The 245,085-nt window shown below is 39.7% G+C and overlaps 5 protein-coding genes and 3 non-coding genes across 12 annotated transcripts; 6 read left to right on the forward strand and 2 right to left on the reverse strand.

Annotated features, from left to right (window-relative positions):
- Window positions 1-17,550: 17,550 nt before the first annotated feature.
- Window positions 17,551-32,819, forward strand: AMBN (ameloblastin). Its single transcript, XM_003265710.2, has 13 exons — window positions 17,551-17,668; window positions 18,624-18,692; window positions 22,551-22,601; window positions 23,909-23,956; window positions 25,089-25,199; window positions 26,970-27,206; window positions 28,196-28,234; window positions 28,369-28,407; window positions 28,537-28,575; window positions 28,825-28,884; window positions 28,982-29,026; window positions 29,415-29,459; window positions 31,716-32,819. Exons 1-13 carry the CDS (start codon window positions 17,654-17,656, stop codon window positions 32,259-32,261), a joined length of 1,344 nt encoding a protein of 447 aa, XP_003265758.2. The 5' UTR covers window positions 17,551-17,653; the 3' UTR covers window positions 32,262-32,819.
- Window positions 32,820-51,417: 18,598 nt separating this feature from the next.
- ENAM (enamelin) lies at window positions 51,418-69,557 on the forward strand. The gene is made up of 9 exons (XM_030818959.1): window positions 51,418-51,638; window positions 52,110-52,223; window positions 54,436-54,504; window positions 54,626-54,670; window positions 55,428-55,469; window positions 57,063-57,323; window positions 58,587-58,649; window positions 60,550-60,603; window positions 64,753-69,557. Exons 2-9 carry the CDS (start codon window positions 52,170-52,172, stop codon window positions 67,591-67,593), a joined length of 3,429 nt encoding a protein of 1,142 aa, XP_030674819.1. The 5' UTR covers window positions 51,418-51,638; window positions 52,110-52,169; the 3' UTR covers window positions 67,594-69,557.
- Window positions 69,558-78,971: 9,414 nt separating this feature from the next.
- JCHAIN (joining chain of multimeric IgA and IgM) lies at window positions 78,972-89,972 on the reverse strand. 2 transcript variants are annotated; one of them, XM_003265713.3, is made up of 5 exons: window positions 89,852-89,915; window positions 87,522-87,569; window positions 85,509-85,632; window positions 80,652-80,732; window positions 78,972-79,966 (listed from the first exon to the last, which is right to left on the reverse strand). In XM_003265713.3, the coding sequence occupies exons 1-5, from the start codon at window positions 89,913-89,915 to the stop codon at window positions 79,756-79,758; spliced, it is 528 nt and encodes a 175-aa protein (XP_003265761.1). In that variant the 3' UTR covers window positions 78,972-79,755. The 2 variants fall into 2 exon arrangements, with proteins under 2 accessions (XP_003265761.1, XP_030674820.1); XM_030818960.1 differs by lacking the exon at window positions 87,522-87,569 and having other exon boundaries at window positions 89,852-89,972.
- A 23,583-nt stretch (window positions 89,973-113,555) lies between these two features.
- UTP3 (UTP3 small subunit processome component) lies at window positions 113,556-115,601 on the forward strand. The gene has a single exon (XM_003265715.4). It carries the CDS (start codon window positions 113,749-113,751, stop codon window positions 115,183-115,185), a length of 1,437 nt encoding a protein of 478 aa, XP_003265763.1. The 5' UTR covers window positions 113,556-113,748; the 3' UTR covers window positions 115,186-115,601.
- A 12,819-nt stretch (window positions 115,602-128,420) lies between these two features.
- On the forward strand, window positions 128,421-128,524 carry LOC115836770. The gene has a single exon (XR_004031791.1). It is a non-coding gene; the product is annotated as a U6 spliceosomal RNA (small nuclear RNA).
- Window positions 128,525-129,694: 1,170 nt separating this feature from the next.
- On the reverse strand, window positions 129,695-129,796 carry LOC115836783. The gene has a single exon (XR_004031802.1). It is a non-coding gene; the product is annotated as a U6 spliceosomal RNA (small nuclear RNA).
- A 1,586-nt stretch (window positions 129,797-131,382) lies between these two features.
- On the forward strand, window positions 131,383-234,766 carry RUFY3 (RUN and FYVE domain containing 3). 4 transcript variants are annotated; one of them, XM_030818964.1, is made up of 18 exons: window positions 147,565-148,466; window positions 188,444-188,617; window positions 189,482-189,599; window positions 190,392-190,493; window positions 193,754-193,877; window positions 198,753-198,814; window positions 200,760-200,825; window positions 203,973-204,042; window positions 208,714-208,806; window positions 210,420-210,503; window positions 214,730-214,897; window positions 215,418-215,515; window positions 219,721-219,840; window positions 220,734-220,833; window positions 225,987-226,051; window positions 228,832-228,859; window positions 230,509-230,577; window positions 232,684-234,766. In XM_030818964.1, exons 1-18 carry the CDS (start codon window positions 148,289-148,291, stop codon window positions 232,825-232,827), a joined length of 1,863 nt encoding a protein of 620 aa, XP_030674824.1. In that variant the 5' UTR covers window positions 147,565-148,288; the 3' UTR covers window positions 232,828-234,766. The 4 variants fall into 4 exon arrangements, with proteins under 4 accessions (XP_030674821.1, XP_030674824.1, XP_030674822.1 ...); XM_030818962.1 differs by lacking the exons at window positions 219,721-219,840; window positions 220,734-220,833; window positions 225,987-226,051; ... (1 more) ...; window positions 230,509-230,577; window positions 232,684-234,766 and adding exons at window positions 167,529-167,582; window positions 217,154-219,350 and having other exon boundaries at window positions 147,580-148,119; window positions 148,279-148,466; XM_030818961.1 differs by lacking the exons at window positions 147,565-148,466; window positions 219,721-219,840; window positions 220,734-220,833; ... (2 more) ...; window positions 230,509-230,577; window positions 232,684-234,766 and adding exons at window positions 131,383-131,985; window positions 217,154-219,493.
- A 3,566-nt stretch (window positions 234,767-238,332) lies between these two features.
- Window positions 238,333-238,431, forward strand: LOC115836835. Its single transcript, XR_004031841.1, has one exon. It is a non-coding gene; the product is annotated as a small nucleolar RNA U13 (small nucleolar RNA).
- The last annotated feature ends 6,654 nt before the right edge of the window (window positions 238,432-245,085 follow it).

Below are 245,085 nucleotides of genomic sequence, written 5' to 3' on the forward strand. Positions count from 1 at the left end.
GCTCACAGGTCTCCACAAGTGCCTGAGCAGCTGCTATGCCAAAACTCCACGTAGCTCTGAAGGGCCTGGTGAAGTGGGTTCATGAGGTTCTGACCTGAGGGTTGCAAAGATCCATGGGAAAAGCGTGGGTTCTCAGGGTGGCGCATTCACCCACTGCTTCCCTGAGTGAGGGGAGGTTCCCTTGGTTCCATGTTACAGGGTGGGCCATCGTCCTGCCTTGCTTTTTTCCATTCTGCATGGGTCAAGTTGTTTCTTCAATTAGTCCCAATGTGAGTACCTGGATGGTTCAGTTGAAGGTGCTGTATTTACTCGCCCCTTCCACTCCTCTCCATGGGAGCCACACACACTAGCTGCTTCTAGTCGGCCATCTTGGCCACCTCCCCTAAAAAATTTTTTTCAATATCTTTATTGAAAACAATTCACTAATAAGTGGACACACACTGTTCAAGCTCATGTTGCTCAAAGATCAACTATATCACTATAAAAGCAATTTTGACTTCAGGCCCCACAAAAGAATCTCAGGGACCTCCGTGAGTTCATAGACCGCACTTTGAGAACCACCACCCCACAAGACTGGACGCGGGTGAGAAAATCTTTTTTTTTTTTGAAGTGGGTGAGAAAATCTTAATAGATCTTTTCTTCAAATGCAGATTCTGGATTCTGCTTCATACACTTCAAGAGCTCCATATTGGTCCTGCCATCCCAGGTAGACCCTAGAATGCTGGCCTTGGCTGTGGTTGTGTCACAGTTCTGGGGGACAAAAATTTGCACATGCACTATACCTCGGGTCCCACAACCACAATGGCACTATAAACAACCAGAGACTCAGCTGGGCTGGGCTGGGCAAAGGCTTGTGACTGGAAGTACCAAGGAAGGCCATATATTACTTTCATAATAAAAAAAGATATTTTTATTTTGAAAAAAATTAACATTTATTTAGCTATAAATTAAAACATTAAACACCATCTGTGATGGTTAATTTTGCATGTCAACTTGACTGGGCACCAGGGTCAGATATGATTCTGGGTGTGTCTGTGAGGGTGTTTCTGGACAAGATTAACATTCAGATCAGTTGACTGAGTAAAGCAAATTTCCCTCTCCAATGTGAGTGGGCATCATCCAATCAATTGAAGGCCTAACTACAACAAAAAAGCTGATCATCTGAGAAGAAAGGAGAACTCCTCCTGCTGATTTTCTAGCTGGACATTAGATTTTTCCTGCCTTTGGACTTGAACTGAGACATCAGCTCCCCTGGGTCTCAAGCCTACCAGCTTGGAGACTAGGACTACACTATGGGCATTCCTGGGTCTCCAGATTGCAAACTACAGATCTTGGAATTTGTCAGCCTCCATCATCAAGTGAGCCAATTCCTTTCTATATATATTCAATGTCTTTCTATATATAGCTATACCTTTATTGGTTCCTCTGGAAAACCCTGATTAATATGCCATTCTTAGGCCGGGCATGGTGGCTCACGCCTGTAATCCCAGCACTTTGGGAGGCCAAGGCGGGCAGATCACCTGAGGTCAGGAGTTCAATACCAGCCTGGCCAACATGGGGAAGCCCCATCTCTACTAAAAATACAAAAGTTAGCTGGATGTGGTGCCGGGAACCTGTAATCCCAGCTACTCAGGAGGCTGAGGCAGGAGAATCGCTTGAACCCGAGAAGTGGAGGTTGCAGTGAGCCGAGATTGCGCCACCACACTCCAGCATGGGTGAAAAAGAGAGACTCCATCTCAAAAAATATATATAAAATAAAATAAAAAATAAAAAAAAATCATTCTTGAAAAAAAAAAAAAGAAAACATCATGGAGACCAACACTAGTAGGGTCTAGCCAAACATCACCCACTAAAGGAGCTGTTTTCAGTGAACCAAACCATTTGTAAGGCCATCTCAAATGTGAGAAAGATGCAGGAGGTTGTAGCCAAGGAACTCCACATATTCCAGCACCGGTGGCATGTCCAGCCCTATCATGAGCTATATATGTCCCTATATGTCCCTGTCATGAGCCGTGTGTTTGGCTTGGTTTTGTTTTTTGTTGGTTTTTTTTTTTTTTTGCCATCTAACACCTGTGTTCACACAAAATTATATGATTATGGTTTTGATGTTGATGTTGATCTACGGGGAGATACTAAAGTGATTATGAATAGTCTGACTAGAGAAAGAACTCTGCTCATTATAAATTAATAAAATAGTCATCTAGTTTTAACTTTGTTTTTTAATACAACCATTGTGTCAGGAAGCTTATTCTGGACAGGTGTCTAACAGTGGAAACCTCTTTCTGGGAGTTGGAAAATGCCTTCCAGGCCCACATCCCTTTTAGAAGGTTTTTTAATCATGCCTTATGCCATTTCATCCTGCCCTCCTGCCACAGCTGATTGGACTAGAGATGGATACTTTTCCTGGCCAACAGTCCATGAGATGCCCTGACTCAAAAGCTTTGCCAAATATGGGCTTCCTAAACAGAACAATCAGACTTAGGAAGAGGTAGTTAGTAACAGCTGGATCACTTAAAGCAGGGACAGAGAATAGCTGTGTCTCCATAAGGGTAGCTGTCACTAAAGAAAGCTACAGTGCCCTTTAAGTCTTTGAAGCTGCTGGCAGATACCAGAGCAATCACAAGGTCTTGGATCACATTCCATCTCCATGAGGCCTGAAAATGCATCTTTTTTGCTTTAATTAATTAAGTAGCATATTTTGTTCTTACATGGTCTAAACCACATACTGCTGTATGAGTTGGAAGACAATTTAGTCACATTTATCCTGCATGTTGTAGTGAAATAAAAGCACTTAAGATTTAGGTCAGGTGTAAAAAAACCAAAATGCCTACCCAGGCAACACAGATAACATATATAAGTAAGCCAGCCAGGTGTGAGATCAACAAGGAAGATACTTGCCCTGCTAACTGGAGCAATTGCTTCCCAGCTTTGGTCATAATTAACATTCAGAAGAATATTTGCATTGTTTGACAGAACTTCCAAGTTTTAAATGAGATAATGCATGTCAAGTGATTATTGTATGCTCAGCACATTGTAACAGCTCATTAATATTAATTATTATTAGTTTTATATTCATTTACAATCATCATTAACAGTTATATATCTATAGGAATTATCTGGACAAATGATACTACTTGACAAATTTACATTTCCTAATTCTTTAACATATTTTTATCTCAAGAATATTTTTTGGTCATGCTCTTTAAAATGCTTCTCTCGTTCTCACTGGTCTCTTAATTGATTGATGAAGACCTTAAAATTTAAGGTATCCTGACTCATCTGGTTTGCTTTTTGCTAATGATTCATTTCTGTGGTTTGGAGAAACTCATTTTTGTGTTTTTCCAGCCTATCTTTTCTGTGGGTAATTACCCCATGCACACCTTCAGACATTGCCTATCAAGCAAAAATGTAGATTGAATACAGTATAATTTTCTCCAAGTTGGTTTAGGTCTTTAATCAGAGACTGCCATTTCTGACCAGCCCTTCTAAACCAAATCAGTAAGTTTTGTTGTTTTAAAGGATTGGTACAAGTAATGAAGTTCAGCTAAGAAAAGAACAAGGAGATTGTATCTGAAAAAGCAGCATTGTAACACAACATACACACTGCAGAGCACTTCCACATAACTTACAAATCCAGGCTTTAGAATGGTAGAAACAAATTCATCTTGTTTTGTTTAAAAAATAAAAATGAAAGTAGAGAGCCCACAGTCAAAATGAATGTAATTGAGTCATGCCTCTGGGCTTCCTTCTAACAATTATTACAAATTAATATTCACGATATATTTAAGGCATGTCAAAGTCTCAAAATAAAAAACGTCTATTGATATAATCCATTCAAATCCAGTTTCCTACCTAGGGGCAGGATGTGATAAGGCAGAGCATACATGGATTTTGAAGTCAGACTGACCCGGATTCAAATTCTGACATGCTGGTCAGATATGTATCTCGGCTAGTTCCTTGGCTTCTCTGAGCGTGTGTTATCATCTCTAAAGATGGGACAACTAGACTTACTTTTAAGGCCGTGATGAAGGTTAAATAAAATACCACAGAAAAGGTGCCTTCCCATTGCCTACCATTTAGTAGACATTCAACAAATGGCTTTCTCATTTCTATTCCCTTTTCTGAGCGCAATGTGAGGATCGATCGAGTTTCCCATATGCCTCACAAGATAAGTAGAGATGGTTTGCATAATCTTAAACACAATATGTATTGAAGGATGAAGGATCTTCCACCTTAGGCCTTGAGTAAGCATAGGTATGGGCTGTTCCTTCACCTCAGGTAGATCTGTCCGGAGTAGGTGGAGTGAGCAATGTAATTAGTTTGTTTACTTCCAAAGTTATTTATTTAACAAACATTGAACCCTATTCTGTGACAGGCACTGCAGATACTGAAAGTAAATGACACCGCCGCCCTCAGGGAGCTCACATCCCGAGTTGTAACAGACTCATCCTAAATAGCATTTCCTTAAGGTATGCTCCACAGAACACCAATTCCACTGGTTAAAAGTGTTAGAAGAAAACTAAGTTTGGGGGAAAGTTTTAAAGTTTCTTTACTATGAGGTTTTTCAGAACCAGTAGTGGGCTTGGAGACATAGAATGCAGTGTTTGTATTTGATCACAGAACCTTTCTATAAAGGAGCATCTCAAGGTCAGTGTTGCTCAGGTCATGCTTTGGGAAGAGCAGACCTATAGTGTAGCTGTGAGCGTTCTCCCACACAGCTGTTCCTGCAAGCCTTCAGGGGAGGCTGGGGGCAAGCTGGCAGTCTCCGGGATAACGCTGTGCAGTGCTATTTCAGCCCTACATACTGGAGTAGTGGGAGAGCCATAAGCTTTGAACCCAGACTGGACTGGAAACTTGATTCTGCAGCTCATCTGCGTGGCCTGGAGCAAGTTGTAAAAGCTCTTTGATCCTAAGAGCTTGTTTCACTGCCTAAACAATGGGGATCATAATAACATCTTTTTTCTGGGGTTCTTGTGAGAAATAAATATAATAACATAGGAAAAATGTCAGGCATACAGTAAAAGTAGAACCTAATAGATAGCCCTTTCTATTCCGTTTGCCTCCTTATTCTATGCTACATTTTATTATATCCTGGGAAGCACAGCGCCATGAGTCAGAGATAAATACATCCTGCTGGTTTAAAGAGCAGATGCATGTGCTTCATCATCTATGCCTCCTCTATTATTTTGCTTGTACCTGAAGAGTTTTGTACCTGAAGAGTTTTGTACCTCTTTGCACTTCTGTCTTCCAACCAGAAATGCTGAGACAACAGAAGGAAAACAACAAGGCCTTCACCTTACCTTAATGAGAAATCTCCTTGTTGTCTTTTGAGAAAAGAAGTTCTTACACTGGCAGATCAATTTACTTACTTACTTGCTTGTTTATTTATTTATTTATTCATTTATTTGTGTGTGTGTCTGTGTGTGTGTGTGTGTATCACCCAGGCTGGAGTGCAGTGGTGCAATCTTGGCTCACTGCAACCTCTGCCTCCCAGGTTCAAGTGAACCTCCTGCCTCAACCTCCTGAGTAGCTGGGATTACAGGCGCACACCACCACACCCAGCTAATTTTTGTATTTTTAGTAGAGACAGCGTTTAACCATATTGACCAGGCCAATCTTGAACTCCTGACCTCAGGTGATCCACCCGCCTCGGCCTCCCAAAGTGCTGGGATTACAGGCATGAGCCACTGTGTGCAGCCTTCAGCTGATTTTAGAGTCTTACATTTTTACAACATCAACCAAACATTACCTTACTCATCTAAAATTCAGTAAAATCCTCTAAGCTCTTCATTCCCAGGACTCTCATGGTCAGGCAATTCTTTAAGAAAAACAAAAGATGATATTTAACTAAACATTTCAAACACTGTGAAATGAAGCATCTGAGAATCACAATACAGATTCCCTAGTCACGACTATAGTCCATGTTTGTCTAAAAACAGGTGAAATTTATTTTTGCTGATAAAACTAAATCTGAAAGAAGTAATCAGCTGAAACATGTCTTCATATATTATCTATAACCAATAATACTCCACTCATTTAGCTTGTCAAAAGTGAGCTATTCCACATAAGCGAATTTGCTAGATAATGAAGGTTATAGTTGCCCTACTTCCTACTCCATTCATCTCACTTTGCTTAGAAAGAAGCATTAGAAAGCAGGAGAGGATTTGGAGAAAGGACAAAGTCCACATGCAGAACCCAGAGCAAAACAGACAGCCTGATTAGCAATTAAGAGTAGGAGGGAGTAGGGAGTTGGGGGTTGAGTGTGGTGGCTCACGCCTGTGATCCCAGCAATTTGGGAGGTCAAAGCAGGTGGATTACTTCTTGAGGTCAGGCATTCAAGACCAGCCTGGCCTACATGCCAAAACCCTGATTTTACTAAAAATGCAAAAAATTAGCTGGGCATGGTGATGTGCACCTGTAATCCCAGCTACTCGGTAGGCCAAGGTGGGAGAATCACTTGAACTTAGGAGGCGCAGGTTGTAGTGAGCCAAGATCGCACCACTGCTCTGCAGCCTGGGCAAGAGAGCAAGGCTCTGTCTCAAAGGAAAAAAAAAAAGACAGTAGGGTATGGGGTATGGTCTCTGATAGGAGAGATGGAACCAGAAATGGGCAGCTAGAGAGGTTTAGAGACAGAAGAGTTGAAATTAGAGGTTTCTTGAATTGGAAAATGTGTGGCTTAGAAAGAATAAAATACCTAGGAATACAGCTAATTAGGGAGGTAAAAGATCTCTACAAGGAGAACCCCTAAACACTGCTCAAAGAAATCACAGTTGACACAAACAAATGGAAAAACATTTCATGCTCATGGATAGGAAGAATCAATATCATTAAAATGGCCTTACTGCCCAAAGCAATTTATTTGAAGGAATTTGGTCTTAGGAGTCTTTGGGGCTTATTGAGAGCTTTGAGGGCATCTATAGGCCTTTAGAATGTGTTAAGAAAGGCTCCAGAAAAAGAGAAAACAGAATTTATTGATGGGGCTGGAGCTAGGTTCCAATTTTAAAAGAAAAGGAAGCAGAAAGGCCCTCTATACTTTTTTCTGGTTTGTAAGCCAGCCCTCTAGAGTAGAGAAGGAGACCATAATTCAGGATCAGACCTCTGTGCATCTAGCAGAATATTGACTGTGCTTGCCCTAGAAATTGATGAGGGGAAGGAACTCCAACACATTTCATTCTTTTAAAGGCAAAACATGTACAATGTTACCTGTCTGCCTCTTCGACCAAAAAATTCAGAACATAATCTACCCTGATTTTAATGGCACAATGACTATTACAAACACCCATTCCTATTTTAACAGAGGCTTCTAGGGTGGTGGGAAGCATTAGATTATGTACAAAGTATCCTTGGGCTCTCTGCTTTTTGTTTTTATTTTGTTTTAGTTGTTTTTGTCTTTTTTTTTTTTTCTTGAGACGGAGTCTCGCTCTGTCGCCCAGGCTGGAGTGCAGTGGCACAATCTCGGCTCACTGCAAGCTCTGCCTCCCGGGTTCACGCCATTCTCCTTCCTCAGCCCCCCGAGTAGCTGGGACTACAGGCGCCTGCCACTGCGCCCGCCTAATTTTTTGTATTTTTAGTAGAGACGGGGTTTCACCGTGTTAACCAGGATGGTCTCGATCTCCTGACCTCGTGATCTGCCCACCTCGGCCTCCCAAAGTGCTGGGATTACAGGCGTGAGCCACCGTGCCCAACCGTTTTTGTCTTTATTCTTGGCATCGGCTATTATTTCTGGTGACTAGAAATTTTTCTAAATCTGGAAACACTTCTCTTTCCCTTCTGATTTACTGTTTCTAGTATCTTATAAGAAAAGATAAAATGATGACATTAATTTGAACTACAACTCAGGTATGAATAAAAAGGAACTAAGAGAGTCTTTTATGAGTACATAAACATTAGTGCAATGTGCACTCTGTTTTGCTGGCTTTGAAGAGACTTGTTTTGCTTATTTCTAAGAGACTTATTTCTATCCAGATAGCTGCATTTAAAGATGAATGGCATCCATACTAGTGATGTATAAGCACACTTGATAAATACTATGCCACCCTTGGGTTCTTTCTTTCCCTCACACTCTACGCATATTCCATCAACAAATTCTTGAAAAAATATCCAGAATGCAATCAATCATATTTCACTGCTCCCACTGCTACCACTCTAGCCCAAAGTATCATCATCTTTCAGCTGAATCATTGCAATCCCTTCTAACCCATCTCTGTGCTTCCTCCTTTGACCTCCTTCAGTCTATCAAATGCAGCCGGAATGGTCCTTTTAAAATGTTAGGGCAGGCCAGGCACAGTGGCTCACATCTGTAAACCCAGCACTTTGGGAGGCCAAGGCAGGAGGATTGCCTAAAGTCAGGAGTTGGAGACCAGCCTGGCTAATGTAGCGAAACCCTGTCTCTAGGAAATACAGAAAAAATTAGCTGGGTGTGGTGGTGCAGTGCCTGTAATCCTAGCTACTAAGGAGGCTGAGGCAGGAGAATCACTTGAACCAGGAGGTGGAGGTTGCAGTGAGCCGAGATCACACCACTGCACTCCAGCCTGGGTGACAAAGTGAGACTCTGTCTCTAAATAAATAAATAAATGTAAGTAAATAAAATGTTAGGTCAGATAAATCATAAATCCTCCTCTGCTCACGACCCTCCAATGGCTTCCTACTTCACTCGGAGTAAAAGCCAAAGCCATTACTATGACCTCTGAGATTCTACATGATTCCATCTCCTATGGCTTTTTCTCATTCAGTCCTCTCCAACCTCACTGGCTTCCATTACTGATATTCAACTTCTCATTTAAGTTGCACCAAAATTCAAACATCCAATTAATTCCTTTTATACATTTAGCTTTTTCCCATAGAGAAATTTTAAACCGTTTGGTACAATTTGGTTCCATCATCAGACAGATCTGGGTTGAATCCAGACTGCTTACTGGCTGTATGATTTAATGATATTACTTGCCTTATGGGATTGTTGTAAGGATTAGGCAAAAAAAATGCCCAGGGCCTAGAACATAGAAAAGACTTGATAAATACAATCTACTGTGTTTCATATAAATTATATATATATATATATGTATCTCCAAATATCAGATTTTTACATTATGGAAACAAAAGAATCCTAAAGTTAGAATAAAACTTTTAATTTTCATGGTACTATTATTTGTCTACATGTAGCTTACATGCAAAAAAAAAGGTAAGGATACTCTTCTTTGCTTCATGTTCTCCTAGGCAGTTATTACCATATCCATCTTCCAAAAGGAAAAACTAAGGTTTCAGCATGCTTGGCATTGTGATCGTATCATGTCCTACCAGTTAGATACATTTTTCACTAAATTCTTAGTAGCACTTAAACTCAGCCAATTTGCTTATCTGTCACCATTATGGATCCAGTTCATTTCTTTCCGTGGATCATTCCTTCAATATGGAAGGGCTTTTTATCTTATACATATCAGTATATACTTTTCATCCCCAGCAATCCTGTATTTAAAACAACTTCTACTAGAATACTTCTATAATTAAGCCTATTTCATTCTAGTAACCTCCTTATTTGACACCCTTCCAATATTTATATTGAATCAATAATCATTTGCATTAATTGTGTGCTTCTAATGTATCAGAAACTGTTTTAAGCACCTTAGTGTATTATTTCATTTATTCCTATGTAGGTTTCTTTGTTAACACCCCTTTACAGATGAGGAAACTGAGGTACCATATGGTAAAATAACTTGTCCAGGACATACAACTAGAGAATCATGACACTGTATCTCAACTAAGCAGTCTGCTCCCCAAAACCCATGCTCTTAGCAATTAAGCAATTCATACCCTATCTTCTTTTATGCATTTTTTTCATAGTAAGTCTCACGTCAGCTCATGTGTCAATGTCATGTATTGTTTCTCCAACTAGACTATAACTTTTTTTTAATGAGCCTGAATTTCTCTCTTTACCTCCATTAAACTTAATACAACAGTCTCTTCATAGCCTTTAGTAAATGCTCTTTAACAAACTCAGCAGTTAAGTGACTAGCACAGGACATGTGCCTGACTTGCTTTTCAGTTATTTACACCAAAAACTTCTGGGGCGAGCAAACCCAAATACCACTTCTACTATAAAACTGACTCTGATGTAATCAAGAAGGGTCCATGTGTGAAAAGCTGAAGTCATTCTGTGTTGGCTTGTGGTCAACTCTCTTCTTCCAAAAGTCCTTCTGCATGGGCTTACTACAGGTACAAACAGCAGGTAATAATCCGGGACAGAAACAAATGAATCATCATTTTAATACACAAAGCAAGTGGGTGTTTTACTTGACAAGCTGCCAAGAGCTACTGTATCAATGGTATATATTTCTGCTGCAAACTCCTCTGTTTGTAAAGGACCAATGCCAAATTTGTTGTGTCAGAGTTTCCAGGTAGGTGCCTTTGGAATCCACCATGAAAGAAAGGCAGCAGGGGCAAAAAATGGCATCAGCCTGACTCCAATAAGTATTTATGAAGTATACTACCTGAGAAGTTACTGTGAACTAGGAAGCCTTCCAGGGAAAGTATTTTAACTTAAATTTTTATTTTAATGTCTATCAAAAAATTTACATCAGACATGATAAGAGATCCATTCATGTGTTACATAAAATGTTGTATAATATATGCTCAATGATATAGAAAACACATACAAACTAATAAGAATATCAATTCCCCTGTGGCTAATAAACAAAAACATTAACAATTTACAAAAAAAAATGGAAATATAGTTAGTAAATAAATATGTAAAGAAAATATTTAACCTTGGTGATCAAAGAAATATAAATTAAAACGCCAGTGAAATAGTGCATAATACCAGTTAATTTATGAGAGGAAAAATTAATTAAATGAACAAATTCTGGCAAAGCTGTGGTAAAACTGGTATAGATGAATTATTAGTATGGTATAAACTTAGACAATTCAGCAATACTTATCAAAAGACATAAAAATATGCATATCAACTAGGAATCATACTCATGGTAAATTATACCAAGAAAATAATTCAAAATATAAAAATTGTTTTGAATCTTTATTAATTACAATACTCATTGTAAAAAATTAGAAACAACCAAAGGTTGAAAAACAGAGGTCCTAAGCATCGATTTGAAGATTTATTACCCAGACAATTAAAAAATGTAATATTTATCTCTGTAGCTACATGTCAATATTTATGACATAATGGTAAGTACATAAAGACCAATACAAAATGATATTTACACCATAATCATAACTATGTTAAACAGAAATTTAACATGAATAAGTACTGTAAGAAAAAATAATTTTTAAGTTGATGAGGTGGTAAAATTCTGTCTAATTTGTCTTCTTTTATATTTGTATCATCATCACTATGTTGTTTTTCTGGTTCTTGTTCTTGATTATGAAATAAATGGAAACCAATTAAAAACAATGTCTTCTAACATTGTCTGCAGTTTTCAAAATAATTTTGACCATCATATTAGCAGGCGAAAATAATCCAAATTTGACTTCTATGTTATAGCACTATATGATAATTATGTCAATAGATTTCACTTATATTTATCATTTATTTTAGTAAGTATTAAACATTGAATGTAAACATTAGCCCAAACCCTCATGATAATGGGCCCTGAAAAAACACTAAAGGATAGCAGTCAAGGTGGGTGTCCTGGTGGTCAAGAGCAAGGTCTTGGAGTTTGCGTCCCGGCTATGCTACATACTAACTCCACAGGATATTAGTACCTTTTCTAAGGCCCAGTTTTCATAGTACTTATCTCATAGGGTGGTTCATGAAGATCAGTTAAGGTAAGGAATATGAAGCACAGCACCTGCCATATGTGAATAAAAATAAGTGACTAAGATTATATACAATATAGACTTGAAGATTCACGCAACCTTTATTATTCCTTTTATTATTCTAATATACAGAGGCAGTGTTATTAGTCCATTCTCACGCTGCTATAAAAAACTGCTGGAGACTGGGTAGTTTAAAAGGAAAGAGGTTTAATTGACTCACAGTTCTGCAGGGCTGGGGAGGCCTCAGGAAACTTGCAGTTATGGCAGAAGGGGAAGCAAACACATCCTTATTCACATGGTGGCAGGAAGACGTGCTGAGCAAAAAGGGAAAAGCCCTTTGTAAAACCATCAGGTCTCATGAGAACTCACTGACTATCACAAGAACAGCATGGAGGTAACTGATCCCATGATTCAATTACCTCCCACTGGGTCCCTCCCATGATACGTGGGGATTATGGGAACCATTCAAGATGAGATTTGGGTGACGACACAGCCCAGCCATATCAGGCAGCTTTAAAAGTTGGCCTTTCCCTGACATGACCATGCTCTCTGCCTTTGATCCCTTCTACTGAGGCTTAATGCCTGATACTCCATCCAATTCTTTCCTTGGAACACTTAATGCCTACCCTTTCTCCCAGTAGTTGAGAACTGCTGTTCTGTAGCATTCTTATTTTAGAGATTAATTCATGTGGGTTTATGTCTCCTGTTATTATATGTGCTTTTTAATTAAGTTATTATTGATTTGTTGTATGCTTCATTAACAATCTCTGTGTTCCTCTCTTCCTTATATAAATACCAGATCAATTCTTTACAGACAGGTGTATGTGGTATGCTCCTTTGCATCTGCCAGTGATTGATTGGTCCATGTCATCTGCCAGGGGGTAACTAATTCATGTTGACATAGTGCATAAAAGCAAGGACTCAGAGCCAGATACCTGAGTCTGAATTCTACTTCTAACACTTACTGACTGTGTCACTTCAGGCAATTTTCTTTGCCTCTCTATAGTTTTGTTGTATTATGTATAGAAAGGGGAAGAATCACCTTTTCCTAAAGTACTTGTGAGGGTTAAATAAATTAATATATGTAAAACAGTCAAATTATCACCTGTCCACAGTAAGTGCTATCCAAATATTAGCTATTAATATTATGATGCACATCAAACACCATATAAAGCAAGTTAGAGGAATGGGTGGTTTCTACCTCACAGGAATGTTAGACATGAAAGCCATATCCAAAAAGTTAGAAGACCACATACAAAGTAAATGTTAAAGATCTTTAATGAGCAAGCTGTCATAATGAAGTGATGAATGACACATAGTTGGAACTCAGAGAAGGGAAAAATAACAGTGGAGTGGAAAGTAGGGGAAGGAGTCACAGAAGAGGTCAAATTTGGCTGGGACTTTGCAAAACAAGTTGTAAAGAGGCAAGAAAAAAAGTCTAGACAAAACCCTCATGTTCATTGCAGCATTATTTACAAAAGCCAAGATATGGAAATGACCCAAATGTCCACCGACAGATAAATGGATAAAGAAAATGGAAAATATACATACAATGGAATATTATTCAGCCTTAAAAAGAAGAAAGTCCTGCCATTTGTGACAACGTGGATGAACCTAGAAGGCATTATGCCAGGTGAAATAAGCCAGTCACGAAAGGACAGATACTGCATGATTCCACTTATATGAGGTATCTAAAATAGACTCACAGAAGCAAAGAATAGTGGTTGCCAGAGGCTAGGGGGAGGGAGAAATGGAAAATTGTTCTTCAATGAGTATAAAATTTCTGTTATGCAAGAATGAATAAGTTCTACAGATCCGCTGTACAACAATATGCCCATAGTTAACAATACTATATTGTGCACTTAAAAATCTGTTAAGAGGACAGATTTCTTGTTCAGTGTTCTTACTACTTAATAAAAAAGCACACATACAAAAGAACACAAGGAAATTTTTGGAGGTGATGCATATGTTTATTACCTTAGTTGTAATGCTGATATCAAGGGTATATGCGTATGTCTAAACTCATCAAGATGTATACACTAAATATGTGAAATTGTTGTATGTCAATTACACCCCAATAAAGCCTAGAAAATATTTTAATATGAAGCAGATTTTTAGCCTTCATATTTCATTTCCACAAGAATGATAATAACTCATGATCACTGAACATTTCTTGGCTACCAGCTAGTGTGCTAAGCACCTTATATTTTGTATTTAAATTAAATTAATGCTGACCTATGGTAGACCACATTTCACAGATAAAAATATTATATGAGCCTGGGCACAGTGGCTTATGCCTGTAATCCCAGCACATTGGGAGGCCGAGGTGGGTGGATCACCTGAGGTCAGGAGTTCATGACCAGCCAGGCCAACATGGTGAAACATCGTCTGCACTAAAAATACAAAAAATTAGCTGGGCATGGTGGTGGATGCCTGTAATCTCAGCTACTCGAGAGCCTAAGACAGGAGACTCACTTGAACCCAGGAGGTGAAGGTTGCAGTGAGCCAAGACTCTCTCTCTCTCTCTCTATGTGTGTATATATATATATATATATACACACACATATATAAAATATATATATACATATATAAATACATATATATACATATATATACACATATATATATGTATATATATAAAGTGAAAAAATGGAGGCCAGGTGCAGTGGCTCATGCCTGTAATCCCAACACTTTGGGAGGCCAAAGTGGGCAGATCGCTTGAGGCTAGGAGTTACAGACCAGCCTGCCTAACATGGTGAAACCCTGTCTCTACTAAAAATACAAAAATTATCTGGGTGTGGCGGCGCGTGCCCTTAGTCCCAGCTACTTGGGAGGCTGAGGCATGAAAATTGCAGGAACCTGGGAAGCGGAGGTTGCAGTGAGCCAAGATTGTGCCACTGCATTCCAGCCTGGATGACAGAGTGAGACTCTGTCTCGAAAAAATTAAAAAATAAAAATACTACATGAAGATTATATAGTGGCTCACTCCATGTCATATGACCAGTGAGTATTACAGAGGGGATTTAAACAGCTGTGCTCTCAACCACTTTACTAACATATTCTGCCAGATCTTGTTGCTCTAAATTTTTCATTGTAACTTTTTCTACAGCCTATGTCTCTTCATGTGTCTCACATCTTTTGTCACTTTGAGTTTTTTTTTATTTTGCTGTACTCCGGACACAAGTATTTTCTTATAACTGACTCTCTGATTCTTCTTCATACAGGTATGGTCTTGGCCAACATAACGTGGTTTCCATCAGCTATGGTAATTTCCTTAATATCTATAATCACTGTCAGAAACTCATTCATACATTCATACTAATTTCCAGATTTCCTTATAATAGAAAAATTTTTTGTAGGATACATTGGTATTACATTTACCAACTTTCTCAGTAACATACATCCCATAAAATCTGACAAAAAACTTTTTATTAGCTGAAAAAATGAAACCAACTCCAATTGATTACAATCATTGTTACAATATGAATGCACACTGTCTCATGCAAAGTGGGAAACAAGATTGGAAAGAGGAACTGAAATGTTCAGTTGACTGTCTAGTTACAGAGGATAAACTTTATCTGACAGCCTTAGAGATCCTTACATAGTTTTTGAGTGGGGCAGTGAAATGCCAAAACCAGTATTTTAGGAAAAGTCTAGTGTTGGTGTGCAGGATATTGGAGGAGAAATAAACTACAAGATAAACATCTGGAAGTCAATAAGCCAGAAAGGAGTGTGACATTTAAAAAAGGAAGAAGCAACAATGCATATGACATACTGGATATTTGGCTCAAAAGCAAAACAGAACATAAGAATCCTACCAAAACATTGTTATTAGTGTGTCATGATCACGCTTATAAACTTTACAAGACACACGCACACTATTTCCCAGTTTTGTAGCCAACAAGGAAGCTCGTTCCTATGGATTCAGCATCAACTTCCACAGAGAAAATGTCCTCCATCAGGTCCCTCTACCTCCTTGGAGCTTATGAACCTAGCTGCCAGCACTCCCCCTCCTCCAACACACACACACACACACACACACACAAACACACACACAGTGTTCTTGTGGCCTCATATTTCATGTACTTTCTCCTACCAAAAGGACAATCAACTCATTCATTCAGCACCCAATAAATGGCAGCTACTGCATTTTCACCATCTCACCAATCTTTAAGACAAGCTCAGGCTGGGCGTGGTGGCTCACGCCTGTAATCCCAGCACTTTGGGAGGCCAACGCAGGCGGATCACCTGTGAGCAGTAGTTTCAGACCAGCCTGGCCAACATGGGGAAACCCTGTCTCTACTAAAAATACAAAAAGAGTTAGCCAGGCATGGTGGTGCGGGCCTGTAATGGTAGCTGCTCAGGAGGCTGAGGCAGTAGAGTCGCCTGAACCCAGGAGGTGGAGGTTGTAGTGAGCTGAGATCACGCCACTGCACTCCAGCCTGGGCAACAGAACGAGACTCCGTCTCAAAAAAAAAAAAAAAAAGACAAGCTTGTGGTCATTAATTACTATCCTTACATAACAGAAGAAGAAACTGGGGATCAAAAGAGATTAAGGGACTGCATCAAGCACCAGAGAAAGCATGCAAAAATAATACTTTTCATTTCAATAACATTTTGCTGTTTGCAAAACACATTCACATTCTTCATTTCTTTGCATCCTAAAGATAATTCTGGTATCAGTGGAACACAGAGGTTTTCAGGAGCAGCTTCTAAGATAACATTATTTGAAGCTGTTAGGCCTACATTTGGGTATGGATACAGCTTTCTCTCAAAATACCAGCTTCCTCAATGTTCCCTGTAATTGACAAGATCCCTACTTCCCTAAAGAGTGTCCTGACTCATCCCTTTTTCAGAACTAATCTTAAATGCTTATCCCTACCATATCTGAAATCACAACTTTGGAAAGACAAGGATGGGCAGAGAAGTAACAAAAGCAGCTAATATTCAATCCACATTCAAGATATTATCTGTTCACAGAGAAAAACCAATCTGTGTTGACATTAACCTTTTAAGTGATCGAAATATGTCTTATTAACCTGGCTTGATACTAATGCCTGGAAATGTGTCTATCTGAAGAGTGAACTGACACTTGTGCCCATTGATTTGGTTCATAGAGAATGTTCTGATTTATGTCCCCATCCCCACAGATTTTTTTTTTTAAATGCACCAAAGGTTTACCTGAAGTAAACCTGATTCTTGCAGAAGGTCCAACTGCAGTTTCTTACAAAAGCTTGGCTATCTCTAATCAATTATCTCCAGATATGAAAATATCTAGGAAATTCAAGGAAGAAATCACACATATTAATTATCCATCTAATATTTTAGTGTTTTCTTTTAGACTATGTGTGTGCTAGGGGAAAGGACAGTAGTTACTTTTACTACAACAAACAGGAGGGTGAAAATCTGAAGAATGCTAGCATTGGGTCACTAGCTTTATCTGCAGATAAAACCAGCAGAAGACAGATAATGGCTTGTTTTGCACCTATTTTACATATATTTTCCCCAGCTCACCAAAATAATTGTCTTCAGAGCCTATGTCCGTTATTCCTTTACCGCCTTCCCTGCTATCAAGTTCTCTGAATAAGTACAGGGGCTGCAGTACAATTAAAAATAATAAGACCCTACTGGGCCAATGTCCCTGCACGCAATAAAAGGGTGTGGACTAATTGCAGGAGCAGAGATTCCCGCCCCCCACTCCCTCCGCCACCCCCCACCATTTTGCTTCACTTTGATTGGTGGATTGGCACTTTAAATAAAGGTTTCTAATCTTCCCTGAATGAGAAGTACAGAGCAAGTCCCACGCACAGTCCTGAAAAAAATTTTAATCTTCTTTTCTTAGAACTATCTTGGTTGGCATCATCAGGCCCTGAGAGCACAGTGCATGTCAGCATCTAAGGTAAAATGGGATTTTATGATTTCCATGTGTTTCCTGTAAATTCTTTTTTTCCTATCTCCAGACAGCTTTTATAAAGAGGATTTATCTTCATTTGTCACCAATAGCTGAATTATTGTTTTTTGTAATCCATTAGCATGTCCCAGAGATGACAGGCCTAACACCCATTCAACTAAGAAAAAAAAAAAGACTTTTATTTATAGACTGTATTTTTTTTTACTATTTTTGATTATAGTGCCTAATTTTTTTTAATATTAGAAGATGAGTAAATTTCTTGGCTATTCAGATTTCTATTCATGTAAGAATAAAGAGCTTTTTGAATTTATAGAATAAATTTTAAAAGATAATTCATTTTAGGAAGAGGAAAGCTAAATTTGAGACATATTTTCCACTAACATCAAAGGAAATTAAGATAACCAATTTACTCTCATTTGAAAAGATAAGTTTTGGCATGGTTATGTAGATTACCTAAACATGCAATGATGTACCCTCTATTCCTGCAAATAAAGGTTTGTTATAAAATGACTGTTAGTTGCATTACATTTCACATGCATTTCAAAATGTGTCCCAAAGGGTAAGCAAAGTATAAACTTATGTGAATAATACCTTATAGACGAATATTTTACTTAGTGGGAAGGATTTTTAAATTCATAATTCACTTTATGAAATGAAACATAGCACTTAAAGAATATCTATGGAGGTTGTTCCTACATATTTATTTAGGCTGTAGATCCATTTAAAACGTGCTTAGATATTTTTTAATTGCTTGTTAATTTATTTCAGAAACTACTACATACAAATCAGTTGTTTAGTAACATTTAGTTTTTGTTTTTGTTCTAACCTTTATCCCGGTTGTTTTTGGAAGAGCAGAGACTCAGGCTCATTTTCAAAAATTGTCTTTTAATCATTCTGAATAAAAATTCGTCTGATTTAATTCTCCAACTTAATTATGTTTTAGATTCCACTTTTCAAAATGAAGGACCTGATACTGATCCTATGCCTCCTGGAAATGAGTTTTGCAGTGCCGGTAAGTCAGTCTTTAGAGTGTGTCCCAGAAGAGGTTCTTGATTGTTGAACTCCAAACAACACTGAAGGGATATGAACTGAGAGGCCACGCATAGACTCACTTGATTTAATCCAGTGGTGTAGTCCTGTTGAGTCAAAAGCCATAGTTGCTCAGATGTCAGTCTTGCAATCCAAAAGCGGTAAGTGATAGCTGGGCGTGGTGGCTCACGCCTGTAGTCCCAGCACTTTGGGAGGCTGAGACAGGCAGATCACCTGAGGTGAGGAGCTCGAGACCAGCCTAGCCAACATGGCAAAACCCTGTCTCTACTAAAAATACAAAAATTAGCTGGGCGTGGTGGTGGGCACCTGTAATCCCAGCTACTCGGGAGGCTGAGGCAAGAGAATTGCTTGAACCCGGGAGGCGGAGGTTGCAGTAAGCCGAGATTGCGCCACTACACTCCAGCCTGGGTGACAGAGACTCCATTTATTTAAAAAAAAAAAAAAAGCAGTAAGTGAAGTATGATATTTCTACTAAAAAGTTATTTAAAATAGTCCCAAGAAAATTTCTAGATCTTATTCCACTCATTCAAAGTTAAAAGACTTAGTCTCCACAACGCATGGCGAAATTTTATTATCAACTTATTGCTATCATTATAAAGTCGAAATGGAAACAGGAAATTTCTCTGAAAAAAAAAATTGTCTTCCTTTCAAAAAGAACCATCTCTAAATTTCTATGGTTACAAAACTCAGCTAGATAATTCCACTTAAAGCTAGTAATTAACTAGCAAATTTACCTTGTAAACATGAAATTGTGTGACTGAGAGCTGAAGTTTCATAAATCAAAACATATCATAGTGATGAGGCTAATTGTATATTACAGTCCCACACCTCATCCATTCTAGTATACATTGAAATGATCTCATACAAACACAATCTTTTGAACACCGAACTACTCCAGCCAACAGCATGCAATTCTGTTATCACAAAAACTTTATTTGGTGGCCGGGCGCGGTGGCTCACGCTTGTAATCCCAGCACTTTGGGAGGCCGAGGCGGGCGGATCACGAGGTCAGGAGATCGAGACCATGGTGAAACCCCGTCTCTACTAAAAATACAAAAAAATTAGCCGGGCGTGGTGGCGGGTGCCTGTAGTCCCAGCTACTCGGAGAGGCTGAGGCAGGAGAATGGCGTGAACCCGGGAGGCGGAGCTTGCAGTGAGCCGAGATTGCACCACTGCACTCCAGCCTGGGTGACAGAGCGAGACTCCGTCTCAAAAAAAAAAAAAAAAAAAAAACAAACTTTATTTGGTTGCTATATGCATTTAGCAAATATATTGAGCAGCTGCCATGCATCCAGTAAATAAGACATGGAAAAATGAAAGTCAATAAGACATGATCTCTTGTCTCCAGGAGACAAATGAACTTTAGAATATTTTAATTCCTTGAAAGAAAAGGTTAGCTACTTGGTTTTCTTAAAGTGTTTTAGAGAAAGAGAATGGAAATGGAGAAAGAGGTTGAAAACTGATTATAATGATGAAAACCTTAATTCCACAAATAAAAATAGCCTCTCTTCCATCACGCAAGATGAATTTTAAATGAAAGAAAAATTGAGGATGCCACCCTAGCTTACCTTTGTATGATACTGACGTTGGGATCAGCCTCAGTCATTCACCATCAGTCTAACACATTGGCGTTCTTTGAACCTATAATGATCCACACCTGAATCAATTGGGTCCACTCTGAGGAACAGAACAATTGCTTATTATTGCCAACTGATTGCCTGTCAAATCAGATGTTTTTCTCCTATTAAGTCTGCATGGGAAAGGTATCCCCTATCTGTATACATTCGTGTAAATATTCTCTAAGTCATGACTTAGAGCAGATGGAAAGCAAAGTACACTTTGTTCTGTGGTTCAATCCAGGATGTGTTATTTATGCACTGGCAAATAGTGGGGAAGCAGGTCCTGCTCTCACAATTCCCCCAAATTCTCAACAAGCTAACCACCACATACACACATACACACATACATGCACAGTCACTCTTCCTGTCTACACAGCTAACCTCTTGCCTACCCAGAGTATTTGCTACACATTTATAATGCCTTTCCCTCTATTCTTTTTTTTTTTTTAACAGCCTGGCTCTGTTGCCCAGGTTGGAGTGCAATGCTGAGATCTCAGCTCACTGCCACCTCCTCCTCCTGGGTTCAAGAGATTCTCCTGCCTCAGCCTCCCAAGTAGCTGGGATTACAGGCAGGTGTCACCATGCCCAGCTAATTTTTGTATTTTTGTAGAGACGGGGTTTCGCCATGTTGGCCAGGCTGGTCTCAAATTCCTGACCTCATGATCTGCCTGCCTCGGCCTCCCAAAGTTCCGGGATTAGTCATGAGCCACCATGCCTGGCCCTTTCCCTCTATTCTTGTCCAAAACTGAATTATTTAAAGAAATTCTCACCATGATCCAGAAGGTGGGATTTTACTTATATGAAAAAGGTGGTGGGTGAAAAAGTAGGGGGTGTAATTCTTTAACTTCTTACTCATAAAGGAAAAATAATACTGATATATTTGGTAAACATTCCCTAAATCCTTGTGGTATAACTGAAGGAAAGACGGCATTACAACCCCTTGGTTGTAGAACCAGAGACTTTCAAAATCCAATTTACTCTAATTCCTACGCTTCCATTCTCCATGTTTTCTACTGGTATTTGTGTAAAGTAATAACGATTGGTTTCAAAAGAAAAATATCTTTAACAAAAAAACAAAAAACAAAAGGAAAAGGCTAGGCATGGTGGCTCATGCCTATCATCCTGGCACTTTGGGAGGCCAAGGCAGGAGGATTACTTGAGCTCAGGAGTTCAAGACAAGCCTGGGCGACATCTCTATTTTTTAAAAAAGGAAGCCAGATGCAGTGGCTCACGTCTGTAATCCCAGCACTTTGGGAGGCCAAGGTGGGCGGATCACTTGAGCTCAGGAGTTCAAGACCAGCCTGGCCAACATGGTGAAACTCCATCTCTACCAAAAATACAAAAATTAGGCAGGCTTGGTGGTGTGCACCTGTAATCCCAGCTACTTGGGAGGAGAATCGCTTGAACCCAGCAGGCAGAGGTTGCAGTGAGCCAAGATCATGGTACTGCACTCCAGCCTGGGTGACACAGTGAAACTTAAGTCTCAAAAAAAAAAAAAAAAAGGAAAATATCTTACATTTTAAAAAGCTAATTGTATAGAGAGGTATATTTTTGAACAACTTTTAAGTGAGCACATTAAGTATAATAGTATTTTGTGCTAGAATGCTTTTTACTGAAGGAAGAAAAAACCTTTGATATGATCCCAAAGTATAGTAGGTTTACACATAAAATAATCTTTCACTAAAAATGATAGGGAATTTGCTGAAGCCCTTTGAATGGGAATCCAGTTAGATTTTTCATATGATTTTTCTGAATGTCATGATCCCATGCCATGTCTCATAAACCAAAATCATGTAGATTTGTCGAAAGCACATGAAAATTCAGCTTGAGTTTGTCCTCTTTACTTGTTTCTGTGGTAATTTTTTAAGAATATAAAGTACTAGTAGTTTTCTGTTTTGTTGCTTTATTCTGCTTCTCCTTGTGTGTAACTTTAAATCATATTTTGCTTTTAAAGCAACGAAACATTAAGATGCAAAGGATAGATGATGCAGGTGGGAGCAAAATTATCAAATACTATGTTGATTCTCCCAAATAACTTATGCTCTTCTTCATTCTGCCCAAGCACTCAAGTCATTCGCATAATAAACCAAAATGGTGGCCTCTCAGTAGCCCTTATGTACTGGAGCAATATCCTATGCCCAGTGGGCATTGAAGGAAGTTTTGTACCAATAAGACTCAAAATTATTCTTATTTTCATTCAGTTCTTTCCTCGGCAATCTGGAACACCGGGTATGGCTAGTTTGAGCCTTGAGGTATGTATTGTCAGAATTTTTAACATATTAACTTTACATTGGTATATTTGTGATACAGGAGAAATATAATGGTGTGTTTCTCAGTTTTCCTAGCCAGAAGTTTGTGGCTGTTATCCTGAGGAGTGCTAGAAAAGTTATGACGTTTACTACAGCTTTGTCTTATAATTCTACTGCAATTTTAAACTCTCAGGTGTTTTAAGTTTTAGAACATTGTTTCTATGCAAACCAAAGCAATATTAGCACTTAATGCCTTATATATAATATGCACATTAGTAAAATTACTACATTAATTAAAATACATTGCTCTATACTCACAAATAGTTTATTTTTAATCCTGCTCCTTATACTATCTTACATGATAAAGTTCTCATGAAAAAAATGTATCTGTACAAAATTTAATTTTTTATAAGTCTGGTAAATAGCATTAACATTGTACTATGATACTTCTTGCGTAAGTTGTACAGTGTATTTGTCTTATTGCCGTTCTCATGTAATATATATTCTGTTTAGAAAACTCCAGCAAAACAGAAATTTTGGTCATGTCAATGAAAAATATTGACAGTTATATATAGAAAGATATTTATAAGATTACAAATTTTTCACAAGGTCTTGTGAAATTTCTGTGTGTCATGGTAAGCCGGGGGCAGTCAATACCTATTTGAGCTAGATGCTTACTTCACATGGAAGCTAATTTCGCTGAGGGTTTTTTTTTCTCACTTTTTAGCTTAAACTCAATCCAAAGCATTCTAAATCTCTTCCCATTAAAAAAGTGAAATTGATGTTATGTTGAAATGGTGGCATTCTCGATAATCTATCCAGATACTTAACATTTCTTTCAATAGTTTTTATTTTTAATATTTTGAAAGATTTATTGTTTGGGAAAGAGGTAGAAGTTTTATTTGTTTGTCTTGTTTGTTTGTTTCAAATTCCTCTTCTGGCTGAACTTGTAAAGGGCAAAGTAAATTAAATGGGGAGAAAAGAGTCAATGAAGCAAAGTCCTCACAATTACATTTATATTTCAATGGAATGAGCTATTTTCCCATGTTTCAGTGTAACCTCCACTGAAATAATACTTTTTCTCCCTTAATTAATGATAAAAGCAACTGCATTATTTTAATAGCAATAATAATAACAATGGCAGAACCAAATTTAATATTTCCACCTTTCGGTGATGATTCGTGTCTACTTTCATTTTATTAAATTGATCCACAGCAAACTTTGTGTTGATAACGTCAAATATCACGAGAAATCAGTTTTGTCAAACACAGCATATGCGATAAACAGTAACCCACTCTTTTTCTTGATAGACAATGAGACAGTTGGGAAGTCTGCAGGGATTAAACACACTTTCTCAGGTAATCATATTTCTTATTGCAAGTATTCATGGTGGTGGTAGTGTTAATATTAGCAGCAGCATTATAATTCATCAAATTTATTTATGAATAGACAATATACTAAAGATTGGAAGAGCCAAGAAGTAAATGAGAGCCTAAAACAAAATAAGATACAGTGACAGGGAAAAACCAAAACAATATTGAATTTTATTTAGTTAAGAAAAGAATATTTTCCTGCATTATTAATTTTATTATATGGCACAAAACACAAGTGCTTAAGAAGCTAAATCTCAAACAAGTTTATGCAAATATTGCACACTGGCTCCAAACGAAATTTAGGTTCATTGAAAGGAAGAGTTAACCTATCCATTTGATTTACTTATTTTATTTTTATTTATTTATTTATTTATTTAGACAGAGTGTCAATCTGTTGCCCAGGCTGAAGTGCAATGGCGTGATCTCGGCTCACTGCAACCTCCACCTCCTGGGTTCAAGCAATTCTCCTGTCTCAGCCTCCCAAGTAGCTGAGATTACAGGCATCTGCCACCACGCCAGGCTAATTTTTGTATTTTTTAGTAGAGACGGGGTTTTGCCATGTCGCTAGGCTGATCTCCAACTCCTGACCTCAGGTGATCCACCCACCCCGGCCTCCCAAAGTGCTGGGATTAGAGGCGTGAGCCACCACGTCCAGCCATACCTATCCATTTTAAATTAACCAACATCACTTTTGCTTTTGCTATATTTATGCTATCTGTTGATTTTTTAGAAAATGAAAACCAGGCCTGGAGCGGTGGCTTACGCCTGTAAATCCAACATTTTGGGAGGCCAAGGTGGGCAGATCATGAGGTCAAGAGATGAAGACCATCCTGGCCAACATGGTGAAACCCCAACTCTACTAAAAATACAGAAATTAGCTAGGCATGGTGGTGCGTGCCTGTAGACCCAGCTACTCAGGAGGTTGAGGCATGAGAATTGCTTGAACCTGGGAGGTGGAGGATGCAGTGAGGTGAGATCGCGCCACTGCACTCCAGCCTGGCAATAGAGCAAGATTCCATCTCAAAAAAAAAAGAAAAAGGAAAAAGAAAACCAAATATAACCAATGTTATATTTAACATTTAAATATAAGCATGTCTTTTTTTATCCATGTCTTTAGTATTCTAGATATGGCTTTGGAAAATCATTTAATTCTTTGTGGTTGCACGGTCTCCTCCCACCACATTCCTCTCTTCCATGGATGAGGCCAAGAGAACATGAAACTCAACAGGTGAGTGAATAGCATCAATATGTTTGAAACCTCAGGCTTTAAAACCTCTTCTTACTTGCCTTCTTTAAGTTATGATATATTAGAAACAGCCAAGTCCTAGCATTAACAAAAAATTATTCTCATGCCAAATAAATCAAAGCCTATAACTGCTTTTAGTGCTTAAGAAATATTTTTAAATTTAAAACTGTTTGCATATTTATTTAAAATAGGAAGATACGGCCTCCAAAATATGAGACCTATATTAAAGATATCAGTAAACAATCCTCGAAAATCAAAGCAGGCTACATCCTGGACAATTTTCATTTAAATCAAGATTTACTAAATAATTACTCAAAGACTAATTTCAAATGATGACAAAAATCCTGGTTAAAATACCATAGCCAGGTGCGACGGCTGACGCCTGTAATCCCAGCACTTTGGGAGGCCAAGGTGGGTGGATCACTTGAGGTCAGGAGTTCGAGACCAGCCTGGCCAACGTGGTGAAACCCCGTCTCTACTAAAAATACAAAAATTAGCTGGGCATGGTGGCAGGCACCTGTAATCTCAGCTACTCTCAGGAGGCTGAGGCAGGAGAATCGCTTGAACCCGGGAGGCAGAGGCTGCAGTGAGCCGAGATTGTGCCACTGCACTCCAGCCTGGGCAATAGAGTGAGACTCTGTCTCAAAAAAAATTAAGAAATTAAAAAAAAAAAATCATGACCCCTACAGAAGTCAATAAATATATCAATCTGTTAACCATTATTGATTAGGTGCCTAATAAATACATAAACCAAATTGTGGTTTGGTAGTAAAAGCGAAGACATTTAAGAATGGCTCCAAGGATTGTGAAATTTCATATTTTATCTGATTCAGATAGGACAAGACAACATATTTCAAAGTGCTGAATTGTGAGATGTGAGTAATGAATACTGCGTGAGCTCAGAGAGAGGTGATGGCTGGAGAGGCAAAGCAGAGCCCCAAATTGTTGTGAGACTTCCTTGCTGGTCTGAGGAGTTTTCAATCAATCTACAAACAATAGGGAGCCATTCACCACAAGTAATTTCTCGAAGAAGCAACAAAACATGGTGATTTTAACAAGGAACTTCTTCGTTTAATATATGGACTTAGAACCAAGATTTAACAGTGAATTTTAGTTCCAGGTGGTCTTCCACAGCAGGAGCATTACCACGAGGTCACACTCAGTAAGACAATAAATTATGTTAATGGTGACTGTTTCTTCACTTAATTGTTTGCAAAGTGGACTCCATGATGCAAGAATTTGATTGGCATTTTAATTAATTACCCTTTATCCTTTCATTAACTCGAAAAATATATTAGGCACCCACCATGGGCCAGGCACTTGTTAGGAGCTATGTTATGTGCAGGGCCTACAGAGAAAAACAAAACATATCATTCTCTCTCTGTTGACTGGGGGACAAAGATTTATAACAAGTAATTATCATCCAGTGAGAAAGTGGTAAAATAAAGATACAGATACATACAGACAGCTATGGGAACTTAGAGAAGGACATGACTCATCCTACCAGGAGGTTCATGTAGCTTCACCTTCATGAGCAATGGTGGTCCCAAAGGAGGTGGGGGAGGCACACACAAGACCTCCCCAAACAACATTAACTCTAACTGGTGCTTCCTATGTAAACTCAACTTCAAGACAAGTCTCCTAGCCTCCCTTCCAGATAGAAAGCGCCCCAAGCCCCTTTGTTTAGAAATTCTAGGCACCGTTGTTTAATGAGCCATCCCTTCCTAACACTCTTTTCAAATTTCTCTGCAGTATGAATATTCTTTGCCTGTGCATCCCCCACCTCTCCCATCACAGCCATCCTTGAAGCCTCAACAGCCAGGACTGAAACCTCTCCTCCAGTCTGCTGCTGCAACCGCCAACCAGGCCACAGCACTGAAAGAAGCACTTCAGCCTCCAATTCACCTGGGACAGCTGCCCTTGCAGGAAGGAGAACTGCCTCTGGTTCAGCAGCAGGTGGCACCATCAGATAAGCCACCAAAGCCTGAGGTACTTCCTTTCTCTTGAAGTCAGATCAGAATCACCAGCTAACCTAACAGAAGAAAAGCAATTTGCAGGGCACTTTTAAATAATCGTAGCCTTCAGGCATAATACATGATATAAATATATTCTTAATCAGTCTTCCACATCTGAAATTTATTTTTTGAGTAAAACATAAATATCCATTCCTATCTTTTGCCATCAGAGACGGGGCATGGATTCTAAAAGATCCTGTGCCTATAAAACTGGGTTTCTTAGTTGCAAAAGATGAAAACTTCCATAGGAAATAGAATAAGGCCCCAGAGAAGTCCAGGTATCCTGCCACTGGTCTTTTTTGGTGTTGGAAAGACTGAGAAAAGTGATTGATCCCTCAGAATAACAAGTAGGATTTTGCATTATTATCTCTCTGACAGAGAGGTGACAACTACGCAAAAAGTATCTTGTAATAAAGTAGAGAAAAGTGTAATGGATTTAAAAAAAAGGAAGGTACCAACTAACCAGTATGTTGTGGGCATTTATCATTCCCCCATATCACTCTGCCTACAATCCTATAAAAATACATATTTTCAGCCTTTTTAAAGAAAGGAAGACAGATTTTGAGAAGTTACAAAATTTGCCCAGGAGTACACAAAAATTAAGTGGCAGAGCCAGGGTTCAAACCAACCAGGTATGTTCCAGTTCCAAAATTCATTACTTTCTAATCTGCAAGAGATAGCAAAGCTATGATAGATGTGCCTCATCCCCCTGCAGGTACATTTGAGTAATGTTAGTAAAAGACCATTGCAAACTCTTGGGTCATACCTCCCAAAACACTAAAAGAAAGTAAAATAGTGAAACTCATTTTAATTGTTTCATTGTAATTGTAAACAACATAAGGATGTGATCAGTTCACTTTGTCTATTTTTTATTTTTAATGTCACTTTGTCTATTTTTTATTTTATTGTTGTCTATTTTGTTTATTTTTTGACTGATAATTTTAATATTTATCTGTGATATAGCTCCCAAGAGTAGATTTTGCTGATCCACAAGGTCCATCAGTAAGTACAGATCTCAGTCAGACACTTTCTGTATTTTATTTTTTAATTTTTATTTGTTCACCTTTTTATTGTATTTGTATTTAACTATTTTGTTCATTTTTTACTGATAATTTTAATATTTATCTGTAATATAGCTCCCAGGAATGGATTTTCCTGATCCACAAGGTCCATCAGTAAGTACAGATCTCAGTGAGACACTTCTATTTTTTATTTTTATTTGTTCACTTTGTCTCTCTTTTATTTGCATTTATCTATTTTGTTCATTTTTTGGCTGATAATTTTAATATTTATCTGTAATATAGCTCCCAGGATTGGATTTTGCTGATCCACAAGGTCCAACAGTAAGTATAGATCTCAATAAGACACTTTCTTGCAAAAACTGTCTCTATATTTCAAAAAATAAGAGCGAATTTTTTCATTGTCCCATTTATCAATGAATATGAATTACAATGGGTTCCTTTGTTTTCTTAAATATTAAATACTTATTTTCTATACTAATCCATCTGAAAATGTGTTTCATATAACTCAAAAATTACTGTTATGGGGATGTGCCTGTGAGAATTACTTATTCTGTTTTCCACCATTTAAAGATTTTCCAGATAGCCCGTTTGATTTCTCGCGGACCAATGCCACAAAATAAACAATCTCCAGTAAGTTTTTTTTTAATACCACATTTCTGTTTGCAATTTACTTAAAAGTTTTTCCATTGGAAAATGCATTTTGTGATAATGATTGTATTTTATTTAGCTTTATCCAGGAATGTTGTACGTGCCTTTTGGAGCAAATCAATTGGTAAGTCCATATTCTATAAAAAGTATTGTTTTTAATTAAACTTTTAAGAGCTAAAATTCAAAAATCTAGGTCTCACACAAGAGATTCCAAATAAACATTCTCTGAACACCTACATTAGTACTGAAATATTAAGGAGGCAAACTTCCTATTTGGATAATCTTGGCCAGACACACACACGCACACAAGGGTATTAACGAAAAAATAAATTTTAGATCTGAATTATCCGAGTTGACTACATTTATTCCATAATGACTCACCTCTCCACTTTGCCTCTGTATACAGCATTAATATTAAGGTTTAAGTGAAAACTAAATAACTTTTAACTTTGTCTTGAGTAGATAAGAAGGTAGCTGGTTCGTAATTTGATGCAATATTTCTTTTTGAACAGAATGCCCCTGCCAGACTTAGCATCATGAGTTCAGAAGAAGTGGCAGTGAGTAATGTCTTCTAAATCTTCTTAAAATAATGCCCAGGGAAGAACAGTCACTTATGACTGGCTGCAAGAGACGTCTGCCGTGAATGTAGCCAAATGAGCATGGGACTCAGATTTTTCCACTCCAAAAACTAAGCTTAATTCTGAAGCAATATCCAAAGATTTCATCTTGTTTCCTATGTAATCTTTCATTTCTGGGTGATGACTATTCTTGAGCATAGAGTTTTGCCCCATTGCTTGTAGATGAACAGAGGAGAAACCTCCCCTTGAAAGGCCGTCGTTGAACTATAAACACTTCAAACCAAAAAGATACATGTGGTTCATACAGAGTTCTTGTTCTTTCTGGGACCATTTAACCCCTCAAAACATCAAATTCAACAGCATTACAAGTAATGCAGATCTCAAAATTGAAATATCAAAAAGCAAAAGAAAACCAAGTTTAAAATGTGATTATTATAAATGTCAATGTGCATTGTCAATGAGCATATACTCTTATTATGTTATCATTATCCATGCAAGTTTGATTTGAGATCAATAAAGTCATACAACTTGACTTTTCCCTAAGAAATTTTTTATCTGTTACATCTGTTAGAGCACAAGGCAAGACAAAACAAAAGCTATATTGAATTAACAAATCATTGTCAACTACAGATCCTATCGAGTTAACAAACACACACACATATTATATGTGAAAGAAAAATTACATCTCAGTATTTTTGTGTGCCTTCCATTTGCCACACACATAGGAAAATACTATAAATAAGACAAGGTGAGATTCTTGTTTTTGGCTGGGTGCAGTGGCTCATGCCTATAATCCCAGCACTTTGGGAGGCCGAGGCGGGTGGATCACCTGAGATCAGGAGTTTGAGACCAGCCTGACTAACATGGTAAAACCCCGTCTCCAGTAAAAATACAAAAATCAGCCGGGTTTAGTGGCGCAAGCCTGTAGTCACAGCTACTCAGGAGGCTGAGGCAGGAGAGTCACGCGAATCTTGGAGGCAGAGGTTTCAACGAGCCGAGATCACGCCACTGCACTCCAGCCTGGGCAACAGAGCAAGACCCTGCCTTAAAAAAAAAAAAATCTTGTTTTCAAGGAACTTACAGTCTAATGAATGGAAAAGACAGGTGCAAGGGCAGATATCTAATGTCAAAATCATGGGGTAAAAGTAGTAACAGTTTTATTACAGAGAAAGAGTCAGAGAGGAAGGGCAGTTAGCCCAGTCCAGGGATTCACAGTATCATCCCTGGAGGAGATGATGTGAAAGCTGAGACAGAATGAAGAGTCAGGAGAAAGGAGAAAGAAAGAGTATTGTATCTATATAACACCAATACAAGTGGCTGGAACTTCAAAATTCAAGTAAGTGTTAATTGCCATCATATAATATTAATTATTTCTATTCTGCCTCATTCCCAAAAGATTTTGCAGAGCTTATGAAAAACACACAATAAATACAACAAAAAATTGAAGGTAGGATTTAAAATGAGTCATAATTTCAAGAAAATCAGAATACAGATATGCAAGTCACACAGTCCTGCTCAATTGTTACAAACAGCCTAAGATTTTGGACCCCATATTTCTGGCAGCAAAGGTAGAAAAAGAAACATGGTCAGTTCTGGAATTCTATTTGTCCACAAGAAGAAAATATTTTAGTTACTCCAGGGAAGCCAGATTTTTTTCTTAAACTTTGTGCTTTAAAAAAATTAAAGTCTTAGCTGGGTGCAGTGTCTCGCCCCTGTAATCCCAGCTACCAGGGAGGCTGAGGCAAGAAGATCACTTGAGCCTAGAAGTTCTAGACCAGCAGCCTGGGCCATATAATGAGACCCCTAAAAGAAAAAAAAAAAGTACATGGAACTTCATTTGGGGGACACTGAAAAATGCCATTGACAACATTCTCCCCCAACAAATGCAGTTATGAATTTCAGTTCTTATTTGTTTTGTGATGGTAGTACTCATTTCAACTGCTTGTTTTCTTAAAATTAAATTCAAACTCACTTTTGCCTCAAGTCTTTTTTCTGCCCTGTTATCTCCCTTTTGTGGAGATTACGCCGAGATCCACCCAGATAAGTGCAGAATCCTCTTCATTATGTTTCAAAGCCAGTTTAGTGAGAAATGAGCTTACACAAAGCTATCAATCAGCCAACTTCCTATTCTCTACCAGTTTTTTAGAGCTCCTTGGTGAATGTGACCAGGTATAGTTGCATGGTATAGTTAATAGCATGTGATAATGGCATCTTTGACAAATGTCTCTTTTCCAGGGCGGGAGAGGAGACCCAATGGCCTATGAAGCCATGTTTCCAGGATTTGGAGGCATGAGGCCCAGCTTTGAGGGAATGCCCCACAAGCCAGCTATGGGTGGTGACTTCACTCTGGAATTTGACTCCCCAGTGGCTGCGACCAAAGGCCCTGAGAACGAAGAAGGAGGTGCACAAGGCTCCCCTGTGCTGGAGGCCAACCCAGACAATCCAGAAAACCCAGCTTTCCTTACAGAGCTAGAACCTGCTGCCCACGCAGGGCTCCTTGCTCTCCCTAAGGATGACGTTCCCAGCCTGCCAAGGAGCCCTTCAGGGAAGATGAAGGGATTCCCCAGCATCACCCCAGCAGCTGCTGACCCACTGATGACCCCTGAATTAGCTAATATTTATAGGACCTACGATGCTGACATGACCACATCCGTGGATTTCCAGGAAGAAGCAACCATGGATACCACGATGGCCCCAAACTCTCTGCAAACATCCATGCCAGGAAACAAAGCCCAGGAGCCCGAGATGATGCATGACGCGTGGCATTTCCAAGAGCCCTGACAGCTCTAAGATATTAGCTACTTTCTGTATGCACAAGCTTCCCAGCTTTGTCCCCACAGTGTACCTTTTTGCTAAAACACTTATTACCCTTCTGCGGCAAAGGCATTAAAAGCGCTAAGCATATATTAATAAATGCAAGTGGCTAGAAATAGTGTAGGTCCCCTTCTTGCTTTCAATATCTTGTTGAAATAAAATGTGTCAATTGTCTCTGTGATTTAGAAACACTATTAATAACATCAGAGCAAGGGTCTAAGGGTCTCAGCATTTGATCATCACTTTTTCTTAGCTGTCTTAAGCATTATAGAATTTCTCTTACTAGCATGACACTATTATATTCAGGAAATGTGGCACTGCTTTTTTCTCTAAGCAAAGGCAAATATCCTCATAATTCTAAGCTAATTCATTTAAACTTTATGAAATGGGGATTGGTGGAAAACTCCTGACTGGTGTTACTGGGTTTGGTATAATTGAATTTAAAATTCTCATTTATAGAGTATTTTATTTAATCTAGTATAAAAAATCTAGCCTATTTTAAATAAAGAATTTTTCTCACTGAAATTATCAGGAATTGTATGCTTATTATTTATATAGATTTAAATGGTTCAAGAAAAGCATACTCATCCTCTACATTTGCTTATCTTTAATTCATTGTATTCAATTCATTCATTCTTCATCAGAACTTTACTGAATATTCATGTCCTGGGTGCAGTGCAAGGTATCAGAGATACAGTCCCTTCCTTCAAAGCTTACAATGGACATGACTGACAAGTAGACAATCACCAAACAAAACCCTAGACCAAGCTCAATTACTTCACATATATTATCCCACAACAATGCTGTAAAATAGATACACTCAACCCCACAGCACATGTGAAAAGTGCTATGAAAAGGCCAAGCATGGGGTGCCCCTGGAGCCACAGAGAAGAGGTGCCTAACCCAGCCTGAGGGTCATCGGAGAGTCTAGGAGGAATCAGACAAGTTTTCTCAGAACAGTTTCTAGAAACGGTTTCAAGAGCGAGAGGCCTCACTCTCCAAGAGGAAGAAACAGAAAAAGAGCCATGTAGGTGTCATGTGAGAATTAGCTCATTCCTGTGAAATATAATGTGGGAAAGGGGGATGCAGAAAATGACACTTGCTTGTCACCAGGGCTAGGTGTGTATCAAGCAGAGCTATACACCTAAATTAAAGGGCTCCCAGCCCAGATCTGGTCACTCCTACAAAGTAGCCTCCTACCCCCTTCTCTTCACCTTCTCCTAAGTGGCCCAACCCAGGTCTTCGACTCCATGAAACTCAGACTTCTCCCCATCCATTGATGGAGATTCCATAGATGCAACCCTGGAAAAAGAGCCCTGAGATGCCTCCCAACCTGGGGTACTTTAGGAGCCTTACCAGGAGCATGTAGCCACCACCTATTGCCTCCCTCTCTTCAAGCAGGATTCTGCTCATCCTCACTCCATCAACTGCAGCTGAAAGAGAGATACAGAAGAAAAATTTCAGTTTGCCTCCCCTAGTGTCCCTGGCAAAGGTGCAAGGGTAGGAGAATGACCTCCACAGTAGCCAGCAGATACCCACTGAGATCTAGCTTAGCATCGCAGACAGCTTCCTAAAAAGCAGTATGGTACAATACATATAAACAGATCTGGGTTCAAACTTTGGTATCACATCTTATTATCCATGCGACTTTAGATGTGAAACTTAATCTCTCTGTGCCTGTGTTTTCATTTCTATAATGGGGCTATGACCTAGCATGGAGAGTTGTTATGAGAATGAAATGAGATAAAGCTCACAGATGAAACTGCTGAATCATAACAGTTTCCTTCTTTTCCAACTCATCCTTTTGGTAAAGAAAATTCAGCAAAACAGCAGCAGCAACAGTGGAAGAACGGAATTGTTCCCATTATCTGATGAATTTGTGTTTTTCCATTAACACTCCAACCATTGCCCTGCTGGTCCTTCTTTGCAATTCAGAGCATGCTTTTGTGAGACACACATGCTGGTTTCCCCAGTGAATCTTGCCATAGCAGGGGCTCAAAGTTAGTCTCTCTTACTGATCATCTGGACACTTAATAATGGTAATAGCAGCCAGGTGCAGTGGCTCACACCTGTAGTCCCACACTTTGGGAGGCTGAGGCAGGTGGATCACCTGAGGTCAGGAATTCGAGACCAGCCTGACCAATATGATGAAGCCCCACCTCTACTAAAAATACAAAAATTAGCCAGGCGTGGTGGCATGTGCCTGTAATCCCAGCTACTCGGGAGGCTGAAACAGAAGAATCGCTTGAACCCAGGAGGCAGAGGTTGCAGTGACCCAGGATCGTGCCACTGCACTCCAGCCTGGGCAACAAGAGCAAACCTCCATCTCAAAAAAAAATAAATTAATAATAATAATAATAACGGTAATAGCCAGATCAGCTTTGCAGGGGAGACAACATGTTGTTGAGTCCTTGAATAACATCTATCCCTGCCACCATTGTCACTTCAAATACCGGACCATTGGGCAAACACCAAGGTGGCCAGGGAAAGAGGCTAAATGTCATTGTCAGAAGAAGCCATATTGATTATTGAGAATTTCCACTACTTTGGTTTTCTTCCACCAGGCATTTACACAAGAAAAAAAAATCTTCATACTATGTCCCATTCTGAGAAGACTATCCAGATAACCTGTCTTCAAGACCCTCCTTATCACGAATCTTTCAATTTTATTCTTTCCAAGTCCCTGACCAGGTGACCCATCTGGTACTAACCCTGAGTCAGTGTAGATCTGTATCACAGGCCATCGTCTCCTTCCACACAAAATAGACAACCAGAAATTCCATTTAAAGTTCTGTTCATTGAGTGGGTTTGTAGTACATTGATTGTCTACTTTCTGCTGATGCCAGAAAACCATACGGAAATCCATGAGCCAGGCACATACTCATCAAAAGGAAGTACATGGAAGTCTAAACCACTTACTGGTGCAATCTAACTGAGCCCTCCAAACCTGCTGGAGCCTGATATCATATATATTTCCTTTTAAAGTAAAATGTTGTTATATTCCATTTTATGATTCAGTTGATCATATATCACACAGTCCAAGATAGGAAACTCAAATAACAATCATTTGGCATCCCATAGTCAGGCATATTGTGTCTACTGGAATCCAGTAGCAAGGCAAAAACTACTTATCACAAAGAAACCCCTAAGGTTCTGTGCTATTATTCTCCTATCAGGGCTTGCCACGAGTCTCACACAGCTGCAGATACTTCCAACACATTTGAGTCTTCTGTGTCATAATGCCCAAGTGACAAGGATGGACCCCTTTCATGCTCTGTCTACTCAAAATGTCCAGCCTTCTGAGTTATACAATATGTGGTATACTTTACCTTCAAAACACAAAGAAGTCCAACAAGAATTGTGCTTCTTTCTTTTGGTAAGGTGGTGCAAGGTGCAATAACTTGCAAACAACTTTAGCTATCCCAATATGCCTCAGGCTACTAGACCCCTAGAAATGTTGTTAGCACCATTAATGTTTTGGTGTTTATCTTCTACCCTCTGGCTTGCCACCTCATGTTAATCAAATCCTGTTGCATTGTGTCTTCAATGTACTGGATGGGCATGGTGTTCTATGGAATATAAAGATGATCCAGTACCCTCAGGACCATTAGGCTAGATTGCAGGAGAGTTGACATAGTCCTAGGGCGAGAGTATAAATTTACATTGTTCCTGTTTTTTAAAAGCAAATTACTTCTGATGTTTCTTAGTGATTAGAACAGAAAGAAACAGCTACCAGATCACTAGCTATATACTAGGTGCCATAGGCTATGCTGATTTGCTCCAATAAAGTTATCACATCTGGAAATACATTTGCAACTGGCATCATCACCTGATTAAGTTTGCAACAATCCACTGTAATTCCTCATGACCCATTTAGCTTTTCCACCAGCCAGACAGGTGAGTTAAATGGGGAGGTTGTAGGACACCTTTTCTGTATCTTCCAAGTTTTCTATGGTAATGCTAATCTCTGCAATTCTCCCTACAAGACTTGCTATCTTGTTGGGAGTAAGGAAGAAGGTGTACAGTTCCAGGGGCTTCCTTACACTTGGCTCTTCCTACTATAACTTTCATTCCATTGGTATAAGAATCATTGTGGGATTATTATATATATCTATTCCTGGGCTGGATGCGGTGGCTCACGCCTGTAATCCCAGCACTTTGAGAGGCTGAGGCAGACAGGTTGCTTGAGCCCAGGAGTTAGAGACCAGCCTGGACAACATGGTGAAACCTCTTCTCTACCAAAAAACACAAAAATTAGCCAGGCATGGTGATGCCTGCCTGTGGTCTCAGCTACTTGGGAGGCTGAGGTAGGAGGATAATTTGAGCCCAGGACATGGAGGTTGCAGTGAGCTGTGATCACGCCATTGCACTCCATCTTGGGTGACAGAGTGAGATCCTGTCTCAAAAAAAAAAAAAAAAAAAAAGGACGGGTGCAGTGGCTTGCACCTGTAATCCCAGCACTTTGGGAGACCAAGGCAGGTGGATCACTTGAGGTGAGGAGTTTGAGACAAGCTTGGCCAACATAGTGAAACCCCATCTCTACTAAAATTACAAAAATTAGCTGGGCATGGTGGCGCATGCCTGTAATCCCAGCTGCTCAGGAGGCTGAGGCAGGAGAATTGCCTGAACCCAAGAGGTAGAGGTTGCAGTGAGCCAAGATTGCACCACTGAACTCCAGCCTGGGTGACAGAGCAAGACTCCATCTCAAAAAAAAAAAAATCTCTTTCTCATCTTACTTCTATAAGCTTTAACCAGTGAACTATGAAGGCGTTTAAGGTTCAGAACCCCTTCCTAATAACCCCCCATCTTACACATTCTCCCTACTTAATTGCTTCAGGTCCCTCTGATAGTGGCTTAGGGAAACTATCATAGTACACAATTTGGCCACATTTCAGGGTCCTGCCTCATAAGAACCTGATGTCCCCTCAGTTGAGGGCCTTTAGGTCTGGAAACTAGATAAGAAATTATAAATCCCACCACAGCGATTGGAGTTAGGCTCAGTGAAAGTAGAATTTTTTTTTTTGTCTTTTTATGTCAAGCAGCACCTTTATGTCAAGCAGAAAGTGGACAATCAATGTAGGATAGGATGTCCATAGATTTTTTCCTATAGACCTGTGATCAAGTAGCCATCATATAGAACCCTATTGGTCAAAACATGCTGCTTAGCATTCCATCCTGTGGCTTATTGGTCATTGCATCCTTATCTCTGAAAGATAAGCACCACCCCCGGCCTCTGTCTACTATTTCAGACTCCTATTTCTCCCATTGAAATTCAAAAGCAGCATCCCTCATTATCACATCTGGTCCGCAGAGAAAAACGGCAGTCTTCATTTCTTAATGCCTTAGTGAAGAAAGGGTTATCTGCGCTCTTCTGAGTAGAAAAGGGTGAAGAGTGAATCTAGAGAAGTAAATGCAATACAGTCAGCCCTCCTTATCCGGGGGTTTTTCGTCTGTGGATTCAACCAACTGCAAATGAAAAATGTCTTTGGATCCACAATGAACATGTACAGACTGTTTTTCTTGTCATTATTCTCTAAACAATACAGTGTTACAACTATTCACAGAGCATTTACATTGTATTAAGTATTATAAGAAATCTAGAGTTGACTTAAAGTATTTGGGAGTATGTACATAGGATATATGCAAATACTATTTCATTTTATATAAAGGACTTGAGCATCCTCAGATTTCGGTATCCTCAGGCGGGTCCTGGCAATCCGCCACAGACAACAAGGTATGACTGTACATCCATTATGCCAATGTGTCAGGTGTGGCACACCTGCCATTGGTGTAAAGACAATAATCTTTATGTAGTAAATTAATAACCTTTTTAAAATTTACATCATGTGATGCTAGTTTTCCATTTACAGATGGACAAAACAGATTTCTTTTAAAATAGGTTTTTTTAAGTGATGAGATGTAAGGAAAAAATATTAAGTAAATAGAACAGGTTGTGATTGGATATGGCAATAATCATAAAGACAGTCCATAAATGACTATGTACATGAATGAACTTTGGGAAAACATTGATTGATTTAATTCAACCTCCTCATTTATGGGTGAGGAGACTAAAAGTCCAGAAAAGTAACGTCTTTCTTGAAGTTTTGGCTGCTATTGGAGGCGGAAGAACCCAAGCCTCTGGATTTCCCATTTGTCACTCGTCCACACAGATCCTCCATAGCACTGAAGTATTCTTTTGAGAACCTAATGAAAGCTGTGAATTATTATTCCCAAAAACGTAAACGGAAACAACACGTAAAATTCTGCCTACAACGTCAGTGATTACTCAGACAGCCTAAAGTTCATTCATGGACCTAAAGTTAAGAAACCCTCATCTAATCATTTAAATACCCACCAATGTGGAGTGTTATACAAGATGAAGCAAATATTTAAACTGACCCAGGCTAAGTGTCTGAATTTTTCTAGAACTCAATAACATTGTCTTTGGGAAAATGAGTCTTAAACACATAAAAGCTTTGAACTTCTAAGTGTGTTTCTCTTCCTTCCAAAACTGCTCAGTACTAAAAAAGTTGACTTCTATAGACAGTATGTGACTACCAGTCAAGTGACATTAACAGACAGACTGCTGCATTTTACAAAGAGAAAGACCAAACCAGAAGTTTAGATGATTTCTTTCTTCCATAAACATTAGAGACTGGGGGTAAAGTAGAAACAGCAGCAACCACACTTCACAGAAGCCAGACATTAGAAACGCAAATTCCCAGCTTTGAGGAATGATTATTATAAAACTGTTTGTCATAATAACTTTTGCTGATGCCTTCAGCTGTCTCCTTGCACTTTCATCTTTCCCCAGGGTTCAGCAGCTTTCCAGCCGGAGACCCGCCTAACAACCGGTTTGATAATTACTTAAAGATAAGTTCTAGAGAGCACAGAGAAGGAAATGACTGTGGGTTTTTCTGAGTGAATGTGGATTTGCATTCTAATTTATTCACAAACTAGAAATGTATGGTGTTATTTAAAGACGTGTTTTGGAAAAACTGACATAAAAAAGATCAACCCTGAAGTTATATGTCTAGCACACTTTGGATATCATTTCGATGTGACTGTCTAGGGCTGTGTTGCCTCCAAGAAGCAAGGAGGACAGTTTCCCAGAAGACAGAAGCTTCAGCACTTCCATGGGTGGCTACTGTTATTCGTCCTCCTCAGGAAAAACGAAAGAAAGAAATCCGGATAGAGACTATCTCACTGTCTTGGATCTCTAGGGATTTCTTTCATATCCACCCAATGCCCAACTATGCCAAGTCAGCTACTTTCAAGCCAGGTTTATGAAATGTAGCTTTCCCTTTAACAGCAGATTCTAGAAGACATAGCTTTTGTCTCCATTTGGCAGTTTTGGAATTTTCAGTGCCAAGTATATATACTGTTGTGAAAGATCCCATCCTGGTTCTAAGAGTTGTTACCTATCCCAGTTTCCTGGAGAATACATTTGTTCAATAACGATTGAAGTGAACACATATACCAAGCACTGTTCCAGGCATTAGGAAAACAGTAAACAAAACATCAGATCTAGTGTTCCGTGTCAGGTCATAATAAGCCCTATAAAGAAACTAAACTGAATGAAGTAAGAGAGGGAGAAGGGATGTTGGGAGGGTCAAGGAGAGCGCTCTGGGGAAGCAACATTTGAATGCAAAGATTTCAAAACTGAGAAGTTGAGATCAACTGCCAAACGCACACACTAAAAAAAAAAAAAAAAACTGCATGCTGAGGAAGCTAAATAACTTACTCTTCGGCTCAGAGGGGAATATGAGACCCATAATTAGAAGACAGCCTGATGCCTCCTTGACTGAAACATTTCCAGTCCAGTATTCTGTACTACTTTCTGCCACATTCCGAAGCACTTTCCTAGTCATGGTGTTAAACAGGTGGGGGTGTCAGTTCAGAGCCAGTGTCAATGAAATAAAAATAAAACAAAATTAATTAATTATTAAATAAACAGGTGGGTGGGGAGAACATGTAAATTAACCTGCATTCCATGCCTGGTTTCATTAGAACTTGAAAACATTTCTTCTTATGCAAGTGCCAAACAGCAATATAGCATGGCAGTTTAAATCCCAATTCTGCCCTTTCTTGCTTGTGACCCTGTTACTTAATCTGTCTGTGCCACAGCTTCTTTATCTGAAAAGAAGACAAAAATAATAATAATAGAACCCAACACTCAGGGTTAAGAGAAGTAATAAAATTCAACAAGTAAAATTTACAACAGTGACACACATTTTAAGAGCTCAGTAAATACTAGGCATTATTGTGCCTTTTAGGCTACTGACGTATATAATATCAGCTGTCATTACAATTATTAAAAAATTAATTATTTGTATAATGTTTGTTTAAAATCTGCCTCCCTGCTAGCCTATAAGCTCTGTGATGGCAGGGATGACATTTGTCTTACTTCAGTATCTCTAGACCCCAGAACAGTGCCTGACACAGAATATGAGCTAATAAATATTTACTAAATGAGTTAATGAACTAAAAATGGATAATTTCCATAGTCATGGAAAAGAAAGCAAAGATGATGAAAATTTTGCCAATAAAAACCTCCAACGCACACTAACTTAATGAGGCTTTAATCTAGAATTTACTGCTTGTTGTCATAAGAGAGAGCTTTACATAAGCAGTAGCCTAACTTTACTTTGTATAACCAGCTGTGTGTACATGCTCTCCTACTACTTATTGTCCATAACCACTTATCATAAGAACCAAAGTTAGTTAGGCTGTTGTGACTGATCTTCATTCATTCAGCTAACACATTTTGGGTACTCACTAGGCCCTGGCACTCTATGGCGCTGTACTAGCCGCTAGAGAGGAAACCTAGACACTGTGGTAAATGTTACCACCAGAAAAAGGACATGCAGGGGACAGAAAAGCTGACTCCGCTGGGAAAGAAGGGGGAAGCTTCACAGGAGGAGGAGATTTTTGAGCTGGCTCATAAAAAATATAAGGGAGTATTCCAAGTGGAAGAAGTAAAGAGGGAACTCTAGGCTCAATAAACCACACATGCCGATGGACAAATATGTAGAAAGATCCAGAGAATCGGGAGAGGGGAAACAGAACACTGTGACGAGAGTATCAGCATGTCAGAGAAAAATATGTGGTGTTATTTTGGGGAAAAATAGGAGGAGGCCGATGGTGACTTGCATGCCAAGCTAAGAAAGTTGCATTTTGTTCTGTAGTTCCCAGGGAACCACCAAGGGTGTTACAGGATTACTACTGGTTTGGGGAAAATTAATCCTGATAATCCTGATGGTACATGGAGGACTGGAGGGTGTACTTGGATGAGCCACAGCTAGAGTTATGAATCCAGTTAAGGCTGTCTCTATACTCTGTGTCTTTGTTCTTGTCTCTGTCTTCTCTATCTCCCTGACTGTATGTGTGTGTGTATCACACTCTCATTCTCGCTCTCTATCTCCCTCTCCTTCTCTCTCTCTGCTTCTCCCTCTATTATAACCTGGTGTACTGAGTCTCAAACATAGAATGTGATATTTCCTGGGAATTTCTCATGTTGTGAAATGAACAATAAATTGAAAGTCAATGTCCCCACGAAACTTAATCAGTGGTGCATACCCTAGAAAAATTAACTAATCTCTCTAGGCCTTCACTTCCTTATCTACACAATAAAAGGGCTGAGTTACCAGGTTTTACTTAATTCCACAAATATTTACTGAGCACCTGCTGTGCTGTAGGTGCTAGGGATACTGTAGTGAACAAAATAGACAAAACTCCCTGCCTTTATGGAGATTATGTTGCAGTGGAAGAAGACAGACAACAAAATTTAAGCTAGGAAAATATGTGTTAATTGATGATGAGTGCAATGGAGAAAAATAAAGTAGGAAAAGAGATTTAAAAAGATGATGAAGCTATAATTTTCATGAGGTAAGCCCTCGCCGAGAAGGTAGATTTGAGTGAAGACATGGAGGAGGCAAGGGAATGAGCCATACAGACTTTGAGAAAAAGTATTCCAGACAAAGGGCACAGCCAGTGCAAACGTCTTGAGGCAGTTGTATGCCTGGTATGATCCAAAGTAACAAGGCCCATGTGGCTGTAACAGAGGAGGGATGGAGAGTAGCAGGAGCTGGACATCAGAGAGGTGAGATCAGATTCCACAGGGTCTTGTGGGTACTGTAAGGACTGGCTCTAACACAGGCTGAGACAAGGAGCCACCAGAGAAGGGTCATGATCTGACTTATGTTTTTAGAATATCACTGGCTGGGGATTTGAGAATAAACTGAAGAGGGGCAAGAAGCAGAGGAACCAGGAAGGTGGTAAGATTGAACCACAGTGCAAGGAGATGTGCAAAGCGAGCTGATCTTGAAGGCAGAGCTAACAGGATTGCCCAGGAATGACAAAAGAAAGGAGTCAAGGATGGTCTCAAGGTTTGAAGTCTGTGGAACTGAAAGGACAGACACGGCTCTTTAGATGATCCTTACGTTTTCTTCTGACTCTGAGATTCTACAATTTGGAGAAGCTTTTTCTCTTTCTTTTTGGTGAAATCTTCCACTCATTTGGAAACTAGTTCTTGAAAAACGAAATGTAGCTGGGCTCAGTGGCTCACGCCTGTAACCCCAGTACTTTGGGAGGCTGAGGCAGGTGGATCACTTGAGGTCAAGGGTTCAAGACTAGTCCGTGCAACATGGGGAAACCCTGTCTCTACTAAAAATACAAAAATTAGCCAGGCTTGGTGGTGTGTGCCTGTAATCCTAGCTACTCAGGAGACTGAAGCAGGAGAATTGCTTGAACCTGGGAGGTGGAGGTTGCAGTGAGTCAAGATAAAAAAAAAAAAAAAAAAAAAAAAAAAAAAACTAAAAGTATATGTCACCTCTTTTAAATTATTTTCTCTCCTCAGATAGCTTTACAATAAAGGAAAGTCTATGACAAAAACCTTAAGAAAAAAACACTGAAAAAATGTGCATTTGTTTAAGAACCTAATCTTTTCCCCTTACTTATCTTTTGAATACTAAATTGTGTTCCATTCCGCATTTCTTGTGGCTAAGGCAGTTAATGAATTTTTGGTGAGCTCAGAATGATCCCATCACCAGAGGAAGCAGATGAACTGACAGGGGCCCACGACCAGAAACAGGGAAACTGTCAGCCGGCTGCAGCACTCTAAGGTCAATCAGTGATCCTTGTGCTGGTGCTTGCCTAGCCCTGTGCTTAAGGTATTGTATAACAAGTGGAAAGCAGAGGTAGACAGATTTTGGTACAAACCCATGCTCCATGGATCCTAAGCCCATGTTTGTTACCTCATCACCCTGAGCCTCAATTTCCACATGTGTTAAATATCTATTGTGAGGAAAAAGACAACATATCTGAAGTATGAAACCTTGGAGTCTAAGGATACATTCATCTAACATCCTGAGGGGGACCTTATGAGGTCCACTCCCTGTGAATGGATTAACTGAGGTGATGACTGGTGGCTTGTATAGTTTGGCCTGTGTCCCTACCAAATCTCATCTTGAATTGTACTCCCACAACTCCCATGTGTTGCGGAAGGGACCTGGTGGGAGATAATTGAATCATGGAGGCGGTTTCCCCCATACTGTTCTCGTGGTAGTGAATAAGTCTCACCAGATATAATGATTTTGTTTTATCAAGGGTTTCCGCTTTTGCATCTTCCTCATTCTCTTTTGGCCTGCGGCCATCCATGAAAAATGAGACTTGCTCCTCCTTGCCTTCCGCCATGATTATGAGGCTTACCCAGCCTCGTGGAAATGTAAGTCCAATTAAACCTCTTTCTTTTGTAAATTGCCCAGTCTCAGGTATGTCTTATGAGAAAATGGAATAATACAGTAAATTAATACCAGTAGAGTGGAGCATTGCTGAAACGATACCCAAAAATGTGGTAGCGAGTTTGGAACCGGGTAACAGGCAGAGGTTGGAACTGTTTGGAGGGCTCAGAAGAAAACGGGAAAATGTGGGAAAGTCTGGAACTTCCTAAAGACTTGTTAAATGGCTTTGCGCAAAATGCTGATAGTGATAGGGACAATAAGGCCCAGGCTGAGGTGGTCTCAGATGAGACTTTGAACTCTGGATTTTTTAGTTAATGATAAAATTAGTTAAGACTTTGGGGGACTGTTGGGAAGGCATGATTGGTTTTGAAATGTGAGGACACGAGATTTGGCAGGGGCCGGGGCAGAATGATATGGTTTGGCTGTGTCCCCACCCAAATCTCATCTTGAATTGTACTCCCATAATTCCCAGGTGTTGTGGGAGGGACCTAGTGGGAGATACCTGAATCATGGGGGCAATTTCCCCCATACTTTTCTGGTGGTAGTGAATAAGTCTTACCATGTCTGATGGTTTTATCAGAGGTTTCTGCTTTTGCATCTTCCTTATTCTCTATTTGCCTCTTGCCATCCATGAAAAACGAGACTAGCTCCTCCTTGCCTTCCGCCATGATTGTGAGGCTTCCCCAGCCTTGTGGAACTGTAAGTCCAATTAAACTTCTTTCTTTTGTAAATGTATAGAATGTAAATTGCCCAGTCTTAGGTATGTCTTTATCAGCAGCGTGAAAATGGAATAATACAGTGGCGAAAGGACCCATACGATGCAAAAGCCATAAACTGAGGGCTGCTCCCACCATATATGGGCCTGTTTAAGAAGAGAGGCTTGAAATATATGCATTATTTGAATGTAGATGTATCAGTGTAGGTGCTAACATTTCTGGAAAAAATGATTAGATGATGTCTGGTAAGAGATGATGTAATTGACTCAACAAGCTTCAACTTACTCAATTATCTAGTCTGCTGTAACTATTTATTTAAAAGTTGATTCATCCGGCCCAGCGTACATTTCATTTCCAATACCAAGAGAGTACTTTCTTGATTTCAAGACAAGCAAGGCTTTTTGCTTCTACTTTCCATGCAACTGGACTTTCAAAAAATAATAATTTATGTCAGTCTTCAGAACTGAAATTTCTTAAGACCATTTCATTTAAGTTCATACCACACTCGATTTTTACAAAAAAGAACTTTATAGAATATTGGTCCTGGTGTCCTGACACCTGGAAAAACATAGATATTGTATATGTCTACACTATTGACAGTGAAGTATCCTCATGCAGTTCTGAGTTCAAATTCCTATTCTACCTATTAGCCTTGAACAAGTTATAACTTCATTAAGATTCTATTTTTTCAATGGCAAAATGTCAGTGGGGGATCATAGTACCTATCCCACAGGGTTTCTGTGAATTTTAAATAAGTCTTCTAAGCACTTAGCACAGTGCCTACCACACAGTGAATGAAGTTATTCTTGTTATGCATTCCAAGGTGCTTTTCTACAAGACAATAGTAATGAGGAAGGGTTTATTGTCACTGTTTTATTTTATTAATTAAATTATATTATTTATATATTTATTATATATTAATATTATATAATATTTCATATAATATATTATATGTGACATATATAATATATTATATATGTTATATATAATATAATTAACATATAATAATTATATATTAATAATATAATTATAATATATTATAATATAATTTAATTATTATAATATATTATATTATAATATGATATAATATATTATAACATAATTATAATTAATATAAATTATATATGTATACACATTATATAATATAAATTATACTTATAATAATATAAATTATATTATGTATATACATATATAAATTATATTAATATATATGTAGATACATATATGTATTATATAATTTATATATGTCTATATAAATAAATTTATATATGCATATATTACATATATACACATATCCCTTCTCAAAACATTTTTTAGATAGTTCACAGCAAGAAATAGTAATAAGGTTAGGATAGTTAGGAGGTAGGCCCAAGCAGAAACTTCACAGACAGGCTTAATATAGGGTCAGAGACAGAGTCGCCATGAAACTGATGAAGCACAGAATTTTTCCACTCCCTAGGAGGGGCCCAGACAATATGTTCATGTGACCATGAGTTTTTGTAAAATTTTCCCACAAGTGATTAAGACTCTTGTCTCTTTCTACTCCTATGTTCCCTTCATCACACTTCTGTCAAATCAAATGATATTGGGATACCCATGGGTATTTTGAGGAAATTGAGATGGGGAGAGATTTAGTTTGGGTTTAGTGGGATATATTTATGCAATTCACAGTCAATTTCTGTATATAGTTAAAATATCGCTGGCTCTCCTCCTCTAGGAACAGCTTCCAGAAATATTCCTACCTCCCATGCCTAACTTTCAATGCCTATTCATTCAACATGCAACCCGAAGGTGCAGGATCAGTGTTCATATTTCCATATGAATGTGTCCATGGAAGCTGGCACTAGAAACGTATGTGGTAGAGGGAAAGTAAGGCTTGAAATGTATAGAATCAGATGTTATTATGGCGGTGCATCAGGCAGTTAGGAAAAATATTAAGTTGCTTTCTGGATTTTGTGATATTTGTACTATTTGTCACCTTTTTAAAATCTGAAATTTGTTACAATTTATTGCTGTATGAAAACAAATATTAAGACTGTACTTTCAGGGATCATTTCTATAGTTCATCATAACAAATATTTACGCTTGTACCTAATTTTGTGTTCATTTTCTTAAAGAGATCCCTTAAAATCTAATTAGCTTTGGCTTCATATAACCTGGATCCTCTGTTAATTAGGCATCAAATTTAGCTCTGAGTTTCCTAGTAACCAGAGTGACAGGAAAACACAGAATGTTACATACTTCTTTTTATAGCAAAGAAGGAAATAAACCATAAAATTGTTGTAAGAAATGTAATGAGATATAATGTATTATTTCCATGATGAGATGACACCTAACCATCTGAAACACTTACTGGGTCAGGCACTGTTGTAAGCACAGTGTATACATTATTCAGTATTTCCAACCCCAGCGCCTGTTTTCTTAACCACTGGGTTTTATTTTCTTCTCAAGGTGACGAGAGAAAGAAGCTGATCTTGAGTACATATAAGAGAGTTCTTATTGCTAGAAGCCCAGGAAATAAACACCACCTCTGAGGGTTACCCAAATATTAATAAATCACCACCCAACAATAGTTACTCACTGACTTCACTGAGCAACTTTCTTATTAGTAGACAGAAAGTAGAATTTAAATTAAATAAAATCTGATAAACACTGTGATCTAGTTTCCTTTTTTCTTTTTCTTTTTCTTTTTTTTTCTTTTCTTTTCTTTTTTTTTTTCTTTTTTTTTTTTAAGATGGAGTTTCGCTCTTGATGCCCTGGCTGGAGTGCAATGATGCGACCTCGGCTCACTGCAACCTCCACCTCCCAGGTTCAAGTGATTCTTCTGCCTCAGCCTCCAGAGTAGCTGGGATCACAGGCACCCGCCACCATACCTGGCTAATTTTTTTGTATTTTTAGTAGAGACAGGGTTTCACCATGTTGGCCAGGCTGGTCTCGAACTCCTGACCTCAGGTGATCCACCTGCCTTGGCCTCCCAAAGTGCTGGGATTACAGGCATGAGCCACCATGCCCGGCCTAGTTTCCTTTTTTCTATACTCTATGAAGATGCTCAGTTTTTCTTTGGGAGGCTTTTAGTTTGCTGTCTTTTTTTAATGAATAAGTAAGCACAGTGATGTGAATCATTCCTCAGAAATCTTTAGGAAATGTGACAGTGAGCAGTAATAAAACAACTATTAAGAAAGTTCTAATGATAATAATAGGTAACATTTATCTATTTATTTATAATATTTAGTTGAAGTACATATTAAGAACTTTAATTTATCTCATTAAATTCCTTTTTTTTTTTGAGACGGAGTCTTGCTCTGTTGCCCAGGCTGGAGTGCAATGGTGCCATCTCGGCTCACTGCAACCTCTGACTCCCTGGTTCAAGCAATTCTCCTGCCTCAGCCTCCCAAGTAGCTGGGATTACAGGCACGTGCCACCAAGCCCAGCTAATTTTTGTATTTTTAGTAGAGACAGGGTTTCACCATGTTGGCCTGGATGGTCTCGATCTCCTGACCTCGTGATCTGCCTAACAAACCCATGAAAAGAATGTTATCTCCCATTTACAAATGAGGAACTGAGGTTTAAAGAGGTTAAGTCTTTTGACCAAAATTCAAAAACAAGTAAGTTGTAGGAATCAGAATTTGAGCCCACCACTGAGTTCTAGCTCAGAAAATTTGCTATCCTAATATTCTGTGCAGGATGGGTGGGCACCCAAGTCAGGGCTTGCATGAAGAGAAAGCTCAGGAAATGTTTATGGAATAAAGCATTATTAACCCTTTAATTTGTGAGGGATTAAATTGCGCCTCCTGATCGAAGGATCTCTCGCATTTACAGCCTGAGAACAGGCTATAGGAATGAATGGTTTCAGAAAGAATTCAAGGTTGTGGATGCTTAGACACTACTTGGCACCAGTAATGGATCCCTAAGACACTACTTTGTCTCAGGCGCTTCATTCAGTGATCCTGCAATGTTGGAGTGCTCTGTTAATAATAATCCACAGAACTTTACCTTCATAGTTGTACTTAGAGGATCTATTTGCTCTGAGAACTATGAGAACAATGGCTGCATTTATTGTTCTTAAATCCTTAGTAAATCATTATAAGGTGTAATGTAGAACAATGAAGTACCTTTGCGTATTGATCAGTCAGTCACTGATAGTCAGCTACTAGGAGCCAGGCATTTCACTTTTTTTTTTTTTTTTTGGAGACAGGGTCTCTCTCTGCCTTACCCAGGCTGGAGGGCAGCGGTGCGATCATAGCTCACTGCAACCTTGACCTCCTGGGCTCCTTGAGGAGCCCTCTTGTCCTCCCATCTCAGCCTCCCGAGTAGCTGGGACTACAGGCACACACCACTGTGCCTGGTTACTATCTTTTTTTGTAGAGATGGAGTCCCACTTTGTGGCCCAAGCTATATTTATTAATTCATTCATTTCTTAGAGGAAACTTATGAGGAAGGTAATATTACCCTCATTTTACTGAACAGGAAATTGAACAGTTGGATAATGTGTGGAAGGTTTAAACTTAGATCTGGCAATTCCAAAACCCAGCCTCTTCCCCTCACATCTAGAGTATGAAATCAAAAGACTTTTCTGCTGCTGCTTAAAATCTAGAGCAATGAGAGGATCTTAAAAAGTGGAGGCAAAGAGAAAAAGTTCACAGGCCCCCTGTAGAATATGGGTTCTTTTTCAGGGGGAGAAAAAAAGGTATATTTACACACAAATGCACAAATTCTTATATGCAATTTCTTAGGTTTCAGCTCCCAGGTTAACACATCTTATTTTAAGACTGAGAAGGGTAATGTAGAGAAAAAAGTCAAGGACATACATTTAAAAAAAAATTTAAGCCAAATCATAAACATGTTTCACAAACAGTTGTAATCGTCTGAAGGGAAAAATAATTTACAAAATAAATAGAGATTAAGTAAAGGGGGAAAAACTCAAAAAGGACTGATTTCAAAACATTTTACAGGCTGGGCGCAGTGGCTCATGCCTGTAATCCCAGCTACATGAGAGGCTGAGGCAGGAGAATCACTTGAACCCAGGAGACAGAGGTTGCAGTGAGCCAAGATCACGCCACTGCACTCCAGCCTGGGTGACAGAGCCAGACTCTGTCTCAAAAAAAAAAAAAAAATTATGAAGTTTGAGCTTTTTTTTTTTAAATGAAAGGAAATTTGGTAATTCTTGCAATCCAATTCAGCACTACTAAGAATTCACTCATTTAATAGCTTGGCTGGATTTTAGAAACATGAATTATTTCCTGACAACTAACCACCGTTGTGGCCAAGAGAACAAGGGTAAATAGAGGAAAGTGATCAAAAGTGAGGTTTAGTGGCAACTCCCAACAACCTATATATGGGTAAGGCCAAAATCAAAAATTACCCTCTACGTGAATGGGCACAGGATAGGCCAGGTCATCCAGCATCAGAACTCCCATTTCACTTCCAAGAACACACTGTAGGTCACTGTCCCATAAGTGTCCTACCATTTGCAAATTCATCTCAATGTGCACACAGTATGATAAATACTACTCAGTTTCTACAAAATTAGACAAAGGCAAGCAGGTACTTGAAGCAGATTTAACTCTGCACATCTTGGATACACATAGAGTTAAAAGATAGTCCTAGCTTCATTTAAAGTCAAATATTCTAGCACATTTTTATTACTTGTGGCACAAAATATGTGAAGCAGGGAGGCACTAAGAAATACAATGTTATTTGGCCCAAAAGGAATGACACAGCACTTCTCTGTCCTTGGACGAACAGCACCATGGGCAACCACTGGATTAACTTATATACACACTCATACCAAGTAGGAACCAGGTTTTGCCATCAAATTCATTCATTCTTGGTTTTTAAATCCCAACATTAAAATAAGCAAACATCACCACAACAAATGTTTTTTCTTGTGAAGCCATAAGAGAACAGGAGAATCCAAGTTAAGCAAAGATAGCAAAGCTTGCTCCTGTCAATTAAAAGTATAATTGGCCCATCTATTTGAAAGTGGAATCTTTATTATGGAAAGTCAGATTTCAGGAAAAAAATCCATAACATAACCGCTTTGGTGAATTCCTCAAGTCCTATTTTCATTAAGTTGTATTATCATGATAGCTGAGAGTTCATTTGCCATTGTACCCAACTCATCTAAAATTCTGAATCTCCAGTGACTGGATTATATTTAACTTCAAAAAGAACACTATGTCCTGCTAGCCTTATGTAATACAAATTAAATCAAGTCACTGAGTTTTCATCCATGGATATAACATTCCAGTTCATTTTAATTACATATAAAATGTATATTAAGTAAATATATATATTAGCCTGCCTTTTGATGAAGGCAACTGACTTATGACAATAGCGTACAGTTAATAGCATACATATTCACCTTTGTTCCTGAAATATCTTTGTTATAAACATAGTTTCTACGCCTTGAAAGCCAAATTCACCAAGGGAAGCATCTTCTAAATCTTACTGCTGTAAGCTCATTTTCCTGGACTGTTATTATACGTAATAAGAGACTTGACAGCTGCTATAATAACACATTCTAAATTTTAAATTCGATGTGTGTTTTTTACCTTAAACTCTTGTGATGGCAAAACTATTTTCCTCAAAGCTGATTGGTTATGCAGGTCTACAACCGTGCTTAAATGGAACCTTGCTGTGCCAAGCTTTCTGACAAGGAGGAATCTTTTTATTTTGAGTCTTTTTGATACTGAACATGATATCTGAGTGAAGAATTTTTGTTTTATTATTAAGAAATAAATGTGTCTTACTTCTTGAGATCTCCCTGGCTTCAGCAATTTGTAGTTATTTCCACTATAGACCATTAAGAATATATTTCAAAGGCAAGCTAACAAAGTTCAAGTAAAAATTATTTTTTATATATTACAGCTTCTAATTGGCATTGGGTGAGTATTAGAGATTATCAACATAAATTACATATAGTGTCAGATAATGAATTTAATTCATAGATGTCGGTTAATTCTCCTTATTGCATTCCTTGTTGTTGGTTGTATAATCGTTGTATGCAGACTAATCTTCTGATAAAACTTTAAACTCCTTGGTTTATTTGGTGTATTTGTTTTTCTTGTAAGTTTTTTCCAGCCTTCTTAGACCTCCTTTACTACTGTGACTTTGTACATTTCCCCATAGTGAAGTCTAGTTTTGTCAACATTGCCCTAGCAGTATCTCAAAATACAGTGCCTGTGTCATTTCCTCTCTGATTTAGCTTTCATCCTACTTTTAAAGCAACAGAAGATTAAACTTGATTTTGTGGCCCCCTAATACAGGTATGACTGGATAAAATAATTAACATGACATGTGCTGCCTTAGAACTGAAGCTTTGCTATTCATTTCATTTATTTGTTCCATTTCTATAGTTTCTTCTCAGGCTAAAGCTGTATTTTTCTTAAAGGCTTATAAAAATTTTGCTGAAAAAAATGTTGGTGCTTCGGTGCAGGCTTGGAACCTCTTTTCCTGAACTAGATAACTTGGTGAGTACTTTTGTTTATTTTTGCCAATACATACATGTTCTCAAACTAGATACTGTCAGAAATACACTTGAGAGGGCCAAACGCTACTGAAATGTATCAGAAGAATTAAAGAGCATCTGCTTTCACAGATGGAATGGAAGAAGAACTTACACAGTCACTGTACTTTGTGGCAATCATTATGAGTGTTACTTTCAACTCAAAAAATAACTAATTATAGACTTTAATCACTAACTTTTAGAGATGGAAGGGATCTCAGTCATCCAACATAATATATTAATTTTACAAAAGAGAAAATGAGTTTTCTATTTGCAAATATAAAGGCTACATATATTATCAAGAATCACTGTGACAGCCACTAGAGAGATGAGATGAATGATTAAGCAAGGCAGAAATTAACCATCCAGAAGCACCCTCAAATCTTGGGCCATAATCTTAGAAACATTTAGCAAAGAAAGCTTTCACCAGTATTCCCTTTATTAGTTTCCACATATTGTTGTAACCTATACTAAACACACTTAGATTCAGCTGTTATTTTTCATTCTCTGTGATGTTCTAACTCTGAAAATCTTTAAATAGTAGGAAAGGTATTTACATACTACTGCTTCCTTTGTTTAATTACATTCTGCCAATTTTTCTAATATATGAAAGATAACTGATTACACCCCCAATTTAGGAAAATGTCCATTATAAAAATGCGAAAGCATCATTTATGTTGCTCCTACAGGAAGTAAACAGAAGGGTGAGCATTGTCTCCAATTATGCCAGATAGATTTTATGTCCAGAAAAGGAAGAAAGAACGAAAGGAATGAACAACAACTGGGTGTCTACATGTTGGTTACTCTGCTAGGAAATGGGCTATATCTGATATACGATGAAAATGAATCATTCTGATTAAAACCTTTTATTTTCCTCTATTGTATATGCAAATAGAAAGTTTTCTTAAGAAATTACTCAAGTAAATGTTTCAGAATAAACCTTGTTCGAAGATGTAAATACAAGACTTAATTTTACAAGTCTTTCATAATTAACTAGAGTGGGATAAATGAATGAACCCCATCAAAAACAGTCTCCAAACTTCATACATAAGTCTATATGTTTAATCAAGGTATCTAATAAAGAGATAAATTTACTATTCTGCCTATTTCCTACTTCTTCCTATTTTCCTAACCATCTTAGAGCATAAGTGATTTTTTTTTTTTTTTTGAGACAGAGTCTCACTCTGTCGCCCAGGCTGGAGTGCAATGGCACGATCTTGGCTCACTGCAACCTCCTCCTCCTGGGTTCAAGCGATTCTCCTGCCTCAGCCTCCCAAGTGGCTGGTATTACAGGTGTGAGACATCACACGCGGCTAATTTTTGTATTTTTAGCAGAGACAAGGTTTCACCATGTTGGCTCAGCTGGTCTCGAGCTCCTGACCTCAAGGGGATCCGCCCCCCTCAGCCTCCCAAAGTGCTGGGATTAAGGCGTGAGCCACCACGCCTGGCCACATAAGTGATTTTTAAAGGAAGTGATGATGATAATAATAGTAATAATAATAGGAACAATAGAGGAAACCAGAAAAAAAAATAAGATTCTGAATATTCCAGTTTACTTAGTCTCTAACAAAAGTTTCAAGGTGGAAAAATTATTGCCCCATCCTCTCACACCAAATTTTCTTCTTATTCGTTACTATTGTTCTTTCATGTAAATGATTTCATGTAAATCAAAATAATTACAGAATATTATCTATAATATCTTAGAAAGTAGCACAAAGTTTTGATTTTGGAGTGTGCCCTCCTTGAAACTGAGATTATTCTGTACAATGAATGTAGTTGGACATCACTATTCCTTTATAAATCAACTAGTAACTAGAAACTCAAACCCATCAATATTCCTATTTTGGGGATAACCTCCTAATTTCTAATTTTCACATTCTGGTGCTATGAAATCTCTCTCTTTCTCTCTCTCTCTGTCTCTCTCTCTTTCCCTGTCTCTCTCTCTCACACACACACACTCTTATATTTCCTTTTAATCTGACTCTTTTGGCAGCTTGAAAAGTACCAGGTGATAACTATCTAATAGCTTCTAGACATAAAATAAAAATGGCAGCAGGGGCCCCATCCATTTCCATACTCTCCTTGACAGACAAGTAGGCTAGTACCTAGATAAGTGCAGAGTGCCCTAAGCAAACTTATTTCACAGACCAAAAATAAAAATCAATTTTTTATTCTAGGCACCAAAAGGAAAAATGAAGATTCTCCTGGTCTTTCTAGGGCTTCTTGGTAATTCTGTTGCTATGCCAGTGAGTATTTTTTAAATGTTAGCTCTTCTCTTTGTGTTCCGTCGTTGCATAGCTTAGAACAATTGCTGAGCTTATTTCAACTGATGTTCTGCATTTGTCACTGACATTCTCTTACTTCCAGATGCACATGCCCCGAATGCCTGGATTTAGCAGTAAAAGTGAGGAGGTATGTATGTTCAATCTCAGAGGAGAAGTTATCCAGAGTCCTATCCTACACGTTTACTAAAAAGGAGAATATTGGAAAATTGTCTGATATATAATATTTCTTATGAAAGAGGTAAAAAAAGGGAGAGTTGAAAGTCTTAAACTCTCAAATCGAGGCAAAGTAGTAATTTCCCCAGCCATCAGCCTACCTATGTACTTCAGTGTTCCTTTTCAAGGTAAATGTGGATTTGTGTTAAAATCTAGTTGATGCTACCTTATCTGCTAAGTTTTTTAGGTAGCAAAAGTGACCAGTTGTACCAAGGGTTATTAGAAGGTAGATGCTTAAAAACAGAAATATCTTTCACATGACTCATATCCCAGATCATTAATCAAATTCAATACATATCAGAAAGATGAATCATCTTGTCACATAATTCTCATGTTCTCAAATCCTGAACTCTAAAAGAATAGAACAGAACCTTCAAAAACTTTACAGTAGACCAGATTTTTATTTTCTATGATTCTTTATTGATTCTTCTCAAAATAAAATTCTGACTTAAAAGTTAAAGTGCCTGAGAAGCTTCTTTAATTGTATACTTACTTAAAATTCAAGCATAAGTAGTAAAAGGTAATATGACTGTTGTGCATTAAAATCAGAAATTTTTACACTGGGAAGTTCTAAGGTTAAAAAAAGAAATTTTACTGATTTCTTACGATTTGTGCATTGATTTAATAAAAGTTTCACTTTGTATCACATTAATGGATTCCTTTGGTTGCAGATGATGCGGTATAATCAATTCAACTTTATGAACGGCCCACATGTAAGTTTTTCTTTATGTTATTTCTGATGATTTCTTGTTTATCTAGATAACTCCATTATAAAGTTTGCCTTAGCCAATAGAGACACCAATCCACATGTTTTAAGTATAATGTAATCATTACAAAAGTTGCAAGGTGGAAAAATTATTGCCCCATCCTCTCACACCAAATTTTCTTCTTATTCATTACTATTGTTCTTTCATGTAAATCAAAATAATTATTAATTAGAAATGCTATTTATTTGAGTCAAGAAAAGATGGTTCTGGGAAAATATCACATAAGATGTCACAAATAATGACAATAAAAATAACATAGTAAGTATTGGTGGGGGGTAAATTTTACTTGGATTATCTTGAAAGATAACACTACAGTTATGAAGCAAGTTTTATGTTATTTAAATAAATATAGGTTATTCTTGTCATTGTATGCTAATTGTCAGAACAGACAAATCAAGTATCAGGTGGTTCTTTGGCACAATTTTTCTGGTAAAATTGTATGTTAGCACAGTAACACTACACATCACTTTTGATTTCCGTGGAATGATCATGAGGGCCATTTTGAGGGGAAAATCAAGGACTACATCCATTTTTTTGTAACCCATTTTATCCAAGTCATTCTCTTTTAAAGCTCTTTGCCTAAAATAATCATTGTAAATTTTCTCTTCCTCAACTTTTGATTGGCTCAACTTTTTCATACCCTTGTTTTTAGTTTTAGTGACTTTGCCTGTGATTTGAAATTTTTACCAACTTAGTTGTCATTAAATCCTGTGTCTTAGTGCAATATTTGCAATTTTGAATTTCATCAATCCACAAAGCGTGGGTACATCATCCAATAGATAGCAAGAGACTAATTAATGAAGACTGGGGATAGAGACAGGTGTTAAACCAGGGAGGAAATATTTGAATGAGAACTGATGGTGCAAGACTGATCATTCATAAATTATCATAAATTTAGAAATTAGCATTTTTATAAATTATCATAAATTTCTAAATTAACATTTTTAGATTATAACTACTTTTGCTTCCCTGCCCAACCTTGTAATTGTGGCAATTCCGATAACAAAAATAGATTTAATGAGGATCCACCTGTAACCAAGAAACATAGACACCATATAAGTGTGTTTACACAGACTGAATTTTTATCCTCTCTTTTCCTTTTTTTCTTGTTTTTTATTTTTTGCTTTACAGTCTCACTTCCTTTATCTTATTTTTGTTTTTTCTCTTCTTCATCCAGCCTTATAACAAATCACATGGGTTCTGAATACGACATTAAATCTTCTGTAACCTGACTTGTATACTTCTGACCTGAGTTAGGGTTTCAGAGTTAGAAAATCATCAGTCAAACTCTTAAACTGAGATTTCCCACTTAATTCTGCCTTTTGGTTTGTTTTGGTTGTTTGGCTTTCTAGAAGACTGAAGTTCATTCTGTAAGACAATGTGTAAGGAAATTCTAACTAAAGATCTTGAAGCTTCCATAGTTAAGTTCCACAGGACTTTTAAGCTCTTTGGCTGAGTTTTAGAGGCTGACATTAGAGGATGGAGAGAGCCTGAATCTCAGCTCTATTATGATTTCACTATTATTTGCTACGCTTTCAGATGGCACACCTGGGGCCTTTCTTTGGAAACGGTCTCCCTCAGCAATTTCCACAGTACCAGATGCCCATGTGGCCTCAGCCACCACCCAACACATGGCACCCACGGAAATCCTCAGCACCCAAACGTCATAACAAGACTGATCAGACCCAAGAAACCCAGAAACTCAACCAGACTCCATCAAAAAAGCCACCACAAAAGCGGCCTTTGAAGCAGCCATCACATACTCCAGCTCAGCCCGAAGAGGAAGCTCAGCCACCTCAGGTGAGACTTGCACAGAAAAATTCCATATCTGTAAATGGCCTCGGAGAGATTTGGAGGGCCATGCCACCCCCATATACACACTTCAATACAGGTACTCTGTTGCAATACCAATGTTTGTTTTGACATGCATCCAAAACTGCATGGCAAGTCAACTCCAATCTTGTTTGGTTCAAATTACCCAAATACTGTTGCCTTTTAAAACCTCCTTTTAAATTACAGAGAAAATATGGTGTAATAATATGAGCACTAATCTAACAGTCGAGAATCAAAGGTTCAAGTCCTGTGCCTGGTCCTTATTAGTCATATGATATTGAACAAGTTACTTCGCCTTTCTAGGTTCCAGTTTCCCCATGAGTAAACTAAATGGTTTCCAAGTTTCATCCAGATCTGTGCTTTGATGCTCTAAAATATTGCTCTTAAATTAACATGGCTTCCGGTACTAGTATGACATAAGGTAAGAAGATGTGCAAATGGTTTCTCAAGATCTCATCCAGTGTGGAGGGAGCTTCAAAAATACTGGCTTTTAGGCCGGGCACAGTGGCTCACACCTGTAATCCCAACACTTTGGGAGGCCAAGGTAGGCGGATCACCTGAGGTCAGGAGTTCAAGACCAGCCTGGCCAACATGGTGAAACCCTGTCTCTACTAAAAATACAAAAAGTAGCTGGGCTTGGTGGTGCACGCCTGTAATCCCAGCTATTCAAGAGACTGAGGCAGGAGAATCGCTTGAACCTGGCAGGCAGAGGTTGCAGTGAGCCAAGATCACGCCACTGCACTCCAGCCTGGGCAACAGAGCAAGACTCTGTCTCAAAAAAATAAAAAGAAAATACTGGCTTTTGGTCAGTTAACACTTATTATCAGACACTATTACAGATGTAGGGCATACAAAATTGAATGAAAAGACACTCCTGGATTGGAATCCTGGCTTCAATCATTTACAAGCAATGAGATTTTGGGCAAGTGATCAAACTTGTCTGAACTTCATGTTCTTAGTAAAATGGGAATAGTAATAGTTTATATCTTCTATGGTTATATGAGGATGAACTGAGTTTAACAATATAAAATGCTCAGCACAGAGCCTGGAATGTGTGTCCAATAATACTAATTGTTATTATCATTATCGTCTTTGCCCTATAAAAAACACACAGTTTAATGCAAAGGGAGATGTAGGCTCCCAAGTTTCCATTGTATTTAGTTAGTTTCCTTCATTTTTTTATGTATTCTTTTCAATACCACATCACTCTGATTCTTTCTTTCTCTCTAGGCATTCCCACCATTTGGAAATGGGCTATTCCCCTATCAACAACCACCATGGCAAATTCCACAGGTGAGAAATTTTTTTTTCTTTACACTATAAGTGAAAAATAATATTAGTATGTTATAATTTAAATTAATATAAATTCATACATTCTAGTGGAATACCATATACCAATCAGTAGATGGTATGAAACAAAACCAGCACATCAGTAATCATGCAGAAAAAGAATGGAGAATTTTTTGAATTTCATACTCAGACAAATTGGTGACATAAATACAACCTAAATCACCAGATACTAATAACTCAGCTAATAAATTAATTTTAAAAGGTTGTACTACTTCATTACTATTTCCCCACATCCTTAAGAAAGTTTAAAAAAAACACACAAATTATCTTCATTTAATGTAATGGGGAAACTGGGACACAGGACAAAATGGAGTTTGAAAACCATAGGGTGAGCCATGATTAGACTAAGACATTTTCATCCTATCTTACTGTTTCTAGCCACAGATATATCATTATAAAGAATCTTGGGGCTGGGCAAGGTGGCTCACGTCTGTAATCCCAGCACTTTGGGAGGACGAGGTGGGTGATCACTTGAGGTCAGGAGCTCAAAACCAGCCTGGCCAACATGGTGAAACCCTATCTCTGCTAAAAATACAAAAATTTGCCAGGCAGGTGGTGCACGCCTGTAATCCCAGCACTTTGGGAAGCCGAGGCAGGCAGATCACCTGAGGTCAGGAGTTCGAGACCAGCCTGACCAACAAGGTGAAACCCTGTCTCTACTAAAAATACAAAAATTAGCTGGGCGTGATGGCAGGCACCTGTAATCCCAGATAGTCAGGAAGCTGAGGCAGTAGACTCACTTGAACCCAGGAAACAGAGGTTGCAGTGAGCTGAGATCGTGCCATTGCACTCCAGCCTAGGTGACAGAGCGAGACTCCATCTCAAAAAAAAAAAAAAGAATCTTGCAAAATATTATTTACAAGAAGCCTCAAAGAATCTTAAACGTTTAAAATCATTAAAATAAAAGATAATATTGAAATTGCATCATAGGCATTAAAAATACGAATGGCAAAATAAAATTTTTGAACTAAAGAAAAGTTAATGGCCAGTTGCTGCTAAACAAACAAAACAACAGGAAATATTTGTTGACTGTTCATTCAGCTATGACATAGGTTTTCCTTGTCTACAACTCTATAACCAAGAAGGCTTTTTACCAATGACGAACAATTCATTTTAAGGAGTAAGAGTTCCTTACATTTCTCCTCCCTAAAAGAGTGACTTCCTTTTACTGGCTATGCTGAACTAAGGAAATTAAGGCAGTACAAGGTAAAGATTTTAAAAACAGATAAACATGATTCTCATGCTGAAGTAACTATTAATCTTATCTACATAAAACTTGAGAGGCAGAAACTCAGCCTCCAAGTTTGATTAGGAGAATTAACTTAAGTCAAATAAAAATATCATAGTAATAATCCAAGGATTGTCCGTTTGCAGTTTGTCTCCCTAAACACGAAGCCACATTTTAAAAATAACATCGTTACTTAATCTCTATTATTAGATGTTCTAATATGGATACTTGGATTCTAACAGCACTCAAATTTCTCTCTCTCACCCTCTCTCTCTGTATGTATGTGCATGGTGTGTGTTTGTTGGGGGTTGTGGAGGGTGTGTTTTTGAGTGCTAGAGGTGGTAAGGAGGATTGCCAGGAGATGCAGCCATACAGTGTTTTAAGTAGGATAATCTAGGATCCAGCTGAAGCCTTTGTATTTACCAGTATTCACTGTTAGAACATAATTCTTAGCAGCTGGACTGTGAGAGCTAATAACTCAAACGCTAAAAGCTCAGAGTACTAACTGAGCTCAATCATTGACTTGAGCTATTTTTAGACACTCTGAGTCTTACAAGCAAATGACGGCATCGAAAGTGGTTTTCTCCTGTGGTCACTGTGTTTTTCACTTCTCAGAGGTTACCGCCACCAGGTTATGGACGCCCACCAGTCAGCAACGAAGAAGGGGGGGTAAGTACAAGTAAAACTATATTCTCCACTAGAAATTACAATCCATTCGCCCCTGCTTTTTTATCCACATCTAATAAGAAAGTTAAAATCCAACACATGAACCTGTAGCTCAAGCTTCCGTGAATTTTAGAAAATAAAAAAGTGAAACAAATCAAGCCAGTGGTCCAAAGATTGATGCTGGACTCCAGACAGTGATAAACAGAGAAAGAAGTAAGAGTTTCTTAGAATGTTATCCTCAAGAGGAAATTAAGTGATATCTAACTTCCTGATTATAGTAATACAAATAAATTGGAGCCAAGAAAAGATCAATTACTACTCAATTTCACTTTTAAGTTACTGGATAAACTGAACCCAGAACTCAAGTCTTCTGTTACTCTGCTCAATGGCCTTTTTACTATACCACACTAGGAGAAGAACCAAATGTATATCACAGAGTGATATACTCTTAATATTCCAGCGCTATGTCATCTAAAAAGTCATTTTAGTGATTGTGGCATAGCACCCCACCCCCCTGGAGCTTACTTCTTTTTCCCTAAATATGTGATATGTCCTCAGTGAACTGTGGTAACTTAATAGCTTGACTGGGGAGTGGGGGACAGATTGTTCTTTTTTTTTTTTTTTTTTTCTGAGACAGGTGGGAGATCACTTGAGCCTTGGGGGTGGAGGTTGCAGTGAGCCATAGCACCACTGCACTCCAGCCTGGGTGACAGAGCGAGACTATCTCAAACAAAAGAGAGGTTGGCATTACCTGCTCTAAGAGGTCCCTTTCAGCTTTAAGATTATGTATATACACATTTTGTAAGTAAGTCTTTTCATCTCCCACAATCTATTGTTAGCATGGCAGCCAGAGTGACCCTGTGAAAACAATAGTCTAATCTTGTTCCTCCTCTGTTCAGTCCCTGCAATGACTGCCAATTTCTGTTCTTTCTTTTCTTTCATTTTTTTTTTTTTTTTTTTTTTTTTTTTTTTGTAAGACAGAGTCTCGCTCTGTCACCCAGGCTGGAGTGCAGTGGCACGATCTCGGCTCACTGCAACCTCCACCTTCTGGGTTCAAGCAATTCAATTCTCATACCTCAGCCTCCCGAGTAGCTGAGATTACAGGTGTGTGCCATCACACCTGGCTAATTTTTGTATTTTTGTAAAGATGGGGTTTCACCATGTTGACCAGACTGGTATCGAACTCCTGGCCTCAAGTGGTCTAGCCACCTCAGCCTCCCAAAGTGCTGGGATTACAGGCGTGAGCCACCGCAACTGGCAGAGATTGTTCTTAAAATAACATTGAAGATTACTGTGTCAGTAATGGTATAAGGCGCTCTCAAATATATCATGAAATAACCCCAAATAAAAATGATTCGGATAATTGTATGCAGCCTAGAAACTGGCACTTCTAATTTTCATATGAGTAACATAAGAAAGGAAGCAGAAAGATCCAAGCAGTTACCATAGGCTTTAAGAAGCCTGTATGTAGGCCAGGCACGGATGGCTCACACCTGTAATCCCAGCACTTTGGGAGGCTGAGGCAGGTGGATCACTTGAGGTAAGGAGTTTGAGACCAGCCTGGCCAACATGGTGAAATCCTGTCTCTACTAAGTATACAAAAATTAGCCGGGTGTGGTGGTGCTGGCCTGTAATCCCAGCTACTGTGGAGCCTGAGGCAGAAGAATCGCTTGAACCCAGGAGGGGAAGGTTGCAGTGCGCTGAGATCACAGCATTGCACTCTAGCCTAGGCAACAGAGTGAGACTCAGTCTCAAAAACCAAAAAAGGAAAGAAATCTGAATTTAGATAGGCACAATGGCTCACACCTGTAATCCCAACACTTTGAGAGGCTGAGATAGGAGGATCACTTAAGCCCAGGATTTCAAGACCAGCCTGGGCAACATAGGGAGAATAAAATAAATGTTAGGCGAACGTGGTGGCATGCGTCTGTGATCCCAGCTACTCAGGAGGCTGAAGTGGGAGGATCACTTTAGCCTGGGAAGTCAAGGCTGCAGTGAGTCCTGATCTTGCCACAGCACTCCAGCCTGGACAACAGAGAAAAACCCTGTCTCAAAAACTAAGATGTCTGTATTCTACCTCTTGAGGGCACTACCTGATTTCCTGCATGATCTTGGGAGCTATTTCCTTGCCTGTCTTTCTCATCTCCATCCACAAATGGGGATTAAAATACTTTTTCTTTACATTGCATTTGTTTTAAAAAGAAAAATCAAATGATCTAAATGCCACACAAATGTCTAACATACTGACTGAGTTCGTGATGATTAAATCATTCATTAAATGAAAATTTATTAAGAACATCCCACTCTCCTCGGTACTGGAAAACAAGGATGAGAAGCATAATGTTTTCATTCAAAACCTTCACATGGGAGAATTAAATGGAAGAATCCCAGGAAAATAGGAAACTGAAATTCAGTGGGATGATTATGATGACAGAAATCTGTACTGCTGTGGACTCCTAGGAATAGGACCTAATTCTGCCCATGGAAGTCAAGACACAGAAGGTGGAAGTCAAACTGAGCTCTGAAGCATGAGTCAAATTTGCCAGGAGGAATAAATGTGTCCGTGGAAGAAGTTTTAATATGAATAAGCCATATGCAAAGGCACTGAAACATAAAAAGAATAGAGAACCCAGAGAATTCAGAGTAGTTGTGATTTGCAACTGCATAAAGTGCAAAGGGGAGGAAATGAGGCTGAATGTAATAGTTATAGCCCAGATTATTATAAAAAATCGTATTATTATTATATAATATATAACACTTATTAGGCACTTACTAAGTACCAGGCACTGAGCTGTACTTACTTTGTCTCATTTGGCCCTCATGACAACCTATGAGGTAGACGTTATTTTATTATCATCTCCATATTACAAATGAATAAACCAAGGTTAGCCCAGAGTCATAGTACTAATACTGGTGGAATGGGGATTTTAATGCACATCTATCTAGAGCCCCACTGTTTAGCAGCATGTTGTACTGCTTTGATGTTATGTTAAGGGATTTAGAGTTTATTTTGTAAAGGAGAATTTTAAATACAAATTTAAAGAGGAAAGGGGCCAAATTTCCATATACCCACTCTCAGCCTCTACTACTCTGATGGCAGTGCAGAAGCAAGATTAAAGGAAAGCAAGACTGCATCCAGAGTAGCCAGTAAGAAAACTACTGTAACAGTTCAGGGGTACTGTGGATTAAGGAAGTGGGAATAAGGATGAAAGTTTAGATTTTATAGGACCTGATTATTAATAGTCTGGAGTACTAAGAGAGAGCAGAAACTTGAGAAACTGTACAGATAGTGGTGAATGTTGCTTAAATATAGAACATCGGAGGAGGAGATTTCGCGGGAGATGAGCCCAGTTCTGGGTGCATTCAGTTGGAGGTACTCATGAAATCTTTAGTGGAGATGTTTTGCTGCCTCAACCTTGGGTGAGAGTGTTGTGGGTTAGAATTATGCCTTTGGGAGTTGTTAGCAATGTATGCCTATTGAAAGCATGGGCTGATGCAACAGAATTCTTTTTTTTTCTTTCTTTTATTTTTTTATTTTTATTTTTATTTTTTTTGAGACAGAGTCTCGCTGTCACCACGCTGGAATGCAGTGGCACGATCTGGGCTCATTGCAACCTCCACCTCCTGGGTTCAGGCGATTCTCCTGCCTCAGCCTCCTGAGTAACTGGGACTACAGGCGCGTGCACAACCATGCCCAGCTAATTTTTGTATTTTTAGTAGAGACAGGGTTTCACCATATTGGCCAGGGTGGTCTCGAACTCCTGACCTTGTGGTCCGCCTGCTTCGGCCTCCCAAAGTGCTGGGATTACAGGCGCAATAGAATTCTTAAAAGAGGTATGTAAAAACAGAACAGAAAAATTAGGAGGATGGAGGATGAAATCATTAAAAACAAAACAAACAAACAAAAACCCTCAGATGTATAAGGCCTAAAAAGAGAAAGCTGAGCAGTGGTCAGAAAAAAATACCAGGAGAGAGAACCAGAAATTGTATGGTCATGGAAACCAAGGAAGAATCAAATTGAAAGAAAGTAAAGCTAATGATGTTAAAAGAAACATGTGGCTGATAAGATTTCCCTGTTATACTAAAAAATTCCAAACAACACCATGGTGGGAAACAAAGGATAATTATTGATTTCCATTTTCTTTCCTACAGAATCCTTACTTCGGATATTTTGGATATCATGGCTTTGGGGGTCGCCCTCCTTATTATTCAGAAGAAATGTTTGAACAAGATTTTGAAAAACCCAAAGAAGAAGATCCTCCTAAGGCAGAAAGTCCAGGCACAGAACCCACAGTTAATTCAACAGTCACTGAGACGAATTCTACCCAACCAAATCCTAAAGGGAGTCAGGGAGGAAATGACACCAGCCCCACAGGAAACAGTACCCCAGGACTAAACACTGGAAACAACCCTCCAGCTCAAAATGGGATTGGCCCACTCCCTGCAGTCAACGCTTCAGGCCAGGGAGGGCCAGGAAGTCAAATCCCATGGAGACCAAGTCAGCCAAATATTCGTGAAAATCATCCAAATCCTAATATAAGAAATTTTCCTTCAGGAAGACAGTGGTATCTCACTGGTACTGTCATGGGGCACAGACGGAATGGGCATTTTTACAGAAATCAACAATTTCAAAGGGGTCCTCGGTGGAACTCCTTTGCTTGGCAAGGTAAACAAGTAGCTCATCCAGGAAATCCAGTTTATCACAAAGCTTACCCTTCTACTTCAAGAGGCAATTATCCCAATTATGCAGGAAATCCAGCAAATCTCAGAAGAAAGCCTCAGGGGCCAAATAAACACCCTGTAGGAACTAATGTTGCCCCACTGGGTCCCAAACATGGCCCTGTTGTTCACAATGAAAAAATCCAAAATCCAAGGGAGAAGCCCCTGGGTCCAAAAGAACAAATAATAGTTCCTACAAAGAATCCAACCAGCTCCTGGAGAAACTCTCAACAGTATGAAGTTAATAAATCAAATTATAAACTGCCTCACTCTGAGGGTTATATGCCAGTCCCAAATTTTAATTCTGTTGATCAACATGAAAACTCCTACTACCCAAGAGGAGATTCCAGAAAAGTCCCAAATTCTGATGGACAAACCCAAAGCCAGAATTTGCCCAAAGGGATTGTTTTATGGTCAAGAAGGATACCATATGAATCAGAAACTAATCAGCCAGAATTAAAGCACAGCTCATATCAGCCTGCTGTATACCCTGAGGAAATCCCTTCTCCTGCAAAAGAACATTTTCCTGCTGGAAGAAATACTTGGGACCACCAAGAAATCTCTCCACCTTTTAAGGAAGATCCAGGGAGGCAAGAAGAACATTTACCCCATCCTTCTGATGGTTCTAGAGGAAGTGTTTTCTACCCTGAATATAACCCATATGATCCCAGGGAAAACTCACCATACTTTAGAAGCAATACATGGCATGAGAGAGATGATTCTCCCAATACTATGGGGCAAAAAGAAAGTCCACTCTACCCCATAAATACCCCAGACCAGAAGGAGACAGTCCCTTATAATGAAGAGGATCCAACTGATCCAACTGGAGATGAAGTCTTTCCTGGACAAAATAGATGGGGTGAAGAGTTGAGCTTCAAAGGAGGCCCAACAGTTAGGCACTATGAAGGTGAACAATATACCTCAAATCAGCCAAAGGAATATCTTCCCTATTCTTTAGATAATCCATCAAAACCAAGGGAGGATTTTTATTATAGTGAATTCTACCCATGGAGCCCGGATGAGAATCTTCCATCATATAATACAGCTCCTACTATGTCACCACCTATAGAGAGCAGGGGCTACTATGTTAATAATGCTGCTGGACCAGAAGAAAGCACTCTATTTCCTTCACGGAATTCCTGGGACCACAGGATACAAGCCCAAGGGCAGAAAGAAAGAAGGCCATATTTTAACAGAAATATCTGGGATCAGGCAACACATTTACAAAAAGCCCCAGCTAGGCCACCAGACCAGAAAGGTAACCAGCCCTATTCCAGTAACACACCAGCTGGGCTTCAGAAAAATCCAATATGGCATGAAGGTGAGAATGTGAACTATGGCATGCAAATAACTAGGACGAATTATCCAGAGAGAGAACATTCATCTTTCCCTGACTTCATCCCACAAAGTTACCCATCAGGTCAAAAAGAAGCACATTTATTTCACCTAAGCCAGCGAGGCTCTTGCTGTGCTGGTAGCTCCACAGGGCCCAAGGACAATCCACTAGCTCTACAAGACTACACTCCATCCTATGGTCTTGCACCTGGGGAGAACCAAGACACCAGTCCTCTGTATACAGAAGGTAGTCATACCAAGCAGACAAGACATATCATCTCCCCAACAAGCATCCTACCAGGCCAAAGAAACAGCTCAGAGAAGAGGGAAAGCCAAAACCCTTTTAGAGATGATGTGTCCACTCTGAGGAGGAACACACCATGTTCTGTAAAGAATCAACTGGGCCAAAAGGGAATTATGCCCTTTCCTGAAGCCAGTTCCCTTCAATCAAAGAATACACCTTGTCTCAAAAATGATCTTGGAGGAGATGGGAACAACATTCTGGAACAAATTTTGGAAGACAATCAGCTCAGTGAAAGAACTGTTGACCTTACTCCTGAGCAGCTTGTTATTGGTACACCTGATGAAGGCCCCAATCCAGAAGGCATCCAAAGTCAAGTCCAAGAAAATGAGAGTGAGAGGCAGCAACAAAGACCATCTAGCATTCTGCATTTGCCATGCTTTGGCTCCAAATTAGCAAAGCATCACTCTTCCACCACTGGAACTCCATCTAGCAGTGGAAGGCAAAGCCCATTTGATAGGGATTCAATTATGCCTACTGAAAATCCTAACACATTGGTTGAGTTAGCTACTGAGGAACAATTTAAGAGTATAAATGTAGACCCACTTGATGCAGATGAACATAGTCCATTTGAATTCCTTCAAAGAGGGACCAATGTACAGGACCAGGTACAAGACTGCTTACTACTTCAGACCTAGGGGTTATCTCAACCAAGCATTCTTGGGGAAAGAGAAATCACTGACATTCTATACCAATGGTTCCCCAAATTTTTTCCCCAAGACTTAATTAAGTATCTGACTGTCTTGGTGATCCTTAAGTTTTCTCCCCTCTCAGCAATAGGAGTAGCAATCCAGGTGGAGCTGAGATTAGGCCTCTGGGGATCACCAGATCTAGCACTTTCACAGATTAGTGCAGACCTTAAAAAAGCAAGAAGGCCATAACCATCCCTGCCTCGAAACTTGGAAGTCACTTGTCTGAGTTAGTTTCCTTTTGCTTGATGACTTCTTTTGCTCTCAAAGTTCCATACTTGCAAAATTGGTTTTTCAAGACTGAAAGGCAGATTAACTTTCCATTCTACATATGGACATCCACACATCAGTATAGTCCTGATGCACTGTACGTTTTTTTCTTATGTTGATCTTGTCAGGTTTTTTTCCTACTCAATATTCTCTTCAAGCATTTTTTTTCTTCACCTGCCACTCTCTTTACCTTTATCATTTCTTTTTCTTAGCTTTCTTCCTTCTTTTCTCTCTCCCTCAACCATTCTGTATTTAGCTTTCTATTCCTCATCTTTTTCTCTCTATATATCACTTCTTACATATTAAGCTAGCTACTTTAACCATTACTAGTCTCTTCTTTATGTCTACCTCCTCCATTATGTCTTCCTCTCTTCCCACCTACCTGTTTTGTCTCCCAGTGTACCACTTGTCAACTAATCCCTCTCCTCTCTGACTCCTTTCTTCCCTTCAATTTATCTTTTTCCCTGTTACACCATTTTCATCTTAAGACTGCATGTCACTCTCTTCCTTTTTGTATCCACTCTCCAAATCGTACCCTAATTTTTTCTTGACCCAGCTTAACCATCATTATAGAATATATTTTGGAAATGGTAGACACTGATAGCTACTTTGTTTTTAGTTATCTTAGGGTCTCTACCAAGTAGACACAGTTCAGTTAGAGAGACGTATTTAAGGATAAGGGAAGGCAGGATACCCAGAACTAGCAGCCTAAGGCAAAGGCTTAGGAAGATGGAGAATGAGGAACTGAAGAAACTGCCGCTCTGAGACTGCACATCCAGGAAAAAAGACTAGGACTTGCCATACACTGCCAATTCATAATCCACAGGATCTGTAGAAGACATTTTGGGAAACATTGTCTTAAATAAAAACTCAATGTTTAGTTGTTTTTTTTTACTAGCTCAGCATAAGGGATTCTACCAGTATGTGCTACTACTAACATTCTTCATGTCCATGCAGAATTACTTACAGACACTCTTTCTTGGTATCTTGAATAAATTGTGTAAATTATTTTGAAAAGTGGATATGTCTATATGCCTTGCTTATAATACATCAGGGATTATTATTATTATTAATAACATGTTGGCCTATTATCTGGATATCCCTTGCCTAGAGCAGGAAAAAAGTCTCGGAATTGCCTAAAAACATACTTTATAACTTTAAGAGATTTCTTAGGATAAATTTTCAGGGGCAGATTTCATAACAGGGTCTCACAAATTTGGGGAAACACAAAGTTGAAAACTTCCCGAGAAAAGGAATCTTGCCCTTGAATCTTCTGAAGTACCTAGCACAGTGTCTTGAACATAGAAGCTACCCAATAAATATATATCAATTGATTTTTTAATGACTTTCAACACTCCCATGAAAACACCGTAGTCTGCTTTTCCTGAAAGGTGACTGTCTAGGATGCTGAATGAGCCACCACTCCGTAGCTTTATATATTCAACAACATTTCCATCATAGAATTTCAGCGTTAGAAGGGATCTTAGAGGTAGATTATCCAGGCCATCCCCTAGTGCTTACATTCCCCTCCCCCTGGCCAGTTTTATATTTTAATCACACATTGAAAAATTCATTAATTTATTCTGTATAAAACTGTCTTTTAAGAATTATCCTTTCAAAATAAAAATGTTATTGTTTCACTAGTTTATTTTTCCAAATGATTTTTTTGAAATCTCAATATGAGTACTTTCATTACAAGATACTCACTTCACATTTCACCAAAATGTATGGGTTCACATAATTGTTTTGGCAGATATATTGACATATCTGAATTTATGAGACACTGCTGCTTAAACTACCATCTGAGATCGCTGCAATGTAAAATGTAAAAAGTAAAGTGTAACACTCCCAAGCTATCTTGAGCATAAGTAAATATTTTTTCTAAAAATGTATAGTGTGACCAAAAGAACACATATTTTGAATTTGAAAACACACAGTAAAAAGAAGGGAAAACGTCTCTCCAGAAAATAACTGTTTTCTTTTTTTTTGTTTTGAGACAGAGTCTTGCTCTGTTGCCCAGGCTGGAGTGCAGTGGCACCATCTCAGCTCACTGCAACCTCCACCTCCTGAATTGAAACAATTCTCATGCCTCAGCCTCCTGAGTAGCTGAGATTACAAATGTGTGCCACCAGGCATGGCTAATTCTTGTATTTGTAATAGAGACAGGGTTTCATCATGTTGGTCAGGCTGGTCTCGAACTCCTGACCTCAAGTGATCCATCCACCTCAGCCTCCCAAAGTGCTGGGATTATAGGCGTGAGCACCGTGCCCGGCCCAGAAAACTCTTGATGTCATCAGCACAGGTATGCATTTGCAAGCCTGGATACCAGATATGAGTTCCTTACAGTAAAGAAATCAATTATTCTGTATGCTCTTGCTAAGTTATTGATAAAGCCTTTAAAGTCTGCTGTAAAGTTAAGGTGCACCCGGTGGATATGGGAGGCTCCAAAAGTAACCCCCTTGTCTTAGCATCCGAACCCTGCCACTACTACTACACTTCTATTATGAGTTCCTACATCTAGTGGTCATCTGCTGATTCTAAACTAGCTGGATATAGTCGATGACATCTTTAGTTGATAAGGTAAAGAAGAAAAAAATGTGAGGATTATAAACACAAGAGATAATCCAGCAAGGTTGACACACATCTGCTTTATATGCACAGCCTACAATAAACTTCTCTAAAGGATGGTTGGGTATTAATCCAGGTGCCTGGGGGAAATCTTGCATTTCCTCACCTGACACAGGAAGCAAAGTAGGATGACAAAATGTAGAGCCAAGCCAGACCTCCGTAAACAACCTAGTAGCCATTAGCATGGAGAGTCTTCTCTGACTTTTTGGAGCACCTAAACATGTAGATAACATGTTTCACTTCGGTCACTCACATCAGCATCTTAACTTTATACACCTTTAAAGAAAACGCAGAAGTAATGACCTTTGAGTTATTTGTATTATTAACATTACTCAGACGTATCTCTGACCACTTGTTTCCTCTTCCCTCATTTACCCCAGTCGCCTTCAATCATGACCTTAAGGAAACTAAAAAAGATTCATCTTGACTTCAGGAAACCAAACTTCATTTCTAATAACTAAAAAAGAAACCAGAAATGTTGGACTTCAAAAATCAACAGCTCTGTCCCAACTGCCCAATCAAAAGTTGGAAGAAAACTTCACTCAATGGAAAATAGACGTTCACCATTTCACAATAAAATATAGCATTAGTTTTTGTCCACATGCACTTCCGTGTGGCTCCACCTCACCCCTAGTCCAATAACATCAGCCACGAAACTTTTCTTCTTGCTTTGATTTAGAAATAGGATTCAACTGGTAACAAGCAAAATTCCATGCTGGCAGATGAAAAATTTTCAAATGAAGAGGCAAAGAGGAAGCTGATCTGTAATTTGACAAAGATATAATTGTGAAATAGATAAAGCTATTCTCAGGATCCCTTCACATCCCAGTCAAGGTCCTGTGCACTCATGATGCCCCCATTTCATCCACCTGAGCACCCAGCAACTTCCGTTTCTGTGCCTCATCAGAGCTTGACCAGTAATTACCTCTGAGCTTATCCAAATAACCTTATCTCATTCCTTTCTGCACTATATAAAGCTCTACTCCTATTGCTGATGAATATAATTTTTATCTGGCTGATGCTGAATGTGCTTACTTGGCTTTACTCTCTCTCTCTTTTTTTTTTTTTTTTTTCTTTTTTTGAGACAGGCTGGAGTGCAGTGGCACTATCTGGGCTCATTGCAACCTCCGCCTCCTGGATTCAGGCGATTCTCCTGCCTCAGCTTCCCAAGTAGCTGGGACTACATGTACCACCACACCCAGCTAATTTTTGTATTTTTAGTAGAGAGGGGGTTTCACCATGTTGGCCAGGAGGGTCTCGATCTCTTGACCTCGTGAACTGCCCGCCTCGGCCTCCCAAAGTGCTGGGATTACAGGTATGAGCCACCACGACTGGCTGACTTTACTTTTCTATTTGTTTGTTTGTTTTGTTTTGTTTTTGAGACGGAGTTTTGCTCTTGATGCCCAGGCTGGAGTACAGTGGCGGAATCTCGGCTCACCGCAACCTCCGCTTCCCGGGTTCAAGCGATTCTCCTGCCTCAGCCTCTCGAGTGAGTAGCTGGGATTACAGGCATGGGCCAACACACCCAACTAATTTTGTATTTTTAGTAAAGACAGGGTTTCTCCATGTTGGTCAGGCTGGTCTCCAACTCCCAACCTCAGGCGATGGACCCATCTTGGCCTCCCGAAGTGCTGGGATTACAAGCGTGAGCCACCACACCTGGCCACCAGCTTTACTCTTATTGCTAATTAATATAATTTTATCTGGCTGATGCTAAGTATGCTTACTTGGGCAAATGGCTAACTTGTCAAGAACTGTGCAGAAGGAAAACATTTCTCACCAATGGTACTTATTTATGCCTGCCTTTTAAAAATGTCACCCACTTAATTCAAATTAAAAAGAGAGGGCAAAAAGTTCAAGCATTATAATAGATTTATGACAGGTTAATGAATTGGTTGCACTAACCTCAAAATGCCACATTAGCTTTAAGAAAATATTACAGTATTTGCTGTGAAATATTTTTTTCTCAGCTGGGTGCAGTGGCTCACTCCTGTAATCCCAGCACTTTTGGAGGCCAAGGCGGGCGGATCACCTGAGGTCAGGAGTTTGAGACAAGCCTGGCCAACATGGTGAAACCCCGTCTGTACTAAAAATGCTAAAAAATTAGCCAGGCATGGTGGCCGGCCCTTGTAATCCCAGCTACTTGGGAGGCTGAGGCAGGAGAATCACTTGAACCCGGGAGGCAGAGGTTGCAGTGAGCCAAGATCGCTCCATTGCACTCCAGCCTGGGCAACAGAGTGAGACTCCATTTCAAAAAAAAAGAAAGAAAGAAAAAGAAAAGAAAATTTTGTTCAGAGAAGACCTTGTCAGTCCCATCCCTCAGCTGTTAAACCACATTGGCAGCTGTCTCTGGATTCAGGCTGTTTTCTGACAGTGTTGCATGCCATACCAGCATTATTCCAGTTTTAATGTGTATATGATTGTGGATTGTGTTAAAATGCAGGTGTTGATTCAGAAGCTCTGAAGCAGAGCCCACCATTCTGAGGTATTAACATGCTCCCTGGTGGTAGTGATTCAACCAATTGGTGGACAAAGCGGCAAAGTGGTAGGGGTGGCAAAGTGGTGGGCTGCTCCTTTTAAATAAGTGGCAATTTCACACTCACCAGCGAAGGAACAGAAAGGTCTTGACCAATGAAAAAGCTATCACCAGTTTGAGGGGATGTGTATAAATGAAGCATATAAGTGAAAGATTCAAGACAGAAAGAGAAACAGGAACAGGCTGATCCTATCTCTATTCTGACATTTGTGTTATGCTTCTTCCTCTTTCACTGCTTGACTCATGTAGTTCTAGAAGGTTCTATTCTTCATCAGGGAAGGCCCCATTCAGTTAACATCTCCTCCAAGATTACCCCAGCCCTAACAACCCAGCTTCCCTGAAGGCTCACAGTACATGATCTTTAATATTTATTTATTTATTTATTTATTTATTTATTTATTTATTTGAGACAGTCTTGCTCTGTTGCCCAGGCTGGAGTGCAGTGATGCGATCTTAGCTCACTGCAACTTCCGCCTCCCTGGTTCAAGCAATTCTCCTGCCTCAGCCTCCTGAGTAGCTGGGATTACAGACGTGGGCCACTACACCCAGCTAATTTTTGTATTTTTAGTAGAGCAGGGGTTTCGTCATGTTGGCCTGGCTGTTCTTGAACTCCTGGCCTTAAGTGATCTGCCCACCTCAGCCTCCCCATGTGCTGGAATTACAGTTGTAAGCCACCATGCCCAGCCGATCTTTAATATTTAATCACAAATGTGTCTTATACTGTGTGCTAATTTTTTCCTGTGTTAATTTTGCCTATAGAAGAAATAGGAAAACTGAAAAAGTGAGACCCAGTTCTTATTCTTCTTATGTGGCCCTCATAGCACTGTGCTGAGTACAGAGTAGATTCTAAGTAAATACCACTCTCTTTATCTTATGCAAATGAATAAAAATTTAGAATTTCACCAAAATTAATATTAATGTATTTATTAATATTAAGTTTAATAATGATTAACACTTTTCTAATTATAAAATATACAGTCTTTGTAGAATATTTGGAACATTCTATACTAAAAAGTAAAAGGAAACAAAAAAATAACATTTTGGCCTATTTCTCTCAAGTCTTTTCCCATGTACGTGTAGGGAATTTTCTTTTTTTTTTTCTTTTTTGAGAGGGAGTCTCACTCTGTCGCCCAGGCTGGAGTGCAGTGGCACAATCTCGGCTCACTGCAAGCTCCGCCTCCCAGGTTCTGGCCATTCTCCTGCCTCAGCCTCCCGAGTAGCTGGGACTACAGGCACCCGTCATCACGCCCGGCTAATTTTTTGTATTTTTAGTAGAGATGGGATTTCACCGTGTTAGCCAGGATGGTCTCGATCTCCTGATCTTGTGATCCACCCGCCTCGGCCTCCCAAAGTGCTGGGATTACAGGTATAAGCCACCACACCCAGCCTGGAATTTTCTTAAAGTCACTCCTTTATGCAAAATCCTACATTTTCCTCTTCACATTGTCTATCAATTTCCATAAATTTTAAAACACATGATATTTCACTTCAGTTGTCTGTGAAATATTTTGAAGTATACCTATATTACCATTCCCTTGATGATGGACTTAAAGTTTCCTATGAATTTTCACTATTATAAATCACATTGTAATAGATATCTCTATCTCTCTTTGTCCGTATTTCTGGTTATTTCCTCAGAAGTGGAATTACCGAGGAAGATGGTTTGAAGGATGTTTAGACAGGATAACATACTGACTGAGAGCTTTGGCTTTGGAGTCTGACAGCCTTGGAGCTAATCATCAGATCTCCAGATACCTGAAAAACATTAGACAGGTTACTTCATCACCCTCACAGCTCAGTTTTACCATTCGTAAAGTGAAGACAGTACTTGTTTTATGGAATGTTAGGAGAATTAAATGAAACAATGCGTGTTAAAAACATACATTCATTGTATTTTGTAACTCAACCACTAGATGGAAGTGGAGGTTTATAATTTTAAAGTAGTGGCTCTCCTGCAATTCCCAGCCTCAGTAGCACCTGGGGAATCTGTGCGAACTGCAATGTCTCCAGCTGCATCTCTGAGCTACTTGATCAGTATCTCTGAGGTAGGGCTCAGCAATCCACTTTAATGAGTCCTCCAGGTAATTCTCATACACTCTAAAGTTTGAAAAATCACTGATCCTGCCAGGCACAGTGGCTCATGCCTGTAATCCCAGCACTTTGGGAGGCCAAGGCAGGCAGATCACTTGAGGTCGGGAGTTCAAGACCAGCCTGACCAACATGGAGAAACCCCGTCTTCTACTAAAAATACAAAAAATTAGCCAGGCGTTGTGGTGCATGCCTGTAATCCCAGCTACTTGGGAGGCTGAGGCGGGAGAATCGTTTGAACCCAGGAGACAGCGGTTGAGGCAAGCCAAGATCGCACCATTGCAATCCAGCCTGGGCAACAAGAGCAAAACTCCATCTGGAAAAATAAAAATAAAAAAAAAAACAGAAAATCACTGATCCAATATATATTCACATATGTTTACATTCTTTTCTTATTTGTTGCTTAGGCAGGGAGAAGAGCCAAAGAAAATTAACACATAATAACAACTGTAAATTATGGATTGTTGCTAATTGCTACCATAGTGGTAATAAGTGATATGCAGACACAGCATGCATCCTTATTTTTTTTTTTTATTATACTTTAGGGTTTTAGGGTACATGTGCACAATGTGCAGGTTTGTTACATATGTATCCATGTGCCATGTTGATTTCCTGCACCCATTAACTCGTCATTTAGCATTAGGTGTATCTCCTAATGCTGTCCCTCCCCCCTCCCCCCACCCCACAACAGTCCCCGGAGTGTGATGTTCCCCTTCCTGTGTCCATGAGTTCTCATTGTTCAATTCCCACCTATAAGTGAGAACATGCGGTGTTTGGTTTTTTGTCCTTGCGATAGTTTACTGAGAATGATGTTTTCCAGTTTCATCCATGTCCCTACAAAGGACATGAACTCATCATTTTTTATGGCTGCATAGTATTCCATGGTGTATATGTGCCACATTTTCTTAATCCAGTCTATTGTTGTTGGACATTTGGGTTGGTTCCAACTCTTTGCTATTGTGAATAGTGCCGCAATAAACATACGTGTGCATGTGTCTTTATAGCAGCATGATTTATAGTCCTTTGGGTATATACCCAGTAATGGGATGGCTGGGCCAAATGGTATTTCTAGTTCTAGATCCCTGAGGAATCGCCACACTGACTTCCACAATGGTTGAACTAGTTTACAGTCCCACCAACAGTGTAAAAGTGTTCCTATTTCTCCACATCCTCTCCAGCACCTGTTGTTTCCTGATTTTTTAATGATGGCCATTCTAACTGGTGTGAGATGGTATCTCACTGTGGTTTTGATTTGCATTTCTCTGCATCCTTATTTTTATAAAAAATCTATGTAGTTATTTTTGCTCCCATTTTTCAAATGAGGAAGCAATCTTTGCATTAACTTGCCCAATGTTAGAGTATGTATTTCAATACAGACCATGGATTTATCCACTGGACTATACTGCTACCCCAAAGCCAAGACCTGGAAATCCCATTGAAGGGCTTTACTCTTATTGCTAATTAATATAATTTTCATCTGGCTGCTGCTGAGTGTGCTTACCTGAGCAAATGGCCAACTTGTCAAGAACTATGCAGAAGAAAAACATTTCTCACCAATTGTACCTATTTATGCCTGTCTTTTTAAAATGTCCATTTAATTCAAATTAAAAAGAGGGGGCAAAAAGTGCAAAAATTATAATAGACTTATGACAGGTCAATGAATGGTCACATTAACCTCAAACTATCACATGAGGTTTAAGAAAATGTTACAGTGGACATAATGATTCTCTAAGAGCCTCAATTGTTATTTGTTAAGACTATAGCAGAGTGATTCAGACTTTTCATTGCCATTTACTAGATAAGTGAACCACTCAAATGGCTAATTATCCACTTAGTTGGTTTTCTCATTTATAATATGAAATACCCAAAAAGTTATTGTAAGGATAAAATGAGATGACATAGATAAATCATTTGGTACTTAAAGAATGCTATCATTGTTATCATCACTAAATCAGATAGATCATAATTAGTATTGTGTCAATTTGGACCCTGCAGAATTGCAAGATGAGATTAGTGGCTGCAAGAGATTTATTAGGAAAACATCCGTGAGGGAAAATGGGAAGGGAACCGAAGAAGGCTGAGTCATCGGATCCTGATGCAGGTCTTACCCATGTGGAGCAAAGAGGATAGGAAGGATGATTGGACAGATAATGTCTGGAAGTGCAGTGCTAAGAAATTTTCAGCAAAGATAATAAGGAGTCCCCAAGTCAGTGCCCCATCAGAAGAGTCCTGTGTCTCCCAGGAACTGACCTGTCTTAGTGTCCCTTGCACAAACGCAGTGGGTCTCAGAACTATAGGTCAATTACATTCGTTGCAGAGAACTGAGAGGCTCCTTTCATGGCCACTACATCTTCCATTGATTCCTTAGTGTGCCCCTCTAAATGTTCCACTAATACCAGCAAATGTTTGAATACAACTTAAACAAAGGCTTTAATCTATCCTCAATAATTCTCATTTAAGAGTCACCAGCTACTCCAGATTTATATTGAATGAGTTAATATTTATAAAGCACCTACATTGGTACCTAGCACATAGTAAGTACTAAATTGTTACTAGTATGGTAGTATCAGAGTTTAACTGAACTTCTGAAGGAAGGAAGACTTGTGGGACTACAAATTGCAGTCTTCTTCCAGCTAGCATTTAATGAGGTAATAATGCTGGAATCGGGGTCTTTCCTATAAGGATCTGCAATGTGGATCTACAAAACTTTTTCTACTGGGTACACGGAGAAACTAAGGCAAAAATGAGGAGAAAGTAAGGGGTCTCCTCAGGAGCAGTCTCCCATGAATTCTCATAGCACTTTGGAAGCTATTTCTTTGCCTTCAGCAGGCTCTGCCAAATAATTATTATTTATGTGTATGTCTTATCTCTTCAACTAAGCTACATTCATGTTCATTCATTCAACAAATATGTATTGAGTACTTCCATGTGCCAGACACTCTTCTAGATGGTGAGGAAACATCAATGGGCAAAAGTGCGTGCCTTTGTGGAGATTACACTCTAGTGAGGGGAGACAGACCATAATCATGACACATAAGTAAATTACATAGTCTGCTAGAGGGAGATAAGTACATGGGGGGAAGTAGACTAAGATAAAGAAATGGGGTTTGAAATATTTAAAAAGTAGTCAGGGTGGTTCTCACAGAGAAGATGACACCTAAGCACAGTTCTGGGGAGTGAGCAGTGATAGTGACTTTCTCGAGGGCACTTACCATAACTTCACCACCACAGAGCAATCCTGTGCATCTGGTTAATATTTAATAAATGTTTACTGACTAAATGAAATTCAAAGACTTGGCTAAAACCACACTCTAGATTAAAGATCAGTCAAGAATGGATGTATCTTTAATACACCAAAACTGGGGTTTCTACTGAAGCACCAGTGTCCTACGCATATCCCTAAAGAAACACTGAATAATTGGTGGAAGTCATTAAAAATGACTATTACCAGAACAACTCCTTCTCAAGAAACCAACTCTTACTAATCATCTTCCCACTGTTTTAAACTCAGAGTTAGCATTTACTTTCCATAGTACCCTTAAATATATATGTCAATTGGCCTTGGCTTTCTGCCATAAAGTTTTATGTGCCATGATAAACATGGTATTTATCAGGGGGGATTTTGCCCTTTTATTTAATTATGGGTATAAAATGGCAAAGCCACCTCAAGTATGTACATGTATGAGTTCTGTGATTAATGCATCGTTACATCATACTTACAAACCGTTCATCAATAACAAGTTAACTCACATAAACAAAGTTAATATAAGGAAACTTTTTTCCAACAAATTATTTCACACAGGTATATGCTTATGAATCTATTTAATTGCTCAGACTGTGCTAGAGAATATGTACCAGAAATACATATATTTCATAAGGTTCAGTTACAAAATGGATGGTTTCAAATGGGAATTTCTTACACTAACCTGATTATGAAAAAAGAAGTCTGTATCATCTGCTTCCAAGTCTGTTATGTCCAAATATATTTTTGATTATGCATTTATTTCACTACTTTTATAAATATTAGAGATTTCACCTTAAATTATTTTTGTAAATAGTTCTAGAACACGTTTTCCAATTATTATTTTTCTAATGGAGACATATAATTGACCTATGTTTATGCATATATGTTCTCTACAGAGTGAAACTTTTTTTAAAGAGAATAGTAAAGAAAATGCGGAAGCTCTGGCTCTCCAAGGCAAAGCCAAAAAGAAAAAGGGCGGGGGGAATGCGAGGAACATTTTATTACACCTCCCGATTTTCACTCCTTGAGTTTTATTTTCTCCCCTTGTTTATCTGTTCAATGCTAGAAACTGTATTCCTAAGACAGCATACCTCTTTCAGGTGAGCATGATAATTGGCAGATTTTGATACTTAGAGTATGAACATATAATTAAGAAGTGATTACCTAATAAAGATAACAATGTGACTATTTTAATTATTTTGGTGGCAGGGAGTTGGTTTTACATCACCCCCCCCCCAAAAAAAAACCCTGGTTTCAAATTCATTGGTAATAAATATGCTAACTTCCTGAATCAAAATGGAGAGCCTCTCAAGAAAAAGAGCTATGCAGTCAGCAATGACTTAAATTAGTCAGGATAGCAGGCATCTGGGGTTAAGGCTGTTTCCACCATTTTGGTCTCACCACCATATAAGAGTGGGACCACAGCTGTGTAGCACTTGTTTCTGTCATAAGTGTAGCAGGTCTCTGTAGCACTGTCTTCATCACAGATATTGCTTTGGGTAGCAATAACTATCTGATTATCCAGCTCCACTTCTGTAGGATCACATTTTTTACAGCTGAAAAGCAAATACATGTATTAGACAATCCCCTCAAATGCTGTGTCAAAATGTGACTACACATTTCAATCCAAAATCAATTAGTTCTTGCAGCTCTGACGTGACAGCAAAGGATGACTCCTTTCAGACATAAGCAGCTCTACAATACAGAATAGCTTATGGGATTTTCCAATCTTTAATATACATTAGTTGAAAGTAAGCAATATAATTAATGATATGATAATATGATTGTTTTATCTACACCATACAGCAATTTCTACTATGTTAGGCTTATTCCCAACTGTATATCTGTTTAAACAAGTTATTTATAGTGACAAGAAAGGGAAAATTAAAAAAAAATTGATGTTAGAGTCTGTCATTTCCAAAGAAACACCTGCCTGTTTATAAGATCAAATCCACTTATTGAACTATTAAGGGAAATTGGCCTTTCTATGAATGCCAATAATTTTTTCTTTAGAAATTTTTTCTTTAGAAAAAATGTATAGCTAAATTTTATCTGTGACAAAGTTTTATGAATTTACGATACCTAATAATTAACATAGGAATTAATGTATTCAAAAGTTCAGATTATGTTTGTAAATGTTTATACTCCAACATATTTTGAAAAACATTCTTACTAACAAGGTTAAAATTAAAAGCTATTAACTTCCACATCTATATTAATATGGAAAAAAATATATCTTACAGGTCAGACAAATGGTACACAAATCTGGTTCTCAATGGTGAGGTGGGATCAGAGATATTCTCCCTGTTGTTCAGAGGAACACTAAAAGAAAAGAAAGAAAACAAAGTTAAAACAATGAAATGCAGATATTGTTATTTTTGGTAATAAGTATACTGCCACTATTTCATCAGAACAGTACTTATTGTATTTAGTACTCTATAAGCACTCTAGAGTAATACCATTACTCAGATTTTTATAGTAACTTGCTATATTTTAAATATTTCTCATTCAAAATAAACTTCACAGCAACTCTGCTGTCAACTATCTTTGCTGACGTGGCAAATTTTTGCTTTTCCTTTAAAACTCAACTCACGTTTTACCTCTGTAATAATTATATTGATGTTATCTCCACCCTTCAACAAACTTCTTCCTCTGCAGTCTCATTAATGCTCATATATATTTATTATATCGAATGCAGTATCATAGTTGCTTGTCTACAGAGTGGTTGCTTCCCTGGGCTATGTAAGTTCCTTGAGGCAAAAACATTTATGTATTCCCAGTGCCTAGCTAGGTATGTGGCATATGGAATATGTTCAATATTTGTGAAATGGACAGACAGATATTCTTATCCAGATTCTAGAGGAGAGGAAATCATAAATAGGAGAGGTTAGTGATCCACCCAAGTTCACACAACAATTAAGTAGCAAAGCTGGAACTTCTTCATCGTGATGTCCCATGAAAAATTAGATGATTGTCAAAGAGTTCAGGTGATTTCATTAACTTTAAAATTTTTTTCATCTAAGTCATCATTCCTTCTCATGCGCACCCCTCCCTACCAAAAGGAACAACAAAAACCTTGTGTTTCCTAACTCAGTATTTAGCAATACCATCCAAGCCAAAAACCTGGTTATCATACCTGAATCCTCCCCTGTCACATATCTAATCAATCTCACAGTCCAGTTGATTCTAATTATTTTCATGTGTGAAATCCATCCACTTGCCTCTCTTCTCATTATTACTGCCTTAATTCAGGACACCACTGTCCTCTCCTAGACTGTAACAATGTCTTCCTTTTGTCTTGACTCCTTCAAACCACTGGCCACATTATTGCCAAACATCCTTTCTAAAATTGCAAGCTTAATTTCCTTCTCTGCTTAAAACCTCTAGTGTCTCTCCACAGATAACAGGGTATCCTCAAAATAGCATAAAAGGCACATATCCTAATATGCCCCTAACTCCCCAGCTTCATCTCTCACAATGTCACCATCTACAATGCATGCCAGCTGTAAACAATCACTTGCAATTTCACAAACGTACCATGCTTTTCTCATCTTCTATCTTAACAATAACAGTTCTAACATATAATACTGGTTACGGTGTGCCTGGTACTATGCTAAGCATATTACATGATGATCTCATATAATCGTCACAGCAATCCTGTTTCCTTTTCCTGGAATGATCTCCCCCACCTATTAATTCTCTCACTCCCCACACACATTTAGCCAGCAAACTCCTACTGAGCTAACAGCCATCATCCATCCCACCACTTATTCCAAACACGCTTTCCTGCCTCCCACTGCCACCCTTCTCCTCTCCCCGAAGATTGGACTGGGTAACCCTCCTCAGTACTCCTATAACAACCCATGCCCGTTCCTATCATAGCACTTACAATACAGAATTGTAATTGCCTTTTTAATTGTTTACGGTTTCCTGTTAGACTATAAATTCTTTTAAGAAATGGACTGTATTTTAAATAAACTGTTTTATCCCCACCACCAACCCTTAATATTTGGCAGTTACTAAATAAACATTCGTTGAATGAATGAATGAAACTATTCTTAATAAGACTGTAAAGACTCAAGTAATATCAGAAAAAGGAGAGGCTACTATAAGCCAAACACTGCTCTTTTATGAATTATTGTATTTAATCCTCACAATCCTATAAAGTATATGTGTATAAATTCATACATACATAATTATCCCTTTTTTTAAAGTTTAGGAAAAAGGCTAGTTAAGTAACTTGCCCAAAGTCACATCATTTTAGTAAGTAATGGAGTTGGGAATAATACCATAATGGCAGGCTCAGCATGGTGGCTCACGCCTGTAATCCCAGCACTTTGGGAGCTGAGGCGGGTGGATTGCTTGAGGTCAGGAGTTCAAGCCCAGCTTGGCCAACATGATGAAACCCTGTCTTTACTAAAAATACAAAAATTAGCCAGGCGATGAGGCGTGCACATGTAGTCCCAGCTACTCCGGAGACTGAGGCAGGAGAATTGCTTGAACCCAGGAGGCAGAGGTTGCAGTGAGCCAAGATCATGCTACTGCACTCCAGCCTGGGCAACAGAGTGAGACTCTGTCTCAAAAAAAAAAGCTGGGCATGGTGGCTCATGCCTGCAATCCCACCACTTCGGGAGGCCAAGGTGGGCAGATCACCTGAGGTCAAGAGTTCGAGACTAGCCTGGCCAACATGGTGAAACCTTGTCTCTACTAAAAATACAAAAAAAATTAGCTGGGCATGGTGGTGCGTGCCTGTAGTCTCAGCTACTCGGGGAGGCTGAGGCAGGAGAATTGCTTAAACCCAGGAGGCAGAGGTTGCAGTAAGCCAAGATCGCACCACTGCATTCCAACCTGGGTGACAGATGGAGATTCCATCTCAAAATAATAACAATAATAATACCATAATGGCACAGCAATGCCAATATACTTTCAGAAATCAGAACAGGGAAGATCAACACATCAGGCAAAGTGTCATGAAGTATCTGAATTATCTGATTTCAGTAAACAATATAATATAAAAAGAATCATTTCATAAAATAAAAAGATGAATTAGAAGATCATGCAGGAGATTTTCAAAATCTCCTGGAGGTTTAAACATAAGATAGACACTCTTCAACATGGCTTAAGTGCCAATGTCATGTATGCCATTCTTTCCAATTACCCACTACTCTAGCTATTCTATCCCTAGCACGAAGCTATGTGGGCAGGATCTGAGTGGTCAAAGAAAACCTGCTAGAGGAAGTGATGGCTGAACTAAGACATGCACATTGAGAAAGAGTTAACTAGGCTAAGAGGGGTGGGACAGAGTTCTTCAAACAGAGGAACTAGCAGGTGTAAAAGCACTGTGAATGTGGGGAAATAGAGACACTACAGCAGTGCTGAATTTTTTTTTTTTTTTTTTTCGAGAAAGTCTCACTGTTGTCCCCCAGGCTGGAGTGCAGCAATGGCGCGATCTCGGCTCACTGAAACCTCCGCCTCCCGGGTTCAAGCAATTCTCCTGCCTCAGCCTCCCGAGTAGCTGGGATTACAGGTGCCTGCCACCATGCCCGGCTAATTTTTGTATTTTTAGTAGAGACGGGGTTTCACCATGTTGGCCAGGCTGGTCTCAAACTCCTGACCTCAGGTGATCCACCTGCCTCGGCCTCCCAAAGTGCTGGCATTACAGGCATGGGCCACCGTGCCCAGCCCCAGTAGTGCGGAATTTTTAAACATAAAGTAAAAGAAAAGTGGCAATGGATGATCTTGAGAGTTATGCTAAGCTTTGAAGGTCAGGCCAAGGCATTTGTAATATATCCTAAGATCAATGTTGGGGAAACCATCACAAGGCTTTTAAGCAGGATAGTGACAATAATTGGCACATAGATTAGGTGAATAAATAATAGTAAATATTTTTAATATGTCCCAGAAATATATAAGCTCTAAAAGGAATAGATATTCTCTATTTATTTTTACAATAAGCCTATGAGTTAAGCATGATTTTTTCCTCATTTAAAGATGAAAAAGTTGAAGTTCAAAGTAGGTAAGTAACTTGCATACAAAAACGCACAGCTATTAAGTGTCCCAGACAGAACTTGAAACAAAATTCTTAAACACATTATACTTTTCCCATTGATTGAATGGAATGGAATGCTCTGTTCTCTTTCTATAGGAGATTTGATTGGGGAAAAACTATTAAGGTAGGAGTGGTTTACAAGCAAAACTTATAACTGATTGGATCCAACAGAAATCTAATTTCTCAAATAGTAATAGCATTCTTGCTATTGAAAAAGAGCTGTATAGCATATAACTCTGGACTGTGTGTGAAACGAAATGAATATCTGAAATCCAATCTAAAAGTGAGATCGAATCAAATTAGTTAATGTGATCAGTCTGCCTTATCTCAATGCAGACATCTGATTACAGTGTAAAAGACTCAGTTATGTATATATGGTACAAAATAAGGCTTTAGTGTTATCTGAAGTTTCAGTTTGAACTGATCAAGGGCAACTGAAAGTTCTCATTCAAATTGAAATAACTTGGCCAGGCGTGTTGGCTCAGGCTTGTAATCACAGCACTCTGGGAGGCCAAGGCAGGAGGATCACTTGAGCTCAGAAGTTCGAGAACAGCCTGGGCAACATAGTGAGACCTTTTCTCTAGAGAAAAATAAAAAATTATCCAGGTGTGGGGTGGTGCGTGCCTGTAGACCCATCTACTGAGGAGGATTGCTTTAGCCTGGGAGTTCGAGGCTGCAGTAAGCAGTGATCTTGCCACTGCACTCTAGCCTGGGTGACAGAGTGAGACCCTGTCTCAAAAACAAGCAAACAAAAATAAATAAATAGAAATAACTCCATATAAACAGTGCATGTTGATGACTAGATTACAACCTTTGTTTATAATTTGATGTAGCCCACTGATTTTAGATTGGCTGTAATCTTTCATTCTTACCCCTAATTTCAATAAAATTGCCTCAAGCTCATTCACAAGACTCAATTCTTAACTCATGTAAAGTGCTCCACAGCAAAAAGGGGAGTAAAGAGGCAGGTATTACATTCAAACAACACTCAGTGTCAGAAAGTATCTCTGCTTAGAACAGGAAAAAAGGGAGTATGGAATGCCACGTACATAATTCGGATGTTTCTCTCCACAATGTCCTCATTAGGATCTTCGGAAGAATGGATGATCCTGGAAGTAATCCGGGCACACTTACATTTGTTGTCAACAAGAACAATCCTTTCATCTTCTTGGGCTTGAAAGGTAAACGTATTAAAAAGAAAAGAAAACAAAGGTCAATTTATGTATTTTGTATTGAGTTATTTTATCTTTCTTGCCTGCAGAAAAACAGTTTTATGGTTGGTTTGTCTCAGCTTTCTCCATTTGTTCTCTAAGCAGAATCTTACATCACAGTGAAGGAAATCCAAAGGTACTCTAAAAGGAATTTTCACTTTTTTCTTGAACCAGTCTATGGGAATCTGGGCTGAAAGAATTCTGATTTTCGCGTCCTTCCTGAACTCTCATTTGTACTTAAAATTTTTTTGTATAAATTGTATTATAGTTAAGAACAGGCATGTTTTCCTCCAAGATAACCTTATTTTGTAAGACTTTTAAATATTCTCCACCACAATTATCTGCCTTTTCATAATAACAATCAGATTATCATAGTACATGATTCAATAAAAAAAAAAGGCTATATTTCTTAGAAGAATTATTTTAAGCAGGGCGCAGTGGCTCATGCCTGTAATCCCAGGACTTTGGGAGGCCGAGGCAGGCAGATCACAAGGTCAGGAGTTCAAGACCAGCCTGACCAACATAGTGAAACCCCATCTCTACTAAAACTACAAAAATTAGCCGGGCATGGTGGTGCGTGCCTGTAGTCCCAGCTACTCGAGAGGCTGAGGCAGGAGAATCACTTGAACCTGGGAGGTGGAGGTTACACTGAGCCAAGATCATGCCACTGCACTCCAGCTTGGGCAACAGAGTGAGACTTCATCTCAAAAAAAAGGAAAAAAAAAAAGAATTATTTTAAAAGATAGAGTATATTTAGACATAAAGTGCTATAAATTTGCAAAAGCAATTTAGAAATATTATGAGGTACAATCTCAACTGAATATGCCTGTATACAGAAAAAAATGAATAAATGAATAAATACACATATGACCATTAAAGCCTTAACTTTGAATGTCAACGTTTATTGTCTAATCTTAATATTAGACAAAGAGGTCTGATAAGTTGTTTGTTTGTTTATTTGACAGAGTGTCTCACTCTGTCGTCCAGGCTGGAGTGCAGTGGCACGATCTTGGCTCACTGCAACCTCTGCCTCTTGGGTTCAAGTGATTTTCCTGCCTCAGCCTCCCAAGTAGCTGGGACTACAGGTGTGCACCGTCACGCCTGGCTAGATCTTTGTATTTTTTTTTTAGCAGAGATAGAGTTTCACCATGTTGCCCGGGCTGGTCTTAAACTCCTGACCTCAAGTGATCCACCTGCCTCGAGCCTCCCAAAGTGCTGGGATTACAGAGCCACTACACCCAACCTTGATAAGTATTGCAAGGAATAAACAAAGGAAATTTTGTATCATCTGGATTTGGATCAATTAACAGATTTTATTTTATTTTTTGAGACAGAGTTTCACTCTTGTTGCCCAGGCTGGAGTGCAATGGCACAATCTCAGCTCACTGCAACCTCCACCTCCTGGGTTCAAGTGATTCTCCTGCCTCAACCTCCCAAGTAGCTGGGATTACAGGCATGTGCCACCATGCCCAGCTAATTTTTGTATTTTTAGTAGAGACCAAGTTTCACCATGTTGGTTAGGCTGGTCTCGAACTCCTGACCTCAGGTGATCCACCCTCCTCGGCCTCCCAAAGTGCTGGGATTATGGGCATGAGCCACCGCACCCGGCAAATTATCAGATTTTAAAAATTCAATAATAGCTTTACATAAGTAACGCTATTAAATAAGAGTGCTAATTAATAATAACAATGATGTTGGCCAGGTACAGTGGCTCACGCCTTTAATCCCAGCACTTTGGGAGGCTGAGGCAAGTGGATCATGAGTTCAGGAGTTCCAGACCAGCCTGGCCCATATGGTGAAACTCTGTCTCTACTAATAATACAAAAATTAGCCAGGCATGGTGGCGCACACCTTTAGTCCCAGCTACCCGGGAGGCTGAGGCAGAAGAATCTCTTGAACCTGGGAGGTGGAGGTTGCAGTGAGCCAAGACTGCCCCACTCCACTCCAGCCTGGGCGACACAGCGAGACTCCATCTCAAAAAATAACAATAATAATAACAACAACGATGTTAAATATGCTTTATTCATATAATTTTAGCTAAGTGACCTTTAACAATTCATCTCATTAAGCCTCAACTAAAAAAAAAAAAAACAAAGATTTAGTATACGAATTCAAGTTATAAAGTTTAAATGATCAGAATAGTTATAATTTTAATTGGAAGTCTATTCCTGAGACGATTCCTAGAGCAAAGAGGACCTAATGCAGTATTTCAGTCTTAATGATAAGAGCCACTACACAAACATTTTAAGACCATTGTTATTATACTTGTAGTTGTTTGAAGTACTTTATAATGTATTATTATACCATTGTTCATAAGTTCCTAATGAATCTTCTGATACAGTCTGTGTAATATTGGAAAGAAACATTATGGAGTCAATTCAAGGTAATGAAATAACTCATTAACATCTGAAAGAGGTAAAATGACTTAAATGATGTCCTGTTTCCTACTTGTGTATCCATGACTCTTAAATGTTTTTTCTCAATGAAATATAAATGAGCACATAATGCCTGACCAAAAATACAGATTGTTGAGGAGTGACTTGACTATTAAGTCTTAAATAGAAAATGTCTATATTCTATTATGGCATATAATTATTTCCTTACCAGAAACCTGGGAAGTTAATATATAAAAATGTTAGGCAGCCTAACATCTATCAGAAATACATAGCTGTCAGAAAAGGTACAAATACTTTCAATTCACCAAGACTTAGAGTCTAGCATTTGCTCTCACCAACAGGCAGTATTTTTTCTAACAAACCTGTTATTAGGGACTGTGCTTTACTTTATTCCAAGAGCATCTGACACATAGTAGCTGTTCAATAAATATTTGTTAAATTTAATTCAGTTCAAACAAATAAGGAAATAGATTTAACAACATACACTAGATATGACCATAATGAGTTTACTAAAAAGTGATTGCCTTACACAAGGCAGAATAGGATAGTAGGAGTGCAGGCTATAGGGTCAGATTGCCTGGGTTCTACTTACATTCTTGCTTGCTGTATGACTTTGGTAAGTTATTTCACCTCTGTAAGTCTCAACTGGCTCAACTGTACGTCAGAAGTAATAGCAGTATTTATCCTCATATGGTTACTGAGAGAATTAAATTGAATATTATATGTAAAGGAATTAGCATGATACCTAGAATATCATATTCAGTAAGTGATAGCTATTTTATATACGGATGGTCCCCAACTTACCATGGTTCTACTTACGATTTTTCTACTTTATGATGCTGTGAAAGTGATATGTATTCAGTATGCTCCTCAGCTACAATGGGGCTACCTCCCTATAAAGTCACTGCAAGTTGAAAGTATGATATTTTTAACTTTCAACTTTATAGGGTTTATAGGGAAGTAGCCCCATTATATATGTCATATTTTTTAGATATGTATATATACTTATATTGTACATGCTTTACTAATATTTTATATTTTAAATCATTAGAAAGTTACTCTTAATGCTAAATTAGTATAAAATATATATATAAGGCCTATTCTTAATCACATTTCTGTCATTATTCGTCTTGAAATAAGAACCACAGACTCAGTGATAGGAACAATCCAGACAAATTTTAGTGTGTCCTTCTAAATGAAAATTATTTAATACTGTACCTCTAAATTCAGAATGTATTCCATTTTCTGAAGTTGTTTGAAAGATCAGTAAACAAAATAACAAAAGTTCAGTCATCAATTTATAGGCAACCTGTATGACATTAAACATTGTTAAAGGGTCATAATAAATCTGTGGGCTCAGATCCAGGAAAGCTGTTAAAACCAATACCAGCCTCTTTGGGGAAATAAAATCCCAATGCATTCCATGTTGTACTTACAGTAATTATTATTTCATTTCTCCAGAATATTAATTTAAGAGACTCAAGGGAAGGATTATAGATTTTTAAGATTCAATATGGACCTTCATGTAAGCAGGACTATCTGTAGTTAGCTAATTTCTTATTCTCTAGTTTGTAGTAGGCAAACAAGCAAGTAAGAGAAGAGAAAAAAGAATAAAAAGAGTCTTATCTATGTAAAGACAACTGCCATAGAAAGATTAAAGCATGTTAGGAAAAAGTAGCTGGCTAGCTGGCCAACCAAAGCATAGGCATAAATCTTTAAAACTGAAAAACAGATCTGTCCTATATTTTTCCTTTGATCTGGGATCATTTTCTAAATATCACATACCTTTCACATGAACAGCCTTAACAAAAATGGCCAGGACTCCCCAGAAAAGCAAACGGTTCTTCATCTTGACTTCACTTCTTCTGAAAAACTGGAACAAAAAAAGTCAGGGTTAAGGTGTGTGATCTATAAGGAGTGTGCAAATGATGGTGCTTCTGCTTTCTTAAAATAACACTCCAGGCAGCTAACAAACTAAAAACAATCACAACTGTGGTTGAAGTCTGAAGTTTAAATGTTGAACTGGAAAAATGTATGACTCACATTTAAGTATTTTCTTGCAAAGCATCCAAATAAAAACCATAATTTGATACAATTACTTTTATTTTGCATTTACACTACATAAATGTTTAAACCAGGAGACTAATAATAATTTCAAGGAAGGATTCCATTAAGAATGTTGAAATAGGGATTTTCCATTTTATTACCTAGATATACTCATATTAGTCTTCAAATCAGACATCTGACACTTGTCATGCCTAGAATAATAAATGAAGGGAAGTGAAGGAGGAGAGATGAAGGAAGGAGAGAGAAATGAAAGTCCTTTAAGGTCCCAAGTGTATCTTATGTTAATTTTTTATACTAGTCCTTAATTAACCAAGCTACCAGATTTAAATATATATTTTGTATGCATCTTACAAGATATATATTTTGTATGCATCTTACAAGATATATATTTTGTATGCATCTTACAAGATATATATTTTGTATGCATCTTACAAGATATATATTTTGTATGCATCTTACAAGATATATATTTTGTATGCATCTTACAAGATATATATTTTGTATGCATCTTACAAGATATATATTTTGTATGCATCTTACAAGATATATATTTTGTATGCATCTTACAAGATATATCTTTTGTATGCATCTTACAAGATATATCTTTTGTATGCATCTTACAAGATATATATTTTGTATGCATCTTACAAGATATATATTTTGTATATATTTTGATTATTTTCAGTTATTTTATAAGCTCAAACATGGAATTGGAATTAGAAGCTGGTAGATGCTTGGCTGGGTGCAGTGCTTCACACCTGTAATCCCTGCACTCTGGGAGGCTGAGGCAGGTAGATCACTTGAGGTCAGGAATTCAAGACCAGCATGGCCAACATGGTGAAACCCCATCTCTACTAAAAATACAAAAATGAGCTGGACATGGTGAGGGCCTGTAATCCCAGCTATACGGGAGGCTGCGGCAGGAGAATCGCTTGAATCTGGGATGCAAGAGGCTACAGTAAGCCAAGATGGCACCACTGCACTCTAGTCTGGGTGACAGAGGGAGACTCTATCTCGAAAAAAAAAAAAAAAAAAAAAAGAAGCTGGTATATACTAGATAAATAAGTTGCCATATTTTAATTTGATAGCATTAAGACAGACCTTATGTCTAGTTACACCTTTCAGAATTGTAAACCCATAAGATGATTTTTATTTGAGATGCCTCAACAGAAAACTGAATCACTGCAGTATTTTGTGTAAAATTTTTTTCACTTAATTAGTGTCATTTTTTTTTTTAACTGAGCTTTTGGACAGAGCACCCCCTGCACTCCCACTCCAACATGCTAGAATTTCCTGTCTCTTAGGCAAGGTTGGTTCCAAGAATATGCTGGTTACACAACAGTATCAAATCTGTGTTACTTTTGGTTCTGAGCTCTAATTTTTGAAGGGACTCCTAGAATTTTAAGAGGTAATTAGGAGTACTTCAGAATCATAAGTAAGGCAAGCAGACTTCAAAGCTAGAAATATGAAATGACAGGATGAAAGAGACATTAAAGGCTAGCACATGATTCCACTTCTTCAAAGAGTATATATTGAAAGTCTGTAAGAACAAAGTACCAGGCACTATCATATGCAATACTACTATACTGTCCAAGTTTATTCCTATTTTAATTTCTACTATCAGTAAGACTTAGCAACTACTTGAGTTTAGGGAAAATATACTGGCGTCACATGAACAGTTTATTAAAAAAAGAAACAGACCTGAAAGCAATTATTTTAGTTTGTGGTCAGGAGGTCAAAACAACTATCAACCACTCTAAAAGATCCTCACCCCCAACTGAAGTTTCTTATTTAGAAACTGACTTATTCAATCACTCAAAAAAAAAAAGAGTAATTAATAGTCACCTGGATACCTTTTTAATTCTTGAAAAATAAACTCAAGGCTAAACTGCCTTCCCAAAGCAAGTTGGATAAATCCTTGGGAACAAATTAAAACTTCTCCAAAAGTTTCTTTTTTTATAACAGCAAAGATTATTTAACTCATAATTACTAACCTAAAGAAAAGCTCTATATTTGATATTTTCATTCTTCTGATCTTGCTTTTTTTTTTTTTTTTTTGAGATGGAGTTTTGCTCTTGTTGCCCAGGCTGGAGTGCAATGGTGCCATCTTGGCTCCCTGCAACCTCCGCCTTCTGGGTTCAAGCAATTCTCCTGTCTCAGCCTCCTGAGTAGCTGGGATTATAGGCATGTGCCACCATGCCCAGCTAATATTGTATCTTTAGTAGAGATGGGGTTTCTCCATGTTGTTCACGCTGGTCTCGAACTCCCAACCTCAGGTAATCTGCCTGCCTCGGGCTCCCAAAGTATTGGGATTACAGGCGTGAACCACTGCGCCTGGCCAATCTTGCATTTTTATATTTCGATTATGTAAACTATAAATCTAAAATAAATTGCGTTAATAAAAATAAAGTGTGACACATTTGTCATTAGAAGAGAATTACCTATGCTGGCAACATAGGATCTGGACTAGTGTTTTGCCTTGTGTGCTCTAGGGATCATCTGACTAGAACCACTTGTAGTCCTGGTTAAAATATGGATTTCTTGGTAACACTCAGAATTTCTGGAGATGTGGCCTTGGGATATATATTTTCAAAAAGCATCCCAGTTGAATCTGATGTGCACTGAAGTTTGAAAACTAATGGAAAAAAGACTGGCCTAGAGCAGGAGGTAAGGGGGTGCAGAATAACTAGCAGCATTAACTATTTATGGAAGAACAAAAGATTAATAAAGGTAATTTTTAAATAAATAGCCATACTGAAAAGTTAGCTGAAGTTTGTATTTGCTTATAATTCTGTGCTATAGGTAAGCTGTTGCATATTCTTTTTATCATTAACCTACTATATACAAATACAAGTTCCAGTTTAATTTTTAAACCATTTCTTTGCCAGTTTTAGTTATGTTTTTGCCACTAAAAAAATGTAAGATGTGAATAGTAGAACCTTTTACATGTGTGTTAAGTGACTGAGAACTTAGCCATGTGTTCTAAATTCTTAGCAAAAAAAAAGGCTTATTTTTCTATACTCACATTTAAGATTTGTGTACTAAGAGATTCAGTGATAGACTCAGCTAGATGAAAGAGATCTTGAAGTTAATTTAGTCTCACCTTCATGACTCTCAAATTTTTTTCAATATTCTATACAACTGAATTCAGCATTTATTTGAAAATCATCTTAAATAGTTGGATGCTTCACTCCCTGTGGACACAACTCATTATATTTTGGGATATTCAAATTGTGACAAGACTTTATTCTCATGGGACACAGAGAATATAACTCCCTGTTTTCCTCCTGTCTCACTGGTGACTCCTTCTGGGTCTCTTGCTAAATTTTCCTCTGAATATTGAGGGCATCAAGGCTTAATCCTCATCTTTTCTATTCTCTTAGCCTCTCCCTAATTAATTTTACCTTATCCCATGTCTTTAAACATAGGGCACACTGAGGACTCTCAAATATAACTTTAACTTTGACCTTACCCATTGAGTTCTGAATGCCTATGTCCAACTTTTTATTTTATATCTCCATGTAGCTATCTAAATGGGTATCTAAAACTTAACCAGGTAAAACGGTATTCTTGATGACCAATCCACCCTCACACTCACATACCAATCTCTTTCTGTTTCAAGTTTTCCCCCATCTCAGTCAATGGCACCTCCATCAGTTACTCAAGCCAAAATCCTCTTCTTCGCTTCCTTTCTTTTCCTCTCCCCTACATCCAATTTACCAGCATCACCTGTCAGCTTTCTCTCCAAAACATATCCCAAATTCACCTGATTCTCTCCGTTTTCACTACCAACCTAGTCCAAGCCTCCATCCTCTTTCCTGGACTACCATAATAGCTTCTATAATTACAAAGTAACTTTTCCTTTCCCTCAGCATTGGTGACTAAGGCACACAGATCATAAACAACAATGACTAAGTACCACAAATCTAAAGCAAGCCAAATATTTCCTCCAAGGTTTGTTAAGAGGCAACAAAGCCAGACACAGTGGTGCATGCCTGTAGTCCCAGCTACTCAGGAGGCTGAGGCAGGAGGATCACTTGAGGCCAGGAATTGAAGGCCAGGCTAAGGAAGACAACAGTAGTTTTCAATGTATAACTATTATGTACACATACAATTTTTTTCTAAAAAGAGGCAACAAAACTCAATCTACTTCCATCAGCCACCACTCCACCACTCCCATACACTCCCATCTCGTCTTTAGAAGACTAGGGAGGGAAGGGGGGGATGTTATAAGAGCAGCTATTACCTTGTTGAAATCATAGTGTTTGTAATAAGAGACTCCTACACACATATCCCACCTCGCTTCACCCGTGGGAGAGTAGAGAGTAAAGGTGGGGCACTTTCCTCTCCCCAGATTCAAGTGAGGGAGAGTTTCAAGAAAATCACACAAGAGATCAGGGACCCTAAAAGAAGGGGAGATTAAGAAGCAATATAGCATAATAGTTAAGAGAAAGGGCTCTGAGCCTGACTGATTGGGTTTATCCCCCAATTCCACCACTCTCTAGCTAGGTAACACTGGACAAACCTTGAACAAATCACTTAATCTCTCTTAATTTCCTCTATCTGTAAAAGGGGGAAAATAACAATATATGCTTCATAGGATTGTTGTCAGGGTTAATATTTATTACATCTATTAATTCATGTGAAGAAGTTAGATCTTGGCACACAATAAGTGTTATATAAGTACTAGTTACTTATTATTATCATCATCATCATCATTATGTCTTTTTTTTTTTTTTGAGATGGAGTCTCGCTCTGTCACCCAGGCTGGAGTGCAGTGGCGTGATCTCGGCTCACTGCAAGCTCCGCCTCCTGGGTTCACGCCATTCTCCTGCCTCAGCCTCTCCGAGTAGCTGGGACTACAGGCGCCCGCCACCACACCCGGCTAATTTTTTGTATTTTTAGTAGAGATGGGGTTTCACCGTGGTCTCGATCTCCTGACCTCATGATCCGCCCGCCTCGGCCTCCCAAAGTGCTGGGATTACAAGCGTGAGCCACCGCACCCCGCCATTATGTCTTAACTCCTTGTGGAGTTGCAGAAAATGCAGCTACCAACTGCAATGAAGTTTGGGGAAAGCATTCCTGGGAGAATCTGACATGGCCCCTTGGGTTGTGGATGTGCAGGAACATCAAAAATGATACATGATCATGCTATATAAAGTATAAATGAAAATATCCAAAGTTTCCAACTTAGGATGGGTGAGGAGGAAGTACACTTGGAAGATATGTTAGCTTTATTTGTAATAGCCTAAAGCTGGAAGCAGTCTAAATGTCCAAAAACAAATTGGATAAGCAAGTTGTGGTATATCCATTACTCAATAATAAAAATAAATAAGTTATTAATAGATGCAATATGGATGAATCTCAAAATAATTATTCTGAGAGAAAGAAGCCAGATAAAAATTTTTTTAAGAAAGTACAGGCCGGGCACAGTGGCTCACTCCTGTGATCCCAGCACTTTGGGAGGCCAAATTGGGAAGAACACAAGGTCAGGAGTTTGAGACCAGCTTGACCAACATGGTGAAACTCCGTCTCTATTAAAAATACAAAAATTAGCCAGGTGTGGTGGGCGCCTCTAATCCCAGCTACTCAGGAGGCTGAGGCAGGAGAATCGCTTGAACCCGGGAGGCAGAGTTTGCAGCGAGCCAAGGTCACGCCACTGCACTCCAGCCTGGCCGACAGAGCAAAACTCTTGTCTCAAAAAAAAAAAAAAAGTACATAGTGTGTGATTCCATATTTGGATATATTTATATTTTTTTCTAGAAAATTCAAACAAATGCATAGTGACAGCAGATCAGTGATTATCTGGGAAGGTGGGAACAGAGAGAAGGGAAGGAGGGACTGCAAGACTGTAAAAGGACATAAGGAACCTTTTGGAGATGATGAACATGTTCATTATCTTAGTGGTGATAATGAATTCACAGGTGTACACATATGTCAAAATTGATCAAATTGTACAGTTCAAATGTGTGCAGTGCACTGTATGTCAGTTACATCTTAGTAAAGCTATTAAAAAGTTTACATCTTCAGAATTCAGTTTTTTAAGTATGATGTTAGATTTTTCTTGGATGCCCTTTACCAAGTTGAGGAAGTTCCCTTCTATTCCTGGTGTGCTGTGAGTTTTTATCAGAAATAAACACTGAATATTTGTCAAATATTTTTTCTCTGTCTATTGAGATAACCATATGGTTTTCCTTTTTTTGTTTAATATGTTGAATTACATTTATTTTTAAATGTTAAACTAACCTTACATTCCTAGAATAAACCCCACTTAGTTATAACATCCTTTTTATAAATTGTTGAATTTTATTTACCAAATTTTTGCTTAGAATTTCTGCTTTTACATTCATGAGGGATAATTGGTTTAAAATCTCTTTTCTTTTTTTTTTTTTTTGAGACGGAGTCTCGCTCTGTAGCCCAGGCTGGAGTGCAGTGGCGCAATCTCGGCTCACTGCAAGCTCCGCCTCCCGGGTTCACGCCATTCTCCTGCCTCAGCCTCTCCCAGTAGCTGGGACTACAGGCGCCCGCCGCCACGCCCGGCTAATTTTTTTTTTTTTTTGTATTTTTAGTACAGACGGGGTTTCACCGTGGTCTCCATCTCCTGACCTCGTGATCCACCCGCCTCGGCCTCCCAAAGTGCTGGGATTACAAGCGTGAGCCACCACGCCCAGCCTAAAATCTCTTTTCTTGTAATGTCTTTGCATGGTTTTGTTACTACAATAATGCTGTCTGGAAAAGATGAGTTTAGAAGTATTTCCTCCTCTCCGATTTTCTGGAGGAGTTTGTGTAGAATTAGTATTATTTTTCCTTAAATGTTTGGCAGAATTCCTCCAGTGAAGCCATGGCCTCGGAACTCTCTCCAAGGCAACATGGGGCAATGGTAACGGTCTCCTTATTTGTTTCCAGTCTCTCCGAAATCACTGCCCTGCGTTGCCTGATGTCTTGAAAACCAGTGTTTCTTCTGCATGTTCTCACTCATAGGTGGGAATTGAACAATGAGAACACATGGACACAGGATGGGGAACATCACACACCGGGGCCTGTCATGGGGTTGGGGGAGGGGGGAGGGATAGCATTAGGAGATATACCTAATGTAAATGACGAGTTAATGGGTGCAGCACACCAACATGGCACATGTATACATATGTAACAAACCTGCACGTTGTGCACATGTACCCTAGAACTTAAAGTATAATAATAATAAAAAGAAAACCAGTGTTTCTTAAATTTCGTCAGTTTTTTCTAGTTGGTTCAAATGGCAGGGAAAATATGCACCATTATTCCATCTTGTTTAGCATTGGAGACTTGAAATTAAGAGTGAGTTTGAGATACAAGTTATTAGACTGAACTAGACTTTTAAAAAATGAGCTTTACTATTTATAGCAGTTTTACAATCACAGCAAATAAACTAGATTTTTTAATAATAAAAAATATTTTTAAATTATGGAATCTTCTTAAAACATTGTCAAAAAGGCAAACAAAAATTCAGTTACAGTAATTGAGAGGCAATAATTGGACGAAAATATGGTTTCATGTTATAACTCATTAAACTGTTCACTGTTCCAAACTCTTCTCTAGTCTTACCTGCCACAATTCATTGTCCACTTACCATGAAAAATGATCTTTTCAAAGGTAAATCAGATCATATCTGATTTAAAACCCTCCAGTGGCTTCTCATTACACTTAGAATAAATTCAGAGTCATTAGCCTTCCTGATTTCCTGCAACTCCCCCTTCCACTCATCTCTCTCCAGTACTCTGCTCAAGGCCTTCGTATTGTCTTAGTGCCTCTGCCTGCAACACTTTCCATAGCCTTGCATGGCTGGCCCCTTAACACCAAGTCTCAACTCCAATGTCATTGCCTCAGAGAGAACTTTTCTGGATGATAATCATCCTAACCAATTACCAATCACTATCATATTGCCCTGTTTTATTTTCTTCATAGTTTTTATTATTGTTTGAAATTCTTTAGTTTACTTAGTCATAACTGTCTCCTCCTCATTAGAATAAAAGCTCCTTAAGAGCGGCATTGTCTTGTTGCTTACTTCTGTTTCCAAGAACAAGCGCAGGATTGCCTCTAGTATACTGATTGAATGAAGGATGAATGGAGAACGTTTTTACAAGGAGTTGAAAACTGCCTCTAAGTTTATGTCTTCTAACAATATTAGTCTCTTTTGTGGATAGGCTCCATATTGTCAATGTCCTATTTAAAAATTAGTATCTAGATACATATTCAATAGTCAAGTGTAATCTGGCCAGTACAAACAACAGCCGAACTTAACATTTTTCAATAAATGCCACTTAAGATGATAATATCCCTTTTTTGGCAGCTATGTTACACTATTGGCTTCAATTAAAGTGTACAATCTCATTTTTAAAAATATAAGTGTTTCTATAAAGTAATGACTTTCCCATATTTAATACTTAAACAAGTTAGGATTTGGGCATGAGATTTAGCATTGGTTCCTAAGTTTTATCTTGCTAAACTCAGACCAACATTACAATGTCTTAGATTCTTTTTTAATCCAGATTCAGAAACCTAGCACATCAGTTCTTTCTCTCAGCTTTACAGTATCTGCAAACTTGACACATGCCGTGGGATCCTTATTGAAGTCATTAAGAAAAATGTTTAATGGGATAGTGCTTAAGATAGACTTTTGCAGCATACATCTAAAGTCCTATCTCTATCAATATCAGTCCATTAATAAGCACATTTTGGGTGCAGTAGTTCATCTCAAGTTAACTCATACATCCATACTATCACACAAACTCAAAGTCTGGGTTTCATCCATAAGGTAACATGAATACTTATCATAAAAGGCCAATCTCTCCTTTATTCTCTATTTTAATGTCATCTCATTTCTCCCCTTGAAAGCCTTCCCTAATATAAAAGGAGTCTTGATAGCAGCCTGGCATTTTGCCACTTGAACTCTTAAAAGGGACGATGGTATTTTTTAACAGCCTTCTTGGCCTTAAATCCAAGATGCAGCTGAAATCTCTTGATTTTCCTTTTAATGGATTAATTTCTACATTTAGTGTAATAATTCATATTTCCCATTTGTCCTTGAACTTTATATGAAAAACAAATTTTACTAATAAATAGTATTGCTTAATCAGCTCTAAAAATTAGGAGGGAAAACATGAAGTCTACACGAAACCTTGAATTAAATGTCAATCTGTAAATTCCAAGTAACCCAAAAATCTTTTAGATTTAGAAATAACTTATCAGTGTTCCAAAATGTGCTAGAAAAAAGAAATCCTTTTTGTGTGTGTGATACCCTAAATATATCTGACAGAATCTTTAGTATTATTGTAAGTGTTAAGTGAATTGAAAGAGCATCATCAGTCCTGGATCTCCCTAAAAAGTATCATCTTTCATTTCCTTAGCACTCTCATGAACATATTCCAGAATCTATTTATTTCAGAGGACATAAAAAGAAATAATTTTAAAAGAATACTGTAAAATGTATACTTGAGATAAGCATTTTATATCTGACAAATTTGCAAACTCTATTACAGAGGAACTCCAGGTATATATAACAATCCCAGAAACCCAGAATTAAATGACACACTTGCAAGGAATACAGGGAGGAAATTAAGATATTTATTGCCCTAAAACATAGCTTCTAAAATATGTCAAATGGCCATTGAAAGCACAGCCTTTAACTCTTCTCCATATATACCATCTCCCTAACTTCTATATGTTTGAGACACTAGACAATACAAAAGTAACTTTTGAACCAATCCAGAGAAATAAACTGAAGGAAGATTCTATTAGCACTGGAGGAAAGATCTGCTGCCAAGAGAAGCTAACAGCAAAAACCATCTCCACTCCATCAAAGTGGAAAATTCATTATATGTGTGTGTATATATACTTATCATGAATATATAACTGCTATTAATTTAATACCACAAAACTAAAAGTCCCCAAATATCCCAGCATTTCACAAATCAGTCATGCATAAAATTACTAACAAAGGATAAAGACGAAGAGGTTTTTTGTGTTGGTTTTTTTTTTTTTTTTTTTTTTTTTTTGAGATGGAGTCTCATTCTGTCGCCCAGACTGGAGTGCAGTGGCGCAACCCCGGCTCACTACAACCTCCGTCCCCTGGGTTCAGGCAATTCTTGTGCCTAAGCCCCGAGTAGCTGGGACTACAGACATGCACCACCACGCCCGGCTAATTTTTGTATTTTTAGTAGAGATGGGGTTTTACCATGTTGGCCAGGCTGATCTTGAACTCCTGACCTCAAGTGATCCACCAGCCTTAGCCTCCCAAAGTGCTAGAATTACAGGTGAGAGCCACCGCACCCAGCCTGGGTGTTTTACTATGACAAAACTGAGGTATAGCCCTTGATCTGACAATCAGTCCTCCTACCAAGATCCTTGCTGGGTTGCTCTGAACTTCCTAAAACTCCTGTAGGGCACTCTCTGTCCAAATCCACAAGAGCAGACATGACTTATCTGGAATCATTATCAATAAAAGTTTTAAAATATGTTTAATAATATTAAGGAGTACAGAAGCAATTGCAACTATATTTGCAATGTTTGGGAGGGACATTATTCTGTCTAACCTAGAGTCAGGCAAACACTATTCCAAGGAAGGAAACAGCAAGTAAAAAGCACAAAAGAAAGAGCTTGGCCCACACAGGATGAGAAGCAGGAAGGAAGGCCCTTGTACCTGCAGCAGAGTGAGCAGGAGAATCATAGCAGATAACAACACCACGCATTTTACAGGATTAACTTTTTTCCCCCATTTTTTTTTTTTTTTTTGAGATGGAGTCTCACTCTGTCACCCAGGATGGAGTGCAGTGACATGATCTCAGCTCACCGCAACCTCCGCCTCCTGGGTTCAAGCGATTATCCTGCCTCAGCCTCCTCAGTAGCTGGAACTACAAGCATAAACCACCACACCTGGCTAATTTTTGTCTTTTTTAGTAGAGACAGGGTTTCGCCATGTTGGCCAGGCTCGTCTCAAACTCCTGACCTCAAGTGATCTACCCACCTTGGCCTCCCAAAGTGCTGGGATTACAGGCGTGAGCCACCATTCCTGCCCTTTTCCCCCATTTCACTTGTACAAGCTTAGAATCTATTTTGAACTTCAGAATCAATCTTAGTCATTCTAAAACTAAAGGTAGAGAGCCTAAGCCTCTTAATTTACAGTCCATTTTACCTCTCACCATACGAAGAGCCATTAATACTATTTCTTCACATCTATATGGAGAAATTTCTCCTAATTGGCATTTTTTGGGGGTGGGGGAATTGAAAGATTAATCATTTCACAATGTGATGTTTTGATGTATGTATACCTTGTGAAATGATACAATAAAAAACTTAGAAATCCATAACTTAAATAAGTGAAATAATCAAAAATCATTTTGTCTAACAAAAATGCTTTAGCTGGCTAAACACGGTGGCTCATGCCTGTAATCCCAGAACTTCAGGAGGCTGAGGCTGATGGATCACCTGAGGTCAGAAGTTCGAGACCAGCCTAGCCAACGTAGTAAAACCCCAGCTCTACTAAAAATACAAAAATTAGCTGGGTGTGGTACATCTGTAGTCCCAGCTACTTGGGAGGCTGAGGCAGGAGAATCACTTGAACCCAGAAGGAGGAGGCTGCAGTGACCCAAGATCACACCGCTGCACTCCGGCCTGGGCAACAAAGCAAGACTCTGTCTCAAAAAAAAAAAAAAATCTTTAGCTTATTTTTGCAGAGATATACACTGAATGATTCTTTTCTGATGTTATATAAGCATTGAATGATTAAAAGTCAAACGGAGCATTTTTACTCAACTTTGATAACCTTTGATACCCTCCTTCTTAATCTTCGTGACTTCCAACATCATTAAATGTCTGATAATACTAACTGGCATTTTTTAACACTAAACATTTTTGTTCTTATATGCAGAGTTTCTTCAAATATTGATCTCTATCCAAGCACAGTATATGTAAAATTTATATTTAGGTATCAGGAGGCAAAAGCTGGTCAGCTGGGTGCAGTGGCTCACGCCTGTAATCCCAACACTTTGGGAGGCCAAGGCAAGTGGATCATTTGGGGTCAGGAGTTAAAGACCAGCCTGGCCAATATGATGAAACCCCATCTCTACTAAAAATACAAAAATTAGCTGGGAATGATGGCGCATGTCTGTAATACCAAATACTCGGGAGCTGAGGCAGGAGAATTGCTTGAACCTGGGATACAGAGGTTGCAGTGAGCCAATATCATGCCACTGCACTCCAGCCTGGGCGACAGAGTGAGACTCCATCTCAAAAAAAAAAAAAAAAAACGGAGGCAAAAGCTGAATTAAAAAAAAAAAACACTCAAAATATGAGGAAGAAACTTCATTCCAAATTCTTACTAAAAATTAAAAAATACAAACAAAAAAATTGACTTCTTTTTCTCAAACAGCTTTCCACATAGACTTTTAGGGTAGTCTTCTGTGGTTAAATGTTTATGAGGAGAATTGCACCTGTGCTGTGGTCAGCTTTTAAATAAACTTGCACCTGCAGTGGTTTTTCATAGAATTGCTGTTTGAGAAATTACATGTCAGTGGTTTGACCATCACACAGAGCTATTTCCCTTCACCATATCACCTGCTAGGCAGGTCCTAATTTAAAAAGGGCCTACTTCCAAAAATTCATTTGAAAAAAAATCTGGTTAGATTTCATGGTAATCTCTCCAGCGACACAATAATAAGTAAGGTTTCCAGGATAGCCCTCAAACAAAAAGAATATGCTCCCTTCAATTCATCCATTGCAGTGGTCTGGTCCTTCTCTACTTTAAGAAAACTTCTGATTTCTGGGAGAGGCTTCTGTTCTAATCAAATATGTCTGCTTTCCTTTTCCTGTATATGATCTGCTAACTCCTGTTTCAGAATCTTTTTTAGTCTGTCATTTTCCTTACCATAAATTTATTTCTCTTTCCTTCCTGTTCATCCTCATCAAAAATCCTAAAATCTTTCAAACTAATTCAAGTAGGTCTAAATGTCATTCCATTCTTTTCACTCTTTTACTTTGTTTCTTCAATGCTAATAAATTCATCTTGTATCTTGTATACCATTTTACTCGGTTGGCATATTACTTTATCACTTTTCTTCATATGTGTGTAATTTTGTATATTAATGTTTTCTAGATGCAGAGAGGTGTTCATAAAGAGCAATATCAGATGGCACCCCAAAAAAGGATATGAAAGAACACCAAAAGAGAACTCTAAAGATTTAGTTGGAAAAGTAGGTAAGAAAATACAATTTTCTTGTTCTAACTCTTCTATTCAGAGTGTTTACATCATATGTAAGTGCCATACTAAGTTCATTTTCCCTAATAAGGAGAAAGCATAAATCTGTGGTGAGGAATATCCAGTCAGTTATTTTTAAAACATCAGACGCAACTGTAAAGATGTGTCTTAAGAGACACTTCTACTCAGTCTTCCTACTGAACAAAAGAGCAAAGGCTGTGGAGTCAGTTATTGCCTGGGTGCAAATGGGACTCTGACAAGTTATAACATCTTGTTTTCTCTCTGTTGCGTCTATAAAATGGGCATCACTGTAGTACATACTTCACAAGATTGATGAGAATTAAATTGATAAGTGTAAAGCATGGAACATGCTAGAACATGGCTACAACATATAAATAATTACTTTAGCATAATGCTTAGCTCTTAATCTGCCTACTTTTCATATCCATATTCCCAGGACCCTGATTTAGACACAAAAATGCATCACTTTGATGACTATCACCATCTTGCACCAACTTCCTCCTGTCAATTTTCCAATCCTTCCCTGTTTAAAACCCTCCAATGATTCCCCTTTGCTCATAGCATAAATAATATATCTCTATCCAAAATAGATATAGATCAAGATCACATTTGCAAATAGCTTATTAAATTCTTAGGTCATTTTTAATAATTTCTAATACCTTATTGAAATTTAACAGAGCTTGATTTTTTTTTTTTTTTGAGACAGAGTCTCACTCTGTTGCCCAGGCTGCAGTGCAGTGGTGCAATCTTGGCTCACTGCAACCTCCACCTCCCGGGTTCAAATGATTCTCCTGCCTCAGCCTCCCGAATAGCTGGGAGTACAGGTGTGGGCCACCACACCCACCTAATTTTTGTATTTTTAGTAGAGATGGGGTTTCACCATGTGGGCCAGGCTGGTCTCGAATTCCTGGCCTCAAACAATGCGCCTGTGTCGGCCTCCCAAAGTGCTGGGATTACAGGCATGAGTCACTGTGCCCAGCCAACCCAAGCCTTTTTAATTTGACACCTGGAGATATGTAGTTCTATAACTCTAGTAGCAGGTAGGTAGTATAACACTTTTGGTCTACTAGTTCACGTGTGCTAGTTACTTAAGTCAGAACAACCCAAAATAGTATTTTATTTGCTTTTAGTTAACTATCAAATATGGTCCCATGTTTCAACTGAATTTGAAAGACATCAAAAATTTCTTTCTCTAAAGAGATCCATATATCAAACCGTCTAGAAGACATCTAGACACTTAAATAGCTTCACAGACACCTCAAATCAAACATATACAAAACTTAACTTCCCATTTCTTGGCCCCTGCTTAATTTTTTTTTTTTTTTTGAGATGGAGTTTCGCTCTGTTGCCCAGGCTGGAGTGCAGTGGTGTGATCGCAGCTCACTGCAACCTCTACCTCCCAGGTTCAAGCAATTCTCCTGTCTCAGCCTCCCAAGTAGCTGGGACTACAGGCACGCACCACCACACCAGGCTAATTTTTGTAACTCCTGGCCTCCAACAATCCACCCACCTTGGCCTCCAAAGTGCTGGGATTACAGGCATGAGCCACCACACCCGGCCAAGACAAGTACATAACTAGTCTTAACACAAAGGAGAAAATGTTTAGAAATCCCTAAGAAAGGAAGAGTTAGGGACTACTAGATGTTAATAGAAGGAAGTATATCAGAGAAGACAACCTAGAGAAGACACAATCTTAGCTGGGCCTTGAAGGCCACATAAGTATTGAAATACGAGACAGCCCAAAGAGAGGCCAAGAGAATAAAAATCTCAAAAAGAGAAAAAAAAAATGAGTATTTAGTTTGGCTAGAACATACAATTCATGAAAGTGGGAAAGTAGCTGGAAAAATAAGTTGGGGCCAGATAAAGGCAGGACCTGAATATTGGCTTAGAAATAAGAACTTGATTCTTTTTTTTTTTTTTTTTGACTGTTCTTTTTTTTTTTTTTTTTTTATACTTTAGGTTTTAGGGTACATGTGCACAATGTGCAGGTTTGTTACATATGTATCCATGTGCCACGTTAATTTCCTGCACCCATTAACTCATCATTTAGCATTAGGTATATCCCTAATGCTGTCCCTCCCCCCTCCCCCAACCCCACAACAGTCCCCGGAGTGTGATGTTCCCCTTCCTGTGTCCATGAGTTCTCATTGTTCAATTCCCACCTATGAGTGAGAACATGCGGTGTTTGGTTTTTTGTCCTTGCGATAGTTTACTGAGAATGATGGTTTCCAGTTTCATCCATGTCCCTACAAAGGATATGAACTCATCCTTTTTTATGGCTGCATAGTATTCCATGGTGTATATGTGCCACATTTTCTTTTTTTTTTTTTTTTTTTTTTTTTTGAGACGGAGTCTTTCTCTGTCCCCCAGGCTGGAGTGCAGTGGCGCGATCTCGGCTCACCGCAACCTCCACCTCCTGGGTTCACGCCATTCTCCTGCCTCAGCCTCCCAAGTAGCTGGGACCACAGGCGCCCGCCAACACGCCTGGCTAATTTTTTTGTATTTTTTAGTAGAGATGGGGTTTCACCGTGTTAGCCAGGATGGTCTCGATCTCCTGACCTCATGATCCACCCGCCTCGGCCTCCCAAAGTGCTGGGATTACAGGCTTGAGCCACCGCGCCCAGCCGCCACATTTTCTTAATCCAGTCTATCGTTGTTGGACATTTGGGTTGGTTCCAACTCTTTGCTATTGTGAATAGTGCCGCAATAAACATACGTGTGCATGTGTCTTTATAGCAGCATGATTTATAGTCCTTTGGGTATATACCCAGTAATGGGATGGCTGGGTCAAATGGTATTTCTAGTTCTAGATCCCTGAGGAATCGCCACACTGACTTCCACAATGGTTGAACTAGTTTACAGTCCCACCAACAGCGTAAAAGTGTTCCTATTTCTCCACATCCTCTCCAGCACCTGTTGTTTCCTGATTTTTTAATGATGGCCATTCTAACTGGTGTGAGATGAGAACTTGATTCTATAGAGAATGAGGGGAGACTAAAGAAAAAATTTTAACATGGGCTGTGTTTCAAAAGACCTTCACCACCAAAGCTATAATTATCACTGGGTCAATATTTAATATCAAAATAATTGTAGTTACAAGTTTTCTCATGAAAAGAAAAAATTAAAAGGGATTAAATAATGTTTAGAAAGTAATTGCCAAGTTTTTAGTTGAATTAGAATTTGGAAGGGAAAGCAGTGTCATAATTTCACTAAATTCTTCATTTTGTAATGAAGGCTACCAAACCTGTTTTCTAGATGCAGAGAGGTGTTCATAAAGAGCAATATCAGATGGCACCCCAAAAAAAGGATATGAAAGAACACCAAAACGGAACTCTAAAGATTTAGTTGGAAAAGTAGGTAAGAAAATACAATTTTCTTGTTCTAACTCTTCTATTCAGAGTGTTTACATCATATGTAAGTGCCATACTAAGTTCATTTTCCCTAATAAGGAGAAAGCATAAATCTGTGGTGAGGGATATCCAGTCAGTTATTTTAAATTAAGTTAAATTAAAGCTTAAAAGCTTCAAATATTTACCACATATTTCAGTAGAAGCTCTATATTTTACTTCCAAGTCACTTTTAGGACTTTTGAGACTTAAAATAGATACAGACCTTATTTGCAAAAAGAATCTGTGACATACTTGTTTCAGAGTAAGTGGTTTCTGACAGATGAAACTAGATGAAATGAAAGCAGATGGCAAACTTCATCCATTTTCTTTCTTATAACTAAAAATAATCTTTCTTTCTTTTTTGCATCCAAAAATAGTTCAGCATGTTTCTGGGGTTATATTAAAGTATCCAAATATATTGATAGGTACTAACACCAAGAATACATTTTCCCATTATAACTCTTATATCAAATTATTATTTTTACTATTACTACCTTTATGCACATTTTTAAGAAAAGCTACTTCTTTTGACAACTTCAGTCATCCCAGCCTAGTCTGTAATGCTGGGAAAAAATGTAATATGCTGCTTATTGCAGCACTATTCACAATAGCAAAGACTTGGAACCAACCCAAATGTCCATCAATGATAGACTGAATTAAGAAAAGGTGGCACATATACACCATGGAATACTATGCAGCCATAAAAAAGGATGAGTTCATGTCCTTTGCAGGGACATGGATGAAGCTGGAAACCATCATTCTGAGCAAATTATCACAAGGACAGAAAACCAAACACCACATGATCTCATTCATAGGTGGGAAATGAACAATGAGAACACTTGGTCACAGGGTGGGGAACATCACACACCAGGGCCTGTCATGCAGTGGGGGGCAGAGGGAGGAATAACACTGGGAGAGATACCTAATGTAAATGACGGGTTGATGGGTGCAACAGGCCAGCATGGCACATGTAACGAGCCTATGTAACGAGCCTGCACGTTGTGTACATGTACCCTAGAACTTAAAGTATAATAATAAAAATTTAAAACACAACGTAATATGCATTCAACTATAGTCTTTTTTTTTTTTTGCAAACGGAGTCTTGCTCTGTCACCCAGGCTGGAGTGCAGTGGCATGATCTCGGCTCACTGCAACCTCCACCTCCTGGGTTCAAGCGATTCTCCTGCCTCAGCCTCCCGAGTAGCTGGGACTAGAGGCATGCACCACCACGCCCAGCTAATTTTTGTATTTTTAGTACAGACAGGGTTTCACCATGTTAGCCAGGCTGGTCTCAAACTCCTGACCTCAGACAGTCCACCCACCTCGGCCTCCCAAAGTGCTGGGATTACAGGTGTGAGCCACCACGCCGAGCCTCAACTATTGTCTTAAGTTCACGAAAGCTGTATATTAAATATTTCACCTTGTTAATTACTTTTAAATTTGAAGAGCTGTGCTGATAACTATGGAAGCTCAAAAGACACTATGTTGTTAAAGGCTACTGCTTTGAAGTGCTGACAGAGTACAGAAACATACATACCTGGACTGACTGACTGCATTTCCACTACCTTCTCACACCCCACTCCAGCCAAGGAAGATTACTATTTAATCTAGTGTCTATCTTGGAAACCATAACCTTCAGAGTCTGAACTTGGCTATGGACGCTAAAGGAAAAAGTCACTGTCCACCTAACAACACAAACCAGGCACAATTACACATAATTGATAGAGAGGAATTTTGAGATCTATGCAGGACTGTGGCGATGAAGCATATGAATTTGATCCTATAGACAAAGCTTGTCCAACCCACAGCCTGCAGGCCATATGCAGCCCAGGAGAGCTTTGAATGCACCCCAACACAAACCTGTAAACTTTCTTAAAAGATTGTAAGTTCTTTTGCGATTTTTTTTTTTATTTTGAGATGGAGTCTAGCTCTGTCACCGAGGCTGAAGTGCAGTGCCGCGATCTTGGCTCACTGCAACCTCTGCCTCCCGGGTTCAAGCGATTCTCCTGCCTCAGACCCCAAGTGGTTGGGATTACAGGCATGTGCCACCATGCTTGGCTAGTTTTTGTATTTTTAGTAGAGACGGAGTTTCACCATGTTAGCCAGGCTGGTCTTGAACTCCTGACCTCAGGTGATCTGCCCACCTCAGCCTCCAGAAGTGCTGGCATTATAGGTTTGAGCTTCCGTGCCCGGCCAGCTATTGTTAGTGTTAGTGTATTTTATGTGTGGCACAAGACAATTCTTCTTCCAGTGTGGCCCAGGGAAGCCAAAAGATTAGACACCCCTGCTGTAGACATTGGAAAGCTAAAAGATTGGATGCTCTTGCTATAGACGTTGGGAAGCTTCTGCAGGATTTTAAGTTAGGAATTGATATAGTCATTTTTTGTTTGCTCATTTGTTTTTTAATTAAATCTCAGATGCAGTTAATTATTCTCCTCAGTTCCTGACATTATTATTGGTCTGTGGAAATGTCCTCTTCTATTCCTTTTAATCTCCAACCCTTATCCCATTCTTCATCTTCCATAAGCAGCTATTCTTTTGTGTTTAATGTATATTATTTTGTTTGATTGTATTCCTACAAAATGTGTATTGTTATATTACTGTGCCTGCATTTTTAATTTTTGTGAATGGTATATTATTTATTACATTCTATTTTTTACTTTTTTCCCTTAGCACATTGTTTTAAAAATCCATTCATGTCGCCATATGGATATATAATCTGCTTCCAATTACTATATAGTTAAAATGACTATAAAATGTATCATCTTGGCCAGGCGTGGTGGCTCAAGCCTGTAATCCTAGCACTTTGGGAGGACAAGGGGTGGATCACCTGAGGTCAGTAGTTCAAGACCAGCCTGGCCAACATGGTGAAACCCCGTCTCTACTAAAAATACAAAAATTAACCAGGCGTGGTGGCAGGGACCTGTAATCCCAGCTACTCGGGAGGCTGAGGTGGGAGAATTGCTTGACTCTGGGAGGAGGAGGTTGCAGTGAGCTGAGATTGCACCATCGCACTCCAGCCTGGCGACAAGAGTGAAACTCCGTCTCAAAAAGAAAAATTATCATCTTAATCATGAGAGTGAAAGGAGGTGCTATTAATAATTACACTGGGATAACAGGTTAAACAGGGCCATCCAGGGCAAGCCAGAATGTATGATCACCCTATGCTCCTAAATTCCATGCTGTTCTTCCACAACATTTTATTGATCCGCTCTTCCAGTGATGGATATCCAGGTTGTCTCTAACTCGCTGCTACCAAAAATAACTTTCCAAATAGCTTCGTACAGGTCCCCTTATGGATGGCCTTACATGAGAATTTCTTAACCAAAAAGATATCTGCAATGATTTGTAAATTTCTGATACAGGTAATTCTGAACACCCAGAAGATTAGTAAAGTGACAAATGAGAATAAAGCATAGTAGAGTACTTAGCTTAGCATTGAAGGTTTTTGTAGTAATGAAACGTACGGCTGGAAAGATTGTTTTGGGGTAAAACTTCAGGACAGCCATGTATGCTGTAAATTTCGTTAGTAAATGAAAGTTTTTACTATCTTGATAGTAAATGAAAGTTTCTGAACAGGATATGCGGTGACAGAAATGATATTCTAGGAAGATATATCTGATGTACCAGATCAAATGTACCAGAGACTAAAAGGAGGATACCTATTAAAGGAAAAGTTGAAAGCCAATATAGTATAGCAGTTAGTTATAGCACAACATGGATTCTGAAGCTGGACTGTTCTGGTTTAAATCTAGTTCTAACACTTACTAGCTTTATGACCTCACTTAAGCTATATGTGTCTAATTTTCTCATCTCCAATTACAGATTATTATAGTAACTTTTCACAGGGTTATAATGGTTTCAAGAGCTTGTAACGGTATCTAGCACACAATAACCACTCTCAATGTTAGCTATTATTAATTATAATTGCTTCAACAGTCCAGGAAGAAATAAAGATTAGTTTAAGCTAATGTGATCATACAACACCTCCAACACCCAGAACAAATGCCCTGAAAGAAGTATCCTAATGTATCATTACCTAATGTGTCATTCACAGACTCCCTAATTTCCATAGTAAGAAAATCCCATAAAGGGCTTAAAGCAAAAAGAATTTTTTTTAAAACCTGCTGGCTCTCATTAGTGTAGCTTGCTAACTCCTGAGCCAGACATCACAATAAAATAAAGATTCAGATTGGCTGGGCGCAATGGCTCACACCTGTAATCCCAGCACTTTGGGAGGCTGAGGTGGGCAGATCACCTGAGGTCAGGAGTTTGAGACCAGCCTGGCTAACATGGTGAAACCCCATCTCTACTAAAAAACACAAAAATTACCCAGGTGTTGTGGCAGGTTGCCTGTAATCCCAGCTACTTGGGAGGCTGAGGCAGGAGAATCAATTTTTCTTTATCAAAAGAATCTGAAAAACTGGGTGAAGCTTCACGCACCTTTAAAACCCAGCTACTCAGGAGGCTGAGGCAGGAGATCACTTAAGCCCAGGAGTTCTATCCAGCCTGGGGAACATAGCAAGCACCTGTCTCTAAAAACAAAGGATCTGAAAATGTTAGAATACGATACTCTCTGAATATGCATTAAATACTGCAACTCTGTTCTGGTTAAGAAATTTAATGTTTAGTATAAACTAAATAATATTAATGTGATCATTCCCATTTAAAATATCCAAAATATTTTTCTAATTTATATGTAATAATATATGCATTTTAGTCTTGAAGTCTAAATTCTCAAATAATTTGCAATAAAAATGAACAATTAGTATTTATGTGCCTAAATAAAACTTAATGTTTAAATAATGAAAATTTAACATTTAAAGCAAGGAAATAACTACAGTTCCAGCATAGATGTCATATTCTTTAAGCAATATTCCCAAAACAGCAATCTAAAGGCTATGTCTTACCCCTCTGTTCTCTTACAGCACCGGGTTTGCATCATACATTGCCTTGTATTCCGGTAATCTGTATGAGTGTCTTCTTTTCTACCTGATAATAAAGTCAGGTATTCATCTTTGGATCCACTATTGTCTGTAGCATTCTACAACAAACAGTCAGCAGTTAATATCTGCTAAATGACAAAATGTACTAAAATGTACATTAAAAAATAAATTCATGCTTACCATCAGAACATAACTTTTGCCCACAATTTTCTAATTAAATTTTATTTTCTAAAATCTTGTAAAAATTTTAAAATGTTTCAGACACCTTTAGGCACTGGAAAATGTTTAGTTCAAAGTATCACTTTTCTAACGTTTTGTATTATTTTTATTAACCTAATGACACTATACTTTCTGCAAACAAATTGTCACCATTGGCCGGGCACGATGACTCACGCCTGTAATCAATTCCAGCACTTTGGGAGGCCGAGGCGGGCAGATCACGAGGTCAGGAGACGGAGACCATCCTGGCCAACATGGTGAAACCCCGTCTCTACTAAAAATACAAAAATTAGTTGGGGGTGGTGGCACGTGCCTGTAATGCCAGCTACTCGGGAGGCTGAGGGAGGAAAATCACTTGAACCAGGGGGTCGGAGGTTGCAGTGAGCCGAGATTGCCACTGCACTCCAGCCTGGCGACAGAGCGAGCCTCCGTCTCAAAAAAAAAAAAAAAAAAAAAAAGAAAAAAGAAATTGTCACCATTAATTTTATTTTAGTTATTTATTTATTTATTTTGAGACAGTCTCTGTCTGTCCCCCAGGCTAGAGTGCAGTGGTGCGATATCTGCTCACTGCCACCTCCGCCTCCCGGGTTCAAGTGATTCTCCTGCCTCAGCCTCCCCAGTAGCTGGGATTACAGGTACCCGCCACCACGCCCCGCTAATTTTTTGTATTTGTAGTGGAGACTGGTTTCACCATGTTGGCTATGCTGGTTTTGCACTCCTGACCTCAAGTGATCCACCCACCTCGGCCTCCCAAAGTGCTTAGGATTATGGGCATGAGCCACCGCGCCCAGCCATGTCACCATTAATTTTAGCAACGTATCAAAAGTTCAGCTTCCAACTACCTACATTAAAAGGTATCATAATACTAATCCCGAACCTTGCATATGTAATGCCTAAAAACTTACACCCTGAATTACTCTAACATTACAGGGCAGACTTCCTTGAGAAGAGTCAGACCCTGCAGCGGGGCTCTGCCTTCCCACATGTCAGCCTCGGGGTCCTCTAGCTTTACCCATCCCCATGGAGCTGGTCACCGAGCCCTGTGAGCAGAGAGAGGGCGATGGGGATGAGTAAACGCGAGCCGGAGGCCCGGCCTGCGCCTCGCCCGGAAACCTCCCGCGGGATTCTGGAGTCCAGCGGCGCTGCCTGAAGCTGTGGTACCCAGAAATATGGTATTGGGGGTGGGGGGGAAATGAGAGGAAAACAATCTGATTAACTTCCAGCCTGATAAGCAGAAAAGAGAAAACAAGGGAGCAGGAAAACTACGCTAGCACTCGACTGCCGGTCGCAAGCGCCGGGTACACACGCAGTTAAAGCTCAACGGGACACCCCCGGGACTTCTACCGGGCGTAAAGCGCAGCGCCCTCTATTGGCCATCGGGACTTCGCCTGCAGGTGCCGCCAGGATTCCGTCCCCCAGCCACGCCCAGGCACTCGAGAGAGAGTAAGCGCATTAGCCCGAGAAAGCGTTCTGTGGAACGGAACTTCCTTATCCTATCGTTTCCACACGGAAAGATTTTAATTCACCGGAATCGACTGGCGTTAAAGGGCACAGCGCAAAGGAAGTTAGTATCAACGTGATCTCGCCTAAGGGACCGAGCGGAAGTCCTGAATCGTACGCCACGCGGAGAGCATGCTGGGGGCCGGAAGGAAGAGGAAATTCCAGTAGCCGATCCGGAGTCGGCAAACTCCCGTGGTAGGGGAGCGCGCGGCTGTTTAAAGCCACGAGTTACCGGAGCGCCTGATTCCTGCCGCGAAGTCAGAGGTGGCCGAAAGTCCGGAGTCGCTGTAAAACCTGAGATTGTGAGCCATGGTGGGGAGATCCCGGCGGCGCGGAGCAGCTAAGTGGGCAGCTGTGCGAGCCAAGGCAGGTCCCAAGCTCACCGACGAAAATGGAGATGATTTAGGATTGCCACCCTCACCAGGGGACACCAGCTACTACCAAGATCAGGTAGATGATTTTCATGAGGCACGATCCCGGGCCGCCTTAGCTAAGGGCTGGAATGAAGTACAGAGTGGAGACGAGGAGGATGGCGAGGAGGAGGAGGAGGAGGTGCTAGCCCTAGATATGGACGATGAGGACGACGAAGATGGAGGGAGTGCTGGGGAGGAGGAGGAGGAGAATGCCGATGATGATGATGGTGGGAGCTCCGTGCAAAGTGAAGCGGAGGCCTCTGTGGATCCCAGTTTGTCGTGGGGTCAGAGGAAAAAACTTTACTATGACACGGACTATGGTTCCAAGTCCCGAGGCCGGCAGAGTCAACAGGAGGCAGAGGAGGAGGAAAGAGAGGAGGAGGAGGAGGCACAGATCATTCAGCGGCGCCTAGCCCAAGCGCTGCAAGAGGATGATTTTGGTGTCGCCTGGGTTGAGGCCTTTGCAAAACCAGTGCCTCAGGTAGAGGAGGCCGAGACACGGGTGGTGAAGGATTTGGCGAAAGTTTCAGTGAAAGAGAAGCTGAAAATGTTGCGAAAGGAATCACCAGAATTCTTGGAGCTGATAGAAGACCTGAAAGTCAAGTTGACAGAGGTGAAGGATGAACTGGAGCCATTGTTACAGTTGGTGGAACAAGGGATCATTCCACCCGGAAAAGGAAGCCAATACTTGAGGACCAAGTACAACCTCTACTTGAATTATTGCTCGAACATCAGTTTTTATTTGATCCTGAAAGCTAGGAGAGTCCCAGCACATGGACATCCTGTCATAGAAAGGCTTGTTACCTACCGAAATTTGATCAACAAGCTGTCAGTTGTGGATCAGAAGCTGTCCTCAGAAATTCGTCATCTGTTGACACTTAAGGATGATGCTGTAAAGAAAGAACTGATTCCGAAAGCAAAATCCACCAAGCCCAAACCAAAGTCTGTTTCAAAGACTTCTGCTGCTGCCTGTGCTGTTGATCTTTCTGATGATTCTGATTTTGATGAAGAAGCTAAACTGAAGTACTATAAAGAAATAGAAGACAGGCAAAAGCTAAAGAGAAAGAAAGAAGAAAATAGCACTGAAGAACAGGCTCTTGAAGATCAAAATGCAAAGAGAGCCATTACCTATCAAATTGCTAAAAACAGGGGACTTACTCCTAGGAGAAAGAAGATTGATCGCAATCCCAGAGTGAAACACAGGGAGAAGTTCAGAAGAGCCAAAATTCGAAGAAGAGGCCAGGTTCGTGAAGTTCGTAAAGAAGAGCAACGTTATAGTGGTGAATTATCTGGCATTCGTGCAGGAGTTAAAAAGAGCATTAAGCTTAAATGAAGTTTTTGCTTAGCATAAGGTTTTTGGCAATTTTGGATCAATAAATTTTTACTTTTAACTAAAGTCATTGTATTAATATATAATACTTTAAATTTTAAAAATTCTTGTCCACAAGGAAATTTGTCTGGGTTATTGGACAATTTATAAGAACTGTGAGAGCAATATGAAGGTGCTTGAGAAAAGAGATGATGTTGAAGTTTTCCAATATTCTGTTAAGTATTAGCTTTGGGAAATTTCACAGTTCATTGTGGAGTGTTAAACTTAGAACATGTGTAACTTTTCACATAAAGAGAATACATCTTTGACAGTTACCTTATTTGTAAGTCAGCCTATAAAATAGTTCTGAAATATTTTATTTACCTAACTATAATTATTGGGCCAGATACTTGTTAATAAATGGGCTTAATGTTAACGTGAATTTCATACATTCTGTGTGGTTTAAAAGCATAGGAATGAAACTTTGGTTAAAAGTAGAAAAGGGAAAAGATATGCCTTAATTACATCAATTGTCAATATTTTCTCATAGTTCTTCATGTGGCAAATAAGGTAAAAATCCCATTTCCCCTTCTTTACTAGTGATTTGCAGTGGTTGCTGCTTGTACTTGCACTCCATTTGCTAAAACATTGATATGATTACTACTAGGTAAGTGGTAACTTTAAGTGGCAACAAAGTTCCATTTTTCTTTCTTTTTTTTCTTTTTGAGACAGTCTCACTCTGTATCCCAGGCTGGAGTGCAGTGGCAGGATCTCTCAGCTCACTGCAACCTCCACCTCCTGGGTTCAAGCAATTCTCCTGCCTCAGCCTCCTGAGTAGCTGGGATTACAGGTGCTCGCCACCACGCCCAGCTAATTTTTGTATTCCTAGTTGAGACACGGTTTCACCATTTTGGCCAGGCTGGTCTTGACCTCCTGACCTCAAGTGATCCGCCTGCCTCGGCCTCCCAAAGTGCTGGGATTACAAGTGTGAGCCACCGCGCCCAGCTCAATGTTCCCTTTTTCTTTGCTGCTACACTGGTCTTTAAGTAGGGGGAAGATGTTGAGGTGGTGAATGTAAAAATACTTAGGATGTTGCCAGGGAAGAAAATGAGAGGACTAGTGAAGGAAACCACAAAAAAAAGTCCTAATTTCCTAATTGTGTCACTGTTTATTCAGTAAACATTGTGCTAGCTGCTAGAGATGCAGAGATGACGCTTGGTTAATATTTATTGAACAGTTGCCATGTGCTAGTTGTACATCACCTCATTTAATCTTTACAATAACTTTGCAAGGTGATACTGTGCTCTCACAGATGAGGATGCTGAAATTTTGGAAGGCTGACTTTCTAAAGGACACCTGCTTGAAATCTGAACCCAAACCAACTTGAGCATTCATTCTCTTAACCTCTGGCTTACAGCTGCTTCCTCAGAGTAGCACACAGGACAAATTATTTTGTTTCCTTATAAATAAAAGAGGTAGGTTGGAAATAGAAATAACAGTGCTTACTAAGGTAACTTTTCTGAGCACTTTGTGCTTATTTCCTTATTTCTCATAACTACGTGGTAAATTCTGTTATCCATATTTTGAAGATAAGGAAACTGGCAAAGAGAAGTAACTTTCTCAGGGTCACACAGCTATTAAGTGGCAGAGCCAGGATTTCAACCCAGCCTTTATGGCTTCCAAACCCAATTCTGTACTTCCTTTTTTTTTTTTTTTTTGATATAATAGAAAAAATACAGGTTTTGGAGTTAACAGGATGATTTTCAGTTCATCTCTGAGTTTCATTTTCTTCATCTGTATGAGTCTCTATTATTATACCTACCTCGGAGAAGCCATAAGTCAGTGGTTAAGAACAGACTGTAGTTAGACTGCTGGGTTGGGTGTTTTGCAAGGGGTTTGTTTTTTTTTTGTTTTTTTTGAGACAGAGTCTCAGTCTGTCGCCCAGACTTGAGTGCAGTGGTGTGATCTCAGCTCACTGCAACCTCAACCTCCCAGGTTCAAGCAATTCTCCTGCCTCAGCCTCCGGAGTAGCTGAGACTACAGTCCCAGTCGAACTCCTGGCCTCAAGCGATCCACCTGCCTCGGCCGCCCAAAGTGCTGGGATTACAAGCCTGAGCCACCACGCCTGGCCAGACTACTGGTTTCTAACCCAGCTGCATCACTTAGTACCTGGGATTTGGGCAAATTACTTGATCACTCTGTTACTCAGTTTTCTCAACTAAAATGGGGATGATAGTACCTACTTTGTAGAGTTAATGAGGATTAAGTGAATTAATGTATGTAAAGCACTTAGAACAGTGTCTTTTAAGTGTTAGCTTATAAATGAGAAATTAATATCTTAGGAAAGGGTAGCATTGGATAAGCACGTGAGCTATAGAAAATCTAGGACAGGGCAAAAAGAGAGGACATGAAGTTAGAGGTTGAAAGTATTTGGGCTGGGCACGGTGGCTCACACCTGTAATCCCAGCACTTTGGGAGGCTGAGGTGGGTGGATCACCTGAGGTCAGGAGTTCAAGACCAGCCCACCAACATGGTGAAACCCCGCCTCTACTAAAAATACAAAAATTAGCTGGGCATGGTGGCACGCACCTGTAATCCCAGCTACCCAGGAGGCTGAGGCAGGACAACTGCTTGAGCCCAGGAGGCAGAGGTTGCAGTGAGCCGAGATTGCACCACTGCACTGTAGCCTGGGTGACAGCGAAACTTAAAAAAAAAAAAAAAAAAAGTATTTGGTGTTCAACCAGGCATGGCAGGTACCTATAGTCACAGCTATTGGGAGGCTGAAGCAGTAGGATTGCTTGAGCCCAGGAGTTCAAGGCAAGCCTAGGCAACATAGTGAGAGTCTACAAAATAAATTTTTAAAAATTTTCAAAGAAAGTATCTGGTGTTTTATATCAAATCCCTGCCATATGTATATGGGAGTAGGGAGAGATGATAGATTGACAGATAGATTTGGTAAGAAAAAATTATGTTTTGAAGGAAGAAAAATCTTCCATTTAGAAAAGTGGAAAAAAATTATATATTCCTTTAGAGACGTCACAATACTTTATAAATATTATTCATTTTGTAGTAGCTAGGATGTAGATGATGCTATCCTATATTATAAACATAAAACATGGCTTTGATGCGAGCTAATAGCAAAATAAGTTGTTGGATACAATATTTACATCTTTCAAATTTTGTTGTTTTTATTTTTTGAGATGGAATTTTGCTCTGTCGCCCAGGCTGGAGTGTAATGGCACAATCTCAGCTCACTGCAACCTCCGCCTCCCAGGTTCAAGCGATTCTCCTGCCTCAGCCTCTGGAGTAGCTGGGATTACAGGCATGTGCCACCACATCCGGCTAATTTTGTATTTTTAGTAGCGACGGGGTTTCTCAATGTTGGTCAGGCTGGTCTTGAACTCCCGACCTCAGGTGATCCACCCGCACCTGGCCATTTTTTGGTGGTTTTTTTGTTTGTTTGTTTTTGAGATGGAGCCTTTCTCTGTCACCCAGGCTAGAGTGCAGTGGCACAATCTAGGCTCACTGCAACCTCTGCCTCCCAGGTTCAAGTGATTCTCCTACCTCAGCCTCCAGAGTAGCTGGGATTACAGGTGTACACCACCACACCCAGGTAATTTTTGTATTTTTAGTAGAGATGGGATTTCACTATGTTGGCCAGACTAGTCTGGAACTCCTGACCTCAGGTGATCCGTCCACCTCAGCCTCCCAAAGTGCTGGGATTACAGGCGAGAGCCACCGCGCCCAGCCGCATCTTTCAAAATTTGTATGTATATTTAACAGACATTTAAAGAGCACTGAGATGTGCTGGGTACTGTCATTTGTACATGAATAAGTTGTTAACCAATGTGATAATCTTTTTTTGTAGAAACTCACTTTGTGAAGTCTGGAGAGCTTCATGGGTAAGAGTTCCAATAAAGTAGATTACTGGTAGCAGGCATCAGTACAAAGCGTCAACAACCTGTTAGTTTTATGGCAGTATATTAAACTATAGGCAGCTACGAAAAATACAAAATATTAAAAATTAAAGTAGAAGAAAACATCAAATTAGTGATCACTAAGTAGCTAGTGATGCACTTACTCTGCCACTAATCAGCCGACTGGCTTTGGGCCAATTTCTCTAAGCCAGTTTCTTACCTATATTCTTATCTATGAAGAAGTTAAATAAGATCAACATGCCACTTTAATTTTTGTATAGAAATAAATTTTATTCGCTTCTCAGACCTCTACAAACTACCTAATGGTCAAAGCTTTTGGCAAACTGGAAAATTACTTTTTGTGATCTAAAAGATAAAATCTAGCTTAGATAACTTGAATAATTAATTTTATTCATATATCTTACACAAAATATTTGATATATCTGAGGAATGGCTGGAGTTGCTATGAAATAAAATAATTTTAAATTAACATGTTAAATTATACAAGTTAACATTACCAGAATAATTCAGGAAAAGTGGAACTTAGTATGCTTTACATCTTGGAGATCACAATGATGAACAGGTACTGAACAGGAACACTGAATTATAGATGTTACCAAAAAAAATCATGTTTCTAACTATAATTTAAAATCACACTGGGCCGGGCACGGTGGCTCATGCCTGTAATCCCAGCACTGTCAGGAGTTCAAGACCAGCGTGGCCAACATGGTGAAACCCTGTCTCTACTAAAAATACAAAAATTAGCCGGGCGTGATGGCCCACGCCTGTAGTCCCAGCTACTCAGGAGACTGAGGCAGGAGAATCGCTTGAACTCGGGAGGCAGAGGTTGTGGTGAGCTGAGATCGCACCACTGCACTCCGGCCTGGGCAACAGAGCAAGACTGTCTCAACAACAACAAAAATCACACTGGAAAAAAAAAGCTGCTTCAGCAAATCAGATTGTATTTTTTATTCTTAAAAACAAAATTGTAACTTGCCTTTGAAAGTTTAGAAAACAGAAACAGGCAGAGTACGGTGACTTATGCCTGTAATTCCAGCACTGCAGGAGGCTGGGGCAGGCAGATCACTTGAGGTCAGGAGTTCCAGACCAGCCTGGTCAACATGGCAAAACCCCATCTCTACTGAAAAAAAAAATCAGCTGGGCATGGTGGTGCACCCCTGCAGTTCCAGCTACTTGGGAGGCTGAAGCAGGAGAATCACTTGAAATTGAGAGGCAGAGGTTGCAGTGAGCACTCAAGCCTGGGCAACGAGTAAGAGTACGTCTCAAAAATAAAAAAGAAAAAAACAATATAGAAACTTTATACCCCCCATCAACAAATATTAGTCTGTATTTTTTTATTTTGTTTAAGATATATTTTCTCATAGCTGAGTTTTTAATTGGTAGTTACTTTAGCTATGTATTCCAGATGATATATTTTGATTCTTTCAGCTATTCTTAGAAAATAAAACCAGTGATTTTACATTTGCTACAAAGTGAAGTTTTAAATGATAGCAAGTATCAAGAATCAACATTTGTTAAACTACAAAACAAAAAGACCTGGAGGAAACTAGTAAAATGTTCTGCTTTAAGAAAGCCAATAGGGCCGGGTGTGGTGGCTCACGTCTGTAATCCAGCACTTTGGGAGGCTGAGGCGGGCAGATCACCTGAGGTTGGGAGTTCGAGACCAGCCTGACCAACATGGAGAAACCCTGTCTCTACTAAAAATACAACATTAGCCGGGTGTGGTGGTGCATGCCTGTAATCTCAGCTACTCGGGAGGCTGAGGCAGGAGAATCGCTTGAACCCGGGAGGCAGAGGTTGTGGTGAGCAGAGATTGCTCCATTGCACGCCAGCCTGGGCAATAAGAGTGACACGCTGTCTCAAAAAAAAAAAAGAAAGGCAATAAAGGGCAGTGATTGGGAAGAGTTTGGCCTCCAGAGCCAGATTGAGTTCAAAGCCCTGTTTCACCCACTTACCATGTGTCTTTGGTCTTCTTAACCTCTCTGTACTGCAATTTCCTCACATTGAATAATACATAATAGTTAATAGTTTAAACAGTTAATCATGTAACATCAATTTAGAAGAACACTTGACAGGTAGTGAGTGCTTCATGTTCGTTACTATTTTTTTTTAATCATTTTATAAAACTGGCCGGGTGCGGTGGCTCATGCCTGTAATCCAGGCACTTTGGGAGGCCAAGGTGGGTGGATTACCTGAGGTCGGGAGTTTGAGACCAGCCTGACCAACATAGAGAAACCCCGTCTTTACTGAAAATACAAAATTAGCCGGGCACAGTGGCGCATGCCTGTAATCCCAGCTACTCCAGAGGCTGAGGCAGGAGAATCGCTGGAACCCGGGAGGTAGAGATTGCGGTGAGCCGAGATCACGCCGTTGCACTCCAGCCTGGGCAACAAGAGCAAAACTCCGTCTCAAAAAAAAAAAAAAACTAATTTAGCCAGGTGTGGTAGCTCACACCTATAATCCCAGCACTTTGAGAGGCTCAGATAGGAGAACTGCTTGAACCCAGGTGTTCAAGACCAACCTGGGCAACATAAAACATTAAAAATATTAGCTGGGCGGCTGGGCGCGGTGGCTCACGCCTGTCGTCCCAGCACTTTGGGAGGCCGAGGTGGGCGGATCACGAGGTCAGGAGATCGAGACGGTCCTGGCTAACACGGTGAAACCCCGTCTCTACTAAAAATACAAAAAATTAGCCGGGCGTGGTTGCGGGCGCCTATAGTCCCAGCTACTCGGGAGGCTGAGGCAGGAGAATGGCTGAACCCAGGAAGCGGTGCTTGCAGTGAGCGAAGATCGCGCCACTGCACTGCAGCCTGGGCGACAGAGCGAGACTCCCTCTCAAAAAAAAAAAAAAAAAAAAATTAGCTGGGCACACGTGCCTATAGTAACAGCTTCTTGGGAGGCTGAGGTGGGAGGACCGCCTGTGCCTGGGGAGGTTGAGGCTGCAGTGAGGCATGATGGCCCCACTATACTCCAGCCTAGGCTGCAGAGTGAGACCCTGTCTTAAAAAGCGAATTTACTCCACTTGAATGAGTTAATTTATCTTTGGTTGTATCATAATGGTTCTTTTGTTTGTTTTTGTTTTTGAGACGGAGTCTCGCTCTGTCGCCCAGGCTGGAGTTCAGTGGCACAATCTTGGCTCACTGCAACCTCTGCCTCATGGGTTCAAGTGATTCTCCTGCCTGAGCCTCCTGCGTGGCTGGGACTTCAGGCGCCTGCCACCGCGCCCAGCTGATTTTTGTACTTTTAGTAGAAACAGGGTTTCACCGTGTTAGCCAGGATGGTCTCGATCTCCTTACCTTGTGATCTGCCTGCCCCGGCCTCCCAAAGTGCTGGGATTACAGGCGTGAGCCACTGTGCCCGGCCAACCATAATGGTTCTTAAACCAGAATGTCCGAGGATCAGTTGGTAAGTTTAAAGTACAGATTCCTGTGCCCTACCTGCACAGATTCTAATTCAACTCTCCTGGTGTTGGATCCAGTCGTCTCTGTTTTAACAGGCATGCAACATGATTCTGATCCAAATGGTCTACAGAATATGTTTTTGGGAAACACTGCTCTGGGTTTCTCTCAGCTAATAACATTAGGCATACGAATGAAGTTAATTACAAGAGTGAAATATGATGTGGCATTACCATGGGACTACTTCATGAGAATCTTGAAAACAGTAGGCCTCCCCTCACCCCATCCCAGAACCATAGCATAGTCCTAATCACATTTTGCATATGACACTGGGTTCCTGGACTCCCTGAAGCCAGGAGTCCATAGACCTCAGTTAGAAAACTTTATGCTAGCCCGGGTGTGGTGGCTCACGCCTGTAATCCCAGCACTTTGGGAGGCTGAGGATGGCAGATCATGAAATCAGGAGATCAAGACCATCCTGGCCAACATGGTGAAACCACGCCTCTACTAAAAATACAGAGACTCCGTCTGAAAAAATAAGAAAACTTTATGCTAGAAGGGCTGTACCTTTTACCCTTGTGCGTTTTTTTATATGGCCTGTTTTAATACATATAATAGATAATTTTGCCATGGTGGGGTGAGGATTATTCAAATTAAGTAGATGGCAGAATTTAATTAATTAGCACCTAAAATTTTTTCACATTTATTAAATGACCTCTTTTAGACATACATTTTTATTCACACCACACTTGAACATACATAAAAAGGGAAATATAAATGTAAGCTAAATAAGTTATTCCTTAAACTACTTATTCAGTCCAGTTTTTTTGAATTGCTTTTATTCAGATACCTGATGGTCACAGATAGAAAAAAAGAATTTTGATGTGATCTTAAGAGGAAAGGGTCCTAAAAATAAGTGAGGCTGGGCGTAGTAGCTCACGCCTGTAAACTCAGAATTTTAGGAGGCCAAGGTGGGCAAATCACTTGAGCACAGGAGTTCGAGACCAGCTTGGGCAACAGGACGAAACTCCATCTCTACTAAAAATACAAAAATTAGCTGGGCACAGTGGCGTGCGCCTGTGGTCCCAGCTACTGGTGAGGCTGAGGTAGGAGAATCACTTGAGCCTGGGAGGTCAAGGCTGCAGTGAGCCATGATTGTGCCACTACACTCCAGCCTGGGTGACAGTGAGGCCATGTCTCAAAAAAATAAAAAATAAAGTGAGAGGGGCTGATAACTACTTAGGAGTAGTACAAGGAATAAATAGTACAAAAAATAAATATTTTATACATTGTAAAAAGAAGAAAAAACTATGCTAACTTTGGGAAGAGGCATAAATTCATTACAATTAAAACAATTAACTGCTTAAATAGGATACTAAGGGACCTCAAAAATGGCATGTACCTTTCTACATGGGGAGAGCAGAGAAAAGTATCACAGCTTTGTTTGAGTAGAGTTTGGGAGAGGAAGAGTAGGTACTGCAATATGAGTAATGCCAAACATGTTAAAGCTTAGTCAAAGGCAACAAGGGGTAAGACAAGATAGGAGGATAATATTGGAAAGATAGGAGGGGGTTAGATCATGAAAGAACTTACCAGGTAGTTAATGCACTTAGATTGTATCCCAGACATAAAGAAGTGAACCCAGGTTTTTAAGAAAGGATGTGGCATAATTAGGTGAACGTTCAGAAAAGTAAACTACTCATTCTAGCTGCTGTAGAGCAGGGCAACTGGAATATATTAAAACCGGTGGCAGGGAAACCAATGAGGAGTCCTTTGCAATAATACTGGCAAGAAAAGATGAAGCTTTAAAGCAGAGGACAGGCCGGGCACCGTGACTCACGCCTGTAATCCCAGCAATTTGGGAAGCCATGGCAGGTGGATCATTTGAGGTCAGGAGTTCGAGACCAGCCTGACCAATATGGTGAAACCCCATCTCCATTAAAAATACAAAAATTGGCCGGGCGCGGTGGCTCACGCCTGTAATCCCAGCACTTTGGGAGGCCAAGGCAGGTGGATCACGAGGTCGGGAGATCAAGACCATCCTGGCTAACACAGTGAAGCCCCATCTCTACTAAAAATACAAAAAATTAGCCGAGCGAGGTGGCGGGCGCCTGTAGTCCCCGCTACTCGGGAGGCTGAGGCAGGAGAATGGCGTGAACCCCAGGGGGCGGAGCCTGCAGTGAGCCGAGATCGCGCCATTGCACTCCAGCCTGGGCGACAGCGAGACTCTGTCTCAAAAAAAAAAAATTAGCTGGGCATAGTGGTGCACACCTGTAATCCCAGCTACTCTGGAGGCTGAGGCAGGAGAATTGCTTGAACCCAGAAGGCAGAGGTTGCAGTGAGCCGAGATCACACCACTGCACTCCAGCCTGGGCAACAAGAGCAAAGGTCTGTCTCAAAAAAAGAAGAAGAAGAAGAAGAACCTGAAGGAGAGAGCATGAGAATTACTGGATACATTCATAGAAATATTCAGCAACATTATTACTATTATTATTTTGAGATGAAGTCTCTCTCTGTCACCCAGGCTGGAGTGCAGTGGTGCGATCTTGGCTCACTGCAACCTTCGCCTCCCAGGTTCAAGTGATTCTCCTGCCTCAGCCTCCCGAGTATCTGGGACTACAGGCACGCGCCACCATGCGCGGCTAATTTTTTTTTTTTGTATTTTTAGTAGAGACGGGGTTTCACCATGTTGGCCAGGCTTGTCTCGAACTCCTGACCTTGTGATCTGCCCACCTCGGCCTCCCAAAGTGCTGGGATTACAGGTCTGAGTCACTGCGCCCAGCCAGTAACATTATTAAAATAAACACTAGCTGGGCCTGCTGGCTCGCACCTGTAATCTCACCTACGCTGTAGGCTGAAGTGTCTCTGGAGTCTCTTTAGACGTGTGAAGCAATGTATTGTCAGTGATATAGAACTAGGAGAAGTCTTCTTTCTCCAATTCTCTGATTCATAATACTCGAAATAATTGACCTATAAGTATGATATTATTATAAACTAAATATTTCCATTTATGTCCAAGGACATTATTTTAATTAGAAATCTGATAGTAAGGATCATCTCAAATTTTGGCAAAGGAAATTGTAGTAGGGTTTCCATCAATGATTAGGTTATTTGAATATTGTTCTTGAATATTGTTTTTGAATATCTGGACTAACTCTGGAGGCTGAGGTGGGAGGATTGCTTGAAGCCAGAAGTTCAACTGCAGCCTGGGCAACATAGTGAAACCCTCCATCTCTAAAATAATAATAATAAACACTCAAAAAAGACACAAATATGATCAGCTCCTCTTGAACTCTATTTCTCCACAGTATATACAGGCAACACAACTTTGCTGTTAGGTCTTCATTAAAAATATATAATTATGAAACTATGAATTAAAATAGCCCCTCAATGTGTTTTATTTTCTATTTAAAAGCAATGCATCCATTACAGACTACTTACAAATACAGAAAAGTAGAAAAATGGAAAAATGTATCAATATGTCTGCACCCAAAGAAAACTATCATTGATTGACCTAAATATATTACTTTTACTTTTTTCTTCATCCCACCAAGGTAGATAAATATATTGTTTTTACTTCTTCAGAGTATCTATAATATATATAGAGAGCCGATATAAATTGACTAGGTGTGTATATATATGTATATGTGTGTGTATATATATATATATATATGTGGGTATATATATATATATGTGGGTATATATATATATATATATTTTTTTTTTTTTTGAGACAGAGTCTCGCTCTGTTGCCCAGGCTGGAATGCAGTGGCACAATTTCAGCTCACTGCAACCTCTGCCTCCCAGGTTCAAGCGATTCTCCTGCCTCAGCCTCCTGAGTAGCTGGGATTACAGGCACCCGCCACCATGACAGGCTAATTTTTTTGTATGTTTAGTAGAGATGGGGTTTTGCCATGTAGCCAGGCTGGTCTCGAACTTCTGACCTCAGGTGATCCACCCACCTCAGCCTCCCAAAGTGCTGGGATTACAGGTGTGAGCCACCACACCTGGCCTTAAATATATATTTTTAAATTTTTCATTATTTTATCCCCACACTACAATGTTGTAACTAGGTGTTTTTATAATGAATGTTTTGAAAAAATAAGTCATTAAGTTACAGTCATCAAAATCTAGTAATTCAGAAGAACAATGGACTCAAGAGCTTTCACAATAAGGCATTATATTAATTAGTATCAATACATTTCTACATTTATTAAAATAAGTTTAACACAAAGGCTTAGATTGAGTACACAGTTTTCAAATATGATGTTTCCCAAGTGCCATACAATGTAAAATAAACAGCTCAAGAATACCATTATTTTAAAATCATAATAAATCTATCTATATACTATACTGAAAAAGAATATCAACACTTCTCAAGTGGTATCTTCCCTTTTTTTTTTTTTTCCTGTTTTTCGAGACGGATTCTCACTCTGTCGCCCAGGCTGGAGTGCAGTGGCATGATTTCGGCTCACTACAACCTCCACCTCCTGGGTTCAAGCAATTCTCTTGTCTCAACCTCCCAAATAGCTGGGACTACAGGTGTGTGCCAACACACCCGGCTAATTTTTGTATTCTTAGTAGAGATGGGGGTTTCACCATGTTGGCCAGGCTAGTTTTGAACTCCTGGCCTCAAGTGATCTGCCTGTCTTAGCCTCCCAAAGTGCTGGGATTATAGGCATGAGCCACCACGCCTGGCCAAGACAAGTACGTAACTAGTCTTAACACAATAGAGAAAATGTTTAGAAATCCCTAACGTAGGAAGAGTTGAGAGATTATTAGATGTTCATGGAAGGAAGTATATCAGAGAAGACAGCCTAGAGAAGACACAATCTTAGCTGGGCCTCAGCCTCCCAAAGTGCTGGGATTACAGACATGAGCCACAGCGCCTGGCCTCAAGTGGTATCTTCTCTGCTTTACAGCTCCTGTAGGGTTTTTTGTTTGTTTTGTATTTTTTGTAGAGATGGCATTTTGCCATTTGCCATGTTGGCCAGGCTAGTCTTGAACTCCTGGCCTTAAGTGACCTGCCTGCCTCAGCCTCCCAAAGTGCTAGGATTATAGGCGTGAGCCACCACACCTGGTCTGATTCACGGCTCTTAAGAAGCTTATACTGTAGTAAAAATATATTCTTGTCCATAACACTGATCTTTAAAAAGTTTTAAAATATATTTTTTTAAGATCAATCAAAAAAAAAAAAAAAAAAAAAAAAAAAAAAAAAAAAAAAAAAAAAAAAAAAAAAAAAAAAAAAAAAAAAAAAAAAAAAAAAAATATTTTTAAGTATCTATCCTTAAGATCACTATAGGATTTTTTTTTTTTGAGACGGAGTCTCGCACTGTCACCGGAGCTGGAGTGTAGTGGCACGATCTCGGCTCACTGCAACCTCTGCCTCCCCAGGTTCAAGCGATTCTCCTGCCTCAGTCTTACAGGCATGAGCCACCGCGCCTGGCCCACCAAAGGATTTTTTAAAAACCAAACATGGATAACTAAAAATAAAATGCAGATAAAGTTGAAAAGCACCTCCTGCTTTATTTCACAAGAAAATTAATAGAGCTCAATTCTTAATTATAGTGCTTGGATGTTGTCACTTTAAAACATATAGGGAGATGCTCTGTGCATTCTCAAGAAGGAGCAACATGTTTAGGCTTGTTTTTATAATCTTGGCTTCCTTAAATGTGTATAGCAGCTGAATCAGCCCTTTATGTCACTAAAGCTAATGCAGAACTGTGATTATATTATTGATGCAAAAACTAAAAGCATTAAGAAACTAGGAACTTGGAGTACCATCCACCTTAAAGAAAAAGTTCATAAATAGCCTTGTCTATAAATTTTAAGAACTCATATTTCAGTTGATTTTCTGTATTAATTTTACTGCCATTTAATTACATAAAACATAAATAGAACTCTTTTTAAAAATAGAGGCACAGTGATCTCTTCAGCAGCACATATACTAAAATTGGAATGATACAGAGATTAGCATGGTTCCCACACAAGAATGATACACAAATTTGTGAAGGGTTCTATATTTTTACAAAAAGCCTTTTAAAAATAGAGGCACAAAAATCCAATACGCTGAATGATTTCACAGCATGTCAATGTTTCTATACCTGTAGGTATCTTGACTAACAAGAAAGAAGAAAGCTGGCAATTCAGACTAGATAATATTTCATATTTTAACTTGGTGATTCCCTTGGTTGATTATTGGCCTTTCTCAAGAATGATCTGTGAGGACTCTGCTCTCATTTCTTCTACCTACAGTGGTTAAGTGTAGATTCTTGTCAAATTCTTTACCGAAACATTGCAAAACATCTCTGTGAAGGAACCTGATGAGAATATAATGATATTTTGGAATTTCTGCATGTAAAAACAAGATAAAGGATCCAGTTAAGGATGAGTGTTAAAACCATATAATACATCTCAATCTTTCAGTTTTTCTTTTTTTTAAATTATACTTTAAGTTCTGGGATACATGTGCAGAACGTGCAGGTTTGTTACACAGGTATACATGTGCCATGGTGGTTTGCTGCACTCATTAACCCATCAGCTACATTAGGTATTTCTTCTAATGCTTCCCCTCCCCTTACCCCCACTCCCCCACAGGCCCAGGTGTGTGATGTTCCCCTCCCTGTGTCCATGTGTTCTCATTGTTCAACTCCCACTTAAGAGTGAGAACATGCGGTATTTGCTTTTCTGTTCCTGTGTTAGTTTGCTGAGAATGACGGCTTCCAGCTTCATCTATGTCCCTGCAAAGGACATGAACTCACTCTTTTTTGTGGCTGCATAATTCCATGGTATATATGTGCCACATTTTCTTTATCCAATCTATCACTGATGGGCATTTGGGTTGGTTCCAAGTCTTTGCTATTGTAAACAGTGCTGCAATAAACATATGTGTGCATGTGTCTTTATATTAGAATGATTTATAGTCCTTTGGGTATATACCCAGTTAATGAGATTGCTGGGTCAAATGCTTTCAGTTTTTCTTATGAAGGTATCATGCAGTTAGCAATTCCTAGAAGACAAATATGTCTTCCTATTAAGATTCTCACCTGCACCAAGAGTTAAGGTCCAAACTACCTTCAAAATGCTAAGGATATAATGAAAAACTCCAACTGAGTTCCCCAACTCAGTATATTTTTATTATTGTAAGTTAAATATTATTTTGCCAAAATGATAAAATATCCCTAATAATAATTATTTTTTAATATGGAACGATTCACAAATTTGCAGGTCATCCTCGTGCAGGGAAACGTTAATCTTTCCTGTATTGTTCCAATTTTAGTTTATGTGCTGCTGAAGTGCGTACTACTACTAATAATTATTTATTTATGTATGTATGTATTTATTTATTTGAGACTAAGTTTTGCTCTTATTGCCCAGGCTAAAGTGCAAGGGCGCAATCTCGGCTCACTGCAACCTCCGCCTTCCGGTTTCAAGCGATTCTCCTGCCTCAGCCTCCCAAGTAGCTGGGATTACAGGCGCTCGCCACCACGCCCAGCTAATTTTTTTGTATTTTAAGTAGAGACGGGGTTTCACCGTGTTGGTCAGGCTGGTCTCGAACTGCTGACCTCGTGATCCACCCGCCTCGGCCTCCCAAAGTGCTGGGATTACAGGCGCGAGCCACCAAGCCCGGCCCTAATAATTATTATTTACCCCAATGTTAAGTTGTATTTTAAACGCTTTATTTCTATTTCTTATTTAGCCCTCACAGTATCTATGAATAATATAATAATTTTACAGAGCTGGACAAATAACTTATTCAAATAGGTAGTAGGACTGGGATCGACAGGTCCGGGAAATGCCAGAAACCAAAAAGCCAAGAAATTTTATAAGACTGTTTGAAGTTATCCTGTAAACATTTCCTTTTTTCAATGCTTCTTGTTAAAAGACTCAGTGAAAAGTAGTATTGTAAGTCTCATGGTAATTGCGAGTAGTAATTTCAAGAGTGATTTACAGAGAATAACAACAGTAATAAAAATGTTTACTTTTCATTTCAAAGAAGTACAACTTCCTCTACACAGGGAAGGGCTGAACAGAGAAGAGGAAAAAACAGGTGGGCAAAATGTTACACAACAGTGATTTTTAATTATGAGTCAACATGGCTTCTATGCCAGCATTAAACACAAGGCTAATCAGCTAGGAATCCAGGATAAAGAACCATGAGAGTAACTGGAAATCGTCTTTATTGCCGAAGGAAATGTTTACTTAAGGGAATTACTGGATCAGTAATCACTGATTCGAATACTCAAAGCAATGGTGGCTAATTACTAGCAAGACACGGGCACTATGAAAGAGAAAACTGTCGACCTGTAATTGACATTTGTCGTATAAATTCTAAGCTGTTTGATTTAAAATGCACTCATGCGCACCCGCGGCACTAGAAAACCAGGGAGTTAAAGTCAAAGCAAATACAGGATTTCAGAACAGCGCACAAGACGGGAACAAAAGAGGTGGTGGAAGGAGGACACCCACCTTTGGTTTCTCACATAAAGAGCTCATTACTCAAAACAGGGAATCAACGGTTGAAGTTCCAGTGTGTGAAAGGCAAATGGTACAGTTTAATACCCGGGGGCAGGGAGGTGCTTTTTTAAAATTAGCTTTTGCCTCTTCTTCAACCCAGATCTTTGTGCCTTCGTGCTACCGATAAAGTTGGCAGTTACACGACAAAACGCCGCCAGGTATTTCGCCAGGTCTTCCACCTTTCAAGCACTAGACACACCTGACCGCCTTAGAAGGCCGAGCGGGGGCGGGTAAGGAAGAGGCCCAGGGCCCGCGGGTCGCGAGGGAGTCAGCCCAGCCGGAGGGAAGCGGAATGTGGGGAGTGGGAAGAGGAGGACGCTGCCCCCTAGGGGAGCCGAGTCACAGGCTGGGGGCCGGGGCGGGAGGGGCTGGAGGAGGCGGCCCGTAGCTAGGCCGCGCCGTCGGGCGGGGCGGTCCCTCCAGCTGGCTTGGACCCTGGCGGGGCGGGCTGTGGGCCGAGCCGCGGAACCCAGGCGCCAGCCCGTGGCCGAGAAGAAAGGTGGCGGTGGCGGCGGCGCAGACGGGACGGGCCGGCAGCTCCTCGCCCTGACCCTCTGCTCCCCCGCCCAGGCCCGGGCGCGAATCGGAGGCGGCGGCGAAGGAAGGAGTGAGCATGGCTGAGACCCCGCCGCCGCCCACCGCTGGTGCCGAAAGTTGCAGCGAGGAGCCGGCGAGGGGCGGGGAGTGGCGGCCAGAGGAGCCGCGCCGCGCTCCCGCCGGGGGCACGGACCGAGAGGGCGAGGCGGGGCCGCCGCCGGCCTCCCCCGCCGGGCATTCGGAGCCCGACTCGCCGGTGGCCGCCCCCTTCTTCCTGCTCTACCCCGGCGATGGAGGCGCCGGCTTCGGAGTGCGCCCGCCGCCGCAGCAGCAGCGCTCCTGGAGGACCCCGCCGTCCCCCGGCTCCCCGCTGCCCTTCCTGCTGCTGAGCTATCCGAGCGGCGGCGGCGGCAGCAGCGGCAGCGGCAAGCACCGTGAGTGGCGGAGGGGCATGGGGACGCCCGCTGGGAAGGGGCATTCGGCTGGGGAGGGCCGTCCCGGCCCCCGCGGAGCTCCGCCTCCCGCGGGGTGGCCCGAGCCGGCGGCCGGGAGGCGGGGGCTCTAGGGGCTGCCCTCGGGAAGCTGTTGTCCCGAGGCACCCGGTGAGGAGGCAGCGGGACGACCGCGGTTCGGGCGCCGGATTCTACCTCCGCGTCTCCCCAGGCCGCGACTCCTGCTTGGCCTGGTCTCTCTCGCCTCTTGGGCTGGGCGCCGGTCTTTGCCGGCCTCCCACGTGCTTGGGCGGGGGCGAGAAGCGGCCCGCCTGCCCCCCTCCACCCGGGGCGCCCTGACCTTGTCCCGGGTCCCGGGCTGGGAACCTTCCCCGAAGGAGTCGAAGAGGGGGCGGCGCCCGGAGACCCGGTGGCCCCTCTGACCCACCTTCTTCGGGCTCCCGGCGCCGCGGCAGCTGAGTAGGTGTGGCTGCTGCGCCGCCGCCGCCAGTGCGGCCTTAGTAATACTAGTAACTAATTTTTTACGAGCGCTCCTTCCATGCCGGTAAATATGACAGATCCCGTCCCCCGGAGTGGAAAGACAAATCGGAGCGGTGCATGAGAAGACAAGAAGGGAATGTGTAGCTTTGGAAGGGTACCTCCCAGGGTTATATCGGTTGTCGGGAAGAGGCCTCCACTTTTAAAGCCACTGGCATACGCGAGCGCTCTGAATGCAGCTGACCCACACTCCGTGCTGTATTTTTCATTAGTGAACTATTTACTGCTACTGGCAAATGAGTAGGGCCCTAGAGTAGTCAATGAATATAAGTACTCTTAGAGGAGTGTTAAATCTGATTTTCAAATACAAGCTCTTACAGTATGAAAATGTGGTTGACAATACAAGGCATGCTGTAAATGCCAAATACTTTGCTGTATGAGTTCTGAGAAGGGAGACAGAAACTTGCCTGAAGTGATGAGGGAAGGATCCTTCTCTCCCACCCTACACCCTATATTTTTAAAGCACAAGTACAAATCTTTTAGCTCCTCTGCCCTGCCAAGAAACCCTGACTCACCTTTTCTGCCCTGATCCGTCTCCTAGGAAAAGATAACATTTATTGATTATTTCCTATGTGCATGTGCTGTGATAATCATGGTTAATAAGTTTGTGTGAGCCAAATTGAATGCCACTTTTTCAGATGCGGAAGCTCGATTTATCCCAAGTAACAGCTTAAGAGAAGGAATGCAGTTGACCCAGATTCCTTTTCTGCTAAACCTGTGCTCTTTAAATCTAACAAGAGATCCGAAACTGTGGTGGTGGGTGACAGGTTAACAGGAAGGGTCCATGGGATTCAGCTGGAGGTTGTCCAGTGTTCACGTTTCCTTATTACTTACTGAGTAATAATTCAGTGGGCAGACACTGACCATTGACTGTCTTAGTGAAGCCATAGTTTGTGTGTTGGAGTGGTCTGCACTAATGTGCAGATGGATTGTCAGCTCATGGCAGAAGTGAGTCTTCCTATACAGAGGAGGCAAAGATAAGGATCTTCTGAAGGAGACTTTGTTTTTGTTTTCTGAGTTGTCCGTCTACTTTGTACTTTAAGCACCGCCTCTTTTTTTGTTTGTACCAAAAATGTTCTCTTTCTGTGTAATCTACATATTAAGCATGCTAGTATAGAAAGAAGACTGTCATTTCTCTGTAACAGTTGTGGTACAAGGTTTGATGTAGAGGAACTTTTCAGCTATTGAACAGTATCAATTGTGGGAATTACCTGAATTTCAGTTGATTGGACTCCCTCATTGTTAAAGGTTATCTTTGTGTTCTTAATTATTGTAGAAAATAACAATATTTTCTTACTATTATCAGTTAATACTGTTGCTTAAGCATGATCAAGATCGGGACTAGACGACTTAAAGCTGAAGTTTCATGAGCGTGATCTCAGTCTCTACCTTAGGATACTAGCAAATGTATGGTGTTTGTTTTTTTGTTTTTGAGACGGAGTCTTGCTCTGTTGCCCACGCTGGAGTGCAGTGGCATGACCTCTGCTCACTGCAACCTCCGCCTCCCGGGTTCAAACGATTCTCCTGCCTCAGCCCCCTGAGTAGCTGGGATTACAGGCACCTATCATTTTTAGTATTTTTAGTAGAGATGAGGTTTCACCATGTTGGCCAGGCTGTTATCAAACTCCTGACCTCAAATGATCCGCTTGCCTCGGCCTCCTCCCAAAGTGCTGGGATTACAGGGGTGAGCCACCGTGCCCAGCCAGTATGGTGTTTTTTGTTACCACGTAAGTCCTAATATTTCCTCATGGTCTTTATTTTTGAAATAGTTCATTGATGTGTATGTGTTCAGAAAAGTTACTGGGAATATATACGTGTCCCACTTCCTCTGCTTTAAAGATAAGTCACTGAGAACATTTCATATTAGCAGAAAAAAAAAAATCACTGTTACATGTCTTATTTAAATACAAAATTGATTCAAAATAGTTTTTGTTTTGGACTGAGTTTTTGTTTTTACCTGTTATTTTTATGTGTACTTTAGAACGTAAGCATACTTACAGAAAGGAATACTCTAGATATGAATAAAAAGTTCCTTGTTACCCTGCAGAGTCAATGAAATATTGCTTTCTATAATGTATCTGGATATCAGAACTTTGATTCTCTTGACTACTCATTTAAGAAATTGGAGACCAGGCCAGGTGCTGGTGGCTCACACCTGTAATCCCAGCCCTCTGGGAGACTAAGGCGGAGGATCACCTGAGTCCAGAAGTTCAGGGCTTCAGTAAGCTATGACTGCACCATTGCACTCCTGCCTGAGCAACAGAACGAAACCCTGTTTTTAAAAAAATAAAAATAAAATACATGAACACTTGAGACCAAACAGTTTTTGTTTTTTATTTTGTGTTTTTGAGACAGGCTCACTCTGTGCTCAGGCCAGAGTGCAGTGGTGCAGTCTGGGCTGACTGCAACCTCTTCCTCCCAGGTTCAAGAGAGTCTCCTGCCTCAGCCTCCCAAGTAGTTGGGATTACAGGTGTGCAACACCACCCCAGCTATTTTTTTTTTTTTTTTTTTTTTGTATTTTAGTAGAGACCGTGTTGGCCAGGCTGCTCGCGAACTCCTAGACTCAAGTGATCCACCCTCCTCGGCCTCACAAGTGATGGGATTACAGGTGTAAGCCACCACACCTGGCCCCAAACAGTTTTTAAAAGACTTCTTAATTACGAGAATGGTACATGGACTCAACCTCAATGCCTAGTGAATATTACGATGATTGGGATCTGCCTCTTTAGCTAACCCAGTTTTTAATTCTCAGTAGTGTATTTGCCAAAAGTGTATAAAATATAGCTTTGAAAGACTGTGTATTAAGGTGGTATTATCTTTTTAGTTTAGAAATCTTGAGTGTACTTAGAGGTTTTAAAAATTAAATTTTACGTTTGAGTTCAGAAGCTCTGTTTTTTTTTGTTTTTTTTTTATCATACTTTAGGTTTTAGGGTACATGTGCACAATGTGCAGGTTTGTTACATATGTATCCATGTGCCATGTTGATTTCCTGCACCCATTAACTCGTCATTTAGCATTAGGTATATCTCCTAATGCCGTCCCTCCCCCCTCCCCCCACCCCACAACAGTCCCCGGAATGTGATGTTCCCCTTCCTGTGTCCATGAGTTCTCGTTGTTCAATTCCCACCTATGAGTGAGAACATGCGGTGTTTGGTTTTTTGTCCTTGCGATAGTTTACTGAGAATGATGTTTTCCAGTTTCATCCATGTCCCTACAAAGGACACGAACTCATCATTTTTTATGGCTGCATAGTATTCCATGGTGTATATGTGCCACATTTTCTTAATCCAGTCTATCGTTGTTGGACATTTGGGTTGGTTCCAACTCTTTGCTATTGTGAATAGTGCCGCAATAAACATACGTGTGCATGTGTCTTTATAGCAGCATGATTTATAGTCCTTTGGGTACATACCCAGTAATGGGATGGCTGGGTCAAATGGTATTTCTAGTTCGAGATCCCTGAGGAATCACCACACTGACTTCCACAATGGTTGAACTAGTTTACAGTCCCACCAACAGTGTAAAAGTGTTCCTATTTCTCCACATCCTCTCCAGCACCTGTTGTTTCCTGATTTTTTAATGATGGCCATTCTAACTGGTGTGAGATGGTATCTCACTGTGGTTTTGATTTGCATTTCTCTGATGGCCAGTGATGATGAGCATTTCTTCATGTGTTTTTTGGCTGCATAAATGTCTTCTTTTGAGAAGTGTCTGTTCATGTCCTTCGCCCACTTTTTGATGGGGTTGTTTGTTTTTTTCTTGTAAATTTGTTTGAGTTCATTGTAGATTCTGGATATTAGCCCTTTGTCAGATGAGTAGGTTGCAAAAATTTTCTCCCATTGTGTAGGTTGCCTGTTCACTCTGATGGTAGTTTCTTTTGCTGTGCAGAAGCTCTTTAGTTTAATTAGATCCCATTTGTCAATTTTGGCTTTTGTTGCCATTGCTTTTGGTGTTTTAGACATGAAGTCCTTGCCCACACCTATGTCCTGAATGGTATTGCCTAGGTTTTCTTGTAGGATTTTAATGGTTTTAGGTCTAACATTTAAGTCTTTAATCCATCTTGAATTAATGTTTGTGTAAGGTGTAAGGAAGGGATCCAGTTTCAGCTTTCTACATATGGCTAGCCAGTTTTCCCAGCACCATTTACTAAATAGGGAATCCTTTCTCCATTTCTTGTTTTTGTCAGGTTTGTCAAAGATCAGATAGTTGTAGATATGCGGCATCATTTCTGAGGGCTCTGTTCTGTTCCATTGATCTATATCTCTGTTGTGGTACCAGTACCATGCTGTTTTGGTTACTGTAGCCTTGTAGTATAGTTTGAAGTCAGGTAGCGTGATGCCTCCAGCTTTGTTCTTTTGGCTTAGGATTGACTTGGCGATGCGGGCCCTTTTTTGGTTCCATATGAACTTTAAAGTAGTTTTTTCCAATTCTGTGAAGAAAGTCATTGGTAGCTTGATGGGGATGGCATTGAATCTCTAAATGACCTTGGGCAGTATGGCCATTTTCACGATATTGATTCTTCCAACCCATGAGCATGGAATGTTCTTCCATTTGTTTGTATCCTCTTTTATTTCATTGAGCAGTGGTTTGTAGTTCTCCTTGAAGAGGTCCTTCACATCCCTTGTAAGTTGGATTCCTAGGTATTTTATCCTCTTTGAAGCAATTGTGAATGGGAGTTCACTCATGATTTGGCTCTCTGTTTGTCTGTGATTGGTGTACAAGAATGCTTGTGATTTTTGTACATTGATTTTGTATCCTGAGACTTTGCTGAAGTTGCTAATCAGCTTAAGGAGATTTTGGGCTGAGACAATGGGATTTAGAAGCTCTGTTTTTAAATAACAGTGCTGAAGAATAGCAAAAATGTGTGAGACTGGAACAGTGGCTCAAGCCTGCAATCCCAGCACTTTGGGAGGCCTAGGCAGGTGTATGACTTGAGCCCAAGAGTTGGAGACCAGCCTGTACATAAGCAGACTCTGTCTCTACAAAAATAATTTTTTTTTAATTAAAAGTAAGTTAGCTGGGCATGGTGGCACATGCCTCTGGTGCCAACTACTCAGGAGTCTGAGGTGGGAGGATGGCATGAGCCTGGGAAGTTGAGGATGCAGTGAGCCATGATCACACCACTGTATTCCAGTCATGGTAATAGAGCGAGACTCTGTTTCAAAAACAAGTTTGTAAACAGAAGGTAGCCTAAACTTTTCAGGGTTTGTCACATGAATTGTTTTGTCGCAAAATCTTGCAGGATATAATATCCATGAAAACAGTATGCTTCAATGCAGTGTGAAAGGAGACTTCTGATGTGCCTTGTTGGGGATTATGTCTCTTTCTGAGTCTTTGAGTGCTGGTAATCTGCTAGGTTTTTATACTTCTAGCTTTAAATCTCATAAAACTTTCTACCATGCCTTAAATTTGATTTTATAAAAAGTACGAGTAATACATGAATCTATTCTCGTTGTTTAAATGTTTCATAAGACAAAAGTATAGTTAGAAAGTGAACTTTCCTCTTTGTGGACCTCCAGTACCCTCCCCCCGGTTCCTTATTGGAGGATGCCCACTTTTGAGTTTGGAGAGTTTTCATCCTGAACTTTTTCATGCATATACAGATATGTATGTTTTTCTATTTCATGGTGGCTTTATCCTCTTGGTGTATGTATGACCTTCCATGCCAGTTTCTCAGCAACTACAATATGTAAGGAGGATCTGCTTGCAGGTCATGGTGTAATACTTTTAATGCTTTCCTTTTCCATCCTGCCATTAGAGATCATCTTGTGAATGGACAGGATAGACAAAAGATGGCTTCTCTTTAGTGTTGGATGGAAGAGGCACCCTGCTGTTTGCACAGTTCCCAGCTTCTATTTAGTTATTCTTTTCTCCTTCCAACTCCCACAACTACGGCAAACATTGTTCAAGGCAATGCTATGCAAATAGCCCACGTCCTTGCCCTTGTCTTTTCTCTCCCAGTTAAGGCAGTGTCCAAAAAAGTGTTCTACTCACCAAGTAACAGCTTTCTGTATTTTTAAGTGCTGTTTTGAGTTAGGAGGAAGGCTAGAAGAGGAACAGAAGAAAAAGAATCTTGAAAAGGACTGGCAGCGTTACTATGACTACCCACTTCAAAGTTGAGTATACTTAACAGCGAGTGCCACGATTGAGCCCTGGATAGTGCAGAGAATGAGGTACCTAGAAGCCTTTGTCTCTGACAGATGCACTTGAAAAATCCATTGTATGGGGAAGGAGGTTCAAAATATACATGCAAACCCAGGAATTAGTGTTTAAGGGGAGAAAATTTATGCTTGCTGTTTCATTAACGTATATACACACACAAGTATACAGATACATAAGTAGCAATATGGCCGTGCCCCTACTGTATTTGAATAATTGTGAAAAGGTTCATAGTCTCCCTAAAACTTCTCAGGGCTGCTGGCCAAGGTGGCGTTCCCTCTCTTTGCAAAGCCTTTTTTATCTGACATGCTCCCTACCAAGCGGACAAGATACTCAGCTATGTCAGAGGGAGTGGTGGGGCGGAGGTGGGAAAGTTTGGAAGAAAGGGGTGGGAACCTTGTGATGTGTAGGAAAGGAGAGCCTGGAAGGCCAAGACAGCAAAAAGCAGGTAGAAAGCTGAAGTTGTTGTAGCATGTCGACTTTTAGAGTGTCATTCTTCTAACTTCAGAATCTGTTTAGGGACTCTCCACAGACATTTATCTACTTCTGCTGTCTTTTTTATGAACTTAGGAAATCTGATCACTTGAGGTGAGAATGCTTGGTAAAATTCTGACCATCTCTCTTCCTTCCTCAAAATCTGAGAGATACCACTGTAACCCTCTGCTCACATCTCCTTTTCACTTTCCTCTGCCTCTGTCCCATAAACATTTATCCTTCCTGAGTTTCATTTTATGTGTTGATAGGGTTTTTCCAGAACTCTCAAAGGAGAAGCACTTATTATAGTACAGTTATGGTGACATTTACTTACTGCTTACTTTGTGCCAAGTGCCATGCTAAGCATTTAACTCCGAAATAGTTAATATTATTATCCCCATTTTGTCAATGTAGAAATGGGCACAGAGAAGTAACTTGCCAATGTTACTCAGCAGCTAAGTGGTGGACCTAGGATTCACTGTGAGCATGCCGACTCCAGAGTCCACATGCTCTGTCACACTCTTTCATCACCTCCCGTAACTGGAATCAGGTCCTAGATTGGAGGCACCTCTTCAGGCAACAGCCCTCTGGTTCCATATTCTACTCACTAATGCCCTATTTACTAAAAATGAGTAAATTAATAAAACTCAAGAGTCACCAATCTGATAGAAAAAATAGTTGTATATGTAAAAAACGCTGAATAGGTCCATTTATGACAGACATTAAGACTTTCCTAAACACCTAAAATTGTCTGTTTCTTGTCTATTGCCTTGTTCTTTCTTCTGCATCCCTAGCATATGGGAGGTACCCTGTACATGTTGAGTGAATGAATCTGTTATGTACACATGAATGAAGCCAGTGTTAGAATGACCTGTTTGTTGGGGCATAAATATTGATTTTATAGAATTTGGGGGTTTTCACAATTGAAGTGAAATATGAGAGTGGAAAAATGCCGTTGCAAGGCTATATACATATCTATACCAGCAAGTATCTATTGAGAGTCTGGTATTTGGTAGGTACTATTTTGAGTAGATACGTAAGAGGTGTGCAAAATGCATATTTCTTTGGCGGAGCTTCTGGTCTTTGTGGAGCTAGTTATTTAGTTTCATTTTACAACTGAGTAAATTGAGGCAAGAGGAGGATAAATTTCCCAAGGTCACCTACTAAGTTTTTGATAGCTTTACGTCTGTATAAATTATTGCCTACAGCCACTGAGCCATGAAATAAGCTTTGCTTTTCAGGGTAGAGGTTATTTTTAATCTTATGCTGGTTAATTTTAACAAGTGAAAAGATGATGCATTATAATACTCCTGGTAGTGTTTGTTTCTAACAAAGTAATGATAGCTCAGCTTTCTGGGTGTATCATTTTATAGTTATTGTCAACCTTGGTTAATATCTATAAAGTGACACTGAGCCTACCAAATGTATAAACTTAAAATTGAAGAAATCTTGAAATCAGAGGTAGACATAATAGATTGTGGTTCTGGGAAGGGAGGTGGGAGGGTGTACTGGAGCATGTGAAATAATCATGATCATTGAGTTGAATAATCATATAATTTAACAGAAACATCTGGGCTTTCCACCAGTGTCATCATGATGATGATTCATCAAAGATACCCTTTCATGACTGGGTGCGGTGTCTCATGCCTGTAATCCCAGCACTTTGGGAGGCCAAGGCACGTGGATCTCTCGAGGTCAGGAGTTCGAGACCAGGCTGGCCAACATGGCGAAACCCCGTCTCTACTAAAAATACAAAAGTTAGCCAGGCCTGGTGGTGTGTGCCCATAATCCCAGCTACTTGGGAGTCTGAGGCAGTGAGGCAGGAGAATCACTTGAACCTGGGAGGCAGAGGTTGCAGTGAGCCGCGATCATGCCACTGCACCCTAACCCGGGTGAGAGCAAGACTGTCTCCAAAAAAAAAAAAGCTACCCTTTCATGCTAACAGCAACTAGTGAAATAGGGGGGGAAATGAGATTTTTCTTCTTAAATTATGAAACTGTGATTCAGGAAGCTGCCAAACAGAACTTTGTGAACTTTACAAATTTAGTTGCACAACTTGACAAATTTTAGGAAGAAGTTCCTATTCTGCATTATGAAAATCAGAAATAACCCAGATGCCTACCAACATGAAAATGAATCAGAAGGCCAGGTGCAGTGGCTCACACCTGTAATCCCAGCACTTTGGGAGGCCGAGGCGGGCAGATCATGAGGTCAGGAGATCGAGACCATCCTGGCTAACCCGGTGAAACCCCATCTCTACTAAAAATATAAAAAATTAGCCAAGCGTGATGGCATACGCCTGTAGTCCCAGCTACTTGGGAGGCAGAGGCAGGAGAATCACTTGAACCCGGCAGGTGGAGGTTGCAATGAGCCGAGATCGTGTCACTGCACTCCAGCCTGGGCGACAGAGCGAGACTCCATCTCAAAAAAAAGAAAATAAATCAGAATGTGTTTTTGTTATTGTTTTTTTGAGACGGAGTCTCTCTCTCTTGCCCAGGCTGGAGTGTAGTGGCATGACCTCGGCTCACTGCAACCGCCGCCTCCTGGGTTCAAGCAGTTCTCCTGCCTCAGTCCCCTGAGTAGCTGGGATTACAGGCACGCGCCACATTGCCTGGCTAATTTTTGTATTTTTAGTAGAGACGGGGTTTCACCATGTTGGCCAGGCGGGACTTGATCTCCTGACCTCAAGTGATCCACCCGCCTCGGCCTTCCAGCCGTGCCCAGTTGAATCAGAAATTTTTTTGTGCATACATTGGAATACTACCTTATAATACAGCAGCCAAAAGGATAAACTACATATGCACACTACAGTTTGGATGAATCTTAGAAAATGCAGCATTGAAGGCCAGGTGCGGTGGCTTATGCCTGTAATCCCAGCACTTTGGGAGGCTGAGATGGGCAGATCACCTGAGTTCAGGAGTTCAAGACCAGCCTGGCCAACATGGTGAAACCCCGTCTCTACTAAAAATACAAAAATTAGCTGGGCACGGTGGCGGGTGCCTGTAATCCCAGCTACTCGGGAGGCTGAGACAGGAGAATTGCTTGAACCTGGGAGGGGACAGGTTGCAGTGAGCCAAGATCATGCCACTGCACTCCATCCTGAACGACAAGAACAAAACTCTGTCTCAAAAAAAAAAAAAAAAGAAAAGAAAAAATACGCATTGAGTGAAAGGCTTAGAAAGTTTTATAGAGCATGAAACACTTTCTATAAGAAAGTTGAAAAAAACTGAAACTGAACATATTGCTTAGACCTTCATATATTTGTAACAATATTTTTAAAATAAGGTAATGATTGCCGGGCACGGTGGCTCACGCTTGTAATCCCAGCACTTTGGGAGGCCGAGGCGGGCGGATCACGAGGTCAGGAGATGGAGACCACAGTGAAACCCCGTCTCTACTAAAAATACAAAAAAATTAGCCGGGCGTGGTGGCGGGCGCCTGTAATCCCAGCTACTCGGAGAGGCTGAGGCAGGAGAATGGCGTGAACGCGGGAGGCGGAGCTTGCAGTGAGCCGAGATCGCGCCACTGCACTCCAGCCTGGGCGACAGAGCGAGACTCTGTCTCAAAAAAAAAAAAAAAAAAAAAAAAAAAAATAAGATAATGATTTACACGAAATTCAGAAGGTTGCCTTGAAATGAGAGGCAGGAGTTTAGAAGCAAGAAGGAGCACATATAAGTACATGTGTTGGTCCATTTCTCCAGTCGAGCAAGGGATTCAGGGATATTGGTTATATTCTTTAAGGATTTAAAATTATATATTGAGTTTGCTATTTTTAAAAAGCGCACAATGCATCATTTTAGAAAATGATTCCCCCCCTTCATATATCTTTTCCTATTTCGGAATTTATCAGGTGTTCTTAATGTGTCCAACTAGTATGTAAATATGGAGGGAACTCAGAGACAGAGTGGTAGTAGGGTGAGCCAAGTACATAGTGGAAGCATTTTATACTGGGTTCTCAGTTTGTCAGAATGTGTCCACTTACTAAAAGCCTGAACTTGTAAGTTAGGGGGCCTAGAGGAAGATATGGATTGTGCAGCATTAAGGTGTAAAGTATGAAAGCTGATAAAAAAAAATTCTTCAAATCTTAAATTTGTTGAAACTCATGTTTAGGAAATTTCATGAAGAGACTTTGCGTGTGTGTGTGTGTTTGTGTGTGTGTGTTCACGCACGTGTGTGTGTGTTTTAAATGTGTTTTTATTTTCTCTGAGTAAAATTTAACATCCAGGGAGGAGGAAGAGTTAGGATGGAGTGCTGAAGTTGCAGAATGTAGAAGGAACATGGACTTTGGAGGCATCTAGACAGAAGTAGCTTGGAGTAACAGATCTGCTACTCGCTAATTGTGTGATTCTGGGCCAGTTACGTGGCTGAACTTTGGTTTCACTGTGTATAAAGAGAAAGTATCAATCTCTACTTTGCAGTGTTTTTGTGGAGACTTGACATGGTATTTTTTTTTTTTTTTTTTTTGGAGACAGTCTCGCTCTGTCACCCAGGCTGGAGTGCAGTGGCGCCATCTCGGCTCACTGCAACCTCCACCTCCCGGGTTCATGCCATTCTCCTGCCTCAGCCTCCTGAGTAGCTGGGATTACAGGGGCCCGCCACCACGCCCAGCTACTTTTTTTGTATTTTTAGTAGAGACGGGGTTTCACCGTGTTAGCCAGGATGGTCTCGGTCTCCTGACCTCGTGATCCGCCCACCTCAGCCTCCCAAAATGCTGGGATTACAGGCGTGAGCCACCGCGCCCGGCCCTTGACATGATATTTGTAAAGGACCTAACAGAAAATAGAAATTTAATAAATGATAGCTATTTTAAGTACTTTTTCCACAATATATAACAGAGACATTGAGCCTGTCAAGTTAATCTTTGTCTTATAGTAGCAGCCAAATACAAATATCCTTTAAGAGGAATGTAACTTCTGACTTTCAAGTGTGAATCTTATTTGCTTTGAATCCATCATAATGTGGAAAATACACACTGTTTAAGCAGCTAGAACGTAGTATTTTTTGGATCTTCATTTTGGATTTGAACTTCACATAGGCCTATTCTTTTAGGGCCACAGACTGAACTCCCACCCGCGTCACAAACATCTTACAAATAGGTGCCATTACTCACAAATGGGATCAAATGAGAAAATAGCTCAATACAGCTCATATAGTAATTACTCTGTATATGAGAAAAAAAATCAAGGTTTGAATATCTTACTGATGGCTTAACTTTATCTTCATATTCAAAGCTCAGATGTTTACTTAGTAAAGACCCAAATGTGAAAACAGTACTAAGCAATATCTAGAATCTTTTTTTTTTCTTTGAGACAGTGTTTCCCAGGCTGGAGTGCAGTGGTGCAATCTCAGCTCACCGCAACCCCCGCCTCCCAGGTTCAAGCGATTCTCCTGCCTTAGCCTCCAGAGTAGCAGGGATTACAGGCATGTGCCACCACACTCAGCTAATTTTGTATTTTTAGTAAAGATGGGGTTTCTCCATGTTGGTCAGGCTGGTCTTGAACTCCCGACCTCAGGTGACCCACCCGCCGCAGCCTCCCAAAGTGCTGGGATGACAGGCGTGAGCCACCGTGCCCGGCCATAGAATTGTTTTTATAAGTTTCTACAAATAGTACTGTTTTCATAGTAACTTCTTTGCCCATGAACAATGGATAACTGTTTGTGCTGAAGACTCAATGGTGTTTACCTAAAGAACAGCGTAGAAGTACAGTTTTTCTTGCCCACCCCCGTGAAATGGCTGCTAACACCTCAAACTGGTAGATCTGGGAAATTCAAGGATACCAGTACAGGCATGTTTTTCTTTCCTTGCCAAAAACTTTAGTTGTTTTGGGCTTGCCTCTCTGTGTCCTCTACCTGGAGAGAGGCAGGGTGGGATGGATCTTCCGAAGGAATGTGAATCAAGTTTCTTGCTTACTAACCTTGATGTTCCTGTTGTGTTGGTATGTTGCAATCAATCTAGATCTGTTCAAATTAGTAAATGCTTACTGGGGTGAAGAGATTGTTGTGGTTTGTGACAAGGCTGAATTCAGGTTTTGGACTCCAGGCAATCACATGGCATTCGGATTTATTCATGTATTCCTTGTTCTATTTTAAGAACATATCAGTGATCTAGAGTTTTGATATCACACATACAGATAGCTAAGGCTGTTTGGAGTTGTGGTTCCAGGAATGTCCCATGTAATTTGAAGGTTTTAATGACTACTTACTATGTTTTGAAGTATTGCATGATATAAAGTGAATCTATAAACTGTCCCCTTTATTAATATATAATATGGGAATATTTTTGGCTAGAAAGGAATTGAACTGAATTAAATGAGAATGTGTTAAATGAAGGCTTGTGTTCAGTATTTGGGTCTGAAAACGCTGTTTCCTGGAAAAGGTGTTTCTGTCTTACTGCTGCGTGCCTAGTGAGTGCCTGGAGCACTACCTGGCATGTGGAGCACCTCTTAGTGAATATTTGTTGAATGAATGAATGAATGAATGAATGGCTCTGAGTCTAGATGTAGGGTAATGATGAGAGAGAATGAGATAGAAATAAAACCAGGAGTATTTTGCTTTCCTTAGTAACTTACTGATTTTCCCCAATTATAAATAAGCCTATATATATGCCTTCTTACATTGTACCAGTATACCCTCCTTCTTTTTTTTATTTTGAAACAGGGTAGAGTGCAGTGGTGCGATCTCGGCTCACTGCAGCCTCTGCCTCCTGTCCTCACGTGATTCTTCCACCTCAGTCTCCCAAGTAGCTAGGACCACATGTGCGCGCCACCATACCTTGCTAATTTTTGTTTTTGTAGAGATGGAGTTTGCTATGTTGCCCAGGCTGGTTTCAAACTCCTGAGCTCAAGCCATTCACCTGCCTCAGCCTCCCAAAGTGCTGGGATTACAGGCACATGCCACCACATCTGACTAATTTTTGTATTTTTAGTAGAGACGAGGTTTCACCATGTTGGCCAGGCTGGTCTCGAACTCCTGACCTCAGGTGATCTGCCCGCCTTGGCCTCCCAAAGTGCTGTTATTATAGGCATGAGCCACCGCACCCAGCCATCCACTCCCTCTTCCTAACAGTATGAAAATGCCAGTTTCTCTTCAGAATTTGATTATTAGCATTTTTTTCTTTCAATTCAGTCTCAAATTATGATGAAGCATTGGAGATTTTAACAATATTCAAGGAGATTTTTTTAGTTTTCAGAAATTAGGTAAATCAAGATGGCCCTCTGATAACAATCCCTAGAAAGGAATAGTCTCAGGTCATATTTCTTGTATTTGTATGTTCCTCCTTAAAATTGGAACCCTTCAATACAAAAACAAGCAAACAAACACTTTCTTTGAATTGTCCAAAGCATTTTCAAAGAAAATTCTTATTCTTCTCTTTGTAATTTATGTAGTTCATAGAGCAAGTACCTGCCTTTTCGCTACCAAGGTATAAATGCCTCATTGGATAATATAGGGTCGTGTGTGTGTGTGTGTGTGTGTGCATTAAGAAAATATAATTGTCTTCAGTATGTTATCGAATGGGAGGATTTTAAAAATATAACATGGTTTAATCTGCTTAGAAACATATTTCATGCTTAAGGCTGGGCGCGGTGGCTCACGCCTGTAATCCCAGCACTTTGGGAGGCTGAGGCGGGAGGATCATGAGGTCAGAAGTTCAAGACCAGCCTGGCCAAGGTGGTGAAACCCCGTCTCTACTAAAAATACAAAAATTAGCCAGGCGTGGTGGTGGGCACCTGTAGTCCCAGCTACTTGGGAGGCTGAGGCAGAGAATTGCTTGAACCCGGGAGCTGAGATCACGCCACTGCACTCCAGCCTGGGCGACAGAGCAAGACTCCATCTCAAAAAAAAAAAAGAAAAAAGAAAAAAAAAACTATATTTTATGCTTAATACAGAAACTTGGTAAATACAACAAAATCAAAAAGGGGGGAAATTGCCATTAATTGGGAAAGATTTTACTTTTTTAACTTCAAGTGTTTTTTTGCATTTCTGCCTAACCTAAAAGGTCAGGTTTTTGTACCTCGGAGAAGGAAATTATAAATGCCCAAGAGTAAGATATTTAAATTGAAAATCTGCTTTAGCTTTTGTTTTTATCTTTTTGGTTTTTTTTCCTTCTGAGAGCCTCAATTTTTTATGCTTTAGCTTTTCTTGAAACATAACATTTAGCATAGTAAAGAATTTTAATAGCTATGTAGATAAGAATGAAAGAGGTGAATTATATGCTTGTTAAATTAAGCTAACTGCCTCTTTTACCATCTTTACTATAGATTATTATCCAGTGTTAATTGTCATCCTTTTATTCAGTCCTTGATCCCAAAGTAAGAGGAATTGATGAAGATATGTGCATTGTGTTATGTCTGATCACAGTTTGACTAGCACAGTCTGGAAGTGGGTTGTACAGGATGAGAGAGAGAAGCCTAATTGCTCTCCCAGCATCAGCAGCATCTATAAAGCATCCTGGGAATTGCTTGCCCTACGTTCAGAGCAGCTGGTCACATGAGCCTGAATTTTCAGTTCAGTTCATTAGTCAGCCATTTTGGTCAACACCCTGCTTACTGCGCACGGCCAATCCTATGAGAACTCAGCATCCCAGCTCATCTGAGCAGATCCTGGAAGTGATTTCTGCAGCTCAGGATTTTTTTTTTAAGCTACATTGAAAATATAGATTTATTTTTTGTTCAGGTTTTTCTTTTATATTTTTTTTTCTGCACAAAGGAGGAGGATTTTTCACTTATTCATATCGAGGCCAGATTTTTAAAGCCAGCTAAGGCAGCATCGGCTGTGCAGGATTTAAAGCCTATAGCTCAGCTGAAAAAAAAGGTGGGGGGCAGGGAAGGGAAGATAAAAGGAGAGGAAGCTGGGAGAAGACAAGCATCATCTTATTTTGCTATGTGGTAGGAACTGTCTATAAGATAGTGTAGAATTATCTTGAGCAGTTTGTTCTTAACCTATAAGGTATTTTTCCTTTTTTTTTTTTAAACCTCCCCCACCCTTTTCCTGAAAGCTTTGTTTCAGAGATTTGTATTGGGTTTTTTTGGTGAGGAGGTTGTATTTATTTTTGTGGTGTGTGTGTGTGTGTGTGTGTGTGTGTCTGTGTGTGTGTTGTGGTCCCAGCTGAGTCATCATGTCTGCTCTGACGCCTCCGACCGATATGCCAACCCCCACCACTGACAAGATCACACAGGCTGCCATGGAGACCATCTACCTTTGCAAATTCCGAGTGTCCATGGATGGAGAATGGCTCTGCCTGCGAGAGCTGGATGACATCTCACTTACACCTGACCCAGAGCCTACCCATGAAGGTATGGTCAGATCCTGTCCGCTAGTATCTCACCAGCATCCTCATTGTTATGGGGGAGGGCTGGGAGGATCAGGGAGAGGTAGAAAGAACCTACACTCTCAACTGTTAACAGTCCTGAAAACCTTGCATCTTTACTTACCACCCAGCTCCCCTTCTCTTGCTCATGGGGGAAAAATAATTTTTTTCCTGCCCGTTGAGGTATCCTTTCAAAAGACGCTGGATACTTGTTTAGAGTTCTTTGTCTTTAAGCCTCTAAAGAAAACATTTGAGGTCACTTATCACATCTGATTCTAATCAATAATGAGAAAGCTATTAATTTTGTCCATATATGAAAATGTTATAGAAATTGTAGTGATTTATAACACTACGTTAAGACAACATGACTGTAATTATAGGATTGTACATGATGAATACAGTAGAAACACCAGGGTATTTGGTAATGGTATCCTCACCATTATATGAGGATACAGTGTTAAGCAAGTTATGACATCTAGGAAATATTTGATAACTTTTTTTAACAATATGGATTATTAGGTTAGATGAGAAAATAACTTTCAGCATTTATTTATTGAATACAGACTCCTAAGAAAGCATAATGCCTTGGAAAGGTTAAATATGATTAATATGGTATCCCTATAGATTACAACAGAATGGTAATATTGGAATCTATTGGCCATTGCTTTTTATAAATTATTTGTGGTAACTATTATGATCCATTTGAGATTTCCACTGTCAGTACCTCTGAGATCTTTGTGGTCTCTTGACTTGCGACTTTTTTCCAGGACTCTTCCTAATTTATGAGAGGTTTTCTGCTTCTACCCTTTAATTCTCTTAATGCCACAGAAAGAGAGTTGATTTGAGTCATAGCTACAAATTGTTTTGTTTTTAATACAGTGGCTTCTTAGCTAGGGTTTATTCTCTGTCCTTATACTGATGAAAAAAAAAATGCTTGCATGTGAGGAGAAATTCTTTATAAACATCTGCCTGATAGTTAGGAGCACATCGACAGGACAAAGAAGACCATAGGTGAATTGTACCTAGCAGATGGGGTTAGGAAAGGTGATTCTCTGCCTTTGACCTTGAGTTGAAATCTTATCATGACTCAGAATTTGCCCATTGTGTTTGATAAGGATTTTATCTTCCCAGTCAGCCTTAGCCTTGAGAAAGTTTTAGGGATGGTTAATCACACAGGACACAAAGCAGTCATTTTGGGTGTGTCTTTAAGAACAATGTTTAAGTGGTTTTTAAGACCCTTTGCATCTTTTAACAATTGGTTTGTTAATTGGACAGCTTTCTTTGGCTGTAAGTTTCGTTATGTGCACAAGTTATAAGACATCAGCTGAAATTCCATGCAATGCCAGTACTATTTATTTTTTATTATTATTTTATTCTGTATTTTCATCAAAACATCGTTACATCCAACAATTCCAGTACTACTTAAAACAGCCTCTAAAGCTTTAAAAGTCTTCAGGGAAGAAAAATACAGTTTTAGAAGGCTACCAAGAAGTCTTCTGCCAACTGCCTCAGTTTACATATTTTGTTTGAAAAAAATGTATTCCCGTACATTTTGAGAGTTATACAATATGCAGTATTCCCTTTATCATGAAATCTACTTTATCAGTGTCTCAAAAATAATTTTTAACAATTTTAACACCTCGAATATATGTTTTTGGAGCAGGATTCCTGTGGATAAGCAAAAGTGAGCTGTTTGGTTCATGTAAGCGTTTTTAGCAGCGCCGTTTGAATTCTTCATAGAGAAATCCGTAGCAACACATTTCTCAGTATGGAAAATGTGTGAGAGCCGTAATCTAAGCAATAAGTTGTATGTCTGCTGATTAAAGAAATCAGATAAATACAGAGTTTCCAAGACCTTTAATCAACTATAGAGGATTTGGAAGAAAATAGAGAAATGCTGACAGTGCATTTTAGAATTTTGCCTTTAATTGGGCAAGAAAGCCATTATTTTAAATTGTTATAAATGAAAATAAAGAAAGCATAGGCCCTTGAAAGCCTATGAGTATTACTCTCTTGCTCCATTACCAAACTCTGGATATTTAAACAGTCATTTGGTCCCAAGAAATATCCACTTTTATGTTAATACCACTGATAGTTATTAGATTTAATTTAGCTATAAGCATTCAAGTGGTGGTCACCAGGCCTATGATTATGTGAATCTCACCTTGTTGACAAAATGGAACTGCTGATATCTGGACGCAGGAGTATTCAGACTGCTTTCCGGGCTGATTCATAGAGGGAAAAACATCTGACCACCCAAATCCTAGAGTGAAGTCCCACAAAAGAAAACAGGCAAAAAGCATAATGTTCCCTCTTAAAATGATGTAGACTGACTGTTTGTACTCAGCAATAGAGGCTCTGTGGCTTCCACATTTTATTTTCTTAAAACCAGAGTTCCTGGCCCTTCACTGAGCAGTACACAGTATAGGCCTGGACCTAGAGTTTCTGCCTACTTTAAACCTTAAATAAATGAGAATAAAAGCATTCACTTCATTATCTCAATGCTTATTGGTGGTCAGTGAGAAATTATCTCTCTTTTGTCTTACATACTTTTTTTTTTTTTTTTTTTTTTGAGACAGAGTTTTGTTCTTACTGCCCAGGCTGGAGTGCAATGGCGCAATCTCGGCTCATTGCAAACTCCGCCTGGACCTAGAGTTTCTGTCTACTTTAAACCTTAAATAAATGAGAATAAAAGCATTCACTTCATTATCTCAATGCTTATTGGTGGTCAATGAGAAATTATCTCTCTTTTGTCTTACATACTTTTTTTTTTTTTTTTTTGAGACAGAGTTTTGTTCTTACTGCCCAGGCTGGAGTGCAATGGTGCAATCTCGGCTCATTGCAAAGTCCGCCTACTGGGTTCAAGCGATTCTCCTGCCTCAGCCTCCCAAGTAGCTGGGATTACAGGCATGTGCCACCACACCCAGCTAATTTTTGTATTTTTCGTAGAGATGGGGTTTTTGCATGTTCATCAGGCTGGTCTCAAACTCCCGACCTCAGGTGATACACCCCCCTTGACCTCCTAAAGTGCTGGGATTACAGGTGTGAGCCACCGTGCCCAGCTTATATACTCTTATTTTCAAAAGCCAAAAGCAAATCTACAACAAGTTTAATTGCAAATAGATTTCCCCTAAAGGCAAGAGCCTGTGATTGACTCCACAGGAGAAGGGTCAGGAGAGGCTTCATTAAGTGAGACCTTAAGAGATAACTAGGTGATCACCAGACTGACATAGGGAGGGCATTTCAAACAGTACATAGTGGGGGGGGGGGGGGGGGGGGGGGGGGGGGGGGGGGGGGGGGGGGGGGGGGGGGGGGGGGGGGGGGGGGGGGGGGGGGGGGGGGGAGGGCAAAAAAAAAAAAAAAAAAAAAAGTACATAGTGAGCTGGCCCAGCCAGGGAATAGCAAACGGGAGCACAGCGGGCTTCTGTTTGGCACAACAGGGAGCAAGCCTGGAAAGATAAGCAGGGGCTTGACTGTAGAAATCTTATTCATACTGAAAAGCCTGCACTTGATTCTATAGTGAAAAGCTACTGGTGCTTTATGTCTGGGAGTAACATGAAATAAGATTTGTATTTGGAATGATCACTCTGGCAACAGTGTAGTGGATGGATCAGAAGGATATAAGCTCTCAGGGACCCCTAACTATAACTTTTAAAATGGTCTGGGTAAGAGGTGACAATCTCAAATTAAGGCAGCGAGAGTGAACACCAAAGGAACAATCCCTGGAAAAGTAGAATGTACCTGATGACTGAGGGGCTGGGTGGCTGGAGAATGAAGGTAAGGCGGTGCCTGGGATGACTCTCCAACTTCTGGCTGCAGAAGCTAGGTTCCCTTTACCAGTAGGGAATATAGAAGGAAGAGAACATTTGAGTTCTTGATGCTTAATAGATTGTGACTAACAAAAGCACTACCATCACTCTTTTTTTTTTTTTTTTTTTTTTTTTTTGAGACAGAGTTTCGCTCTTATTGCCCAGGCTGGAGTACAATGGCGCTATCTCTGCTCACTGCAACCTCCATCTCCCAGGTTCAAGCGATTCTCCTGCCTCAGACTCCCTGAGTAGCTGGGATTACAGGCATGCGCCACCATGCCCAGCTAATTTTGTATTTTTATCAGAGACAGGGTTTCTCCATGTTGGTCAGGCTGGTCTCAAACTCCCGACCTCAGGTGATCGCCCGCCTCGGCTTCCCAAAGTGCTGGGAATGCAGGCATGAGCCACTGCGCCCCACCCATTACTCTCAATTGAGCCTTCCACCCGCCCCACAGAAGCATTAATCAGATTTATACTTTTCCAGATTACATTTCCTGGCTTAAGTCTGTACCCTAGTTTACATTAAGAGTTAGAATCCTCACATGGAAAGGCGAGGGTGAGGATAAAAGGAGCGAGACTTAAATGGACGTTCAGAGATGTGAGAATGTGGCTTACTTTCTTACTTTGCTTGTGTCATGTCAGCACTAGAGGAGCAGCCTTGTTTATAGAAAATTCATTTTGCATTTTCTTAATTTAGAAAAACGTGTACCACCATTGAAATGACCTCTCACTTTTTTTTTTTAGTTTGTGAAAGCATAGTGGGATTTCTTTCCTTTTTTTTTTTTTTTTTTTTTTAACCAAAGCAATGTTGGAAGTAAGTGGAATTTCAAAGTAAAGGAACTTTTAAAAGCACCATGAAAATTTTAGAGAACATGTGTTCTCTGTTTTTCTCAAGAATGGAAGCAGAACACTTCAGTTAGACCTTTAAGCATCATTATATTAATTTCAGAAGTGGTATTATTACTGAGATGAAGTGATAATGTTTTATTTTTGCGATTTTTTTTAAGTCACATGCTTATATGTATCTGAATTTCTTGGAGTAACATTCTCAAAACAAGTTACATATAATTCTAGGATCAGGAAAATAATAACTTTTTTTTTTTTTTTTTTTTTTTTGAGACAGAGTCTCACTCTGTTGCCCAGGCTGGAGCGCAGTGGCAAGTTCCCAGCTCACTGAAACCTCTGCCTCCCAGGTTCAAGCAACTCGCCTGCCTCAGCCTCCCTAGTAACTGGGATTACTGGCAGGTGCCACCACGCCTGGGTAATTTTTGTATTTTTAATGGAGACGGGGTTTCACCATGTTGGCCAGGCTGGTCTTGAACTCCTGACCTCAGGCGATCCACCCACCTTGGCCTCCCAAAGTGCTGGGATTACAAAAAATTATCCGGGCATGGTGGCGGGTGCCTGTAATCCCAGCTACTCGGAAGGCTGAGGCAGGAGAATCACTTGAACCCAGGAGGCAGAGGTTGCAGTGAGCCAAGATCGTGCCACTGCACTCCAGCCTTGGCAACAAGAGAGAAACTCTGTCTCAAAAAAAAAAAAAAAAAAGATTTTTTTAAAGAAATGCACCAATACTTGTTATGTATACACATGTCCACATATGTGAAGGGCAGGCTATAGTATTACCTTCGGTATTATTGAATGTTTAACAACAAAACCAACTATAGCTATGACTCAGTTTATAACACGTTTACCCTTAACAAGTTTACCCAATTAGAAATGTATATGTTAATAAAAGTTTTGACACTTTAAAGAGAATTTTTAAAGAATGAAATCCTGACTCATTTGTTGTCTCAAGTGACTACAGATACCCCTTGATTTAAGATGGGGTTATGTCCTGAAAAACCCATCCTAAGTTGAAAACACCATAAAATGAAAATGCATTTAATACACCTACTGTGCCGAACTTAATCGCTTAAATAGCTTAGCCTCGCCTGCCTTAAACATGCTTAGAAGACTTAGTCAACAGTTGTGCAAAATCATCTGGCAGCACAGTACCCTGTAGTGTATTGGTTGTTTACTCTGATCTGTGGCTGATCGTGCGGCTGACTGGGATGGTGTGGCTGACTGGGAGCTGCGGCTCGCTGCCGCTGCCCAGCATCGTGAGAGAGGATCACCTGGCGTATTGCTAGCTCGGGAAAAGATCAAAATTCAAAATTTGAAGTAGGGTTTCTACTGAACGCATATCACTTTCTCATCGTTGTAAAGTTGAAATATCGTAAGTTGAACCTTCATAAGCCGGGGACCATCTATAAATTGAAATTAGCCTAAAAGACAGCAGTAGTATCGTATTTCAAAAGAGAAAATGTTATTTTGCATATACAGCCTTTACTCTGTAAAGTGTTTCAGACAGATTTTTTTTAAATATAATTTGTAATCTAAGTCCAATTCCTTGTTCTTAAACTAAATGTCCAGCTTTTGGTCTATTTTCTTTTTTCTTCCACATTCCTACTCTCTGTTATCATTTTTCAGATATTTATATGGTTTGAGTGGCAGGCAAGTTAAAAATCGCAATTTAAAATAATTTTTGTGTGCTTTTCAAAGTGAAGCTAAGTTGGATTTTTTAAATAAGACTTTTTTTCCGATTACAAGAGGAAATTTGTTGTGGAGATTTGGAAATTTCTTTTCTTTTTTTTTTTTAATGAGGCCTTGAGATTTGGAAATTTCTAAGTAGAATTTTGACACAGAATTCAAAATGACTGAAGAAATCTGCTGGATACCTAATGAGTCTCTTTAGAGTTGGGTGGATATTAATTAGACTATGGAAAACTTTATTGCTCTCAATATGGGGTATATTTGAGAACAGTAAAGGAATTCGTACAGTAATGGGGTTGATTTGGCAATTGGTGTTTTAGCTACTGTGATGGTCATTAATTTAGAGATAATATAGGATAGTAGTTAAAAGTATGGATTTTGTGGCTTGGACCTGGACCTGGATTCAGTTCCATACCCCACTACTCAGTAGTCATGTGACATTGCACAAGTTATCACTTCATGCTTGTTTTTTTTGTTTTGTTTTGAGACAGAGTCTCGCACTGTCACCTGGACTGGAGTGCAATGGCACGATCTTGGCTCACTGCAACCTCCACCTCCTGAGTTCACACAATTCTCCTGCCTCAGCGTCCTGAGTAGCTGGGATTACAGGTGCACACCACCACACCCAGCTAATTTTTTGTATTTTTAGTAGAGACGAGGTTTCCCCATGTTGGCCAGGCTGGTCTCAAACTCCTGACCTCAAGTGATCTGCCCACCTCTGTTTCCCAAAGTGCTAGGATTACAGATGTGAGCCACCAGGCTTGAGTTTTTCTCTCCTCTTAACTGGGAATATTAACGGTAACTACTTCAGAGGTTAGAAGGATTAAATGAGATAATTAATGTAAAGCACCCTATAAATGGTAGCTATTTATATTAGTAGTTATTCATGAAGCAGTAGCTGAAGCCACAGCAGTTTAAGCCATATTCTTAAATACATTGCCATTTTATTTTATATTTCTATTTTTATATCTGTCTTTATAGAGTAGTCTGAACAAGTTATTTATCAGACTAAAGATGAACATTAGTAGTAGCTTAAACTCAAGTTTTAGCATTGTCCTTTCTTGGACCTCTATAAATAAGAAAATAATTGATTAAAAATCAACAAGTTATCGGTTGTCAAGAAATATGTGGTTTTTTTCTTTTCTTTTTTTTTTTTTTTTTTTGAGATGGAGTCTCGCTCTTGTCACCCAGGCTGGAACACAGTGTTGCAGTCTCGGCTCACTGCAACCCCCGCCTCCCCGGTTCAAGCGATTCTGCTGCCTCAGCCTCCCAAATAGCTGGGATTACAGGCACCCACCACCATTTCCAGCTAATTTCTGTATTTTTAGTAGAGACAGGGTTTCACCGTGTTGGCCAGGCTGGTCTTGAACTCCTTGAACCCACCTCGGCCTCCCAAAGTGCTGGGATTATAGGTGTGAGCCACCGTACCCGGCCAAAATATGTGCTTTTCTATTAACCTTCTTTTAGGGATAAGGAATCTGACTTTGAGAGGTGATGCACAGATGATCAGTTGAATGCAATAAAATATACATCTGGCTTGATTAGTTACTTTCTGCCAGGAATTATTTACTCCAAGTGTTAAAAATGTATTATCTCATTTAATTTTTACAACAATCTTTTGAGCCTAGGTAAAATTATTACCCCCAATTTACAAACAAACTGACATTTGGCCAGGCGCGGTGGCTCATACTTGTAATGCCAGCACTTTCGGAGGCTGAGGCGGGTGGATCACCTGAGGTCAGGAGTTCAAGACTAGCCTGGCCAACATGGTGAAACCCCGTCTCTACTAAAAATACAAAAAAAAAAAAAAAAAAAAAAGAATTAGCTGGGCGTGGTGGCAGGTGCCTGTAATCCCAACTGCTTAGGAGACTGAGGCAGGAGAATCGCTCGAACCTGGGAGGCAGAGGTTGCAGTGAGCCAAGATTGCACCACTGCACTCACTCCAGCCTGGGAGTGAAACTCCATCTCAAAAATTAAAAAAAGTAAAATAAACTGACGTTCAAGGGTGTAATAACTGGTAGAGGCAGAATTCAAACTCAGACAACCAATGGCTCAACTCATACACAACACTCCTATCCCAGAATTCTAGAGCGTAAGTCCAACAGTAGGCCTGCATGTAATAAGAGGAGTCTTCTTCCCAGTCTCTGATGACGTATTTCCAGAAGTTTTATACACAGTTGAACACAGCATTGGCAGCTTAAGTACGGTGAGCATCCAGATAAGGTCAAAAGCATCCCAGCTGGGACATGCTTGGTGATTGCCATCTTTTTTTTTTTTTTTTTTGAGACGGAGTCTCGCTCTTGTTGCCCAGGTTGGAGTGCAGTTGCGCGATCTCGGCTCACTGCAACCTCCGCCTCCTGGGTTCAAGCAATTCTCCTGCTTCAGCCTCCTGAGTAGCTGGGATTACAGGTGCCCACCACCACGCCCGGCTAAGTTTTGTACTTTAGTAGAGAAGGGGTTTTGTCATGTTGGCCTAGGCTTGTCTTAAACTCTTGACCTCTGGTGATCTGCCTGCCTTGGCCTCCCAAAGTGCTGGGATTACAGGCATGAGCCACCAAGCCCAGCCAGTGATTGCCATCTGTTAAACTGGAGACTGAGCTTTTTGTCCACTTGTTTTCTTTTTCCTCTTTTCACTCGCTTTTATAAAGTAAATGAAAATATTTACATAATTGCGCATATACTGCCAAACAGCAAAAATAGTACACTGCTGAAACTGACCTGGCTGGCAAGTGACACCTCTATATGCTAAATTTAGCTTTCTGAAGCAGATGTACAAAAGCAATAAGAAAAGCAGTTTTGTTTTGTTTTTGTTTTGAGGCAGAGTTTCGCTCTGTTGCCCAGTCTTGAGTGCAGTGGCGCAATCTCGGCTCACTGCAACCTCCGCCTCCCAGGTTCAAGTGATTCTCCTGCCTCAGCCTCCTGAGTAGCTGGGACTACAGATGTGCACCGCCATGCCTGGCTAATTTTTGTATTTTTAGTGGAGACAGGGTTTTGCCATGTTGGCCAGGCTGATCTTGAACTCTTGGGCTCAAGCGATCACCCGCCTCAGCCTCCCAAAGTACTGGGATTACAGGCATGAGCCACCGTGCTTAGCCTGAAAAGCAGTTTGTGATAGCAGTAATGTTCACGATTAGGGATTGTTTGAAATAGTAGCTACAGGTAATCATTATTCTTTTAGCCAAGCATTCTCATGCTCTTCTTTGGATGATTTTTTATTCAATGTTTTTTCAAACTCCTTTTCAACATACTTACCTGTTCCAGTCAGACTGTGCTTCGGTAAAACCCTGATTATTATTTTTGTTTTACTATTCCGACTTGTAATTCTTCCTGCCAGTGTTATATCAGGAAGGGTGATGGACCCCTGACTCCCTTCATCTACAAGTCCTTCTCTAACAGATCTCACACCTTTCATGTCCTAAATCACTGGGTAGCGTCTGGGACATTTGTTTGAATATGCTAGAAATCATTCCCCAGTTATTTAATTCATGGGATTCCTTATTTCTGAAATTACATAGAAAGTTCTTCAGGGAAAACCTTTTCTTTGGCATTCTTCAGAAGGCCCCATAGTACTGTGTACTATTTATGGTAGATATCCAACAAACTTCTGGTGAACTCAGTGATTCCCTATTACTCCTTAAAATCATTTTAAAAGAAAGGATTTTCATGCTACTGTAAAGACACATGCATACGTATGTTTATTGCGGCACTATTCACAATAGCGAAGACTTGGAACCAGCCCAGATATCCATCAATAATACACTGGATAAAGAAAATGTGGCACATGTACACTATGGAATACTATGCAGCCATAAAACAGGATGTGTTCATGTCCTTTGCAGGGACATGGGTGAAGCTGGAAACCATCATTCTGAGCAAACTATCACAAGGACAGAAAACCAAACACCGCATGTTCTTACTCATAAGTGGGAGTCGAACAATGAGAACACATGGACACAGGGAGGGGAGCATCACACACTGGGGACCTGTCAGGGGGTAGGGGGCTGGGGGAGGGATAGCATTAGGAGAAATACCTAATATAAATGACGAGTTGATGGGTGCAGCAAACCAACATGGCACATGTATACCTATGTAACAAACCTGCACGTTTTGCACATGTACTCCGGAACTTAAAGTATTAAAAAAAAAAAAAAAAGCCAGGTGCAGTGGCAGGCGCCTGTAATCCCAGCTATGCGGGAGGCTGAGGCAGGAGAATCGCTTGAACCCGGGAGGCGGAGGTCGCAGTGAGCCAAGATCACACCACTGCACTCTAACCTGGGCAGCAGAGTGAGACTCCATTTCAAAAGAAAGAAAGAAAGAAAGAAAAATGGATTTTGTCTTCCTCCATTACACACAATTTAATTTATGGTTTCTAATGTTTTATTTTTAATTGTTTATCTCATATTCTGGACCGACTGTATATTATTTGGAAAATACAAGTTTAGAATAATGTAACAATTTGTTGTTTTAAATATGTCTATTAATAATACATAGTATTGATAAAAATATGGGACGACTTGGGGCCTCTGCTAGTGGGAATGTGCATTGGTACATCCTTTGTAGAATTCATTTTATCATTGTGAATCAAGGACCCTAAAAAATTAATTCTCAGTAATTGTACCAGACACCTATCCTAAGGAAATGATAAGAGATACAAACAAAAAGTTTATGTACATACTGTATATTTATCACAGTATTCCGACTTCCTGTAACACAATCTTGAGAGCAACTTAAATAGCCTAAGAGGAAAATTATTCAATAAGTTGTAGAACACCTTACACTAAAAATTATTGTGGAACAATATTTGGTGTATAGGGTAATGTTTGGATATAACTTTAAAAGCTGTCTCTTTTTTTTTTTTTTTTTTTTGAAACGGAGTCTCGCTCTGTCGCCCAGGCTGGAGTGCAGTGGCGCAATCTCGGCTCACTGCAAGCTCCGCCTCCCGGGTTCACGCCATTCTCCTGCCTCAGCCTCTCCGAGTAGCTGGGACTACAGGCGCCCGCCACTACGCCCAGCTAATTTTTTGTATTTTTAGTAGAGACGGGGTTTCACCATGGTCTCGATCTCCTGACCTCGTGATCCGCCCGCCTCGGCCTCCCAAAGTGCTGGGATTACAAGTGTGAGCCACCGCTCCCGGCTTAAAAGCTGTCTCTTAAGCTTCATATTTACTGTAGTCACAGTTTTTTTAAGTATAGGTATACATAAACACAAGTAAAAGGAAATGTATCAAAAATATAAAAATTGATTATCTCTGGATAGTGGAATTATGGGTGATTTTTATAATATTCTTTATGTTTCTTTATATCTCCCAAATATTCTACAAGAGGACCTATTACTCTAATAAGAAAACAAATGTTCCTTTTTCAAAGGAAAAAACTTCATGAAAATTAACGGGTGTGCAATCATCCATCCAACAGATATATTTGTATCATATATCAGTACCTTCTGTGACAGTTTCACACATCTGTGAGTGGGAACATTTGCCTCACAGCAGAGCTACTGCTTTAGATTCAATTTCCAATATAATTTTTTAATATTTCTATTTGGCATTTTATTTTGGGTTTTTTCAAACACAGACCTGTGTTTATTTACTGGCATGCTTTGTTTTCATAGCTGTTTAAATGCTGTTTGCAGTGTATGGAGTGGCCCACAATGTCTAGATTTAGAAGCATTTACAGCATTTTATTTATTCCTTTCCTAAGTGTTTGGAAAATAAAACCTGAGTCATTGGGATTCTCTTTTTCACAGAATTGTGTTATTGTTCTTTGCTTTCACTGTGGCACACCCCCTTTTGTAATTGGCCCTTGGTGAGATTACAGAAACATTTGTTGCCACCAGTGCAGTCAGCCTTAGATTTACACTGTCAGGTTCTCTGAGCTGTGATCATGTGTTCAGAAGGCAGTCTCAGTAAACTTCTCAAAGTGAGAAGGTTGTAGCTTTTCATACAGTCTCAGAAGCCTATGGGACAAAGTTCTTTGGACAAGGTTCATCCCTTCTTGTTTCTCTGCCCTGAAAATAACCTGGCTAGTCACCCTTTCAAGGTAAGTTTTACCCACTTAGCTTCCAGGATTTTGTAAAATTCTAAATCTGGGTGAGAAATATCAGTAGTAGCTCTGTGCTTGTATGCCAGTTCCTATCTAAACCACAAAAGAGCTGCATGCTGCCTCTGACCTGACCGCACAAACTCTGCATAAAATCAGCTTTTCCTTCCTGTTTCAGGACTACTCTCATTTTCTTCCAATCTCCTTGATACTCCTGCACTAGCGTTGGCTTCCGTGCACTGTCATTAACCACAGTGCTGTACAGTCTTTTCTTCTATTGGTGAGCCGTTTCTGGACCTTTCGTGGCACAGAGCTTCTACTCGAATCTTTTATTTGTGCCCTTTATAACAGAACTCACATTAAACTCTTCTTTGGGTTATCAGCTTCTGACACCCAAAAGTCATTTGTCGTAAACTAATCACTGAAATATGAATCACTTTTCAAAAGGAAATGCTGTGCCAGATAAGATAACTGCCGCTCAGTGATAGAGCTCAGAATGGAATTCACGTTGTCAGATTCCCAAGCCTGGGTACCAACCAAGATCTGGCTGGAAAGAGCAAGTGCTGTCGTTTGAGAGCATACACCATATTCTGTACTCTTCAGTAGCTAGTTCTGTATTTTGCTTTTTTGATGGTGCCCCTCCTGAGGGGGAGGTGGAGAGTATATAATTGGGCATGTTTTTTCACTGTGGTTCCTCTAGTCCCCACCAGTCAACTGTGACTACTATGAAGTGCTTTTGAGTACAGGGCTGTAAATCCTAAAATCTGTTCCTTTGCAATTTTTGGCGTTTGAGCTTTTCCAGAGAACAAATAGAAGGATTTGATGAGCTTAGAAACACGTGTGTAGACGACAGTGAAAAAGACTTCTTCCCAAATGGCTGCTAAGTAATTACATATTTTTCATCATAATTAAATATTCTCAAAATTGTATGTCAGTATGTTGAAAATAATGTTTTTAAAGAAAATATTGGCTGAGCGTGGTGGCTCACACCTGTAATCTCAACATTTTGGGAGGCCAAGGCAGGCGGATTGCTTGAGCTCAGGAGTTCAAGGCCAGCCTGGGCAACATGGCAAAACCCTGTATCTACAAAAAATAAAAAATTAGCTGGGTGCAGCCGGGCGCTGTGGCTCATGTCTGTAATCCCAGCACTTTGAGAGGTCGAGGCACGTGGATCACCTGAGGTCAGGAGTTCGAGACCAGCCTGGCCAACATGGTGAAACCCTGTCTCTACTAAAACTACAAAATATTAGCTGGGCATGGTGGCGGACACCTGTAATCCCAGCTACTCAGGAGGCCGAGGCAAGAGAATTACTTGAATCCAGGAGGTGGAGGTTTCAGTGAGATAAGATCACATCACCGCACTACAGGCTGGGCAACAAGAGCAAAACTTCGTCTCAAAAAAAAAAAAAAAATTAGCTGGGTGTGGTGGTGCATGCCTGTGGTCCCGGCTACTCAGGAGGCTGACGTGGGAGGATGGGAAGATTACTTGAGCTCAGCAGGTCAAGGCTGCTGTGAGGTGTGATAGCGCCACAGTACTCCACTGGGTGACAGAGTCGAGACCCTGTCTCAAAAAAAAAAAAAAGAAAAGAAAAGAAAGAAATGTCTTTAGCATTATTATGTACAGATATTTTTAATGAAAACAACTTTAGTTATAGAAGTGATATATTTGCATTGTAAGTCATAAGATACAGAAAAGTATAAAATACAAAATAATTGAATGCACCTACATTTCAAATACCTAGGGATAACCACTGTTAAGATTTAGTATCAGATTCTCTTTTTCAATGTATACACTTTTTCAATGTATACACTGAAGGTTCACTTGCAAACTCAAAATTTTATACATGTAAGATCATACCACACCTGTGCTGTGTGACCTGCCGTTTTTCCTCTGCAATATCTTTCCATATGGGTAAATTGAAATTTTTGTCATTTTGTTTAATGTCTTCAGTTACTGGATGTGCCATAATTTCTTTTCTTTTCTTTTTTTTTTTTTTTTCTGAGACAGAGTTTTGCTCTTATTGCCTAGGCTGGAGTGCAATGGCATGGTCTTGGCTCACTGCAACCTCTGCCTCCCGGGTTCAAGTAATTCTCTTGCCTGAGCCTCCCGAGTAGCTGGGATTACAGGCGCCCGCAACCCTGCCCGGCTAATTTTTGCATTTTCAGTAGAGACAGGGTTTCACCATGTTGGCCAGGCTGGTCTCAAACTCCTGACCTCAGATGATCCACCCACCCTGGCCTCCCAAAGTGCTGGTATTACAGGCGTGAGCCACTGCACCTGGCCTGGATGTGCCATAATTTCTTTGACTATTTCTTTATTACAGGCATTTAGGTTGTTTCTAAATTTTTCTACCCAAGACAGTTTTGGAAAAATTGTTATGTGTATAACTTGAATATTTAACCAATTTCTAGTTTTTAATTTTTATACACATTGCCAAACTACTTTAAACAATTAAAACAAATTTTGAATAGCATGGTATCATAAACTTTCATATTAGCTATTCATCAAAGCTTGGTTTTGTCTTTCCTGCTGCAGTTGGTTACGTTTTTCTCATGCTGTATTAACATCTGAACTTTCCAAAGGATACAGTTGTGGTTTTCAAGACAGTCGGTTCAGCAGCTGAAATCCTCATGATATTACTTTCTCTACTTTTTTTTTTTTAAAGCTAACAGTAATGTTCTAAGCAGAAGAGAGTTTTTACTGTTAATTGTGCAATGAGAAACTGCATGCTTTTCTAAGATTGCTAGAATTTGCTTTTTGGGATGAAAAAGCTGCATGCCAGGATTTCCTTTTTCTTTCTTATAGAGATATAAAACTTAGGGTGTATATGAGATGTACTACATTTTGTCTGAGAATCCCACAGTGTCCAGTCCTGTGGACAGCAGCTTCCCAGCTAAAGTATCTTAGAGACATTATCTCTGCCAGCATAGCCATTCCAGCATGAGAGCAAAGGGTCTACTGGTCAGGGCTTCCTTTCCACATCCCCTCGTTCCCCATCAGGCCCAGCCCTCCTTAGCGTTCTAGTGTCACCTAGCTGCTCACCTAAGAATCTGTTTTATCTTCACTTATGTCACTAATATTAATTCCTCTGTTTTTTTTTTTGTTTTTTTTTTGAGATGGGGTCTTGCTCTGTTAACCAGGCTGGAGTGCAGTGGTACCATCTCAGCTCACTGCAATCCTCACCTCCTGGATTCAAGCAATTCTCCTGCCTCAGCCTCCTGAGTAGCTGGAATTATAGGCACACACCACCACACCCAGCTAATTTTTGTATTTTTAGTAGAGACAGGGTTACACCATGTTGGCTAGGCTGGTCTCGAACTCCTGACCTCAAGTGATCTGCCTGCTTAGGCCTCCCAAAGTGCTGGGATTACAGGTGGGAGCCACCATGCCCAGCCTATTAATTTCTTTTTTTTGAGACAGGGTTTCACTCTGTCACCCAGGCTGGAGTGCAAGTGGTACAATCTCAGCTCACTGCAGCCTCCACCTCCCAGGTTCAAGCAATCCTCCTACCTTCGCCTCCCAAGTAGCTGGGATTAGAGGCACACACTACCACACCTGTCTAATTGTTTTGTATTTTTGGCAGAGGCAGGGTTTCGCCATGTTATCTAGGCTGGTCTCCGCCTCCTGGACTCAAGCGATCTGCCTGCCTTGGCCTTCCAAAGTGCTGGGATTACAAGAATGAGCTACCACGCCCAGCCTTAATTCCTTGTAAACCTTGTGTCATAGTTATTTAGATCTCAAGGGCATTGTCTATGGGTGTTTCATCTTTTTTTATTTTTTGTTTTCCTGAGACGGAGTTTTGCTCTGTCACCCAGGCTGGAGTGCAGTGGCACGACCTCGGCTCACTGCAGCCTCCACCTCCCGGGTTGAAGCAATTATCCTGCCTCAGCCTCCCGAGTAGCTGGGACTACAGGCATGCGCCACCATGCCCGGCTAATTTTTTGTATTTTTGGTAGAGACAGGGTTTCACCATGTTGGCCAGGATGGTCTTAATCTCCTAACCTCATGATCTCCCCACCTCGGCCTCCCAAAGTGCTGGGATTACAGGCGTGAACCACCACACCCAGCCTCAGTAAAATTAAAATGGCTCAAGTGTTGATGACTTAATGTGTTACCTTTTCTAGGGCTGTTTATCTTTTTTTTTTTTCTTTGCTGATATTTTTGTGGAGAAAGTAGACCTTGGCCTAAATTACTGGTTTATTAGAACAAAACCTCAAAGCATTCTTGAAAATTAATATATGACAATTGCTTTGTTACCAAGCTAATAATACTATGGTTAGTTTAATAGCACCTCAGCTGTTAACTTGTCATTTGGTTTATTTAGGTTGACTTATTTTTTTCCTGTTTTTAATATTTAGCTTTGGCTTTTTAAAATTCCATTCACTCTATTGTCTTTGAATAATTATGGCAAATATAGAGAAATCCAGTTGTAAGTGTAAAGTTAACATTGAGTACCTATGATTTGCTAAGTACTTTAAATTTATTAGCTTTTATTTTCACAATAGCCCTTCAAGGAGTTGTATGTGATGTATCTGTGTTTGGGGCTTCAGAAAGGTATTGCCTTAAGAAACTATAATAAAATTCTAAAAATTAGCACTAAATCAAAGACACTTGGTCTCAAGGGGACAAAATAACCCCCAGGCCTTGTAAAATCTGTCACTTGGTTGCCTATAGCAATACTGCTAGAGAAAGGCTACCTCAAGAAGAGATTTCACAACCAGGGATACATAAACAAAGGGGAAGCATTTTTTAGCCCATTGAACAAGCACTTCCCCGTAGAAAAAGAGCTTCATTCAGCCAGTTGCCTCATCCAGAGAAAAAAGAAGTACAAGAGGGGCCAGGGTCCCCTTTTACCAGACCGTGTACTCCAGAACTTAAAATATAAAAAAAAAAAAAAAAAAAAAAAGCCCGGTGCAGTGGCGAGCACCTGTAATCCCAGCTACTTGGGAGGCTGAGGCAGGATAATTGCTTCAACCCAGGAGGCGGAGGCTGCAGTGAGCCGAGATCGCGCCACTGCACTCCAGCCTGGGTGACAGAGCAAAACTCCGTCTCAAAAAAAAAAAAAAGATGAAACACCCATAGACCTGTTTCAGGTCTAAGAATGAAAAAAAATCAATAGACTAATTACATAGCTCTGAAAAGATTTAAGCAGGTGGTACTGTAAACATCTACCCTTAAGGTCCATAGGTGACTCGAAGGACCTTGAGGTATAAAAGAATGCATGTTACCTATTGTAGTAAAGTCCTGACAATGCCAAGGTAAAGTAGAGAACAACTTTACATGGAAAAGACAGACCTTTTACTTTCAAGGGGAGAAAAGTTCTCTTAAATTAATTGCATCACTCTGATACTTAAAACTTTAATCTCTGTTTTAAGAAGAAAACAGAAAATATGTCTGGTTGTAACAGAAAAATATTCTAGATGGGACATGCCCAAGGAAAAGTCAGAGATGCCTGGTATCCACCACGCATTCCTACCTGGAAATTCACTTTCCAGAGCCTTTTTCTATACAAATCTTGGAGGCTCTTTATATTTTGCTTTAATAAGGTAGGCTTTTATCTTCATAGGTGACAAATAGAGTTTGTAATTAAATACAATAAAGAACAAAATGGGAATATTCCCTCTATTGACTTTTGCAAGGTCACAGCAAGTCTATAAAGTAATAATGTGGATGGTAAGAGTCCATTCTCGTGAATCTGTAATCCTACATAATATAGATTTGTGGCACATTATATTGTCAAAGGATTAAACCTGAAAATGACTTCTGAAAATATGTCTATATATAATGTATTTCAGCACTAATTTACTATAAAATAATAGTAGCCAACTCACAGTATTTTTTTTTCTGTATGAGACACTTTCCATTTGCTTTACATATATAGACACATAATTCCAAAATTAAACCTGGAAACAAAAAGCATTTTTCATAAATTTGCCTGAACTTATTTGGTGTTAAAACATGATGTGAATTTACTTGAGGCTATTTATAGTCTTTATTCTACTTAATCTGAATATTCATTTCCTGCAGAAATATTAATGTGCTTGATTGTAGGTCACTACCTCAGATCCTGCTAGTTCTGTATGGTGAATAAACATCTGGCTTTATTGAATTATATGTGATTTATTTTGTGTATCTTCAAAGCAGCCTCCTTTATTTTTGTTTTGGGGAAGGAGAATTGGGGGAGGGGGAGTTGGAAAAAGTATTTGGATTTTTTTTTTTTTTCAAGAAAAGTCACTAGTTTGCATCATAATATTTGTCCTGAATCTAAAAGAAATATATTGCACATACTTTTCAGTTCCCTGAAGTGATCAAAATAATAGTTGAGTTAATGTTGCCTACACTTAGAATACAAAGAGCCTTTGATTTTCGATAGGAAAAATCTGTGTTGCTTTTTAATAGGATATGCATCTTTGTTTCCCTTTATTTGAAACTTTGAAATTACTAATCTTAGCTTTGAAACGTATTTAATAACCATAGTTGCTCTCTCTACTTATTTGGTTGTACTCCCAGCCCTTGTCACTGTTAATCACTGTGATAAGTAGAAAGAATCCTAGGAACCTCCCTTTCAGTTATCCCTTTGGAAATCTTGTTTTTAATAGCACTTTTCTTTCTGGGCTTGCATGACATTTTATCTTTCTTTTCCTTTCTTTTTGCCGTTTGCAAAGACTCTTGGGAGGATTTGACAGATTTGGTGGAGCAAATGCGCGATGATACAGAAGGTGCGTGCCACACCAACATCTTTCAGCTTTTTTTTCCTTGCTTTTTAAAATCTTCTAACCACCTTTTAATTGTTTTCCGTAAGAGGAAATGTCAGCTTTAGGTTTTATTTCCCATAGCAGTAAGTGGAAATCTTTATGTTTTGGTTCCAAGTAAAATAGTGTCAATGTATGTTTATGTTGCTTTTTAAAGATGTTTGCTGAATAACATGTTTAAAAGGGACATTACTTCAAGATTACATCGAGTTTTTGCTATGGCTGTTTTTTCACTTGTTTGTTGAGAAAGTGTAAATTTTATTACTCATACAAATATATGTATATATATTTCTGTGAATTTCACAGCAGCCAAAAGCAAACAGATCCCAGGAATCTAGTGTTTGGCTTGGAATGTTGCTCTGATTTGTAGATTTCCATAACATTACACACTTTAAGCTTTGTCACGTAATAGCATTATTTTCTGGTGTAATTATTTTTTGTTAATTTTCTCTTCTTCATACAAGAGACTGAAACATGGAATGGTGTGATTATCTTTTTAAAGTAGCACATATGTTCTAATGTGGAAAGGTTCCCCAAACCAATCAGTGTTTCTTCTGTATCAAGGCAGCTAACTATAGGGAGCTCAGGGCGATTTACACATTTTATACCAAAAATAGAAAAATTGAGATTTGAATCTACTTTATCATTTTACATGTTCCCACTTTGCTTTAGCACACACACACCTGACACACACACATCCACCACTCTGCCCAGACTGACCTTTCTCTGCCCACGTTCTCCTCTCCTACTTTGTTCCTGTGACATCTCATGTATTTACACCCTTCCCCCTCCGCCTGTGCCACCTGCGAACCCTTCAGTCCTTATGGGATTTCCACAATTTACTCTTTGACAGCTTTGGCCCACATTCTTTTCTCCATTCACTTGCTCCTGCAGAACTTGGAGCTTAAGGAAGGCTTTTTACTTATCCTCTAATTCTTGTGTGTTTATCAACCTAGTTAAAGGGTAAACTCCTTGAGACCAGAGATTGTCTTAAACTTCTTGGTATCCTTAATCAGACCCGGGACGAGTACTGCCCTCAGTAGATCTGGTCGTTACCAAACAAAATCAAGGCAGCTTTACCCTCTCTGTTGATGCCCAAGAGTATCTTTTTCAACACTTGCCTTTGAATATGTGAATTCTGAAGTCCTGAGTGTCGTCTCTTTTCCTTTGATCAAACTGTTTTTATGCCATCTTTGATTCTGCTTTTAATATAACTGATTACATATAGTTCAGTGAAAGAACAAATCACTATTGTCTAGTTGATTGACAGTTCACAGACAAGAAAAAAGAGAAGGATGTTGATTCATTTAGTGTGTAATGTTTACTATTGTGTTAGCTGCTATTATTATTATTATTATTATATTTATTTATTTATTTATTTTGAAATGGAATCTCACTGCATTGCCCAGGCTGTAGTGCAGTGGAGCGATCTTACCTCACTGCAACTTCTGCCTCCTGGGGTTCAAGCAATTCTCCTGCCTCAGCTTCCCAAGTAGCTGGGATTATAGGTGCATACCACCATCCCTGGCTAATTTTTTTGTATTTTTAGTAGAGGTGGGGTTTCAACATGTTGGCCAGGTTGCTCTCGAACTCCTGACCTCAAGTGATCCACCTGCCTCAGCCTCTCAAAGTGCTGGGATTACAGGTGTGAACCACTGTGCCTGGCCTATTATCATTATCATTATTAATAATTATTGGCTAGGCACCACCAGGTTTAAGGCTTTAATTCCTTTGATAGACTAGATGTTAAAGAAAAATGCTACATAAAATTTATTCCCTTCTTAAGAACTTTACCATGACTCATCACAGGCAAGATTCTATTTCTTTAATACAAAGTATTAATGCAAGAGTCAAGCCTACTGTGAGAGTCAGACTCCTTTTTTTTTTTAATTTTGTTTTTGCTGGAATTTTTGTGGATGGTTATTATAGGTGAACTCCAAAAGGGAGAGAAGATGAACTTTAACAGTATAGTACATAAAATATCCAGAAGATGTTGATTATATCAGTACCTTGATGATCTTAATAGATTTCCAGTCAAGTGATATATGGTAATGTTGATCAAGATCCTCTTTACAGAAAAGTCTTTCTGAAAAGTAGTTTTTTAAAAAAAAAATATATATGAGAATGGGGAAAGGGAGATGGCTTCATTTAACTCTTTTGATCATTTCATTCTTCTTGATATCCTTCTCTACTTTTCTTGCCTCATGGTCTCAATCACAGTTCTGTAAAATTCCAGCATTTCACACAACTGTATTACATAACTTGGAGATGTTATAAATAAGTGCTAGTACCAAGAAGAAATAAGTTATGGAGTATTACCTGCACATAACACATAATAGCAATTCAGGGTCTGGGAAGAATCCTCATTTCAGACTCAGAAAAAGCTGATGATATATGCAGGCTCAGATGTTTTCTGGAGATCTTCAACTGCTAAGCTGTTTTCAATGCCGTTTCTCATCTATTATTGTAGATGGGCCATAACAGTTGGCTTTTTTCAAATTTTATTTTATTTATTTATTTATTTTTTTGAGATCACTCTGTTGCCCAGGCTGGAGTGCAGTGGCATGATCATAGCTCCCTGCAGCCTCAAACTCCCGGGCTCCTTCCTCAACCTCCTGAGTAACTGGGACTACAGGCATGTGCCATCACACCTGGCTAATTTGTATGTATGTATGTATGTATGTATGTATGTATGTATATATGTATGTAGAGACAGGGTCTCACTTTGTTACCCAGGCTGGTCTCAAACTCCTAGGCTCAAATGATCCTCCCACTTCAGCCTCCCAACACACTAGGATTGCAGGCTTGAGCCACCGCGCCCAGCTATAGTTTGCTTTTTAATAGATAAAGTGTTAACACTGGCTTCTGGCCTCCTAAAAATTTTTAAAATAAGAGACTCCAGTGGGTTGCAGATTTGAACTGGTAGTTGTTTTTGTTTTTTGTTTCGCTTCTGTCACAATTGAAGCTTCTTATTTTGAATTTTTTTTTTTTTTTTTTTTTTTTTTTTTTTTTTTGAGGTGGAGTTTCGCTCTTGTTGCCCAGGCTAGAGTGCAATGGCATGATTATCAGCTCACTGCAACCACCACCTCCCGGATTGAAGCAATTCTTCTGCCTCAGCCTCCTGAGTAGCTGGGACTACAGGCACATGCCACCACATCTGGCTAATTTTTGCATTTTTAGTAGAGACAGAGTCTCACCATGTTGGCTAGGCTGGTCTCAAACTCCTGGCTTCAGGTGATGCGCCCACCTCAGGCTCCCAAAGTGCTGGGATTACAGGCATGAGCCACTGTGCCCAGCCCTTTTGAATTTTTTTTTTTTTTTTAGGAGACGGGAGTCTTGCTGTGTTGCCCAGGCTGGAGTGCAGTGGCGCAATCTTGGCTCACTGCAACCTCCGCTAGTGATTCTTCTTGCCTCGGCCTCCTGAGTAGCTGGGACTACAGGTGCACACCACCACGCCTAGCTAATTTTTGCATTTTTAGTAGAGATGGAGTTTCACCATGTTTGCCAGGATGGTCTCAATCTCCTGACTTTGTGGTCCACCCGACTTGGCCTTCCAAAGTGCTGGGATTACAAGTGTGAGCCACCGCACCTGGCCTGAACTATTTTTTACAGTGATGATTAGTTTCATATTCTATGTGTTTGTAACCATCTACTAGAATATGAAGTGTCTTCTTAGGGTACAATTGTATGATGTACAACACCTATTATATTGCATCTCCTTTCCTTATATGCTAGTAATTTGTGTCTAAAATGTTTTGAAACTCACTAGGGAAATTATGAACATTAAATAATAAAAGGCACATAGGTTATTACCTTTAGTTTTTCAATAAATATCGGATTTCTGTCTGTACTCATTACAAGCCTTTTGAACAGATTTTGTAAATTTGCAGTGGCCCAGATTACTGCCCGTCTCTCTGAGGATTAAAATGGTCAGGACAGTACTTGAATTTAGGCAATAATATACCTGTGTAAAATATTACCTACCAAAATTGCGTACTGGTTCTTTGGCATTTGGGGGCAGAGGGTGTTAAGACTTGATGCATGTTGAAAAACAGAAGAAACATATCTTAAGAGATTTTATTAGCTTCTAGCACTGTGCCACATCATCATTCAATAAGCTTATTAAGTTAAGTAAAATTGTTATAATGGCTTGGAGTAGTGGTTCACTTCTATAATCCCAGTACTTTGTGGGGCCGAGGCAGGCAGATTACTTGAGATCAGGAGTTCGGGACCAGCCTGGCCAACATGACAAAACCCATCTCTACTAAAAATACAAAAAATTACTGAGGCGAGGAATTGCTTGAAACTGGGAGGCAGAGGTTGCAGTGAGCTGAGATCACGCCACTGCACTCCAGCCTGGGCGATAGAGTGAGACTCCCTCTCAAAACACAACAACAAAAAAATTGGCAGGTCGTGGTGGCTCACAACCTATAATCCTAGCACTTTCGGATGCCAAGGTGGGCGGATCACTTGATACCAGGAGTTCAAGGCCAGCCTGGGCAACATGGTGAAACCCCATCTCTACTAAAAATACAAAAAGCCAGGCATGGTGGCAGGTGCCTGTAATCCCAGTTCCTGGGAGTCTGAGGCACGACAATCGCTTGAGCCCAGGAGGCGGAGGTGGCAGTGAGTCAAGATCATGCCACTGCACTCCAGCCTGGGTGACAGAGCAACACTCCTTAAAAAAAAAAATTTAGCCAGGCGTGGTGGCGGGTGCCTGTAGTCCCAGCTACTCAGGAGGCTGAGGCAAGAAAATCACTTGAAGCTGTGAGGTGGAGGTTGCAGTGAGCCGAGATTGCACCAGTGCACTCCAGCCTGGGTGACTGAGCAAGACTGCCTCAAAAAAAAAAAAAAAAAGAAAGTTATGTATATGGAAGACCATAATAATTGAAGTAGCTAACAATATCTTTTTTCCTTAGTATATTCCAAGCACTTCTAAATGCTTACGTATAAGAACTTGTTTACTCTTCAGAACCCTGTCACCATTTTATAGATAAGGAAAGTGACACATATAGAGGTTAAGAAAGTTTCCCAGCGGAATACTACTCAGTTGTAAAAAGGAAGAGACCACTGATACATGCAACAACCTGAAAGATTCTTCGGAGAATTATGCTGAATAACAAAAAGTCAATTTTAATGGTTACATACTATGTGATTCTATTTACATAACATTCTTGAAGTGATAAAACTATAGAAATGAAAAACAGATGAGTGGTTGGCATGGATTGAGGATGGAGTAGGGGCAAGGAGGGATGTGGGCATGGCTATAAAACGTCAATATGGGGGATCCTTGTCGTGATGGAAATGTTCTGTGTCTTGACTGTAATTCAACATCAGTATACTGGTTGTGATAATGTACTACAGTTTTGCAAGATACCCTTGGGAGAACTAGGTTAAAAGTACGTGGTATCTCTCTGTATTATTTCTTACAGTTTCATGTGATTCCTCAATTATCTCAAAACAGAAAATGCAACAAAAGAAAAAACTTTTCCCAAGGTCACACAGCTAGGGAAGAGTTTGAATAGAGTTCAAACTCCCACAGACCAGCTTTAGAGCTTGTGCTGTTAACCACTACGCCAAAATTCTTTAAACCTGTTTGACACAAGAACGACTGTAAAAATACGTCTTCATCAGAACTCTACACACATCATTTATTTGTATGTATCTTAAAACAAAAGTTTCATGAAACAATACATAACTTTACTATATAGGACATTAAATTGATTTTGTGACCCACTAAAGGGTTGTGACCTTTGTTTGAAAGACACTCCAGTATCCTGTGCTTCCTCTCTGGTATATATCCAGTTGTACTCTAGCCACTATCTAGGTGTGTGCAAAAAAAAACAAAACAAAAAAACAAAATTCCTGAAAGGACTGTTTTGGCTCTGTTTCCAGCCTGTAATTGTGGGTATACTTTAAAGGCTGGGCTAGTAACCTTGCATTCTTCTATTTCTCTTTAAAACATCTCCTTGTGAAAGCATCTTTTCTCATAATTGCTATTATTGTCCTATGCTGATGACTCTGTAAGTCCAAACTTGCATTTGCATTTACAACTAGGTGATCAAAAATATTTTGAAAGCTGGGCATGGTGGTTGCATTCCTGTAGACCCATCTATTCAGGAGGCTGAGGTGGGAGGAGGCTGAGGTGGGAGGATTGCTTGAGCCCATGAGTCCAAGTCCCGCCTGGGCAACATAGTGAGACCTTGTCTTTAAAAATAATATGTTGAGAATCCTTCCACATAAATATCCTTTATGATATCCAAAACCAAGTTTATTTTGCCCTTTATCTCCATAACAGTTACTCAACTTTTTCATTTCCCTTTATAGCACACTCTTCCAGTTTCTCAGGGCAAAAACGTTGGTGTTATTCTTGACCCCTTCATTTCCTTTATCTTTTCTATGACTATCTAAACTTGAATCACTACAATTCTTCGTGGCAGACCATTTTGATTCTCTTCCCTCAAATTCATTTTGCATAATCTTCTCAGATTAGTCATCTCCAAACAAAATTTTAGGCACGCTGATTCTCTGCTCAAAACTACAGTGGTTCCCATTGCTTCCTCCATTAATATCCAAGTCTAGTTTCAGAGACCTTTTTATCTGACTCTACCCTACCTGTGTTTTCCAGTTCTCCCCAGTAAGAACTCCCTCTTCCACTCTTATTTTCTCCATCTGACTTCACACACCCATTCCAACCACTTGGAATACCGTCCTTCATGTGTTCTGTGATACCCCAACATTTAGGATCTACCTCAAGTACTGCAGTATATTGAGATTTATCATGCTTTTATTCACATTACTTTTGGTGTTATCTTATTTGGAGTCCAAATGTACAATATTCCAGGGAGTTAAACTAAGGACAGCAATTATTCCTGGTTTTTGTCGGGTCTGAGGTTTACCTGCTTTAACAAACTAATAAAGCCTCTTACTGTTTCTTGGATGCTGGCAAAAGACACAAGACTCCTAGGTCAGAGATAAAGGGCTTTATTACTTATGACAATGCAAGCAGCCTGAGCATCTGCATATCTGTGCCAGTTTTTCTTGGACCAGAGTCCCATGGGGTGACACTGTATGGCTTAGTGACATGCTTCACACCTGGTAGGTTTGTGTTGCAGATGAAGAAGGCCAAGTTGGGAGAACCCATTGTTTTTATAGGAAGCAGTAGGAAAGCCTCGTCTCTCATTATAAGCTCCATAAATGGCCCAGGAAAGAGTGATCAGGGCCTTATAGTCTTGACATAACCCAGTAAAGAAATGTAGGCTCCCAAGAGTTCCAAGGAGGATTGTCTTCCCCAACATTTTACAGATGAAACAGAAGAGTGAGGATTTCCCCCAGCATCACTCAGGGAATATGAGAGAGACAGATCTAACCCTTCTAGATCATAGATCTAACTGCAATTGCCCTCTCACATCCATTTATATTGTTTTTCTTTTCTTTTCTTTTTTTTCTATACCTAGGTAAAGCCCAAAACATTTAAATTATTTCTATGCAATAAATTGAGCAAAGCAAGGAACTCTTGGGTTGTATTTACCACCTAAATTTCTTATGTTGTATCAAAACAAAGAATGTTTGTCCTAACTTCTAAATGTTTCCAGAAATCTTGTAGGTATTCTTCTGCAGCATGGACTTCTCAGGTAAAGGTAACTGAAGAAGTCTGGGAAACTTTCCAAAACTAAAATTGATTATATTATGATACAGGAGCCCAATGAAGAAGAAATCAGTGTGTTTCCTAGGGAACTCTTGTGCAAGCTAATATTTTTTTTAAAAATCCATTAAAGATTAGAGAAATGTATACCTAACCAAAGAATGAGTAAGAGTATATGGAAAGAATGGTTTTGGTTAAGTAAGCTGACTCATTTCAATGCTAAAGCCCATCAAAGGGTTTTGTTTTGTTTTTCTTTTTTTGATTATATACGGAGGTAGAAGAAACTACACTAGTTTCTTCTTACAGGAGGCCAGCAGCTAAACCTTGACCTGGAGCAAGAGAAAGCAGAATTACTTTTTTCTTGTCCTTTTTTTTTTTTTTGGAGACAGGATCTCACTCTGTTGCCCAGGCTAGAATGTGGTGGCACAGCTCACTGCAGCTTACACTTCCCAGGCTCAAGCCATCCTCCCACCTCAGCCTCCCAAGGAGCTGGGACCACAGGTGTGCACCACCACACCCAGCTAATTTTTTGTGTGTTTTTTATGGAGAGGGGGTCTCACCTTGTTGCCCAGCCTGGTCTTGACTCCTGAGGTCAAGCTATCCATCTGCCAGCCTCAGCCTCCCAAAGTGCAGGGATTACAGGTGTGAGCCACTGTGCCCAGCCAGAATTTTACTTTTACTTTAAATTTTTTACTTTTAATTATGGAACTTTTTTTTTTTTTTTTTAAGAGACAGGATCTCAACTCTGTTGCCCAGGCTGGAGTACAGTAGCATGATCATAGCTCTCATAGCTCACTGTAGCTTTGAACTCTTGGGCTCAAGTGACCTTCCTACCTTACCTCAGCCCCAAGTAGCTAGGACTATGGGTGCATACCACCATGCCCAGCTTAATTACACAACTTTTTATAGTATGTAAAGAGAATAGCTTAATGAACTCAAATATCTCCATCACCAGCTTCAGTAATTATTGCCAATCTTATTTAATCTAATACCTCCATTTTTTGTTTCTGGAGCATTTTAAAGCAATCTCAGCACCTGTAAATCCTTCAGTGTCACAACTAACAAAATTAACAACAAAGTCTTATAGTGTCTCAGCCCATTTTCAAAGTCTGTTGATTGTCTCAAATATGTCTTTTTATAGTTGGTTTATTTGAATCAAGATACATACAAGATATATATTATTATTATGTCTAAAAACTTTAGTGTTTTTTTCTAATAATAGCCTTATTGAGGTACAATTCACATACCATAAAGGTCACCACTTTAAAGTGTACAATTCAGTGGTGATTAGTATAGTCACAGAGTTGTGCGTCCATCACCACTCTCTAATCCAAGAATATTTTCATCACCTTTTCTAAAAAGGAACTCTATACCCATTAATAACCACTCTCTATTCTTCCTCCTCCCAGCCGCTGGCAACCACTAGTCTGTTTTCTGTCTCTGCAGATTTTTTTTGAGGGGCTTCTTCAAGTATTTACATATGTCTCTCTCCGTAGATTTGCCTATTCTTGGCATTTTATATAAACAAAAATAAAATATGTGGTCTTTTGTGTCAGGCTTCTTTCACTTAGTATATGTTTTCAAGGGTTATCCATGTTGTAGCATGTATCATAACTTCATTTCTTTTTATGGATTAATAATATTTTGTTGTATGGGCTATCATATTTTGTCTATTTATTGGTTGGTGGACATTTGGCTTGTTTCACTTTGGGGCAAATTATGAATAATACTGTGAACATTAGTGCATACATTTCGTGTGGATATATTTTTTAAATAATTTCAGCTCTTGTTTTAGATTCAGGGGCTACATGTGCAGGTTTGTTACATAGGTATACTGTGTGATGCTGAGATTTGGGGTATGATTGATCCTGTCACCCAGGTAGTGAGCATAGTACCCAACAGTTAGTTTTTCTGCTTCCCTCCCACCACCCTCTAGTTGTCTTCTGTGTCTATTGTTGGCATTTTTATGACGTGTGGACATGTTTTCATATTGAAAATGTTGAATTGCTGGGTCAAATAACTCATATGTTTAATTTTTTGGAGAATTGCCAGACTGCCAAAGCAGCTGGACCATTTTACACTCCTACAAGCAAGGCACAGGCCGGGCGCGGTGGCTCACGCTTGTAATCCCAGCACTTTGGGAGGCCGAGGCGGGCGGATCACGAGGTCAGGAGATCGAAACCACGGTGAAACCCCGTCTCTACTAAAAATACAAAAAATTAGCCGGGCGTGGTGGTGGGCGCCTGTAGTCCCAGCTACTCGGAGAGGCTGAGACAGGAGAATGGCGTGAACCCGGGAGGCAGAGCTTGCAGTGAGCCGAGATTGCGCCACTGCACTCCAGCCTGGGCGACAGAGCGAGACTCCGTCTCAAAAAAAAAAAAAAAAAAAAAAAAGCAAGGCACAAAAGTTTCCGGTTTTCCACATTCTTGCTAATACCATTTCCTTCAATGAATAATTATTGTTGTTATCCTAGCGAGTGTGAAAAGGTATCTCATTTTGATATGTATTTCTCGAATTAGCATCTTTTCATATGCTTTCTGGCCATTTGTCTGTCTTCTCTGCAGAAATGTACATTTTAAGCCTTTGCCCGTTCTTTTTTACTAGGATTATTTCTCTTCTGTTGTTAAATCGTAATAATTATTTATACATTCTGGATATTGGATCTGATTTGCAAATATTTTCTGCCATTCTGTGGGTTGTCTTTTCACTTTCTTGATGATGTCGTTTGAAACACAAATGTTTTTATTTTTGATGAAGTCCACCTTACCTATTTTTTCTTTTGTTGCTAAACCATTGCCTAGCCTATGGTTATAAAATATTTAGACCTGTGTTTCCTTCTAAGAGTTTTATAGTTTTAGCTCTTACACTTTGGTCTCAGATCTATTTTGAGCTTTTTAAAAAATTATTTTGCATTTGGATATCCAATTATCCTACCACCATTTGTTGCAAATAATAATTTTTGTAATTTTAGTAGAGATGGGGTTTCACCATGTTGGCCAGGCTGGTCTTGAACTCCTGACCTCAAGTGATCCACCCGTTTAGGTCTCCCAAAGTGCTGGGATTACAGATGTGAGATACCACGCCCAGTCTGATCTTTTAAAATTTCTTTCAGCAAAGTTTTGTGGTTTTCCATGTACAAGTCTAGTACTTCTTTTGTTAAGATTATTGGTAAATATTTTTCTGGTGCTATTGTAAATGGAATTGTTTTTAAATTTCTTTTTCGAATTGTTTGTTGCTAATGTATACAAATATAATTAATTTTTGTGTATTGATCTTGTACCTTACAACCTTGCCAAACTCATTTTATTTACATACTTTTTGTGTGAGTGGATTCCTTAGGATTTTTTATATACAAGATCATGTCATCTGCAAATATAGTTTTACTTCTTCCTTTTCAAACCAGATGCCTTTCATTTCCTTTTCTTGCCTACTTGCCCTAGCAAGACCCTCCTATACAATTTGGTTAGAAGTAGCAAAAGTGGGCATCCTTGTCTTGTTCCTGATTTTTGAGAAAGCCTTCAGTCTTTTGCCATCAAGTTTGTTAGCTGTGAGTTTTTTGTAGATGCCCTTTGTCAAGCTAAGGAAGTTCCCTTCTCTTCCTAGTTTGTTGAATGTTTATATCATTAATGGATATTGGAATTTGTTGAGTGCTTTGTCTAATTCTAATGAAATGACCATGTGATGTCTTCCTTTACTCTGTTAATTTGGTGTATTACACTGATTGAGTTTTGTGTGTTGGACCGACCTTGCATTCTGTGATTAATACCACTTGGTCCGGTTATATAATCCTTTTTATATGTTGCTGGATTTGGTTTACCAGTATTTTGTTAAGGATTTTTGTGTCTGTATTCATAAGGAGTATTGATCTATAGTTTTCATATGATATCTTTATCTGATTTGGCCTCAAGGTAATATTACTGTCATAGAATGAGTTGGGAATTTCTGTTTTCTAATTTTTGGAATAGTCTGTCAAGGATTGGTGTGAATTCCTTAAATGATTTGTAGATTTTAACAATGAGACTATCTGGTCCTGGCCTCCTCTGCGTGCTATTTTTTTTTTTTTATTACTAATTCAGAATCTTTACTTGTAGGTCTGTTCAGATTTCCTATTTCTTCTTATGTCAGTTTTTGTAGTTTGTGTCTTCCTAAGAAATTGTCCGTTTTGTCTAGTTATCTAATATGTTGACATACAGTTGTCCATAGTATTCCCTTATAATCCTTGTTTCTGTAATGTCAATACTACTGTCCCCTCTTTCATTCCCGATTTTAGTAATTCGAATCTTCTCCCTTTTCTACTGATCATCCTAGCTAAATGTCAATATTGTTGATCTTGTCAAAGAACCAACTTTGGATTTTATTGATTTTTCTCAGTAGTGTTTTTGCTGTTTAATTTATTTCTGATCTAATCTTTATTATTTCCTTCCTCCTAGGGCTTTCTACTTATATACATGTATGTTAGTTGCCCTTGATGAAGCCAACTGTGAAATCATGGAATTATAATGTGCTAGCTAGGAGAGTGATCTAGGTCAGTGCTTCTCAAACTTTAATGCACATACAGATTGCCTGGGGATCTAGTTAAAGTGCAAAACCTGATTCAGTGGTAGTGTTAAAGCCTACAGCTTCCCATGTCTAAAAGCTTTCCTGGTTATGCCAGTGTTGATGTTCCGAGACCAGAAAGTAGAAAGGATCTAGTTCATTTGGTATCAATCATCTGTGGGGTTTTCCAAACAGAACATGTCATTTCTCTGGTTCCAGGTATATTAATATGTCTCTCCCTTTGAGAATCAGTGCTGCTATATGTCATTATGACTATTACGAATGTGCATGGTTTCCAAGGGAAAAAACTGAACAAGCCCAACCCTCTCATTTTACTGATGAGGAAATTGAGGCTTCAAAGAAGTGAGATTTCTTGGCTGAAGTCATATAATAGGTTAATTGGCTCCATAGATGAGTATATTAATCCTTTCTGATGACAAGTCCTAACTCAGTGAAGTTCATCATTGATTATACTGTTACCAAGAAAAGGTAGCAATGAGGACAAGTAAATTTATGGTTAATTTTTTTTTTTTTCGAGATGGAGTTTTGCTCTTGTTGCCCAGGCTGGAGTGCAGTGGCACAATCTTGGCTCACTGCAGTCTCCGCCTGCCGGGTTCAAGTGATTCTCCTGCCTCAGCCTCCTGAGTAGCTGGGATTACAGGTGCCTGGCACCACACCCAGCTAACTTTTGTACTTTTAGTAGAGATGGGGCTTCCCCATGTTGGCCAGGCTGGTCTCAAACTCCTGACCTCAGGTAATCCACCTGCCTCGGCCTCCCAAAGTGCTGGGATTACAGGTGTGAGCCACCAAGCCTGGCTGGTTAATTTTTTTTGACTAACCCCTTTAACAGATTTCAATCCAGAGAAAATGTTACTTAAGTAAATTTTCTTATTATTAAGTAGAAATATGATACCTGAGATGCCATTAAGAATAGATAGATATAGATATGGATACAGATATATAGATATTCTAAGGGTCCCAAGACTCTATTATAATTTTTTTTTTTTGTAAATGAGGATAGAATAAAAGTCCATGATTGTCTCATACAAATAAGTGTCATCAGGCTAACTAAATGGTGTTTTATTACAAGGTCTTTTTCAGTACTTTCACTTCTTTCTTTCACAATTAAGGACTCATTTTCTGTCCAGTTTTATACTCTAAGGTCTTTTTAGTATTTTCACTTCTTTCTTTCACAATCAAGGACTCATTTTCTGTCCAATTTTATACTCTAAGAACAATTATTGCAAAAGTTCAAAATAGATTTATTTAAAATTATTGTTCTTCAGTCATTCCCAACATAGAGTAAGCTTTTCTTTCTATATGTTTCTGTTAGTTTGTTGTTTTTAATCTCATATTAAAGCTTTTTTTTTCTTCTTTTTTTCTTGAGACGGAGTATCACTCTATCTCCCAAGCTGGAATGCAGTGGTGTGATCTCGGCTCACTGCAACCTGTGCTTCCCGGGTTCAAGCGATTCTCCTGCCTCAGTCTCCCTGGTAGCTGGGATGACAGGCTCCTGCCACCATGCCCAGCTAATTTTTGTATTTTTAGTAAAGACGAGGTTTCACTGTGTTTGCTAGGCTGGTCTCAAACTTTTGACCTCAGATGATCCTCCCTGAGCCACCAGCGTGAGCCACCGCGTGAGCCACTGCGTCCAGCCAAAAGCTTTTACACATCTTTGAAAAGTCTTCTATGTGATATCTATTTTGTTTCTTATATAAGATAAAAGCTTTAATCTGTTAGATAATCAGAAAATTCTGAAGAATAACTATGATTGTGCTACATATTAATATCAATTATTCTCTCTTTCCCAAGAATTGGGTATAACATGCTTAATACTAATATTAAATATACCTTTCTTTTGCTTCAATTGTTTAGAAAACATTTCAAGATTTTGCTGTATGAACATTAGTCATTGCACTATAAGGAGATAAAATGGCACCTTGGTGACATAATTTGTTTTCAGAACAATGTGACTCACTGTCACTGTTAGCTATATGACTTCGGATCACTTTTATCATCACTATTAACTAAAGAGCTACATGACTCTGTAAAGTTTATTAAAATACCCTTATATGGAAATTAGCAGTCTTGAAGAGTTACAGTGAAGAATCACATGCTTTTGAAAGAACATTGAGACCGGGCACGGTGGCTCATGCCTGTAATCCCAGCACTTTGGGAGGTCAAGGCGGACAGATCACGAGGTCAGGAGATCAAGACCATCCTGGCTAACACGGTGAAACCCCGTATCTACTAAAAATACAAAAAATTAGCCAGGCGTGGCGGCAGGTGCCTGTAGTTCCAGCTACTTGGGAGGCTGAGGCAGGAGAATGGTGTGAACCTAGGAGGCGGAACTTGCAGTGAGCCAAGATCATGCGTCTGCACTCCAGCCTGGGTGACAGAGCGAGACTCTGTCTCAAAAAAAAAAAAAAAAAAGAAAGAAAGAAAGAACATTGATTTGAGAACCAGTCAACATAATGTATTATTTTAACTATAGTCACTTCCACATGATTTCTTTAGTCCAGTGCTCTTGCTGTATTCCCCACCAATGTGATCTACACCATCATCCATCTAATCGCCAAAACTAGAAATAAGGAAGTTACTCTCCATTCTTCTCGACTATGTCCAGATAGTCAAGCTGTGAAATGCTAACATTCTACCCCAGAATGTCTCTCCATGCTGACTCCATCTTCTCCATACAGCCCCACTGCTCTAGTTCTACCCTTTATTATTTTTTTTCCTCTGCCATTGCTATAGACCCTTACTTGCTCCTCAGCTTTGAGTTCATGCACCCTTCCAATCATCTTCCAAAAGGATGCAAGAATGGCTTCTCTGAAATTCAAATCTGTGACATCACATCCCATGTTAAAGTCTTCACTGACTTTAAGGTGAAATCTGTACTCCTTAGACAAGGTCCTTAGCAGTCTGCCCTTGTCTCTTTCTCTTGTCTCATCTCTAATACTTAAACCCCTAGCATTTTTTCAGTGTTGTTTTTCTTCTGTGTATGTTATGTTCTTCCATACTTCTGTAACTTTACCTAAGCTATTCCTTCCATCCTGTTCCCTTCACATCTCTACTGCTACCCCTTCCTTACATGACTCGTTTCTTTTTATCCTTTAAGATTGAACTCAAAAGTCTCATCCTCTGAGGATTTATAGAAACACACCTGGCCCCTAAATTTTAGTTGAAGGAAAAATAGGGAGCCAGGTCAGACACCTTTCTCCTATGCATATTCCCCTGATATCCTGTATATACCTTTGTTGGAGTTTTTACTGCAGTGTAGTTACAGTACTTCTCAGTCTTCTCCACAGAAGTGCACCCAGTGTTAGAGGAAATTGTATTATGCTTACAGCCTGCCTGAAACCCTAAATTAATGACTATCAATTATCTTAGTTTTAAGAAATGTAGAAAACTAACATTTCCATAGAATAGGTTTATGTCATTTAATTAAAAAAAATTTAATTAGCTGGGCATGGTGACCCATGCCTGTAATCTCATTACTTTGGGAGGCTGAGGTGAGAGGATCACTTGATCTTAGGAGTTTGAGACCAGCTGGGCAACATAGGGAGACCCTGTCTCTACAAAAAAAAAAAAAAAAAAAAAAATTAGCCGGGCATGGTTACACACACCCAGCTACTCAGGAGGCTGAGGTAGGAAAATCACTTGAGCCTGGGAGATTGGGACTACAGTGAGTTGTGATCGTGCCACTGCACTCCAGCCTGGGTGATAGAGCAAGATCCTGCCCAAAAATCAAAACAAAACAAACAAAACATTTAAAATTATTTATCCTGGGCCGGGCACGGTGGTTCACGCCTGTACTCCCAGCACTTTGGGAAGCCGAGGTGGGTGGATCACCTGAGGTCAGGAGTTCGAGACCAGCCTGACCAATATGGTGAGACCCCCGTCTCTACTAAAAATACAAAATTAGCCGCACGTGGTGGCACATGCCTGTAATTCCAGATACTTGGGAGGCTGAGACAGGAAAATCACTTGAACCCAGGAAGAGGAGGTTGCAGTGAGCCAAGATCGTGCCATTGCACTCCAGCCTGGGCAACAAGAGTGAAACTCCATCTGAAAAATTAAAAAATTAAAATAAAATATTTGTCCTGGAATAAAATTGATCTTTGCTAAATACGATTATGTTTATCCTGAAATTTCAGGTGTTCACTGTACACTGCCCTATTTGTTCTCTATAAGTTTGTATTAACCAACTGCGATAAATAGTAAGCACTTTGATGGCAGGGACTAAGTCTATTATTACCTCTGTATGTCTAGCATTAAACACAGTAACACATAGTAGATGTTCAATATGCATTGAAAAAATAATTGCATGAAAGTTCTCTATTGGAATGGTAGTGTTAAATGCCAGTGTTGTGAACATTTTAAAATTTTAAATCATTTTTCTCATAGGAAAAGCTTGACTGATGATATCATGAAAGTCATGCATGTTTTAAAATGGCTTTTTGGCTTATACAATATAACAGAATCTTTTTTTTACTTTATATAGTTAAAAGTACAGAATACACAGAAAAGAATCCTATATTATAAGTATTCAGCTAAGTACAATGTTACACACTCAACATGCTCACGTAATAAACACCTATACCAACAAACAGAAATTCACCTGCCCTCAGAAGCCCCTCCATACTCTGTCAGGTCATTGCAGCCCTTTTTAACAGGATAGGTTAGTTTTGCAAAATTATTTTATACTTGAATAGTATGTAAGATAAGTAATGTTGAATAGAAAATATTCTGTAACAAATCAGGTTAATGATTTAATATTCATTATTAGCAGCCAACATTATTTGTAGGCCAGGTGTGGTGGCTTATACCTTTAATCCCAGCACTTTGGGAGGCCAACATGGAGGATGGCTTGAGGCCAGTAATTCAAGACCAGTTTGAGCAACATAGCAAGACTAAATAGCCATACTTTTGTATACTATTCAGCACAAAAATGTTAATAATAAGCATTAAATAATACTCATTTTAGCTTTTGTGTTAATTAACAATGAGCAATATATTCTTTTTAAATTTTTTGATGTGTAATAATTATACATATTTAGGGGTACAGACTGATATTTTGGCTCATGTATACAATGTAATGATCAAATCAGGGTAATTAGCATATCTCTTGCCTCAAACACTCATTTATTTTGGGAATATTCAAAATCCTCTCTTCTAGCTATTTGAGAATATAAAAAAATTATTGACTATAGTCACCATACAGTGCTACAGAACACTAGAACTTACTCATCTTATCTAGTTGTAGCTTTGTATCTGTTAACCAACCTCTCCCTATCTTCCCCTCCTCCATACTCTTTTCCTTTTCTAATAATCACAATTCTACTCTCTAATTCTGTGAGCTCAACTTTTTAAGCTTCCACATATGAGTGAGAGCATGTGGTATTTATCTTTCTGTCCCAGACTTATTTCACTTAACATAATGTCCTTTAGGCTCATCCATGTTGCCATGAATCGTAGGATTTCATTCTTTTTATGGCTGAATTGTGTGTGTGTGTGTGTGTGTGTGTGTGTGTGTATACCACATTTCTTTATTCATGTTGATGACACTTAGGTTGATTTCATATCTTAGTTATTGTGAATAGTGCTGAATTAAACATGGGAATGCAGATATCTCTTTGTTATATTGATTTCCTTTCCTTTGGATAAACATCTGGTAGTGGGATTGCTGAATCATATGGTAGTTCTATTTTTAGTTTTTTGAGGAATCTCCGTACAGTTTTCCATAAAGGCTATACTAATTGACATTCCCACCAACAGTGTATAAGAATTCCCTTTTTTCTGCATCCACACCAGCATTTTTTATTTTTTGCCTTGTTAGTAATAGCCATTCGGAGTGAATTGTTACTTTTAAGCTCTTTATCTAACAATCAAATTACTATAACAGATTTTTGTTTGACTTTCATTTGTTTAGATTAGTAGTTCTTAATGTGGAAGGACCTGATTTAATCTCCCAAAGAATATTTGGCAGTGTCTGGAGACGTTTTTGGTTGTCTTAACCCACCAAAAATAGTTGTCAGTGCTACTGACATCTAGTGTTACCCACTACTGGGTTGCTGCGAAAATTAGTTTTCAGAACAGAGCCCCATAAAAATGAATTATCCAGCTTAAAATGTCAACAGTGCCAAGGTTGAAAGTAATGTTTTTTAAAGAATGGGTGGGTTGTTAATGTTTGATGGAAGTTAGTTTAAATAGATTATAGCACCTTACTAATGGAGTCCATGGTATCAGAAATTTAATTCCCATAGACGCTAGTTAACCTGTCTGTAGTTCATGCACTCCAGACCTCAGCCAGATGTCTTAAACATTTCTGCTGCAGATTATAAGAAGAACAAGATGAGAAAACGTAGATGGGTTGGTATAAATCTATCACTACTTCTGGAAAAATGTCTCAATATGATATTTTTTACTTAACCCAAGTCTCTCTCTTCCCCACATGACTAATTCTCACTACACTGGAATCAGCTTGTAAACTTTGACTAGCAGCATTGTTTAATCTTGTTATAAGTTCCTGAATTAATGGTCTACAGGCTTGAGGCAGAGTGAATGCCTCAAAATTATGGGCAGGCAGTTATCCAACACCAACCATAGTCTCCTGCCATCTATTGGGAGATGTCAGGTGGGAAGGCTAGTAGCCCTCTACACATATTCATACCCACACCCCAGCTCTGTTCCTTTTTTCGAGTAATTATAGGAGGTCAGAAACACTAGAATGTACGTACATGCTGGTAATAAATGGAAATTAATATCTGATCGTTTTCTTCATGACTGTCTTTCAGGGCATAGTTTTCCGTGTATTTTGCTGTCCTCTTGTGAGAATACCCTTGACAAGTTGATCTACATTTAAGCTATGGCCACATTTAAACTATGGCCCTAAAACGTTTGTTGTTATGCAAGAAAGAATTGATGGTAATATATACCAATTCTGACTCTCACATAAAGTGTTTCTCCAAAAGTAACCTCAGACAACGTAACAACAAACCAAGATTTATATAGTTGGAATTGCAAATCCGTAAGTCCTTAAACTTAATGAGAAGATTAATTTAGAATTTGACCATTTGACTCTGCTCATTTAACTTTGAAAGCAGATATAAATAAAAACCTTGTATGAAGAAAATTGCTTGGGATAATTTGCATTAAACAGTCTTTTTTTTTGTTAAGTGGCTTATTTGTATTATGGAAGCATAGCCTTATTAGTATTTTTAGTCTTCCTAAGAAGAAATGGAATACATCATAGAGCTCTAGGCCTTCTTTAGTTTTCAGTACAAATTTGGTATATTTGGTGTTTGGGAGGATATACATGGCATAAGGTAAAGAGAGCATTAGCTTTCACGTCAGATCCAGGTCCAGATTCTGCCACTTATAAACTGTTACACCTTGGACCACCTAGCTTTTGTGGGCCTGCTTTAGCACCAGAAAGAAGGGAGAATACCTAAATATGATGAGAGAATAAGTAGGTAAAATAATCATGTAAAAGAATGGTCAGGAGGAGTCTGGCCTCTGGCTCTGTCATTTATTACTGGCTGTGCCCATGGGCCAGCTGCAACTATTTGATTGACCTAAAATGGGATGGTGACTTGCCCGAGGTCATACAGTGAGTCAGGGCAGAGCAGCTGAAGCTTTACTCTCTAAGTCTCATTTTCCTTCCCTGTAAAATTGTTGTATTGGTGACTGTCTCACAGCATGTTGTAAGGAGAGATGGAGATCGTAATTGTAAGAGGCAGCCCACAGTGCTGGCACAGTGTAAGCACCAATAAATGAAGATAATGAGTACAATAAAATGTGTCACTTAGCCCCTTTCCCCAAATAGTTTATCTGTCTGGTTGATGAGAGCCATACACTGTATGGTAAAACTTAAAAATGTGGGAGTTGATTAAGTTCTAGTACTGCATTATACTAATAATGCTAGTGCATAGTTTAAAGAATAATAAAATACCATAATGCAAAGTTTGTTTAAGCCCTTTACCCTTTTTTTCCTACATTGGGGCTTTATTTTTAGAGCACTTCACAAATTATGCAGAGAAAAGAGGGGTAGGCAAGAATGGAAGCAGAGAGAGCAGTGTGAAGGCAGTACAGTAGGGAGTTATGACAGATGCTCAGGTTAGGGTGATAGAGGCGGTGGTGAGAATATTAAAAGACTACTCAGCCAGGCATGGTGGCTCACACATATTATCCCAACACTTTGGGAGGTCGAGGTGGGAATATTGCTTCAGCTCAAGAGCTCAAGACCAGCCTGGGCAACAAAGTGAGACCCTGTCTCTACAGAAAATAGAAAAATTACCAGGTGTGGTGGTGTGCGCCTATGGTTCCAGCTACTTGGGAGGCAGAGACAGAAGGGTTACTTGAGCCCAGAAGGTCGAGGCTACAGTGAGCTATGATCATGCCACTGCATTCCAGTTTGGGCGACAGAGCAAGACCCTGTCTCAAAGAAAAAAAGAAAGAAAAGACAACTCAAGGCTTGAGATTTGATAAAATAGTTCATTTTACTGCTTCATTGAGGATGTTCTTAAAGGAAACTGGCATTTTTTTTCACAGTGAGTACATGGCGGAGAAGAATACAACTAATACTGTATTTTAAAATGTGCTATTTCTAGTAACCAGGCTTCATCTTCTTCTCCTTTGGCTGCAGATCCTAATTATCTCATGGCTAATGAACGCATGAACCTCATGAACATGGCCAAGCTGAGTATCAAGGGCTTGATTGAATCAGCTCTGAACCTGGGGAGGACTCTTGACTCTGACTATGCACCTCTCCAGCAATTCTTTGTGGTGATGGAGCACTGTCTGAAACATGGCTTGAAAGGTAGGCCATCGCCCCAAAATGCAAATATGCATGCAGCTGTTTTCTAGCAATGCATACTATAGAAGAAGGCATTCTTTGTGGAGCCAAAGAATAAGAGGCTTGAATTAATAATATTAATCCATTGGAACGCAGTCTTTTATAGGAGCAGGGTTATGGTTGACTCAATGGACTTATAGGGCTTTAAAAATACAGATCATTAAATGTTACAGTTGGAAGGGCCATTATAAGTAATCAAGTACAGTACAGTAGTTCTGTTTGACAGGTGGAAATAGGCCTGCCCAGAATGAGACATGACTTGGTCAAGGTCACACATTGAGTTGTGGCAAAGTAGGTGCTAGAACTCAGGTGTCCCGACTCTTGGTTCAGTGTTCTTTCCACTTAACTATAAGCTTTTGAGGGCAGTATCTCGTCTTGTTCACCCTTACTTCCTTTCTTCCTGCCTTCTCAATATTATTTTCTTGTTGTTTTTTGTTTGTTTGGTTGTTTTTTTTTTAAATCTCTGTGCCTGTGCTTACCAACTTCCCAGTATTCCATAACCTATTTCTGGATTACATATTCTTTTCTATTGAGCTGTTTTCTTCATTAATACCACACAATTTTAGGCACTAAATTGTTAAAATGTTTTATTATATTGTAGGGCCAGGCCACAAACTGTTCTTGAAAGAAGAAGGGCTGAGTCTTGGGAAGTAGAGAATTTTTTATTTTCACAAAATATTATCTATTCTAAAAGCATGAATGAATCTAAAACCATCTTATAACCTAGGATTGGTTTCCTGAAAAGTTGTGTGTGTATGTGTGTGTGTATTGAGAGAGCGTATATGTTGTAGAGAATATTAAAATACTGCTTTATTTTTGTTGCCTTAGCTAAAAAAACTTTTCTTGGACAAAATAAATCCTTCTGGGGGCCTCTAGAACTGGTAGAAAAGCTTGTTCCAGAAGCTGCAGAGATAACAGCAAGTGTTAAAGATCTTCCAGGACTTAAGTAAGTCTAAGGTTGAATTCCATTTCTCAGAAACAGCATTCTTATTAACTATCCCCTGAAGAGCAAGACTAAAGACAATTATGTACTAATAATTTATTTTATAACAATCCAAAATGCATGATGTCATGAATAGGTGCTGACAGGAGAGAATTGGTATACAGAATATTAAGAAAAATGTGCTCTTGAGGGATAATTATTCATCTAAGAGAGGTTGTCTTTTTGTTGAAATGCCAAACATTTCCTTATTTTTTAAAGCACTTGGGAGAATCGTATCTAAGGGGGTGGCATGCTGTACTTGACTTAGGGAAAAAAGGTATTCAGTGGGTTTGAGAGTCAAGATTAAAACAGCTGTCAAATTAACCTGAAGAGCCTGCCTTAGAACTATAAAGTAGTGACTACCTTCCCAAATGAGACTGGTTTAATTTTAATCAGATAGAGGCCTAGATTGCCTGTGTCCACATTCATGCTTTGGACATTTATATCATCCACACTGAATTTATAAGGATTTGCTGTTATTAATCTGATGGAACATTTTTAGTTGGGTCTCCCAGAGGCTGTGTCTTCAAATTGTGGTTACATTCAGTAATTCTTTTTGAAAGCATTTGTCCCGGGTCGCATGAGCCCACACACAAAAATTCCTTGCATGGGAATGTACTGGGAGAGGTCCTGAGGAGCCCCTCAGTGTGCTTGTTACACTGGAATACCATTAGCAAGAATAAGTGAACTGATTCTACTGTAGCCTTTGCTTCTGGTGCTTATGTTTTTAGTTGTTTGATTTCTCTGTTTTTGTAGGACACCAGTAGGTAGAGGAAGAGCCTGGCTTCGTTTGGCATTAATGCAAAAGAAACTTTCAGAATATATGAAAGCTTTGATCAATAAGAAAGAACTTCTCAGGTATGAACACCTTCTTGAATTTTCTTCTTTCCTTGGTATGTTCTACATCATATAAAGTCAAACCATATAAGTTCACCATTTTTGTAGATCAGAAACATTTGATTCATAACAGCTTCACTGATACTTTCTCTCACACCTCACACACATATACTCCCAAATGGATGATTTATGTTATGTGTGTTCTGTCTGTCACTGTGGTATATATTGGTCCTTTCCAGGGCAGGCCAAGACTCACCTCTAGAAAACAGAAGACACCTTAGCACATGCCCAGGCTCAATAAGACAAGAACTTGACATGTAGCATTAAATTCAAATATAGCACAAAATTGGATGGATGCAGCGGTTCATGCCTGTAATCCCAGCACTTCGGGAGGCCAAGGTGGGCAGACCACTTGAGGCCAGGAGTCTGAGACCAGCCTGGTCAATATGGCAAAACCCTGTCTCTACTAAAAAAAATATCAAAATTAGCCGGGCGTGGTGGTGCACACCTGTAATCCCAGCTACTTGGGCGGCTGAGGCACAAGAATCACTTGGACCCAGGAAGCAGAAGCTGTAGTGAACCGAGAGCGTGCCACCGCTCTTCAGCCTGGGCGACAGAGTGAGACTCTGTCTCAAAAAAAAAAAAAAAAAAAAAAAAAAAATATATATATATATATATATATATATATATATATTTGTAAAATCACAAAATCTTCCGGTAGATCATAGCTACAACTGGGAGAGGCAAAACAACATTATTTTATCTGTCTTTATTATATGATTCCATTGTATAAAGGCCAAAACTAGGTAAAATCAATCTATGGTGATAGAAATCAGGATAATAGTTACCTTGGAGAGGTGCGGGTAGAGATTGGAAGAGAGAAAGAACCGATTTCTAGGATTCCAGTACTGTTCTCTTTCCTGATCATGATAGTGATTACACAGATAGATGTGTTTTTTTGTGAAAGTTCATGGAACTAACAGTTAGTTAGCTGAGATTTGGAAATGTGTGAATGTTGGAATTCAGCCATATTCCACTTCTGAAGAGTTCATAAGGTGAGGCTTTTGGGACAATAAACTGTCAAAGAACCTTGTTCATTCCAGTTCTACTCAGTTTCCTTCAGAGGCTATCAAAGAACAAAAATAGCACGTGATTAGTTTTTGAGAGAAACGGTAAATTTGCAGCTCATTCACTTGCTGTTTTTGTGCTATTTTGTCATTTGTTAATATCCTTTTTTTTGTTTGAGATGGAGTCTCGCTCTGTCACCAGGCTGTAGGCTGTAGTGCAGTGGCGCAATCTCTGCTCACTGCCACCTCCACCTCCCGGGTTCAAGCAATTCTCCTGCCACAGCCTCCTGAGTAGCAGGGACTACAGGCGCACACCACCACACCCAGCTAATTTTTGTATTTTTAGTAGAGACGGGGTTTCACCATGTTGGCCAGGATGGTCTCGATCTCTTGACCTCGTGATCCACCCACCTCGGCCTCCCAAAGTGCTGGGATTACAGGCGTGAGCCAGCACGCCCAGCCTATTAATATCTTTTATAGTGAATCAGAAAAGAAATAAGGAACTAATATCAGTGAATTATATTGATTGTTAACAGTGATTGAGGTTGACCTTTACTAGTCCCAGGTAACTTGTTGAAAACAAATTGATTGCAGTGTTTCAATCATGATGTCAAATTGACTGAAAATGAATACTTCAGGTCACTGGGTTTTTGTTTTTTGTTTTGTTTTAAGAGAGTCACGCTCTGTCACCCAGGTTGGAGTGCAGTGGTGCGATCGCGGCTTACTGCAGCCTCCACCTCCCAGGTTCAATCGATTCTCCTGCCTCAGCCTCCCGAGTAGATGGGACTATAGGCATGCACCACCACGCCTGGCTAATTTTTGTATTTTTAGTAGAGACAGGGTTTCACCACGTTGGCCAGGCTGGTCTTCAACTCCTGACCTCAAGTGATCCACCTGCCTCAGCCTCCCGAAGTGTGGGGTTTACAGGCATGAGCCACTGCGCCCGGCCTGTTTCGTTTTTTTTTTTTTTTTAAATCTAAAAGACTATTTTTTAGAGTGGTTTTAAATTTATAGCAATACTGAATAGAAGGTACAGAGATTTTTCATATATACCCTTCCCCCCTGCACAACCTCCCTCATTATCAACATCCCACAGGAGTGGTACATTTGTTACAATTGATGAACCTCCATTGACACATCATTATCTCCCAGAGTTCATAGTTTACATAAAGGTTTACTCTTGGTATTGTATGTTTTATGGATTTTGACAGATGTACAATGATATGTATCCATATGTCATTATAGTACCATACAAAATAGTTTCACGGCCCTAAAAAATCCTCTGTGCTCCACCTATTCATCTCTCTGTCCTCCAACCCCTAATAACCACTGATCGTACTGTGATTGTACTGTGGTTACCAGGGGTTTACTGTCTCTGTGGTTTTGCCTTTTCCAGAATGTCATGTAGTGGGAATCATACAGTAGATGGCCTTTTCAGACTGGCACCTTTCACTTAGTAATATGCATTTAAGTTTCCTCCGTGGCTTGATAGCTCCTTTTTTTCTTTTTTCTTTTTTTTCTTTGAGACAGAGTTTCACTCTTGTTGCCCAGGCTAGAGTGCAGTGGCACAGTCTCAGCTCACCGCAATCTCTGCCTCCCAGGTTCAAGTGATTGTCCTGCCTCAGCCTCCTGAGTAGCTGGTATTACAGGCATGAGCCACCGTGCCCAGCCAATAATTTTTATCCATTCAGATTTTTGTTTGTTTGTTTTTAGTAGAGATGGGGTCTTACTATGTTGCTCACTCTGGTCTCAAAGTCCTGGGCTCAAGCAGTCCTCCCTCCTTGGTCTCCCCAAGTGCTGGGATTACAGGTGTGAACCACCACGCCGAGCTACCAAACAAATGTTTTAAGATGCATAAAAGATTGCAAAATTATCTGATGGTGCATCACAAGTACAAATATGTCAGAAAAGTCTGAATACCTGCTTCAACCACAATACTGTTCAATCACATGTCTTTCTGCCAGCCTATTATCTAAAGAATCTATTCATGCACCTATTATCTTTTTTCTTTTAAAAAATTTTTTCTCCAGTGCCACTTGCCAACATCCACCTATTACCTGAAAATAAAATATTTACTAAAGCCTTTCTTTTTGTGATTTTTTTTACTATTTTTGTAGATGACTATAATCAACCATGAAGCAAGCACTTTTGTCCTTGTCTCTGGATTTTTGAGATTTTTGTTACAATAAGGAATTCTGTGGATTTCTCTTACAGTGAATTCTACGAACCCAATGCCCTCATGATGGAAGAAGAAGGAGCCATAATTGCTGGTCTGTTGGTGGGTCTGAATGTCATTGATGCCAATTTCTGTATGAAAGGAGAAGACTTGGACTCTCAGGTATGGGAAAGAGACTCATTCCTATGCGTGTCACTCTGAGTTCTGCTATCTCAGAAGTGGATTTGATTAGGCTATACCAACTAAATTAGGCCATATTCTAAGGATTTCCTTCCATTTTGATGGGAATATAAAAAAATAGGTTGTTTTTCCTTCCAGTTTGGCTCATTTGTACGTTACGAATGTTTTTCAGATTCTTGTCTTGGCTGTACTTTCTGTTAAACATATATATACACACACACATACATATTTACATACACATACATACACACACAAACACGGGCATACCCAGAGATATTGCAGTTTGGTTTCAGATCACAACAATAAAGCAAATATCATAATAAAGCAAGTCATACGCATTTTTTGGTTTCCCAGTACATGTAAAAGTTTGTTTATACTAGGCCAGGTGCGATGGTTCACACCTGTAATCCCTGCACTTTGGGGCGGGAGTATGGCTTGAACCCAGGAGTTTGAGACCAGCCTGGGCAACATAGTGAGACCCCGTCTCTAGAAAAAATAAAAAATTAGCTGGTTGTGGTGGCTACTTGGGAGGCTGAGGCAGGAGTATCACTTGAGCTTGGGAAGTTGAGGCTATAGTTAGCCATGATTGTGCACTCCAGCCTGGGTGACAGTGAGACCCTGTCTCAAGATAAAACTCTAAAAAATTTTTTTTAAATAAAAAGTTTGTTTGCACTATACTGTAGTCTATTAAGTATGTGATAGTATATGTGTAAAAAATAACGTACATACCTTAACTTAAAAATACTTTATTGCTAAAAAAATGCTACCAATCACCTGAGCCTTCAGTGAGTAAAATCTTACTGGTAGAGGGTCGTACCTCAGTGTTAAGGGCTGCTGACTGATCTTGGTGGTTGCTGAAAGTTGAGGTGGCTGTGGCAATTTCTTAAAATAAGACAACAATGAAGTTTAGCACATTAATTGGCTTCCTTTACAAAAGATTTCTCTGTAGCATACCATGCTGTTTGATAGCATTTTACCCACAGTAGAATTTCTTTCAAAATTGGAGTCAGTCCTCTCAAATCTTGCTGCTGCTTTATCAACTAAGTTTATGTAATACTCTAGTAAACCATGCTATAAACAGATGTGCTGTCTTTGCTGTACCCTTTATTTTTGTTTTTGTTTTTGTTTTTTGTTTTTTTTTTGAGACGGAGTCTTAATGTGTCTCCCAGGCTGGAATGCAGTGGCACCATCTCAGCTCACTGCAACCTCCGCCTCCTGGGCCCAAGCAATCCTCATACCTCATCCTCCTGAGTAGCTGGGACTACAGGCATGCACCACCACACCTAGCTAATTTTTTTATTTATAGTAGAGACGGGGTTTTGCCATATTGCCCAGGCTGATCTCAAACTCCTGGCCTCAAGTGATCTGCCTGCCATGGCTCCCCAAAGTGCTGGGATTAAAGGCATGAACCACCACGCCCAGCCCACTATTCCATTTATAGAGCATAGGCAGAGTAGATTTAGCATCATTCTTAAGGGCCCTAGGATTTTCAGAATGGTAAATGAGCACTGGCTTCAACTTAGAGTCACCAGCTGCATTAGCCTCTAACGAGAGAGTCAGTTTGTCCTTTGCAGCTTTGAAGCCAGGCATTGACTTCTCATCTATAGCTATGAAAGTCCTAGATGGCATTGTCTATAATAGAAGCCTGTTTTGACTACAGTGAAAATCTGTTGTTGAGTGTATCCACCTTCATCAATTATCTTAATTAGATCTTCTGGATAACTTGCTACAGCTTCTATTATTTACATCAATGCTTGCTGCTTCAACTTGTACTTTTATGTTATGGAGACACTTTCCTTAAACGTCGTAAACAAGTCGCTGCTAACTTCAGGCTTTTCCTCTGCAGCTTTTTTACCTCTCAATCTCCATAGAATTCAAGAGCATTAGGGCCTTGCTCTGAATTAGGTGTTGGCTTAAGGGAATATTGTGGCTGGTTTGATCTTCTATACAGACCACCCAGACTTTATTCCTGTCAGCAGTAAGGCTGTTTTGCTTTCTTGTCATTCATGTATTCATTGGAGTAGCACTTAATTCCCTTCAAGAACTTTCCTTTGCTCTCACAACCTGGCTGTTTGGCCCAAAAAGCCTACCTTTTGGCCTGTCTTGGCTTTCGACATGCCTTCTTCACTGAGCTTAATTTTTTCTGGCTTTTGATTTAAAATAAGAAATGTGCAATTCTTCCTTTCACTTGAACACTTAGTGGCCATTGCAGGGTTACTAATTGGCCTAATTTCAGTATTGTTGTGTCTTAGGGAATAGGGAGGCCAAGGAGAAGGGAGAGAGGTGGGGGAACAGCCAGTAAGTAGAGCAGTCAGAACACACACATTTATGGATTGCTTGCCATCTTATATGGGCGTAGTTCACGGAGCCCCAAAATAATTTTGATAGTAACATCAAAGATCACTGATTACAGATTATCATAACAGATGTAATAATAATGAAAAAGTTTGAAGTACTGTGAGAGTTACCAAAATGTGAAACCAAGACATGAAGCGAGCACATGCAGTTGGAAAAATGGCACTAATATACTTGCTTGACGCAGGGTTGCCACAAACCTTCAATTTGTAAAAAATGCAATATCTGTGAAGCAAAGTGCAATAAAATGAGGTGTGTGTGTGTGTGTGCGTGTGGGTGTATACTAAAATATATGCAGTTGACTCTTGAACAACAGAGTAAGGCACCACATGGTAGAAACATCCCACATAGTAGAAAATTCACATAAAACTTTTCATTCCCTAAAAATGTAAGTACTAATAGCATACGATTAATCAGAGGCCTTACTAGTAACATAAACTAGTTACTTACTAGTCAATTAACACATACTTACTAGTCAATTAACACATATTTTGTATGTTATATATATTTATATTTATTTTATTTTATTTTATTTTATTTTATTTTATTTTATTTTTGAGACAAAGTCTCACTCTGTCATCCAGGCCGGAGTGCAGTGGAGTGAACTCAGCTCAGTGCAACCTGTGCCTCCCTGGCTTAATTGATCCTCCCACTTCAGCCTTCAGAGTAGCTGGGACTATAGGAGCATGCCACCACACCCAGCTAATTTTTTTTGTTTTGTAAAGACAGAGTTTCGCTATGTTGCCCAAGCTGGTCTTGAACTCCTGAGCTCAAGTGATCCTCCTGCCTCGGCCTCCCAAAGTGCTGGGATTACAGGCATGAGCCATGGCGCCTGGCCTATTGTATATTTCATATGCTGTATTCTTACAATAAAGTAAGCTAGAGAAAAGAAAATGTTATAAGAAAATTATAAAGATGAGAAAATATATTTACTATTCGTTTAAATGAATGGATTACCATAAAGGAACCAGATCATCATAAAGGTCTTCACACTAACCAGGTTGATGAGGAGGAGGAGGAAGAGGAGGGGGTTTGTCTTGCTGTCTCAGGAGTGGCAGAGATGGAGGAAAACCTTTTTTTCTGCCTGGATGACAGAGTGAGACTTTGTCTCAAAAATAATATAATATAAATATATATTTTATATTGTATATATATAGTGTATAAGTGGACTCACACAGTTCAAAGTCATGTTGTTCAAGAATCAACTGTACAGTTGTCCTTCAGTGTCCAAAGGAGATTGTTTCCAGCACCTCCATGAATACCAACACTTACAATGCTCAAGCCCCTTACAGTCAGCCCTCTGCGTCCTTGGGTTCTAGGACTTGCTGAGAATGAGAGCGAACTGTACTAAAGGCCATTAAAGCATGGTAGTTAAGAGTAAAGGTTCTGAAGCTAACAGCCTAGGTTTGGATTCTGGCTTCCTCATTTTCTAGCTGAATATATTTTATAATTACTTAGTTTCTTGTTGTTTCAGATTTCTTGATGTAATGCAGTTAGAACAGGGCCTAGTACACATTAATTGCCCAATAAATAATGTTTTCACTTTAATTCTCACCCTTTCTGTATGAAATACTATGACAAACTTCTGTTATGTTTTATTCTGGTAAAATAGGAAGGGAAGTAAGATTTTTTGGTGTGGATTTTTTTTTATTTTTTTATTTTTATTTTTTTTGAGACGGAGTTTTGCTCTTGTTGCCCAGGCTAGAGTGCAATGGCGAGATCCTGGCTCACCACAACCTCCATCTCCTGCGTTCAAGCGATTCTCCTGCCTCAGCCTCCCAAGTAGCTGGGATTATAGGCATGTGCCACCGCTCCCAGCTAATTTTTGTATTTTTAGTAGAGACAGGGTTTCTCCATGTTGGTCAGTCTGGTCTCGAACTCCTGACCTCAGGTGATCCACCTGCTTCGGCCTCCCAAAGTGCTGGGATTACAGGCGTGAGCCACCGCGCCCAGCCTTTGGTGTGGATTTTTAAAAAGAAATAAGCTAAATAATAAAATGGCAATCTTGAATGAAGATATGTACATCAATGAAAGTTTGGAGGAATAGACACCAAAATGTTAGCAATGGTCATCTTCAGTGGTTGGAATTATGAGTGTTTAATATTACTTCCCCTTTTGTTTAGCTGTATTTTCTGAAACTTCTACAGGGGAAATGTGCTAATTTTTAAAAAGTTATTTCTAAAAACGAACAGGGATTCAGTAGCAGAATACCCGAAATAAGCAAAAGAGAAAGAAACTTTAGACCTTATTTATATTAAGTATTCTGTTGACTGTGTTAGTTGTGATCTGGTCTTCTAGTCTTATTGACATAATCTTGATTCTTTACTTCCAACCCTTGTTAATTCTTGATTAAACTGAAAGTAAAACAGTAAATTTTTAATCATAAATTTCTAGTAAGTATCATGACTGTATTACTGTTTTGAGTGCCTAGAAGGAGACATTGTGTTATGCCTTGTAAAGAATATCTAATTTTATATTAAAACCTGAAAATTCTCTCTGTAGGTTGGAGTTATAGATTTTTCAATGTATCTCAAGGACGGGAACAGCAGTAAAGGTACTGAAGGGTACGTACAAAGAAAATTAGATTTCTTTACTCCTGATGTAGTATTTTTTTTCCTTTGGTAGTATTTAAAGTTTACAACAATACTGTTTTAACAGATGTGCTGAAAGAATTTCTGATCCTATAGCTTTAATAAAGTCTTGCCAGAAATATCTGACTATTACGCCTACCACTAAACCCTAAAAGGATTTTGTGTGTTTGTTTGTTTAATGATTTTCCTACTATGTGGTTCAGGGGCAAAGAAAATACAAATTTTCTGAAGGATTCCAATTCTCCATGTCTTATAGTAGGGTTTAAAAACATGGTCATTTGGCTCACGCCTGTGGTCCCGGCACTCTGGGGGGCGAGGCGGGTTGATCACTTCGGGCTAGGAGTTCGAGACCAGTCTGGCCAACTTGGCAAAACATGAAAAATACAACAGACAAACCAACCAACTAACTCAGTGACAACAAAACAGGTCTACCCTGGAGTCATACTCTAATTTTTCCTATTTTCCTCCCTTTCTGATCCTTTATCCCACTTTCTTTTTCTTCCTCTTCCTTCTCCCTCTTCTTTGTCAAATAGAGGATTGAGTTATTATCACTGATCCATATAAAGTCCCTCTCTCATTTATTTTAACTCCCACCCCCCATTTCTATTCCCCGACTTCCCATGTGTAACCTTCCTAATATGTTTGATACGCATCTTTTTGTTTGTATGTATTTTTAGAAAATGTTTATTGTTTTGTGTGCAAAAAAAATTAATTAAAAAAAAAAACATGGTCATTTTGACTAGACGAGTCACATTCTCAGTTTGCTTAAAATTGGCAATATGAAATATGCACCGTGAGGTTATGTAAAATATTGACATTAGGGGAAACTGAGTGAAGGTACATGGGAGCTCTGTGCTGCCTTTATACTCTTCTTGTAAATCTAAAATTATGTTAAACACTTTAAAAATATTCATTATGGTACTTAGTAATTAGAGATCAGAAGCACATCTATTCTCTTTATAAATTTAGCCATTGAAAGCATAATTAGTCTGATTTTTAATTTTTGACATTGGGCTAAGATTATCTCACTGTTCTTTTAGTAATTGTATAGATTTGGGACCTTAATTTTATCTTTCAGCTGAAAAATCTGGCTGTTTATCTTTTATCTACTATAGATTAGTTGGTTGTAGACGCAAACCTTCTTTATCCGCAGTTTGATTTTTCATGTAATAATAAACATTTGGGCTGGGCGTGGTGGCTCATGCTTATAATCCCAGCACTTTGGGAGGCCGAGGCAGGCAGATCACCTGAGGTCAGGAGTTTGAGACCAGCCTGGCCAACATGGTGAAACCCCATCTCTACAATAATACAAAAAAAAAAAAAAATTAGCCAGGCATTATGGCGGGTGCCTGTAATCCCAGCTGCTTGGGAGGCTGAGGCAGGAGAATTGCTTGAACCCGGGAGGCGGAGGTTGCAGTGAGCCGAAATCATACCATTACACTCCGGCCTGGGTGACAAAGCGGGACTCCGTCTCAAAAACAAACAAACAAACAAAAAAAAAAATATATATATATATATACACACATCAGAGTGAGCTTAATTCAAGTCCTATGACAATTGGAAAATTGTTACCATAAATACTACTAGTGAAGCTGAAAAACCTATTAACAAGAAAATTTTTATCCTTTAAATGCGTCTAATAGATTGCAACATCATACCTGTGACCTAAATTATTAATACTGAGGTTTGTAAGCTATAACAAGAGCTTTATTAGTGTGGGGTTTTGTCATTTTTAAACTCCTGACTCTTTCTTGTTGATATGTCAAGAGGGTTTTACATCAAATCTGTCTTATGGTTCAGTGTATCTGTGCCACGATTTTTTTCTCATGTTTTATGAAAAGATAGGGTGGGGTGGGGTTGGGATCTTGGTATTTCTTATGTTATTTATTTTATTTCTATTTTCTTCCCCTTCCCCCAGAGACGGTCAGATTACTGCAATTCTGGACCAGAAGAACTATGTAGAAGAACTGAACAGACATTTGAAGTAAATAATGAATAAATATATTACTTTACTGGGGAATTGTTGAAGGAGAAGGGAAGAGTAAGATGATGCACAGTGAGGATAAATTCAGACAATGTTCAACAAATATATGTAGAATTCCTGCTTGCCAGGCACTGAGTTAGGCACTAGATAAATAAATGGCATTTAACAGTTTTGGTGACCTTTAGTGAAAGGCAGTATATAATGTTATATGTATATAATAACATAGTATATAATATTATGTATGTAATTATAACTCTAGTGATTAAATAGATAAATACATAAATACATTCACTTAAGAATTTTAAAATATGTGACATATACAGTTGAAATTGGTAGCTTTTTCAATTTAGTAGAGATAGCTGCATATTTCAGAACTGATCTTGGGTAAACCACTCATTACATTAGTACCTTTAAATTAATCATATCATCCAGGTGTGCTGGCCCAAAGTCTGTAGTTCCAACACTTTGGGAGGCCAAGGCGGGAGGATTGCTTGAGCTCAGGAGTTCAAGATGAGCTAGGGTAACATAGCAAGACCTTGTCTCTATTAAAAAACTCAAAACTAGCCGGGCGTGCCCCTGTAGTCCCAGCTACTTGTGGGGCTGAGGCGGGAGGAGGTTCACTTGAGCCTGGGAAGCTGAGGCTGCAGTGAACCCTGATCTTGCCATTACACCCCAGCCTGGGTTACAGAGCGAGACCCTGTATAAAAAAAAAAAAGATGCATGCTTTGTTTCCCTGCATTTCTCATTTATACATTGAATTAATAGCATTAATTTAATATGTAAATTGAATTTCTTTGCCGTTATTACAGTTAATTCACCAAGTATTCACAAAGTACAGTAGTTCCCCCTTATGTGGAAGGGATACATTCTAAGTCCCCCAAAGGATATCTGAAACCACAGATAGTACCAAACCCTATATATGCTATGTTTTTTCCTATACATATGTACCTATGATAAAGTTTAATTTATAAATTAAGCAAGGTAGGAGATTAGCAACAATAATAAAATAAAACAGTTTTAACAACAGACTATAATAAAAGTAATACGAATGTAGTGTCTCCCTCACAATCAACACATCCTTTTATTTCCTTTTCATTGAACTTCTTCCTAGTTTTCTCAGGGTTTTTTCCCCCTTCGGTTTTCTGTATTTATATTTCTTATTGTCCTTAAATGACTATGGCTATTCTATGTCTGAGCACAGTGAATAAAACATTAAAGTTTAATTAAAAATTAAAGAGGCCGGGCACAGTGGCTCATGCCTGTAATCCCAGTACTTTGGGAGGCCGAGGCAGGCGGATCACGAGGTCAGGATATAGAGATCATCCTGGCTAACACGGTGAAACCCCGTCTCTACTAAAAATACAAAAAAAAATTAGCCAGGCGTGGTAGCAGGCGCCTGTAGTCCCAGCTACTCGGGAGGCTGAGTCAGGAGAATGCTGTGAACCCGGGAGGCAGAGCTTGCAGTAAGCCGAGATCATGCCACTGCACTCCAGCATGGGCAACCGAGCGAGACTCCGTCTCAAAACAAAACAAAACAAAAATTAAAGAAAGAGAAGGAACGAGAAAGAAAGCATTGGAAATACCAGTTTCAAGATTTTGTGCATTGAGAAATCATTATTTCCAAAAGATTTTCTAAGGGCCACTGTCCTTATGACAGTTCAGTGTTGTATATATGTTCACAGTTTATTTTTTTATCTTAGGAGAAGTAAAAATCCTTACTGGATAATCCTTATTTATGTGTGTTTTTTAAACATACTCATACTTCCCTCTATTGTTTGTGTCATAGAGAGCCCAAATCAGATTTGGATATCTTATCTGGGACTTAAACAAATACATTTATACATGAGTCTATCAAAATCCTCATTTACATGTGAGAAAAAAATACATGCCCAGCATTGCCCAAGAAGTCCCAGAGGGAGAATAGTATCTTATTGTACTATTCTTACCTATTTTTGAACCACAGTTGAGTGCAGGTAACTGAAACCACAGAAAACAAAACTATAGATAAGAGGGGACTACTGTATTTTCAGGATTTTCCATAACATAAAACAGTTTCCTCTCTCCTGAGAAGAGCTATCCAAAAGCTATTGGTATTCTCAAGTACTTTGATGTTCTTGTTATGTTAAGACTACTGAACAATTTTGAAGAATAATTAATATATTCATTAATTATCTTGTTTGTAGTTCTCTTATGAAAAATAGACATTTTTAATTTAACTAAAACTTATAATATGATTATACTACTATCAGTAAAATTTTAAGTAGTCTTGGTTCCACCCAGCAAATTCAAAACAATGTAAGTACATTTTCTCTGGGGACCAAGAACTAATATAATGACTTTAATGAACTATGGAGATGTTAGCCAAACAAAGATGGTTACAGTTAACAATGAAATATAAACAATGGCACTATTATTTACTCTTTCTATGCCTTAGCTGCTTTATCTGTAAATGAGAATACCTAGCATAAAGGGTTGTTGAAAGGAATAAATGCAATAACGCAAATAACATAATTTAGAAGAGGGTTTGGTTCATGTAAGCATTTAATTCATATAGACTTATTATCATATATAGATAAACCTTAAAGTTTATTCTGTAGGGAATGAACTCTTTTATTTCATTGAATAAATACTTATTGAATTAAAACTCAGATGCCAAAGATATAGCAGTTAAAGCTGACACCACCTTTTGTAAGCTTAGAGGTCAAGATTTGTGAGCATTAAGGCCTGGCACGGTGGCTCATGCCTGTAATCCCAGCACTCTCAGAGGCTGAGGCAGGTGGGTCACTTGAGGTCAACAGTTTGAGACCTGCCTGGGCAACATGGTGCAACCCCATCTCCACCAAAAAATACAATAATTAGCTGGATTTGGTGGTGCATGCCTATAGTCTCCAGCTACTTGGGAGACTGAGGCAAGAGAATCACTTGAACCCAGGATATAGAGGTTGCAGTGAGCCGAGAATCGCACCACTGCACTCCAGTCTCGGCGACACGAGACACCGTCTAAAAATAATAATAATACAATAAAATAAAATTTAAAATTGTGAACATTAGACAATGAATTGAAGAATAAGTGTGAAGGGTTTAAAAAGGAAGGTACAGGGTATTATCTGTTTTTCAAAAGTGACATTTTTTTTCTTCTCTTTATAGTGCTACTGTAAATAACCTTCAGGCAAAAGTAGATGCATTAGAAAAATCCAACACTAAACTGACAGAGGAGGTAAGTTTTGGAAATTCTTTGATTGACTTATAGAATTTAATGTGCATTGGTAGAACCAATAATTTTTATTTATTTAAACTTGGAAAGAAAGAACTTGACTTTTCAAATAATATTGACTGTAGTACATAACTCCTTATTCTTTTTTTTTTGAGACGGAGTTTCGCTCTTGTTGCCCAGGCTGGAGTACAGTGGCGTGATCTTGGCTCACCGCAACCTCCATCTACCAAGTTCAAGTGATTCTCTTGCCTCAGCCTCCTGAGTAGCTGAGATTACAGGCATACACCACCACCCTGGCTAATTTTGTATTTTTTTAGTAGAGACGGGGTTTCTCCATGCTAGTCAGGCTGGTGTTGAACTCCCGACCTCAGGTGATCCACCCGCCTCAGCCTCCCAAAGTGCTGGGATTACAGGCATGAGCCACCGTGCCCGGTCCATAACTCCTTATTCTGACTAGAATGGCCCAGTTGGCTTATTACAGGGATCTCATTTACCCAATTAGACTGTGTAGGGGCATGTTGCCTGGTTGATGGAGTATCTTGGTTTCTTTTGTGTGCATGTTTTGTCTGGGCTAGCCTAGATTAAATGTTTAGCATATAGCATATTCATCATTTATTCATTCAGTGAACATTTCACACACTGTTTATGTGTAAGAGCTAGACAAATATTTATATGTGCCAGGCATTGATTTATGTTCCAGATTGGCAAACTCCCCACCGTCTATGTCCTTGTTTTCTCCCTGGGACAGTTACATAGATAAGGTGAAGAGTACTGGTCAGAAGATCAGTAATCCCTGCCTACAAATCATGCTTATGTAACTCATGTGCTCCTGAGTAAGTCAGTCACTTGACTTCCAAGAGGCTCAGTTCCGTCACTGGAAAATGGGAGTGTTTACAGTACACTTCCTTTTTGGCCTCACAACTCTGAAGATCACATAAGAATATGAAAACTCTTAGAAAAGTCCCTAAAATAAGAACAGAAAAATAACATCATGTTTTACTTCTAATAAAAAGATTTTTTTCCTTAACTTGCCAAAGCCTTAGCTACAGATATTTTTTCTTTAAATAGCATTAGATGGTTTTATGAAAAATACTAAATAACATTGTCCAGATGGCAAAGAGTTTACCTTCTTTATTTCTTTTTCTTTCTTTTTTTTTTTTTTCTTTTCTGAGATAGGGTCTCATTCTGTTGTCCAGGCTGGAGTGTAGTGGCACAATGGCTCACTGCAACCCCCGCCCCCTGGGCTCAAGTGATCTCCCACCCTCAGCATCCCAAGTAGCTGGGATCACAGGCACTTACCACCACACCTGGCTATTTTTAGTAGAGAGGGGGGTCTTGCCATATTGCCCAGGCTGGTCCTGAACTGCTGAGCTCAAGTGACCCACCTGCCTCAGCCTTCCAAAGTGCTAGAATTATAGGCATAGCCACTGCGCCTGGCCCACCTTCTTTATTTATTTATTTATTTTTTTTTTGAGATAAAATCAAATTAAAGCACTAGTCAGGAAGATGCTTTTAATCAGTTTTTCTTTAGAATGAACATTTTCATTATTATAGTTTTAAAATACCTTTTTTATTACTCAGCTCTGTGGCCTTCACTTTTGGATGAAAATTTTTAAATTTTATATATCTTAAAACTTTGATGTATGCTTATGGTCCTTAGAATCTTATCACATAGGATTTTGGAATGTTCAGCACAGATTTTTTACTGTTATTCTGCTAATACTATGTTGAAGCAGTACAGCATAGAAATTAAGCATGATCTCTAAAGTTAGGCTACTTGGGTTCATGTCCTGGCTCTGGCACTTGCTAGTTTTTTGGTTTTTTATTTTGTTTTGGTTTGTTTTTGTTTGTTTGTTTGTTTGTTTGTTTTGAGACGGAGTATTGTTATGTCACCCAGGTTGAAGTGCAGTGGCGCCATCTCGGCTCACTTTAACCTCCACCTCCTGGTTCAAGCAATTCTCCTGCCTCAGCTTCCCGAGTAGCTGGTACCACAGGCATGTACCACCACAGCTGGCTAATTTTCATATTTTTGTAGAAACGGGGTTTCACCAGGTTGGCCAGGCTGGTCTTGAGCTCCTGACCTCAGGTGATCCACCCACCTCGGCCTCTCAGAGTGCTGGGATTACAGGCATGAGCCACCGTACTCAGCCACTTGCTAGTCTTCTAATCCTGGGCCAATTACTTAAGCTTCTATTCCTTGATTTATTTATCTGTAACATGGAAATAGCAATAATAACATTTTATGAGATTGCTGTGTGAATGAAATGATTTAATACATGATTAGGGCTTAGAACAGTACCTAACACATCATAAGCACTCAATAAATATAGTTGTTAATTTTATTCCCTCAGTCATAAGATTTGTCTTCCTTAGAGTCATATTAATACTAACAACATTTATTCATTTACTTGTTTATTTCACCAATAACACTTATTTTCTTAAAGAAAATATGCTGTAAGAGAGCAGATGAGGCTCATTAGTTCTGCCTTTTCTCATTTCCATTTTGGGTTTAAGGAAGCCAGTAAGGCCAGGCACGGTGGCTCACACCTGTAATCCCAGCACTTTGGGACGTCAAGGTGGGTGAATCGCTTGAGGCCAGGATTCCAAGACCAGTTTGGGCAACATGGCGAAACCCCATCTCAAAAAAAAAAAAAGGGGGGGCCAGTAAAAAAGATAGCAGACCTTTTTTCCCCTCCTGGGTTTTGAATCTGAATGACAAATTAAGAAGAATTAAGCAGATGAACATATAAATATCCACTTCAGGCTGGGCACAGTGACTCACACCTGTAATCCCAGCCCTTTGGAAGCCAAGGCAGGAGGATCATTTGAGGCCAAGAGTTCAAGATTAGCTTGGGAAACATAGTGAGACCCCATCTCTATACCAAAAAAATTAGCCAGGTGTTGTGATGCACACTGTAGTCCCAGCTATTCGGCATACTGAGGAGGGAGGATTGCTTGAGCCTGGGAGACCAAGGCTGCAGTAGCCAAGATTGTGCCACCACACTCCAACCTGGGCAACAGAGGGAGACCCTGTCTCAAATAAATAAATAAATAGATAAATAAATGTCTACTTCATTATTGGTAAAGCTGAATTGTAAAGCCTCCTGTGATTTGCAGCCATAATCAGGTTTCCCAATAGTTTCTCTTAAATCAAGATTTTTGAAATGACCTGCCTGAGGCCATACTTGGATCTAGAGAGGAGACCTACTTGCCTAGAATTGGTTTCATGCACATTTTTAGGCCACAGGATCTGAGAAAGAATCAGGCTTCCAGGCCTGCCCCCAGAAAGCATGAGCTTCTCTGTGCTTACCATGTTAGGACAGGAACTGAGCAGAGCCTGCACCTACTGCTAGTGAGGAGATGATAATTGAGAAGGAGACTAGCCTGGCTGAGAGGAGCCTGCTTGGTTATTCCTCCCGCCCTCATGCAGGCACCTTCACATTCTCCAGGAGTTTAGTAGATGCAGAGAAGGAAAGTGTTTCCACCTTACTTTTTCCTTCTAAGAAAGAGATATAAAAGTTTCCCCATAGCAGTTTACTGCTAATAACATTACCTGATCTTTTTAGGTGTTGAAATGAAAAATCTCCTCAATGCTTAATGGGATCTTTTAGCATGAGAACTTTGGAGTTCATGTCTTTAATCTTTTAAGAAATCATCTATAAAAGATCTTATAGAGTGCTTGTCACATGGATTCCATGGTGTGGCAGGACCCCTTTATTAAACATTTTAGAAATAGACATTCTTAATAAATAATTTTTTTCTTACTAAATATGTGTACATCTATAAGAACACCCTTGAGATAATCTTAAGTTAAAACTTTTCATATAAAAGTAGCAATAAGGAGATATTTTATTTCTTTTTTTTTTTTTTTTTTTTTTTTTGAGACAGTTTCACCCTGTCATCAGGCTGGAGTGCGGTGGCGTGATCTCGGCTCACTGCAACCTCTGACTCCCTGGTTCAAGCGATTCTCCTGCCTCAGCCTCCCGAGTAGCTGGGATTACAGGCACACGCCACCAGGCCCAGCTAATTTTTGTATTTTTAGTAGAGATGGGGTTTCACCATGTTGGCCAGGATGGTCTCGATCTCCTCATGTCGTGATCCACTCGCCTCGGCCTCCTAAAGTGCTGGGATTACAGGCGTGAGCCACTGCACCTGGCCAAGGAGATATTTTTTATTTTTATTTAGACTGCTCTAAAAATATTTCTTGACCAGGCACAGTGGCTCATGCCTATAATCCCAGCACTTTGGGAGGCCGAGGTGGGCAGATCTCTTGAAGCCAGAAGTTCAACACCAGCCTGGCCAACATGGTGAAACCTTGTCTCTACTAAAAATACAAAAATTAGTTGGGCATGGTGGTGCATGCCTGTAGTCCCCGCTACTTGGGAGGCTAATAAGGTATGAGAATCCCTTGAACCCAGGAGGCAGAGGTTACAGTGACCCCAGATTGTGCCACTGCACTCCAGGCTGGGCAACAGAGTGAGGCCCTGTCTCAGAAAAATAAAGAAAGAAAAATATTTCTCTTGAGTTCTTATAAGAACATTTTTATTGGGTTATAGCTTGCTTGCTTTCTAGGAATATCCAAGCCTGAGAATTACATCCTAGCAGATCGTGAATTATCTTATACTATGTTAATTTTAAAAAGATAAAAGATTATTTTTAAAATTTTATCCACAGCTTGCAGTTGCAAACAACAGGATCATTACCTTACAAGAAGAAATGGAACGAGTTAAAGAGGAAAGTTCCTACATACTGGAATCCAATCGGAAGGTTAATCTTACTGGATTTATAAAATATTCATTGAGAGCATATCAACTTGTTAGTGGTAAAGGGGAGTCTCTAAAGGACTATTTTAAGCAGCTGGCCTGTATCAAGCACACTTTTTATTTAGACTCCATGCATAATTGTGTGATGAATGTTGTGGGAGGGTTATGCGCCTTTTCCTACAAGATGCTTCTTGGCTTCACAGCCACCTACATCTGTTTAGAGACTTCAAGAAACAGTCTAATTCAGTTCCTTCTTTTTATGTACTAATGATTCATACAGTATTTAACAATTTGTTATGTTAAATATACCATTACTTTTATACCATGTTACTGTTTTATAAGAAGTGACACCTTATTTATATATCACTGGGAAAGAGCTACCATATAAATGTATTTTCTAGGTAACTTAATTCCTTAAAGCAGCAAACTTTTTATACATGTCTAATTAGACTTTTGTAAACCTTTATGTTTTGTACAATCCCAAGCCTTCTTAATTAAGGACATAATTTAATATATTTAGCCCTTTATGATGACTGAGGATCATAATTACCAACATTGACAATTCCCTACTAAATTATAATAGTGCCACTTTAGGAGGCTATTGAAATTGGTAGAGCTTCTGACACCTACACTTAAGTATTCCCCGATTTCTGTGGATAGTTTTTTTCCCTATCTTTTATGTATTCACTAGCATCTCTTACTTTTTACTGATGCTTAGTGTTGTTATCTCTAGGATGATCTCTACTTTCTTTTATCTTCATGCTTCTAATCTACTGTCCCTAGGAATTCAAATCCATAGTTATTAAAATTGTTCTTAAAGAGTTACTAGGCTCTGCGAGGGGACAAAAGCAGTTTTCCATGAGTAAAGTGATTGACTTTAATGCATGGACTTCATGACTGCTCAGAATAATTTTGTTATGACCTGCTTGTTTTTATCTGTGATCTTGCTGGATAGTTGAAGATACCAGTTGTGAATTCTCTGGAGATTGAATGTATTAACATTTAAACCTATAGCCCCTGGGCTGGGTGCAGTGGCTCACGCCTGTAATACCAGCACTTTGGGAAGCCCAGGAGGGCAGATCACTTGAGGTCGGGAGTTCGAGACCAGCCTGGCCAACATGGTGAAACCTGGTCTCTACTGAAAATACAAAAATTAGCCGGGCGTGGTGGCGCATGCCTATAATCCCAGCTACTTGGGAAGCTGAGACAGGAGAATCACTTGAACCCAGGAGGTGGAGATTGCAGTGAGCAGAGATTGAGCCACTGCAGTCCAGCCTGGGCGACAGAGTGAGACTCCATCTCAAAAAAGAAAAAAAAACCTATAACCCAACTCATATTTTGAAATGAATGCTATGTTATTTTTAGAGGCTGATTTTTAAAACTTCTACCATCTGGTTTGGTAACCTATTTTAGGATTTTAAATAAAGCATCAGGAAGCCCCAATTCAGCTTAACCTTTAAAAATATACTAGACTTCTTCAATTTCTTTGTTGTGTTTGTTCATTATTATACCTGATTCAGTATGATCTTTTTTTCTTGCTAAGTAGCAGTGTTAGTGTCTACTAATTCTGTATAGATTAAATCCTTAAATAGGTACAATGTTGTTTATCTTTTCAAGGGTCCCAAGCAAGACAGAACTGCAGAAGGGCAAGCACTAAGTGAAGCAAGAAAGCATTTAAAAGAAGAGACACAATTACGATTGGTAAACTTTGCTTAATTTCTAATAGTTCAGGAATATATTAAAAGGTAACCGCCCACTTAGAGGTTTTATCATACAGACCAAGATTAGGAATATCAGTAGTGTTCTGAAAAATTCTAGATCCTATAAAATGGTTTATCTCTTTTTAACCCACATTCCTTATCATACTTTCTCAATCTTTTTCTGAGTATTCTCAACAATAAGATTTTGTTAATCTTTATTTTTTTTGCTTTTATAGTTTGTATTACAAGAATATTAAGTATACAGAACCTACTTTTTTAAACTATGCAGTCTCACTCCTACCTAAGTCCTCATCCCTGCAAAGATTCTTGGAGGTGGTGGCTCCTCTTTTCTTTACAAAGAATCATTAATGTAGGATTACTCTATTTTATTTTTAGCTGTTATTTCTGATTTATTATTGGTCTTAGATATAAATGGGAAATTTATCATCCAGTATTAGTCTTAAGATTTTTTTAGAAATTAAAAAAATACATATAAATATAATATATAGATAAAGAGTATATCATCTCACTCTAATCAGAATGGCAACTATCAAAAAATTGAAAGATAAGTGTTGACAAGGATGTAGAGAAAGAGAACCTTTACACACTGCTGGTGAAAATATAAATTTGTATAGCCACTGTGGAAAACAGTATGAAGGTTGTCTTAAAAAATTGAAAATCGGGCCAGGCACAGTGGCTCACACCCGTAATTACCCAGCACTTTGGGAGGCTGAGGCGGATGGATCAGGTAAGGTCAGGAGTTCGAGACCAGCATGACCAGCATGGTGAAACCCCATCTCTACTAAAAGTACAAAAAAAAAAATCAGCCGGGCATGGTGGCATGCACCTGTAATCCCAGCTACTTGGGAGGCTGACCAGGAGAATTGCTTGAACCTGGGAGGCGGAGGCTGCAGTGAGCCAAGATTGTATCACTGCACTCCATCCTGGGTGACAGAGCCAGACTCCGTCTCAAAAAATAAAAAATAAATTAATTAAAAATCAGTCTAGCGTATGATCCAGCAATCCCACTACTGGGGATGTATCCAAAGGAAATGAAATCAGTATGTCAAAGAGAATCTGTACTCCTATATTTATTGCAGCACTATTCACAGTAGCCAAGATATGGAATCAACCTAAGTGTTCATCAACACGTAAATGGATAAAGAAAACATGGTACATATACACAATGGGATGCTATTCAGCGATAAAATAGAATGAAATCCTGTCATTTGTGGCAACATGGGTGAACCTGGAGGACATTATGTGAAGTATAGTACGCCAAACACAGAAAGATAAATGCCATATGATAACACTTATACATGGAATCTAAAACATTGTTCTCATAACAGTAGAGAGTAAGGTGGTGGTTACCAGAGGGAGAGGAGGAGGCAGGGGATAGTAAGAGATTGGTCAACAGGTACAAAACTATAGTTAGATAGGAGGAATAAGTTCTGGTCCTCTGTTGCATAGTGTGGGGTGACTAGAGTTAACAATAATACACATTTTAAAATAGTTAGAAGAAAGGTTTGTTGTTTTTTTTTTTCTTTTTTTTTTTATTGATGCATAATAGATGTACATAGTTCCAGGGTTCATATGATAATTTAATGTACTCATGTAATTTGTAAAGACCAAATTCAGTGTTCTTGGTATACCCATCACCATAAATATTTGTCTTTTCTTTATGCTGGAAAGAAAAGAGGCTTTTGAATGTTCTCATCACAAAGAAATGATAAATGTTTAAGATGATAGATACGTTCATTTCTCTGATTTGGTCATTACACAATTTTTATATTATTGAAACATCATGTTCTACACCATAAATTACTATGTGTCAATCATACTTTTTTAAAAAAGAATTTATAATAAGGAATACTATTCCTGTACTGGATTTTATCCAGGTGCTAGTGTTATTATATTAATAACCCCTGGTATTCACATACTAACTCTTCCTGGAGTTTAAATAGTATAACAAACACAAGGACCTCCCCAGAATGTCTTTAAGAATAAGGAGAAGCCTGAAAATAAGGGGTGACTTAACTTGTACTAAAAAATTATTACAGGCCAAGCACCATGGCTCACACCTGTAATCTCAGCACTTTGGAAGGATCGTTTGAGCCCAGCCTGGGCAACATAGGGAGACCCTATCTCTACAAAAATTACAAAATTAACCATGCTTGATGGTACATTCCTGTATTCCCAGCTACTTGGGAAGCTGAGGAGGGAGATCACCTGAGCCCAAGGAAGTTAAGGCTGCAGTGAGCCAAGATCGCACTGCACTCCAGCCTGGGTGACAGAGTGAGACCGTGTCTCAAAATATATATATATATATTACAAATTGACAGTATATAACATAATTTTAGATTTATTTATTTTATTATTTTTTTATTTTTTTTGAGATGGAGTCTTGCTCTGTCACCCAGGCTGGAGTGCAGTGGTGCAGTCTCAGCTCAATGCAACCTCCGCCTCCCAGGTTCAAGAGATTCTCCTGCCTCAGCCTCCTGAATAGCTGGGATTACAGGCACCTGCCGCCACACCCAGCTAATTTCTGTATTTTAGTAGAGACGGGGTTTCACCACGTTGGCCAGGCTGGTCTCAAACTCCTGACCTTGTGATTGTGATCCGTCTGCCTCAGACTCCCAAAATGCTGGGACTACAGGTGTGAGCCAGCATGCCCGGCCAGAATTTCAGATTTGTTGAAAACAAAGCGATATTATTTTAACATCCTTAAAATAGTTAGCATTTGCCTTCTATGTGTTTGTGAATGAGATCTCAAAATACTTTTCATAAGAAAGGTCGCAGAAATAATATATGTCAGCATTTTAAGAAGGGGTATGATTTGTTTTCTATAATGCTAATCAAGTAAAATGAGAATCTCAGTGAAGTGGCACATAATAAAAATCTGAAAATTTTTCATATCCTTTTATCACAGTAAGACAAATGTTTGTTAAGAAGAAAAGAAACTAAGAAAGTAGGCAAGGTCCTAGGTGAGCCCAAGGCACAAGGCAGATGCAGAAGATCCTCAGGTCTTTGTATCTTTGATCACCCAAATAATGTTGCAGTAATAATGGTTGAAACAAAAAGAGGTTTCATGTTAAGTGAACTAAAAATACTGTTAGCAGTCGAGCTCGGTGGCTCACGCCTGTAATCCCAACACTTTGGGAGGCTGAGGTGGGCGGATCACGAGGTCAGGAATTCAACACCAGTCTGGTCAACATGGTGAAACCCCATCTCTACTAAAAATACAAAAAATTAGCCGAGCATGGTGGCGCGCAGCTGTAGTCCCAGCTACTCAGGAGGCTGAGGCAGAAGAATCGCTTGAACCCAGGACACGGAGGTTGCAGTGAGCCAAGACTGAGCCACTGCACTCCAGCCTGGGCGACAGAGCAAGACTCCGTTTCAAAAAAAAAAAAAATTCCAGCCGGGTGCGGTGGCTCATGCCTGTAATCCCAGCACTTTGGGAGGCCAAGGCGGGCGGATCACGAGGTCAGGAGATCGAGACCATCCTGGCTAACACGGTGAAACCCCGTCTCTACTAAAAATACAAAAAATTAGCCGGGCGAGGTGGCAGGCGCCTGTAGTCCCAGCTATGCAGGAGGCTGAGGCAGGAGAATGGCGTGAACCCCGGGGGGGCGGAGCCTGCAGTGAGCCGAGATCGCGCCACTGCACTCCAGCCTGGGTGAAAGAGCGAGACTCTGTCTCAAAAAAAAAAAAAAAAAAAAAAAAAAAAATTCTGTTAGCCTCTTAACTATACTAGTCATCCTCAGTAATTGCGATGTTACCCCAGGGACCCAGATGGTCCTCTGGGTTCCCTGGGCTCTTGAATATATCAACAACATTCACATTTAGGAGGACTGCAACTGCTTCATTTTGTGCTGACTACTGTAACCCTGTGTGTATATTTCTATAATAAGATATGACCATCAGTTGTCTTAATGTCTAATGAAGTGTCTCAAATATGTGTATATTTTAGACATATTAAATAGCACTGTCTTTGGCTTAGCAGGTTTTTCAGATTTGTACATTATTGGGCAAATGTTATTGTAAATCCTAATTATTATTGTTAATTATTAATTATTGTTAATGTTTCTGAAAATGAATGGTAGCTTAAGCTATTTTGCCAGAATATTCAGACCTGAGAGTTTTGGTATACTTTTTGCTGTGAAATATTATGGTTTATACTTAGTTGAAGAAACAGAGCGTAAGCAATTTACTTACCTTTGGGGGCAGGATGTTGAGAAAGAACTGGAGATGCAGATCAGCATGAGGCAGGAGATGGAATTGGCTATGAAGATGCTGGAGAAGGATGTCTGTGAGAAGCAGGATGCCCTGGTATCTCTTCGGCAGCAGCTGGATGACCTCAGAGCTCTCAAGCATGAACTTGCCTTTAAGCTGCAGGTAGGGGAAATATGAGGAATAGACTCACTGGCTCTCTAAAATCCTGGGGCTCCCCTCTCCCATCTTATCCTCCAGAATCACACTTTAATTACGAGAGGAAAGAATCACATCTCATTTTGATGCTAGCTGCCAATAAACTACTTCCAGAATCAGACCACCATGGGATCCTGTATTGCTGTTCTAGAAAACCATGGCCACTTTTCACATTATAGTAGAGGGTGAGGGTCTTTTTTATCCTGTAGGTTAATTTCTACTCTGCAGTCTACCATGCCAGCTAAGTTATATATTCTATTAGCTTTTACACTGTAATGTGATACATTGATGAACTATTACTGTGATAACGCTGCATATAACAGTACTAACTTTAGATAAATTGCTTTTTTTTCCATTTGAGGATTAACTGATATCGAAATATATGAACATTTCTGTTTTCCCACTTACCATTAGATTCAAAAGGCATGTGTGGTTGTATTTTAGGATTTATGTTATACAGGTTGTTTATCATTATTTTCCATAACAGAGTTCAGACTTAGGAGTAAAACAGAAAAGTGAACTAAACAGTCGCTTGGAAGAGAAAACTAATCAGATGGCTGCTACCATTAAACAACTTGAACAAAGGTAAAAGTCCTGTTTCTTTAATGAAACACTTTGGATTGTCAGTGCTGAAGTGAAGAGAATGTGCTGTACATTCGGCCAATAGAAAATACATGAAATTCTTCCAAATTAGCATCAGACATTCCGGTAGAAAAAAAGCCAATTGAATGTTATGTGTGTTTTCTAAGGTATGACTGAAATGTTTTTAGGAAATGTCAATCACTTGACTAGCCTTTAGAAAAAGAAAAGGAAAGGTCAGCCTTTCGTGACTGTTTTGAACATCAGAACTCTTAACCCATGTCAGAGTCATGTGTTAGAGGAAGGATACTGAAAAGCATGAAAGGACTCTTAAATACATGTATGTAATTCTGTGATTTTATTGTTCATCACTAAAGTCTTTGAATACTTGGATGCTAGGGGATATAGAGGCACTGAGAGATAGGTGCCCTCCAAGGATCTATTCTGGATCTTTCTCTCCCTTCTTTAACCCTTTTCTCTTATCTCCCTTTTCTTTCTCCTGGGTAGTTCTGTAGCTTCTGCTGTCACCTCCAGTGTGTTTCCCCAGCTCTTACCTTCATCTGGAGACCAGTCTTGAGTTTTCATCCTTTGGGCAGCTATCTTCCACCAGTATCTACAATTCAGTCTGCCCAAAGCACATCTTCTTCCTATGCTACTCTCTTTCTCTGTTTATGTGAAACCACCATTTTCTCTCTGGCAACTCAGCAGCCAAGAGAAATGGCTGAGTCTTCAAGATTGAATGTGACGTGGTACCCAAGGTCATTTGATGTTTCTACCCTTAACACCTGCTTGTCACCCTTCTTGCACTTGAGCAAAACTAAACTGCTGGTCCCTGGATGTACTTCCCATTTTTCCCATTCATTTCTTTCCCAATAGTTCCACTAATTAGAAATGTCCTAATTCTTCCCACTCCCTTATTCTTCAGATATATTTTTAAGTTTAGGCTCAAATGCCACCTCCCCAGAGTTTCCCCTGATACCTCTTTGCAGCTAGAAATGATCTGCCTTTCTGGGAACTCCCATAGCTTCATATTCATATCTATCTATACTGCTTATGGCACTTCTCACTGTCTACTTTACCTTTTAACCCTTTATGTATGTCTCCTCCAATGCGAGTGTAAGCTCGCTGAGATTAGTTAACGAATCTTTTAAGTTCCCTCATTAGATCTGTCCCAGTGCCTTGAATATGCAAGCATTCATTCAGTAGATAATATGAATGAATGGATTAATGGATGACTTCTTATATTCAGATGATCTTAACCAGTAAGGGTCCTGAACAGCAGGGCATATTAATGTTAACTCAAAACTTAATGGCAAATTTATAAATAAGCCTGAAACCTCTTATATAGCCAAATAAAAATGTATCAGTCTACCTAGGAAAGATGGTTAAGTACTTGCTCATAAACAGTTATATGTTTATGATTTAACAAAATGATTTTACTGTTCATAAATTGTGCTTTTGAAATGAAATGTATCAAATTTCTTTTCAATGATGTTTTGACTTGGAATTTAAAGCAAACAGAAAGAGAATAATGACTTATCTCTTTGAATATTAAGCTGACTTATTCTCTTGCTATTTTTGTGTTTCCTGTTTATCCATTTTCTCATTCCCCTTTCACTTCATTGTCATTTTTATTTTATTTAGTGAAAAGGATTTGGTGAAACAGGCAAAGACCTTAAATAGTGCAGCAAATAAACTGATCCCAAAACATCATTAGGCATTTTTAAGTTGGTCATGTCGCAAGTCTGATATCACAACTTAATTGTAAAAGGAAGAAATCTGAAAGTTACTACATTTAAGCTCTGATTCTACATAAAATGTCACCAAAAAGTTGACTTTGAATTTGTTGGACTTTTAAAAAACCAGTTGGAAATATAGATTGGGTTTTTTTCTTATTGTTTTTTCCCCAGGGTTAGAAAAATTGGTATAAGTTCCTAATTAAAAGCTGAATAAACTTTGAGAAATTATTTCTGAGTTGACCAATAAATAAAAATACCACTTTTTTTAAAAAAGCTTAGGGAATTGAAGCTCTGTACATATATTAATGATGCCTTTACAGCCCAATCCTTGATAATATCAGATTCTCGGTGCATTGTTCATGTCTGTATCTGCAAGCCTGTTCTGCCATTGCAGTGTGATGAACTAGAGGTAACTACCATGTGAACTTGGACTCTTCTAAAATAGTTCTGTGTCTCTTAGACCATGACCCCTTTTCACTTTTGTTACATAGTTTTAATCCCCAAGCCAAGGATGGTACTTAGTATTTCACTACACTTCTATTCTCAGTAACCAAGATTGCTTGCAACTTTTTTTGCCTTAGTGACTTTTGAAGAAAAAAAAAGAAAAACAGCATCCTTATCTTTCTTTAAAATACATAGAGATAAAGTTAGTAATTAGGTAACCTATGATAACATAATAATGTGGATGCTTGGGGAAACCCTCCTCATGTTTGTCATCTTCTACCTCTGCCATTTTCCTGCAATTCCGCTTCCTACTTAGGCAGTTCAGAGAGAACAATTCTAATAAAAACACTCCTTTCCTATTACAGAAAATGATGCAGTACCCATTTTTCATATCCTGCTTTTCTTATATTGGAGTAAAAAGGACAGGGTATAGACATGAATGATGATAGTCTACCTGGCCTGTCATTTCTTACCTGGAAACATTTACTTAAGAGTTTCTGTTACTTTTTGTTCAGATGGGGATTTGCTAAAGGTTCTGGGAAGCTAATAATTGAATTATTAGAAAAACATTTCAGAATAGGAAGTAAATGATAAACTTATATTCTTTATTATTATTTAGTACAAAAATACAGATTCCCAGTAGATAGCCACAAGCAATATTAGCAGGGCTTCTGTTTCTAAGTGACCACAGACTAACCCTTTCTAGGCTTTAACATTGTAAATAATCCTATAAACAGTCTGATTTTTGAAGATGATTTTTGATGTGAAGAGACGGGCTTTATGTAAGCCTTCATTCCTTCAAAAGGTCCTGACAAAAATACTTGTTTTTTTTTTTTTTTTCTCTTTTTTTTCATTCTGGTATGCTTTGCAGCATTTCAGCTGCTTAGGTGGGGGCACAGATAACCCCTTCGCTTCCAGCTCTTAAAATTCTTTATCTTTTTCTTGGCAAAACCAGAATTAAGAGTGTAAGATAGATTCCTGTGTGCTTATGTAGGTCCCTGCACAGATTGGACTTGAACCAAAATTAAGTCAAAGAACATATGTTTAGACCAACTTCATGGAAGTGGAAGATCCTGTGCTCTTGAACTTATTTTAATTCTTATAATTTGCACCTATATAAACAAAGCTCCTACTGTATTCTTCTCTTCATCAACCTTTTGTGGTGATGGGTTGCCTTTTCTATGAGCATTTGGAAGGAGTGATCAAATACCAAAATTCAACTTTCTAAAACCTACACATAGCATGCTTTTAAATTCTATTATATAAAGCCCCAAGTGCTTTACCTTCTAAAACATGCTTCTCTATAGGTGCAAAGTTATAAGATATTTAGAAGAAAACATCCATCAGAATCTTCTGGAGAATATGGTCAGAGTCTTAAACAGGCCCAGTGCTGAGTTCTTTGTCCATTTAGTCACACATCTTTTGTGGGAATGGGAAAGGAAGGAGACAGCCAAACTCTGACAAAGGCTTTTCCTTATAGAATAACCCAAAGCCTAGGTGAGGGTTGATATATAATGTCCCATGATTTAATATATGTGGTTTGGGGGAAAGGACAAGAAAAAACTATAATTCCACATATAAGAAGGTAGTTGCCTGTTTACAAGTTCCAGTTATGTGTGTAAAACAGAAAAATTAAGTACCAAACCTATTAGGAAATTTTTAAAAAACAGTGGATTTAACTTAAATTACTGTGTACTTGAGGTTGGTTTTGGATATGGATTTTCTAAAAAGTGATGTTTTATTGTTTATCATCTAATGGCTGTAAACTGTAGTACTAGAATAAAAAAAAAATGGAAAATCAGCTTTTCCTCTGCCTGGTTCACCTTCATCTTGCTTTTCTTTAGAATTTGTTTCTTCTCCATCTTCTCCCCCCCATAATTTCTTCGCCTGTGTCCTGCAAAGTTTTTTTCCTCTCTCTGTCTCTCTGTGCATTCTTCCTTGGGTTATTTTATTTTGTGTTGTGAACTCGGTCTTCCTCCCCACCATGGCTTTTGTTTTTTATCACAAGTTCATGTGGCTCACATCCAGATTGCGCCAGGCTGAGCGAAGCCGCCAGTCTGCTGAGTTGGACAACCGGCTCTTCAAACAGGACTTTGGAGACAAGATCAACAGTCTGCAGCTGGAAGTCGAGGAGCTCACCAGGCAGCGGTGAAGAGGGGGCAGCTTGAGCTGACAGGGTGGTCATGGGTAATTCTTAGGGTAGACAGCAAGAAAAGGGGTCTCATGACTTCCAGCCAGGTTTGCTCTGTCTTTGCAATGTCCTTTCTCTGGAAGTGGAATTCAGAAAGCTTCACATACTTCAACATTCCCCAAATCCGATCAACATGCTTTGTGATCAAAGAATTAGGAAATTAGAGCCCAAGATCCCTGATAAATAGTAATTATTAGCCAAAATAACACTAATAATAATATGTAATATTTCCTGAATTCTTACTGTGTGCCAGATACTTTAGGCACTTCACATGCAAACTCTCCTAATATCTTTATATCAACCCTATTAGTGATATTATTGCCTCCGCTTTCAGATTAAAGTAGAGCTTAAGGCTGGGCGCAGTGGTTCATGCCTGTAATCCCAGCACTTTGGGAGGCTGAGGCAGGTGTATCACCTCCTGAGGTCAGGAGTTCCAGACCAGCCTGGCCAAGATGGTGACACCCATCTCTACTAAAAATACAAAAATTTGCCAGCCATGGTGGTGGGTGCTGGTAATCCCAGCCACTCGGGAGGCTGAGGCAGGAGGATTGCTTGAACCTAGGAAATGGAGGTTACGGTGACCTGAGATCATGCCACTGCACTCCAGCCTGGGCGACAGAACAAGACTCCATCTCAAAAAAAAGTAGAGATTAGAGAGGTTAAATGTGTCCAGATTCACACAGTTAAGCTTAGAAGTGGCAACATTATCATTTAAAAACCTGTCTCTCTGACAGCAAGCCCTTAACCATTCTTAATTACTGCACTTTAAGACAAGGGGTTGGCATTCTTTAGAGAATATGTCTGTATAGAATTCCAATTTTTCATCCTTTTCCTCTCCAACTTACCTCAGGAACCAGCTTGAGTTAGAACTAAAACAGGAAAAAGAAAGAAGATTACAAAACGACAGGAGCATCCCAGGAAGGGGTTCCCAGAAGTCAGAATCCAAGATGGTAATATTTGCTATTCCCTTGTTCTTTTACTTAATTTCAGTTTAAATTTTAGAGGCTACCTTGATAGTCCTGTCAGTTTACAGATCACATACTTAGTGGCTGTGTCCTCAAGTATGTAGATAGCAAACTAGTAATTGTGTGAACAAATGAAAGCTTGATTCTGAGTCTGCCTCTAGGATACTTTCTCTAACTTGATTTCATTTGGAAAGGGAGATTTTAATAATCACAGTGACCCTGTTTACCTTTTAATAATTTTTTAAGTAAGATTATTTTGGTGTCTTAACAAAAATATATGTTCCTTGGATTTCTGCTAAATAATAACTTTAATAAAATAGTATAATAATCCCTCTCCAACCCTGAATTCCCCTTTAACAGAATTTTCCTCAATGTGGATTTGCTTCTGTATACATTTTTCAAATCATGAGGATTTCACTTTGAGTATCCTGAAGGAACGTCTCATGGGAATAATTAGAGAGGGAACTAGGCTTGAGGAAAGGAAGGTAATACAGAATAAAGAGCAAAAGTAGAAATTTCTACATAATAATCTTAGAAGGAGACCCCTCCAGCACCTCCAGTGGTGAAGGAGCTAAAATTGGGTAAGATCATCTCTGGGGCCCAGGAAATAATGAAATCAGAAAAACATAAAATAACTTTTTCTGTAAAAGACAGTGAAAAAATTGCCTCCTGTGTGTACATATTATACAAGGGGACTTCGAAAAGATCATGGGAAATGGAATTAAAAGGTAAAGATATATAAACTTTATTTCTCAACCTAAGTTCCATCAAGGTCAAGAGACTTTAGTAAGTGATGATACCAGTCATGCAGGCCGTCCCTGAAGAACTGAGGGTCCTAGGAATTTCATCATATCAATACAATCTTTTTTACATGATTAACTGAAGAAAAATTGGTGCCCTTTAATGATGTTTTAAGATTAGGAAACACAAAGAAATCAGAGGCGCCAAATCAGGACTGTAAAGTGGATGCCTAATGATTTCCCATCGTAACTCTCACAGAATTGCCGTTGTTTGATGAGAGGAATGAGTTAGGAGCATATTTCTGGTGGAATAGCACTCTCTGTTGAAGCTTTCCTGGGCATTTTTGTGCTAAAGCTTTGGCTAACTTTCTCAAAACATTCATCACAAGTATTAGCCAGGTGTGGTGGCACATGCCTCTAGTCTCTAGTCCCGGCTACTTGGGAGGCTGAGGCATGAGAATCACTTGAACCTGGGAGGTAGAGCTTGCAGTGAGCCAAGATCACACCACTGCACTCCAGCCTGGGTGACAGAGGAAGACTCTGTCCCAAAAAATTAAAAAAATTAAAAACACTCTCACAATAAGCAGATGTTGGCATTCTCTGGCCTTCCAGAAAGTCAACAAGCAAAGTGCCTTCAGCATCCCTAAAAACTGTTGCCATGACCTTTGCTTTTGACCTGTCTGCTTTTGCTTTGACTGCACCACTTCCACCTCTTCATAGCCATTGCTTTGATCGTGCTTTGTCTTCAGGGTTGTACTATGAAGTTGTTACATCTCCTGTTATAATTTCTCAAACAAATGCTTCAGGTTCTTGATCCCACTTGTTTATAATTTCCATTGAAAGCTATACTTTTGTCTGCAGCTGATATGGGCACAACGGTTTTGGCACCCATCAAGTAGAAAGTTTACTCAACTTTAATTTTTCAGCCAGAATTGTATAGGCCGAACCAATTGAGATATCTGTGGTGTTGGCTATTGTTTCTACTGTTAATCGTTGGTCCTCTTCAATTAGAGCATGAACAAGATCCTCACAAATTGATGTGGATAGTCTGCTACTGCAGGCTTCATCTTCAACATCATCTGGCCCCTTCTTAAAGTGAGTTATACTTTTGTAAACTGCCGACTTCTTTGGGGCATTGTCCCCAAAAGCTTTTTGTAAAGCATCAGTAATTTCACAATTCTTCCATCCATGCTTCACCATCAATTTGATGTTTGTTCTTGCTTCAGCTTTAGCAGAATTCATGTTACTCTGATAGGGGCTCTTTTTTCTTTTCTTTTTTCTTTTTTTTGAAACAGAGTCTCATTCTCACCTAGAACTGAGTACAGTGGCACAATCATGCCTCACTGCAGCCTCGATTTCCCAGGCTCAGGTGATCCTCCTGCCTCAGCCTCCCGAGTAACTGGGACTGTAGGCACACACCACAACACTCAGCTAATTTTTGTATTTTTTTGGTAGAGTCTGGGTTTTGCCATGTTGTCCAGGCTGGTCTTGAACTCCTGGGCTCAAGCGATATGCCCATCTCAGCCTCCCAAAGTGCTAGGATGACAGGCATGAGCCACCGTGCCCGGCCAGGGGTTCTTTTCAAACTGATGTCTTATCCTTTTTAGTGACTCAAACCAAATCCTGATTAGATATATTAAAATAAGTTAGTACAAGTTTATTTTGGTGCGAAATATTTTTGAAGTCCATGCACAGTCTTTTTGTAATATGCATTTTCCATGAACTTTTTGAATACCTCTAGTGTATAACAAAGCAGGAAGAGTTCATAAACTATTTAAAATTTCTAGAGAGTGAGCTGCTAATTTACTGGCAAATAGAAAACAATAGTATGTGGAAATTTATTAAATAGTACCACTACTAATAATTTAAAGTGTACCAAGAACCTCTCTAGGCCAGGCGCGGTGGCTCACACCTGTAATCCCAGCACTTTGGGAGGCCGAGGTGGGCAGATCACGAGGTCAAGAGTTCAAGACCAGCCTGGCCAACATGGTGAAACCCCGTCTCTACTAAAAATACAAAAATAAGCTGGGCATGTTGGCAGCCTGCTGTAATCCCAGCTGCTCGGGAGGCTGAGGCAGCAGAATTGGTTGAACCCGGGAGGCGGGGGTTGCAGTGAGCCAAGTCCACACCATTGCACTCCAGCCTGGGTGACAGATCAAGACTCCATCTCAAAAAAATAAAAAAATTTTTAAAAAAACCACTCTATGTAGCATGCTATCTTTATTATTTTAGTTTAGTGAACATAAAATCTAAAAGGCTTACAAAAGTTTACTAAAAATCTTGGCCTATCTCACCCTATTTTTCCAATGAGGTTTTAAGTTTTTCAATCTTCAGTTGTTGCCTGCAGTGGCATTTCCAGGAGGATAAGCATTGACCTCTCTTCCTTGATACTTGAGTGGTGTAAGAACACACATCTCAGCTGGGTGGCTCACACCTGTAATCCTAGCACTTTGGGAGGTCGTTGGCATGAAGATTGCTTGATCCCAGGAGTAAGAGACTAGCCTGGGCAACATAGGAAGACCTCATCTCTACAAAAAAATTTAAAAATTACCCAGGTGTGGTGGCTCGTGCCTGTAGTCCCAGCTGCTCAGGAGGCTGAGGTGGGAGGATCACTTGAGCCCAGGAGGTCGAGGCTGTAGTGAACTGTGATCATGCCACTGCACTCCAGCCTGGCCAATAGCATGAGACCTTGTCTCAAAAAACCAAGCAAAAAGAATACACATTCCACTTTCGGATGCACATGGGCAGCAGTCGAAGGCAAGCAGCAGTGGGTGTGTGTGCCTCAGAAAAAAATGTAGCCCTTATAACTGCCCAGCACCTTGCCAGGCGCAGTGGCTCATGCCTGTAATCCCAGCACTTTGTGAGGCCAAGGCGGGTGGATTGCCTGAGCCCAGGAGTTTGAGACCAGCCTGGGCAACATGGTGAAGTCCCATCTCTACTAAAATACAAAAAAGTACCCGGGCCTGGCGGCGTGCACCTATAATCCCAGCTACTCCTGATGCTGAGGCAAGAGAATCACTTGAAACCAGGAGGCAGAGGTTGCAGCGAGCCAAGATCGCACCACAGCACTCCAGCCTGGGTGCCAGAGTGAGACTCTGTCTCCAAAACAAACAAAATTTGCCCAGTCAGGGCTTAAGAGTATTGGTAGAAATGCAATTTGAGGCCGGGCGCGGTGGCTCACGCCTGTAATCCCAGCACTTTGGGAGGCTGAGGCGGGCAGACTACCTGGGTCGGGAGTTCAAGACCATCCTGGCCAACATGGTGAAACCCTGTCTCTACTAAAATACAAAAATTAGCCATCCATGGTGGTGGGCGCCTGTAATCCCAGCTCCTCAGGGGCTGAGGCAGGAGACTTGCTTGAACCCGGGAGGCAGCGGCTGCAGTGAGCCAAGATCATGCCACTGCACTCCAGCCTGGGCGACAGAGCAAGACTCCGTCTCAAAAAAAAAAAAGAAATGCAGTTTGAAACTTTACATCTGTCCTGCCAAGTAGAAAATTCCTTGAGTTGAACAGGCTATAGAGATGGTGGCACTGGGCCGGGTGCGATGGCTCACACCTGTAATCCCAGCACTTTGGGAGGCCGAGACGGGTGGATCACTTGAGGTCAGGACTTCGAGACCAGCCTGGCCAACGTGGTGAAACCCCATCTCTACTAAAAATACAAAAATTGGCTGGGATGGTGGCGTGTGCCTGTAATCCTAGCTACTCCGGAGGCTGAGGCACAAGAATCACTTGAACCCAAGTGGATCACTTAAGGTGAAGGGTTCGAGACCAGCCTGGCCAACATGGTGAAACCTCATCTCTACTAAAAATACAAAAATAAGCCAGGCATGGTGGTGCACGCCTATAATCCCAGCTACTCAGGAGGCTGAGGCACAAGAATCACTCGAACCCGGGAGGCAGAGGTTGCAGTGAGACGAGATGGCACCACTGCACTCCAGGCTGGGCGACAGAGCGAGACTCTGTCTCCCAAAAAAAAAAAAAAAAAAAAGTTGTGGCACTGGGGCATCAACTTGATTGAACATCCAGAGGATTACAGTCTGCTGGATATGGCCATCCTTGGTTTTACCAGTTTTTCAGAGCTCAGTCTGGGGGAAAGAAAAAAAAATCATACTTCCCCTAAGAAGTAACTGATATCTGGAGCCAGCTTTGCAAGTAAGTAGAACACATTCTGAATTTTATCTGAATCTCAAGAATTAAAATACTTTGAAAATCATTTGTCACAAACTGTCAGAATAGTTAAGAAACTACTTAGAGCAAAGAATGAGGAGACATAGCTTGAAAGTCAGATCCTACTTAGCTTTATACCCAAACTAAGGGATTGCAGAAGAAAATATTTGCAATATCATTGTTTAGCATTCTGAATAATTAATAAATTGGGCTGTTTTCTTTTGGCAGGATGGGAAGCACAAAATGCAAGAGGAAAATGTTATACTAAAAAAGCCCCTGGAAGAAAGCCACAGGTGTTTGTTAATCAAGTATTAACTAAGATGTAAAGTTATTCTTGGGTGGTGGGAAGGAGGGAGTTCTTCATATACAATTGGCATTGACACCGACCAGACACTGACTTATAATATTAATATGCCAGGAAGACGTTTGAAGTGGAAGTTAATAATAAAACATATAACATGTATTAAACCAAACCCATTAGGCCATTTCAGAGGAAAGAAGGATGATCAGGCTGTCCTCTCTCTCTCTTCCCTGATTAATTCCCAAGCTCAAATTATCACTTAAGAGGTTATTTCCCACCTTTACTGAATTGGTATCCCAGGAAAATAAAGTATAAGTCATACATAGCATTTCTTAACTTCTTAAATATATTTGAGTATGACTTGTTTCTACCTATGTGCTAAATTTCAAATAAGTGGCTGGGCGCAGTGGCTCACGCCCGTAATCCCAGTACTTTGGGAGGCCGAGGCAGGTGGATCACCTGAGATTAGAAGTTTGAGACCAGCCTGGCCAACATGGTGAAACCCCGTCTCTACCAACGATACAAAATTAGTCGGGTCTGGTGGTGCCTGCCTGTAATCCCAACTACTTGGGAGGCAAGGCAGGAGAATCACTTGAACCCAGGAGGCAGAGGTTGCAGTGAGCCAAGATAGCGCCACTGCACTCCAGCCTGGAAAATAGAGTGAGACTCCGTCTCAAAAAAAAAAAAAAGTTCAAATAAGTACTCTGATTTCTCTTATCTCTCATCTCTCATTTTTCCTTTATCTTGAGCATCTCAAACAGCTTAACTTCATTCCTTTATCCTAACTCTATCTGATTTGCTCATGATGAAGAGCATAGGATAGTTTCAAGGAAGGTGACTTTTTCTAGTTATTTTAGCAGGTTAGAAATATAATTAAATATTACATAGTGCCACTGCATTAAAAAGTGAAGGAGGTCCAGTTATATGACATTCTGGAAAAGACAAAACTATGGAAAAAAAAAAAATCAGTGGTTGCCAGTGGTAAGGGAAGGGAGGAATGAACCAGTGGAGCACAGAGGATTTTTAGGGCAGTGGACTACTCTGTATGATACTATGATGGTGGATACATGTCTTTATACTGTTGACCACACCATAGACTAGACACCACCAAGAGTGAACCTTAATGTAAACTATAGGCTCTGGGTGATGATGTTGTGTCGGTGTAGGCTCATCAGTTGTAACAAATGTACCACTCTGGTGCAGCATGTTGACAAAGAGGCCGGGGATGGGGCAGGAGTCGTGTGGGAAGTCTCTGTACTTCCTACTCAATTTGACTGTGAACCTAACTGCTCGAAACATAAAGGTCTACTTTAAAAGGTGGAGGAAGAGGTTAGTGATGAGGAATGATACCACAGTGGGGTTTTGAGAGAACTATACAGCTGTCCCTAGCCAGGCTTTGTCACCTTAAGAATGAGGTAGTGTGTCATCTGGAGCAAAAGTAGCTGCTGGAGAAGAGAAATCACACGGTCCAGTAGTAAGCTAATTATGCAAGTGCTTGGCCTAAATGTCCCTTTCTTGCCTTAAAGGCCAGAATGATTCCAAAGTCTTTAATTTTGCTCCCAAAGAGCCTGGTTTGATCGAGAGCTAACCTTAAACTATCGCCCGTTTCACATTGCAGAATGGCATGAGCAAAGAGAAGGGAACGAGAAGGGCCATAAAATTAACCTGGGCTTCCAGGTGCCTTTCAGGGTCAGCCTAGTTCCAAACTAAAATCAAGTCATTTACTTGAGCAACCAGGAGTGTCTATTAAATGCCAACTTTTGATTTAGGTCCTGAGAATATAGAACAGTGCTTCCCTATATCTGAATTGTGCTCTGCAACTTAGAATTTGTTTCACATTTATTATCTCCTTATGATTCAATATTCCTTACAAAAGTATCTAATGCAACTTTACAGATGAGAAAGCTGAGAAGCACAGAGAGGCTGGGTGACTTATCCAAGTTGCCTCTGTTTATCATGTCTACTGTTTTTAAGTCCTTTGGCTCTGCACTACCTATTAGCAACTTGCAGGACTTATTCTGGCCATAGCTGCAATCGTTAGACATACCAGGCTTCCTGGGATTATGATGGCAAGGAACATCGGAAAACCTGGTCACCCCATGGTGTATGTCCGGCGGTCACACTGCTACTCAAGTGAAAAGAATAGGAACTATTGCAATCCGTAGTGCATTTTCCCTGTAACCGAGAGCGGGCTTTGCTTCGCCTCTCATTTAGGCTCCAGTCCATGCTGGGAACATCGGAGTTAGCTCAGTTTAGTCTCATGAAGAAATATTTCAACTTGAATGGGTTTTCTGGTGACAGTCTAATTCGTTTCCCCTTCTTGGGTTAATTTGCTAAAGCTCACATCTTAAGAATGTTTGGGACTGATATATAACGTGATAATGGATAATGGATAGATTTCCATAATATGAAATAGAAAAAAAGCTACTAAAATATATGGCCAGTGAACCATTGGAGTTTTACACATTGGGAAACATAAATGCTAACTATTTTGATAGCAAAAAGGAATGTAAAATATAACTTCAAATCTATTTTTAAATGGGAACCCTTATATAATAGGTCAAGGGTCAGATTCTAGTGATTCATTTTAAGAAGCAAAGTTTCCTCTCCTTGGAGGTCAAAATTAATAATTATGTTGTTCTAAGTAATATAAAAGACCTACAGTATTTCTTGTTTGAAAAAATGTTTGTATTCCGAGCTTTTTACTGAAATGATATAAATGGAAATATTCGAAGTTCCTATTTGTCACGATTTTTTACTTCTCCATTGTAGGCTGGAACCCCACCCTATGGATGAACAGGTAACAGAGCCTCCTGTTTCAAAACATCTTGTATAAATTATGAAGTTGGTTGTACCGTGCCTAGCCAGCAAATAAGGTAGCGTGGGCGGAAGATGAGTGAATACAGTGTGCCATCCTTCTAACAATACCTTGAACAAATATGTATTGCCTGAAGCTCACACAGGAAGTAGCACAGCTTTGAGCAGTTTACTAAGTAAACATCCGTTCTCACCTATTTTAAATTATCCCTGACATAAGACCTAGGAGAGCTCACTTTATGTCCCTTTCCTCTAGTTTTCCCTTACATAAAATGGAGAGAAAAAAGATGTTTTGATCACTTAGAAATAAGCTAACATAAATGATTGTAAAACACTTTGTGAATCTAATAGTATATGATAAGCCCCTGAGAAAGACAGTGAATGCTACTATGTCTGAGTCACCCTGTCATTTACCTCTTAGGTTATAAAATAAAATAAATCCTACTGCTTTCCTTTTTTTTTTTTTTTAATGGAGAGAAGGTCTCACTCATATTGCCCAAGCTGGAGTGCAGTGGACGATCTCAGCTCACTGAAGCCTCAACTTCCCGAGCTTAGGCAACCCTCCCACTTCTGCCTCCCGAGTAGCTGGGACTACAGAGATGAGGTTTCACCATGTTGCCCAGGCTGGTCTCAAACTCCTGGGCTCAAGTGATCTTCCCGCCTTGGCCTCCCAAAGTGCTAGGATTACAGCTGTGAGCTTCCGTGCCCCATGCTTGCCATTCTTTTTGTTCCTTTTTTTTGAGACAGTCTCACTCTGTCACCCAGGGTGGAGTGTTGTGGCACAATCTCAGCTCACTGCAACCTCTGCCTCCCAGGTTCAAGTGATTCCCCTGCCTCAGCCTCCCAAGTAGCACTCATCACCATGTCCAGCTGTTTTTTGTTTGTTTGTTTGTTTGTATTTTTAGTAGAGGTGGAGTTTCGCCATGTTGGCCAGGCTGGTCTTGAATTCCTGACCTCAGGTGATCCACCCGCCTTGGCCTTCCAAAGTGCTAGCATTACAGGCGTGAGCCACCAGGCCCAGCCTCCAGTGCTTTCCATTCTTTTTTTTTTTGAGACGGAGTCTCGCCCTGTCGCCCAGGCTGGAGTGCAGTGGCGCAATCTCGGCTCACTGCAAGCTCCGCCTCCCGGGGTTCACGCCATTCTCCTGTCTCAGCCTCTCCGAGTAGCTGGGACTACAGGCGCCCACCACCACGCCCGGCTAATTTTTTTTGTATTTTTGGTAGAGACGGGGTTTCACCGTGGTCTCGATCTCCTGACCTCATGATCCGCCCGCCTCGGCCTCCCAAAGTGCTGGGATTACAAGCGTGAGCCACCGCGCCCGGCCTCCATTCTTGATAGTAGAGTGAAGCAAGAGGAATGGAATAGTGTTAAAACTTTTTACTCTTGCATGTGTTTGAATTTTCTTTTCAGAAATAAAATCATGTTATTATAAAAACTAAGAGCTGGAAGCATAATGATAGGATTATCCGAGTTGTATTATGGTGGTAGGACTACCTATTTATAATTGGTTTATTTAGTTTCCAGATAGCCTATAGTGTGATTATGTTAATATTGTAGGTAAAAAATGCATATTCTGAAAGTACTAATATTTCTGGCACTAAGAAAAACTAACCGGCTCACTGTGTGGTTTAGGATCAGCTGCTCCTCTCTGAAAAGCCACAGGTGTGTCAGCTATGCCAGGAAGATGGCAGCCTAACAAAGGTAATTGTGGTGAGAAACGGACAGGTTTTTCACAAGGATGTCTAGAGCACTCCCCAGTCCCTCCCCAGGAGTAACAGGGACTTCGCCGCATAGAGTGCAGAGTGCATGCAGAGTGCTGGGAGTGGGGTGAAAAGCAAAAGGGGCAAGCATTTACTGGGTACCTCCTCTTTTTTCAGTCATAATAATTCATGTCAGTAAATTCCCATTAAAATAAACATAAATAGCAGCCAGGCGCGGTGATTCATGCCTGTAATCCCAGCACTTTGGGAGGCGGAGGCGGGTGGATCACGAGATCAGGAGGTCAAGACCAGCCTGATCAACGTGGTGAAACCCCATCTGTACTAAAAATACAAAAAAAAAAAAAAAAAAAAATAGCTGGGCGTGGTGGCGGGCGCCTGTAATCCCAGCCACTCAGGATGTTGAGGCAGGAGAATCGCTTGAACCCGGGAGGTGGAGGTTGCATTGAGCTGAGATCACGCCATTGCACTCCAGCCTGGGCAACAGAGCGAGACTCTGTCTAAAAACAAATAAATAAACAAAAATAATTATGTAATTTAAATCAAATAAGCAGATAGAAATGTATAAGTAAATATTGATTGCATGCTGTGTAGAATGTGCTGGAGAAAGAGTAATGAACAAAGTACACCAAGTCTCTGTTCTTGTCAAGCTTATGTCCTTCATAGCTGTCATTTTATAGATGAAGAACGTTGAACATCTAATGCTAACTACATTTCCCAAAATTAAGTCATAAGTGATGAAGCCCAGCTTCCAACCTAGCTTTAGCTCCAAAGTCCACAGTCCTTTCAGCACTTTATCCTGCTCAGAACAGGATATGAGCTCTCCCCGCTAGACCACTTGTTTTCCACCCGATCCTCAAGGGTGTCTGCCTGAGCACCTTCCCAGTTTGTTATCCTAGAGTAGGCGGAGTTAAGGAAGTATTCAGAAAGAACGAGTGCCCTTGATAGCTGGAACTGTGTCTTGTTCACAGAATCCCCCAGCATCTAATATGGTACCTAATCCATAGATGCTCAAGAAAAGTTATGTACAAATGAGTGTATGAAACACGTGCTTGGAAGAGATACAGGAAACAGGCTCAAATTCTGGATCACAACCTGCATAGCACCATCTGTGATCATGCAAAATTTTAATAAATGAAATTATAGTATGACCTAGTCTTAAATTCACAGAATCAGATAACAGATGAACTGCCCTTATAGAACGGGAAGTTATAATTATAGAAATATGTTACAAAATAGAAGAAACTCTTAATTCTGGCTTTCCTCTTCTAAGCCATGCAACGTTAGCTTCTGTATGTCAGACAAAAATTCTTCTCAGGCTTTCAAATAAAAGCAACCCCCTACTCCTCTCAACCTCAGGAAGATGAATTATTTGGGATGAAGGTAGCACTTCATAGGAGAAATTATTCTTTACAGCTTTTTATATAGGACCCTTGGAGCTTTGTGTATACCACCCTATCACAGCCTTACTGCTAACATTGCTATAGTGACTTCTTGCTCTCTCTGCTTGACCATTAAAGATGCAAAACGTTTAGGAAAACAAAACAATCTCCCTATGAACAAGATGCAGGAAGCTGTGCTCCTGCTGCACTGATAACCCAGCAGATGTGCTTACAGAGCACCAGAGATCACAGGAAAGCATTAAGCACATCAGTGTATTAGGAATTATACTTTCAGTTCGTACTCAGGACATTTTTTAATCTTAGCCTGTTCACTCAATCCATTGCTCTTTCACTGCCTTATTTGGAGTATGCACAGGTACTTGCAAACTAATTTTAAAACTAACCTACCTCAAAGTGAGTATGGGGAACAGATGTGTGAAGTATATTCTAAAGATAAGTGACTTGTATGTTACCTGTTTCTATTTTTAACTCTATGGCACTGCTTCTTTTCATTTAAATCTAAAAACTAGACTGTGAACTTTTTTGTAAATTGGGCCTGTGTTCAGATACTATCTGGCACATGGTAAACATCCAGTCATTGTTTGATTAGGCATTGAGCATTTGCCATATTTGGCTTTTTATATCCCATGAATCCTTATGCCTTGCTCCTCTTCTGTTCCCCGCCTAACCTCCTCTTCTCCTCATAGAATGTGTGTAAGAACTGCAGAGGAACCTTCTGTGATGCCTGTTCAACAAATGAACTGCCTCTTCCTTCAAGTATCAAGCTTGAGCGAGTTTGCAATCCCTGTCACAAGCATCTGATGAAGCAATATTCCACCAGCCCATCATAAGACTGGAGGCCAAGACCTGGACCAAGACGTTTATGCAGGCTCTTCTGTACCTGTGTTTTAGCTGTCAGGATCTCATAGAGCCCAGTTCTTAGAGTCAACTAAAGAGTTGATAGGAATGTACTAGGTCCAGGGAGAAAAGGCAGTGGTTGGGGTTACTGGAAATTTTGCTCATTTTCCCTAATGACTGTATGAATAAAAGTGAACTTACTTGAGCCTTTCTCTTCTAAATCTAAACAACCTGATATTGAAGGTTTGCTTTATGGCATATCTTTGGAAGGGCAACTTATTTTTATGATTAGTGATACTGGGGTGGATGTAATAGGAGAGAGAATCCAGGCAGACAAGAATAAAAAGGAAAATGATCATCTCCTATTACATTTGCAGATTCAAGGGGGAGAGATAGATGCTGAGATCAAAATGACAGATGTTACTTATTTTTCTAGGTGCTGTTAGCATAAACATTGTTTCCTCTTCACCCCTGCTAACTACCTCTTTAAAGTGTTTCTACCAAACTGTGAACCCAATCTCAGGGAAAAGAAATGAAAAAGTAATATAAACTCTGAATATATTGAAAGCAATATTGTAATATGTTGTAATTTCAGGACCAGAATTTTCTGGTCTTTACCTACAAGGGTTTTCATTATCAAAAAAAAAAGAACATTTGTTTTTCTACTTTATGGCTTCAAAGTAAATAACTTCCCTTTTCAGAATCTCCTTCCACAAAACAAGCCAACTCTTCCCCATTCCCTCCATCTTCCTCTCCAAGTCATAATGGAAATTGTAAGGAGTTTTAAAAGTAGGGTTTGCCTTTTGCAAATAGAAGATATTGATTAAAGCAAAGTCAAATATAGAGCAAAATAAGTGTAATTTGTTTTCTTGAGACGGGGTCTTGCTCTGTTGCCCAAGCTGGAATGCAGTAGTGCAATCAGAGCTCACTGAATCCCTGTTCTCCCGGGCCTCAAGCAATCCTCCCACCTTAGCCTCCCAAGTAGCTGAGACTGGCTTTTTTTTTTTTTTTTTTTTTTTTTGGCAGGGGAGGGGGTCTCATTGGTTGCTCAGCCTGGTCTCAAACTCCTGGGCTTAAGTAGTCCTCCCACCTTGACTTCCACAGTGCTGAGACTACAGGCATGAACCACCACACCTGGCCAAGTTTAATTTGTTGATGGCTGAGAACAGTTAGCTTGGAATACTTAAGTTGTTTTTTGAATAAGGAATTCCTTATTCTGAGTCACGCATGAGAGCTGATAGATGCTTTCTTAAAAAGGGCAATATAGTCATCCCTTGGTATCCATGGGGGATTAGTTCCAGGAACCCGACTGGATATCAGAATCCATGGGTGCTCAAGTTCCATATATAGAATGGGTTATATGGTATTTGCATATAACCTACATACATCCTCCTATGTACTTTAAATCATCTGAAGATTACTTATACCGAATAAAATACCTACACATCACTTCATTTGCATGGATTCAACATAGTGCTTGGTGTTTGGCAAATTCAAGTTTTGCTTTTTCGGAACTTTGTGGAATTTTTCTTTTTCTGAATATTTTTGATTGGCAGTTAGTTGAAGCCATGGATGCAGAACCCATGGATATGGAGGGCTGACTGTACTTACATCTTTGAGTAACAAACTCGTTGGAAAAGAGGGAAGTGTATTGAGCAAGAGAAGGCAAGAAACATTATATACTATTTTGATTCTGTTACGTGTGTCTATAGATTGTTTCATTCTAATCAAGACCTAAGAAGGTATGATTCTGTGACTGGTTTAGAATTCTGGGGTGCAAATATCCTGGAACCATGTTTTTAAATAAATTCTGTCTCTTGGAAAGAGTTAACAGCCTGGGAAAGAGTTGTTATTCCAAAAGTCAGCCTGTTACTTGGTGAAGCTGAAGTTTGAGAGTTCTGGGGAAAAATAAAATCTAATAATTCCAGCCTAGTTTGTTGATTGTCTTTTTTTTACCCTAAGTAACATTTTTCAGTCTTCACTCTCCTTATTTTTTGGCCACCTACATGAGCTAGCACTCTTTTAGGTACTATACATAATGTGGGGAACAAAAATGGACTACAGGAGTGTTGCCCTAAATTAGCAAAAGTTATTTTATAATTAATTTTAAATTAATTTGAAAAGATCTTTGTAACAATGTAAGGAGGAATAGTCACTTGAGACTTTACTTAGAATTACACATAAATATTAGCCTTTAAAAAAAATTTAGGCTGGGCGCGGTTTCTCCCATCTGTAATCCCAGCACTTTGGGAGGCCAAGGCGGGCAGATCACTTGAGGTCAGGAGTTCGAGACCAACCCAGCCAACGTGGTGAAGCCCCGTCTCCACTAAAATAAATAAACTAAATAAGTAAATGCAAAAATTAGCCAGGCGTGGTGCTGTACGCCTGTAATCCCAGCTACTGGGGAGGCTGAGGCAGGAGAATCGTTTGAACCCAGGAGGCGGAGGTTGCAGTGAGCCAAGATCACACCACTGCACTTCAGCCTGGGCAACAGAGATTCCATCTCAAAAAAAAAAAAATTTATACAACGTCCCAAAGATCTTTAGTTATAGTGCAGCCTCCCATAAAAGCAAGGAGACCAAGTCATGAATACCTTGACTTAATGGTATGCCTGTCTTCCTTTAAAATTGTGCTTTTCACCATTTACAATAGTATAAGCTGAACCAAAGAGGCAAAGACTTGTACATTGAAAACTTCAAAATGTTGCCACACAAAATGAAGACATAAAAGTATCATGTTTCACCGGCACGGTGGCCCGCACCTGTAATCCCAGCACTTTGGGAGGCCAAGAAAAAAAAGTATCATCCTATTTTCATGGAGTCAAAGACTTAATATTGTTAAGATGTCAATACTACCCAAAGTAATCTACAGATTCAATAGTCCCTATGAAAATCCCAACATTTCTGCAGAAATAGAAAAATCTATCCTAAAATTCATACAGAATGTCGAGACCCCCCCATACTCAAAATAATCTTGAAAAAGAACAAAGTTGGAGGTCCTCACTTCCTGATCTCAAAATTTAACACAAAACTACAGTAACCAACAGTATGGTACTAGCATAAAAATTAGCATATAAACCAATGGAATAGAATAAAGAACCTAGAAGTAAATCTTTACACATATGGTCAGATGATTTTTGACAAGGGTGCCAAGACCATTCAGTGGAGAAAATAGTCTTTTCAACAAATGGTGTTGGGAAAATTGGATATCTACATACAAAAAAAAGTTGGACCCTTACACCATATACAAATATTAAAATCCATCAAGAACTAGCTCCATCCACTAAGGTTGGAAGAAAAGGAGCTAGAATTATTAAACTCGTTAAAAAAGAAGAAAAAGAATTATTAGCCTGGTGTGGTGGTGCACGCCTGTAATCCCAGCACTTTGGGAGGCCGAGGCAGGTGTATCACCTGAGGTCAGGAGTTGGAGACCAGCCTGGCTAACATGGTGAAACCCCGTCTCTACTAAAAATACAAAAATTAGCCAGGTGTGGCGGTGGGCACCTGTAATCCCAGCTACTCAGGCGGCTGAGGCAGGAAAATTGCGTGAACCTGGGAGGCGGGGGTTGTAGTGAGCCGAGATTGCGCTATTGTACTCCAGCCTGAGTGACAGAGCAAGACCCGGTCTCAAAAAGAAAAAAAAAAAAAAAGGAAAAGCTTCATGACATTGGATTTAGCAGTAATTTATTGGGTATGACCAAAAGCACAGGCAGCAAAAGGAAAAACAGATTGGACTTCAGCAAAATTAAAAATTTGTGCATCAAGGGACACTATCAGCAGAATGAAAAGGCAACCCAAGGAATGGGCGAAAACATTTGCAAATAAATCCTGCAACAATAAAAAGCCTGAAAAAATGAGCAAAGAACTTGAATAGATACTTCTTGCAAAAAGATATAGAAATGTCCAATAAGTACATGAAAAGCTCAACATTAGTAATCACTGGGGAAGTGTACAAATCAAAACCACAGTGAGATACCACTTTATAAACCTATTAAGGTGGCTATTATCAAAAAAGCAGAACAAGTGTTGACAAGGACATAGAGAAGTTGGAACCTATGTACACAGTTGGTGGGAATGTAAAATGGTACAGCAGTATGGTGATTTCTAAAAAAAGAAAAAAAAATTACCATATATAATCCAGCAAATCCATTTCTGGGTAAATACCCCAAAGAATTCAAAGCAGGAACTTCTACAGATACTTGTACACCAGTGTTTACAGCCCTATTATTCAAAATAGCCAAAAGGTAGAGACAACCCAGGTGTCCATCAATGGATGAATGGGTAAACAAAATTTGGTATATGCATATGATTTAATATTATTCTGCTTTAAGAACAATTTCTGACACATGCTACAATATAGATGAACCTTAAGGACATGTTAAGTGAAATAAGCCAGTCATACACAGGACAAATATTGTCTGACTCCATTTACACTAAGTACCTAGAATAGTCAAAGCATAAAGAAAGTAAAATGATGGTTCCCAGGGGCTTAAGGAAGAGCAGAATGGGGAGTCAGTGTTTAATAGGTACAGTTTGTGTTGGAGGAAGATGAAAAATTCTGGTGACAGATGGTGGTAATGGTTGCACAGCAATGTGAATGCACTTAATGCCACAGAAATGTACGCTTAAAAATGGTTAAAACAGCAAGTTTTATGTATATTTTACTAGTTTAAAAAAATTGTGTTTTCCAGAAGGATTCAGAAAGTAATTACAATTATGTGTGTATATTTGGGTTATTACACATGCATATATCTCTGTTCACTGAGAGGGCCTAGCAGCAGACACGCCAGCAGCAACGGGTACATCCAATGCCCAGATCTTGTATTCTAATACCATTCTCCAAGAAAAGGAATCAGGGCTCCCTAGAGAAATGGCTGATTCTCGGTCTAGGGCATCTTGTAGTGCCAGAAAGTAAAGAAGTGTTCCACAAACAAGGATGTAGGCATGTGGAAGGGACACAGGAGCCAACAACTGATAGAATGCCCAATGGCCAAAGATGAAACAAATCTCAGCAACAAAGTAAATAATGCACCTTAGGATTCTAACCCAAAGGAGAAAGTAAGTACCCATGAGTCCACAATGTGTGTAAATGACCTGATGAAGGAGCGGCAGCATCTCTCCTATACAGAAAAAGCCCAAATAATTATGTAGATACCCCCTACCCTGCACCATTTCAAAGAGATGGAGCTTAACTCTCCACCTTTCGAGTATGGATTGTGCTTAGTAACTTGCTTTAAGAGTACAATATGTAAAGAGGAAAAAAAATAATTTTATAGTAACCTGGCAAACACTATCTTGGCCAGGTGATCAAAATTTGTATTAATATAATGAGTGATAAGCCCTATTAAAAACATGTACCCTTGATGTGATGAAAATGCCCCTTTGTGGTCTTCCTCCTAAGACCAGAAGGAAAACAATCAAAGAACCTCATTTACGGACATTCTACAAAACCAACTAGTACTCCTCAACACTGTCATGCTCATCAAAAACAAGTCTGAGATCCTTCTGTAGTTCATAAGCGTGATGACTGGGCTTTCACTTCTGTGTGAGATGTGCCTCCTTCACACCTTGTTACATCAGGACATTACCCATCTGACGTGAAAAAAAATTAAAAAGGTTGGGAATCTGAAGTCATTAAAAACAAAAACATCTGAGGTGGTTAAAGAGACATAACTGAATGTAATTGTGGGATCCTGGAATGAAAATAATATTTGGAAAAAAACTAAAGATCTGAACTGTGGGATTTAGTTAATAGTAATGTATCAAAGTTGGTTCCTTAGTTGTGACAAATATCCTGTAGTAACGTAGGATACTAACAATAGGTATACAGGTGGGTGAGGTGTATACAGGGACTCTGTAATCTTTTTGCAATGTCTCTGTAGATCTAAAACAATTTTTTTTTTTTTTTTTTTTTTGAGACGGAGTCTTGCTCTGTCGCCCAGGCTGGAGTGCAGTGGCGCAATCTCGGCTCACTGCAAGCTCTGCCTCCCGGGTTCACGCCATTCTCCTGCCTCAGCCTCTCCAAGTAGCTGGGACTACAGGCACCCGCCACCACGCCCGGCTAATTTTTTTGTGTTTTTAGTAGAGACGGGGTTTCACCGTAGTCTCGATCTCCTGACCTCGTGATCCGCCCGCCTCGGCCTCCCAAAGTGCTGGGATTACAAGCGCGAGCCACTGCGCCCGGCTTTTTTTTTTTTTTTTTTTTTGAGATGGAGTGTCACTCTGTCGCCCAGGCTGGAGTGCAATGGCGAGATGTCGGCTCACCGCAACCTCTGCCTCCCGGGTTCAAGCAATTCTCCTGCCTCAGCCTCCTTAGTAGCTGGGATTATAGGCACGCACCACCATGCCCGGCTAATTTTTTGTATTTTTAGTAGAGACGGGGTGTCACCACGTTGGTCAGAGTGGTCTCAAACTCCTGACCTCATGATCCGCCCGACTCAGCTTCCCAAAGTGCTGGGATTACAGGTATGAGCCACCACACCCAGTGATCTAAAACTACTCTAAAATAAAGTTTATATATTAAAAAATTGTGCTTTCATACTCAAAGCAAGTATAGGTCTAACCTTATAGAACCTGACTGAACTCATCCTTAAATGCAGTTTGAGTTCTTATTTCCAAATAGACTCCCAAGTTTTGCAAGGTTGATAATAAGCAGATCAGAACTATGACAAAGTCCTTAGTTCATTCGCTATTTATAAGTCAAGTTATAAAAACATATAATGAAACTCTTAAAGGAGATTTAACCATTCTGTGAAAGGAGGCTCTCCATTACAGCCTTTCACCTTTGTTCACCAAAAAATGGGGGCCCTTTTTAAATAATTACATTTCGGTAGTTTAGTGGTCCTGTTTTGATTTACAGTAAAACTTCTTTCAAATTAGCTTAGCCTAATATATTACCCAAAAAGTTATCCCAAGTCAAATCTTAATAATTCTTAGACAATAGCTGGTTTGGGAACTGTCATCGATGACAGGTCTCCCATGCTGGGAACAGGTTAATTTTGATGTTAACACACTACTTTGGTATGAAGATTCTTGTAAGCATGTCAGTCAATATACCAAATCAGAAACCACGTTATCTGACTAGCACAATTTCTACACCTAGAATAAGGGGCACAAACTTTAGTCAGTGAATTATCTTGAAATGTAAAATTAATTTAAAAATAGAACCAGTAGGCCAGGCACAGTGGTTCACACCTGTAATACCAGTACTTTGGTAGGCCGAGGCACGCAGATCACTTGAGGCCAGGAGTTCGAGGCCAGTCAATGTAGTGAAACCCCATCTTTACTAAAAGTAAAAAAAACGACTTGGCGTGGTGGCGCATGCCTGTAATCCCAGCTACTCAGGAGGCTGAGGCAGGAGAATCGCTTGAACCCAGGAGGCAGAGGTTGCAGTGAGCCAAGATTGTGCTACTGCACTCCAACCTGGGCGACAGTGAGACGCTGTATTTAAAAAAAAACAAAAACAAAAACCAGCAAGCGCTTGTAAGCATTGCTGAGGTTATCAGATCCCTAAGACTTAATAATTAAGCATGGTAAAGAAGAGGTAACTCAGGCTTCCAAAGGGCAAGGGCAAGTAGAGTGAAAAAGCTGTACAAGTCTCCAGAAAGCAGTAATGACTTAGCATTCTGGATGCTGCTTTATGGCACAAAAGTATCATTCATGGAGTGAGCTGGTGGAAGGTAAAGAAAAGTATCATTCATGGAGTGAGCTGGTGGAAGGTAAAGTATCATTCATATTCAATTACAACATCTAACACAAATACTATGTTCTTCTAGCATAACATTGCTTGTATTCTGCAATTTATTTTTGTCTTGCTGTCACCCAGGCTGGAGTGCAGTGGTGTAACCTGTGTGATCTCAGCTTCCACTTCCCAGGCTCCAGTGATACTCCCACCTCAGCCTCCTGAGTAGCTGGAACTACAGGTGTGAGCCACCATGGCTAGCTAGTTTTTGTATTTTTGGTAGAGATGGGTTTCACCATGTTGCCCAGGCTGGTCTCAAACTTCTAAGCTCAGGTGATCCACCTGCCCCGGCCTCCCAAAGTGCTAGAATTACAGGTGTGAGCCACCATGCTCAGCCCCATCTTGCTTTTTTTTTTTTTTTTTTTTTTTTTTTTTTTTTTTTTAGACAGAGTCTCGTTCTGTCACCCAGGCTGGAGTGCAGTGGCGCGATCTCGGCTCACTGCAAGCTCCGCCTCCCGGGTTCACGCCATTCTCCTGCCTCAGCCTCTCCGAGTAGCTGGGACTACAGGCGCCCACCACCACGCCCGGTTAATTTTTTGTATTTTTAGTAGAGACGGGGTTTCACCGTGGTCTCGATCTCCTGACCTCGTGATCCGCCCGCCTCGGCCTCCCAAAGTGCTGGGATTACAAGCGTGAGCCACCGCGCCCGGCCTCCATCTTGCTTTCTTGAAGAGGCAAGAAATGAATGATTGAACAGCCAGCCCATCAGAAACTGTTAATAACTTAAGTCTCCCTAGCTCTTGGTCTTTATTCCCAAATGTCTGCCATCTTCTGTCAAGCAGCAGCAGCAAAGGTTCAGAACCTCTTTATTTCCATCATAACCAGGTTATGTTTTGTTTGTTTTTGTTTTTGAGACGGAGTCTCACTCTGTTGCCCAGGATGGAGTGCAGTGGCATGATCCTGGCTCACTGCAACCTCAGCCTCTCTGGTTCAAGCAATTCTCCTGCCTCAGCCTCCCAAGTAGCTGGGATTATAGGCATGCACTACCACACCCGGCTTTTATATTTTTAGTACAGACGGGGTTTCACCATGTTGGCCAGGCTAGTCTCGAACTCCTGGCCTCAGGTGATTTGCCCACCTCGGCCTCCCAAAGTGCTGGGATTACAGGAGTGAGCCACCGAGCCAGGCCATAACCAGGTGTTTTCAAATCACAAGTCTTTGAATAAAGTTGTTAAGTTTTGCCTGTGGGCTTCAAATTGTGACCTTCAATGAATCCATCCATATTCTAGAGTCTACCCTGGTTATACACCTTCATGCTTTATCCCCAAGGGCTTTCAGAACCATTTCACTGAGATGTTCTAATGTTGACATAAAACCTTGAAACTATAAAAGGGGAGATTTAAGAATTCAGCGATGTAAAAATAGTTTCTGCCATCATGAGCAAACAAAGAGGACAAACTGGGGGGGAAAAGGTATTTAAAGCTCACTATAGGAACAAAGTACTCCTGCAGATTAGTTAAAAGACCAAAGCCAACAGAAAAGCGGTTAATAAACATCATACAAAGGCAATCAGCCAAATTCAGATTATGGAAACCTACAGGTTAATCTTATTTCTTCAGCAAATAAGAAAAAAATAAATGGATGGCAAAACATCCTGAATAAAAGAAACAGACACTGCAACTTTACTAAAGATATCCAAATGGCTAGTAAGCTTATGAAAAAGTACTATTCATTGTCAGGGAAAGCAAATTAAAACCAGAAGAAACCACTACACACACAATGGCTAAAATTAGACTGACAACAGCAAATGATAAGGATGTGCACCTACTAGAACTCTGGGAATGTAAAACAGGATGACCATTTAGGAAAAAGTTTGTCATCTTCTAATAAAATTTAAAATACATCAACTCAGGATAATCCCACTCCTAAATACTTATCCAAATTAAATTAAAATGTAGGTTCACAAAAAGGTTGTACAACATGTTCATACCAACTTTATTCATGATAGCCCCAAACTAGAAACAGCCCATTGTTCACCAGTTGTTCACCTAACAGGTGAAATGTTAAAATGTGGCATTCATACATAGAACACTGCTCAGCCATAAAAAGGAACAAAGCTTAAACACCTGATGAATATACAAACATGCTGAGTAAAAGGAACTTACAGAATACATACTGCATAAGTGAGTCCATTATATGAAGTTCTAGAATAGGTAAAATTAATCTACAGTGAACAAAATCCTAACAGTAGCTGACTGCCAGGGGAGGGAAGAAGGGACAGGAGAGAGAGGTGCAGGAACTGACTAGGTGAAAAACTTCGGATGTAATACAAATGTTCCAGACTTAGGGGTTTGAGTTGCATGCTCTTAAGTCAAAACTCATCAAATGAGTCTGGGTATGGTGGCTCACACCTGTAATCCCAGCACTCTGGGAAGCCTACATGGGTAGATCACTTGATGTCAGGAGTTTGAGACCAGCCTGGCCAACATGGCAAAACCCCATCTCTAATAAAAACACAAAAATTAGCTTGGCATGGTGGCAGGCACCTGTAATCCCAGCTACTCGGGAGGCTGAGGCAGGAGACTCCCTTGAACCCAGGAGGCGGAGGTTGCAGTGAGCCAAGACCAGGCCACTGCACTCTAGCCTGGGCGATACGAGACTCCATCTCAAAAAAAAAAAAAACAAAACCCTCATCAAATGATACACTTAACATTTATTCACCTTACTGCAAATCTCCCTCAAAAAAACTCCAATGACGTCTGGGTGTGGTGGCTGATGCCTGTAATCCCAGCACTTTGGGAGGCCGAGGCAGGCAAATCATTGGAGGTCAGGAGTTCCAGACCAGCCTGGCCAACATGGTGAAACCCCATCTCTACTAAAAATACAAAAATTAGTCAGGCGTGGTGGTGCACATCTGTAATCCCAGCTACTCGGGAATCTGAGGCACAAGAATTGCTTGAAACTGGGAGGTGGAGGTTGTAATGAGCTGAGATCACGTCACTGTAACTCCAGCCTGGGTGACACAGCGACTGTCTCAAACACAAGAAACAAAAACAAACTCCCATGACATGTATGCTGAAAGTATTAAAAGTGAAAAATGTCTACAACTTACTTGGACATGCATATAGAAAAAAAGATGAGACTGCAGGAGGCAGGCTATGGGATAAAGCATGGCAAAATGCTACTTGTAGAATCTAAGGGATGGGTACTGGCATCACCAAGATTTTATACACTGACAGAAAACGATCTTTAGGGTGTTTAGGTGGGAGAAAAGCCAAAATACAAAATAGCATGTACAGTATAATTTATATTAAAAAAAATGAAAACACCCATTAACACTTGCTTATAGATAAAGTCACTGCAAGCTTACACTAGAAACTGGTAACAGGGCTGTGCAAGAATAGAAACTAAACAGCTGAATTACAGGAGGGGAAGGAGAATCTTCACTACATACCCTTTCTATCTCTTCAAGTTTATTTCCTTCAAAAAATAAAATATAAACAACTTTAAAATGAGTTTTCTTTTTCTGAGACAGGGTCTCACTCTGTGACTCAGGCTGGAGTGCAGCAACACAGTCACGGCTCACTGCAGGCTTGACCTCCCAGGCTCAAGCAGTCCTCCCACTGCAGCCTCACAAAGTGCCGGGATTACAGGTGTGAGCCACCACACCTAGCCTATTCTTGATTTTCATATCATCAGGCTTAAGACAGATTAAACCTTCCTTCCTATACTTCCTTTCTAAAAATAAGAAAACCACTAGAACTAAAATTCTGGATAGAAAATCCAGACACCTCACCAAAGATGATATACGGATGGCAGACAAGTATATGAAAAGGTGCTCCACATCACTATGGGATTGGGAATTAAAACAATGAGACCACTATTCACCCATTAGCTAAAATGCGAAAGAGTGACATCACCAAATACTAGGGAGGGTGAGGAGCTACAAGAACTCTTATTCATTGTCAATGGGAATTCAAGTCATGTTAGAAGAGAGTTTGGCAGTTTCTTCCAAAACTAAACATACTCTTAACTTACAATCCACCAACCTGGTTCCTTGGTATTTACCCAAAGGAGCTGAAAACAAGTCTACACAAAAACCCGCACACAAATGTTTATAGCAGCTTTATTCCCTTCCTACAAACTTCAGAGATTCTCTTCTAATTTGCTGAACTTGGGGAGTGGGAAGGTAATGTATTTCTACTGCATTAGAGCAATTTAGATTGGAACTCTACTGCTGATATATATATACCATTATCCTCTATACTACAGGTCCTACCAATTCAATGTGAATGCCTTCACATAATTTAGGGGAAACTCTCAGAACAATGGAGTTTTTTTTGTATTTTGGTTTTTTCGGTTTTGTTTTTGACAGAGTCTCACTCTGTTGCCCAGGCTGGAGTGCAATGGTGTGATCTTGGCTCTCTACAACCCCTGCATCCCAGGTTCAAGCGATTCTCCTGCCTTGGCCTCCCAAGTAACTGGGATTACAGGCGTGTGCCACACCTGGCTAATTTTTGCATTTTCAGTAGAGACAGAGTTTCACCAAGTTGGCCAGGCTAATCTTGAAC

Source organism: Nomascus leucogenys, chromosome 9 (genome assembly GCF_006542625.1).
Source record: "Nomascus leucogenys isolate Asia chromosome 9, Asia_NLE_v1, whole genome shotgun sequence".
NCBI lineage: Eukaryota > Metazoa > Chordata > Mammalia > Primates > Hylobatidae > Nomascus > Nomascus leucogenys.

What these genes read in the sequence shown, in the direction of transcription:
- ENAM (XM_030818959.1), top strand. Translation starts at nt 52,170, where the DNA reads ATGTTGGTGCTTCGGTGCAGGCTTGGAACCTCTTTTCCTGAACTAGAT. An exon ending in TTCCTGAACTAGATAACTTG is followed by an intron (nt 52,224 to 54,435) that starts GTGAGTACTTTT and finishes TTTTTATTCTAG; the next exon opens with GCACCAAAAGGAAAAATGAA. An exon ending in CACCATGGCAAATTCCACAG is followed by an intron (nt 58,650 to 60,549) that starts GTGAGAAATTTT and finishes TTCACTTCTCAG; the next exon opens with AGGTTACCGCCACCAGGTTA.
- JCHAIN (XM_003265713.3), bottom strand. Translation starts at nt 89,915, where the DNA reads ATGAAGAACCGTTTGCTTTTCTGGGGAGTCCTGGCCATTTTTGTTAAG. An exon ending in CCGGGTAGCTGGGACTAAAG is followed by an intron (nt 85,633 to 87,521) that starts GTGTGCGCCACC and finishes TTACCTTTCAAG; the next exon opens with CCCAAGAAGATGAAAGGATT. An exon ending in GAGAGAAACATCCGAATTAT is followed by an intron (nt 80,733 to 85,508) that starts GTACGTGGCATT and finishes CTTTTCTTTTAG; the next exon opens with TGTTCCTCTGAACAACAGGG.
- AMBN (XM_003265710.2), top strand. An exon ending in GAGAACATGAAACTCAACAG is followed by an intron (nt 25,200 to 26,969) that starts GTGAGTGAATAG and finishes ATTTCTCTGCAG; the next exon opens with TATGAATATTCTTTGCCTGT. An exon ending in ATAAGCCACCAAAGCCTGAG is followed by an intron (nt 27,207 to 28,195) that starts GTACTTCCTTTC and finishes TCTGTGATATAG; the next exon opens with CTCCCAAGAGTAGATTTTGC.
- RUFY3 (XM_030818964.1), top strand. Translation starts at nt 148,289, where the DNA reads ATGTCTGCTCTGACGCCTCCGACCGATATGCCAACCCCCACCACTGAC. An exon ending in GAGGAGCTCACCAGGCAGCG is followed by an intron (nt 219,841 to 220,733) that starts GTGAAGAGGGGG and finishes AACTTACCTCAG; the next exon opens with GAACCAGCTTGAGTTAGAAC. An exon ending in AGAAGTCAGAATCCAAGATG is followed by an intron (nt 220,834 to 225,986) that starts GTAATATTTGCT and finishes TTCTTTTGGCAG; the next exon opens with GATGGGAAGCACAAAATGCA.
- UTP3 (XM_003265715.4), top strand. Translation starts at nt 113,749, where the DNA reads ATGGTGGGGAGATCCCGGCGGCGCGGAGCAGCTAAGTGGGCAGCTGTG.